The sequence below is a fragment of the Eleutherodactylus coqui genome, chromosome 4 (assembly GCF_035609145.1).
Source record: "Eleutherodactylus coqui strain aEleCoq1 chromosome 4, aEleCoq1.hap1, whole genome shotgun sequence".
Lineage (NCBI taxonomy): Eukaryota > Metazoa > Chordata > Amphibia > Anura > Eleutherodactylidae > Eleutherodactylus > Eleutherodactylus coqui.
In genome coordinates, this window is record NC_089840.1 from 253,718,747 (window position 1) to 253,974,155 (window position 255,409).

Consider the following 255,409-nt stretch of genomic DNA (forward strand, 5'->3'; position numbering starts at 1 on the left):
TCAAATGAATGGGTGTACTTACTGTTCCTTTTTGGGACCAATCAGATGTAAAAAAAAAAAAAAAAGGCTGTGTGCATGTAGCATTAAAATCGTGCCTGATAAGCATCAAACAGGGGGCTGCACTGCAGGGAAGTGACTTCAATATACAGACAAGTCCTCCGGAGTGTGACAGGCAATCAGGCCGGGATGGAAAAATGTGTGTTTGCTGAAGTGGCCCTTTAAGAGGTATTTGCTATTTTCACACCGGCCTCACATGGAACGGACCATTTTCATTGATTTCATCATTAAGAACAGATAATGGATTTTCCTTAATTATTTTCACGTATTGATATGTCGACTTTGTATCCAAGTTCTTCAACAGCTGTCAATATGGTTCAACCGCGTCGTGTCCGCAGCGCCAGGAATGTCCATGGAGTAATTTACAGATCATATTATATCTTCGCAAAACACACTTATAATTTAGGATGTCAGAGCTGTCAGCAATGACTGGAGTAATAGCCCTCACTAATGTGACCTGCTCTGGTAGCTCTCAAGGCCACAGGCAGCAGGGAGAAACCCATCTATTCTGTGAGCACTCCTGCAGGCCGAGCAAGCAGCCATCGCTCATAGGGTTTATGAGTGCAGAGGAGTTCTGACCTGACATCAGAGAGTATTTCCAGCTAGATCAAAAATACATAGAAAATAATATAGAATAGAAGAATACAAGCAAAAGGGTGTTTTGCGTAAATCATGTGTGCAGTACAAGGTGTATACATGTAACATTGCAGTCTTCTTGAATCTTTGTGAGCCTAAGGATGCTCAAACGTTCCTTGTGACATTAGTAAGTGGCATCTTTGTCCCTTTAGGCTGTAGTTCCAGATTTCCTGTAAGCAGCTCTGAGTAAATGTCTTTTTAAATCTCAGGTGTCAAATAGTTAATCTAGAGTGATTTGTCAATAAATTGGGAGGAGGGAGATGCAGCTGCAGACCCTCTCTCTTTTCTGTCTGTGAGATTGCAGGCTGTGAGAGGGAAGGAGAAACAGAAGTGGAGAGACATTTGATTGGCTCACGGCACCAACTTAGTAACATAGTATGTTAGGCTAAAAGAAGACAATATCCATCTAGTTCAGCCTGTTTCCACCCCCCTTGTTGAGGAAAGCAAAAAACCCTCAATGAATCAGAAGTCAATTTAGTCCATTTTGGGTGGATGAATTTCTTCCCAACTCCATAATGGCAGTCAGAATAATCTCTGGATCAACGTTTGAAAGTTCCTACCTCAGACCTGGATCAACAACTCCTCTGGTGATTTAATGTCTATATCCTGTAATATCCTTCTGCTCTAGAAAGGCATCTAGTCCCCTCTTAAACTCCTCTACGGATTTTGCCATCACCACGTCCTCACGCGGAAAGTTCCACAGTCTCACTGCTCTTACAGTAAAGAACCCCCTTCTGTGTTGGTGATTAAACCTGCTTTCTTTTTAGACGTAGCAGATGCCCTCTTGTTACCGTCACAGTCCTGTGTATAAACAGATCATAGGAGAGATCCTTGTATTGTCCCCTCATGTATTTATACATAGTTATTTGGTCGCCCCTTAACCATCTTTTTTCCAGGGTGAATAATCCCAATTTTGATAGCCTCTCTGGCTATTCTAGTCCTCTCATTCCTTTTACTAACGTAGTCGCCCTTCTTTGAACCCCCTCAAGCACTGCAACATCCTTCTTGAGCACCGGTGTCCAGAACTGTACGCAGTATTCCATCTGAGGCCTGACAAGTGCCCGATATAGTGAAAGAATAATGTTCTTCTCCCTCGCCCCTATACTTCTTTTAATGCACCCCAAGACTTTATTTGCTTTTGCGGCAGCTGACTGGCATTGATTGCTCCAGTTAAATCTACAGTCCACTAGTACCCCCAGTTCTTTTTCCATCTCACTTTTCCCTAGCAGTACCCCATTCAGTGTATATTGGTGACATCCGTTTCTCCTGCCCATGTGCATAACCTTACATTTATCAACACTGAACTTCATTTGCCATTTTTCTACCCAAGCCCCCAGCTTATCTAGGTCCATTTGTAGCCGCATATCATCCTCCGTTGTACTAACTCCAAACAAGACATTAGTAACTTTATGGGGCACAACAACTTTTTACCCCCTTAAGTTCCAAAGCCTGGGTGTGACTGCAGCCTTTGTATTCTCTATACGTACCCTCCTACTCTTCCTTGTCATCTGAAGCTAGGCCTCCTAAGACAGTCAGGACAGCCCACCACTGACGGTCCGGCGCACCCACAGGACCGATCACCAATTATTTGCATACGGCGTGGGAAAATGTAAACCACTGATTTTACATGTACCCGCAAACTTACTATGTAAATGCTGATTGTATCACTGAACACTCCAAAGCGGAGAACCCTTCTCAAGGATCTTAACAAATACAAAAACATTTCTTAAACATTGTTTTTATCCCTGACATCCATAGATTTCAATACCCAAATAAAGGACATGGCCTATAATTGGCATTATTATTATAGCTATACTAAGAGCGTCTCATCTACCAGGTGGCTCAGACTGTGTCATAACTACTCTGTGAAATGCATAATAGATGCGCAGTGGGTATCGCGGGGTTTAATCTGTCAGCTCCGTCTTTACATTTGCAGAACGGTATTAAATAGACCTTTTCTGTCACAAATATTCCAGAAACAACAACAACGAGCAGAGGATTAACATTACAAAAGAATTCTTCTGGCACCTCCGGTTGACGGGCAGCGCGGCAGTCAAAAATACTCATAATATCCGAGACACTCGAGTTCAAGCTCGAACATTACTGCGTCTAAAAGCCACAGATAAACATTGCTAGCAGGATTAAATCCCAGATATTTTCGGAAGTCTTCCTCTTACAACACACATTTACTAGATGAATTATTAAAAAGATCAACCCCAGGGACCCGTCCCTGGCGGGACTTCCTCATTATGATCATTTTTGAAAGTTGCGTTCGCAACTAATGCCATTAAAATGTTTTCCAGATTTTTACCTGGAGTTTCAGTTTTTGTATCTTGAAGACGAAAAGGCACTGAGAAACAAGATGCCGAATGTTGTAGAATATTTTATCTCATCCTTCTAAGCAGCCTGACATCTCTGTAGGCCCCGTGCACCTGTAAAAAAATGTAACATCACTCAAGTGATAGGATGCCAAAAACTGGAGACGTCTTTGGCAGATGTTCCAAGATTGTGTTTTTTCGCAAGTCAACATCTTTTTTCTTTTGGTTTTTAGTTTTCTTTTTGACGCAAAGGGAAAATCTGTAAGCCAGAATAGAAGAAGCCTACCAAACTTAAAAATAACCTCTCGTGGGATAAGGTTAGCAGGGCTAACTTCACGGCTTTGCAGTCACAACCCCGTCAACTCTCTCCCTGTTTTTTTTTAATACCCGCCTCCCTTTGCCTGGACTGGGTCTTCTATGGTATGGCTCCTAGTGCTGTCAATGTATCAAGTGGGAAGACCCCACTTCCCATTCTTAATAAGTGATGTTGGACCGTTAATCAAGTCTGTTGTCATCCGTTCAGTGTAATTGGTGAGAACTGCCCACTTGACTGATTGAGAACATCAAGAGTTGGACTTAAGAAGAGCCTGTCTGGACAAAGGGAGGTGAGTATAAAAAAAAAAACAGGGATTGAGTCAGCGGGGAAACCGCTGTAGAGCTATGAGCATGGCCATTGCTCACCTGTCCCTGAATCTGCGGTCAGGTGTTGCCACCCTCCACTGCCTGCGCACCGTACTTGTGTCTCTGCTGTTTCCCTGCTCTCAGTCCATAGAGCATGCAAATTCCTATCCCTCCTCTTAAAGGGTCAGTGAACATGTACCCATCAGTTCTCCCACAAGCACCAGTAACTTTCTGCTATATTAGGCATCCCCCCCTATAGAAGATGCCTTAGCAATTAGTCCTATCAGCCATTGAGACAAAGCGCGTTTGTGTGTATTCTGGTTTTGACTACTCCCTGACCTCGGCACTGTATTCTGGACTTTGGTATTGCCTGCCCTGGCCTTCTACTTGAACATTGTTATTCCACTGAAGCCACCAGCCCTGACTACAGCCTCTTTTCTGGATATATACCTGTTCACTCTATCACATACCACACCTTGGCTCAATGCAGCGTCAACCGCTACACTACGAAACTATATGGACAATTAGAGCTTGGGAACCCAGAAGAGAAGATCGTATTCTGCTTGGAGAAATGAAGGTTGAAAACCAGAATATCCCAGGTGCTGCCACCGCACATAGCACAAAGACAAACTGGTGTGTGGCAAGGTGGATACACATCCCTCTGTCTGATGGATGCAGTCAGCCCTGCTGACTTTATCCCATGACAGGTTCTCTTTTAAGGGGATGTCAAGAATTAGAAAAAAAGTTATGCATTTATTTTTCTGAAACAAGTCCACTGAGTGTATATACCTGACTACTATAGCATTCATACTATGAGGCCCATGGGGAGAGAAGGCCCAAGCCCTGATTGGTCCCATCCAATATTCTATTTGGGTTGCAAGAACCCGTGCGGATTTCTCCTCTACAAAATAACTACACGGTTAGCAAACAAGGTCCAAGCTATAAAGCCCACAACACTTTGCCATATTACAACCACCCATTGAGGGAAAAATTATGGCTTAAGGGGAGTCTGTCAGCAAACTTATGCCCAAAAACTGACTGGAGTGCTTGATAAGGCACTTAGAAACAGGTTGATATGTACCTTTCTTGCCCTTTATAACGTCTTCATTGCATAGAAAATAAGTTTTATTCCATATGCAAATTAGCTGGCAAGTGCTCCAAGGTCACAATTCCGGCAGGTGCTCTAGTTCTCACTTGGTAGTCCATCAAGAATAGTGATGACAGCAAAGGTTGATGGTGCCAGTCAGGGCAACAGGAGAGGCAGAAGTTGGGACTACCAAGCAAGAACCAAAGCACTTGCCAGAATTGGAACCAGCCTAGGGGCATTCACCATCTAATCTGCATATGGAATAAAGTATATTTTCATCACAATGAAGACATTATAAAGGGCAACAAAGGTTTACGCCAAAAGTGCCCTACAAGCGCTGGAAGTCAGCGGGCTTAATTTTGCTGGCAGACTCCCTTTAATTTTGACTCTACCACCTTGATTCTTACTCTTTCGCACTACAATGCTCGCACGTGTATAAATACAGTCATTGAGATTAAATATCTGCGCATGTTTAACCATACAATGCTTGTAAATTGGATATCCACCTCCTGTTTACTTTGCATGCGGAGAAGACTGCATGGTATTCCGTGGCATTTTTGTCATTTCGTCCATCATTCTTTTTTTTTTTTTCCTCCACTGACGTTTTTTACGATTATAAGGGATATAAATATAATGAGGAAGCTGAGAAAGCAGTCTTATATGTTCCATCAGCAGAACACATATGCATATTCATGAGCATTACATTGACTTTGTACGGCTCTTACATCGTTCCATCTCTCAAAGTAGTTTGCATTGTTCTAAATAGAGAAGCTTACGCGCAATATTCTTGTCAGCGCCGAAGTGTCATAAGTTAGGTCAAGTTAAAGGGAATTCTAATTTATGTTTAGTTAAGTCATATAGGCTCAGCATCAAATGTAGGGAAGCGAAGGAAAGTCAAAATGAGTTGACTGGATGCAATAACCTGATTAGTTAGACTGGGTGAAGACCAGAGCACCCAGAGTTCATGAGGAGAACATTAGAAGCATATCTTTACCCAAAAGTCAGAACTTCTGCTCATTAGTCTGTGTAGTAGCAGAGTAGTTTGCGCTCCAGTACTGCTCTTCCTCTGAGCACAGGCCATTGCAACTATTGTCAGACATTTCGGTAGTTAGGTTTCCAAGTCCCCCCCCCCCCCCCCCCATAGACATTAGAGAAAAGTTGGCTGAACTTGCTGCTTTTGATGCCATTGACTGACTATCTGGTATGTATGAGTGACTCCCAACTCATCATCTGTTGGGGGAATGAAGGGAAGAACATGATGAACTTCAAGACTTGATCTTTTTGTTCTCCCTAGATATAAATGAACTTGCCCTTTCTTTATACCTGTTACACCGAAAGCTGCCATAGAAGTCTATGGCAGGTTAAAAAAAAAACAAGGGTGTGACCCGACATACGAACCTTGTATAAGCACAAAAACGCGTATTTGCACATATGTTCATCTATCGAAGACCTTAAGGATAAGAGGGGTCTAAAATGTACAGTCTACTTGACACTTACCGCGTAGTTCATTATTTTGGCACAATCTGCAACAGAACTCTAGTGCATTTCACTTGGTTAATCCTCTACCCCGGTCCTATTTTGCCTGTAAGTTGTATTCCATTAGCTCAGACCCATCATATATGACATGCCCCTGTAATATTAGTGATACCTAGACATGAGACAAAACAAGCTAGCTTGTGCTGTGCTATGAACGAAGTACACAAAGTACCAAGATACAAGACATCCCCGCATGAGTCACAACTAATAGATCATAATTTCCTATCATTTATCTAGTTCAACTAGACTGATTACCTATTGAATGAACGTGGGAGATTCTTCAGGACTATACGGTACTTTAGAGAACTGCAATTTATATCACTTCTATGCAGAATATTCTGGCTTTATGTTCAGTAGAAGTTAACAGATATTAACTCAGGGGCCAATCCTTACTATCCGGATAGAGAAGGAGGAATAAACATACCAACTCTTGAAATAAGCAAAGCCATATTCCTGAATCTGCAATCTTGTTGTAACCTCCATCTGCTATTAGAGAACACTGAGAATTGGAATTAATCTTCTTGACTTTATAAGTACAGACAAAAAGTGACAACTTATGGAAGTCCTGAGCAGGGGGACCTTTCCAAAAAGTCCATATGCCCTAATAACTGTCAGGATCAGCGGGTGTAGATCCACTGAGTCACACACTGGTCAAATTCAGAGGCGCCATCTGAAGAACCCCGGTTTTAACCCTTTAACTTCACTAATCGCGATGTGGGCTTTTCTGTGGGTTCCCCAGGCCAAGTGGTTCTAGTAATGTGGCAGCTGATGCTACTACTGACCACGGTGAGGTACCTAATGGTGGGAACAGAGGTGTAGTCAGACAATCCGGGTTGGAGCAGGTGGCACAACTTCAGAACAAGGAACAAATCCGAGGTTGGAACACACAGAATAGGTTACGCAAGGTACAGCAGGCCAGAGCGTGGTCAGTTTAACAAGCCAGGGTCAGGAGTGGAGAAGACAATGAAGTCAGGAACCGGAGAATTAAAATACACTTGAATATCCAACAAGACCACAGACACAAGCACCTTTCATAGGAGGAGGCTGACTGATATCATCTACATGATTCTCAGAGGAGGAATTTACGAAGAATGCGCTAGCCCTTTAAGAGGGCTTTCTGCATGCTTGTGCAATCTGGACTGCTGTCAGTGATTGGACAGATGGCATAGCAGGGTGTCTGCCGAAGAGGGGAGAACAAGATGCATGCTACCTGCAATTCTGTGCCTGTTGCTCCTCTATCTGCCCCTATTACTGCATCTGCATGGTACCCCCAAATACTGTGCTTCTAATGTAATGTAACATAATTATTTCCCCTAAAACATAGCCACATAAACAGCAACTCTGAAAATGATGGTGAACAATAGTTAATGTCCCTAAATGTAATAGTGCCAAAGAGATAGTGCCCGATATTGTGCCATAGGCAGTAATAGTGTGCCACACAGTAAAAGTGCCATCTTTTATACTCCAAATAATAATGATGCCATCTTTTGTACCCCACAGATATTGCCTCATTTATGCTTTTAAACAGTCATAGTATACCTTTTGTGCCTAAACATAGTAATAATGCCCACTGGTGTGTCTTTTACAAAGTAATCATGTAGTGCCCCCTAGAAAGTAATAATGTCCCCTTGAAAGTGTCAATGCTTCCTGTATGCCCTTTTGATGGTAATAGTGCCCCCAAATCCCCTTAAAGGTAATAGTGCCGCGGAGTGTGCCCTTAACAATTATAGTGCCCCCTATAGTAAATCTATTACTGCCCTTTAAAAGAAATAGTGTTCAAATGCTCTATTAAAAATATTAGTGCCCCTATTGGCCCCCTTATGCCATGTTAAAGGGGTTGTCTCACGAAAGCAAGTGGGGTTATACACTTCTGTATGGCCATATTAATGCACTTTGTAATATACATCGTGCATTAAATATGAGCCATACAGAAGTTATTCACTTACCTGCTCCGTTGCTGGCGTCCCCGTCGCCATGGATCCGTCTTAATTCGCTGTCTTCTGGCGTTTTTAGACGCGCTTGCGCAGTCCGGACTTCTGCGTGGTGAATGGGGCCGCTCATGCCGGAGAGCTGGTCCCGCGTCATCATCGTAGCTCCGCCCCGTCACGTGTGCCGATTCCAGCCAATCATCAGGAGGCTGGAATCGGCAATGGACCGCACAGAGCCCACGGTGCACCATGGGAGAAGACCCACGGTGCATCGTGGGTGAAGATCCCGGCGACCATCTTGGAGAAGGTAGAAAGAAGTCGTCGCAGAGCGGGGATTCGGGTAAGTAATATATATATATATATATTTTTTTTTTTATTTTTTTTTATTTTTTTTAACCCATCCCTTGGGTTTGTCTTGCGCCGAACGGGGGGCCTATTGAAAAAAAAAAAAACGTTTCGGCGCGAGACAACCCCTTTAAGAAAAACTAAACTTATACTCACCTAACCATGACATGTATAGAGTCCTCTCCTCTTTCGGCGAAGGTGGTGCAGTGCATTGATGTCATCGTGCCACCTGATGTCCAGTCCATGGCTTGGCTACCTGTAGGCAGCAGGCCTGAAGTGAAAATGATAGGGCATTGAGCTAATGGCATGCCCAGGGTTTGGGGACCCCACCATGTGAGTAAGCCCAGAGTGGCAGCTCCCTGCAAGATTTACCTGTATAGACAGAGGTTGTCCTTAAAGGGGTTGTCCCGCGCCGAAACAGTTTTTTTTTTTTTTCAACAGCCCCCCCGTTCGGCGCGAGACAAACCCGATGCAGGGACCTGAAAAAAAATCCGCACAGCGCTTACCTGAATCCCCGCGCTCCGGTGACTTCTTACTTACCGGTTGAGGATGGCCGCCGGGATCTTCTCCCTCCGTGGACCGCAGCTCTTCTGTGCGGTCCATTGCCGATTCCAGCCTCCTGATTGGCTGGAATCGGCACGTGACGGGGCGGAACTACCAGGAGCCGCTCTTTGGCACGAGCGGCCCCATTGAGAAAAGCAGAAGACCTGGACTGCGCAAGCGCGTCTAATCTGGAGATTAGACGCCGAAAATTAGACGGCACCATGGAGCCGAGGACGCCAGCAACGGAGCAGGTAAGTGAATAACTTCTGATAACTTCTGTATGGCTCATAATTAATGCACAATGTACATTACAAAGTGCATTAATATGGCCATACAGAAGTGTATAGACCCACTTGCTTTCGCGGGACAACCCCTTTCAATAAGGGCCCTTTTAGACGAGCCAATTATCATTTAAACGGGTGAATGAGCAAGTGACGTCATCGCTACCTCGTTAGCTCTCGTGCAGACTGTTTAGACAGGTAGATACCTCATTGGCTCGTTCAAACAAGAATCGTTCAGAATCATTCAATCATTCACTGTGTAAGTCAATCAGAGGGACTGAATGAGCGCTGTTTAAATCGAATGATATGCGAACGAGCCAACGATGGTTTTTATGCCTGCATAAAATGAAAGACGAGCGAAAAGCCTAAAGGCTATTTCCGCAATTGACGTCCACATGTGTTCATTTCCTTGTAGTTTTGTGCTGTGTATTGCATGCTCATTTGCGCACCTTCCCATAGAATTCTATGGGGCCCTTTGGTGTGCAAATCGGAAAATGAGAATAAACCCATTGGAGTCAATGGTCTCTATTCTCTGCCTATTGTTTGCACACATTAGCCCCGTGTGAAGGAGCCCTTAGAGTCAAGCAGAAGCTAAACATTTCTCAGGTCTGCAGGTGTAAATTACATGCAAGATTTACAACTGTTTTACAATCTTCCATTTTCCTCGGAGTTTTCCATTCAATTACCGAAGAGCGTCAACAGCTCCTACTGCTAGACCCGGGCACAGCTGCTGGCACGGAGAAACTGGCATTAAATCCAGGTAAACCTCTACAGTATATGCCTGGAAATAAAAACAGTTCATGCAGAGAATCTGGATTTTCAGTAAACTCAAGAATGTATATTGCAAGTCAGAAAACGACTCGGCTGTGTTGGAACTCGGAAAGGGTGCATGAAGAGTGGATTTAACCCCCTCGTTGGAAGAGGTGAAATCCACACCGAAAATGGGCAATATAGATTGACACGGCACAAATGTAAAATCTTCACCGCCACGAGGCAATTTACACTTTGCATTTTTACTGCCGTTTCTTCTAATCTCATCCACATTCGCTTACGGTAAAACGCTGCAGATTTTGCGCCGCCAATTCTGCTTTGGAAAAATCCGCAGCATTTATGTAATGTGTGAATAAGCAGTATTTTCATGTGTTGCACATCTGGATAAGGTGACCAGAGTTTCCTAGGGTTAAGGCAGGACAAAGGGGTGTGGTCAGGGGGCGGGACTTATCATAATGTATGATTGTGTTGTTATAAAATGTACAGGGCCGATTCAAAAAAGACAGGAAGAAAATTCCGCAGCATTTACACATCCAAAAAACTGTCAAAATTTGTACCATTGGTGCAGATTTTGCCTGGAAATCAGCCACGTACCCGCAGCTGATGTCATACTATGCAGCGCTCCCTTCACCTCCTCTGTAGGATTCCTGCTGTCAGCGCTCCCCGGTTTCCAGTTCGCAGCAGCCTCTAATGGCCTCACCTGACCAGCATGACCTGACCAGGCCACTGGGTACTGACAGCGGGAAGCCATATAGTATGAAATTAGCTGCGGATAGGGACCCCCACATTGACCCCAGTAGTAATAGTGACCCCCACAGTTGCCCCAGTAATAATAGTGACCCCCACATGGCCCCAGTAATAATAGTGACCCCCACAGTAGCCCCAGTAATAATAGTGACCCCTGTAATGGCCCGAAGCTGTAGTGTGTATGTATGTGGATGGTTGCTGTAAGTGAGTCCTGTGGGTGTATCCCTTTAACTGCGTGACAAAGACCATAGTTTAATGGTCGAAATATTGCATTTTTATATGTTTGGACTATAGTAAAGACCTGTTTTTTACCATGAGAATCGTCTGAGAGATCTTGGATTCTTGGAGGAGGTGTACGTGCCTGCGCTCAGCTAAGCGTGGAGTAGCGGTCCTCCTGCCAAGGAAAGAGAAGGAAAGTCATTGCAAGAAGTCTGAGAAGAAGAGCAAGAATCTTGAGTGAATGCTGCTAGTAAGTCAGGAGCGCATGCCCAACGGATTGTCTATCGGACCATTGGGACTGAAGACGTTCTGAGTTCATAGGGATAAGTGTCTCCTAGTAAGAGTGTAACGGTGAAGGTGTGGGAGCGAAGAAAAGCATCTGTACAGAAAATTGTTGTTTTCCCCCCAGTAACTACTTGATGAAGGCTCAAAGCTGCCAAGTTGTGAGTAAGAAGTACAACTGTGCACCACCTTTGTTTGCTATATAAGAATGCTTCACTGTGCATAATTATGCAATAATAATGTTTGTTAAAATTGTTAGTAACGTTAAAAGCTACTGTGCTGGAGTGTGAGAGGAGTGTTCTTGTTAAAGCTGGAGGTATGCGTGCTGCGTAAGAATGAGACTAAAAGTGAAACTTTCAGCAAAATTCATTATTGGACTGTGGACTCTTTATTCCGTGTCATGTGAATAGCGGTCTTAAAGGGGTGCTGGTGTCACGTGAAATTTACATTCTTCACTGTTACGTTTATGTACTGCGGGCAGCTGAGCTAGGGCAAGCTGGCGCTGCTGGCAGGAGAGATCGCAGAGCCACCCGTGACATCCAACTTGGTTTCACCATGGTTCACCCTATCACGGTGGGCTTCCCGCTCGGGTAGCCCCCATTACACCCCCACAGTGGCCCCAGTAGTAATAGTGAGTGGCCTCAGTAGTACTAATAATGACCCCCACAGCAGCTCCAGTATTAATAGTGTCCCCTATATCAGCCCCAGTAGTAATAGTGAGCCCTACAGTGGCTTCAGTAGTAATAGTGATCCCCATAGTGGCCCCAGTAGTAATAGTGATCCCACAGTAGCCCCAAAAGTAATAGTGACCCCTACAGTAGTGGCCTCAGTAATAATAGTGACCCCCACATTAGCCCCAGTAGTAATAGTGACCCCCACAGTGGCCTCAGTAGTAATAGTGACCCCTACAGTGGCCTCCATAGTAATAGTGGCCTCTATAGTAATAGTGACCCCCACAGTGGCCTCAGTAGTAATAGTGATCCCCATAGTGGCCCCAGTAGTAATAGTGACCCCCACAGTAGCCCCAAAAGTAATAGTGACCCCTATATTAGTGGCCTCAGTAATAATAGTGACCCCCACAGTGGCCTCAGTAGTAATAGCGACCCCCACAGTGGCCTCAATAGTAATAGTGACCCCCACAGTGGCCCCAGTAGTAATAATGACCCACACAATGGTCCCAGTAGTAATAGTGACCCCCACAGGGCCCTCAGTAGTAATAGTGACCCACATGGTGCCCTCAATAGTAATGCTGACCCCCATAGTGAGTTTACGAGGATGGCTGCGGTGCCTTACAGTACACTGATGCTGCAGCCCCGAAATCCCTCAGCCACCAGAACAATGAAAGGCATCCCCATGGGCATGAAGGTAGTCCCTATGGGGATGAAAGAAATCCCCACAGAGATAAAGGGATTCCCCACAGGGATGAAGGAAATCCCTGCAGAGAGGAAGGGAGCCCCCACGGAGATGAAGGAAATCCTCACAGAGATGAAGGAAATCCTCACAGAGATGAAGGGAGTCCCCACGGGGATGAAAGAAATCGACACAGAGATGAAGAGATTCCCCATGGGGATGAAGGAAATCCCGACAGAGATGAAGGGATTCCCAACGGGGATGAAAGAAATCCCCACAGAGATGAAGGGAGTCCTCACGGGGTTGAAGGAAATCCTCACAGAAATGAAGGGAGTTTCATGGGGACTCCCTTCACCCCTGCAGTGTTAAGCTCCCTCCTGCTCTTTTTGCCGGTCAGCTCCCATAGGAGTCTATGGAGCCGCCGGCATTGTGCCATCAAACGATAGGACAAGTCGCTTCAAAAAATCATTTATCTGAAAGAACCCAAAGGTAACCATAGGTTCTTTTACATGCAATTTTTTGATGATGTTCCTGTGAAAGAGGCCTTAGAATCCAAGTTGATAATATACAGTATGTTGGGTGACGGCCACTAAGAGCTTCCTTTATGGCATCTATAGGGTTCGTCATGCTGCTGAATGATATATATGTCTGCATTCTTACAGAAACCTTCCTTTCACTCAGGCATTATGTTCTTGAACCAGGCAGCTCAGGATGGACATCACTATGAGTCCTGCTGGGATTATCTTCAATAGGCAACGCTGCATCTGCGGCCTCCTGGGATAACTCATGCAGCTAGTGACCTTGCACACGTCTTGGTTATAGGGGGATTAAGGAGCCATCAACCCCTGTCCTGTCTGAACGTGGCTCATCTCCTTCATTCCATCTCCGTGCATTTGTTTTTTCTTATTTGCAGAGCGAGGTTAAATCTTGAAAAATCCTTAACGGATTGTGTTTTTAATATCCTCTTACTGCTGAAATAAAACTCGGATCGATGATGGTTGGAGAAAGTTGAGAGAGATCTATCTATCATGACGAGGTGCCAAAGGATGTAAAATTACAGCAATCCCCAGCAGAATGAGCTGACAGCCATGGTCTCTCCGAGCGGCTATTCATCTAGTGACGCTCCGGCCATCCATCAGAATCAGGACAAAATGAGGGTTAGTGGAATGGACAAGGAACAATATCAGACTCTCATACATTGTACTGATGAATGTAATAAAACCTAAGAAGGAACACTGGGAGGGGGCATACAATTTATTACCCCTCGCTATTGGGTCTGATTGTTCATAGATTATGGTAATGAGCCTTCAAGCTATATCATAAAATCACCACCATTGTGAATATATGTAGAATGTGCAGGAACGTCGCATCATTCATTGACCCCTTGGTGCCAACGTAGGGTGCTAGGAGACAATATATAGGACCCCAAGTGCATTTACAGCGCAGCAATCACACTGGCACAATTAAAGTCTATGGGAGATTGCTACTGTAATATAGAGGTATTGATAAAGTGTACCCCAACTATCCCAAACTTACCGCTCAGGATACTGGAAAAGATGAATTCAATGTTTTAATCTCCCCTTCCTCCCTCACATCGCAGAGGTCCCTAATATGCATTCTTCCTCAGGAAGTCTTTTGGTCATGATGACAATAAGTTAGCTAGTGACAGGTAGATGTTAATTGACCCCCTGCCAGTGAGGTTTAACACCTTGGATATTTCTCGTAGATGTTCTGGCACCGTGTCTGCTACTGTCCATATCAAAGGGGAATTTAATATTGAAGATTATGGGTCACATAGAGGACCCAGCTCAACATCAGGTAGATTTTCAGAACCAAGAGGACACTGCAGACCTGGCACAGTTACTGTCTCTATGTAACCCCCCGAACCTCCAGAATTGCCTATATGATATCAGTCTTCTATCATACTTAGTATCTATTTTTAGTTAAATTCCTGATATTAAACGTAACGGCCATATCTACCCCATTGGACCACCTCCCAGGAAAATATGGCCAAAATATTAAATAGGGGTTTCATACAGATCGCCCACACATATACTCAATGCGCCCTTGATAACATCAGAAATAGGCCGGTGGGGTTGTGGCTCTGCGGAGGCTTTAAAACTAATTACGTTCCTTACCCAAACTGCCAGACCAAAGAGGTATGCTGCGGCATATGGACTGTCCCAATTTGCCTCCAGGAACCAATCAGAACCTTGGGCCGGGAATCCCAAATCTGGTGTCTTTCGTTTGTTTTTCTCACAGTTTAATTTTAAAACACTGTCTTGTTGTGTATACCTTCATACTCCCATGTTTTTTGTATCTCCTTTGTATATATATCTGCACTGCTAGTTTTTTAATCTGCAATTTATTAATTAGCCTTGTCCGTTTTAAAATCATCCATAACGCCAAAGATTGTGTTCATAATTCATAGTCTGGGTGTCAGCTTTCCTGAACAGCTGGTGGTGGCAGCATGGGTATTGAAGGACACTGGGCCCTTAGAGCGGAGCAGGGGGTGATCTGAGCTTTTGCTTTGCATGCGTGTAGAAGCCTGGGAAAGTTGAGTACAGATCCACTTGTATTCTAATGACTACATGCTTGCAATCCTGCTAGACAGATCAATCGAGGATCAAGCGGTCCCAGTGGGGAGAGCACTCAGAACTATCTATCTGTGGCAAATCGGTGATAGAGGCGAGATTGATCATGGTTCCCCCCTCTCCCTTCTGTGACACCTGCTACATATTACATGTGCAAAAACTGTGAGAGAGGAACTAAAAAAGACCCCCCAAGTCTGTTCTGTGGTCTGTCTGATACATTGATGGACAAATTAACTTTTGGTTGTTGATCATATTTCACACACACTACGAACTAAGTTATGATTTTGTCCCTTTTTGCAACCGTGAAAATCATGGCTGCATAACGAGATGAAACGAAACCATTGATTTCAGTGGTTTCATTTTCACTAGTGGGATTCTTGCGTGTTAATACTATGCAAGAGAAAAGATAGGGCTTGCCCTATCTTTCTCGCACACAGTTTTTCCAGCAGGACTGATCTGCTTGCTTTTTTTTTTTTAAACTCGCACGTAATTGCGCAAAGTTTGAATAGTCAAAAAAAGTGACTCCGTTTCCTCAAAATAGAAAGTAGAGGATCCTCTGAGTGATCAAGTGGCCAAGAAACTATTTCACTGAGATCCAGTATGGTTGCCAATCTTAGTTGGAGGGATTTGCCTGCCAGGGAGGAGTCCAGAGTATAATCTGAATTTATCAAGAACTTGCCTATGGGAATCCGTTTTAGGGCTTCGACAGGCAAACCTATGCAACAGAGCGTATTTGCGCATGAACAATGTTTGGAGATGGCAATAATCAGGCTGTTGTGCGCGTGTCTGTGCATAGTACTGTAAATTTTGCGCTTGCAATGCCAGTTCACACGCACGCGTGATACTTCCTTTCCATGGAATAGGATGGCTAGTTAAAGTCTAGTAAGGGCCAGCAATCGTCTCCCCCCTGCGTTGTCTACAGGGTCACAGGTCCAATGTTTATAGGGCAGGTCATATGTCTTTTCGTGCGCAGGAATTGCGTACGAGAAAGACACTCATGGGAATAAACCTATTGAAATCAATGTGTTCTTTTCATCACATTTTGCGGGTGTGAGTTTCACGTGCGTCAGAACATGTACAAACGCGTTCGTCCGATTAACCCCTAATAGTGTTATCCATGATTAGAAAAACACGACTGCTTTTTTCCGAAAACAGCGCCACACCTGGGTCTGCTCTGCATTGCATCAGAGCTCCTACTGTAAAGGGATTAGGACCAAGCTGCAATATCACACCCAACAGGTGGACGGGTGTGGCACTGTTTTTGAAAGAGAGCAGCTATGTTTTTGTAATCCTGGACAATCCCTTTAACCCCTTCCCGCCCTATGACGTAAGGGTACATCATTGCAGGCTGGTACTTTGCACAACATGACGTACCCTTACGTCATCGGGATAGCGCAAGATCATGACTGACCTTGCCCTATCCCGCAGCGGGAGCCGGCTGTCAGTCACAGCCGGCGCCCCCCTGCAACAGCGTGGGGGGGGGCATCGGAGATCGCGGCAGGGAAAGAGTTCACAGAAGGAGCGGGTTCCCTCTGTGTCTCCGGACGGCTCTCGCTCTGGCGTCCTGTAGTGCCAATGCCTTTGATCGCTGTATAAGCGATAAGGCATGGCAGAGCAGTAGGTACAGTGTTATAAGTCCCTCAGAGGCACTCAAATAGTGTAAAAAAAAGAAAATAAAAATGTCAAAAAAACCCTTTTTTGTGCCTTTTCTAATATTAGCATAAAAAAAGGTATAAAAAAAAATTTAATATTTGGTATTGACGCGTCCATAACGACGTGTACAAAAAGGTGAACACGCTTTTTATTTGTACAGCAAAAAGCGTTTTAAAAAACGCTAGAAAACAGAGGCAAAATGCTAATTTTTAGCATTTTGCCTCCCAAATAATGCAATAAAAGTGATCAAGAAAGCCGTACATTCCCCAAAATGGTACCAATAAAAACTACAGCTCGTCTTGCGAAAAATAAACCCTTATAGAGCTCCGTACATAGAAAAATAAAAAGTTACAGGACTTTGAATGCAGCTATAGAGAAAAAAAAAAGATTTCCAAAAAAAGGGGGGTTTTATTGCAAAAAAGTGTAAAAACCTAAAAAAATTATAAGAATTTTGGTATCGTTCTAACCGTACCGACCCGCAGAAAAAGTTTAGTGTATCATTTATGCTGCATGATTAACGCTGTAAAAGAAAAAAAAAATCTGGCAGAATTGATGCGTTTTCTCTCCCTGTTATCATAAAAAAAATAATAAAAGTTTTACTATGTAGTCAATGTACCCAAAAGTGGCACCGCTAAAAACTACAGCTCGCCACGCAAAAAACAAGCCCTCATACGGCCGCATCAACGGAAAAATAAAAAACTTATGGCTTTTGAAAAATGGAGATGGAAAAATACCAATAATCGCTTGGTCCTCAACGCCAAAATAGGCCGTGTCATTAAGGGGTTAAGGCCGGCTATACACGAGCGTACGCATTTTTGCAGGGCTTTTTTGCTACGCATAGCAGCGTATCTTACCAGACTTATTCTGCACACAGGGCATGTTCTTTTGCGCCAGGTGAACAAACATACCGATTGAAATGGAAATTAGTTTCAGGCGTGTTCTTCTTCCAGTGGAACTGTGCAGAATTTCACGTATCTCCTTGCATATTGCATAATTCCCCCCCCCCCCCCCCCATTGACTTCTATGGGGACCTTTGGTTTGCAAATGCGCAGAAAGATAAAACATGTTCTATTTTTTTCCGTCAGCGAAATGCGCGCACTGAATACGGAAATGTGAACAAGCCCATTAAATCAATAAGTTATATTCTCTGCGTGTTGCGTGTGCAAATCTTGGGCGCACAAATACGCCGGTGTGAAGCCGGCCTAAGTGTTAATTATATGCCTTATTCCTGGGAGGCTCCTATAACGCTCCTATTCCACTAACCACGTGCCGTGCGGTTTCATTGCTTCCATTCCTGTTATGTGCAGATTAATTTAGCTCCGTGCAGTACGTGTAATATAATTTTACTACAATAGCGCATTTGTTCTCCTGGCTTAATTAATACAATATTCTGTAATACTACAGCGAAACTCCAGCTGACGTTTTTTGGTCGTGAGCCGCTCCGTTGTTGTAACCCTTTGATATTTCCCCATGTTAATCTCAACAATCTCAGTAACACAAGGCGTATTTTCATTTATCTCCGTGAAAACAAGGTCCAGCGTCCTCGCGCTCGCCACTTTCGGCATTTGTATAGCGGCCTCCTTAATCCTTGTTTTCCTCAGGGGTCGGCGCATTGATCCTGCTGAGAAGTATTCTAGACTGCAGATTAAATGGTGACGGATACTTGCAGCAATCAATGCTACAGCCGGCCTTGTTATGGAAATTAAATAAGAACAAGCTTTTATTACTTGACTTGAACTATGTAACTTACAAGCTTTGGGGGGATCATTTATCAACGTCTCTTGGGTGAGGAATAAGAGAAAACTTTAGATCTATACAAAAAGGGCTGCGGCTGGAATGACAAAATCCGTTAAATGTCTGGTCATCTGGGAGACGTCCGGAGTATCAGGCGGAGTTCAGTCTTGGAAACTCCAATATATACAGTAATCTTAATTGTCCTTGTATTACCTGGAGGCGGCATGTCAATCATTGCTCTCTGGCTGATATGTATTATCTACTTACTCAAATCGGGACTCCTACTTTGCTAGACCAGTGAAACCCTGCTTTGAGTTGAACTTTGCTAAAAGTTAGGTTCCCAGCAAACCCGAACCTGGGGCCAAACCAATGAAGAAGAAGAAGGTCACGGTCCTTTGCTTTGCAGCGCTGGGGTGCTAGCTTCAAATTGGCATGCACAGCTTTTTCTTCCATCTAAGGGCGCCCACCCACTGGCGATTTTTTTCCCTGTGAAATTCGCAGCGTTTTTTTTTCTGCAGGGGTCTATGGGACTTGTAATGTTAAAATCGCGATCGCGCAAAATCGCAATTTACCGCGAAATCGCGATTTTGCGCGATCGCGATTTTAACATTACAAGTCCCATAGACCCCTGCAGAGAAAAAAATGCTGCGAATTTCGCAGGGAAAAAAATCGCCAGTGGGTGGGCGCCCTAAAAGCTGGCAGCGGAGCGGAAACTGGACGGATCCCATTGTAGTCAATGCGGTCGGTTCGGCGCTGTTCAGTTCCGTCCTGAGACAGAACCGTTCAGCCACGGGGATTCCCCTTTCCTGCTCCCCAAATGGAGCATGGAATCGGAAACTTACATGCAGATGTGAAACCACCCTTACTATAGACCCCCATATTTTGCTGCAGCAGTAGCATCCTCAGAGGGCAAGCGTTCTCTTAGAGAAGTAATTAATATAGAGGTTCACTTACTTTTTCTACCTGCATTGTGGATTATTATTCAATGTGCCCAATAAGGGTTTCTCTCATACGAGTATATGGTCACCACGTATTACGAGTGCGAGTTTCACTCTCTCATAGGCGGCCATGTTGGCGCTCACGCAAATTACCTGTGGCGCTGCAGAGGTATAGTTCCCTCTTCCTTATTTGCATAAATTACCCAGAGTGGATTTGCAGGAATGCTGCCATCCAATAGGTGGCGCTGCAGAGGTATAGTTTCATTTTCCTTATTTTCATTAATTACCTAGAGGAGCTTACACGGACGTACAAGTCTCCTCATTCACCTCTTAGCTGTTTTTCTGGGGGAGACGATGCCCCTCCTCACCCCCCCCCTTCCCCCGACCCACTCACCCCCTAGGTGTTTCCACGCTCATTGTGGGTGCTCTCCTTAAGGAGACACGACACCCCTCCTGACCCACATCGCAGGCCTCTCACCAGCCAAGCCAGAAACCTACTACACACTGATAAGGGGCAAACACCCTGAAACAGCTGTCTGTGTATGGTTTTCTGGTTTGGCTTCCTATTCCCAAGCATTCCCAAGACCTGTATAAATTGTCACACATTGATTTGAAGGAATGCTGCTATCCAATAGGTGGCGCTGCAGAGGTATAGTTCCATCTTCCTTATTTGCATGAAATACGCGTGCAAGAAAAATCGCGGCATGATCTGTCTTGGTGCGTATTACCATGCCTACCTAGTACATGGCGATGTGCGGCACGCAGCAAGTACACAATGTCATTCCATACTAGCTGCGGGCCCCGCTCGTATCTATCTCAGATGGCACACATTGAGTTACTGCCATAAAAGACATGAACGGTACAACTGTTTGTACAATTAGTTACATTGTGTTTGTTTATAATTGTGACTTCGAAAACAATGAGACCACATCTCATTAGTAATCAATGCAGAAATCCAGCAAATCGGCAAGGGTTCACTTATTTTCTTTCTTGCAAGTGTAGAACGTACCGCTATTTAAGTAACAAATGTAACTTGGAGATATTGCAACACGTGAAGTTTGCCAAACTTGTGATCATTTTTGCTATAAGCCAGATCGGATCCCCCACAAAAGTAAGAATTTAACCCTTGCGTAGGCGTCCATTCATCCCTCTCATTGCATCTGTCCATATTTTCGACCAAACAGACTAGAACGAGCCGTAATGGTAAACCGTAGATGCTTCTGCCATTTCGACATCCGATTTCAGGCGATCGTCCGAAATGATCAACTCACAGGACATATAGAACACGTATAGATGATGTTTCCTCGGATATGACGGGATGGCCCCCAGCCGCTCCGTTATTAACAGGCTCTCGCACATATTTTGATTTCTTTCTATCGCTGCATTTAATTCTTCCTGTGCGTTTATGGGGGAGTGGGAGATCTCATCCCATTAGTGCGGTGTACTAAATCCAAGCCTCCCCATATGCCTAGCATTGTGCTGTACAATGTGCTGCAGGGGACACATAGGGTTGTTTATTAGGCACACAAAAGATCCGCCGCTGCCAAATTACAGGCAGTGTCCAGCAATTCGCAGAACATAGCGCCATTATTGGGCAGTTAGACAAAACTATTACATTGCAGAGTGAGTGTAATCGTCCCAACACGTTCATTTCAAGTCTTGCTAAACCGTACAGCAGAACTGGCGCGGAAATGCAACTCACAGTTTTGGTCTAACCAATAGACCCTTCTATCAGTCATATCTATAGCAGCTGGTGAAAGTATAATGCATGCAACTAATATAAGGGCTGAAGCACACGGGCCCATAATGCAACGAGCAGGGATCGGGAGGAGACTCGGGTTATCATGGTGGTTGTATACTCCGACTCCCACCTGGCTAGGTTACAAGTGAAAGTGATGGTGGATGTAGTTTGTGACGCCAGTCTACAGCGGGTCAGAGTGAGGGCCAGCTTGGTAGTTGCATTCCAACACAGTCATGCTACAAACAAAGATGATGGATGATGATGGTTGTTATAGTCCGTGACGCCAGTGTTCAGCAGGCTGGAGTGAGGGGCAGCTTTGTAGTTGCATTCCCACTTGGTCATGCTACAAACACAGATGATGGATGATGGTGGTAGCAGTCCCTGGAGGGCGGTGTAGTGGAGCTTAGTGCAGATGTTTCTAGTGGGAAGGAACTCCAGGAGATGAGGGTAACGGTGAAACAGTAGGATTTACCTTTATTACGAGATAACTGGCAAAAACAAGGCAACATCCAAGTATAGTCCTTTACATGCAAAATCCAGAGGTTTGGTGACTGGAGATACCGTCCTCAGTGTAATGCATCGTATCTGGCACCTTTTTCCTCTTTTCCTCAGACCTGCAGGAAATAAACAGTTTATTTCTTTTCCATATTCTTTTGTGTTTCTTGTTTCCAGCTTTCTTCTTCTTTCTCTTAAAAATAACTACACCTCTCCTTCACCACTGCACTAACTTAGTTAACATACTCACTAACTGAGTAACTACCTCCAACTGCTCCCAACTGAACTCTTCAGAACTGGGCGGGTCTATTTATGGACTCTGGGTCCTCCCATGAGTATAGAGCTCAGGGGCAGGACAAGTGCATGAGAATGCAAAGTCTTTGCCTATGCACTCTGGTTCTGGGGGGTTTAGGCTTGTTGGTTCGCCATTCAGCAACTACATTTTAGTGATACTCTTAAAGGGAACATAATTATATAATATTTGTAATATACTCTTTTTTTACATGGACATACGGATCATGTGAAAAAAATGCAGCATTCACTATTCTGATCCAATTTGTGGATGAGACTCGCCCATCCAAGTCAGTGGGGAAGTATACGAATGTGCCATCCATCTCCATATTTCATGGATCAGTTGCTAAGAAATGCAGGAAAAAAAGAATTGGGCCTCTCATTTTTTTTTTTTTTTTGTTTTTGGCCGTGAAAAAAGGATGACATGCAGAAGTCATGGAACAGAGATGTAGTTTGCATACAGATGCCATACGAACCTTCACTCAAATCAAAAAATGTCTGTTTTTTTGCAAACGCAACACAGACAGGTTTATAGACAGTCGTGTGCCTTAAGCCTTGGGGCATATTCACATGGGCAATTTTCACATCTGTGTACTGTCCATGTTTGCAACAAAGTGCACACAGACAGCATGCTGACCCATTACAGCCAATAGGGCTATGCAGACATGCATGTATTTACATGCCGGGAGAGCAAAGGGGTGATGGAGACCCCCGACAAACAGCTTCAATGCCGTAGTCTAAGCTATCTCCAGTCATTGCCATTGCAAGCAGGTGACAGTTATTTAATACAGCTGGCACTCATCAGGTGTGGAGCATGTTCTCCTGGCAACTAATGAGGTACATCTACGCCATTGTTCATTAAGGGGTTAAAGACGATTTATTAAAACCGATGGAAAGAAAAAATGAAACAGTTGTCCCTAGCAACCAAAATAAGGTTAAAGAACTATATAATGATGTTTGCCAAAAAAATCTAAAAACAAAAAGTTCAGTTCCTTCACTGCCCCCTGGAAGTTTTGCCCGTAAACTTATAGTCCAGTTGTAATATTCACCTTGATGCGATGTCCTCAGATATGCTGTATTAATTCTTTCACGCTTTTATAAACACTTTTTCTGCCATGTCAACTCCGTTCCACCGCACGGTTTGTTCATTTAGCACGGCTCATTCACACCAAACACGTACGATATTAAACATTTATTCTTTACCTGCAAAGGAATACAAATTAAGGGGCAGCATAAACACGCAGTACCGGATTGTAGTAGTAGGTAGCTGGCTGGTCGGCCCCAGAATTGATCCCAGGAAGCCACAGGCCACTACAAATGGTATGTCTCTCCATCCCTACTGTAACTCACCATGGACATTTACATTAAGCTCCTTAACCATAGTAGTCCATCAGGGATGGTTATATTAACCCCTTCCCTATCCTAGACAACTTCTGCATTTAGACCATCAGGGATGCTGACATTAGCCCCTTTACTGTAGTAGAGCACAAGGGATGCTGACATTAGCCCCTTTACTGTATTAGAGCACTAGGATTGCTGACATTAGCTCCTTTACTGCGCTAGACCACTAGGGATGCTGACATTAGCCCCTTTATTGTAGTAGAGCACAAGGGATGCTGACATTAGCCCCTTTACTGTATTAGAGCACTAGGATTGCTGACATTAGCCCCTTTACTGCGCTAGACCACTAGGGATGCTGACATTAGCCACTTTTCTGCACTAGACCACCAAGATTGCTGACATTAGCCCCTTTACTACGTTAGACCACTAGGGATGCTGACATTAGCCACTTTTCTGCACTAGACCACCAAGGATGCTGGTATTAGTCACTTTAATGTACTAGGCCACCAGGGATGCTAAAATTATTCTCTTTAGTATGCTTTGCTCTGTTGGACTAAAGGACACTGCTCTCTCCTGGTTCTCCTCCTACCTATCTGTCCGCTCCTTTAGTGTCTCCTTTGCTGGCTCCACCTCCCCTCCTCTTCCCCTTGTTGTTGGGGTTCCCCAGGGCTCAATCTTTGCCCGTCTCCATCTACACAGTCCCTATTGGAGTTTTGGCTTTCAGTACTATCTCTATGCTGATGACATCTAGTTATACACCTCCTCCGTGACATCTCTGCACCTTTTCTCCAGAATGCCTCTGACTGTCTGTCCGCTGTCTCTAACACTATGTCCTCTCTCTACCTAAAACTGAACCTCTCAAAAACTGACCCACTGGTGTTTCCTTCTTCTACTAACCGACTTCATCCTGACATCTCCATCTCAGTGTGTGGCACCGGCATAATTCCCAGCACGCCCGCTGTCTTGGGGTTATATTCGACCCTGATCTCTCCTTTACCCCCTACATCCAATCTCTCACTCGAACATATCAGCTGCACCTCAAAAACATTGCAAGAATCCACCTCTTTCTCACCGTGGACTCCCTAAAAGCGCACACCATTGCCGTCATCCACTCTCAGCTCCATTATTGCAACTCGTTGCTGATCGGCCTCCCCTGCTCCATGCTCTACCCCCTCCAATCCATCCTGAATGCGGCAGCCAGGCTCATCTTCCTGTGTAGCCGCTACTCGGACACCTCTGCCCTGTGCTGGTCACTGCACTGGCTGCCCTTCAAATACAGAATTCAATTCAAACTCACTACCTTCATCCAGAGGAGGAATTTGAAGCTCCCGGGCCCCGATGCAAAACTTGAAACAGGGCCCTCAACTATAATGCTTTACTTATAGGTACTGGGTTCCCTATATGGAGAAGAGAGGCCTTATGGGCCCCCTAATGCTCCTGGGCCCGGGTGCAACCGCATCCCCTGCATCCTCTATAGTTACGCCCCTGCCTTCATCCATAAAGCTCTCCATAGGACTCCACCGTCCTACATTGCCTCCCTTATCTCAATCCACCACTCAGCCCACACCTTCAGCTCCACTAATGAAATCAGATTAAGTGCCCCTTTAATTTGAACCTCTCTTTCCCGACTTCTCCAGAGCAGCACCAGTCCTCTGGAACACGCTACCCAAAACTATTTGCGCAATCCCTGACTCTCACAACTTCAGGTGTGATCTAAAATGCACATCTTCAGGGAGGCATAGCATATCCCCTAAACCAAACCCCTCTGTACTCCGCCTGATAACATGCTCCCTGTCCTACTGCAACCCTGCTAGCCGCCATCAACCACTCCCTGCAGTCACACTGATTCAGCCACTATACTGCTTATATCTGACCATTGTTTATGTGTATAGCATCCCTCACTCTCCACCCCGCCATACCGTGCACATCTCCAGCCCCTTTACCTTCTGTATCACCCCATTATTTGTAGTATGTGAGCCCGTTGGAGCAGGACCCTCACCCCTATTGTTTCCATCAATTGATTACTACATGTAACCGTGGTTTTTGTATCTATGTTTCTTGTATCTGTTCTCCCCTGTTTTGTAAGCACTGAGAAATATGTTGGAGCTATATAAATAAAGATTATTATTATTATTTACTGCCCTAGACCCTCAGAGATGCTGGCATTAGCCCCTTTATTGCCCTAGACCAGGGCTCCCCAACCACTGGTCCGCGGAACGCCACTGTTGGCCGCTAACTACATTAGCGGTGAATAGCGGCAGGGGCTCCGGCTCCCATGCCGGTATTCACTAAGCAGCGCTACTAATGGCACTGATGCTGGCCAAACTGTGACATCAGTATGCTGCCGGAATCCTCTTCCCCCCTCCCCTGACATCTCCTACTTGGTTCCACGAGAGCAAGGGAGGAGGCGTCTGGCAGCACACTGACGTCACAGTGTGCACTGGGATAAACACTGCTAGTGGAGTGCCGGGCAGAGGAGCAGCGGCGCTGCCACGAGGTGGAGGGGGTAAGTATATGGATCTCGGGGGGGGGGCACTACGGGATGTCACTATTATACTGGGGGCCACTGTGGGATGTCACTAATATACTGAGTGCCACTGTGGGATGTCAATATTACTACTGGGGGCCACTGTGGGATGTCACTATTACTACTGGGAGCCACTGTGGGGTGTCATTGCCCTAGGCCACCAGGGATGCTGACATTAATCACCTCCTGCTCTAGACCACCAGGGATGCTGACCTGAATTATTTCATTACACTAGTCCAGTAGGGATTCTTACATTAACCCCTTTCCTACCTTGGATAACTAAAGATGTTTACATTGAACACTTCACTGCACTAGACCACCAGAGATTCTAACATTAACCCATTCGCTCCCACTAAACTACCAGAGGGGCTTAAAAGTATGACGGAAAGAGATCCTACCTCTGGAACACCAACGTATTGGTAGAATGTGAGTCTCCTAACCTCTTCTTCATTAGGTGAGGCAGAAGCTAGCCATGCAACCAAGCAAAGATTGATTAGAGAGATGACCACATGATCCCAGGGGTTGGAACTTCACCTATCAGATATTTATGGCACAGACTGTAGATATGCGGTAAATGTCCATGGTGGGAAAAACACCTTCCGATACAGACCCCAGCCCTCCTCCCTCTAAATATAATACTCACACCAGACCACCTATAAATAAATACAGATCTAGGGGAATAAAGAAGACTGCAATAACAAGGAGAGATAGTTAGAGAAGAACTGCCAGTTCTACCGAGAGGTCTCCAACTTTTTCCCGGGAGTTTTAGGATTTAATGACAGGTGCGCTTTAAAATAATTTAAATTACTATTACTATAGAGCAAAAATGTCAGCTTTGTATAACCCCACATTCACTTACACAATCGATCAGTCCTTATGGGATAATCAAAATGCAGTGAAGGTTCAATACTTTTAGATCTGATTGTTTTTGTGATGCATTTTATGTGGTCCGTATATTTTAGCTTTAGAAAACTAGACTTCAGGGACTGGAAGGCGCATTTATTCTTTGCGTAGTTTATGCCCAGCATTCTCAAAATTACTTCAATTCCATCAATAGTGGAGATTTTCTAGTAGCAGATGGTGTCGAACATCTATAAAATATTAAGTGCTAGTCATATCGGAGAGCCAGAACTGACACGGAGTATTAAAAGGTTATATTCCTCCCAGATTAGGACTGAATTAATACCAATAGAGTCTTCTAAAGGGGGTCACATACATCTGCCTGATTGATGCTGTTTTCTTTCCCCGTCTAAATATGACTTTTCTGAGGCCAGGACCTTTTTTTATTAATGGTTTAAGCTATTTGATGTCACTCAGTGGTTAGCAAATGTTCCCAACATGCATTAGCTGCAAGCAGTTTTGTCCCTGATTAGTTGTTGACAGGGCAAGAAAAGACATTGATTGACAAACAACCACCAGATCGCGGCTAATAGATTTTGTTTTTAAAAAAAATCACAATTTTCATTCCAAAATAAAAGCTTAAGTGGTAATTTCTTTTACGGAAGAATTACATGACAGGTTCCTGGTGATGAAGCGGCCGCAGGAAGCGAGTTAAGTGAGTTAACCCTGATAGTACCAAACTTTATTTCTAAAGTTCAAAGTCATCTCACAGTTTAAAGTATACCTTACCCAGCCTTCCCCGTGTGAGGGGTGCAATGGACGGCCAATCAGCTTGGAAATCACTTACAACAAGGAAGAGGAAAATCCAGTACCTCCATACAAACAAAATCTTCTTTAGATCATCATCAGTTAAAAGTTCATAATATAGTACAACCTTACGCGTTTCGAGCTATGCACAAGCTCTTGGTCACGGTAATCAATCCTCTTTCTTGTTATTCAGTTTAAAAGGTACCTTAACCAGCCTTCACATGTAAGGGGTGCAATGGACAGCCAATCAGCTTGGAAATCGCGTACAACAAGGAAGAGGAAAATCCAGCACCTCCATACAAACAAAATCTTCTTTAGATCATCATCAGTTAAAAGTTCATAAAACTCTTACGCGTTTCGAGCTACACACTAGCTCTTGGTCAACGCAATCTCTCCTCTTTCTTTTTGTATGTGGTTAATAAGCTGCACCATGGCTAAAAGAAGTTTAACCACCTATAGATGTGGCATAGTTTGGTAGTTAAGGACGCAGCAAGTTTTTGGGGATTTTTTCACCTCCACTTTTTGAAAGTCTTCATTTTTTTATGTTTCTATATAAGGGCTTCATGTGGTAACTGTACCATTTTGGGGTACATATAATGTATAATTTAAAAAAATAACTATTCGGACATTTTTTAAGGCACTCAAAATGCAGTATGAACAACATGATCAATTCTTTCAGTGAATCAGTACGTTTATGATGAAACTTTATTTTTTTAGGTATTTCTACTTTTACACAATAAAAACCTGTTCTTTTTTGCAAAATTTTGTATTTTTGGCATTGCTGCATTCAAGAACTTTTTTTTTTTTTCGTCGACAGAGCTGTGTGAGGGCTTGCTTTTTGCTTGGTGAGTTTTAGCTTTTATTGCTACCATTTTGGGTTACATACAACTTTTTTGATCATTTTTAGGGTGCGTTCACACATAGTGCAATTGGAGCACATTTTCCACAGTGAAAAATCTGCACCAAACATCCGTGCCACGTTTTGCATCAAAATCCGTGTCAAAATCTACACCACAATTGACACGGATCTACAGCAAAGGGAAATTTGCTATGGATCCGCATTAAAAAAAACGTCAATTGTGATGATTTGATGCAAATCCATACCAAAATCTTCTATAACTTACCATTATTGCATTTTTTGGGAGGCAAAATGACCAAAAACAGCATTGGCTTTGTGTTTGCCTTACTAATACTGCTTCAAGTGCGTTAAGCGGTCAAAATGTATAGAAAGAGTTAAGAATAAGCTTAAAGCAGCCTTCCGGTTTTAGGACACAATTCTGTCCTGAGACGGAGAGTGGTGGAGGAATATTACCTGCAGTTGTTCTTCTCAGCCATCCCTCCAGCCCACCATCCTAGGCCCTACTTTCGGCCATGCAAGATCACCAATGAAATCTTTAGACTCCCTAATCTCCACAATGCATTGGTAATATTAGACTACTAATGCACTTTACCTACTCCCTGATTGGCAAGAGCTGCTCATGTGATCAACACTGGCCAATCAGAGAGCAATGCACAGAGTGCAATAGGTAGTTAGAAAATTGCTGTGGACGGCCAAAAACAGGGCTCAAGAAACAGTGAATCAGAGGTCAGCTGAGAAGAACAACTGCAGGTAATAGAAGCTCCTCTCACTCATTCTGGGATAGACATTTTTCTCGAAACTGGGGAGTATGGGGTAGCTTTCATAAAGTTTTAGGGGGGAAAAGTAGTCCCCGCCCCCTTCCCCCAATAAATAGAATTGGAAATTTTGATTTATTTCATTAAAATAAATCTACTAAAAATACATGTTTGACACCATTGAAATAGTAATGACCCATAGAATAAAGTAAACTTTTATTTTTACCGCAGCAGGAAAACACCAAAAAGTGTCAGAATTGTGCTTTATCTTTTGCATTCCCTCCCCCTAAAAAATTATAACAATTAAGTAATCAATCAAATGTATCTCAAAATAACACAAATTTTAATTAGTCTGCTAAAAAAAAAACAAGTCTTCATACGGCTATGTTGATGGAGAAATAAAAAAAAGTTATGGGTGGCTATTAGAATGTAGCAACATAAAAATGCCTTTTTTACTGTGCAAAGGTTCTGGAAAAAAAGGCCTACACATATTTGGTATCTCTGTAGTCATATCTACCCGCAGAATAAACGTAACCTGTAATTTTAACTGCACAATAAATGGCGACCAAAGAAAGGCCCAAAAAACAGCAGCTTGCAAGTTGTTTTTTTTGCATCCCCCCCACCAAAAAAAAACAAAAAACTAAAGATTAATTGGACCTACAATCAATAAATGATATGGTTACATTGACAACCACGAGACGTCAGGCATAAAAGCGTCTCTTGCGCAGCTATATGGACCGAAAAAATAAAAAGGTTGCAGCTCTTGAAATGCGATAATGGAACAAGAAAAGAAACTACTTGTTCCTTAAAGTTGAAAGCGCGTAAAGCTTCAAGGAGTTAAAGTGTGTGCGCTCAACAAGACTGAGAATAATAAGATGCTCCGTGAAAGTGGTGAACGGGTGCAACTGAGAGCAGCTTAATGCACCGGAGTTTTGTACGGATGTCTCGGAAATAAGAGGCTTGGATTCATTCCTGGTATATTGATCCTACAACAGTTTATGCATCCTGACATTCATAATCGGAGCAGTCTGGTGATGCTTCAGATTAATGGGCCCAGGGGCCGCTCATCTGTCTCTCCACATTAATTACTGGAGAAGTGTTTTTTTCAATGATTTACCTGACATGAGCCAGTGATGAATCCCGCTGTACCCTCCATCCACCCTTCCCCCATCTCTAAGCAGAAGGGTTATGATGAATAAGAAAAGGACGCCCTTCTTCAATACTCAGGAACAACATCTCACAAGGGGCCGACCCCAACTCCGCTGCTCTTTCAATAATACCCATAAAATGTGATGTAGATGCGTCTGTGCAGAGTTGCCAGACGTCTTCCATAGTGCTGGCCAAACTCCTTAAATCTTCGCTTAGGGGTGGAACAAACGTAAAGGGAACAGCGCGACTGAATCCGTAACTTATTCAATGAAACCTTTATCGCTATGGGTGCACAATCCTGAGCTGAATAATCTCTTAATATGTCTTTAAAATTACACTCTAAAACTCAAGGGACAGGAAATACTGTGTTTCCCCAAAAATGAGACCCTGCCTTATATTAATTTTTGCCTACCAGGCTTGGTACATGTGTTCGCCCCCACGTTGCACTCCGGAGCTCCGGCAGGCTTACTGCATTCCTTGTCCACCCACAGAAGATCGCTTCCTGGTTACAGGATTCATAAATCCCGCCTCCAGGAAGCGATGGCTGTGATTGGTTCATCCAGCAATGCATTGATTGGCTAAGCAGCGCTTCAGAACCAATCACAGCCATCGCATTGGTTCATTGAGCCCTGTTTTGATTGGCTGAGCAGTGCTCGAGAACCAAACACAGCCACTGCTTCCTGGAGGTGGGATTTATGAATCCCATAACCAGGAAGTGATCTTTTGTGGATGGCCAAGGACTGCAAGAAGCCTGTCGGAGCAGTGGGGGGGGGGGGGGGGGGGGCGTGAACCGCGCTAGCTAGGTAATACAGATTTTTTTTGCCACTCAAGCTTCTGAGGGTCTCTAGGGTATTGGGGAGTGGGGACATCTCCTTACTTCTAGACAGAGCTACTTTTCAGGGGAAACAACTTTAGAGGTGTATGTGTTTCAGCTCAAAGAGAAACTGCATGTTATTCTCTATAACCTGTATTTCTATCACACTGTACTGATATTTGCAAAGTAGTGTTAATTTTGCCCCAAAATATTATTACATTATAGTTAATGACACAGAGGGCTTAGATAACAGAAAGTGAACCTACGAGTACATATTTTTTGATCCAACTGATTACTTGTATCTCTGTGTTTTCAATAAACATTTCACATTCTGTTAACTCCATCTACTGCATCGTATCCTACTACCTACACAGCCAACCCTCGACCCATGATGTGTTTGCATCTGACTGCACACGGACAGCACACTGACCCATTATAGTCAACAGGGCTATGTAAACATGATCATCCATGTGAAAAAATTGTGGTATGCCCTCCTCTGGTCCATATTTTGGCATGGCAGTCACCAATTCAAGTCAATGCATGTGCAAAAAAATACGTCCAGCGTACACTTATGATATCTGTGCATGTTCTGTTCTTCACAGATCATTGCTAAGCAATGCTAGAAACAAATTGGGTGCTGCCCACATGTTCCGAGGGGGCATTACATAAAGTGTCCTAGTGGTGCAGTTGCGTAACACCTTCTTCACATGCAGAATTTCACATCACGTCCACAACAAAATTCGCATCAAAACATGACCCATTCATTTGAAGATCAAGAGGTGACATGTCTCTTCTTAATGTTCCATCTCCCTTATGTGCATATATTTCCCAGAGGAGCATGCATGGCCTTATAAATCTCCTCACTAACCTTCTAGGTGCTCTCCTTAAGGAGAAATGTTACTGTTCTGACCCATGTCGCAGACCTTTCACTAGCCCAGACTATCACAAACTGATGAGGGGCAAACACCCCGAAACAGCTGTCTGTGTATGGATTCTGGCTTGGCTTTCAATTCTCAATCATTGTTCTAAAGACCTGTATAAAGGGTGGGACATTGATTAGCAGGAATGCTGCCATCCAATAGGTGGTGCTGCAGAGGTATTGTTGCATCTCCCTTATCTTCTTTCCGCACGTAGAGTAGCCCAATGGAATAAGGGTATGTTCACACGGCATATTTTGGCGTGTATTCCGCCCCTAAATACACTTACAATTCGCTCTCCATTGATTTGTAATGGAAATCCGCGTCCCTGTGACTATACCCTTAGGCCTCATGTCCACGGGGAAAATCAGGCCCGCTACGGATTCTCCATAGAGAATCCGTAGCGGGTCCATCCTGCCCCGCGGACATGAGGCATAAAAATAAGAATTAACTCACCTCTCGCCCGCTCCGGATCTTCCCTTCGCCGCGGCTTCATCTTCTCTCCGTCGCGGCGGGATCTTCTTTCTTCGGCTCGGCGGATGCACAGGGCATGCCGGTTGCGTGCCCCGCACATGCGCCGGCCCGAAGAAAAAAGATCCGGCCGCGACGGAGAGAAGATGGGAAGATCCGGAGCAGGTGAGTAAATTCCGATTTTGGTCTCCTGCGGATCCGGACGGCTTCCATAGGCTCCAATAGAAGCCCGCGGGAGCCGTCCCCGCGGGAGACCCGCACGAAAATGGAGCATGTCCGGATTTTTTCATGCTCCATTTTTTTTTAAATCACTTTTATTGACCATCCGCGGGTATTTATCTACCCGCGGGTGGTCAATGCATCCCTATGGGATGCGGATCCGTGGGCAGGAGAAGAGTTAAAATCCGCTGTGGCTAAAACCTGTGTGTGTTTCAGCAACAAAGTTAAACTCACAGATTTATACCACGGTTTTCCATTGGCACTCGACGCGTAGTTCGACCGTGTGAACATACCCGTAGGGTCTGCAACAGTGGGAGGTGAGCGCTGATAACATTAAGACTGCAGCGGGGGACATTGTGACACACACCACTGAGGAGTGTTAATCCATGAGGCAGAGAGCAGCGTCCAGTTCTTGCCAAGAGAAAACGCTTGGAGAACGAGCTGAGCGTACACAGCGCCAAAGCAGAGACATAACATGAAAGTGTTTTGTCAGAGGTCCATGTGAGCCCAGACCGAAAGCACCATGCCACAGCCGTTCGTAATTTGCAGAACTGGAGATTAGAAACTGTTTGTTAATTATTGGCCCAGTTTCCTGGAAATTAAAAAGAAAGAAACATTCAGCGTGGAGTCCAAGCAGTCCTATTTCCCAAGCATAACAATGTTTGCAACGTCCAGAGATCCGTCCAGTCATGTTAGAGTATTACAGTCTCTGTGTACCCCTGCTACCTCCTTGCACAAAGTTGTGCCACATGCATGCCTGCCAACCATCCCAGATGCGACAGAACTGCCTCCCTCCCTGGACCCAGATAAAGTTGACTATATGGTGGAGTAGGGCGCCATCAGCTTCCTGCTTCACTATTCGCCGGTGGCTTAGAGAAGGCCGTGGTGACGCAGAGACATTACTTGCTGCTCGTGCCATAGACAGCAGAGACCTGTAGAGTGGCCGCCTCTGTGGAAACAGGCATAAGTGAATATTTATTCTGTCATTAGGTTGGAGGCACTCGGGCACTTTATATCTATTGTTTGTGGGCACTAAGGGGGAATCTGTACTGTGGGGGCATCAATGAGAGCAGCTAAAAAGATCTTTACTGAGGGGGGCATTTTTGTGGGCACTAAGGGGGCATCCTTATTGTGGGGAACATCTTTGAGGGCACTAAGGGAAAATATTGATTGTGAGGGACATCTCTTGGGGTATTAAGGAGGCATCTGTGCATGGGGGCACTAAAGAGGAATAATGTGGGACACCAAGGGGGAATTTATTATGGGAGGGGATCTCTGGGAGGCATCTGTATGTGGGGGCACTATGGGAGAATCACTAGGGACACTGAAGGGGAATATTTACTGCTGGGGATATCAGTGGCGGCACTAAGGAGGCATCTCTGTGTGGGGGAATAAAGGGGCATCATTAGGAGCACTTGTTCTGTGTGGGGGCACTAAGTGGGTATCTTTACTATGAGGGGGCACTAAAGGTGCATTTTACTGCAGTAAAAGGGGTATCACTAATGTGGGGAGGCATTAAAGGGATCCTTTGAGTAATAGGCAGAAAGTGCATCTTTACTGTTAGGGGGCACTTCCACTATGTGTCACACAAAGAGGGCACTATAAAAGTGTGGGGGGCACAAATAGATATTATTAATGTGTGAGGGCTCAGTCAGATGAGCGTTTTTTTGCCCGAGCCTATGTGCACAAACAATGTGCTCCACGGATCTTCCAAACGCGCATTACCAAAGCTCTGTGCAGTGGCAGAGGACTGCGATGTTCTCCCATTGCTTTCAATGGGGACTGCACTGCTGCCTCCCTAATGAAAGCAATGGCATGCAGGCAACCCCTGCAGGAATTTTCGGGGAAGGACTTGAAATATAAGCCCATCCCTGAAAATACACCCTAGCTGCTGTAAAAAAATAAAAAATATATATATACATTACCTAGCAGCGCTGTCAGGACTCCAGCACGTCTTCTCCCTGGCTCCCCAGCACTCTTCAGTAGTATTTTTTCTGGCCAGGGATTTAAAAATCCCCGCCCTCTAAAACCGCTGCCTCTAATTGGTCCCAATGCTCAGCCAATCAGAGGCAGCACTTTCAGGGGATGAGGATTTTTAAATCCCTGGGCAGAAGAAATGCTACAGAAGAGTGCTGGGGAACCTGAGAGAAGACGCGACATGTGAACACAGCATTTGGAACCAATGGTTCTAACAGATGCAATTTTTTTATGCGCACATAGGCGTACGCAAAAAAATTGCTTGACTGACTTCGGCCTGAGAAACTAAGGGGGCAACACTACTGTGTGTTACAAAAAGGACAGCACTATTACTATGCGGTGGCATGAAGGCGATTAAGCTGGATTGGGCAGGATTAGGAACGTGACTTAAAGGGGTGGTCTCGCGAAACAAAGTGGGGTTAAGCACTTCTGTATGGCCATATTAATGCACTTTGTAATATACATCGTGCATTAAATATGAGCCATACAGAAGTTATTCACTTACCTGCTCCGTTGCTAGCGTCCTCGTCTCCATGGTTCCGTCTAAATTCGCCGGCAGCTTGCTTTTTTAGACGCGCTTGCGCAGTCCGGTCTTCTCCATTCAGCACGAGCCGCTTCAGTGTGCTCCCCGCTACAGCTCTTCTGCGCATGCGCAGACGAGCTGTCACTGCTCGGGAGCGCGCTGGAGCGGCCATTCTGTACCTTCCTCTGTTAGAGGAAGGTGCAGAGCTGCCGAGCTGTCCGGAGAAGCCGCCCAGCTGTCCCGCCGTCCAGCTGTCCTGGTAAGTGATGGGCCGGGGGGGCTGCGCCGGGGGGGGGGGGCTGTCGCTGCGCCGGGGGAACTAGCGCTGGGCCGGGGGGGGCTGCCGCTGTGATGGGGGAACTTGCGCTAGGCCGGGGGGGGCTGTCGCTGCGCCGGGGGGGCTGCCGCTGTGATGGGGGAACTAGCGCTAGGCCGGGGGGGGGCTGTCGCTGCGCCGGGGGGGCTGCCGCTGTGATGGGGGAACTTGCGCTAGGCCGGGGGGGGCTGTCGCTGCGCCGGGGGGGCTGCCGCTGTGATGGGGGAACTAGCGCTAGGCCGGGGGGGGCTGCCGCTGTGATGGGGGGGGGCTGTCGCTGCGCCGGTGGGGGCTGCCGCTGTGATGGGGGGGGGGGGCTGCGCTGGTTACCTGCTGCCTGGCGGTGGGTGACAGGTCGGCCGTGTTCACTCCAGGGGTCCGGTCGGCGGCTGCGGGGCGTCTGGTTGCCATGGAGACACAGCTGGTAGCGTCTCGGGAGCGCGCACGTCGGGCTACAGCAAGCGATGCGAAAAGAGCTGGCGGCCATCTTGGGAAAAAGTTTTATAAGTTGCTGAAACGCTGGAACGGTAAGTAGAAACCAGCTAGGAAAGTAATTTACAGGGGTAATTAGTAATGTATGTTTAATTAGGGGGACTGGGCAAAAAAAAAAATTGACTGCTTCCTCGAGACATCTCCTTTAATTAAAAAATTTGCCATGGTGCGCCGCATGAATCGTACCTCTTCTTTGAAGGTTGGGAGGCATGCCATACAGTACCGTGAAAAGGAAGAAGAGACTAGCTAAGTGAAAACAAAGTTAACAAAGCGTGTGCAGAATTGACACAACAAGGCCATGAAAATGAATGATACATTTATGTAAATGCAGCAATGTGTTTTGCAGATTGGAGCTTTATGGCTTATTTATTGTTAGCCTATGAATTACCAATGTTTAGCTCCTATATGCAAGGAAAGGTCAGGCGCTGACATAATGCGCGCTATCTTCATGTCGGAAGACTCATTTATGCTCTTTAAATACGCTTTGTAATATCTCAACAAATGTTTCATTTTAGTAGGGAAGACACTTTGCAGAAGTGACATTTCCTTGACAACTTATACAATGATAAACGATCCCCTATGGGCTCTTGTTGTGTACTGAGCAGCGGCGCAGCGGCAGGCATTTCCTATATTTTACCTGCGCGACTTTAATGGAAATTTATTGAGGTAAGTGACTCCGCTGTCACCTCGTTTTCTGATAACCATATAAATACTTGCTTAAAAATACTGAGAAAAATACATTTAAGATGTTACGTGAATGTCAGGAAAACAGGCCGACTTAGCAAGTTGTCAAGGTCTTCCACGAATAGAATGGATGTTACAGTGTAGCATATGGAGTCATTACACATTCTGCGAGTACTGAGGACGCATCAGCGCCAAATATATAGTGTCATTGGATAGAAGATGCCCAGAGGAGTAACTCCATTCATCATGGTGGAGGTGCGTTCTGTCCGTCCCTCATAGGTGCCGCTTTTCTTCATGCCTACAATAATTTGACATTCGAAACTAAAAATACTGGAAAATTAAAGGGGTTGTCCAGTTGTTAACTATCGTTGATCTATGAGGGTAGGCCACAGCAATTTTGTGACTACCTAATGCGCACTGTTCTCTGATTGGCCAGTGCTGATCATGTGAGCAGTGCTAGCCAATGAGAGAGGAATACCAACGCTCAGGGGCGTGACTGTAGAGGGTGCAGGGGATGCGGTTGCACCCGGGCCCAGGAGCCTTAGGGGGCCCATAAGGCCTCTCTTCTCCATATAGGGAGCCCAGTACTATGAATAAAGCATTATAGCTGGGGCCCTGTTACAGGTTTTGCATTGGGGCCCAGAAGCTTCAAGTTATGTCTCTGTGCAGCATGGTTTAGGTATGGGTACTGGTACAGATACAGATAGAGGGGGGGCCCCAGCTCACGTTTTGCATCAGGGCCCCTGAGCCTTTAGTTATGCCCCTGCCAACGCTCCACCACATGGCAACATTACACATTTCCTGTTGAAATCAATATGGTGTCTGTGTAATTGAGCCCTCCAAAACAAGAGGCATTCTTTAAGGTCTCATGTCCACGGGTGGATTGGATTCCGAATGCGGGAGCTTGCAGTGGAATCTGAGCCTGCCCGCGGCCGAGAACACTGCTTACCTGTCCAGATCTTCTGTGGGCCATGTCCGGGTCTTCTATTTTCTTCAGTGCGAATGTGTGTGGAAGCGCCAGCCGGCGTGTTGCTGCACATGCGCAGTGGAGGTTTTTTTCTAAACTCTAGCTTTTCTGCGGAATCCGCGGCCGGGCCGCAGATCGAACGGCTTCCATTGACTTCACTGAAATGGAGCATTCTGCGATTTGTTTTCCAGACCAAAAGGTCCACAAAACAAATCCCCATGCTTTAATTCATGTGCAGACGCCCATGTCTCTCTATGAGCGGCTCGATCTGCTGATCTTCTGCAAATCAGATCTGCCTGTAGACATTGGGGCTTAAGCTTCTCTCCTCTCTGGCTAATAGATGAGAGTCCTGAAGAAGTACTCTCCACTAATGAAAAATTCCTCACAGTCGTGGCCAGTCTTAGCTGTGTGTAACCTGTGAGCTTGTAGAGGGGGCCCCAAGTGATGTAGGTTAGGGGGAATCACACCCCTTCCCCCATTAGATTCATCTGGCCAGATGATCTTCTTCCTTCAAGAGGCAGCATCTTGTGGAGCTTCATGAATCGTCCTTCTCCTGGCTCTGTCTCCTCTCTGTTAGCCCATCGCTTAGTTCTGGTGCTGTATTTATGCACTGACCTTAGTTCTGGTGCTGTATTTATACACTGACCTTAGTTCTGGTGCTGTATTTATGCACTGACCTACGTTCTGGTGCTTTATTTTTTGTACTGACCTTAGTTCTGGTGCTGTATTTTATGTTATGTGCTTGGTTCTGGTATTGTATCTGTGTACTAGGGTTGGTTTATGCTGCATTCATGTTATGAGCTTGGTGCTTGTGCTATATTTATGTACTGCACTTGGTTCTTGTATTACTTCTTTATACTGAGGTATAAATTGGGTTCTTGCATTATATCTCTGTATTGAGGATAGTTGTGAGGCTATATCTATGTACTAAGCTTGGTTCTGGTATTGTATGTGTACTGAACTTGGTTTTGGTGCTGTATTTATGTACTAATAGGAAACACCAAGGGTTAGCCATCTCCGCAGAACCAGTCAGCTAAACAGGACTCAGCTCCAAACTCAGTGCATCAATTCAAAATGGGATTATCTATAGTCCATATCAGTGACATGTTCTGCATGTATTGTCCTTACTTATAGCTAAGGACAATATGCCCGAAACCTGTTGCTGATATGGACTATTTGTTAGCGTGCTTTTAAATACTTTAATAAAGTTTGAAGTTTTATGCCACCTCATCCATGTTGGACATTTTTCCTCTTTGGATTGAGCTTGGTTCTGGTGCTGTATTTATGTGCTGTGCTTGGTTCTGTTGCTGTATTTATGGCATTAAATTCATTCTGGTACAGTATGTATTCACTGAGCTGTGCTGGTGTAGGTATGCTGCTTTCTGCACAAGCAGAATACAGACAGACTGCTCATCAGTGCAATATATAATGTTTTTTCCTTATGACGGCGGGCCACCAAAAAAATGATCCACAGGGTGTTCTCTAACCTAAGGCTGCTCACAGTTCCTAATAGGACATGCAAAAATGGATTTTCCAAACCAGACGACCCCTTTAATGTATTTATTCAGATTCTCTTTGTTGAATATCATATTCTGTTCATATATCAGAAACCATACAGAGTGACAATAGAAGCCGTAATAGAAGAAATCTGGAAGGGGGCAAATACTTCATATCAGCACTGAAGAGCAGCATTGGGTTTTACTATATAAAGTGCTGCAGTCCGGCTATAAATTACTTTGAGGAATTGTTCTGTGATGTATATCAGCTTAATGATTGTGTAGGAGTATATAATGTGCAGAAGTGAGAGGGCCAACATCATTAGATTCCTGCTTTTTATTAAATATTAAAAACACGGGTCATGACTTGATGAAGAAGACATGGGATTTATGTTAAGAAAGGCATAACAACTAGCGGCGCACATGCAAATGTAATATACACACAGCAAGATGGAGGAGAGGAGTAAAAAATGCAGAAAATATAACAATATAAAGGTCATTAAAGTAACATTCAGCTCAGTAAACTTCATTATCGGATTTCCTACTCGCTGATATCAAGAATAATGTTATTTCCTTCATTTAAAAAAAAGAGAAAAAAACACTTTATTAAACTATTTTTCACACTTTGTGTTTATTGCATCTTTAAAGAATTTAAAGGAATATTTCAGACTTTTACTGTTGATGATTTATCCTCATGATAGGTCATCAATTGCTGATTGGCAGGGGTCTGCTGCTTGGGATGCCCACTGATCATCTGATCCGCAGGCCCGTTCTTAGTGGAGCTGAGCCGGATGTTGGGACAATGCCTTCCATTACACATCCGACTCCTCATTACGGTTGGTGCAGGAAGTATAATACAAGGCATTGCTCCCACTGAAATCAATGGGAGCAATGCCTTCCATTACGCATCCGACTCCTCATTACGGTTGGTGCAGGAAGTATAATACAAGGCATTGCTCCCACTGAAATCAATGGGAGCAATGCCTTCCATTACACATTCGACTCCTCACAGTTGGCGCAGGAAGTATAATACAAGGCATTGCTCCCTCTGAAATCAATGGTAGCAATGCCTTCCATTACACATCTGACTCCTCATTACAGTTGGCGCAGGAAGTATAATACAAGGCATTGCTCCAACTGAAATCAATGGGAGCAATGCCTTCCATTACACATCTGACTCCTCATTACGGTTGGCGCAGGAAGTATAATACAAGGCATTGCTCCCACTGAAATCAATGGGAGCAATGCCTTCCATTACACATCTGACTCCTCATTACGATTGGCGCAGGAAGTATAATAAAAGGCATTGCCCCCACTGAAATCAATGGGAGCAATGCCTTCCATTACACATCCGACTCCTAATTACGATTGGCGCAGGAAGTATAATAAAAGGCATTGCTCCCACTGAAATCAATGGGAGCAATGCCTTCCATTACACATCCGACTCCTCATTACCGTTGGCGCAGGAAGTATAATACAAGGCATAGCTCCCACTAAAATCAATGGGAGCAATGCCTTCCATTACACATCCGACTCCTCATTACCGTTGGCGCAGGAAGTATAATATAAGGCATAGCTCCCACTGAAATCAATGGGAGCAATGCCTTCCATTACACATCCGACTCCTCATTACCGTTGGCGCAGGAAGTATAATATAAGGCATTGCTCCCACTGAAATCAATGGGAGCAATGCCTTCCATTACACATCCGACTCCTCATTGCGGGTGGCGCAGGGAGTTTAATACAAGGGATTGCCCCCATGGAAATCAATGGGAGCAATGCCTTCTATTACACTTCCAGCTCCGGACCCTATGCAGATATCCAGCTAGGCTGCACAGACAGCAGGTCCAAGGATTAGCTGATGGGCGGGCATCCCTAGCATACCCCTGCCAACCAACCATTGATGACCTTACCTGAGGATAGGTCATCAATAGTAAATGGTAGAAAACCCCTTTAAAGTGGTTGTCCCATCTCAGCCAAACAGGGCCACTATGGGAACAACACTGCTTACAAGGTGGCTGGGATGACTGAAAAAGCCAAACTTAGCTGAGCCTCCCTATTTCTGTAATACCGCCTGCACACAGAACGCGGGCCTGGCAGCAGCTACGTCCGTGCGTACCTGCCTTTCCTTTTCTTCATCTGTAGTGCAGATTGTCCACACAGTTCACCGTCGGACATGTGCAGTACAGATTTTATTTTTAAACTCCTGCTTTTCCCGCGTCATCGCCTAGTGATGATACGGAATCCACAGCCTTTCCGCAATGTCAATTGCTGTAGGGCCACAAATCGGACGGCTTCCCTTGATTTCAATAGAAGCCATCTGCGCAAAAATGGAGAGTGCTGCGATTTTTCCTCCGCGAGCGAAAACCGCAATTGGTTTCTGCTCGTGTGCTGGAAGAATCACTTTTCCATAGCAAGCTATGAAAGATATTTGCTGCGGAAGCTGGAGGCGGACGCCTGCAGCAGATTCCGCAATGTAAGTCCGCCCGTATGCAGGTGGCCTAACTGCCATAGAAATCAATGAGAGTTGAGGGATCCTCATTCCCAACGGGAACGTCACAGTGAGTGATAGCGCTTAACAATGTGCTTACTGCCCAGCTGGAGGTTCAGAGCTGAGGAGGAAATTTAGAAGGGACCCTGTTTCTACTGGGGCCAGTAAGAGAGGTATTACTACTCCCAGGGCCACTAAAAGGGGCACAATTAGTACTGGGGACACTTAGATGTGACACTATTAATACTGGGGTCACTGAGAGGGGGTGCTATTGCAGCGTCCGAGGAGCGGGTCCCAGCCTAGGAGACAGCGAGGTAGAGTTTGGGCCTTGTCACGGTGGCTCTACCATCTTTCACCTGGAGGGTAACCGGTGACACGTCCAAGGGGCCGAGGGCAGGTTATCAAACAGGGGAACCCAATGATGTATTACCTTAGTCCTTGATGTCACACGTGACGCCAGCATTTCTTCTGTCACGGGGGATTCCTAGCTGGTGGATTAACCCCTTTCTCGCGCAGCTTCCCTGGGGGAATTCCTAGTTGGCGGAGTAAATCCACACACACATGGGTACTTTTTAAGACACAGCTTCTGCAAAACGGACCGGCGACTGGTCGCTTTACTGAAACATTGGTTAACAGAACTCTTTACATCTGGCAGCAGTTTCACAGCAGCTTGACAAGTGGTGTGACAGAAAGAACTCATGAGTAGGCAGGAGAAACCACAGTCTTAGTTATCGGTAGGTCCTGGTAACACACTTTACTTTCTTTCCATCTCTACCGGTACACACTCACTGTTGGTGGTAGACATGCTGCAGGACAACTCCTCACTCTCTCTTCCGGCTGCGGACTCTTGATGGTAGTAGACCATTCTCTCGGCCTCTTCCATTCTGTGTCTGGGAGTGGAAGGTACCCACAGATAGCTGCCTTGCACGCCTCTAGCAAGCCCAGGCCAGGACTGAACTGAAGTCAACTCAGCAACTCTCTCGCACACACCTTGCATCCACATATATATCACAAGGTCACATGACAAGCAAACAGATACATTTTCCAGACAGTCAGCTCACATACCAGACAGTTAACTGGTGAGCCCATTGGATCCTATTGGACCACTTACATCTCCATTGTGTTTTCACATGCATATTACGCAGCATATCCTATTTTGGTGCATATTACAAACATATTACGCACCAATATATGCCATGGGGATTTAACATATGCAGAAAATATGCATCTACATGTTGCTATTATGATTAGGGCCACTAAGGGAGTACATTATTATAATTGGGGCCACTAAGGGGGTCACTATTATCAGTAGGGCCACTGAAGGGGGCACTATTATCACTGTTGCCACTGACAATTGGCATTATCACTACTGGGGCCACTGAGAGTGCTTTTACTACAGGGGCCACAGCGCTAAAATACACCCCCTTTTACCTTAGCTGGTATTTTTTTGGTGACAAAGGTGGCAACCCTAGGAAGTGGTGGCCCTAAGCCGATCGGTGTGGGTCCCAGAGGTTAGACCTACATGTATCAGATTTTTATGGCCTATCTTGTGCATGGGAATACCCCTTTATGGGCTCTCTCACATGGCCGTATGCTGCTCGCATATTACGCACATATTTTTACACACATGTAATACGTGATTCTAAAAGTCCATTGGATTCTATTGGGCCAATCACACCTCTGTTGTTTATTGACATGCATATTAAGCAGCATGTCCTATTATGGTGCATGTTTACTATTGGGGCCTTTAAGGGTGCACTATGACAATTGGGGCCACTGATTGGGTGCACTATTACCACTAGGGCCACTGAGAGGGGGTGTTATTACTACTGGGGCCACTAAAGGGGGGCAATATTACCAGTGGAGCTACTGAGAGGGGGCGCTATTACTAGTGGGACCACTAAAGGGGGTGCTATTACTACTATGGCCACTGAGAGGGTGTGCTATTACCCAAGGGAAGTCTGGCTGGCATTAATTTTGGGGTCAATCCGGGTGGAACTATTTTTTCATGAAGTAGCCTGGCTGGTGCCATCCTACCCACATCCATTTATGGCGGCATTCTTTCCATTCCTATTCATTCATACTTAAATTCATTCTATTCATTCATACTCAATACGCTAATGCTATTCATGCGGGCACTCTGTCCCATCCCATCCCTCGGAACAGCCTGGTTGGCATCTCTCATGGTGGGCACTCTGACTGGTGCTATACATTGAGGGACTCCAGCTAAACTTTCTCCCCACAACCACTCTTTGCAGTATTATCATCCACAGGTGGTTCCCTTATTTACTAATACAAGATAATTCTAGACTGAGAATGCCAGAAATATCCCTCTGAAGTAAAGTATCAAACAGGAATAGTGAGTAAGTTTGTCCCTGTGGGCGCGCCGTAGCTGGAGGACAGCAGCGCGTCACGTGACCAGAAGCAGTTGGATACAATGTAGCAGCTGCGGAGAGCAGAAGGAGGAGAAGCGGTGATGTGAGTACGGAGTGTCCGCCTGTCCTGCGCTGGGACCGGGGAACCTGGAGGGGGTCTGCTGCTGGTGTGGGACTACAAGTCTCAGCATTTGGGAATTAGGAGGTCTCAGTTAGAAGATATAAGCTGCCAAGAGGCTTGCAGTGTGTATAGAAGTACTTTGTAGCACTGGTTTATGTTATGTAGGCTGTGGCTGCTGTGGAACTACAAGTCCCAGTCGCTCATACACCAAACTTCAGCCCCTCGTCTGTCTCCAGCAGTACTTATATGTGTAGTGTTGGAGGACTACAAGTACCATCCTCCCCTGCTATAGTCGTTATGGGATCTCAGCTGTCACTTGGTTGGCATGTGTTGTGGGACTACAAGTCCCAGTTGCTCATACGCCAAACTTCAGCCCCTCATCTGATTCCAGCAACACATATGTGTGGTGATGGGGAACTACAAGTACCATCCTACCCTGCTATACTTATGCTAGGATTTCAACTGTCACTTGTCATCTGTTTGGTTGTGGCACTACAAGTCCCAGCAGCTCATACACCATGCTCCCACCCCTCACCTGTCTCTAGCAGTAGTTATATGTGTATCTATAGCTGAAGGAGGACTACAAGTACCACCCGACCCTGTTATCGCTAGGATCTCAAATGTCAGCTGGCACCTGCTGTGTCCCTAGCTGTTGTGGGACTACAAGTCTCAGCAAGTCATACATCAGACCCTCGTTGATGTCCAGAAGCAGTTTTATATCTATGTATAGCTGATGGAGGACTATAAGTACCATCCTACCCTTCTATACTTATACTGGGGTCTCAACTGTCACTTGGCAACTGCTGCGTCACTGCTGTAAGACTACAAGTCCCAGCAGCTCATATACCAGACTTCAGCCTTTAATTTGCCTCCCGCAGCACTTGTGTATATATAGCGAACGGAGTGCTATATCTGCTGCTGGAGACAGATAAGGGGCTGAAGGTTGGTGGATGAGCTGCTGGGACTTGTAGTACCACAACAGTTAGAGACACGGCGGGTGCCAAGTGACAGTTAGAATCCCATCAACAGTTTACCTGGCGGTGATGGTACTTGTAGTTCCCCATCAGCTACCTATAAAAGTACTGTTGGAGACAAGTAAGGGGCTGAAGTTTGGTATATGAGCTGCTGAGACTTGTAGTCCCACAACAATTAAAGACACTTCAGGTGAGATTCCAACATGTGTATGGATGGTACTTGTAGTCCCCCATCAGCAATTACACAACACTTACACCCTGCAATGGCCGTGCCTGTCCCATACTTTCTTGGTTCGCGGCTTGGACAGCAGGAACTCGGTGACCGGTCCCCTTTAAAGGGGTTTTCCGAGACCCCAAACCACATTCTTGTGTATTGATTTCAGTGGGTTTTTACGCACCTAGATAGAACATGTCACGTATTTGCGATGTGAGGTCGCGTGAAAAAAAAATGCACACATTTGACCGGACCCATTGGAATCAAAGAATTCTATTCACTGCGCAAGAATTGCGCATGTAAACCGCTGCGCAGGTAAGTTGTACAGCTTACCATTTTACACACATTTCCCCGATTGGCTACTGTTGTGTGAGCTTTGTGGCTAGCGGTACGGGTCACATGTTCTGCGCCGATGTCCTTCTGTCTACACTACACCTTTCATACTACTGTTACTTATTTTCTTGTTCTTCCATTCGCAGTGCGGCTCGTCCACGTGGATGGTGAATAAAACGGTGAAATCGTAACGTTGGCGAAGGCGCGGAGCGTCTGCCTGTGAGGTCAGTGACATAAATAACCTTTATGGGGCGACATATTTGTGCTGTAATAATATAATTACCGGTTGGTTCCACGAGCGGATACTCTGCGATGTGACAGTTTGTGCTCCTGCCGGTCGCTTCCTTCCGGATTCTTTCCCGTAATCGGCTGCAGGTGGTGATTAGAACTTGTAATTGTTAGGTGGCTGAAATGCCATAATTGTAGTTTTATTTGTGCTTTTAACCCAAATTATTACTTTTATGTTCTTAGACTCGTGGCAGTCATGTTGGAGCTGCGGTGTAACGGGGGTATTGCGCTGTAGAGTTTGCTAACTTTCAAAAAAGTTTGTTCTTTCAAGATGTTCGCTTGCTGTCAGTGAATGGAAATGTACTTGTTTCTACTTCTCGTCCAGCTGATGAAGGTGCTGTTGATACACTCAGGCCTCGCTCACACGGTCTTATTATGTGCCTTTTTTTAACTGTTTGTATTCTGGGTGGAACATCTCCACCCTCCTCCCACACACAACCACTACAAATCTTTTGACCCGAACTTACAGGCCTCGTTCACACGGGTGACAGTGATATCGCTGAAAGGAAATCACAGCCATATCGTGTGTTCTGTGCGGTAACGCTGCGTTTTCTCATAGCAATTTTGTGTCACGACAAAGTCGCACGACTTTGTAGTGCTCTTTTGCCCGGATTCTTGTGAGGGCTTGAATTATAAGCCCTACCTGTAAAATAAGCCCTATATGCATTAAAAAAACACAATATATCACATAACAGCCGCCGTCCGCTCCACTGCACTTCTCCTTGCAGTTCCCCCGCACTTGTTTGAAGTCTTCTGTCAGCGCTTCCTGGATTGCAGGTTTAAAATCCCCGCCTCCAGGAAGCGGGGGTTGTGATTGGCTGAGCCACGGTATTCTAGGAGCAATCGAAGCCAGTGATCGATGAACCAGTCACAACCATTCAATGCAATGGCTGTGATTGGTTCCTCGAACGCTGGCTCTGATTGGCTGAGCCGTGGTCCTCTAGAACAAATCACAGCCAGCGCTTCATGGAGGCGGGGATTTTGAACCTCCAATCTAGGAAGCGATGACAGAAGACTTTAAACAAGTGCGGGGACCTGCGAGGAGAAGTGTGGCGGACTGGACAGCGGCTGTTAGGCGATGTGTTTTTCTTATTTTTTTAAAAAGCAGCTAGGCTTATTTTAGGGCCTTTACAGTAGGACTTCCTACTGTAAAAGGTGCACCGTATGACAACTGCGATTTCGTGCGTTGCAACAGAAAGGATGGTTCCATAGGGAAACATGGGCTACAAATCCACGCAAATTGCGGCAAAATTTAGAAACCCGCTATTTATTTATTTTTACCCGCAACATCGCAGGCTACAAAACATCGCTAGTGTGAAAGCTTGGACTTCACATACAAGGGATTCATAGCGCTGTGGCATCGTGAGAAAGTTGCGCGATTTTTGTCACCTGTGTAAAAGCGGCCTAAAGGTGTATCAAAATCCCATAGATAGGGGATAACTTTATGATCAGTTAGGGTGGGACTCCCAGAGAACGGGGGTCTTGAAGTTCCCTGTATGAATTAAGTTGTAGTCGCACATGCGCATCGCCACTCATTCAGGTCAATGACGGCACCGAAAGATTGCCAAGTACAGTACAAATGTTCTGCAGACTGCAGCCCTCTTACAGAAATGACTGCAGCGGTGGCGTGCCAGAGTGACCGCCGCTTCATTCATGTCGGGGCTGTCGGGAACCCCGTTAACAGTAATGACTCCAGCAGTCAGACCCCCACTGTCCTCTGGATAGGCGATAACTTTTGATTCTGGTACATCGCTAGGATATCAGTTTAGGATCGGGGGGGAGTCTGACTTCTGAGACCCCCGCGGATCCTGAGAATGATGCGGCCGCACAGTTGGCGCAGCATTATGGCACCTTTACGGTTTTCCCCTGTGCAGTTTGGCGGCCAGGAGCGCTAGTGTGCATCAAAACTTTACATGACACTAAACCGGACCCCCTCGGATCATAAAGTGATGGCATAGCTTAGAGATAACCATCAGGTAAATGCCACAGAATGATTGGTTTGTATTACATGCACTTCATTACCTGTGAGCCCCTTTAAAGTGGCCCTTTGGTCCTGGGCATACAAAGATGGCGGCACCGCTTCTCTGACTACTGATGCATACCATGTATTAGTATACTAATATAGGGTATACATAGGGTAGTTAGGGGGCTGGTGCCGGCATCTTTGTTTGTCCAGGAGCGGAGGGTCACTTTAATCATTGTGCAGGTATATAGCTAAGCTCGCCGGTGGAGGGATGCCGCACGCTGATCAATCAGTGCTACCACCTGGGTGGATCCAGAACTGGCACAATTTTATGCCACAGACAAATCCTTGGGCCGTCTGAAGGTGGCGCCGATCACACGACGGACAGGCGATGGCGGCTTTTATGCAGCAGAAAAAAATCATGGCTGTTAGCAGCGAATCTCCATTATAGAAATTTACAATCATTCATCCCCTAAAGAGTCTCAACCTTTCAAACTGAGGGGCAGCTTATTAGCCACTGACCTGCTTCAGGTAGGGCTCAATAGGTTCTAGTAGAAGGAAGACCTTGGGGCCTGTGTACACTACCAGCTCAGGCTCCTTACAGTTAGGTGTTGCGGTCAGTTTCGATTGTGGTATCTAATGGGTTAAACCGTCAGGATCAGAGTTGACTCTCATCCCGGCTGTTATAGCTGATGCCCACTGTGGATGGCATGGGCACAGCCCTTGGCCTAGTGCTGTCCTGCTGCTTTAAGAAGACCACCGTTAGGATGTGATGGTATGCCCATTTGCAGGAAGGGGTTAAACTTGAAACTTTCTGTAAAGAGTTAAAAAAAAGAAAACTTGGTGTTCTTTTACTGCAGCGGATCGCTTCATATGAACGGACCCCAAGACATGCAGGTTTTGTAGTAGATGTGTCTGTGATGTAAAATTGCGCCCCGTGTGAATTTTCCCTAAGGGCGCGTTCACGCCTAACGGATTCTGTGCGGATTCTCCATAGTGGTACAATTTGCATCTAAATCCAAACCATTGGGTGCAGAGATTGATCCAGATCCGAAGCGAGGGTCATCCCTTCAGTTGAAAGTGAAGTTTGCTGCAGATTCATATGCTGGGGATTCTGGCCCAGGTTTTGACGCAAATTCTCAGTATATTAGATCGTTTCAGTTCAATTCAAATAAAGGGGTAAAATCTGCTGCGGATCCGCAGTGAATGGCGCATATTTACTACTGATTTTTTTTGGCTGTATAAAGTCCACAGTAGATCCACTGCGAGTGAACGCATCTTCAGGGTCCACGTGGGGAGGACTTGTGGACTTTTCACATAGAAAATCTCATCCATGCTGTGAAAATCAACATCCGGTTCGGGGTTTAGGGATTTTACCGATGTGGGGGATTTTTTTCTTCAGCTGCCAAAATAATTTTTGCAGTAGTTTTTTTTTCCCATGATACGCAGGGCTTTTTTTTTTTTTGCTGACTTTCTTATCTTTTTTTTAAATTCTTTTTAGCTTTAAAAGCTAAAAAAAAATTTATTTTTTTTTCTTTTTCAATTTATAGTTTATTTTTAAACGTAGTATATTTACACCAAAATAAAATACAGGAATGAGTTCCATTTTTTTAAATTTTTTAAAAAATTTTTTCAGACATCTTGATTTTGGAATACAGGGCGCATACGGTGACTGTTTTGGGTCATTTCCTTCTTTATATATTTTATTCTGTAATTTGAAACTTTATTTTTGTAACTTTTTTTTTTTTTGTTTTACCATCTATCTTCCCCATGACGTCACATAAGACCTCTGGGAAACATACATATTGTATTTTTTTATTTTTTTTATTTTAATTTGACACTTTTTCACTATAGGTGGAGCATCCATAGGAGCCCCAGTTACAGGGGGAAAACATCCCCCTTTACTAGCAGTAGTCACTGACAGAGCTGATCAGTGTCTGCTAGGTTACGGTAGTCACAGGATCACCGGGTCACATAGTGGAAGTAAGGCCTCATGTCCACGGGGAAAATCAGGCCCGCCGCGGAGCAGAATCCCGCAGCGGGTCCCTCCTTTCCCGGGGACATGAGGCTAAAAATAAGATTAAACTCACCTGTCCAGACGCTGCGGCTCTTCCCTCCATCGCGGCCAGATCTTCTTTCTTTGACCCGGCAGATGTGCTCGACACGCCGGCAGCATGCTGAGCGCATGCGCCGGGCACTCCATATTTTTTTTTTTTTTTTTTTTAACTCCTCTCCCGCGCTACTGCGCCGGAGAGCAGAAATTCAGGTACGGGTGTTCCGCGGATCTGGACGGCTTCCGTAGGCTTCAATAGAAGCCTGTGGGAGCCGTCCCAGCGGGAGACCCGCACTAAAATGGAGCATGCCGCGGGTGTTTTCCCGCAGACGCAATCAGCGCCTGAAGGGAAAATGACATCCGGAGGTGTTTAATTACCTGCGGGTGTTCAATGCATCCCTATGGGGCGTGGATCACGCTGCGGATTTTAAATTACATTTTACCAGTGGACATGAGGCCTAATACTTTCACTCTTTAGTACATAGCACTCCTTGGGTGCTATGTAGCATAGAAAGGAGAAGGCAGAAGCGGTAAATATACAGTGCTTGGTCCTTAAGGGGTTAAACCCACTATATATCTATTATAGCAGCGGATTTGCAGTGTGAATTTCACCTCTTTAAATTAGCAGGAGAGATCTGCACTAATTGGCATATGTTGCTGATTTTCTACTATGAAGAATATGCAGCAAATCCACGATGTGTGACTATAGGATCAGCAAGGAGGCCTTTTTAAAGTGTTTCTCAAGTTATCGCTAAAGAGCTTCTAGTAATAAGACATCTAAGATCATTGATACCTGTATGGCTGTTAATGAGGACCCCTGCCGTCATCCACCTGAAAACTGCCAAGTACCCCCCGATGTGTGAGTTTGTTTTCTGTTTAAAAAAAAACATAAGCTGTAAAAGGGCCCTGACTGCCATAAAGCAAGGAAAGAGCGGAACATAAGAGTTACAGCAAAATCACAACCCAACCGCGCTTTATTATTTTATATTTTTATAATGGATAGGACTCCATCAGATGAGCCACAGGTTTCTGACATGTAATTCAGCTGATCTTCCGCCTGTTGTCTGTGCAGTCAGGCCAGATGTCATCATCAGGGTTGGAGTAGGAAGTCGGAGAGGTGGCTTCACGCCTGTTGAAATCAATGGGAGTGAAATCCCCTCTGAGACGTCCTGCTTCTACCCAGATGATGACAGTAGGCCAGACGATCTGCTAATCACCGAGGATCCTGAGCGTCAGATTCCCGGCAATCAACTATGGATGACTTTATCCTGGAATAGGTAATCAATAGTATTTGCCTGGAAACCCCCTTTTAGTCTGCTGACACGCATGCATTAGTCGGACAGATCAGGGCGACATACAGCCTGCCTTCTTGTGATGCATTGTTCTGAGTCATGGTAGGCAGCCATCTACCCCAGATTCGGTGACTGGAACAGACATGGGGAACATCCCGCCCTCCTCACTTGTGATGCACCATTCTGAGTAATGGCCAGAAGGCATCTACCCCAGGCTCAGTGGCCGGAACAGACAAGGGGGACATCCTGTCCTCCCTTTTGATGTGCCATTCTGCGTAATGGCCGGAAGCCATGTTCTCAGAAACTAACGGTGCATCAGCAGAAGGTAGCTCAACTAGGCGATCAGGATCACGTCATTGGGCGCCAGGCCACAAGAATAATAAGTTATTGAAATGGAATATATATTTATCATTAGCTTGTCTCATATTAAGAATGGCGAGAGGTTGAAAAGTAACTGGACAACCCTGTTAGGGAAATTCAACGGTTTCCTTCATATGCTGTCGGGCTCCAAATTAAATGGATACTGACCAGTCAGGAGGATGCAGACACACAGACAATGCTATGTGCAAAGCATTCTACTTTATGTACTCTTTGTGCTGAATTTTATAGGATTTTACAAAGCGAGTATCTTTACACCAAACATAATTAATATACATACATAGCAATTTCTTAATACATAGCAGTTTCTTATCAGTTGTCTTCCTCTCTGCAGATGTTAGTCCTTGAGATACTTCCTGACCATCTCATTAAAGGGGTTCTGTCAGGAAAAACGAAAAAAATGACTCACCTGTGCCGTTGGGGCCGGTCCCCGGGAGGCTGCTGCTCCTCCTCTTTATCTCCGGCAGCTCTGCAATCGCAGGGCAGAAGCTGGCAAAGTGCCAGCTTCCGCCCCTGCTCCAACCATGCCAGGCGGCAAGTACTGATTGGCCTGGCCACATCTAACTTCTGCCGTCCGCGGAGAGTCAACGGCGAGTGCGCATGCGTCTCCCTTCCCGGTGTGCATGTGCACTCGCCGTCAACTCTCCGTGGACCGCAGAGGTGAGACGCGGCCAGGACAGCGAGAGCGCGCAGGAGCCGCTGGAGCTGACTCTGCACGCGGCAGGTAAACAGCTGAGGGAGAACAATAATGGGATTAGGTGAGGTGTTTTTTTTTTTTGTTGTTGTTTTTTTTTTTTTTTTCAGTCTTTTCTGTTTACAGGTTTCCCTTTTAAGATGTTTCTTGCCAAAACATACTAAGATAAGATAACAAGACAGAAAACTTTGTGGTACGCTGTTTTGGCCCAATTAATATTTCCATCTGGATACTCAATGTGATGTTTAGCATATATCTAGGTGAAAGTTGAAAACCATACAAATCTATATATGTGTGTATCTAAGTATTATAATATGCAAGCAAGAGAGAGACATTATGGAGTCTTTTTAGGCCTACAACCTTCACAACCCCTTTAAGGCAAAAGGATATATTGGTTCGTCACACGGATGACATGGGCCAAGATCTGTGCACATTTCATACTTTTAACCAATAGGATGCCACCATCAATAGAGACCGCAGCAGTTAAGTCATTTTACAGAGGGAGAGGACTGTAAAGCCTATGGGTGCAGTAGTAGTCTAACATTGGCCCCCACGTCTGCCATTTACCTATTGAGCCCTTCCCAAGGATCTGCTAACATTTGTTTTACTGTTTTTAATGGAGCCATCTACCTATAAAAGGTATCCAACACGGATGCCAAATGGAAAAGAGTTTATGCCAGGATCACGCTGCAATTTAATTTTTTTTTTTTTTTTTACATTCCGTAACAAAGCACATGCCCGTACAACCCCATTGACTATAATGGATCCGTGTTTTGTCCGTGTACAGTCCATTGAAATATGAACGACACACAGCCGTGAAAATCACCCATGTGAATAAGTCCTTGCAAAATAAAAAATCCCCTCCAGTTCTAAATATATTAAAAAAATGAAAGCGCTTTATGATTCAGTATCACGGAAAGGGTTAAGTGCTGTTGGAAATGCAAAGTTATTTTCTTCCTTTAATTGCAATGAGGTTCCTACTTCTGGCGGGAGGCGCTTGTAATTCTGCGTGTATCCTCTGTGTATGACTGGTATAATTAATTAATATGTGACAGCTACTATGGCTGCTAATGTTGTCGGTGGAATTTGCATTCTCGAGGCCTGGAGTGGGAGATCGATGTCGGCGCTGACTTGTGTAGCCTCATTAGAACTCTGCTAATTACATAGGTAGAATCCATTACACACAGATTATTTTCTGCAGATAGCAGTTGGTACTGTGTCCCAGTCATGGGACGGGATAATTACTGGGATGTCGGCTGCGCTCTCCATAGACAAGCAGCCATATGTTTTATATACTCCTACCACAGGCCTCCGCCACTACTGCCACAAGCTGCTTTCAGACTTTACGTTTCAGAAACTGAATTAAACGGTTCTCCGACTGAAAAGGGCCGGGTGCACACGGGCGAATTTTTGCCGCGGAATCCGGGTCTGGCGTCCGCCTCCGGGTTTTGCAACAATAGCCCTCCATGGAAAAATTATTTTGCATGCACGATTCTCGTTTACCCAAGCGAACGAGCTGGTGACGTCATTATCGGCTTATTCACGCCTGTGCAGCTTGCTTAGACAGATCATCGTTGAGAATTGTTCAGTTCTCATTCCGCTTTTCACAGTCCTATATACAACACCGAGCGGGGAGAAGTGAACGAGCCGCCGATTTTTATACCAACTGAACAAAAAACGAACGATTCTCATTGGTCGGTGGCTCGCCTTTAAACTGAAGAATTATCGTTCACTTTTGTTTGTTTCAATGATTTTTGAAACAATAATCGTTCCGTCTAAACGCACCATAACATCACGTTTAGTCTGGGTTCACACGGGACGGACTTGCTGCGGGATTCTCGCGGATTGGACTCACCGAAAACCAGCAGGAATTCCGCTGGAAAACCGCAGCAGCGAGGTTTGGAGCGCCTTTGCCGCCTGGATTACCGCTAGGGTCATCTCTCCCCATAGAGAGGAGAGAGGCCGCTGCGGAAAAAAAAAAATTTGACATGCTGCGTATTTCATTTCCACGCTGCATGGCAGTTACCGCTCTGTTTGTCCGCAACAGATTGGCTGCAGCATGTGGACGAAATTTTTGCAAAATCTCGTCCACTTTGCTGGCTAATCCCAGGATTAGGAGCCAGTTGCAGACAATCCGTACAGAAATTTCGCAGCAAATCCATTCCGTGTGAACCCAGCCTTACACGTTCGGTATTCTATCTGGGTTTGTAAAGATACCCATACGCGAAAACATGTATGTGTTTGTTAAGACTCTCCCCTGAAGCAGATGTCAGAGGCAGAAAGAATCGGACATGTTGGGTTTCATCATGCCTGACTGTACACAAGCGTGCCTGAAAGCTGCTTATTCCCCACTTCACATTAAGATGCGCCTACTCTGCCGAGCCTAGCGGGCAAGTCTACGGGGAATCATAGATCATAGTATCATAGAATAGTAGAGTTGGAAGGGACCTCCAGGGTCATCTGGTCCAACCCTCTGCTCAATGCAGGTTTCACTAAGTCATCCCAGACAGATATTTGTCCAGCCTTTGTTTGAAGACTTCCATTGAAGGAAAACTCACCACCTCCCGTGGCAACCTGTTCCACTCATTGATCCCCCTCACTGTCCAATATCTAATCTGTGTCTCCTCCCTTTCAGTTTCATCCCATTGCTTCTAGTCTTTCCTTGGGAGGCCTGGAGGAATAATTGTCAACTAAACAAGCATTTGGCCGACTGCTACTTGGGTGTTTTTAGAATCTTCTGACGTTCCACCATATACCCCATTCACATGTAGAAGCAACATAAATTAACAAAATAAGCGAGCGATTACAGGCAACTGTCCTCTTGTGTAGCCAGACCCGACAAGGCAATTGAGCGACTACAGTTATTGTAGTCTCTTGATTTTTAGCTCCTCAAGTTACTATCGGCCCGTGTAAACAGGCAGTGGTTCATCTATGAGCAACTGCCTGTTCACTCTGAATGGAGAGCAGGGAAGAGTCCCCGACGTGCTCCACCGCCATTCTGTGATCGATTATCCCTCCCGTGTGAAAGCACAAGAGCGCTAGTATTTAGGATGACTGTTGGGCGTGTAAAAGCACCCTTCTACTTTTCCTTTAGCTGGTGCCTCCTGCATACTGATATTCAGAAGTAGACATAAACCTTCCTGTTCATCGGTGTCATAAATGTCTAATTAAATCCATTGTTGTGCAGTAAAACCTGTAGTCGTCCTTGGGGTGCGAATACTCTTTATTACCACTGCTGATATGAGAAGGAATATATGAAGGTCTTTATTGAGTCGGCCTCCGTGAGGTGAAGGAGCCTCTGGTTGGTGACGTTGCCTCTTCTCCTCGCTTAGCCTCATTACTCTTATTGTCTATGTGCGCTTTACTATGCGCCATATCAGTTGGGTTACTCTTCTTCTGTAGCGCAGGGTACATAACGGTGCCCGCTTTATTTAGTACGGCGGTTTATGTTCTCCAGAATGCAGCTTTATTGCTCTTTCTCTGTACGGCACATCAGAGGATAGCGGCTCCCCTGACAGATGGTAACGGCTTCCTTGTGCTAAAAGCAAGATGTTTGCTTTTCTGTTTTCGTATCGGCTTCTGTGTACGTTACTCCAGATATAAAGCCAAGGTTAGAAGCGATACCTGTATGCAGGTAGATGAGGCTTGATGGGAATGATTAATTAGGAAATGCTCATTCACATCATATGTGTTGTTAATACTCTTTAAATTCGGTATCGCTTTACGTTTAGGAGGTACATATATAAAGAAAGTGATTCGACAGGAGCTTACAATCTACGGGGAACTAGGGGTGACTTAAGAGGTAGAGGTGCTTGTTCTGTACGGGGATCCAGCCATCGCTTATATTAAAGGAGTTTCCGACATTGAGAAAAAATGGTCCCATGTCTCCCCACTTCTCGCTTGTGGGCTTACTGCATGTCCCTGCATTGAGGAAGAGATTGAATGGAGCAACGGTCTCACTTGTGCAGTACCACTCTATTCCTCTTCAATAGGACTGCCAGAGATAGTTGGACGCTTGTATTTGGCCATTTACGTCATCACCATTGAAATGAGTGTGAGGGGCGCCATACATGTGCAACCGCTGCTTCATTCCGTCTCCACTTCACTGCAGGTGAAATGATAAGAGGGGGACACAGGGTCCCTCCTTCTTGGAATTGCTAGGGGTCACACCGCTGTCTTATGGAGAGGTGATAAGTCTATTTTGGTGTAACCCCTTTAAATGAAGAGATGTAGTTATAAGAAATAACGGTGAAAAAGTTCATGAAATGTGATAGGCTTGTCTGAAAAGACAAGTCTTTAGAAACACGCTTAATACTGTGGATGTTGGGGATTAATATGATTGTCCAGATAGTGCATTCCAGAGAACTGCTGCAGCACGAGAGGAGTCTTGGGGAGTGAAGTGGATGGTTATGCTCACGAGGAGGAGGAGTATAGAGATTTAGAAAATGCCGCTTGCAATCTTAAATTGTCATAATTGTCAATTAAAGGGGGTGTCAGGTTTGCATTTCTGTGCAATTCCAATTGGATTAGAAGCGCTTGCTCTGGTAAAGTGTTTTATTTAGTCAGTTTGTATAAGATTAGTAAAACGTGGCTGGGTTCTTGTAAAAAGAGCGGCGCACCTGTCTGTGGTTGTATTTGGTATTGCAGCCTGGCTCCTTTGAATGGGATGCAGCTGAGCTGCAATAACTCGCACAGCCTGTACTTGGCTTTTACCGGCCATGTTAATGGGTGGTAAAAAATAGCTGGCCGGGTGGCAACCCTCCCTGTCATTCACATATAGATCTAGCTTACCCCTCTGCTCACAAATTTCTGGCAGCAGTAGTCCGGCTGCAGCAATGAAGAAGGAAGTTGCTCTGATCTGCGCTACATAGCGACTCCTTCGCCTCGAGTGAACGATTTGCAGAAGACCGGCAGGAGGAGTTACTATGTAGCGCTTAACAGGGCGGCCTCTGGTTGAAAACTCGTACCGCTGCTGGAGATTTGTGAGCCGAGAGGGGAACTAGTTCTAATTGGCCACGGAAGAGGGCGTGATATCTAGGTGAGGCCATAGACGGGTCAAAATGCCTAATTTTATACTTTTTGATTTTTCCTTCACAACAGCTACATCATCATCTTCTTGGGACTCGCAGGATAAAATGAATCAATACCGGCCTCGTCCTCGAAGACCTGATAAGGCGTTGTACGTCCCAAAAGGCCGACGATCTACAGCAGAAGGTGAAAGCAGCAGCGAAAATCCCACCGAACAAACGGGTTTATCTTCTAACAAGACCCCAAACCGGTACAGACACAACAACCCCACAGGGAGCTCGGAACCAACAGGCTGGGAGCAAGGAGACTCCCAAGATGATGGGAGGTTCTCAAGATCGCCCGTTTCAAAGATGCCGTCTGACCAGAAAGACCAGAGAACGGATTACATCGGGATGAAAAAGGCCAAAAATGATTCATTATGTGATAATTTTAATAACCTAAGCATTAATGAGAAGACACCGTCGCCGGGCTTGTTGGAAAGCCATTTGACTTCCTCGGTTCACCATGGTTTCTCATCAAAAAACACTGAACCCTTTCATGCCCAGCCCGCTTCTGACCACCATCGTCATGGAAAACGGCAACACTTTAAAAGAAGAAAGTCCCTCGAGTCTTGCGCAGAATGGGATACGGCCCGAAGAAAAGAACAAGCCAAGGGAAAGTGCCGATGTAGCAAGTCGGAAAACGTCACAGACTCTTTAAGAAGAAACAAAGACCCGATTCCTTCAGGCTTAGCGAGGTTATCAAGCAGCACAGAGCAGTTCAGAGGAAACTCCACATGTGTATGTAATCAGGCCGATTTAGGTTTACCATCTAGCACTGTAGATAACAGCTGGGAATGCAAAGTAGAGAATATAGACAGCACGACTGTACAACAAAGTGCGGTCTTATTTCCCAGCGCAGATAGTGCCGAAGTAATCTTTGTAAGTGACACTACTAAAGACCCATCTGGACTGCTTACAGTCTTAGAAAGCAATACAGATAGCATGGGTAATGCACTCTTGTATGAAAAGCAAGAAAATATAACAGAAAGAAAATTAGATCCCTCTCCTGTTATAGCAGAACATTTCTTAGAGGAGGATAACGGAGCCATTGTCTGCACCATTGAACTCCACAGTGGAGCTGAAGATGAACACCGGGCTGATTTAATAGCATGCCCGACTGAGAGTACCAGAGCTGGATCAGATAGGATACATGCTGCTATATCGGCAGTCAACGGCAATACTGCTCAAATTAGACCTCAAGGTGTTAGCGAGACTGATGGGGAACATAAGGTCGAGACGGATGAAATATGCAATTGTTTAGGTTCTGTTGGATTGGAGGGTCAGTGCAGCATAGAGATGGGAGAACCCAGTTTACATCAGCAGAGTACTGAAGAGGTGCAGACAATGGGGGGTTTAGATATTGAGGCTGATGTAATAATAGCAGAGCTACCTGCGGAGGCAGAACCTGGACTTGCATCCATAAATGTGGCCAATATAGAGTCCCCTACAGTGGACATAGAGGTCATTGGACCTGCATTGGCGGGCCTAGATGTTGGAGAGACGGTGCCCACTGCTATGGAAGGTGTGGACTCTATGCCAACAGAGGGGGAAGCAGATGAACCTTCAAAGCAAGCAGGGCCTTGTCCGAAGGTGGTTCATGCCAATCCAGGTGTGTGCCCTAATCGCGGGACGGGTTTGGACTGTTCAGATGACCTGAAGGAACATAATTCTGATCCGGGTGTGTGCCCTACTCGAGGGACGGGCTTGGACTGTTCACACGACCTGAAGGAACATAATTCTGATCCGGGTGTGTGCCCTACTCGAGGGACGGGGTTGGACTGTTCACACGACCTGAAGGAACATAATTCTGATCCGGGTGTCTGCCCTAATCGAGGGTCGGTCTTGGACTGTTCACATGACCTGAAGGAACATAATTCTGATCCGGGTGTGTGCCCTACTCGAGGGACGGGCTTGGACTGTTCACACGACCTGAAGGAACATAAGTCTAATCCGGGTGTGTGCATTACTCGAGGGACAGGCTTGGACTGTTCAGATGACTTGAAGGAACATAATTCCGATGCGGTTGTCTGCCCTAATCGAGGGACGGGCTTGGACTGTTCAGATGACTTGAAGGAACATAATTCCGATGCGGGTGTCTGCCCTAATCGAGGGTCGGTCTTGGACTGTTCACATGACCTGAAGGAACATAATTCATTGACTGGAACGAAATGTGTACTGGAAGGGGTTGCAGACCCTGTGACGAACCCTTGTATCAGATCCTCAGAAAGTACTGAGAAAGGATCTCCATTCGTAGCAAATGCTACTGATGAAGAGAGCTGGGATTCTCTCTTTACTGATGACGGCGAGAGTGTCAGTCCTATGCAAGAGGTAAAATTCTGATTGACCTTCAAGTTCTTTCAATAGACTTGCGGTAATGTTATGTTCACAAGCTGTGGATGCCCCATGTGGACGAAGCCATACTCTCACGTAGTGGCATTACCTCAGTTGTACCTGCAAAATCATCCGGCCATGAACAATCATGTTTTTCAAAGGGTTTTGCAGATAAAGCTGCGGAATTACTGGCAAAATTCCGCCAGACGATTAGCAAGCTAATTGAAAAACCCCTCCAATGTATGCGAGTTTGGGTTCATCCACGTGCGGCCAGTGCATCTTGTGAACATGCTCTCAGTAGGAGGATATGTTGTTGCAATCAACAGATTGGCAAAAAGACCAAAAAGTTGATCAAAACTTTTAGCTGTGTTTCATATTTAATGATCCAGAACGCCAATCCCCAAATTCACTTCACATAGCCATACAGTTAAATACTATTCTAGCTGCCTGGAGCCACCACTAGGGGGAGCTCACTGCGTACAAATTTAGCGTAGGGCTACATTTTGACTCTAGCATGGTGAAGGATCACAGTACAGCCCAGACATTGCAAACTAATGTAAGTCAATGCTGTCACATTGATGCAACCTAAAGATAGTAAAACATTAAATTCTTGTGATCATCAGATTGCAGTTGTGGTAACTTGCGAGCCGCAATGTAACTGCATTGACTTCATTAGTTTGTGCTGTTGCAGGGCTACTCTGTGATCTTGGACTACATGACCTGTGTATGATGTCTCCCATACACTGCACACATAGGAGAATAGAGACTCTTCTTCTCTTTCTCTCTGTTGCACACCCTCAAAACAGCAATATGGAAGACTTTATACAGCACTATTAAGCAGGGTGGCTTTGAATTCAGCACTGGGATGAGATAAAATGCTTCCTAGAAGCAGCAGCAGCATGGATGACGTTATACTGCAGTACTGAGCAGTGAAGATGTGAATTCAGCACTGCGGTGAGAAAAAACACTCACTAGAAGCAATAACAGCATGGAAGACATTATACTGCAGTACTGAGCAGTATAACTGTGAATCCAACATCGGGGTGTGCTAGAAGCTGCATGTACAACATTATACAGCAGTATTGAGCAGTCTAAATGTGAATCAAGCACTGGGGTGAAATAAAACGCTTACTAAAAGCAGCAGCAGCATAGAGAATATTGTGCAGCAGAGTTCAATGAGAACTGTATAAATCAATATACTGTAAGCTCCCTCTAGTGGTGGCTACAGGCAGCCAGCATCGTGTCATTTGATCTATGTCTATGTGAAGTAAAGGAGATTTGAAGCTTCTAATATTAACCCCTTTTTAGATGCATCTCTTCTACTGAAATCTACAATACTAAATCCACAGTCTTGCTATAAAATGCCGATATGATTACTTCTCCTGCATTTCTTCTAGGTGACCTTGAGAGCGGGAGAAAAGGACAGCCCTAAGAAGCCCAGATATAACTACTATGACTACGAGCCTAAAGAGCCGGCTATGGATGATCTAGAACTGTCACATGTGATTGAGATCTACAGCTTCCCTGCAGAATTTAAGACGGAGGATTTACTCCGCGCGTTTGCCAGTTACCAGTGAGTCCTGTCCGCTCCTGTCATTCTCTAGTATCGAATTGATATTTTCCTACGTATGCAACAGATAGATACATCCAGTTTCCTTCACTAAATCTGTTTCGTGGGAAAGTTTGGTGACAACCAATACGATTACTCTTACAGCTCAAGTAGTCACCGTCATGCAGCTCTTCCAGACGACTGAACGACAAATTCGCCACGTTATATCGTAATGCCTTCCACACTCTCTTATTACATGACCAGGCGGCCATCCAGTGCCCTAGGAAAGCTGGTGATGGCCCTTATAAGAGTTGTACTAGTAACCCCGATGGCCATCATCAGCTTTCTGTAAAGTGGAAAATGAAACTTTTCATAACTTAAAGAGGTTTTCTGAGACTTTGATACTCATGAGTAATCCTGAAAAAGGTCGTCAGTATCCGAGTATCAGTGGGGGGTCTGCCGACAAGGCCCACTGCCGATCATCTGTTTGAGGAGGCTGTGGTGCTTGGGTGAGTAAAGCTACATGAACTAGTGACAAAAGACCCCAATTCCAGAGCAAGGACACTTACTTGATTTGGTAAGGTGTCCTGATTCCCTGAAAATAAGCCCTACCCTTATTTTTTGAGATTTTTGGAGAGGCTTGAAATAGAAACCCTACCCCAAAAATAAGCCCTTGCTGCATTACATAAAAAGAAATACATTACCTAGCAGGCTCAGTCCAGGTCCCTCCCGCTGCTCTCCGGAACTCCGACGCTGTCGCGTTGTGGAAGCGGGATTTATGAGTTGGCCAATCAATGCTGCAGCTCAGCCAATTCATAAATCCCGCCTCCACAGTGCGATGCCTGTGATTGGTTCGTCAACTACTGCTCAGCCAAATAATGCAGCTCTCGATGAACCAATCACAGCCATCACATTAGTTCATTGAGCGCTGCATTAATCGGCTCAGCAGCACCCGACAACTAATCGGAGCCATCACTTCCTGGTGGCGGGATTTATGAATCCAATGACAGGAAGTGATCTTCTGTGGGCGGCCAAGGACTGCAAGATGCGCGTCAGAGCCCCGGAGAGCAGCGGAAGGGACCTGGACTGAGCAAGTATAATAAGACCTAGCGCCTCTTTTGGGGGGCAAAAAATAAGACAGTGAATACACAGTGGTTTTCAATAAATTTGTGCGCAAAGGCTAACTTTACCCTCCTCCTGCTGATTGACAGCTTTCTCCCTGTTCTGTGCATAGGAAAAAACAGGTCATTCAGCATCAGGAGGGTGCGGTTAGTCCATTGCTTATGAGTGTCAAGCACTACAGAGCATGCATAAAATGTTGAGGACTGCAGTACGTCTTCAGCTCCTGAAAGCTGGTTTATGAAAACTACTCCACCGAATCAAGTAAGGGATACAGTGCTGGAATTGGGCTCTCTGCCCCTAGCTTATGCTGTCATCAGCGCACTATAAACCTGGTAACAGATTCCCATTCACAGGAATTGCCATAGAGAAAGGTGCGCCAAATTTATAAAGAGGTGCATGGCTATTTCGGTAAGGGGACATTCTTTTGTGTTTTCACCCATCCACTGGATAGGTAAAAATTGATAGGTCGGTCTGGGCCTAACCACTGGGTCCCTGATCCCAGGAATGGAGGATCCCTTTGCCCCACTTTGGGCCTCTGCTACATGGCATCTCCAGCTGGTGTGAATGGAGTACTGAACACGCATGTGCATTGCCACTTCTTTCATTTCAATGGGACTGATGGAAATACCCATATAATTGCACTCGGCTATTTCCTCTAGCCCCATTGAAGAGGATTGAGCAACATCGCGCATGTAAAGTAACGCATTTAGAGCTATACTTGCAGTTACAAGCACTGGCCACTACACAGAGGTCGGAGCAAAAGCTTCCGCTCTGACCCCTGTGTATTTGTGATGCTGTCAGCTGATCGGTCAAGGTCCTGAGTGACTGATCCCAGCCAATCAACTATAGATTACCTATCCAGTAGATAGGTTATCAATAGTATTCTCCCTGGAAAACCCATTTAAACTTTGTGTACATAAAACTGTAGAAGTCATCACATACTTCAGTCATGTGGACCCCCTCTCTGGTTACACACTGGGGCACTATTACCTCTCTGTATCTATAGCTGGGACATATGGATTAACAGTAGTGCATTGTGAGCGGTGCAGTCTATATAGTGACTGGCCACCATGGCCAAACTGTATGCGTACAAGTCTCCTTCCCTACTTGCAGCTTTCTGTGTGACTTGTGTATTTGAACATTTGTATGGCATTCTTTTACCACAGGAAGAAAGGGTTTGACATCAAGTGGGTTGACGATACACATGCCCTCGGAGTGTTCGCAAGTCCTATCGCAGGTATGGTAATCTGCCTCATTAGGAGACTAGGTGCCTTGTTTTAAAAGGTGATAAGATGAGCTATATACACCAATGCAGTGCAATTAAAGGAGTGTTTTGAGGCAAAAAAAATTAGGAGTAGAAAACGGTGTAAAATAAAGAAATAAGGCAAAGTATTCTCCTGAAGTGGCTGCCCATCAAGAGCAGTAGCCCCTGTCCCCACCGCTCTGATCTCAGAGGAACATGCGGCAGGGATGTGCCATTTATTGTGCATGTCACTGCTCAGCCAATCACAGGCTTCAGTGGTGATACTGCCATTTGCCACATATGACCACCAAAGCCTGTGATTGGCTGAATGGTCACATGCAAAATGAACTGCATATGACTGCCGCGCCAGCAGCAGAGGAAACAAGGATCTAATGGTTTCTTTCAGCTTGACCATTTTACACTAATGGTGTCCAACAGCAGATGACGGGGGAATAAGTAGGATCGGGCATGTTGAATTTGAACTTGTCAGATTCTTTGTCCTGTCTGTATACATCTCACCCCAATGCAAGAATCCTATTAAAAGTCCATGAAATGCACAAAGTTATCACTTATAATAAAACACAGCGCTAGTCATGCATTTATCATTGAGAGATATTGGGGACATGTAAAAAGGCTTTAGAAAATTGTGTAGAAAATTCTCAAAATTTGGCACAAAGAATTTGCAACTTTTCAGCCTTCTGTGTCAGCCTCACTAGTTATGTGGGCAGTGGGTGGGGCTTGTCAGGAGGGGCGTGGCTGCCCTGGATAGACAAATGTATGTATAATTTACACCAGAAACTGCCGTACGTGCGCCTCTTTATTTATTAAGCGCACCATGCACTGGGGGGGATTACGCCAAGTCCATCATCAGACTGTCCAGCTTAGTAAATTTCCCCCATTGATTAAACTTTTTTCCTTCAGCTCGTGACGCATTGAACAGCAGGAACCCATTAGTGAAGGTGAGATCATTGTCTGAAGCTACCAGAGCATCCAGAGCTAAAGCCCGGGCCTTTGCAGGTGAGAAGGAATGCCTTCATGTTTACTGTTGCTAGATGGAAAGGGATCCCCTATAGGACAGGGGATAGCGATCTGATTGGTGGAAGTCTGATCGCTGCGACTCCCACCAATCACGAGAACGGGGGTTCCATGTCCTGTTGTGTGAATGGCGCCATAATCAAGGATGCATGCCACTGTTACCTTGCCCTTAATGGGACTGCCAAGTACTCCTCTATTGAAGTGCAGGAAGCAGCAGCTTGCATCTTCTACTGTTGCTACATTTATTTCGGGACACCCAGGACCCCTGTTCTCTTGACTAATTGGGTTATCAAGAGGTCGGACCTCCATCAATCACATAGTTATCCCCTCTCCTGTGAATAGGGGATCACTTTCAATCTTGGTATAACCCTTTTATTGTTCCCATCCGAAACATTTATGACAGGTAGGGGTTCTGCTTATTGGAGAATAGGGGTCCCCGGATCCCCTATCTGTAAATCTAGAAAGGAGGAAGTAGCCACACATATCTAGATTTTAGCGCATGAAGCGACTGAGCCTTGTGCAAATCACATAAACTACAACGGGGGAACACATTCATAAGCTGCCACATCTCCAGCTCTTCTTCTCCTTTGCAGTAAGAGGTGATCTTAAATATGGAGGTCCATGAGATGCTTTTTGCAGAACCACCTCCACTTTTGCACATAAGCCATGTCTGGTACTACAGCAGAAGGCAGAGGGGGGAAAAAATAGACTTTCCTATAAAGGAATGTAATAAGTCATGCATACCAGCTTTTTATAGATCACATACATATCCTTTGGGGTGGGGGGGGGGGCTCTACTTTTATATTTTGCCTTCAGCAGCAGAAACTATCCAGTCTCCCTTAACATAAGGCCTAATAATCCCTTGACACGGCGCCAAATATTAGCTTTCATTATATATTTCTTTTACATCGCACAAGACTGCAGAAAGGGAGATATTACTATATTTACATATATTTACACTCCTTATAAAGTCCATTCATTATTAATAGAGGGCTGGAATCAATAAGGACAGGATTGCAGTTCTTGTTTGCATTAATGCTGCCGAAGGAGCGATGACCTTGGCAAGTTCAATAACACAAGGGGTTTAACTGCACAAGTCCAACAGTCGCTAAATGAAAGTCGCCCGGAGGGAAAGCGGTGAAAGCTGCAGTACAGGTCCTTCCATGGACAGATATCAGTAATGTCTGCTGTTCTATAGGACTATGCATGGGCACACAGAAGTTCTTGCATTCTCCAGGCATCATCCTATTCCCTCGGAGGTTGGTACACAGTATAGGTTGTCCGAGGGGTTATATGCAGCACTCCAGAAGTACCTTGGGTAATAAATGGCAACCCAGGACCCAGTGGACATTGTGGTACAGGACAAGACATCAATACTCATCAGCCTACTGGCAGATCTCCTACCTGACTCATTGAGGATCATATAGCAGTATGGGCACAACATGTCAGGTCATCCAGCTTGCTGTCAGAAACCACCATCTGAACTGTACTCTAAGTGAAGTCTAGCCTTTGTAATACACATTAGAGGAGGCCCAGTGATTAGACCACCACTGATCAGACATAGACAGCATATCTAATCAATATGCCATTGATGTTTCTCATCAATCACCCTTTTATTGGATACTTGATTTAAAGGGGTCCATACCTGCATACGAGAAATAAGGGTTGATGTGATAGTCTTTAAATATATATAGCAGAACCTGCCAATCTTGGTGGGTTCTGCCCACCACCTGATATGTATGGGGGTGCCTTGTCTCTCCATAGATGTCAGGGGAGGTAAGCAACGGGCATTTGGATTTTAGCCAGCCCGATCCTTTTGTCCTTGGCAAGATAAGCCGCTGCCAAAAGTGTTTGGCAGCAGCTTTCTCCCCTCTCTACATTCAGAATACATATATGCATGCACGTTCCTTGAGGGTATCGGGTGAGATAGCAGTTGGCTAAAGACTAATGTGTATAGCTAGTCTTATACTTGCACATTGCTATGTACGTCTATCAGGGTACTGATTAATACATGGCCCATTCAAGGAATACAAAATGTTGAAAAATCCCTTCTTTTGACCTTCCCTTGTGTCCTACTGCAATTAAAGCTGTGAGATATACACAGTATATAAATCTATATGTAACTCAGGAGACCAGCAATACCCCACTTATCCTTCTGACAACCCTTAGATCAGACCTATCTCTGCCTGTAAGGCAACTGGCCTCAGCAAGAGCTCTTCCCCCAACTACTCCGCCTGCAATACAAGACTAAAGGGTCCTTTCAACATGTGGCAATTGCTCTGTTGAAATGAATGGAACTGAGCTGCAGTACCACGCACAACCTGTGGACAATTGAAGCACTGTTCTTGGAAGAAAGCGGCCATGTTTTTCCAATCCTGAACGATCCCTTTTAAAGCAACCGGTCTCCCATTGCACATGTCTGCGGCACCGGATATGGCGATGTCTTCTGGAGACAAGGACCCATGTGGTGGCCTGGCCAAGATTGCTGGACGATGGTCCTACTTTATTTAGTATTTCCTGGACTGAACTTTATTTAATCCATCACCTATTAAGAGGAGTGGATATTTATGAAATTCTGTCGGTCACAGGCAATTTACTGGCCAAGCTTTTAGCAGCACTTTAAGTATAGGGAAGCATGACGCTGAGGAACACACAGGAATTCTCCTTGGGCTCAGCATTTGTGAACTTGCTCCATTCTCTCGCTTTCAAAAGCAAAGCTGTTTCCGTAGAGCAGTGATCTTGACCTGACTGTGTCCGGTGCTTGGGGAATGCAAAAATATCATCTTCTCAACAAGCTCTGCTCCCCGCAAGACCTCAATAGAAATGTGTCAGCGGATTATGTGCATCTCTTACCGCCCGTCCAACATCCGGGCAAGATGTCTCTAGACCTCCACTCCTCAAACTGGCTTCGTGCATTAGAAATCAGACTAGTCTAAAAATTCTTCTTCTGTATCTCCGCTCTACTAGTAAAACTGTCTTTGTTGCCGATCGCAGCCAATCAGAACTCTGCTTTCATTTTACCGTAGCAGTTTCAGAAATGAAAGCAGAGTTCTGATTGGCTGCTGTGGGCAGCAAATATAGTTTTTACTGTTAGATGATTTTAATAAGGGAGGCCTGTTTTCTAGTCACTGCTTTCTAGTGACTAGAGAGCAGAGCATTGTGGGACCTTACTTGACACTTACACAGTTGGAGAGTCAGTCCTAAAAACTAAAATTAGTCATCTACAGTTTTCCAAGAATTAAAATGCCGTTCAGGATTAGAAATGGACTGCAATTTTTTTTTTGTGTTCCATTGCTAATGGTGAACGGGACTGAGCTGCAATACAACACATAGTCATAGACAAGAAAAAAAAAAAGCAGACTTTGTTTTTGTCCACTTATCCGAAACGGAACTTGCGGCTTGTCCTTTATTTAAAGGAAATGTTCACATCTTTTTATTGTTTTGATACATCTGAAATGAGAGGAATTGATCAAGTGGATCAAAAATCTAGTTGTGTGTTTTGTTTTTTTTTGTTTTTTTTTGGGGGGGGGGGTTGGCGTATACAGCTCCTATGCAGACCTATATGTTTCCATGGTAACAGACTACAAATAAACCTTGTGCAGTCCCGTAGACATACCTCTTTTTCACCTTTCTCCTACGTAAGTGGGTTGCCCTAAGGTTTAAACTTCTTCTGGATACTGTGGATAAGGTATAAGTGTCTGATCGGAGAGGGTCTCACCACTGCACTGGGATGGCTCCTGATCACAAGAACAGGGGTACCTAAATATGAATGGTGCAGCGGTCAGGCATGCATATTGCCTCTCTATTCCAACTACTGTACTTGTAATACTCCAGCTACACATCCAGCACTTCTCAAATTATATTTTTTCGGTGCGCTGTGTCATGAACATAGCATGCCTATACAATATACTTGGTGCATGCTACATCTGCATACAGCAAAACGCCTATTCTTATGATCAGTGGGGGTCCCAGCAGTCAAACCCTCACCAATCAGACATGTATTCTCCCTGTGGATAAGTTGAAATCTTGGCACAACCCGTTAAAGGGTTCCATCTCAGGTATGGAAAAAAATGACTTATTTCTGCAGCTTGTAAGAAACCAGTTCTAGAATGTTACAAGGATGCAGCTCTAGGCCAGCATCGGTGGAGCTTAAGGCTGGGTTCACACAGGGCGTATTTCCGTCGGAAATCTCGCGGTTTGGCCGCAGCAAAAACCGCGAGATTTCCACCGGGAGAACCGCCGCAGTTTAAGCCGCGGCGGCTTTGAAGCGGCCCGGCCGCTTGCTTTTCCGTTGCGGCTGGCTCTCCCATAGAGGAGAGAGCGGCCGTGACATAAATAAACAAAAAAGAAAAGATAAACAGACATGCTCAATCTTTGGAAACCGCGGCTGCGGCGGCCGTAGCCGCAGTTTCAACCGGATTTACCGCTGCGGATTAGCCGTCCCGTGTGGACGAGATTTCTGAGAAATCTCATCCACATGGCTGGCTAATCCCGAGATTAGCGGCCGCGGGTGGTTTTGCCGCGGGCGGATCTGCTGTGGCAAATCTGCCCTGTGTGAACCCAGGCTAATACCACACTATCCATTGTTGTTTGACTGAATAGCAGTAAGCTTGACAGGAACGAACAGCACTGTGGTATTAGGCTCCACCTATGACCCTTTCCCTTCAGTCTGGAGCTGTATTCTCACATGCAGGGATGGTGGCCATTTTTTCCCATTCCTAGAGAACCTTTTAAGTAGAAGAAAGAGATTGTGGTTGGCTGTAGGATCAGACTACACAGGGTTTGTTTGTAGTCTGTTACCATGGAGACACATTTCTTCATAGGAGCTATGTATACAAAACATAGAGATGTTTTTAAATCGAGCTGATTTGCAAAGTTAACTTTTTTTTTTTTTTTCCTTGAAACTAGCTGGTTCCATTTTTACGATCTTTAATCATTCCTTTGTGCTCTGGGCTTGACCTAATTATCACTCGTTTTATCGTCAGACCCATAATTATCATCCCTTAACGATGTAACGTTTTTCATTAACCAGCACACATTCCTTCTTCAATTATCTCAAGTGTTACAGTAATTGTACAATGTTAGAATAGCCTTTTATTGGTCAAGAATGGGCGCTGCTAATCCGAGTCGGGGGATATGGATCCGAGCTCTGTAGGGGGTAGCGAAAACCTTTTCAGCGCTGTCATTGTATGAAACTTCTGTACTTTTAATCTACTTTTGTTCTTGTGTGACTTAGATTGTCTGCAGCCCGCTAAAGACCGTCCAGAAACGTCTGCGGTTCTTGCAAGGAGACTAGTGATTAGTGCCTTGGGAGTACGAAGTACCCAGAGCCGAGCCGAAAGGGAGGCTGAGCGCAAAAAACTCCAGGAAGCCAGAGGTGAGAGGAAGCAATTAGATTGTGCACAGTCTTCTGTTTGGTAGGATTTTGTTGTTAACAGCTGCAGACGCTGTCAAACTGTATTAAGTGGCACAATCTTCTGGCTGCATATGTGCAAGTACTTATCTCCCCTCCTTCTCTGGCTGGAGATGAGCAGGGCTTACTAGTGGGATCGTGACATTTCTGTCCTTTTACAATTGGGCTCGGAATGACATTAAAACAACGGGGTTTATTTAAAGAGATCTACATTAAAAGAAACAAGCCATGAATCCTTCACTTAACTGCACAAAGATCTGCTTAGAGTCTCATCGGTACAGGGAAAAAAAAAGTCAACCTTTTGTTATTAACCCCTTCAAGACCAGAGATTTTACAACTTTTTTTTTTTTCCATCCCAACCTTCCAAGAATCAAAACTTTATTTTAATTTTCAATTGACATGGCCATATGAAGGCTTGTTTTTTTTTTGTGAGATAAGTTGTGTTTTTCAATTGTACTATTTAATATTCCATATAGTGTGCTGGAAAAATGTTTAACCCTTTGCAATCCAATTTTGGATTCATGGTTTCCTAGGGGGCTTTTTCTTTCTGTCATTATACAATGGCGCCATCTGCTGGCTAGAGCCAGTACTGCGGTATGGGACATGCTGGAGACACCCCCGAGAACAGAGCGGCCAGTAATCTACAGTAAGAATACCCTGCCGGACGTCTTCCGACATCTGAGCTGTACAGCCTTCAATCAGAATGTCTTAAGACGTCAGACGGTGGATTGGAAAGGGTTAAAATTCTTTAAGTTGGATGAAATGAAGAAAAAAAGTTTGCTTGTTTTTTTTTTTTTTCAAGGGGCATGTTAGTTTTTAGAGCATTCAAGGTGAAGTAAAAATGACAAATGACCTTTTGTTCAGTGGGTTAGTACAATTATGGCAATAGCAAATTTATACAGGGTTTTGTAATGTTTTACTACATTGAAAAAGTAAAAAAATCCTTGTTTTTGTTTTCATCAAAAATTACTGTCTGTTGCCATATTTTGAGACCCATATATTTTTTTTTTTGTGGGCTGAGATGTAGTTTTTATTAGTAGCATTTTGGGATGCATATGTCTTTTTGATCACTTTTTTTTATTTAAAAAAAAAAAAAAAAAAAGTTTTTCAGAAATACTCTGGCATACAAATGAGTACAACACAACAGGCCATTGATGGTGTATAATGAACGGGGGAGAACAGCATTCGCAGTCATGATTACATCGACATGGCGACTTTTTCTTACGTAGGATCAACATTTTGTGCAAAACTTTTAAGTTATGAAGACTCGTGCATACAAACGTATTATGACTCCGAGTGTTATGGAGCCGTAATAAGTCAAATGGGGCCATATTGAACCAATATATGCCTCAGATTTCATATGCAGGTTTTTTCTTTGACTTCATACACAAGAGCGAGGCATTAAAGAGGTGGTCTACTTTTGGGGGGGGGGGGGGGGGGACGACATTTTGAAGCACCCTATTAGTATTGTTACTACAGGGGTATTTCCACCTTCCATCCATTGGAGTGGAGAGTATTCTGGAGGAACCAGCATGCAATGCGCTACACGGGTAGCCTGCTAATTTCAATATGCAACATTAAAGATGATGGGAATACACTTTTTAAAGGATTTTCTGGTTGTAAACTATTGATGACCTATCCTCAGGACAGGTCATCAATAATAGATTGGTTCTGGTCCGTTGCTAAGGATGCCTGCCGATCAGCTGTTTTCTCGACTGGTGCCCTTGTGTGCGGAACTTGAATTTTGGAGAAAGCGGACATCTCCATTCCTACTGTGATGGCCAGGCTTGGTATTGCAGGTCAAGTTCCCATTAAAATAAATGGGAGCATTTTGTCTGCAATACCCAGCCTGGCCAGTACAGTAAGAATGGAGCTGTCTGCTTCCTGCAGAAATTTAGCTTGATGCACGAGTATGTCAGCCTGGCAAACAGCTGATCAGAGAAGGTCCTGGCAATGGTCACCCGGAAATCTACTACTGATCTATCCTGAGGATAGGCCATCGATTAATTTACAACCTGAAAACCCCTTTTAATAAGGGTATGTTCGCAGGTTGTGGATTATGGTACGAGTCCAAAACTAAAACCATGTCAAAATCCACAATGTTTGGTGTAGAATTGGACGTGGCTTTTAGTGCGGATCCGCAACAGATTTTATTCGTTTTTTGAATTGAAGGAGTGAATTCTTCTGCGGACCCACACCAAAATTCGCTACGTGTGAATGTACCCTAAAGGGGGTATTCCCATCTCAGACACACTGTAATTGGCTTATTTGACCTTCTAACTAAAAGGGATTGTCCAAATTGGACAATCCATTTAAGGCCTGCCCCTCCTTTTACCTGCTGCTTCAGAGCTGGATATCTATATGTGCTTCCAGTGCTCACAGTGAATACAGGTGACACAGACCGATATCCACAAGAGCGATGGAGTCTGCTTTTTAAATAGGGGGGGGTTTTGTGTAGCTAATCCATGGTCAAAATATGTGCATGCCACTGCTTGAGGAATAGCAAGTCCAGATATTCATTAAAGGGTTGTGCAAAGACGGAAGGTCCTACACGATCCACAGGATAGGAGATGACTTCTAGATCAGTGTGGGTCCGACCCTTGGAATCTTCATCGATCACAAAAATGGGGATCTTGAAGGTGTTTCCATGAATGAAGCCATGGTCACCCATGCATGTTCCTACTCCATTTCAAGGGGAACGCTAGAGATGGCAGAGTTCAAGTACTCAGTAATGACTGACACTCCTATTGTAATGAATGGAGTGGCTGCAAGCGTGTGCGACCGCCATTCTGGTCATGTGGGGACCCCCACACCGGGATCATTAGGGATCCAGGCGCTTGGACCCGCACTGGTCAGAAAGTTATTCTCTATACTGTGAATAAGGCATAACTTGCCATCCTCGTAAAACCGTTTTAAGCAATTTTTTAAGTTCTCCTACCTAAATGGGAGACTTTTAAAGTAACACTCCGGACAAAACTGAGGTTTATGCTTGATTTACTGCTGTAGCATGTATGCGTATATAGACAAAAAGTACATTATACCAACTTAAATACATCTACAGCATTGTAGTCATAGCTGTCCTTAGCAACATGCAACCCCTCTACAAGGGGCATCTTGGGTCCATCTGGTCAGATGATCTTCCTCCACGCAACAGCGTTTTATGGAGCTATGCAAGTGATCCTCCTCCTGGCTCTGTCTTCTCCCATTTCATGTTCCAGACGCCCCTGTTAGACCTTTAGCGCCCCAGCAAGACTATCGCTTAGTTCTCCTCCTGTATTTGTGTTCTGAGCTTGGTTCTGGTGCTGTATTTATGTACCAAGCTTGGTTCTGGTGCTGTATTTATGGTATGATCATGGTGCGGTATTGGTTATGAGCCTGGCTCGGCTGCTGTATTTATTCACTGAGCTGTCCTGGTGTCGGTAAGTTTGCTACCTTGCTGCCTTCTGCCACATCTCGACAAGTTTTTTGGGGGGGATGCCTCTGTATAGTATAGCAGAGTTTTTTAACATGTACCAGCATTCTTTGGGTAAATGGAAGCCTATGAATACCTTTGATGTATACCCTGGGAGCGTTCTCTGCATATACAGTATGTTTGATCATGATCTGAAGGGAGCCCTATGTCTTGTGCGATAAATGTCTAATCGCTGTGTCGTGTTCTGCTCCCGCAGGACCTGCCGCAGTTATATAACCGTGTGTATGTATTTTGGAGTGTTCCGTTAAGTTTCCCTTTTATTCTTCACCCTCTGGGAACGTCTGTTCTGACAGTACAGCTAGTAAAAGCGGGTAGCCTTGTGCCTATGGAACTCGCATAACCACTCCACTCCTTCTAATGTGTGTAAAGCATTCGCAGTTTTCACGGTGGCGTTCTTTTAGTCGCTGCACGCTTTGTGCTCTTGGCCTTATTTTGCTTCGCTGCTGTTATGAACTTGTCATTGTGACTGTCACATGTACTGAAGCGCCGTGGAAGCCTTGACAGTTTTGGCTTTCTGAGGAATAAAAGAAGAAATAAACATTGCGCTAAAGCGTTTTATCTTGGAAGGAAATATGTTTGTAGATGAATTTCTTCTTTTTTACCCGTGGAAAACACCTCAATTTTCATAATGCTTTGTAGTGCGTTGTCGGGTGACAATGCTATGCGCCTAATTTGTTATTCACTATGTCAATATATTCCTCGGATGCCGCTCTGCGCTATAGAAACAATTTATTACTGAGGCCCCTCCTATATGTGCCCTGAAATCTGTGAGAAATGTCCCTAGTTTTTTATTTTCCTTTTCCTCACCCCTTCAGTGCTGGTACATATGAAGCAGCAGCTTAGGGAAAGGGGGAGGGGCTTAAGCTGCTATCTCTCTGAAGGAGAGGCAGCTTTCTGCAGCTGCAACCTCCCCCCTTCATTGCTGGATCTGCATTACGCTAAATTAGGGCTATGCTAATTGTCCCATTAGGACCTGTCATGTCAGCCGGTTGGCCGCATAGATTTGCATCTGCGACCCTGCTGACTCCAACAGTGTTTATGCTCCTCCCAGTTTCCCCATATCAGTTTTCCTATTCGGCTGGTGGCGTTGGAAAAGTATCAGAAGGGCTGTCGCCACTGTTCACGGTCAAGCTTGATTGACAGTGAGGACCACCCAACCCATTGACATCGAATAGTGGGGACCGCCTACTTGACACGTTCTTCTAAACTCTCACTTACAACCTGAATGTTGCGGTTCAATCCCCGCTTGGTTCAGGTAACCTTCTGAGGTCGGTAAAATGAGTACCTAGCTCTAGCTTCCTGGGGGCTAATAAACAAATTACCTGAAAGCGCTGCGGAATAAGTTGGCGCTATACAAATAACATGTCCCTTCACTTCCCATTTGTCCTCTCGGTCTGCAGAATTTTGCTTATTTATGTCTCACGATACTCGGGGAATGACATGAGAGTGCAATGAAGAATACACATTTTTCAAGCACACAAAGCACTCTGAGTGTTTTGGGTCGAGTGTGACCCAGTAATGAGGAATGGCGCGAGCATGCCCTCTAGAAATGTTCAGTGCAATGACAAACAGGGAGAGCATGGCTTCCACAATCCGAGCATGCTCTGACTGCAATGATGAATATGCCTAGGAGGTCCTCTGCTTCCTCTAGTGGGTGGAGGTGCTCAATAATCCACATGGTATGAGAATATGTCAAGTAACTGGCTGATTCATGAAAAAATGCATTTTGCTTTAAGGTGCTTAAAATACTTTAGCATGGATGGGTTTGGGAACAGACAAAAGATGTTCCTCCTGGCAAGTATTTAATCACATGTAGCGATGTGTAACAGCCAAATTGTCAAACTCTTAATTATTCACACAAGCAATGAGCAAAATTCCAGATGAAACTAAATGAAGTATTCGTGGAAGATATGTACTTGGAGAAAGGTCGCTGCAGTAGCAGAATATACCAGGTTATCCACGGAATACCCAGCTTTACCATCTCCTGTACTATTATGTGCGGTAGAAGGGACTACTAGGAAGTGGTAGCAGCTGGTTCACCCATGATGCAGTCCTCAATGTGTAATTTATAGGGGTGCATCCTGGCCCTGAGCCTGAAGGGACATAATGGGCCACTCCTCCCCATGCAGCAGATTTTATATTGGGGACCGGGAACTTCAGTTTGGGTTTTTTATGAGGCTTTAACAGTGTCCCAATACCGAGTGGCCACTTCTTATTAGGTACCTCCATCAAGTATCATGCTGGACCTGCTTAGACCTTCAGAACCACAATAATTCATTGTGGCGTAGATTCCACTAGGTGATGACATTTTTACAATTTTTTTTTTCTTCCTTTTTTCATATAAACTTAAAGGAGTTTAGCTAACTCTCTTCCAGCAGGTGGCGCTCACTTAACCGTAAATAACTCTACTAACCAGTCCTGTATAACTAGTCTTACTACCTCCCAGCATTTCACATGGCCAATAAGAAAGACCTAAAGTTCTTGTTAAAAAAAAAGAACTTGCCGCTCCAGATTCTTGTGTTCTGACCCCCAAAATCTTTCACTACAAATTGATAGGCCTGATGGAGTAAATATAAAGGGTAAGATGCAGTAAGATCCTTTTTATGCAGCAATATAGTAAATGCATTTGTGCATCGGTTTCTAAAGTCAACAGTCCTGTATTGTTGTAAGGTCCTCCGCTTGTTTTCATTCTGGTTGCCATGACTACGTCCAGGAACGTTTATGGATCTCTACTGTGTTATATGTCTCTGTTATGAAACCCCCTTCCTGCATCTTGACGTTCTATTACATCAAGTTGATCACATAGGCACTACTACTGAACGCTACCACCGGCGAAAGGAGACTTGTAATACAGAAAGCCTTCGCATCATAATAATAATCTTTATTTGTATAGCGCCAACTTATTCCGCAGCACTTTCAAGCACAGGAAATCACAGACAATACAACAATTACATGTGATATACAATCAGTTTAAAACAAACGGGGCAGGGGTGATACAGGAGGTACAAGTGGTGGGGGGAGATAAGTCATTGGGGAACATGGGCAATACGAGAATTACATGTGGAAATCGGTTATTAAGAAGCAAACGCGGTAGGGCGGTAAGGAGGTGCAGGAGTAGAGGTCGTATGTAATGAGCAGGGTGGAAGGTGTGGGGAGCCATAGGGAGGGGCAGGGCGTCTACGTCAGGGGATTTGGTATGCTTTCCTGAAGAGGTGAGTTTTTAAAGCGCATCTGAAATTTCGTGCATCGGGGATTGTCCAGATGCCTTGGGGTAGAGCGTTCCAGAGGATGGGTACTGCTCTGGTGAAGTCCTGTAGACGACCATGTGAAGTTCATATTAGAGGGGTGTTTAGTCTGAGTGTGTGAGCGGCTCGGAGTGTGTGAGCTGGGTGTTGTACAGACAGGAGCGAGGCGATGTACGGTTGCGCAGCGCTATGGAGAGCTTTATGGGTGAGGGTGATAAGTTTAAATTAAGTTCTGCAGTGGATGGGCAGCCAGTGCAGTGACTGGCATAGTGCAGAGGTGTCTGAGAATCAGCAGGTTAGACAAATGAGCCTACCTGCCACATTTAGTATAGATTGGAGAGGGGAGAGTCTGGTGTGGGGGAAGGCCAATGAATAGAGAGTTGCAGTAGTCGAGTCGGGAGTGGATGAGGGCGACCACGAGTGTCTTTAGCATGTCCATGGTCAGGAACGGCCGCGTTTTAGCAATATTTCTGAGGTGCACGTGGCATGTTCTGTCCAGAGATTGGATGGGGGGGGTAAAGGAGAGGTCAGAGTCCAGTTTGACCCCAAGGCAGCAGGTGTTCTGTGTGGGGGTTATGATAGTGCCAGACACTGGAATGGAGATGTTGAGGGGAGGTCGGCTGGTTGGGGGCGGAAAGACGAGAAGGTCAGTTTTAGAGAGCATGAGAAAGAGGGAGGACGTAGTATTAGAGACAGCGGGCAGACATTTCATATTTTGGAGGTGATATTTTGGAGGAATGACTCAGAGATGTTACGGGAGGAGGTGTATAGTTGGTGTCGTCACCGTAGAGATGGAATTGGAGGCCGAATTTGTGGATCGTTTGTCCATTTGGGGCTGTGTAGATGGAGAAGAAAAGGGGACTAAAGACCAAGCCCTGGGGGACCCCAACAGCGAGAGGAAGCAGAGAGGAGATAGAGCCAGCAAAGGAGACGCTGAAAGAACGGTCCGAGACGTAGGAGGACAACCAGGAGAGAGCAGTGTCCTTTAGACCAATAGAGTGGAGCATAGTGAGAAGGAGGTCATGGTCGACAGTGTCAAATGCAGCAGAGAGGTCAAGGAGGATTAGTAGGGAGACTTTGCCGTCATCAGGTCATTTGATACTTTTGTGAGGGCAGTTTCAGTCGGGTGTAGGGGGAGAAAACCAGACTGGAGGGGGTCGAGAAGAGAATTGTCAGAGCGAAAGCGTGTAAGGAGCTTTAAGCGGTTAACCCTCACTGCCACAATCGGGGCTGATTGCTGCACTACACAATGGGGAGGGCATCATAGCCAGGGCTAGTGTAACTGTTCAGATAGCCTGATACAAGATAAAGGTCCATAGGGCTGCTTTTCGTAAAAACCTGTTAGGAAATACTACTGCTGACCTGTTCTAACGGCTTAAGGGCCCATTTACTTGGGTGTATTTCGTGTCCGTGTGTGAATGAGGTGACCTTGTACCGTCCAAGTGTCTTGGGCACAACTCGCATATGTCCGCGTGAAAGGGACCTAACGGGCGCTTGTGTATATTTCCTCACAGAAAGATGGGAAATGCTGCGATTTGTTTTCCGCATCGCAAAGCCATACAGGAAAGCATCGCTCATGCCTATGACCCCATTCTAAAGAATGGGTTTCATATTTGTGCGTCTCGCAACACCCAGATCTGGCGCGATTTTTCTCGCCAGTGTGAAGGCAGCCTGAGACACCAGGACTCGGGTGCGGCTGCTTCCTCTCCTCCATGTAATACAGTATATACAAGCATATCTAGTAGAGAAGCTATCTTCTATCTAGACTTCTATACGTGACCCTGACTGTAGCCATGGCAACCAGAATGAGCGCCCCATTGTTTACACTGCTGGCTGCGTACGGAGAACTACAAAGTGGTGCGAAATAGGTTTATATCAGAAAATTTCGGACTGCTTAAAAAAAAAAAAGCAGTAAAACTAAAGTCTAGAAAAGAAATCGCTGTGATTATAGTTGGTGTTTTTTCTTTCTAATTTTTTTTTTTTTTTTTTTACAGCGCGAAGGCATCTTGAAGCAAAACAGCGGGAAGATGCCTGGGAAGGAAGGTGAAGGCAGCCGCGGCAGGGGGAGCGACATGTCTCTGTAGTACGGAGACGCGGCGAGGACATCGTCTGGAGATGACATGCACCGGTGACCTGTTTTCTTAAATCCCTCTGCTCAGCTGGTGGAGAATAAAAGAGTTTATTGTACAGAACAGGCGCTTTAAATTGTGTCGGGCACTTAACAGAGCGGCTGGACGGTGGCACATTCATCCTGGATTGGACTGCAGAAGAAAAAGGGTCAGATGTTGGCAACCTGAAGCATTTTGTTATATATATTTTTGTGTTTTTTTTAATAATGTGATGTAGCTTAGATCTGTCCTGCGCGGTATTGGAGGTCAGGATCTTGAAAAAAAAACTAAAACTTTTGTCCCAATGACAACACTTCCTGGCACTATGCAGTTCATTGTTGTCATAGGCACGCCGGGTCTCCTAGAAACCAAACAGGATTACTAGTACTTGTTTTTCCATAAGAAATCTGTGGTGGTTATATGTCCCAAACATGACAGGCCAGGAAGTTTTGACATGGGGACAGCAGGTTTTCTGCAATAACTCTGCACAGGAAAAAAAATTGGATTTTATTTTTTACTACCCAAAGAGACTTCTGGGAGTTTGTTCCCTTTTATATTTGTTCTCTGCTAAAAAAAAAAAAACTGCAATCAGCATTTATACGTCGTTCACGTATTGGCTGCATACGTCCTTGTGCTCGGGGTTACGTCCTTCTGTCTCCTCTTCGTTACCAAAAAACTTCCTCTAGGAAAGGATACTTTTTAATTTATTTATTTATTTTACCCGTCACGTAGCAAAGTAGTCCACGGATACATTTAGCGTGTTGGGCAGGATCTCTGCTGACATACAATGTGGGACTGCCCCCTAGCTGACGGGCCGGAACTGCACGAAAAATTGGGAGGGGGCGGGGGGGAATAGAATGTCCCTTCCGAATGTTTCTCTTCTCCCCTTGTCTCCTTTTTTGGGTGCGCACATGTTCATATAGTCTTAGAACTGGAAGCAACATGAGCCTTATGTTAATTTGCAGCTTGTCGCAGTCTTTTTTGGAATCCGACTCAACTAATTTTTTTTGGGTTTGTTTGTTTGTCCCGGGGGGCGAAATCTGTCAGTAAATAGTGATTTTTATGGATTTTGATCTGCAGCAGAATAAGGCGCGCTTTCCTAATGTCGTCATAAAATGTGCTGATGGTGGAGATCCGGTGTAACGTTCAAGTGATAAATGGCTGACTCTCTACAGGGCTTAATTATCATGAGGGGAAATCGCTGAAGTGAGGCGGCTTGTTCATTTAGCACAGTAAACAGGCGCCCGTGCGTGGCACGCGCCTGACCTAAAGCAATATATACTGTACTCGTCTCCTGCGAGATAACCTTGTATACGGCGGCATTGTTATCAGGTGTTCTGAGAACAGATCTAGCAGCGAGCTCTTTATAGTTCAAAACCCCTCGGAAAGTCACCGGTAAATTACATTCTCCAGTCATTCTCTTCTGTCAACTGTTCCATTCAGTCCTTTCATACATCCTATTCATACTGGCGCTGAGTTTTATTATACCCCAGCAACGAAGGAAACCCTCTATACAAACCCGTTAGATGGTGGGAAAAACAGATCTGGAAAAGCTATTATGGCTCCATTAGTAATGGAAAGTGTATCGCCTCCGTTAAAGGGAAGGTTCACCTGCATAATCTTTAATTGTTCCAATGTATCAGAAATGAAAACTTGCACCGCTTTGTAAATAGTGCACAACTGGACATCTCCTCCTTTAACGCTTTGCAATCCAATTTTGGATTCAGGGTTTCCTAGGAAGTTTTCTCTTTCTGCCATTATACAATGGCGCCATCTGCTGGCCAGAGCCAGTAATGTGGTATCGGACATTCTGGAGAGGCCCCCGACAAAAGAGAAGCCAGTAATCTACAGTAAGAATACCCTGCTGGGCGTCTTCCGATATAGAGACTGTACAGCCTTCAATCAGAATGTCTTTAGATGTCAGACAGTGGATTGGGAAGGGTTGAGACGATCGGTGGCCAGTTCTTAGCACAGGTCATCAATAGTAGCCACTTGGGATGCCCGCTGTTCACCAGATCAGTGCACTCATGAAATGAACTGATTTCTGCAGGAAGAAGACAGCTCTATTCACATTGCAAAGGCGAGGCTTGGCATTGCAGGCAAAGCTACCATTCACATTGTGAACTTTGCCTGTAGTACCAAGCCTGGCCACTATAGTAAGAACGGAGCTGTTGCTTCCTGCAGAAATCAATTCTGTGCATCAACCTAGTGAACAGTGGATCAGAGTGGTCTCGGACAGCAGACCTCCACTAGTGTACTATTAATGGCCTATTCTACACATAGGCCATTAATAGTTTACAACTGGACAACCCCTTTATGGAAGTATTTCAGTCTGGATGATCATGTTTTATATTACAGTGCATGTCTAAAAAATTCTTACCAATTGGGACTTGCATGTGAATCAATCCCATACGCCATTTTGTTTCCTTCCAGGTTGTTAACTGCTTGTTATTGGGAGTCATGAGCACCACTGCAATCCAACAGCGATGGCCACACTTGAGCTGTTCTTTCTGCCTCTATAGTGTTGTGCTGGCCTGAATCTGAGGAGTGCGCATGTAGGCTAGTTTCCTGCCCGTCCACCTTTGTATAGGACAGCTTCTGGGCATGCACAGTAGTCCAAAAGCTTTTCTATGGAGCTCAATAGACCTGCACGTAGCTGCCAAGCCATATTGGGCGCGGGCACATTCAGGCCAGTGGCATGATAAGGACAGCACAGGAAGATATAAAAGCGACAGACCAGGGAGCGAGAGGTGAAATGGTAATGCCCCTTTAACTAAAAAAAAAAAAAAAATCTATCATTTTGTATCCACAGCACCTATGCATATCTGTGTCTCCATAGTAACAGACTACAGACAAACCCCGTGTAGTCTGATCCTACAGTTACATGCACACTCTTCCATTTTTCCTTTTCTTCTTACTAACCTGTTTAATATATGTTGGGGAAAAATGAAACAAAATCCGACTGCAAGATCAGACTACACAGGGTTTGTCTGTACAGTTGATCCCTCACTATATCGCGGTTCAATAATTCTTCAGTGCATCGCGGATTTTAGATAGACCATATATAATTCTGTTTTCACTGAGTTTTTCACTATAGCGCGGAATTTAGCGGTACATACAGGAAATACAGAACGCCACTAGCACTTGCCACTTTACTTTTGCGATTGTTTGGCAGTTAACCCAGCAGATTGATTTGTGTAAATATAACGCTGCTACTTAGCGGATTTTCATGTATCGCGGGGGTCTCTGAAACGTAACCCCCGCGATAGACAAGGGATCACTGTAGTCTGCTACCATGGAAACGCATGGGTTTGTATAGGAGCTGTCAACACAAAACAAAACGGTTTTATTTTTTTTTGTTTTTTACAAAGCTGCTTCATTTTCCATCTTTGATGCACTGGAATAATGTAATATAAAGGGAAGCTCCTTCAGACCAGCCTGTCTACAGCAATATGGGAATCGGGTTGGTATCGCTGCAACACTCTAAAGATTTGGAATTTAGGATTAATGGGCACCCCACAACCCCTGTGGCTTGCACTACTTGAATGAGCAGGAGGGGTTTTTTTTCGCACCGTTGGGGAGATTTACCAATCAATATACACCAGAATTGCGCCAAAAAGTGGCATACATAGCCATGCGCCATAGTTATATGCCTTAGACACACCTCCCTAGAGCTTCTTCAAATGTGTCTAGAAAAGACGACGCATCTAAGAAGAATTATAAAATGCGCTTGTTAATGGATGATGTGCGCCATTCTCTTTAATTCCAATGATGATGATGATTGATGGATTGAGATTTACCGGTGACTTCGGGGAAACACTCTCAAACTAGTTTTGTGGCACCAACAGATGGATACGTGAAAGCACAAGCCCCCGGGCTAGTAATTTTCTCTTGCACTGTCTAAGGTTGCCTGAGAATCATGCAATGGCATTAAAATACTCTCATAAATTGATGAAGCTGGAAAAAGTATAGAAAACTCCATTATTTGAATTTTTTTTTTTTTTACATGTCCATCTGATAATCCAGAAAGTCTGATAGTCCAGCAGCAGATTTGCAGCACAAGCCAGTAATAAAATGTGCAAGTTCACAAAAGCAGAAGATTGAGCAGAGAGAAATAATTAGGCTCATGCACACAAGTTCCATCCGATTCCGTGATGGCAGAACTCGCACAGGAAAGGAACATTAATTTGAATGGGTTAATTCGCACCAGCCAATTTTTTTTCCCCCTCCTCTGATTGATTTAGTCCAAGTTTGAAAAAAAAAAAAAACTGCATATCCTATTTTTCGTGCGTTTTTTTTTTTTCTCTAGAATCGCTCATTACTTGCTATGGGAGCGTAAAAAAAAAACCATTGCAATTGCATGGCATGTGATTTGCATCCTACTGCGATGTGTTATTATGGGGGACCACGTGGGGGGGGGGTAAACAAAAAACAGGAAATGCAGAGTAGGGAAAAACGGATGCAAGTCACTCGTGAAAATCTCAAAAAATGCATTGCAAGCACATGAGAATCACACGGAAAATGGACCATTTTTCAAAATCACACTCGCCCCTTTGGGAATACAGCCTGTTCTATTTTTCTGCTCTCTTCTTGTTTATTTGGGGGTTTTTTTATACGTTTCTATCGCCGCTGGAATAAAGGAATTTTGCCGTACTGTCAAAAAAAAGGACATGCAGCGGTTTACACCTCGCAGCATCGCTGAGGGAAAATGTCGCTCGTGCTCAAAAGAATGAAGTTCATATTCGCGCGTCTCTCAACGCACAAAAGTCGCGAGAGAGAATGTCATCTAATTACAGGGTTGGGCACAGAAAAGTAACTTGATTCTGATCTCAGCACCACAGTCTTGAGGAAGCTGTCTAAAAGAAAATACCTGTTGCCCATAGCAACCAATCACTGCGCAGCTTTCATTTCCTATACTGCTGAAGTAAAATGAAAGCTGTGCTGTGATTGGTTGCTATGGGCAACTGACAGATTTTCCTAAGCGTGTGTTGCTGGGCGGCTTGTTACATGGCTCATCCTATAAAAGGTCAGGCGATTCTACATGGCTCCTATAAAGGGGTGTGATGGCTCCTATAAAGGGGTGTGAGGGCCTATTCTTTAGACCCCATGCTATATGCAGAGGCCTGAAACCCTCCATTGCAGCTACTTTGTACCCTCACAGGTACGAATATTCAGATGTGTATATTCATATATAAGTTTTTGGGGTCCCGGGTCCCCCACCCTTCCCCACTAAATCATAACCTCGAGCATCTTATATTATGTTATAAACATTTCTCGAATGTACTAAATTTCAGAAATTTTTCCAGTTTTTATTTTTTTATAATACAGGTATTTTTTATGAACTTGTGAAAATGTTTTTGGAAATGTACGTTGTATGTTTTTAAATTAAACAGATATGTTGAAGCCCGTGTCATACCAAAGTGTTTGTGAAGGCAAGCTTGTCATTCGTTGCTGGTGCTGTGCGGCTTTACCGCATCTATACCGCAGGGGAAAAGGCATCAAAATCCACATCGCGTCAGTCGGAGATGTGAAATGGGCTGCGGAAGTGCATCAAAGACCACGCCAAAATCTGCACCAGTGACTCGCATTTTAATGGGGGGTTATTTTGAGTCAGGGGGGGGAGTGGGTTGCGGTTTTGGTACGAATTTCCTGCTGCAAAAAATGTGCCCCATTTTCCGCTATGTGTGAACTTACCCTTAATGTACTTTGGCGCTGAAGGTGAAGCAATGCCCAGCGGGTGTGTCTGGTGATTGAGGCTGAGCAGACAAGTGTGGTGCTTTTTCTGGTTAAAAAAAAAAAAACCCTGAAACCCCACCCCCCCAACCTTGCAAATTCCGCAGCATTTCCGCATCCAAAACCAGGTCAGGATCTGCACCTCTCGGGCGGATTTTGATTTGAAATCCATTGTGTACCCGCAGCTGATTTCAGAAGAGACAGTGTTCACTCTGAAGTCTTTGGCTGTCAGCACCTCCTTCACCTGGCGGCTTGTACTGTGTGCAGCTCCGCTGGTCACTTCTGCAGCGCCTGAGCAGTGGCGCTGTGCTCAGTACAGTTCCGATCTTGACTCTATTTTGGAAGTGGAGATGCCGTGGAATTTCCACTGCGAACATTCCGCAGCATTTCCGCTCTGTGTAAGCATACCCTTAAAGGGGTTGTTCTAAGATACGGAGTTATCCACAGGATAGGTTCTGTGGCTCCCCGCATGAACATAGTGGAGGTCACGCATGCGCACTGCCACACCGTTAATTTTAGTGAGAACGCCAGAGATTGCTTGTGCGAGGAGCTATGGGACCCCTGTTGTCCTGATTGGATAGGCAATAACTATATCTTAGCACAACTCCTTGTAAGCCTAGACAATCATTAAAGGGGTCTTATCTTTTTTTTTTTTTCATTATTTATGACCCGACCTCATCCTCTGACCCACTTTAAATGCAGTAGGGCCGAACGTGTAATAGCTTACTTCACTACAACTGAAACCAATGGGATCAATGCCTCCTATGACACTTACGGCTCTTACCGCAATCTGGACGTCCAGCCCCGCTTGTCAGAGCCGGAAGTGTTACAATAAAGGTCTTCACTCCCATTGAAAGCAATTGGAGAGAAGCAGTCTAAGCTTCCAGCCCTGACCACTGATGCAGACATCCGGCCCTGCTGCACTGACTGGAGTGGGCTGGAGGATCAGTGCGGATCCCGAGCAGCAGATCCCTACTGATCCGCTATCAATGACCTACCCTAAGAATAGGTCATCAATTAGTTTTAAAAAAATAAAAAATTGAGAAACATGAAAACATGACTATTTTATATTTTCCGAAAACAGCACCACGTTTTCCACAGGTTGTGTGAGGTATTGCAGCCCAGCCCCATTCACCTCAATGGAGCTGAGCTGGAATACCAGACAGGGTCCAAAGAAAGGCGTGGCGCTGGAATAGAAAAAGGTGATATTTTTCTTATTTACTTTTTATCTATGCTGCACTTTTAGTATGCTTTCTAGGCAATGTTTTATAAAACCTGTCTATGCCGCACGTCTACAAGATTCATATGTTGTGATGCCAGGTGAGTAGTCGGAGCAGTTGATCTATAGTCCAATAATTCACAAACCGCGTCAAGCAGAATTTAATGTTTTTGTTTTTTTTCTATTCTTCTGTTCTTTTTATGATAATTGGTGTCACGACAGCCTGGAAAGAATGTCAGTGTGTGATCCCAGCCTCAGATAGTGTTTGGTCATCTCTCTACCCTTTCATATTACCCCCATGTACTGCCAGTACCAATCCCCACACCCCCCGGTAACCTACTGATCCCACATCTCGTTTCCTTTTTGTTTTCTCTGCCTCTAAAGCTTTCCCCATCGCAGCGCGGTAAGACACTGTGTGAAATCGCTTGCTTTCATAAGTTAATTCTGTTTCCCAAGGTATACTCAAAATAATTAATGCATGTCAGTGAGCTTCATTTTCTGCTTAAAAGCAAACGCTGCCTAAAGGGACCCGTTCATCAAAAATCAACTTGTTTTTAAATGAGTGATCATGCTACAAGCAACAAAAAAACCTGATATTTATATTCTGCAAGAGTAGAATTATAGCTGAGAAGTTGAATACATTACAAGCGTACGCCGGTAATAAAATATCCGCACCCCTGCATCGGAATCACAGTGTACAACCTGATGTTAGACAGGAAATCATACAGACCGCCTTCCATCTCTAACATGTGATCGGCAATGTACTACAGAGCTGATCATTAGGGGTGAGCAAACCGAAACGGTCAAACCATGTTTTGGGTCAAACTTTGCTAAAAGTTTGTTGAGGGTGCGAAACTCGGGGCGGTTCCTTTCGGCCGCACCTACTAAAAGTCTTCCGCCTCTCTATGGTTAGCACTGTTGTCTTGCAGCACTGGGGGCCTAGGTTCAAATCTGAACAAGGACAACAACTGCATGGATGTTTGTGTGACTTTTTCTATAAATATTCATAAAAACTTCTTGCAAATGTTGTCCATTGTCAGATTTGAACTTATGATGCCAGTGATGTACGACAGCAGTGTTAACCACTGAACCAACATACTTCTCCTTCGAAGAAGGAGGAAACCTCCTCCGGCAGAAGAAGGAAGAGTTGTCTTGCAGTGCTTGGGGGGGGGGGGGTATTGTGATCAGATCTGATTAAGGACAACTTCTGCATGGAGTTTATATAGTCTACTGTTTGTATTTCGTCTTCTCAATTAATGTATGCGCTATACAGTCTAAGGTGGTTATTAATGCGAAGAAGAAACCTACACGAACACAGGGAGACATACAAACTCCAAGCAGATGTCCTGGGTCAGATTTGAAACTAGAACCACAGCAATTAGCAACAGTGCTAACCCCTGAGCCACCATGCTAATTCTTCCTTTTTACTACTACGCCTCCTTCCTGAGAAGTTCTCCTTTAAAGGGGTTGTCCCGAGAAAGCAAGTGGGGGTAAGCACTTCTGTATGGCCATATTAATGCACTTTGTAATATACATCGTGCATTAAATATGAGCCATACAGAAGTTATTCACTTACCTGTTCCGTTGCTAGCGTCCCCGTCTCCATGGTGCCGTCTAATTTCAGCGTCTAATCTCCCGATTAGACGCGCTTGCGCAGAAGGGTCTTCTCCCTTCTCTTGGGTCTCGGCACGAGCGGTGTTCTGGCTCCGCCCCCTTCTACGCGTCATCGCGTAGCTCCGCCCCCATCACGTGTGCCGATTCCAACCAATCAGGAGGCTGGAATCGGCAATCGACCGCACAGAGCCCACGGTGAACCATGGGAGAAGACCCGCGTTGCATCGTGGGTGAAGATCCCGGCGGCCCTCTTAGTAAGGTAAGGAAGAAGTCACCGCAGCGCGGGGATTCGGGTAAGTACTAAACGGTTTTTTTTTTTTTTAACACATGCATTGGGTTTGTCTCGCGCCGAATGGGGGGCCTATTGAATAAAAAAAAAAACGTTTTGGCGCGGGACAACCCCTTTAAGGAGGGAGAAGCAAGAAGCAGGCTGGATCCAGGTGACTGTATTGGCTAACTTGAATTGGCGGTTCAGTGGTAAGCACTGTTACCTTGCAACACTGGGTTCCTAGGTTCAAATTTGAGTAAGGACAACATCTGTATGGATTTTCAAAGTTTTCTTTGTTTCTCTTCTCGGTAAATGTGTGCGCTAAATAAGGTGATTAGGAAGAAGAAATGTAGAAATATGTATAGAGACTCACTTAGGCCTAAAGGAATGCTGCCTTCCAATAGGTGGCACTGTGTAGGTTTTATTCCATCTCCCTTATTTGCATATTACCCAGAGGAGCGTGCATGGCCTTTTGAGTCTCCTCACTCGTCTAGGTGCTCTAACTAAGGAGAAAAGATAGCGTTTCTGACCCCCGTCCCAGGCCTCTCACTAGCAAACCAGACTCCTACTGTACACTGATGAAGGGCAAATACCCTGAAACAGCTGTCTGTACATGGAGTCTGACTTTGCTTTTAATTCCTAGTTATTGTTACAAGGCTTGTATGATGAGTCTGACTTTGCCTTGAAGGAATACTGCCTTCCAATAGGCGGCACTGTAGAGGTTTTATTCCATCTCCCTTATTTTTATGAAGAAGAAAGAAACAGGAAGAACATACAAAAACTCTATGCAGATGTTGTACTTGGTCAGATTTGAACTACAGAATCCTAGCAATGCAAGACAGCAGTGCTAACCACTGAGCCACCCCAGTGCTGCAAGGTAACAGTGCTAACCACTGAGCAGAGGAAGGGTTTTATGGCTCTTAGATCGTTTTATACACCAGTTTTAGGGGTATTGGTGCAGTTTTGAGTTGAACTTATTCAGACAGAACTGAATTTTTCAAAAGTTTGCTCACAGCTACTGATTTTTTATTTTTTTTGTTGTTGTAAATAATTCTTGATAATACATAATACACCCTGTTGCATAAGTAGATACTCCCTATCATACAGGTGGCTTTTGCCCTGTCCAGAGCTAACCATACACTATCACATTTAAAATTAAAGGGGTTCTGACATTAAAAAAAAAAAAAGAATTCACTCACCTTGCCTGGCCAGGACCGATCACCAGGCATGTCCCCTCCAGCCGGCATCATCTTCTGTGGCTTGTAGAAGCAGAGCAGGAGTGGTCAAAATGACCGCTTCCTGCTCTGCTCCGTCTGTCAGCCACTTTCGAGGTGAACGGACGGGCCGCCCACAGCAAGCACGTCACAAGCAGTGCTTGCTGTAGGCGGCCCGTCCGTCCTGGCTGAACTTCGAGATTCTGCGCATGCGCAGTGGAGACGGGGCCTGTCCTGACTCCTGTCAGAGGGCACCTCTCCACTGCGCATGCGCGCAATCCCGGAGCGGCCCGGCTCGTGGAGGAAGAAGAGGAAGAACATGAGGAGATGACCCCCCTGATGACAACAACAACTGAAGACAAGGTAAGTATTATGTTTTTATGCTTTAACAGCCATTAAATCGTGGGTTCCCTGTGTCCATTAGGCAGACCAGGGAACAATGGCTGCTAAAGCATAAAAACATTATTCATGTCAGAACCCCTTTAATGTCCAACGTTTATTAGCGAGCACCAGTCGGTGCTGGGAGGTGGAAGTTGCACACCAGTTAGCTAGAATAGCTTAATACTGGGATGAGTGGTCTTACAAGGCAATGCAGTGATTGCGCACTCAGTGTACCTAAGGTCTATATACTATACACTGAATGGCTATTTCATTAGAGACCCATATTAGCAGCTCGTTGGACCTTCTTTGACCTTCAGAACTGCAGCAGTTGACTATGGTGTCCAGCCACAAGCATCAGAGGACCCAGGATGTGCCATGAAGAATTCCCAACCAACTACATATTTGTTGTTCAAAACAAAAACAAAGTGCTCAAAGGACGATCCATCACCATCCCATAAAATAAGCTAGTCATCTATGTAATAACCCCAAAATAGGATCTGCTGATTAAACTCCATGTAATCCATGAAAGCAATTGCAGTAGACTCCCACCACCTTAAGAAAAGGTTTGCATAAGTGGGTGTACAAGCCGTGCCCATGGCGGTACCATGTATCTGTAAGTAAAACGTATGATTAATCAAGAAATAATTGTGCATGAGTACAGAAGAACGTAAACCGTGAATGAAATGGTTGTGAGCAGAAAAATGTGTGGATAGAAAATAATCATAGCCTTCAAACCCAGATGTTTTTATGCTGCTCAGTGATAGTTTTTGCACTCTTTTGCCCGCTGGAGTCTCGCTTCTCTGTTTCTCTTGGACAACAATGGTGCTGGAACTGTTCGTCTGCTGTTATAGCCCATCTGTGCTAAGGATCAGTGAGGTGTGTGTGTGTACTTATTAGTTGGACCACCAGCATTGTATTCAGCTGCAATTTCTTAGACTCTGTGGCCTTTTATGTTAAACGGATATTGACATGCTCCTCTGACCCCTTTTTGGTGATGAGTTTTTTTTTCTGCCAATAGGATCTCTTTTCGCTGGAGTTTTTTTTCGCAATCATGCTATTTTTGGTATATTCTTTGCATCACTGCACAAGACCACCCCATAAGGTTGGTAGCAGAGATGAGCGAATCTACTCGGTTCGGGTGTTTTTGAACTCGCGCACCGCTTTTTCCGAGTCACTGACTACTCGGACGAAAAGATTCGGGGGGTGAGCGGGGGGTTGCAGAGGGGAGTGGGGGGGGGGGGAGAGAGAGCTCCCCCCTGTTCCCCACTGCTATCCCCCGATCCACCACAGCACCCCCTGAATCTTTTCGTCCGAGTAGTGAGTTACTCGGAAAAAGCTGTGCTCGAGTTCAAAAACACCCGAACGAGTACGCTCGCTCATCTCTAGTTGGTAGTAAAAGCCTGGCCCCGACTAGTCTAGCACTGATGACCAGGCCTCGGCCTCGTTGGAAGTCACTCAGATCGCTGGATTTTCCTATCTAATGTGGATTCACACTGAAACTGATCCACGGAAAACTTGTCACGTGATTTTATACTGCAGTCCGGGGTCACGACTCTAATTTCCATACAGAGAAGCTCCAACCATGAAAGGGCCGGAGGCTCTAACAAAGGGGTCATTCAGTGTACCTTATTACTGATGTAGCCATGTTACTCTCGTGCCTTGAGTTATATGGAATGGCAAATCTAATAATCCATGGTGAAATCTCAGGACGTGAGACCAAATGACCAACTCGGCTCTGCTCCTTCTGTATGGACATCAATGCTCTTGATGTATTGAGTTGGCCGCAAGATAATTTTACTTAAATCACTATCTGTGCGAAAACAAATCTTTACTTTAATGTTGAATTCCAGAAAATGAATGATTCCAATTATGAGCATCATAATCGCACTAAATATAACAATACGTGAGTGATGCTATTAGGAGATGATTGATACCCTTTATAATAAAATAAGTTAAGCGTAAACTTTCTTCTCTCTGCAGAATGACTTTGTAACAGAGGAGTATGAAACTGACAGGGCATAAAAACGATTCTCGGTTGTATTTAGTAATTGCCGTGCGCCCACCTACCTGCACATCACCTCATCCAGAACAGCAGAGCTCAGTGCGGATGGATGTAGTGACACAAAAAAACACAACAAAAACACCTTTGCCTGTCATGCCCTCCTCCGTCACTCCACCCACCTCGCCCACGTTCTGCCTGGAGAATAGCTCAACTTTTATCAGTCGCGGTCTTCAAGTTTGAAAGGAATGCATTGACTTATTTCATTGCGTAATTGTGAAGACAGCCATCTTGGTGGTGTTGCTGCAAAATCAGCTGTAGAGATTTGCTTTACAGCAGTTCAGCTGGGCATGTAGGGGTAAAAGTGGCAGCCTTGTTTTGGGGTGGGAAAATGTTGTTATGGTCATTGATTGTTTAAAGGGGTTTTCTGAGACTAAACGAATGATGCCCTTTCCTCAGGATCAGTGAGGTCTACTGGTTGGGATCCTCGACGATCAGCTGATTGAAGAAGCTCGGGTGAGCGCTGTGACCTCTTCCCAGGCATGTGATGTCACATTCATGGGTCACATGGCCTAAGAAAAGCTCTGACTCATTCAAGTGAAATGGGATTGAGCTTCAATACCAGGCACAGCCACTATATATGTGAGGTGCTTGCTGTACCTGGTATGGACTGAAGTGCCAACAGGGCTCACCTGAGTACCGCTGTTACTTCAATCAGCTAATCGGTGGGGATCCTGAGCAGTAGACTCCCACTGATCATAGTGTAGTCCCGGAAAGCCCCTTTAATCTGGTTTATGTTATAGCCCCTGTAGTGGCTCCTTGGATCTTGTGTGTATGGTCTTGACCGCAGGGTAGTGGCCATTGGAGGTTTGCATAATCGATCACTGTACTGAAGTGGTGCAAGTGAGTTTAGTGGACCAATGGTAGGGCATGGCTCACCCTACAAGGAGGTGCCTGTGCCGGTGCCGAATGTAGGGTGCTGCACGCATGTGTGGGTGTGAGTGTGGTAATAAGTAGGAGAAAGCTAGGAAAAAAGTCGGGCACGAGAATCTATGAGAGAGCCCTAAAGCCTCCTGGGCTTGGGAGAAGATAGAGCTCCAGTCAGGGGTGCTTTTAGACGGGACGACTTTCTTTTGTACTAGCAAAGGAACCAGTGATGTCATTGCTAGCTCATTTGCCCTCGACCTACCTGCCTTAGGCTGCCTGTCCACGGGCGTTGCGAAATTCTGCGGCGAATCTCTGCCGCGGGAGCCGCCGCCTGCAGACGGATCTCCGTGGTCAGCCTATCTTCGCATGCTACGAATTTTCTAGCCGCAAGCAGAGAATCGCTATGGTTCTCCGCTCGTGGACAGGGGGGCTGTGCTTTCCATAGCAACGGGGAACGCAGTGAAAATTTGCCCGTGGACAGGAGGCCTAAAGGGTTTGACAGGCATAAGAAAATGGTCAAAAATGGGCAAGTGGTAATGGGGAGGGGGGAGTTGTAGAGAGCATACAATGTGACCTGTGCAGTGAGAGGGAGGAGGCGCTGAACTACCGCCATCACCCGTTGTCAACGGTCTGATCCTGTGTAGTCTGTTTCCACCGATTATAATAGTGATGTTATATGTCATTGTAACTCCACTCTAATGAGATGATTGCCGACCCGACCCCAGTGCACACAGCACAAGCTGGAAAGTGAAATGAAGTGGTAGGCTATTGTGAGAATCGAGCAATATTTTTTTTATGTATGTTTTTAGTAAAGTAGCCCCCCTTGCCATTTTTTCTTACATTTTATTGTAAGATGCTATCTTAGCGCCATAGAGTGCCACACATAATGCTGCCATATAGTGCTCAAACAGCATCCATAGAATACTCCCACATAAAACTGCAATTCAATATCCAAGTAATACCACCAGACACTCCTAAATAATCCTGAGTAGTTTTAGGTTGCTCTTAGAGTTTCTAATTTAACATCCCTTAAAACCATTCCTATATATCGTACATTGCCTCAGATGAAGCGCAATTGTACCACAGTGTGTCCCATCAGTGCCGGCCTTAGTTTAGATCGCACTCTTTGCTGAATGTCATAAGAAAAAATACACTTATATTGCACTGATAGGCAGTCTGCCTATATTTGGCACCAGAACCAAGCCCATAACATAAATACATCACCAGAATCAAGCTCTTAACATGAATACAGCACCAGAACCAAGCTCATAGCATAAATACAGCACCAGAACCAATCTTATAACATAAATACAGCACCAGAACCAAGCTTATAGCATAAATACAGACACTGCTCTCTCTTGGTTCTCCTCCTAGCTCTCTGACCACTCCTTCAGCGTCTCCTTTGCTGGCTCGACCTCCGCTCCTCTTCCCTTGCTGTCGGGGTCCCTCAGACCTCGGTCCTCAGCCCCCTGCTCTTCTCAATCTACACAGCCCCTATTGGACAAATTATCAGGAGATTTGGCCTCCAATACCACCTCTATGCTGATGACACCCAGCTATACACCTCTTTCCATGACATCTCTGCACCTTTCCTCCAAAACATCACTGACTGTCTGTCCGCTGTCTCTAACACTATGTCCTCTCTCTACCTGAAAACGAACGTCTCAAAAACTGACCTGCTGATGTTGCCGCCCTCCACTAACCAACATCATCCTGACATCTCCATCTGTGTGTGTGGTGCCACCATAACTCCCAGACAGCATGCCCTCTGCCTTGGGGTCATATTCAAGGCCGATCTCTCCTTTACCCCCTGCATTTAATCTCTCGCCCGAACATGTCAGCTGCACCTCAAGAACATTGCAAGAATCCACTCTTCTCTTACCATGGACACGCTAAAAATGCTCACTGTTGCCCTCATCCACTCTCCGCTCGATTATTGCAACTCGTTGCTGATCAGCCTCTCGCGCTCCAGGCTCTACCCCCTCCAATCCATCCTGAATGCGGCAGCCAGGCTCATTTTCCTGTCCAGCCGCTACGCTGACTCCTCTGCCCTGTGCCGGTCACTGCACTGGCTGCCTGTCAAATGCAGAATTCAATTTAAACTCACTACCTTCATCCATAAAGCTCTCCACAACGCAGTGCCACCCTATATTGCCTCCCTTATCTCAATCCATCACCCAACCCGTGCCCTTCGCTCTGTTAACGAAATCAGACTGAGTGCTCCTTTAATTCGAACCTCTTATTCCCGGCTTCAAGACTTCTCCAGAGCACCACCAGTCCTCTGGAACGTGCTACCAAAGGCTATCTGGGTACCTCTTCTGGGAGGCATATCACTTTCCCTAAATCAAACCCCTCTGTATGCCACCTGATAACATGCTCCCTGACCTACTGACTGCAATCCCCGCTAGCCACCATCAACTGCCCCCTGCAGTCACACTGTTTATGCCATCACACGGCTAAATAGCTGACCATTGTTTGTGTATAGCTCACTCTCCACCTTGCCATACCATGCACATCTCCAGCCCCTTTACCTTCTGTATCACCCCATTATTTGTAGTATGTAAGCTCGTTAGAGCAGGACCCTCACCCCTACTGTTTCCTTCAGTTGTTTACTACATAACCGTAGTTCTGAAATATTTGTACTTTTGTCCTTCTGTATTCCCCTGTCTTTGTAAGCGCTGTGGAATATGTTGGCGCCATACAAATAAAGATAATTATTATTATTATTACAACACCAGAATCAAGCTCATAACATAAATACAGCACCAGTACCAAGCACATAACATAAATACAGCACCAGAACCAAGCTCATAAAGGGTACCTTTGCATGGCTGAAATTAGCCCACATTCCGCACTGCAACAAGCGATGAATTCCACAACAAAATTTGCAGGACTTCCTGCAGAATTGAAAATGTTTTAAATCTGCCCGCAATTCCGGATAAAAATCCACAGTTAGCCCTGCGGATTCTGTTGTGGTACCCCGTGGCAGCTTAAACTGAGTCTTGCAGTGTGTCCTGATGGAATAATTCTGCCACTATGAAAACACCCAAATACAGCACCCGAACCAAGCTTAAAAGATAAAGACTGCACCAGAACTAATCTCATAACAAATTTTGAACCAGAACTAAGCTCATAACATAAATACAGTATGGACCAACACAGATACAATACCAGAACAGCTGAGTGAATAAATACCGTACCAAAACCAAGTTCAATACATAAAGTATCAAAACCATATTCATAACATGAATACAGCACCAGAACCAAGCTCATAACATAAATACAGTAGCAGAACTAAGTAATTGTGTTGTAGGAGTGCCAATAGACATATAGTGTTGCCTTGGAACATAGGGGGAGGATGATGGATGTAGCTCCACAAAACACTGCTGCATGGAGGAAGAAGATCTGGCCAGGCGGACCAAAAAGGTGGCAATCACCCCCAGCCTACATCCCCCTGTGCACCCCTACAAGCTGGTGACCGGTGGAATGGATTGCATGTAGCTAAGGCCGGCTACGCCTCCTATAACCGTGCAAGCCACAATATGCCGCCAACTTACAGCCAGCTTCCCACACTTCCTACCTCCCCTCCTCTCAATGGATAACGGCAACGTCTGCAACCTGTTTATACCCAGAGGTTCACTTTACAGTTTTCAGCCAGGCATTAAAAAGCACCTAGCGAGTAGAAGGAGGCGGCACGCTTCCCTGCTAACTTCACAGTCCTTCGCATGGTGGTTTGTTACAGAGAAAACCTTTCAGGGCTCTTTTCATTTCTGAGGGTAAACATGTCCATCTGCTTTCTTCCTCGGTTTGAGATCCAGCTGAGCCCGTCATCCACCGCTGGTTTGCACGCAGCTTACATCTAATGGAAAAGGAGTGGCAGGTGGAAATAAAGAGGAGTTAAAGGATGTGAACGTTTTTACAACCATTTTATTGCTATTGAATTTGTAAATAAAGCGACTTTTTCCAATAGTCTTCATTTTATGATGTGTGGTCTGTTGAATGTTTAGTGCTTAAATGCATTCCTATGGCACCAAACGGGCATTGCTGTTTTTGATGCAACTTTGGAGGGTTAGACAGGCCATGTAATGTATGATGAAAGGGTCATGGGTTTGGATTTAAATGTGGAATTGCTATCACCTTATGATGGAAATTCAGGACCAGGACTGGGGAAGGAGGAGCCATAAAGGGGTAGTCACCACGCGAGCTGGTGAGAGGTTATCCCATTTGTCCTCCTTGAAGAAGAGGTCCCGTTAACAAACTTGTTGATTATTTTGGATGGTTTTCTGTTATTTTTTTTTCTTAGAGTTGTTACAACTGGGTGGAGTTTCCATGTCTTGAGAACAGCGCCAAAAGTTCTCAAGTGGTCGGCATTTCGGACTGGTACTATTTTAATAGTTTTGTAATGTTAATGCCATGGGCATGGAACATGTAATAGAACTGTGGCCTACTGGTCTTGACCCAAAATAACTGTTGTGGAATTTTTTTTTTTATTGGAGAAGAATGAATTCTAGTATTTTGGGTTGTATGGAAATGTCCGTGAAAGCAGTTCAGAGTTTATAGACACACATGCAGTCATTCTTCACTCTTTATTCAAGATGATGTGCTCATTGACCATGTATGAGCTCTATCAGGGGGCTAACCATATTGGATTGCTTAAGAAAAAGGAATTAAAACAGATTTTTTTATTAGATGGCATGTCACCAAAAAACCAAAAAAAAGGGTTTAGTGCCGTGTTAGCCAGTAGAGCAAAATGTGATTGTTCTCAGTAAGAGAAACCAAGTAATCTTGTAGATATGATAGCTTTTAATGGCTAACAAAAATACATTATGTTATAGCGAGCTTTTGAACCTCTCAGGTTCCTTCCTTATGCCTCTTCGGACCTATTTCATTAAGCCTGAGGAAAGACCCTGTGAGATCCGAAAGCTCGCTATAACATCATGTATTTTTGTTAGCTATTAAAAGCTATCATATCTACAAGATTACTTGGTTTCTCTTACTGAGAACAATCCCATTTTACCAAAAGTTTAATTATTGAATATAAGCTTCAGCCGTATATATGAGGTTAAAGCATTCTTGCAACATCACATCTGTTTATGTTGGTTTTATATTGTTTTTAATTTGTGTCTTGCTACATTCTCTCTAGTCGTATGTGATGACCAGACAGAAGTCTGCATGCACATCCACATGACCACCATCGATATTTATATAATAATATATATTTCTTGTGGCTGTTCCTTTTGGACGTCCATATGGTCCCTTGTTTTGGGGACTTTATATGTAGGTAACAATAATGCACAATACTGGATTGAATGGTTATACATGCATTTGTTTTTTTTCCGCAGTGGTATATTCGGGTAATCCAACGTTAGTACGAATGCACATTCGGGTGATCGATCACTTGTTATGGGGTGTTCTTTTTTTATGAAGTTGCAGTTGATTAGTCCCATTCTAGTGTCATCACTGATGGGACTATATGTTATGTAGTGAAGTAAGGGGTAAAGTCCTGGAGGGTATGTATATACCACGGAGATTACTAAACTCCAGGATATAACTCCGGAGTTTGCATGAGACAGGGGCTGTCCGGGTCACACGTATATTCCAGTCCAGGAAAGTACCTGAACCTGGAACAAGGCTGAAACATAATTGAAAAGGGAGCAGGAAAAGCTCAGTAAGAGAGGGATGGTTGCAGAGTATGTTCAGCCAGACCAGAGAGAGGACAGACTGTGTGCAGAGTCCCTGGAAAGCCAGGTGAAGAGAACCTGGAGAGCTGAGGGAAGCAAAACCCTGAGGAAAGGGTTGGGTGAGAATCCCTGCATCAGATTACAAAGACTGTTATTTTGTGTGCCTTATGGACAGGGGCGTAGCTAAAGGCTCATGGGCCCGGGTGCAAAAATTTATCGTGGGGGCCCCCCAGTTATTCTTAACCTCTCAACGCAGAGGTGTAACTTGAAGCTCCTAGGCCCCAATGCAAGATCAAAGATGATGGAAGTGTGTTGGATTTGCTATTGGGAGGTGCTATTATGTCCTTGGAGGAATAAAGACTTTTTTAACATTTTTTTTGCACCTTGAATGCTGCCATGTTGAAAAACTGGCACCAGACCTCCAGGCATCAAAATTGCTCAAGTCACCATGTTTACCCTTAACTGCCGAATATTGTCTTCTGCTACGCAGAGGAGAGGTCAGCAGATTATCTGAGAGCAGATCGTGACGTGGCCGCCACGTGGCACCAACTTACTGATCACAAGATGGAATATGCCAGCTGTTCCTAACGCAGTGATCATTCAGTGTATAAACTGCTGACCACGAAGTTAAGAGCAATTCCATCGTGACTAACATAACAAGTAGTACATTTGCTCAAAAATGTATGACTCTTCTACCAGGAAAATTGTATTTGACGGTGTGCATTAAAATAAATTGCAAGTGCTGCTTTTCAAGGTTGCTGTTTCAAGCCCAAAAACACTGTGACCAACAACAGTTTTTTGCTTTTTTTGCAAGGAATTAATCAAAATTGCAAAAAAACTACCACCTGAGATAGATACCAGGATATGTACGGAACAAACTGTTCTTGTAGAGTCATGCAGAAGGAAACCGGGCGAGAAGTGTAATAACATCGTCATATTTTACATGTAAGTCTGGTTTAATTTGGCCGCCATACAAAAAGTTGCATTCCTGTCCGCTGAGGTGTAAATAACTTCTCTATGTATCGGGCTTCTGTGTCACGCCGGCCTCTGCAACCGTTGCCCTATTTCAGGAATGAAGATTATCTAAAATATGTGTGGAAAACCTGAAGTGTTTACCACAACCTGGCCTGAAAACTAGTTGACTTTCCCGATTTGAAGCGGACTTTCCTGCCAGCACATTTATTAGCCGTTCCTTTACAATCCTCCCAGTTACTAAGTCCCCATTGAAGAGCTGCCTAAACCAACTTGTCTTTTTCTGCTGCCCTCTGCCAAAAAATCTAGATCTATGCCCAAGGCTAAGGGAACAAATTTATAGTGTTTGCCCTGTCGCGTTCAACAACCTAATTTTTTTTATTGTATGTTTGTATCATTTTTTGGTATCTTTTAGGTGATATTTGTGGACTTTTTTTTAAACTGCAGTCAGACTTAAAAAAAAAAAAAAAAGAATAAGATTATATATTTTTTGGCTTTTATTTAATAAAAAATAATTTTGCCAATGTTTTTAAATGACTGACGTAGAGTTGTTTGCAGAGTACATAGCAACCCTCCCGTTCTCTACTGCAGGTGGTATTGGGTACACATTAGTAGGAAACTACTGCAGAAGTCTGTAACACATAAAAACCCTTTTTAGCTTAAATTCTCTTAGGACATGTTTAGTGAATAGACAGGGCACTTGTTGAAAACCATGGGCAGCCATTACCCCCACCACCACCCACAAAACATTTAGATGCTGCGGCAATGATGGTGACATCTATGGGGTTAAATGATGTAGAGGAGTGATTAGATGACTAAGTGCTCACCCTTTTCTGGGGAAAGACCCAATATGTGACAATCAGAGCACAAATATGCTCTCTGATTTAAAAAGGGAGGGTGATAACATGCACAAAAAGTTCATGTTACCCCTTCTCCGTTACAGCAGGACAGCAGAAGCAAATATGGTTCTGTTGCCTGCTCCGCTGCCATGCCATGCCATGCTCTGCTCTGCACAAAGACTGACATGACAGCCGTAAAAAAACAGTCTGCTCTACAATACTTTATATGCCTGTAGCTCCAGTTATATCGGTCAAGAATCTCAGCATTAAAATGGGATAAAAGGTGTGTCAGTAGCAGGGATAGAACCGGAGCTACAGTTATTTGAAGTAAAATAAACCGTAATGACCTCTTCCTTTTGAAGAGACAGATCTCGGGGTTATCCGTATTGGTGCAAGGGTTAAAGGGCTTGTCTCATGACCAGAACTTCTGTTCCTATTTGCGCATGAACTTTATATAAGGGCGGTCCTCTGCTTAGGACCCACCTCTGCATACCAGAACAATAAGCCACTCTGTAAGAATGTTGTGTCCATGTGTTACATATGTAAGATCCTGTACCAGTAGATCAAGCAAGTTAACAATGTAAGGGTTTGCACAAGCAGATGACCAGGTGAAAAGTGTCGATCTACTCAAATATGTTAAAATTGTTCAGAAATTTATGTTTTTGGTTACTGCAGTTACTGTCCCTTTAATAAAGAGATGACAAGGCACATTTGTGATGGCGTTTAAACAGCATTCTCGGCAGGTGTGGCTGTGTGAATGTAAGGAGTGGTTTACATATATTATGTGACTTGGGTTTCCGTTTAGTGCGTGGTGGTATACTGAAGCATGTTTGCACAGTGTATGCATGTCACGGAAGGAGATGCTTCTGTGAGCTCTACAGAGTAAGCTGAGCAGAGCTGTAGCGGTGGGTTAGAGGAGATGAAGCCGGCATTGGGGAGTTGTCCCAATGAGTGAAGCCCAAGACTGCCGGAAGTATTGGATGCCTGGAGAGTAGAGGCTGCTGGCAGAATAATGGGTGAACTGACCAGAGTACCTGCCTAACAAGTAACCCCAGTTCATGGTTTCCACCAGGCAGTACCAGAGTGTAGATGTTCAAGGTGATCTTCAAATAAGAACTGCTTTGAGTAACGTGGCATTACCTATTTACCGCTCTGCCACCATCTAACCTCTAGAGACACTAGTCATGGCCGGTATGACTTCTGTAAAGTTACACCAACACTGAACCACGAGGTTGAACCACCTTGATATCGAAGAGATCATTGCCTTACACAAACAAGGAAATGATACTAAAAGATAGGGAAGACACTGAATGTTCCTAGAGATACAGTTAGTAAAAGTTTACTAGTTCAAAGTTAAAAGAACACTGGCTATATTACCTAGACATGGCAAAAAGAGGAAGCTATCACCATCTACCACCAAATTCCTGAGGAGGTTGGGGGTCAAAAACACTCAAGTGACTGCAAAAGACCTGCAGCAAGATTTTGTGCCAGCAGGCACTGAGGTTTCCATTTGCACAGTAAGGCCCATACTAAAATGGAAGGTCGTCTTGCCTAAACTCCAAGATGTACATCTCTATTGACCAAAAAGGACCAGAAACGTCAGCTCCAATATGCTCCGAACTATATAAATAAGCCACAAAAGTTTGTAGAGTGATGAAACAAAACTTCTTGGGTCTATGGATCAGTTATGTTTGGAGGAAGAAGAATGACATATACACTGAAAACAACCCTGTGCCAATAGTGAAGCATGGTGGTGGCTTGGTGATGCTCTGGTGCTGCCTCCCCTCCTCTACAGCATGCGCAGGACAAAATGGTTTCTCCTAGGATTTCCTAATATTTGATGGAATCCATCATGCCTTCTGTGAGGAAGCTAAATCTTCGCAGCCATTGGACCTTCCAACAGGACAATGATCAAAGTTCAGGCATGCATCAAAGTTCACCAAAGCTTGTCTTCAAAAGTCCTGGAAGATTTTGTAGTGGCATCAGTTACCTGACTTGAACCCCCAAAGTAGATCTTTGATTGGGTGCGAAGAAGGTGGTTGCAGCACCCAAGAATATTAATGAACTGAAGACCATTGTTAATGAGGAATTGGCTAAGATTCCTCGTAGACACTGTCAGAAGTTGCTGTCTGGCTATGCATCACATTTGCAGTGGGGCATAATAGCACAAGGGGCTCTAAGAAGTACTAAAGAGTCTTTTCATGAAGCGGTTGAATAATTCTAAGACTGCAGGAGTTGTCATAACTGCCATTTTGTCTTAAATTGGGAGAAACCTCTTGTTATATTAGTTGTGCTGAGCTATTTAAATTCTTCTTATTTGAGGTCACTGTAAGTTGTATTTTAGAAATATGTAATAGTTTCAAAAGATACATCAATACCAACTGTCTCGTTATCTACATATCACGCAGTCAAATACTTAAGTGGGCATAATAGAGAACTTTAAACCTGTACATTTTCATGTCCACTTCCTGCATTTGCGTCTGATCTTTACAGCACTTTTTACTTTGGCTTCCTCATACAATTTGGTATCTAATTTATTTGAGACCAGCAGATATCTGCAGATGGAGAAACATGTGAAATGGGAAATTATGTGGGTGCGTTACCATGTAAAAGATACTACTTGCAGCCGGGGCTCTGCCCAGCCGCAGCTGCCAATAGCCGCGCGATCTTGCTGACCTTTTCGGCGTGATCACGTTTCCATTGGCAGCCATGGCTGGGCAGAGTCTCTGATGCAAGTAGTATCTTTTATGTGGGAACACATCCTTACGCTTCTTTCATACGAGCGTATAAAAGTCAATGTTTTTACGCCCAGCCAATATACGCGACCATCTGAGCCATTGGTTTCCAATGCATCTGTTCACATGGGCAAATATATGGAGTGTAAAAGCCGTGAAAAATGGAACATACGCGACACATATATATACGCTAGGCAAAAAGATAGTTCTTGAACTATCTTCTGCCTGATATGCGTTGGCATCTCTCATAGACTCCTATGGGAGCTGGACAAAGAAAGGGGGAGGCATTGCAGCAGCCTCCAAGGCTGTGAAGAACTTACAGGTGCCTCTATATAGGCATTGGAAGGCATCCCGAGGATTTTTGCAGAGCGAGGGTTTTCCAGGGTGCAACGTATTTTTTTTTCCGTTAAACCGGTCATGTAAATGGGTGAGAAAACGCTTACCGTAATCACGGAAAAACGTCTATTCATGCCCATAAACGTGGTGGACATGAAAATGTAAAAACTCCAACGCTCGTGTGAAAGAGCCCTTAGAGACCTGTTACAAAACACCTACTTAAGGGGAATCCGTGATCACCTTTATGCTGCCTGAACAACATAACATAGTGAGAGGCATAGTCATTTCAGTGCACCATCTGTTCTGTGTGTCTGTAAGGTACATTCTGAGAAACTTGCACACACATCAGGATGAGGGCTCCTTCACATGGGCGCTGCAATCTATGGTTGGCCGCATTACGGCCACAAGCGGCAACATCTCCCATTTTTGTGCCCGTTCAGTCAGGCTGGGGTAGATAGTTTAGCTTTGCTAAACTCCCTCCCCCTCTCCGCCACTTACCGGCTGTTGGCAAAGGAAGGGGGCGGGAGGTAGTGTGCTAATCTCTCACCCCCTCCCTTTGCCAACAGCCAGCAAGGGAGGGAAAGGGGGAGGGAGTTTAGCAGAGCCGCTGTGTTTTTTTCGTTTTATAATTTTATTACGTTGAAAGTGTACAAAAAGGAAGATTTTTTTTTTTCTTTCTACCAATTTTATATTTTATTTTTTTTCTTATAAATGTATTTTTGGATACAAAACATTAATTGAGAAGGCTGATTCCAACCCTACAGAGCAAAGCAGATTCATAGTGTGGAGAGCTTCCCCTATCAATCTGCTCTACTTTGTATGATAGAGACATGCACGGTTATTCCCCCTCCTCTGGGCACAGACAGCTGACAGTGCATGTGTAGTGCAAGTATTGAAAAACTTCTCCCCAGGCAATAAAGTAATCATTCATCTCCTCCTTCCTTGGCTATAACATAAACTGTTACTTTGCTCCTCCTTGTTTTACATCTCCTCCAGCTCCCCCTCTTGTCATTACATTTCACCTTACTCCACTCAGACCCAAACCCTCCCTTTTTCTAGACACTTTGGAAAAGTGGAGTGAAAGGCGGAGCATCTGTTCTTTTAGGTGAAAATCAATAGTAAACTTGTCTGAACTGATTTTGTCAAAAAAAGGTGCAACCATGGTGTTGGTTTGGGATGAAGTGGGTGGTCGGTGGTTTTCTTTTCTTTATTTGTATTTTTATGCTGTCTTATCAACCATTTCTGTCTTCTCCTCAAGGTCCCCAACTTTCTCGGATAGCTGGGCACCCGACCTGGAATAGGCTGAATTAGATGGACTTATGTATTTTTCAGCCTAACCTACTAGGCTACTCCAGCTAGATTGTAGGAGCTTTAAGACGGCAATGCCAAAAGAAGTTGTTGCAGACTTGGGACCTAACGACAATTATGGGTCTGTACTCCAAACCACATGCGGTGGTCTTTCAACTTTTTCCCTATTATAATCCAGATATCTTGACTGATGGGGGGGGGGCACATTCTGAATTTTACCGCTCTGATTACTTCCCTGATGAAGGTCTTGCAATAAGTGACTTTTCTTTTTTTAAGTTAAACATTAGTCAAAAGTACAGGCCAGAATCAAGTTCTGCAAAATCACATCTACTTCATGAGTAAATTCTTCACTAAAAGCCTTGATTGAACAACCTCTTACTGTTCCCAGAGAACGAATGCTAAAACTAGATACACCGCCTTCCAATGAGTTCATCAGTAAAAGAGATCTACGTAACTGTGAGCTTGTCTGACCCTTTGATTTTCCAATCAATAATGTTTCAGAATTAATTTTAAGAAACCAATGGTTTGGGCAAATAGAAATAAATTCCTTCAACTTTTGACCATTCCCGCAAAATGTTTTTGAAATAATTTGAGCTTCGAGCTCCGTCCTTCATTTTGTTGGATAAGTCTTCTCCAAATACTCCTAAAGATGACCATAGTAGTTAATGAACCATGAGCGCTCTCTAATAAGTTGTAGGAAAAATCTGTACTTAAAGGGATACTCTGATGAGGTCAACCCCGGTCAACCCTCATTGAGAGGGTTTCCACTACTAGGGACCACACCACGCGGGGGGCGGGGGGAGATGATTGAGGAAGGCAATGGCAAACCACCCCGCAAAAACAGTCTCCCAAGAAAACGTCGTGATATGACGTCACCCCCGAGGACTTTACCTTATGTTTGACAAAATCAAAAACTACTATATGAGAACAGCTTTTGCTGTAGTGACATAGACGCCATCCATTCATTACATGATTGACCATTTATTTCAATGGCCAACATGTAATACTACATTTTCCCTGCTGCATAAGAAATGTTTGAACAGCTGCAAATACCCCTGGCAATAGCAGGAAAACCCACAGCGATCAGCTGATCTCCTCCAAGGCAGCCACTTTAAGAATCAATGGCTCTTCTTCAGCTCTGGACTCTAACATGATGCCAGGCAGTGATGTTCTTGCAGAATATTGTTGTTCTCCTTGCAGAATATATACATATGCTAAAAAGTATCAGTTGATGAGAGACCCCTAAGCAAAAAGTTGTGTTCTACAGAAATCCCCCTGCCTAGTAGCTGTGTCATAGCTAACTCAGATTGGATCTAAATATTAGCTAATTGTCGGAAGACTGTTGATGTCAGTAGGATCAGCCAACAATCGACTGTACATGAGATCAGCCTCCCTGTCCCCAGATGCCTGCTGTTGAAGGAAATAAGATTCAGCATGTTGAAGTCCAAGTCATGTTTCATTGAAGTCATGATTTGATTGCTGGAAGTTTTCCAGTCTGTTGCTACTTTGTGGCACTTTTCCATGTCTTATTTGCATACCCTTTTTCCAGGAATGGTTGCATGGCTTATATAAGACTTCCTACACCAACTTGGCATTCACCACAAGCATGAATTTTATTCCATCTGACCCACATCAAAGGCCTTTCACCTAGCCAAACTGTACTTTACTCTCTAGTGACAACAGACAGATGCCCCAAAACTGCCTGCCTGTAGATGGGTGTCCCTTTCTCCTAGAGAAGCGTCTGGTTTGACTTTCTTGTAAATTCTTATTGATATGGCAAGGCCTGTTAGAAAGTCCTTCACTGACGTCTAGAGCAGTGACCTTCCAATAGGTGGTGCTGTGGAGTTACTTTTCCTTCCCCTATTTGCATACCCTTTTTCCCAGGGAACATTGCATGGCTTATATAAGACTCCCTATGCAAACTTGGTGCTCTCCACAGGGAGAAACCTTAGTTCCCCACAACTAGTCCTACTACAATAAATGTCCACCCATAAACACCAGTTCTTTAACCTACAGTAAATCAATCTGAAATATTATGCAGAATAATTTTTTAGAAGGGTTATACCAAAATCCGCTTTTACCACCCACCCATTGATTAGGTGATAAAAGTCTGATCGGTGGGGGTCTCACCACTGAGACCCCATAGATCCTAAGAACGGGGATCCCGTGACCCCATCTTCTCATCACTGCATTTTCTCTGCAGACCCTGTGTCTCCTCTTCTGCTCTAAGCATAGAGCTCAGCCCTGCTGTCAGCTGGTCTCTTATTGGCTGACAGTCAGGTTTAATCTTACTGTTGCAGAGCCCAAGGGCGGGAAGCAAAGAGTCCCTATGCAAGAGTGTAGGAGAGTGGTTGTAAAAGGAAGTGCCACAGAGCAGTTAGGCACACTCAGCCAAGAGCAAGTGAGGAGAGGTTGCAGTTCCCTAGTCGTCGAGGAGGAGTATTTTAGCAGTTATAGTTTCCCAAGGTAGAATGTGGTGATCAACCCACTCCCTTGGCATCTTTCAGCAGAGAACACAGAAGATCCTTTCAAAGGTCCATCTTCATCTAACAGTGAGTTTTAGCTACCCGGTGAAGTTAAAGCCAGAATTAGCCATACAGCCAATTGTCCCTCTGCTTCATAAAGTCCTACAGTTAAATCTAACTAAATAGTTTCATCTGGATTCACTAGTGTGTAAAATTGTCTAGTAGACCAATCTTCAGGAAAATAAGAGCGAGAGCGAGCGTTGAAGTTAAAGTATCATCAATCCAACATTACTGTATCTTACTTGTTTATTACTGAATTCTTGAATACCTACTCTAAATAAGTCTTCAAAAAATTGTAAACTTTAACCCGTTGGTGCCAAATACCAAAGTTGGTAAATCTGCTCACTCTCTAAGATTACTAAACTAAACTGGACTCGTCTCTGTTATTTTTGGGTCATCATCTGGAGTGTCCAACTAGAGTGTGGCGTCACCGTGTCAAAGTATAGGCCTCCGGCCATACATACAGTAAGTTCAATAGGGCGTTACAAGACCTCTATTCTCAATACTGATGGAGTCTCAGTAGTGATACCCCCACCAATCAGCTTTTATCATCTATTTACGGGATAGCTAATAAAACTCTGATTTTGGTACAACCCCTTTAATATATGTAAACTTACAGCAGTCAGAACCCCCTTTTAGCTAAAACGAAGCTCTAAATCACCTGCATAGATATAGAGTTAAATGTAGAAATTGACTTTGTAAAAGCTATAAATGTGAGTGAGGCAATGAGACATAGATAAAAGTGTGGAGAAAAAAAAGGTTGTTTTAGTAAAACTTCCAAAAATGTTTTTTTTAGATATTCATTTTTGATGGATTAAGAGGCGAGAATCTCTCTAGTTAGAAGCTGATTATAATTAACTGAGGAATATATTGGCGCTTCTGAGAACAAAAAAAGTATTGAAAATGTCATTTTTAATGATCCTTTCATGTGTAGAAATCATTTCAATAGTGTGTTAACCCCAAAGTAAACCGTTCCTTAAAATGATTTGTTTCTTACAATACAAAAGTAATTTCCAAGTTAAAAAAGTATTTGGTATTTAATTATTTGTGAGGTACATGGTGCACAAAGACAGCAGAACTGTGGTAATACCTTTTTGTATATCGTCTACTTTTATCTATTCTCTCTTTTTTTTTTAAACCCTTTTGTATCCTTTATGAAATTATCTGCAGGTTCTGTTGTGTAGCACCAATGAATGTGGCTTACATGTCTTTAGGTTTCACAAAAAAACATGGACTGCACCTTTAATTGTTAAAGAGAAAGTCCAATTATTACATGATGTTGACGCCCTTATAGGATGCCAGAAATGTAGACTGGAAATGGATAAATACAATAGGGGCACATTTATTACTGTTGTTCCGCCAGAATTCTGGGGTAATTTGCACCTTTTTTAGCGAAAAAGAATTAAAAAAAATGTATTATTGATTTGTGTAAAACACAAATAAATGTTACGCCTCTTAGTTCACTTTTCCAAAGTTTCTAGAAAAGGGAGAGGGTTTGAATGGAGTAAGATTTTTACACCGATTGTAAGAATTGCGACATTTCAAAAAGTTGCAAAATTAGTTCCAATCTCACTCAGATGGCTATGTGGCGTTAAGGGTGCATTCAGACGACCGTATATTGGCTGGGTTTTCACGCCCAGCCAATATACGGCATCTCTCTCTGCAGAAGGAGGAGGCTGGAAGAGTCGGGAGCAGTGCTCTGAGTTCCCACCCCTCTTTGCCTCCTCTCCACCCCCCTGCACTATTTTCCATGAGGAAAGGCGGGACGGGGGCAAAGCTAATTCCAGGAACTTAGCCCTTCCCCTGTTCCACCTCCTCTCATTGCAAATAGTGCAGAGGGGTGGAGAGGGGGTGGAGAAGAGGCAGAGAGGAGGCGGGAGCTCAGTGCACTGCTCCCGGCTCTTTCAGCATCCCCCCCCCCCCCCCCCCCCACTGCAGAGAGAGACGCCGTATATCGGCTGGGCGTGAAAATCCAGCCGATATACGGTCGTGTGAATGCACCCAAAAAGTCATTCCACATCCTTAGGCCTATTCAAAAATGTCAACATCATGCTACATTTGATAAATCTGTTGCACTTTAAACTGGAGGAAAAAAAACATGCCAGAAAGCTGATGTAAAAACTTCCCTTAATGATAAATAGCCCCCTGTGTGTCTAAGCTAATTAAGTGGATTGTCCAGCATCAAACTAATGAAGGCTTACTCTTAAGATAGGCCATTAATAGTGGATTGGTGGGAGCTAGCCACTCAGGATCCCCCCGCTGATCAGTTGTTCATTGGGCTGCTGTACTCTCACATGGAGCTGATTTCTGCAGGAAGCCAACAGCTCCGTTTCCACTGCAGTGGCCCGACTTAGTATTGAAGGCAAAGTTCCCACTGACTTCAATGGGAACTTTGCATGCAATACCAAGCCAGGCCACTGCAGTGGGAACGGAGCTGTTGGCTTCCTGCAAAAATGGTCTCTGTGACCAGGTGCAGCAGACCAGTGAACAGGTAATTGTCAGGGTTCCGGGTGGTAGACCCCCACTGATCTGCTATTGATGGCCTATCCTGAGGTTAGGCCATCATTAGTTTAATGCTAGATAACCACTTTTAATCTATCAATGCATTAATTCCAGCCTTCATTTTCAAAATCTTTTCTAAAGTAATTAACATATGGCTGACACATTTCCTGGTCATGGAGATACCAGCCAGAAGTTGCTTCAAACTGGAAACCATACTGTAACAGAGAATACAGGGAACTCTATAATCCCTATGATGGACATTTTGTAAATTTTTAAAGTGCGAAAAACTTTTCCTCCAAGTTCTTTGGGTAAATGTTTCCAATCGTTACAAATGGTTATCAGCAGTACTTTGCTTCGAAAGTTGACTGATCTTCTAGGTCCATCCTAGTGCTTCGCTCAGTCGCCGTTTGTTGACTGCCATGTCATGGGACGAGTTGTTTGGAACAGTATATATATATATCTGATGGAGTAGAGAGACGTGGCCTGCCCACTGTATTTTTGATGGGCAGGTTTAGGGTTGAATCTTCTCCTATATCAAATGTGAATATTTATATATACCCTGTTTTCTGGAGCATTAGATGCTGCTGTAAACACGTCTACACGAGGTTGTTTGCGAGTCTTTGCTGGTTCTCAAATTCTTCTTCTAAGTCTGCACTGTATGCATCACCTGTCGAGAGACAATGAGAGAACAGCTCTGTCCATTAATGACTTCATTACACTTGGGAAGTCTTCTTAACCATAAGAAGAAATAATATTTCCGCTCTTGAGTGGGGCCCTTCACTTCTAGGGCCCATAGGAACTGATACAGTTTCTACAATAGTAGTTATACCCATTCCTCCATGCACCTTCATGAAGCCCAATAGTTGAGTTTTCATTTGTGCCTAAGGGAATTGGTCAGTGGTTTTTATGGACAGATTCACTGTTCCCGTCTCGGTTTGTGCACTTTTGGAGCATACATGAAAGTTCAAAGCACTCCATGGACGACGCACACTACTGCAATCGAAGTGGTGGGTTTATGCAAAAAGTTCCAGCCAGAAGAGACTGTCCTGGCCTGTCCATTGGACTGGACCATGGACATTAGCATGTGTCATGGGAAAGTTTTAAAAGTGTTTTTTGCAGGTATATTTGGGAGTGGAAGAATGGCAGAGTACTGATGAACAGTCCTTCCAAGAATTTGTTGGGCTAAAAGCACTAAAACTTCCCTTGTGTTTCATGTAATTAAAAAATGAGATAACTCCCTCCAGATGAATAGCCATAAGAGATTCATACCGTGACAGTAGCTATATGGACTCACCCAGTGTGTGGTGGTGGTCTGACCTGTGCAGATCCCAACCACTTTGGAGCCACAGTCAATCAAAGTAAACGTCCATTGGTGACCCTGTTCCTAAGAACTTCCAACCAGAGGATACCATGATATCCGCCTGGGTTGGACAGCAAGAAAAGCAAGACAAAATAGGAAAACCTGTGCTCAGGGAACTAGAGTGTATGGACAATAAAATAGAATGGATACAGATAGAGTGCAAATGATTGAAAACGAACTTAAAGTGACCCTCTGGTTTTGGGTCAAAATTCTCCCCTGGAACCAGAGGGGGTGGGAGGTATATTACCTGTAGTTCTTCTCTGCTGTCCCTCCAATCTACCAGTTCCAGGTCCTATTTTCAACATTCCAAGATGTCCACAGTCTTCAGACTGTCTAATCCCAATATTGCATTGGGAGCATTAGACTACTATTGCACTAAACCTGCTCTCCGATTGGCCAGAGCAGCTCATGTGATTAGCAGTGGCCAGTCAGAGAGTATTGCAGTGTGCATTAGGTAGTAGAAAATTGTTGCAGCCATCTTTGATGGCCGAAAACAGGGCCCACAATTGGCAGGTCAGAGGAACGGAAGAGAAGAGCAATTGCAGGTAAAACACCCCCTGCCCCTTCTGTTCTTGGACAGAATTTTGGCCTGAAAATCGGAGGGTTGCATTGAGTCTCATTCACATCAGAATCGGAGGATCCGTTAGCAAAGTAGGTTACAACTTTCCGCAGAAAAACAGGATGAAATAGCGCTGCATGCAATGCTATTTTGTCCTGTAAGATGCCGGACAGATGGCCGGAAACCGAACATGCCCCTTTATAGTAAATGAGGTCCATGGGGCGCCATTCAGTTCCATCGTAAGATAAATACAAGGGTGCAATTTTCCTGCTCCCCAAATGGAGCAGGAAAATGGAAACCCCCTGGTACTGATCTGGTTGAGCCCTTACCTGCTTCCTAGACAGCTCATAGTCTTGCTTTCACCCATGGAATAGGCCATGGTGAAAGTCTTTTCTTAACTTGAAGTGTCTAGCAGGAGGTCACTTCCCTACCACACAATATGGGCTCAGAACATCCCAAGAGGGGATCTGCTGTCTTTTCCATGCTTCTAAACCTATACTGCACAGTTGGGAATTGCCTTCCTGCAATACCACTCCAAGTCAGGACAAGTCTTCCACCTTGGACTGTTCCATGGGTGAAAGCACGTCTATAAGTCATCCATGAATTGGGTAAGTTGAAGTACAATCAGTGGCCCCCTACAGTGGAGTAAGTGTATCCATTCCATTTTATTGTTTGTGCACTTTGTTACCCTGTGAGTTGGTTTTCCTTGTTTTCTTGCTCTTATTTTATGTGGTATGGCAGACGATGTGCCACCTTGGACACCAAAAGACGCAGCTCGTACTTTTCCAACTACAAGTAGTACAAGAGATTTCCTTCTCTTCTTTGATTTTCCTTTTGCTTACATGGTTGTGATTCTCAACCTTTCTACTATGGAGGAACGTCCCAAAGAATATTTTTTCTCATCTCAAGAAACCGCTTCCTCTATCTTTAACATTTTTGGTGTTACAACATACCAGCACTACATTCTGGTGCAGATTTATTCACTGTTTTTGTAGCCCTCATCCTCGGTGTCCTTGAGCAGGCCGGAGCTTGCCCTTCCTCCTGAGAATTAACAGATCTTGTACTGGCAGCGGGATGTGTCCAGGGTGTTAGAGGTCGCCCAGAACATCAATAGCAATAGTTAATAATGGAGTTTTAATAATAACAGGACTACATACTGGAACGGCAAACACACTTGGTACTATGGTGGGCAGTAGAGCTAACACCCAGGAGTAGGAGTGCCAGGGCAGAGCAAGCTAATGACTGGACCTCGAAACTACAAATCCTTGCATGTCAACATTAAAGGAGTTAATCCATGAAAAACAAGTTATCCTCTATTCACAGGATACATGCTAACTTGCTGATTAGTGAGGTCCTGACTGCTAAGACCTCCAACAATCCCAAAAGCTGGCATCTGGAAGCCAACGAAAGCTGCGGCGGTCGTACATGCACATCACCACTCAATTAATTCCAATGGGACTACTGAAGATAGCCAGATTCAAGCACTCGGCTATCGCTAGTAGTCCCATTATAATGGAAGGGGTTGTCCGGTTGTAGACTATTGATGACCTACCCTCAGCATAGGTCAACAATAGTAGATCGCAGGAGTCTGTCACCCAGGGCTTCTGCATCAGCTATGCACCGAGCCGATGTGCTTGTGCACTGAACTGATTTCTGCAGGAAGCAGACAGCTCCGTTCTTACTGCAGTGGCCATTGGTATTGTATGCAGAGTTTTTATTTCAACAGGAACATGACCTGCAATACCAACCCAGGCCACTGCAGTAAGAACAGAACTGTCTGCTTCCTGAAGAAATCAGTTCAGCAGGCGAACAGCTGTTTGGTGGAAATCCCTGATGAGCTACTATTGATGACTATTACTTGGGACAGACCAACTATACACTACAACTGGACAACCTCTTTAATAAATTGGCAGTATGCATGTATAACTGCCACTTTCTTCATCGTGGGACATTTGGGACCCCAATTCTCAAGATTGGTTAAGGTTTGTGCGGTCCACCCCTATGATCAGCAAATTATTCCCTATCCTGTGCATAGGGGATAGCTCGTTTTTGTGGAACAGCCCATTTAACCCCTTAACGCTACAGAACATAAGTTTACCATAGTGGAAGCCGGCAGTTACCGATTGCCAGCCTCCTGCTCCAACAGGGGGTAATAGAGAAGAACAGCGATCCCTACTGTTAACCCCCTACATGCCGCGATCAATGTAGATGTATTTGTAGAGAGTTAATGGGTTGCCATGGCAATATGATGCCAGGTACTGGTGTCTTGGCTTGCCATTGCCTATGATCGATCGCTTTTGTGAGCGATAAGGCTTTGCAATACAGAAGTCCTGCAATGCATTATCATAACAATCATAGCTGTTATGGTTTAAGTCCCCTACAGGGACATAAAAAATGTAAATTAAAAATAGTGTAAAAAAAAAAAACAACAACCCCCCCACACTTTTTTTTTGCACTTTCCCCTATTTGCATAGAAAAAAATTTAAATCCCACATATTTGCTATCATAGTATCCATAACGAGTTGCACAATAAATTGAAGACACTAATTATCCTGCACAGCAAAACCTGTAAAAGAGACTCCCAAAAAACTGAGGCAGAATGCTTATTTTGTTCATTTTGCCTCCCCAAAAAACGCAATGCAAGTGATAAAAAAGCTGTATGTACCCCAAAATGGTACCAATACATTTACACCCTATCCCGCATAAAACAAGCCCCCACAGAGCTCCGTCCATGAAAAAAAAAAGTTATGGGACTTTGAATGCAACGATGTCGAAAATATAATATTTTTAAGAAAAAGGGTTTTATTGTGCAAAAGTGGAAAAACTTAAAAAGAAAAATAATAATTTTGGTATCATAATCGTAACGATCCGCAGAAAAAATGTATCATGTCATTTAGGGCTTATTCAGACGTCCGTATATCTGCCAGGTTTTCAAGCCCGGCTAATATACGCTGTTCCTCTCTATAAAATTAAAAAAAAGTTATGGCTTTTGAAAAGTGGAGATGAAAATCCCCCCAAAAATCATTGTGTCCTTTGGGCGAAAATAGGCCGCGTCATTAAGGGGTCTGGCACCAAGCTATTTTCTTAGTCCCATCCTAGGATGTATGCAGCTTCTATGGGACCCCTGGAGCCCCATTTAAATGGGTAGTGCAAAACTTTGCAAAGATGCGGTGCTCATATGTGCTGCAATGGGACCAAGTGTATTCAAGTCACAGAAATGGAGCCACCCCCAGGGCATTCTGGTGGGTGTCCGTGTCAATCAGCTGCTGAAAGGGGGTCAATTTTTATCATTGCTACATTGTTCCTTTTCCTCTATGACCCCAATGCTAAGAAATGCCTTGCTTCAGAGTACAGCCAGGGAAAGAAGCGTAATTACCTGTGTGACAACTATGCATCCATATACGATGGCCGTCGTACTTGCACCGACATCTCATCACGTTGTTTCTGAAATCCGATTCTGCTACTTCAAATTTTGGGTTCAGAATGACCTATAAATAATAAGGAGGAAGCGACAGCGGCTCCATATTATTCATTTTACAACATAAGAAATAAAATTCTGCAATCTAATAGACTCTATAGGAATTCCATTCCGCCAATCTGCTAGATGCATTGAACAAGCTAATATGGCTGTAAACCTTAGACCCAAGGTCAGCACATACAGTATTCTGTTAATGGGCCAGTTATATATCAAACAGCTGCACGATGAATTGTATCTTTACCCCAGTGACATTGTGGGTAATGACTATGGATTTATGAAGAGTAATGTGGTGCTGGAGATAGCGCTGGTAAGAGGAGGTTTTGGTCGTATTTATTTCATCTAACTTGCAAACTAACAGAAAAAAAAACTCCCGACTCTTTACGAAAGGTGATTTATGGCCACCGGGGGCATCAGAATGGATTTTTTTGTGAAAACAGAAGACATATTTCAAGTTTAAATTCTCAGATCAGACCCATCTTTTTATATATAGTTTATTGCTGCCCCCATAGCTCATTGACAAGGAGTTGTGTAGATGGTGGATCCGTAATACAATTCCCATATGGACCCATATTGTTACTTCGCTTGCCGTATTTTCCTTACATGCTAGAGCTCCATTTTTTTATATAGAGGTCCAAATTCCCAGCACAGACAACGTAGAGTTAAAGGGAACTACTTAGCGTCAATAAACGGGGGCACGGCCCTTTTAAAGTGCATTCTATGAGGCTCGGCCCGAAGCTAATGCCTCCTATGCTATTATGTTGGCACACGATATCAGAAGTGGATATTGGCGGTTTGGCAATATGGATTGAACCTTCCTGCCAATATCCGATAAATGTCGTTGTTGAGCAGCAGAGGGGCGGTCTAACAAAACGGCGTCTGACATTGAAGTGCATATAAAGCAACAATCTGTGATTGAATTCTTCCATGCAGAAAAAATTGCGCCCATCGATATTCACCAATGCGAGCTGAATGTTTACAGAGACCTAACAGTGGATGTTAGCACAGTTAGGCGGTGGGTTGGGCGCTTCAACAGTGGCGACGGCGACATGAACGACAAGAGCGTCTCGATTAGCTCATTTGCACGAATCGGCGGATTACAACCGAGAAACTCTGTAAGCAGCTGAGTATTGGCTTTGTTAGAGCGCTATTGTTGGAGCGCCTCAGTCACCGCCTCACTGTGCTAAAATCCACTCCATACGTGCAGCAAGCGTTGATGAATGTCAATGGATGCAATTTTTCTGCATGGAAGAATTCAAATTAGTGTGTGTGTGTGTGTTGCGCCATCCAGATTTGTTTCATTATGCCTGAGGAAGGATCCTGAGAGGTTCGAAAGCTCGCAATAACAATGTATTTTTGTTAGCCATTAAAAGGTATCGTATCTAGAAGAAGAATTCAATCACAGGGTGTTGCTTCATACACATTTTCATGTCATACGGCCCCTCTGCTGCTATCTGTCGCAGGATATTGGCGTAGGGTCCAAACTATATATTGCCTAACTGCCAACATTCGCTCCTCAGGTCATGCGCCAACATAATAAGAAAGAAGGCATTCGTTTTGCAGCGACACTCATATATATACATGTTAAAATTGCAGGAGTCCCAATCAACCAGAAAACTTACTGCATGCCAGTCATGTACCCGGTGTCAACGGGGCAGAGCAAAACCTACTAAAGTCACTGCTTGGATAATACCCAGTCCTCTCCTATGCTAGTGACATCATTGCTAGCCCACCCATCTCTTTCCATCTTCGTTCACCTGTACCCTCTCGGGTCATGCACATCAACCCAGCTGTGTCAACCCTGGCTTCATATGTGTATTGCGCCTCATCAGGTATGTAGGAATAAATAGAGACGTCCGGTGCATGGACAGACTAGTGCTGACACCATAAGCTCAAGGGGTGTCAACCGAAGAAGATTGGGCGCAATGACTCCTTGACTTGGGAAAGCTTTAACAGGGGTGTAGCTATAATGGGTGCAAATGATCCAGTCACACTTGGGACCTGGAGCCTTAGGGGGCCTAAAAGGTGTCTCTTTCCTGATACAAGGAGACCAGTACCATAAAGAAGCCTTATAGTTGGGGGCCCTGTTAAAGATTTTGAGCCCAGCAGCTTCAAGTTATGCCTCCGGACATTAGCTCTGCCCGGTGATTCCAGGGACACGATTAGCATCCTACACACGATGTGATAAAACTAAGTTTTCTGGCTGAACAGGAGATTTTACAAGTGCTTATACCATCAGACTCTCATTTGTCGGCAGAAAGGTTCTCTTTAAATGATAACATTCTGACTGCAGTACCGGCAGCCACCACCGGGAGAACGAAGATCGCTTGTCAGAAAACAAAACCTGCTAAATTCTGTCCAGAACATGTCATCGTTAATGACACAAACAAGCGCACTTCACAACTTCTCAGCTAGCAGAACGCAGATTTCTGCATACTGTCTGAAGCAAGCGGTGACATAATCGCACTCTGTCAGAGGAATGGACTTTTTCCAATATTGCAAATAACACGCAACTTTAAATAGAAGTTGAACATAAAACTAAGTATTTACATGCCCAGAGTCTAGATTTTATACTCCGCTTCTCATCCCTGATAGCCACATAGAGAGCCTCTGGAATGGAAATGCATGCCTGCACAAAGTGGCTCAACCAATCGGATTCCAACTTTAGACCTAGTGTGCATGCAAAGCTAATATAGGGCATTGCAGAAGTATTCAACCCCCTAAAAATCAACACAGTTGTCCGTATTAGAAATGAAAACTGATACCAAATATCACTATGATGCACTACAGTTAGAGAAAAGTTTACTTGACTCCTAATTAGAGATGAGCGAGCATACTCGCTAAGGACAATTACTCGATCGAGCATTGTCCTTGGCGAGTACCTGCCCGCTCGGAAGAAAAGGTTCAGCTGCCGGCGCGGGTGAGAGGTGAGTTGCGGCCATGAGCAGGGGGAGCGGTGGGGGGGGGGAGAGATCTCCCCTCCGTTCCTCCCTGCTCTCCCCCGCAGCTCCCTGTCTGCCGCTGGCAGCCGAATCTTTGCTCCGGAGCGGGTAGGTACTCGCCAAGGACAATGCTTGATCAAGCAATTGCCCTTAGTGAGTATGCTCGCTCATCTCTACTCCTAATGTATTATGATAACTTTCTTTGCCACAGTTGATTCGCCCTTTTTGTACATTTTTAATGGCTTTTGTTGTGTTGCTATAATATGACAATAGCTTTTCAATGGCTTAAGATAAGATTAAAAGTTATCGCAATCAAGTTAAACTTTGCTACATCTTTACGTCAAAGTCATTAAACATGCAAGACCTTCTCACCTGGAAAATATAATCTCCAGGACCAACATCCGTGATGTCCACCCACTGGCAATCAATGTCGTGCCGGTAGCTATCATAGCAACCCACGGTTATTCCTTGTTCACCGAAATTGGCACATTCATACCTCTTCTGTATTCCTGCATATTAAAGGCAGCGTTATAGTCGCATTATCTGGGACATGCAGCTTAGCATTTTCCAATTCCCGAACAAGACATATCAATTAGTTTAGGAGATGAAACGGGGGAAATGTATGCGAGTTTACAGCCTATGCATAAAATTATCATCACTAAATATTAAAAGGTGAGTTAAAAGAAAAAAATGAAAAGTACAGGTGAAAGTGCTGAGTGCCTCATATTTATACAGAAACAGGGATTTTGCACATTTACTAGACTCAAAACTATAAAATAGCACAATGGCTGTCAAGTGTAACAATAAAACTTGATGCACAGAAAAACAGGTGTGATACCTACCAGGCGTATCATTGCCTAAACATTAGGACAAGCTCTGCCATAGCCTTTGCAGAGAGTGATTGCCACTCTGGAGGACTGAACATGAGCATGATTCCACACTCATTTGAATTGGCTCCTTGTAATACCACATTTGTCCTGCAGTGGCCACTGCAGGAGAGATGTGCGGACAGCCACAGATTTCCCTGGCGATCATAGCTGATCGATGGAGATTTCAGCTGCTGGACTTACTGTGATCATCTGATCTCTAGTGGGTCCTCTTTACCGAGAACATTCACCTTTGTGGACAGTCATAGTATTATATTGTACATTATAAAGTACTGTCTGTGTTGTATCCAGTCTTGTTAAACATCTCATTCCAAAGCCATGAAACATTAAAAGGGTTGCTGAAGAAGGCTGCAGCCAGCTGCACATTTCCACAAATGTAGTATTACGGCGCCTTCACACTTGGGATTGCAATATTGCTGTGTTTTTCTTTTAACACTAATGTCAATAGGACTTTCTTATGTTAAAAAGGCATCTCACAAAAATCGCAAAGCAGAAACTTTTGATTTCTCTGCGATGTGTTTTTAACATTAGAAAGTCTTAGAGCACCTGCACACTGGCGAGAGCGATATTGGGATGGGATTGATGCTCCGATATCGCTCTCGCAATCCTTCTGAAACCCTGAATGCAAGGTGTTTCCACAGGGAAACAGCCCCCCATCCTGCAGGGCTGAAGGAATCTCCTACTGTGGCTGTCACAGCCAAGGCAGGAGATAGTGATCTTCTCCCATTGATTTCAATGGGGCTAGCGGCAGCGCCATTGAAATCAATGGAACATGATCACTGAAGGAATCCCCTGCTGCAGCTGTCACAGCCACGGCAGCAGATGGTGATCTTCTCCCATTGAGTGCAATGGTGCCAGCAGGCCCCATTGAAATCCATGCTGAGGATCGCGATTCATTGGTCACAGCGCTCAGCCAATCAGAGCAGCGCTTCAGGAGGCGAGGATTTTCAATCCCTGACCAGAAGAGGAGCAGAAGAAGAATGCCGGGGACCTGCCAGAAGACATGCCGGAGATGACAGTGCTACTAAGGTGATGTATTCTTATTTTTTATTTTATTTTTTTCTACAGTTATGGACTATTTTTGGGTTCCGGCTTATATTTCAAACCTCCCCCTTTCCTGAAAATCCTTGACGTGAAGAGTCCCCTGCCACTGCTGTCACAGCAGTGGCAGAGGATCGCGAGCATCTCCCATTTATTTCAACAGGGCTGGCGCTGCTGCCGCCGGCCCCATTGGAAACGATGAGCAACATGGCAAAAAGAATAGACATGCAGCAATTTTATTTTAACGCTGCATCACAAGTGTTAAAACATTGCAAATGTGCATGGAACCATTGCAAGCCCATAGCTTCCTAATTTAAAAAAACACAGCGATGTCAAGATCACAAGGTTGAAGGCACCCTTACAGAATGGCCATTCAGATAATTGAATGGTCGTCCAGGGTGGCAGAATTTCCACCAGAATGAAAGTTGCTTTTACTGAGTGGCTCTCTGTTCTGGATCATAGAAGCGGATCCCAGGCGTGTCAAGTCTCCTGGTATTCCAAGAGTCACCCAAGTTTTAGCCCCTTACTTGATTACCCAGCGCCCTCTCACTTTCACCGTTTCTTTGACCCTAACATCCATGGGCCGTTGTGACAGATACAAGCATTTAAAAAAAAAAAAACTTTTATAAGATGGATGATGGGACCCTGAAGCCTCTTCATGGCAGCAGCAAGCGCTGGCGGGGAGATCAAGTGAAGTAGTGGAGTTAGTGAATGACTAACTGGGGTCTCTGCTCCTCCTCTACATCTTTTTGCACGCTAGCTGTGTAAAACTGTGCGCCACCGGGGAAAGAACACAGGAAGCCCTAGCAAGCCTCTGGCACCACTATCATGAGCCCGGGGCAGCATGGAGCATGGATGGGTCTGCGTTGCTGCTTTGCTGAACTGTCCCAGGACTGGAGTTGGGACAAAGTTTTAGAAGCACTAGAGAGCTCAGCAGACACTAGTTCTTCATCCCTTTTGCTATATTTTTTTTCCTCCATCTCTTTTTTCTTGCTTTCTCTGCCTCTTTTTCCTGCTCTCCCTCCATCTCTTTTTTTTCGCTCCCCTTCCGCCTTTTTTCCCACTCTATTTGTTTCTGCTCTCTGTCTTTTTTTCCTGCCCTTCCTCTCCATCTCTTTCTTTGTCCTCTCTCTCTCTCCATCTCTTCACTTTATTTTCTGCCCTCTCTCTTCATATCTTTATTTTGTTCTCTCACTCTTGTCTCACACAGTGTACTACTTCTGCTATCATTTAGCCATGCCCCTATGTATGAGCCATGCCCATTTGTATAACTCCTACTCCTGCCTTGACTTAAGACTTACCCTATGAAAGGCTTTCCCAGGTTAACATCTCTGGGGTCTCGAGTGGGAAGAGCTCTATGACATCCTCTGTTACCCTGAATGTTCTTGACACAACCCCATAAGAGAGAAAACTCTTGTAAAGTTCACTAAACTTTCTGCAGTAGTTAACTTTGGGTCTGGGGTTGCGTTATATGAGGATAAATCTCATAATATACTATGCTTTATGTATTAATACATACCTTTCCCGCATTTGGTGTCCTCCAAGCAAAAACTAGCTTTATGTCCTTCAGCAACTTTGGAGCCATTCAATGTCAGGAGGTCGTAGTGGGTGAAAACTTCAATACTGTGATAATGCCTGCAGTAAAAGAACATGACAGTCATCGTGCCTGCCGCCCATGAAAAGTGGAAGATGAAGGTATAGATGGAAAGATGGTTGACAAGAATAGCATAATTGATGTCCTCCTGTTCTCCCATGCACTGATTACTGGGTGTTACACAGAGAGTCTATGTATGAGAATACAAAGAGAATCCACCCACCCTGTGCTCTAAAATATCTCCCAGCATGGAGGCATTGTACAGACGTCCGGGATGTGCGATCACGCGTTTCCTCATTTACGCAGAATAAAAATAGCAAGTATGCAATGAGGAAAAGTCTGTGTTTTACATTGTCTGGTATGATGTGGAATGGGCAGAAGCAAATCACACAGCATAGAGCAAAACTAAATGTACTGCCATTTCTTATGATCAAATCATGTGATCTTAAAGGGCAACTTAGAAAAAAGGAGAAGGTCGTCACCTCTATGGATGTCCAAAAATGGTTATTAGGACAGGAAGCGATTGAGATGAAGGTGCATGCTCTCCTCCATTCAGTGACAATTACTGTTTAAGGCCTTAGTCAGACGGGCGTTTTTTCGCGCGATTTGCGCATCGCATGTCGCATGCGCAAATCGCGTGACCGGAGGCGAAAAATCGCTGGAAAAATCTGCACCTAGCCGCGTTAATCGTCGCAGCAAAATGCCCGTCTGACCGGAGAAAAATCGCCGTGCGCATCAAAATGCGCATGAAACTTAGACTGGCCGGCGAAAAAAATGATTTTGGTGCGCACATAAAACGCCGAACGCAGATAGGCGCGATCTGCAAATCGTCGTGTCCTATAATTTATCGCATATCCGCATAAAAAGCGGACATGCGACCGATACCATAGCGAACCATTGGTTCTATATATGCGCGAATCGCATGCGCATGCGCAAATCGCGCGAAAAAAACGCCCGTCTGACTAAGGCCTCAAGGAGTCGTCTCATCACATCTCGACAATCACTGTCTATAGGCTCTATTAGTGCTTATGGACTACATAGATGGGCGAGATCTTTGTTCTAAGCCGCTAACAAGCGGTAATCTTTACTCTGGTGGACTTGGTCTAAATGTACACTGCCTTCCAGAGAATGTGCAGAAAAGCTCAAAATGAGACAAAACTTAACATATAGATAGAGAATTAAAGTTCTGAACAAGCGATTTTAATGTCAAGCAATCATATGTCTCCTGCAGCCCAGTAAACATGATGATCCGTAAGTAGTGGGGCGTCATGTTGGGCTATACGGTCATTAATGGTATCCTATGGGATTCCTTATGCAAAGTTCCATTATTGGCTGAGGAAGGACCCTGTGAGGTCGAAAAGCTCGCTGTAACATAATGTCTTTTTGTTAGCCATTAAAAAATATCATATCTACAAGATTACTTGGTTTCTCTTACTGTGGACAATCACAGTCATTAATGCGGCGTGACATTGATTCACAGAGTCCTGGGGTGCTGCTGACCATGTGGCACTATTCGCAGTGGATGACTTGACCGCTCGCCTGCCTCAGCCAATCTTTGAGAAATTGTCATCGCCGATATTGGAGCAGCCAAGTCTGTTTATAAAGTTGCAGGATGCCACCAATTGTGAAGCTGTTAATATACGACATCGGATAAGTCGATCTGTGTGCTGCAACGTTCGTCTCACTGCTTCAGTCCCAGTATGACAACGCACATTTTGTTCTGCCAACAATTCCGCGTCCAAATCTGCATTTAGACATGCGCATTTTGGTGCAGAGTTAGACGTTGCAATAGTCCACAGCATGTTACGGAATATTCCAATAGGGGTGAAAGTGCTCTTACATGGTCCAATGATCAGACAGGAGCATGATTGGGCAGGAGCATGATCGGGCAGGAGAATGATCAGGCAGGAGAATGATGGGGCAGGAGAATGATGGGGCAGGAGCATGATGGGGCAGGAGCATGATCAGGCAGGAGCATGATCGGGCAGGAGAATGATCAGGCAGTAGCATGATTGGGCTGGAGAATGATCGGGGAGGAGAATGATCGGGCAGGAGAATGATTGGGCAGGAGCATGATCAGGCAGGAGCATAATCAGGCAGGAGAATGATCGGGCAGGAGAATGATGGGGCAGGAGCATGATCGGGCAGGAGAATGATCGGGCAGGAGAATGATCGGGCAGGAGAATGATCGGGCAGGAGAATGATCGGGCAGGAGAATGATCGGGCAGGAGCATAATCGGGCAGGAGCATAATCGGGCAGGAGCATAATCGGGCAGGAGCATAATCGGGCAGGAGCATAATCGGGCAGGAGCATGATCAGGCAGGAGCATGATCGGGCAAGAGAATGATCGGGCAGGAGAATGATCGGGCAGGAGAATGATCGGGCAGGAGAATGATCGGGCAGGAGAATGATGGGGCAGGAGCATGATCGGGCAGGAGCATGATCGGGCAGGAGAATGGTCGGGCAGGAGAATGATTGCATGATCGGGCTGGAGAATGATCGGGCAGGAGAATGATTGCATGATCGGGCTGGAGAATGATCGGGCAGGAGAATGATCGGGCAGGAGAATGATTGGGCAGGAGCATAATCAGGCAGGAGCATAATCAGGCAGGAGAATGATCGGGCAGGAGAATGATCAGGCAGGAGAATGATCGGGCAGGAGAATGATCGGGCAGGAGAATGATGGGGCAGGAGCATGATCGGGCAGGAGAATGATCGGGCAGGAGAATGATCGGGCAGGAGAATGATCGGGCAGGAGCATGATCGGGCAGGAGCATGATCAGGCAGGAGAATGATCGGGAAGGAGAATGATGGGGCAGGAGAATGATGGGGCAGGAGAATGATGGGGCAGGAGAATGATGGGGCAGGAGCATGATGGGGCAGGAGCATGAACGGGCAGGAGCATGATCGGGCAGGAGAATGATCAGGCAGGAGAATGATGGGGCAGGAGAATGATCGGGCAGGAGAATGATGGGGCAGGAGCATGATCGGTCAGGAGCATGATCGGGCAGGAGAATGATCGGGCAGGAGAATGATTGCATGATCGGGCTGGAGAATGATTGGGCAGGAGAATGGTCGGGCAGGAGAATGATCAGGCAGGAGAATGATGGGGCAGGAGCATGATGGGGCAGGAGCATGATGGGGCAGGAGCATGATCGGGCAGGAGCATGATCGGGCAGGAGAATGATCAGGCAGTAGCATGATTGGGCTTGAGAATGATCGGGCAGGAGAATGATTGCATGATCGGGCTGGAGAATGATCGGGCAGGAGAATGGTCGGGCAGGAGAATGATTGGGCAGGAGCATGATCAGGCAGGAGCATAATCAGGCAGGAGAATGATGGGGCAGGAGAATGATGGGGCAGGAGAATGATGGGGCAGGAGAATGATGGGGCAGGAGCATGATCGGGCAGGAGCATGATCGGGCAGGAGAATGATCGGGCAGGAGAATGATCGGGCAGGAGAATGATCGGGCAGGAGCATGATCGGGCAGGAGCATGATCGGGCAGGAGAATGATGGGGCAGGAGAATGATGGGGCAGGAGAATGATGGGGCAGGAGAATGATGGGGCAGGAGCATGATGGGGCAGGAGAATGATCGGGCAGGAGAATGATGGGGCAGGAGAATGATGGGGCAGGAGAATGATCGGGCAGGAGAATGATGGGGCAGGAGCATGATCGGGCAGGAGCATGATCGGGCAGGAGAATGATTGCATGATCGGGCTGGAGAATGATTGGGCAGGAGCATAATCAGGCAGGAGCATGATCGGGCAAGAGAATGTTCAGGTGGACGTTCTCTTGTCTGGTTATCAGGGTCCCTTAGACAATGTAAACTTAGACCAGGTAGTTTCAAGATGTGCCAAATGTATCGCAGTGGTACATAGTGGATGAACATTTTGATGCATCTTAAGAAACTTTTTTCTAACTTTACACCACCTATTGGTCGATTTAGGCTGTGTCCAGATGTGACATTTTTTCATGCATTTTTTTTAGAAACTGTCTGTTTTTTAACAATGCCTGTGTTTTTATGCCTCTGTTTAAAAAAAATGCATGCATTTTCTTTCTTGGGTTCAAAAACAAAGCAAAATCACCAGATGTGAACCCAGCCTAAGCCTATGCCAGTATCTTGCACACACCTGAAGCCACGTCCCTGTCCTACTAAGTCATGTCCCTATCCCACCAATGCACACGCCATGCCTACTAAGCTACACCAGCTTGTCAAGCGAGGTGCAAAACCCATCTAAAACACATAATAAATGTGCTTCGAGGCGTGTATGCCAGTTTTACCTTAGTAAATCTCGCCGTCTTGTGTACATTTTTTTTTTCCTAGGGCTGCAGTTAAATCTACAAAGAGTTAAATAACAAGTTGAGTTCTGTGATTATTGTGCGGATTACATTTTTTATTTCTTTTTTTTTTTTTTTCTTTGATTGTTTTTTGTTATTTTATAGAAAAAAAATAAACAAAAAAAAACAAAAAAACAATAAAAGCCCCACCGCTATTATTTCATCTGTCACTGTCGAAAATATCTATTTGTTGACTTTGAATGTGTCGAATTGAGCGCAGCGATGAAGGTGCATAGCAAAATATTTGTTCTTAAGATTCGCAGCCCACCATCTCGCGGTATAATGTAATGTTTTGTGCATTATGTCAGCCTTGGTTTTTGGTATTCCTCTGAAGATAATTGCTGGAGCAGGCAGCCGTGGGCTCCTGGCTCTGATGGAACATGCTGGGGGGAGCTTATACTAGTGATGTGCGGTTTTCTGCTTATAGAAATCACTTTCCCGGCGCTCAGACGTTGCCTGCTGCTCCTGACAAGTTACTGCTGTGAGAGAGGGCTCGTTAGAAAGGAACTCATCTGACATTATCACAACTTTGTATTATTCTCTTCAGCGTGAGCTCCTTCCATGGCTGAGAATCCAATACGATCAAAGAAAATCTAATTGGATCTTAATGCTATTTTTGTAATCTTATCCCGGGCTTCAAGATGAACACTGGACTGCGCAGATATGACGGACACGGGGGATGAGAAATTCACTTGTAATCAATTTGTTGAGGAAAATTTTACCAAGTTGTGTGGTTTTCCATTTTTTTATGGAAAAGTTGATTCTTAGTTAAAAAAAAAAAAAAAAAAAAAAAAGGCCCTATACTCCCTTTATCATTTACATGTCAACTTTGTCTAGTACCCCACTGGAGTCTGTATAGACTATCCTATCCAAAGTATTTGTACAACCCTATCAGTAAAATGGATTGTGTCTTGTTAGCATGTCACATGTTCTTAGCCATGCTACATAAGACCGTTGGAGGTATGAGCCATAGTTGTGATGGGAACCGCATGCTATTATATATGGGTCATGCTGTTGCATACAAGCTGACCATCCCAAAGCGCAAGAGGCGTAACTTGAAGCTGTTGGGCCCCCAACTATGAAGCTTTATTGATAGTATCGGTTAGCAATATGGGGAAGAGAGACTGTATTGGCCCCCTAGGGCTCCTGGTCCCAGGTCCGACCACCCTATACGTACGCTCATGCACTGGCCCATCTACATTGGTGCAAGGAGCATCGTCATTGGACAGTTGAGCAATGGAAGAATGTTCTATTGTGTACTGAATCACATTACTCCATCTTCACATCAGATGGCTGTACCTGGGTGCGGAGGCCTGGGGACCACTTATTGCTTCAGCGTGTTGTTCCGTTATGGTCTGGGGATGTTTTACATGGCATGGTCTCAGTCCATTGACTGTAGGGACAAGAACCATGAAACCAGAGTTGTACCCTGACATTGTAGACAATAATGTGTTGCTCACAATGTAGTAATACTCTCGGAATGGCCGGCCATACTTCCAACAAGTCAACACGCTTTGTTTTAAATCCAACTCTGCTTTACTTTGGTTTGAGGATATGAATGTTCCACAAGCGGACTGGGTGCATAAAGTCAAAACTCATCTAAAACACATAATAAATGTGCTACGAGGCATGCATGCCAGTTTTTTGAAGGGCTGCAGTTAAATCTACAAGGAGTTAATATGATTATTGTGCGGATTACATTTTTATTTCTTTTGTTTTTTTTTTTCTTTGAGTTTTTGGGGCGTTTTTTCGTCATTTTATTTAAAAAATCAACAAAACAAAAAATAGAACAACAATAAAAACCCAACCGCTATTATTTCATCTGTCACCGTCAAAAATAACTATTTGTTGGCTCTGAATGAGTCGAATTGAGCGCAGCGAGGAAGGTGCATAACAAAATATTGTTCTTAAGATTGTTATCCACTGTGAACTAGAGATGAGCAAGTATACTCGCTAAGGCTAACTACTCGAGCGAGTAGTGCCTTAGCAGAGTATCTCCCTGCTCGTCTCTAAAGATTCGGCTGCCGGCGGGGAGCAGCGGGGGAGAGTGGGGAGGAACGGAGGGGAGATCCCTCTCTCCCTCTCTCCCCCCTGCTCTCCCCTGCTCACTCCCGCAACTCACCTGTCACCCGCGCCGGCAGCCGAATCTTTAGAGACGAGCGGGGAGATACTCGGCTAAGGCACTACTCGCTCGAGTAGTTAGCCTTAGCGAGTATACTCGCTCATCTCTACTGTGAATACATTTGCGCGTCTTGAAACTACCTGGTTTGAGTTTACATTGTCTAAATGACTCTTTACATCGCCTGATAACCTGGCAAAAGTACGCCCGCCTGAACACTCTTCTGCCTTGTTCTCAGGCCATGTAAGGGCACTTTCACAGGTTTTGAAATAGTCCGTAAAAAGGTGCGGAATATTCCAACACCTAAATCCACATCACCGGTTTAAACCTTACATAGACCGGGGTATGAAACACTAGTTGAAGTAATTATGTCCTAATGTGCCTAATTTAGATTGGCGCTTACAATTCTTTCAACAGGTAAATACTAGCAGGCGACCACTTTCATGACTGCTAATCTGCATGGAGCCTACAAATTTTCATTGCAAGATTGAAGAATTGCCAAATGTAAACACACAGCATTTGATTCAAGACCCATAGCAAAACGTCATGTGAGTGAGTAATTGCAGAATCGTATGCAGTAGCGCAACATATAATTGTATCTTTAATGGGAACTCTATGAGGGAACCAGTGGAGCTCCCATGGGTGGTGTCAGCCAGGTTACCAGAATCCCAAATAGCAGATACAAAGAAATGAGTTTAGCGAATGATTGTAAATAAGAGAGATAGAACAATACCTCTACAGCACCACCTATTAGAAGGCAGCATTCCTGCAAATCAATGTTAGACTCTTTATACACACCTTGTAACAATGACTGGGAATTGAAAGCTAAGCCAGAATCCATACACAGACAGCTGTTTCGGGGTGTTTGCCCCTCATCAGTGTGCAGTAGGTTTCTGGCTTGGATAACGAGAGGCCTATGACATGCGTTAAGAACGCTATCTTTTCTCCTTAGCGAGAGCAGCTAGAAGGTGAGTGAGTGAGGAGACTTAGGGCTAATGCCTACGGACGGATTTCTGCTGCGTTTTATGCGGTGGAAATCCACAGCGTTGTCCCGCAGCTATTAGGTTCTATTGGACCTAAAAGCTCAATGTTCACGCTGCGGAATCCTGCAGCATGAAAGAAACCGTGGCATGCTCTATTTGCCGCGGGAATACACGCGGCTGTCTTCCATTGTAGCACAGCAGAAGTATGAATATGTGTCACCGCCCACCGCTGGCCACGTCATTCCACACTGCCGGTGAGTTACACGCTGTACTCTGCTTGCGCGCCGGCCCACCAGGTAGGAAGCATACAGTGGATCCGGAGTGGTGAGTATGGGGGGGTGCCGTGGTGGACTCCGCTGCGATATTCCCCTGGCGGAGTCCGTCACAGCCGTGGGCATGAGGCCTTATAGGGCCATTCATGCTCCTCTGGGTAATATGCAAATAAGAAAGATGGAACAATAACTCTGCAGCGCCACCTATTGGAAGGCAGCATTCCTGCAAGTCAATTGTAAGTGACTGTAACACACTGGGACATTCAGAGAGATTTGAAAAGCAGAGCAGCAACCTCTGTAAGTAATAATGGTTTTCAGCCAAAATATAGGAGGGGTGAAATCTGCTGCTTATCCCCAGCAAAATTAACACCAAATGGTGAAAAATCGCACTCACCCGTCTAAGCGTGAATCCACCCTTAAAGGAAGTTTTCTATATTCTTTGCAAATTTTAAAAGTTTTATGTCGTTTAGAAAACCCATTTCTAATACCATCTTAGACCGGGATCCCACGTTCAGGGTCCTTAGGTATTAGCCAGAACAGAGAACGACTAGAAAAAGTATTTCTCCCTCTGGAGGACCTGGCATATCCATATGTTACACAGAGACCACATTAATTTTGCTTGGCACTGTGTACTGCTTAATTTCCCCTGTGGTGGCGCTGCAGGGGAATAGAACACTTGCTGCCAGATTCCCCCACAGATCACAGCAGATTGACAGGAGTCCCATGTGATCGCTGTATCGGCGGGGTCTGGCAGGGCAGTGAGGAAGCAACTAACGAAAAATAAAGCACATTTACAGGTTTGCTTATATTAAATGCAATCTCTTCGCAGTTGCTATTCCTAAATTTCTTTCTCCTACTGGCAAAACGTCCACCACTTAATTTGTGTTCACACTGGCATCATGGCTTCCGCTTGTTCCATTGAGGTCTTGAATCAGGTGACAGCAAGAATAACTCTACATGCTGCGCTATTCTTGATCTCAAAAGTGCTAGAAAGTATGAAGGACAGATAAACAATTGGCTCTCTTTAATGAGATCACTAGTGGTTTGCACTATTACCTGTGACACTCGTGCCATATCCAGGTGTGTCTCCCATTTCGAGGAGTGAAATCCGCCCTCCCATTGTTGTGTATTTGAGATGTGAAACGTAGAAGTCTTCGGTGTCCATAGGGCCATTGCATGATATCTGCAGACTTGGACAAGCATTCTTCCTCGTGAGCGCACTCCAGCGCACTCAGAGGTCGGTCTTCGAGGTAGGCGGACTCCTGAACCAACTGTGCATTCAAGATGAGGTCAGGTGCATCTAATAGGACATTACATACAGTTACTTTACATTTCAGCTACCTCTTTAGTTACATCTACTATATTGAGTTGTTGTGTTGTGATCTGGATAGATGGGAGTCTCACCAATCCCGAGAACTAGGGTCAAGTGACCCCCTCTTCTCCTCATCGCGGGCTCATTGCACCCACTTTCAGTGATGTAGAGAATGACTGGAATGGTGGCCACACATGCATGCTGCCGCTCTATTCATTTCAATGGGGCTGATGGAAATAGCAAGTACAAGCACTTGGCTATCTCCGGCAGTCCCACACATGCTTGACCACTGCTTCATTCAATTTCCTCCTCACTGTGGAGAGTGCAGTGAGCCCACAGTGTGAAGGAGAGGGGGACATGAGACCCACAATCTCTGGATCAGTAGGTCTCAGAGGTGAGACCATCACGAATGAGATAAAGCAAACAGAAAACTTGGGAGAATCATAACTGATAGGGTGAAAAGTCAAAAATGAACTGACAGTATTTAAAGGGGTTCTCTACTTTAGACATCTGCCTTTAAAATGACCTAGAAGGGTGTGGAGCTACTCTGAATGGATAATAAGCATATAGGGGCATGTCTTAGGTTGGGATTTTTTGATTCTCACGACCAAACCAGAAGTGTAAACACTTAAGGATATTCTAAGATACCCTAAGATACCCTCTACCATTTTTAATGCAAGGATGTTGGTAGACCCAGGGCAACATGGGATACTAGTGAAAGAAGAAGGCAGAAACAATAGAATATGATGATAGTTAGAGCTATGAGACCAGGAACATGTGCCCCTGGTGCCAGGTACTAGCAACACCATTGCTACTGTTTACCCATATGGGAGAACTTCAAAGATTAATACATCATCCACTCCATCCCAGTGTTTGTTAAGACCATTTATTGAACTTACTTTCTGTACAAGTGACTCCAGCGGCTCGGCGCCCCCCTCCTCGAGGACAGTGTACTACACTATGGTGGCGGCACAGCTGAACAGACAATTCTGTGCCAGAGCAGCGCACACCGCTCATCACAACGTCCTCGGCACCAGTTGTTCCTTGCCAGTACCATGTCTCCTAGTGTGATAAGAAGAGAACAATCTCATCCTATATTCGCCTACTCAAGTATCAATGTTTTATATCTACAAAACCGGTAGGAAATACAATGGCGTCATATGTTCTTAATGGTAGATGTTTTGGAGTGTAGCTTCCAGTGTTATTTGTCTCTTGATCCACAGGTAGAGTAAACTTTGAAGTATTTAATTAGGAAATGGGACAAGATGGTGCAGTTCCCAAAACGTTACTGTGTCCAGAGGTACCACAGTTGCATATAAACAGCCTTACAGCCTACAGGGGATCAAGTCCAAAAAACGAGGCAAAAGAGGATGGCTTGGTCCTCTCAACAACAACTAACACAGTTGTACTCTTCAAAGTAGGGGTTTCTCACTTAACACAGGCGGGAAACACACTCTCTCTCTCACTTGACCTGAAAGATTATAGGGCCACTGGTCCGTTGTACTCTTCAACCTCCACCAGATCACTCACCAACTTCTTGTACCTACAGCTTCTGGCAAATGTAATTACTTCTGTGACACACACTTGCACTTGGCACACTCTTTTCATTTACTTCACTTAATGCTCCTCCTGGGCGGTCCAGACCTCACCCCCGAGTAACTGCTAGAGATAGTTCCCCCATTAACCCGGGACTGGTTATTTGAATCTTTTACTACATTGCCACCATGCTAGGATGGAGAACATACTTTCACAGATAGATCAACCTTAACCAGCCCATCACACATCATTCAACAATAAAAGAAGATTAACACCCAATGTTTATGAATCAGAGGGAAGGCTATTCTTCCATGGTTAGGATGGATTCCTTTTCAACAGACTAAGCAACATTTATGATACACTCTGCTTTCCGAGCCACCAGATTGTCTCTCTCCTGGCAACCGCGGAATGTGCCATGCTCCTTTTCCTAGCGGAAGCTTTCTAACAGCATCTGCTCATCCTCTGACAGCGGCCCTGAGCGCGTGTTCATATGATTGCACTGTTAAAGGGCCAGTGAGCATTCTACAAATTTTTCCCTTGCCAATCATGTGGCATCCTTCCCCTATGGATGATGTTGGAGTTTGTAGGCTTTTGGTTCTGCTTAAAGTGCTAATCTAGTGTGTTCTGATTCTCTGGTTCCTGACTTCGGCTATTCCCGACTGCATTGCTGTCTCCACCACCAACCCTGGATGGTTGTACTGACTACACTTCTGTCTGCTGCCTGTCCCGACCTCTGGCCATGCTGAACCTTTTCTTCATTTCCTGACCTCTGGCTTATTATACCGTGCTGAACCTATTCTTCATCTCCTGACCTCTGGCTTATTCCATGTTCTGAAGTTGTGCTACTGTAATTTTCCTGACCTGGACTGTCTGACTACTCCTGTTCACACCCTCAGGCACCGCTCCTTGGTCTACAGTAGTGTCAGCTGCCATATATCTAGGACCACTTCCAGACTAACAGCTTCAGGAACCCGCAATGAAGCCCACATCCTGAATGGTAGAGGTAAAGTGTAAAGACTAGAGTACTTCAGGTGTCACCTCTAGATTTGACCCTAAGTCAAGCAGTGCATGGCACAGTGGATCTACGTCCACTGATCCTGACAATTGTGTATATTTTTGGCAAAGGCTTCTATTAAAATCATGAGAATCTTTAACAATAGGCAGTGAAGCCTCTTTGAGACGACCACTCAAAACCGCTTTATAAATCGTCTATTTTGTGGCGCACATAGAGAATGGTGGGTGCAAAGATAAAAATGTGTTCCCTTTCGGCAGCAGCCTGACACCACCACACTCTAAACGACTCACAACAGGAAGTTCTAGTGTCTCCACCCATTTTCATGAGCACATTTCCAAATATTTTTGCTAACTCTGCAGTACCTATTTTCAGGTTCTCACAACCCATTAAAATGGAGCTAACAAGGAATGGGCTTCTTATCTTCAGAAGCCCATGATAGCATCTGTGTGGTTTCTATGGCGCATACACCCTTAAATCCATCTGATATAAAATCCACAAATGAGAGTCTTAAAATTTTGTGAGTAAAATATCATCATGGGGTTTTGTAAAAAGAATGACAACGTTTTTTCTACTTTTCATGCTCCAAGTTTTATTGGTTCCTTACTTGTATGGCATGGTTGGCAAATCCCAAGCCTAGCTGCCGGCACACGACCATGGCTTCATTGATACCCCACAGTTCTCCACATACGGCTCCCCATTTCTTTACACCTTTGACAACCATCTGGACCTCCACTTTACCTTCCTCAGGTGTTCTTCCTCCTACCAGACGTATCTGAAATAATGATATTGGGAAGTATGCACCTTTTCCTTATTACAGGCGATGATATCATGGTGGCAGTAGACTTTTCAAATTACGCTTTGGGTCTAGGGTGTGACGGGATGATTGCGTTTTCTTAGTAGAACATCACATACATAATTAAAATCTCTGTCAAGGTTCAAGATCCCAACAAATGCTACTGATGGCAGCCTCAAATATATCCAAAAAATGCCAAATTTAATCAATCAGCACTGCTTGAAAGGCATTTTCTGTAACCTCCAAAGACCTCAATAGAAATGGAAGCATGTTGAATTGTGAATGCAGCTCTGTCCATTGGCTGCAGCTACCATATCTAACCACCATTTATTAAAGAATCTTGCATTTTTTGGCATTTCCACATTTTCCAGTATATACTTCATATATATACATATACACACATAGTAGCTATGAATGTATACACTGTGCTATGAATGCAGCATGACCAACACTTACCTGCTCGCCATATCCCATCTGAGCAACGTTGCACCTCACACCCACATCTTCTTCATGTTGGCAGCCAGCTATACTCGCTTCTTTGAACTTGCATTCCGTAATGGACTTTTCCCGACCAGTGCAGAGCACCTCATTCATGTGTATGGGACCTAACCCTGAAACACAAGAACCTACTGTGTCTAGTAAAGGATAAAGACTATCCAGGATCAAAGAGAGCGCAGGCCCCAAACATGTAACTGCTGTCCTGCTACAATAATTATTCATGCCTTCTGATAAAATTGTGTTTTGCAGAAGCAAAGCAGGAAAAATTACTATATTTCTGCAGTAACTATTTCTACCACTTGGTGGAGTATTGTGCATGTTTCTACCTAACTGTACACCATCTGGTCAGAAATGGTACTGCAAGCAAAATTCAGAGTTTTAATTTGAGTAATTTTACTTTAAGTATTGTCCTAAACAGGCAGAAATGACCCCCACTGTTCTAAATCGATATAAGCCATGATGTCATAACTGATGAGGTGGAGTGTTATTGTACCTTGCCGTTGTTTATCGTTGCTCTTGGCTATGTTTGGTTTTCTTGGCAACTAGTTCGGCCCATTGATACCTCTATGGGTCGCTTATTTGACAGCTCCTTAGCCCTTCAGAAGTTTTTCCATTTTTCCGATAACATAGCTACACGAGGGTTTGTTTTTCGCGGGATGATTTGTATTTTTCAATAGAACCATTTAAAGTACCATATAATGTATTGGAAAACTTTAAAAAATTCTAAGTGGGCAAAATGGAACAAAACCTGCAATTATGCCATTTTGGAGTAAGTGTGTTTGCTTTTATGGCATTCACAGTGCAGTAAAAATTTGTTATTCAGTTGCTTTTTGGAGATAGGGAGTCCAAAAAAAAGCGCAATTCTGGCACTGTGTATATGTTTTTTCTGACAGCACTGACTGAGCTGGATTATTAATGTGATATTTTAATAATTTGGACTTTTACAGATGCAGTGATACTACTTTTACATATTTTTTTTTTATGTGACGACTGGAAAAAAACTTTTGTTCTTTTAAACTTGCAATATTTATTTTTTATAATAATTAAAAAAATCATTATTTGACTTATTTTTACATTCTTCCTTGGTTCTTATAGGGGACTTGAACTTGCGTTAGTATTACTATATTACTATTGCTATATCAATACTATAGTGTTGCATTCTAATGTATTCTGACTGGCAATCTATGAAGACATGCTGGAGGCATGACTTAATGGGCAATCATTCATGGCAGTTCTGTGGGCCCTCAGAAGTCCCTGGGCTGCTATGACACCCAAACATCCGAAATGGCAATGGCATTTAAAGAGTTAGCAGCTACGATCGGTGTTATCTCTGATCGCAGCTATAGTGGGTGTGTATTGGCTGTCAAAGATGGCCAACACCTGACATATACGGAATAGGCTCAAATACGCAGACACCCAACGTGCATGTGCAGCAGGGAGTGACAGGTTGTTTATGCGAATGTTATTTCACATGGACCAAAGGTCATCACCGAGTGGCATGTAAAAATGGAGAAGAAAATCACATTCAATGTGCAGGGTCCGTGAATATCAGACAGCACATGGATGAATGTCCATGTGCTGTCTGATTCTTGTTGCGCTTCAGATTTTTTGGCGCCACGAACATACTCCTGTCCAAATATGGCCTAATGCTCCACGTGTAATTGTGAGCCATGAAATTCATTAGCTTCCACGCAGTCTGATAGAAGCTGATGGCTGCTTCTAGGGTGGCAGTGGTTCCATTATGTACAAATGATATGCCTGTCCCTATCTATGCATCTTGCTATGCCTGACATCCTCAAACGGCACATCTGTCGCCAATCAGTGACTCCAGGGACTTCAACCTGTGGATCTGTCACTGGAAATATGCATGTCCCCAGGTATTGGAGGAGCAGAAGGATGTGGTACATCGGCACGCACCCTGTCACTACAGCCACTCTATTAAAGACTACCCAGCAAAGTATGTTTTATTGCAGCCTCCTTCATGACAAAAATAAAGTTGATACGTTCTATTGAATAATTTGCTGCTATTTCTAATTCACCCCCGGCACAAATAAATTGCAAGCCTTTCTTGTAACACAGGGATAACGAGGAAAAATGGCAGCTACAAAACAGATAATAAACACTCTGTGAAGATAAAAGCCGTGTGCATGGAAAACATTTCCAAGTAGAGAGAAAAAAATTAATGGTTGAAATGTGATTTGATTAAAAACCACTTTCTCAAGGAAACTGCGCCGAAGAAATAAGTCTTATTGGCGATAGTTTTTTTTTTTTCAGAAGCATTTGCATAGAGCCATTTAACAAACACCGATATTTCTACTTCTCGCATTCGCTGCCAAGTCTAATAGTTTACTGCTTACTGTATAATTACCGGGCTGCTGTAACACGTCTGATGTTACTATTGTAATTAGAGTATCATAAAAGTTTTACTACTAATTCATTACCACGGAGCAGGCCGGGTTAATAAAGTTTCATTGGGAGTAAGTTAATAAGTGATATTATAATTATGGTCAAATTACATTCTTACCTTGTCCCAACTGGGCTCCTAAAATGGCCTCTTTTGCCGATCCGTAGCCGAGCTCCCGACACACGACGCTTGCCGACTGTAGATTCCACTTATCGTCACATACCGTTCCCCATTTGCCATTTCTTAACACCTCTACTCTGCCCTCACCAGAGTGAGGTCCGGACCTCAACCTCACAAGGGGCTCCTAAAGACAAGTAGATCAAGACTTGTGAAAACGTACAGTAGATACACTCTTTGTCAAAAAAAAATACCGCCCCTAGAAGGAGTTGTCATATTTTCTACAAAGCTGGGCATGCAGTTACATCTCGGGCAATGGATTAGAGTTGGGGTGTGATTAGATGAATGGTCTTGCCACCTGAGGCCCTAAAAGTGGTCCTCCCTATAAAAAGGATCTCGGAGGCTCCTTGTGTGTAGTGACCTCTTCTTCTACTTGTTGACCACTAGACGCCTCTACGACGCAGAGAAGAGATGTCACCCTGTTAACCAGAGTCTCAGAGGGGCGCATATTGCAATGTGAGAAGCTGGATAGTCGTATCGAAGAATTGCCGCCACCTGGCCGTTCTGACTGTTAGGAAGTGTTAGGATCAGTGGATGCGTGAGGGCACACACAGAAGGTGACTGGGCTCTGGAAACCCTTGCCAGACTACCAATAGAGAGGATCATCTGACAAGCACAAGGAGCTCCAACTGTTTCATGGTACATCGTCCAGAGGCGGATGGCACCATCGCTACAGGCCTCTGTATTTGTCGGAACCATTTCTAGGCTCTTGGCTGAAGGACTCACTGTGCCCACATCATGTATTGCCTTTGATACCAACTGTCGTCCCCATTTGCAATGGTGTCATGAACGATAAAACTGGATGGCTATGGGGTGGAACCAGGTTGTCTTCGGCTACAAATTCAGGTTTAGTTTCAGCACTGACGATGGCTGTGTTCGTGGACTACTTGGGACACCAATTTTGACAGCCTGCAAGTTTGCATGATCTAGAGGGTTAGTTACAGAAAATGTGGAACGATATGCGGCAGGATATCATACGGAATCTGTATGCCTCCGTGCCTGCCTGTATAACATCTTGTATCCAAGCTACAGGTGGTACAACAGGGTACCAGAACCTCCATGCCCGCCCGTATCACATCTTGTATCCAAGCTACAGGTGGTACAACAGGGTGCTAGAGCCTCCATGCCGCCCGTATCACATCTTGTATCCATCCTAGAGGCGGTACAACAGGGTACTAGAGCCTCCATGGCCACCCGTATCACATCTTGTATCCATCCTAGAGGCGGTACAACACAATACATGACCATTTTGCTCTGATAACGTATTGTAATCACTTAAGCACCCTGCACACGACCGGGTTTAAATTGCAGAATTTGCGATCATCTCCCGCGCGGACAATCCACGGCATTTCGCGCCAATTCAAATCAACAGAGCACCCACATGTCCGCTCACACGAGTGGACAACGACAACAATTTTCCGCTCGCAGTATGCTCTATTTTTGCACGGATTTGGCGCAGACAGCTTCCATTGAAGTCAATGGAAGTCGTTTGACCTGCGGTCCTTCCGCAATATCAAGATCACAGATTTCGTGTCATCGCAAGGCAATGATACAGGAAAAGAAGGAGCTTAAAAAAAATATGTACTGTGCATGTCTGACGGCGAGCTGTGTGGACTATCCACAGTACAGAAGAAAAGACAAAATCACAGATACGCGCAGACACCAGCCGGGCACAAGGTCGGATTCTGTTGCAGGCTCCCGCATGCAGAATCCAACCCGTTTGTGTGCAGCCGGCCTTACTTATATCAAAGTTACAATCACACAGAGAAAGTTTTATTCAATTCTGACAACTTCTAGGGGAGGAAACGTTTTTTTTGACAAGAGGATCTGTCAGGTCTTGATCTGAGGGTAGCAAAAGGCAGAGAGAAAGACGCTGAGCTCGGGGATATGTCTACATGGATATAAAGCTTTCTATGATTTCATTTAGTATTTCATGTATAAAAAAAGCAGTGTAATGGCTACAAGGACTTATTGAAAAAAACTTGAGTTCTGCTTTCCACCACTCATAGAGAAAGCCTATGAGTCCTGCTTCCCCCACCCACCTATAGAGAAAGCCTATGAGTCCTGCTTGCTCCACCCACTCTTAGAGAAAGCCTGTGAGTCCTGCTTCCCCACCCACTCATAGAGAAACCCTGTGAGTCCTGTTTCCCCACCCACTATTAGAGAAAGCCTGTGAGTCCTGCCTACCCCACCCACTCATAGAGAAAGCCTGTGAGTCCTGCTTCCCCCACCCACTCATAGAGAAAGCCTGTGAGTCCTGCTTCCCCCACCCACTCATAGAGAAAGCCTGTGAGCCCTGCTTCCCCGCCCACTAATAGAGAAAGCCTGTGAGTCCTGCTTCTTCCACCCACTCATAGAGAAAGCCTATGAGTCCTGCTTCCTAACCCACTCATAGAGAAAGTCTGTGAGTCCTGCTTCTCCCACCTACTCATAGAGAACGAATGTGAGTCCTGCTTCCCCGCCCACTAATAGAGAAAGCCTGTGAGTCCTGCTTACCCCACGCACTCATAGAGAAAGCCTGTGAGTCCTGCTTCTTCCACCCACTCATGGAGTAAGCCTGTGAGTCCTGCTTCCTGACCCACTCATAAAGAAAGCCTGTGAGTCCTACTTTCCTCACCCACTCATAGAGAAAGCCTGTGAGTCCTGCTTCCCCCACCCACTCATAGAGAAAGCCTGTGAGTCCTGCTTCCCCACCCACTCATAGGGAAAGCCTGTGAGTCCTGCTTCTTTCACCCACTCATAGAGAAAGCCTGTGAGTCCTGCTTCCTGACCCACTCATATGAAAGCCTTCCACCCACTCATGGAGTAAGCCTGTGAGTCCTGCTTCCTGACCCACTCATAAAGAAAGCCTGTGAGTCCTACTTTCCTCACCCACTCATAGAGAAAGCCTGTGAGTCCTGCTTCCCCCACCCACTCATAGAGAAAGCCTGTGAGTCCTGCTTCCCCACCCACTCATAGGGAAAGCCTGTGAGTCCTGCTTCTTTCACCCACTCATAGAGAAAGCCTGTGAGTCCTGCTTCCTGACCCACTCATATGAAAGCCTGTGAGTCCTGCTTCCTCCACCTACTCATAGATAAGAATGTGAGTCCTGCTTCCTGACCAACTCATAGAGAAAGCCTGTGAGTCCTGCTTCCCCCACCCACTCATAGAGAAAGCCTGTGAGTCCTGCTTCCTGACCAACTCATAGAGAAAGCCTGTGAGTCCTGCTTCCTCCACCTACTCATAAAGAATATGAGTCCTGCTTCCCCCGCCCACTCATAGAGAAAGCCTGTGAGTCCTGCTTCCCCACCCACTCATAGAGAAAGCCTGTGAGTCCTGCTTCCCCATCCACTAATAGAGAAAGCCTGTGAGTCCTGCTTCCCCCACCCACTCATAGAGAAAGCCTGTGAGTCCTGCTTCTTCCACCCACTCATAGAGAAAGCCTGTGAGTCCTGCTTTCTGACCCACTCATAGAGAAAGCCTGTGAATCCTACTTCCCCCACCCACTCATAGAGAAAGCCTGTGAGTCCTGCTTCCCTGCCCACTAATAGGCAAGGCCTGTGAGTCCTGCTTCCCCACCCACTTATAGAGAAAGCCTGTAAGTTCTGCTTCTTTCACCCACTCATAGAGAAAGCCTGTGAGTCCTGCTTCCTGACCCACTCATATGAAAGCCTGTGAGTCCTGCTTCCTCCACCTACTCATAGAGAAAGAATGTGAGTCCTGCTTCTTCCACCCACTAATAGAGAAGGCCTGTGAATTCTGCTTCCTCCACCCACTCATAGAGAAAGCCTGTGAGTCCTGCTCCCCCACCCACTCATAGAGAAAGTATCTGAGTCCTGCTTTCCAACCGATTCATAGAGAAAGCCTGTGAGTCCTGCTTCCTCCACCCACTCATAGAGGAAGCCTGTGAGTCCTGCTTCCTCCACCCACTCATAGAAAAAGCCTGTGAGTCCTGCTTTCCCCACCAACTCATAGAGAAAGCCTGTGAGTCCTGCTTCCTCCACCCACTCATAGAGAAAGCCCGTTAGTCCTGAATCCTCTCCCCACTCATAGAGAAACCTATGGGTTCTACTTCCCCTATCTATTCACAGAGAAGGCCTGCAAGTCTTGCTTCCTCTACTTACTTATATGAGAAAGCCTGTGAGTCCTGCTTGATTGACAGCTGTCCCTATATGCAAGCTAATACAACAAAATCTGTCAATTACTGTGTATGGGCAGGGCAAGTGGGCGAGGAAAGCAGGACTCACAGGCATTCTCTATGAATGGGCAGCGGGAAAAGGACTCACAGGCTTTCTCAATGATTTAGCGAGGGAAGTAGGACTCACAGGCTTTCTCTATGTGTGGGCAGGGAGGCAGGGATAACAGGCTTTCTCTATCAGTGGTCAGGTGAAGCAGGACTCACAGGCTTTCTCTATGAGTGGGTGGAGGAAGCAGGACTCACAGGCTTTATCTATGAGTGGGTAGAGGAAAGCAGGACTCACAGGCTTTCCTTATGAGTGGGTGAAGGAAGCAGGACTCACAGGCTTTCTCTATGAGTGGGTAGAGGAAAGCAGGACTCACAGGCTTTCTCTATGAGTGGGTAGAGGAAAGCAGGACTCCCAGGCTTTCTCTATGAGTGGGTGAAGGAAGCAGGACTCACAGGTTTTCTCTATGAGTGGGTGGAGGAAGCAGGACTCACAGGCTTTCTCTATGAGTTGTTCAGGGAAGCAGGACTCACCGACTTTCTCTATGAGTGGGCGGCGAAGCAGGACAGGCTTTCTCTATGAGTGGGCGGCGAAGCAGGACTCACAGGCTTTCTCTATGAGTGGGTGAAGGAAGCAGGACTCACAGGCTTTCTCTATGAGTGGGCGGAGTAGCAGGACTCACAGGCTTTCTCTATAAGTCCTGACAGCAGTTGCACAACGTATTGAATGAAAATACTGGAGCAAATCATAGGAAACTATATCCTGGAGCCTCCCGCTCCGTCCTATGCTGCCGTCAGAAAGGAGACGTGACAAAGCCAATTTAAAGCCAAGCTTCACTCTGGATCATAGTAAAACATATCAGTACTACTACTAGTAGATAGTGCTGTAGAAGCTGGAATCAGGGAGGCTGTAACTTTCTGAATCTGATATGCAGGATTAGACTGTAAAATGATGATTTATGAAAGCTTCATTACAGATAATGCACCTACCATCGTCTTAAATGCCTTCTTGAAATTATTTGTCTTTCCAGTTCCAGAGTTTGGTGCGGCCACACATTTCACTACAGCGTGCATCCCATTCGGGCACGCAGGCTTAAGTGCCTTTGGAGAAACCTGGACTTTGCAGTTCGCTAGATGAGGTTCTGTTCCTGAGCAGCTGACTTTGTGAATCCAGAACATTTTCTTCTGACTTAGCATCTTTAACCTAAAAGATTGGCAGTAGCTATGATTGATTAGTTGAATAAAGTAGAAAAGAACAACATGTCTCCTGTTGATAGCCTACTGCCTTCACTGCAGATTGGAAATGAGAAACAAAACAAGGAAATACTTTCCATTTTCAAACTATCTACTTGTTCCCAGTGAATGGAACCAATCCTGTATACAGATACTAAAAGCGCACCGGCAAAGTCTTTTCACGCACTTTCACTTGTTACAATATATCAGTGCAAGCAAAAAGTAATTGATCTGTATTAAGTAACTTTGACCGCATTGAGACATTTTTTTTTTGGCGCAGATTCTACACCAAAAACTGCGTCAGAATCTGCATCAACCCATTAAGATCAATCAATGGCAATCCATGCCATAGTTCATACTATGTGTCAAAGGAAAATACGGCGAATTTCAGACGGCCGTGTCATGTCCACAGCGCTACTGAAAATCGCGTGAATGGGAGCACAAATCTGCTGTTTGTGTGCCCATTCAGATGGCCCGGGTCCAGCACATATACGCCGAGCTTGGAATGCCAGTGGGCGGGGAGAGACAGTTTAACTCTACTAAACTGCCTTCCCCTCTCTGCCATCTCTCTGGCTCTCGGCAAGTGAAGGAAGCAGGAAAGGGCACAGGAGCTAGTGTGCTAAGCTCCCGCCACCTCTCCACCCCTTGTCTGCTGCCAGCAATGGGAGGGGGTGGGGTGGGAGCTTAGCAACTAGCTCCCGCCCCCTCTCCATCCCCTCCCTTTGCAAACAGATGGCAAGGGGCGGAGGGAAGGGGTTGGAAGTTTAGCAGACACGCTGCTAAACTCCCTCCTACCCCCCTTCTCCGGCAGCTACCATAGGCTCCCATAGGAGTCTATGGGAGCCATCGCCGTATTACCGCCAGAAGATAGTTCCTGAACTATCTTTCCTGGCCGACACAAAAGCACCCGGCCGAATGCGCTATCTTGGTTAGCCAGGTGTTTTTACACCCTGGGAATATGCCCATCTGAACCAATGCATTAGATGGGCAGCATATATCGTCCGGGCGTGAAAGTGTGACTGATATATGCTTGTGTGAATGAACCCTAAGGGTTACCTATGTTAGTAAATTTTAATAAACCTCCCCTGCGGTCCTAGGACAGAATTTTGTACCAAAACTGGGGGTCACTTTGAACATAAAGAATTTTTTCAGTCACTGACAGCAGAGATTTGGATGAAAAGGGTCCACATTGATATATTTATTTAGTTCACTGCTAACTATGAGATACAAGTTTCTACTAACCTGGATTTTGGGGCCTTGACCTTCATGTTCCAGAGTTTCCTGTAATAATAGATATGAATCAATGTCATAATTTTATTTCTCCTCCTACAGATCTTCAGTTGTTACATTTGAGTTCTTCTCTATTATCTGTAACCTTCATTATGGTGAATGTGCTGCAGTGATCACAGATGCTCCATCTGCTATATAGTACACTGCCTCCTTAATGCTATTGGCTTGTTTTAGGTCCCTTCCATGAGGAAGCAAGAAGCCCAAGATGGTAGTTCTGAGATCCTTCTATGTCTGTGCGAATAGTGCATGCGTTACGGATCTGCTTACAAAAGGGACACATAATCTGCGCATGCGCAGTCATTTTATGCAGGTATTCCTTCACACGGAAAAAAAGAACTAAGTTATTTATGAAACATGCGTGAATTTAGTGCTCTGCCCATATAGTTAGTCTAGTAGGGTCTACACTGCTGACAGGTTCCATTTAAAGGACTTGTCCCATTTGGACAACCTACTTACCTAAATGAGGACTCACTGTTGATCGGTCGATGGCAAGGATTTGGTACTGCAGATGAAGCCCGCAGTGATAAGCTACAATCTCCAGGGGAAGCTGCAGGAGTCCGAAAATTTCCTCTACAGCGGCCATGGTATGGTGTTCATTATTTGCACCCACTTTGCATATAAAGGGGGTATCTGAGTCCTGAGTCTTCCAGAGCAAGAGGTTATGGAGAACCGTGCCAAGACAGCTACCTCCCTTCCCCTTTATGACGTAATTTCGTCCTAGTATGGCATATGAGCTACTTTTAAAGTGAATGAACCACCTATATTTGTTTACTGATTAAAACCGGATAGTTAAACATTTCCCATTAATTTTGTTTGTCTTGAATTGTCTTATTCTGTTGTCTATACATGACTATGGGGAAAAGGGGGGGGTCATCTCCTTGAGCTGCAGTTAATGGCATTTATAGATGTGCTTACTGCAGCTTCATGGGCTTTACTGCAGCCTCATGGGCTATAGACACAATGGGCAGGAATTGGGAGAGTGTTGTGGGCATGCTTAATGTCCTGTGCAGGGAGGAGGAGGTGAGCTGTGTCAACTATAGTGAATGGTTGATCCTGTGTTATCTATTTATAGGTGTTACCTTATTGTAATTCTAATAGTGATGATAATGAGATGACTGCTCCTAAGGAGGCTATGGCTGCCTCTTCTATCAGCTGTTCAGGGGGGGTCCTGAGTGATGGACCTCCACTGATCACATATTGCTAACCTATCCTGAGGATAGGTGATCAGTATTAGAGTCCAGCAAAACCCCTTTCAGTATAATCTTTGCCAGAAGCTGTCTGGAGTACTCGTGGCTGGAGTAGATTCCTACCTAGATGCCAGGACACATCTAATATATACCTCATGCGCTGGTGGGGATCATTTTAAGACTGGCATTGGAAACATCATTCTTAAGAAATATCCCCCCCCCCCCCCCACATGTATAATAAAGTTTTTTTTTCGGGCAAATACTACTGATGACTTACCCTTAGGGCAGGTTATCAATAGCTGATCAGCTGGGGTCCACCGCTTGAGATCCCAACCAATAAGCTGATCAGACATCCGCTGTCAGAACAACACACAGGGGTATGGAACAGAAGGAGATAGCTCCAACCCCTGTGTAGTTGCCGATGCTGATATTGTAGGCAGAGCTCCCATATCAATCAGTGAGAGCTGCAATTACTAGCCCCGGCCACTACATAGGGTTCAGCGCAATCTGTTTCCGTTTCATACCTCTATATGTTGTGGCACAGGCACCCAATTGGTTGGGGTCCCGAGCCTTAGACCCCAGCTGATCAACTATTGATTACGTACCCTGAGGATAGGTCATCAATAGCTGATCAGCTGGGGTCCACCGCTTGAGATCCCAGCGAATAAGCTGATCAGACGTCCGCTGTCAGCACAACACACAGGGGTATCGAACGGAAGCAGATCACTCCAACCCCTGTGTAGTCGCCGGTGCTGATATTGTAGGCACAGCTTCCATAACAATCAGTAAGAATCAGTTTCCGTTCCATACCTTTATATGTTGTGGCTCAGGCACCCAATCACCTGATCGGTCGGGGTCCCGAGCCGTAGCTGATCAACTATTGATGACTTATCCTGAGGATAAGTCATCAAACCCACTTCCCGTTTTGCTGCCTCCTCTATTGCGTTATATCAGTGAAGCAGGAGGATCTGGCTGAACAGTGATACAAATCCGATATTCCGAGGCATTGTATATGATGACTGCACAATGTTGTATCTGTAGTAGACCCTTCCCACCAGGGCTACTGCCGGAGCGCCAATATACATCATTCATGCGGTATAACCGGCTTATATACAACCGCCAAACACCCACACGGAGTGAGAAACTATCGTGTTAATTAAAGCCTCCATAAACATTTTGCTTTGCCTAAACTTTTAATTAAATGTGTATTAATATTTAAGACTTGTGATATTTAATTTACTTTCAATGATGAGAATGTTAAATGTTAATTGTTCCCGAAGAACGGGTTCCTGACAGACGCTGGAGCCATAGATTAAAGCGATATTACGCCATAACTCTCTACATCTCTTATTGTCGGGGCGAAAAAAAAACATCTGTAGTAAAATAATAGCGCTGTTATACGAGGAGACGTCCGTATCTGTCACACAAGGGTGCATGCCAATGTATTAGGAGGGATTGAAAACAGTAGTTATATTATAGGGGGCAGGGATTTCTGTATAGGCAGCAGGTCCATACTGCAAAGTGGCTGATAACAGGGAACAATAGGTAGCATTAAAGACTTACGTTTCTCTTTACAGGGAATCTGTCCCCTACTTTTAGTCCTATGAGTTAAGCTTATGGGCTGAAAGTAGGTGACCCGTGAAGTCCGGGATGTGTTCTACTTACCTCCCCCATCGTTCCCCCGGTGTTGGCGCTGGAAGTTGCTGCTGCAGTGCATTGAGCGGCGCTGCTAAATAGTCCACACATTATACAATTAGAACAGGCGGAATGCTTAGCGCCCCACTCATTGCATTGAGCAATGGCTTTCAGCGCTCACACCCCGGGGGAACAGCAGGGGAGGTAAGTATAATACTTACATTCCCAGACTCCATGGGTCACCTGCTTTCAGCCCATAATATTAGATTAACGGGCTAAATGTAGGTGACAGAGTCTCTTTAACCCCTTAAGGACCAGGGTGTTTTGCTCCTAAAGGACCAGACACCGTTTAGGGATTTTACCCATGTGGTGGTTTTACTGCCCAATTTTTTTTTTCTTCAGCTACCAAAATTATTTTTGCTGCGTTTTTTTTTCATGAGATGTAGGGCTATTTTTTATATAATTTTTCACTGACTTTTTTTTTCATTTTTTAGGTTTATTACGGGCAAAAAAGTGGAAAAAATGTATTTTTTATGTTTATTTTTAAAATTAGTATAGTTACGCTAAAATAATGTACAGAAATGGGTTCTTCATTTTGTTTCAGGCGTTTTGATATATAATTTGTATAGACTCAGATTACACGGTGCATATGGCGACGGTTTTGGCTAGCATCAGTAGTGATATACGGTATATACATACTGTATATTTTTATTTTAGAATTTTTTGGCAACTTATTTTTGTAATATTTTTTTAACATATATGTCCCCCATGACCTTATATAAGACCTCTAGGGGTCAGTCACATTGTCCTTTTTTAAATTATTTTACACTTTTCTACTGTAGCTGGGGCATCCATAGGATTCTCAGTTGCAGGGGAAAACATCCCCTAGTGTGACAGTATTCACTAACAGAGCTGGTCTGGGTCTGCTAGGACCCTGCAGCTCTGCTGTAACAGGGAACACTCTGTAGTCACTTGATCACCAGGTTAAATAGCAAAAGTAAGACTTTCACTTTCTCTCTTAGAGCGCTATGTAGCCTGTAAAAATGATGGCAGAAGCAGTTAAAAACTACTTCCGTCTTCTTCAACAGGCTGGTGGTGGCAGTGTCATGGTCTAGGAAGCATTTTTCTGACATGGCCTGGGACAATTGGTTATCGTACTACAATCCTTGAATGGTAAACGCTACAGGGACCTATTAGCTGACCATCTATACCAGTATCTTCAGGAAGTCTTGACCCACCACAGTGCCATCTTTCAAAAGGCTTTGTGTCATTGAGCTTGGATCACTAGGGAGGGGTTGGAGGAATACGAGAATGAATTCTCCACATTGCCTTGGCCTCCAAACTCACCGGATGTAACTTCATTGAACATGTTTGGGATATGCTGAAATGGCTATGAGATATGCACCAACTGATACAACTGCTGCAGCTGGAATGGGTCAAGTTGAGTATGGAGGATGCTCTCCACCTTGTGGGATCTGCTCCATGACCTCTGAAAGCTGTGATCTCCTAAAAAGGTGGAACAACCCGTCACTGGGTAGGTGTTCCTAATGCAGTGATCATTCAGGGTAGATGAGTGTCTTTCAGTGTATGTCATGGGTGAAGGTTATGAGGTTGATGGGAACCAGGAAAACTGTTGTGAATTTGAACTACAAGTCTTGAATTGAATAGCCACCACCTGCGTAAATTGTTAGACCTCAAAATTACATGGTGTCAAAAGGTAAGCATTTGACCCAGTGCCCTCTTTTATGCCAAAAAGAAAAAGTTTGAGAATTTTCTGGAATTAATCTTTCCACCTTTGTAAATTAATAAATTGCTCAGCAGGATTTTTAAAAAATCAACAACTTTCAATATAAGCAAAGAGATTGTCATCCATGGCCCCTGCTGAGAGACCGCGAAAAACTGCTTAGTTTACATTTTTTGTATCCAAGCAAAAAAAGAACTGTGACCAGATGGTTCTCTTCTTCACTGAAACAGAATGAAGTTTCTATAGCAACTTTTGAGCAAAAGAAAATATCTGGTGTATCCTTGAGTTCAACTATTTATCCGTGATGATACATTGTAATCCTAATGTAGATAGATAGATATGAGAAAGTTAGATAGATAGATAGATAGATAGATAGATAGATAGATAGATAGATAGATAGATAGATATGAGATAGATATGGGATAGATAGATAGATAGATAGATAGATAGATAGATAGATAGATAGATAGATAGATAGATAGATAGATAGATAGATAGATATGAGATAGGTAGATAGATAGATATGAGATAGATAGATAGATATGAGATAGATAGATAGATATGAGATAGATAGATAGATATGAGATAGGTAGATAGATAGATGATAGATAGATAGATAGATAGATAGATATGAGATAGATAGATAGATATGAGATAGGTAGGTAGATAGATATGAGATAGGTAGGTAGATAGATATGAGATAGATAGATAGATAGATAGATAGATAGATAGATAGGGGATAGATAGATATGAGATATATATGAGATCGATAGATAGATAGATAGATAGATAGATAGATATGAGATAAATAGTTAGATAGATATGAGAAAGTTAGATATAGATAAATATGAGATAGATAGATAGATAGATATTAGATAGATACATAGATAGATAAATAGATATGTGATAGATAGATAGACAGGAGAGGAGAGATGCTAGATAGATATGAGATAGACAGACAGAGATAAGAGGAGAGATGCTAGATAGATAGATAGATAGATAGATAGATAGATAGATAGATAGATAGATAGATAGATAGATATAGATAGATATGAGATAGATAAATATGAAATAGATAGATAAATAGATATGAGACAGATAGAAATGAGATAGGTGGATAGATAGATAGATAGATATGAGATAGATAGATAAAAAGATATGATACAGATAGATAGATAGATAGATAGATAGATATGAGATAGGTGGATAGATATGAAATAGATAGATACATAGAAGACAGATAAATAGATAGATAGATAGGAGACAGATAGATAGATAGATAGATAAATAGGAGGTAGATAGATAGATAGATAGATAGATAGATAGATATGAGACATAGATAGATATGGGATAGATAGATAGATAGATAGATATGAGATAGATAGTTAAATAGATAGATATGAGAGATAGATAGATATGAAACAGATAGATAGATAGATAGATAGATAGATAGATAGATATGAGATAGATAGATAGATAGATATGAGATAGATAGATATGAGATAGATAGATAGATAGATAGATAGATAGATAGATATGAGATAGGTAGATAGATAGATATGAGATAGATAGATAGATAGATAGATAGATAGATATGAGATAGATAGATAGATATGAGATAGGTAGATAGATAGATGATAGATAGATAGATATATAGATAGATAGATATGAGATAGATAGATAGATAGATAGATATGAGATAGGTAGGTAGATAGATATGAGATAGGTAGGTAGATAGATATGAGATAGATAGATAGATAGATAGATAGATAGATAGGGGATAGATAGATATGAGATAGATATCAGATCGATAGATATAAGATATATATGAGATCGATCGATAGATAGATATGAGATATATATGAGATCGATAGATAGATAGATAGATAGATAGATAGATAGATAGATATGAGATAAATAGTCAGATAGATATGAGAAAGTTAGATATAGATATGAGAAAGTTAGATATAGATAAATATGAGATAGATAGATAGATATTAGATAGATACATAGATAGATAAATAGATATGTGATAGATAGATAGACAGGAGAGGAGAGATGCTAGATAGATATGAGATAGACAGACAGAGATAAGAGGAGAGATGATAGATAGATAGATAGATAGATAGATAGATAGATATGAGACATAGATAGATATGGGATAGATAGATAGATAGATATGAGATAGATAGTTAAATAGATAGATATGAGAGATAGATAGATATGAAACAGATAGATAGATAGATAGATATGAGATAGATAGATAGATAGATATGAGATAGATAGATATGAGATAGATAGATAGATAGATAGATAGATATGAGATAGGTAGATAGATAGATATGAGATAGATAGATAGATAGATAGATATGAGATAGATAGATAGATATGAGATAGGTAGATAGATAGATGATAGATAGATAGATATATAGATAGATAGATATGAGATAGATAGATAGATAGATAGATATGAGATAGGTAGGTAGATAGATATGAGATAGGTAGGTAGATAGATATGAGATAGATAGATAGATAGATAGATAGGGGATAGATAGATATGAGATAGATATCAGATCGATAGATATAAGATATATATGAGATCGATCGATAGATAGATATGAGATATATATGAGATCGATAGATAGATAGATAGATAGATAGATAGATAGATAGATAGATAGATATGAGATAAATAGTCAGATAGATATGAGAAAGTTAGATATAGATATGAGAAAGTTAGATATAGATAAATATGAGATAGATAGATAGATATTAGATAGATACATAGATAGATAAATAGATATGTGATAGATAGATAGACAGGAGAGGAGAGATGCTAGATAGATATGAGATAGACAGACAGAGATAAGAGGAGAGATGATAGATAGATAGATAGATATAAATAGATAGATATGAGATAGATAAATATGAAATAGATAGATAAATAGATAGATATGAGACAGATAGAAATGAGATAGGTGGATAGATAGATAGATAGATAGATAGATAGATATGAGATAGATAGATAAAAAGATATGATACAGATAGATAGATAGATAGATAGATAGATAGATAGATAGATATGAGATAGGTGGATAGATATGAAATAGATAGATACATAGAAGACAGATAAATAGATAGATAGATAGGAGACAGATAGATAGATAGATAGATAGATAGATAGATAAATAGATAGGAGATAGATAGATAGATAGATAGATAGATAGATAGATAGATAGATAGATAGATATGAGACATAGATAGATATGGGATAGATAGATAGATAGATAGATAGATAGATAGATATGAGATAGATAGTTAAATAGATAGATATGAGAGATAGATAGATATGAAACAGATAGAAAGATATGAGATAGATAGATAGATAGATATGAGATAGATAGATATGAGATAGATAGATAGATAGATAGATAGATATGAGATAGGTAGATAGATAGATATGAGATAGATAGATAGATAGATATGAGATAGATAGATAGATATGAGATAGGTAGATAGATAGATGATAGATAGATAGATAGATATATAGATAGATATATAGATAGATAGATAGATATGAGATAGATAGATAGATAGATAGATAGATAGATATGAGATAGGTAGGTAGATAGATATGAGATAGGTAGGTAGATAGATATGAGATAGATAGATAGATAGATAGATAGGGGATAGATAGATATGAGATAGATATCAGATCGATAGATATAAGATATATATGAGATCGATCGATAGATAGATATGAGATATATATGAGATCGATAGATAGATAGATAGATATGAGATAAATAGTCAGATAGATATGAGAAAGTTAGATATAGATATGAGAAAGTTAGATATAGATAAATATGAGATAGATAGATAGATATTAGATAGATACATAGATAGATAAATAGATATGTGATAGATAGATAGACAGGAGAGGAGAGATGCTAGATAGATATGAGATAGACAGACAGAGATAAGAGGAGAGATGCTAGATAGATAGATAGATAGATAGATATAAATAGATAGATAGATATGAGATAGATAAATATGAAATAGATAGATAAATAGATAGATATGAGACAGATAGAAATGAGATAGGTGGATAGATAGATAGATAGATATGAGATAGATAGATAAAAAGATATGATACAGATAGATAGATAGATAGATAGATAGATAGATAGATAGATATGAGATAGGTGGATAGATATGAAATAGATAGATACATAGAAGACAGATAAATAGATATATAGATAGGAGACAGATAGATAGATAGATAGATAGATAGGAGGTAGATAGATAGATAGATACATAGATAGATAGATATGAGACATAGATAGATATGGGATAGATAGATAGATAGATATGAGATAGATAGTTAAATAGATAGATATGAGAGATAGATAGATATGAAACAGATAGATAGATAGATAGATATGAGATAGATAGATAGATAGATATGAGATAGATAGATAGATAGATATGAGATAGATAGATAGATAGATAGATAGATAGATAGAGGGTTTAGGACTAATGTAACAAGTTTCACACAAAATGACACTTTTAGGCCTCATGTCCACGGGGAAAATCAGGTCCGCTACGGATTCTCCATGTAGAATCCGTAGCGGGTCCCTCCTGCCCCGCGGACATGAGGCATAAAAGTAAGAATTAACTCACCTCTCGCCCGCTCCGGATCTTCTCTTCGCTGCGGCTTCATCTTCTCTCCGTCGCGGCCGGATCTTCTTTCTTCGGCCCGGCGGATGCGCAGGGCACGTCGGTTGCGTGCCCCGCGCATGCGTCGGCCCGAAGAAAAAAAGATCCGGCAGCGACGGAGAGCATATTAGCACTTTCTGCTTAGCTTAAGCAGCGCTGCTGATTAGAGCCACCTGATTGGCTCTTCGGCCCACGTGTAGTCACGTGGTGCCGAAGAGCCAATCAGGTGGCTCTTATCAGCAGCGCTGCTTAACCTAAGCAGAAAGTGCTAATATGCCGACGGAGAGAAGATGGAGGCGCGGCGAAGGGAAGATCCGGAGCGGGTGAGTAAATTCCTATTTTGGTCTCCCGCGGATCTGGACGGCTTCCATAGGCTTCAATAGAAGCCTGCGGGAGCCGTCCCCGCGGGAGACCCGCAAGAAAATGGAGCATGGTCCAGATTTTTTCATGCTCCGTTTTTTTAAAAATCACTTTTATTGACCACCCGCGGGTATTTATCTACCCGCAGGTGGTCAATGCATCCCTATGGGATGCGGATCCGCGGGCAGGAGAAGAGTTAAAATCCGCTGCGGATTTTAATTCTTATTTTGCCCGTGGACATGAGCCCTTAATAATTATTGCAGTCTCAGAATTATTTAACCTTAACAATAAGCATCTTTAGTACTTAGTAGATCACCTTTTGATGTTATAACCTGCTGCAAACATTATGCGGAGCCAGATACCAGCATCTTACAGATTCTGAGGAATCTTACCCATTCGTCATGGACAATGGCCTCCACTTATATCCTTGGGGCTAGGTGCTGCAGCCACCTTCTTCACGTCCCACCAAAGATTTTTCAAATCAAGCAACTGTGACGGCCACTCCAGAATCTTCCAGGACTTCTGAAACCAAGCATTGGTGGACATTGAGGTTTGCTGGAGATCATTGCCCTGCTGGAAGGTCCAATGACAACCAAGCTTCAGTTTTCTCACAGAAAGCATTATGTTTCCTTCTAGGATTTTCGGATACTTGATTGAATCAATCTTGCCCTCCACTCGCTGCAGGTTTCTAGGGCCAGAAGAAGCACAGCAGTCCCAGAGTGTCACCGAGCTACCGCCATATTTCACTGTAGGCCGGGGGTTCTTTCAGTGTATATGAGTCATTCTTCCTCCTCTAGACATAGCGCTGAACCATGAAAAATTCCAGTTTTGTTTCATCACTCCACAGAACCAAATCCCAAAATGTCTGTGGCTCATTTATATGGTTTTGAGCATATTGGAACCAACTTTGTTGTGCTTTTAGGACAGTAAAAGCAGACATCTTGGAGTTTGATCATGAAGACCTTCAGCATTTAGTAAGTGTTTTACTGTGCAAATGGAAACCTCAGTGCTGTTGCCACCAAATCTTGCCGCAGATCTTTTGCAGTCATTCAAGGTTTTTGACCGCCTGCCTCTGCAGGAATCTGATGGCAGCCGGTGATAGCTTCTTCTTTCTGACATATCCCGGTAGGGTAGCCAGTGTTTCTTTAATTTTCAACTTGTGAACTGCATCCAGCTGTATCTCTAGGAGTATTCAGTATCTTCTCTATCCTTTTGTATCCCTGTTCTTATTTGTACAAGACATTGATCTCTTCTCTTAATAGTTTGGACCACATTCTTGATTTAAGGCCTCCTTCTCATAGGCGGTATGGATACCGCATGCGGGATTCCCGCAGCGGAGTTCGACCCCGTGCCTTGCCGGTGACCCCTGCGTACCTGTTCAGTGACTTCTGCACAGCGCTGCGGATGTGCCTGCCGGCACTCCATCGTGCATGCGCAGTAGCCGCCGGTGCTCTGCACTGACGCATAGCCCACAATATTTCTGCAGTGCTCACTGCAGAAATGCCACGGGACAGACGTCTTCCATTGAATTCAATGGAAGCCGGCCGTGCGTATCCTGCACAAAATCGTACCATGCTGCGATTTCTCACCCACGAGCGGAATATCGCAATCGATTTCTGCTCATGGGCTGAAAATTGCTTTTTGCCATAGCATGCTATGGGCTGGAATGGCTGCGGAATCCGGAGGTGAAATTCCGCTCTGGATTTCACATTGCAAATCCGCCCGTGGGAAGGAGGCCCTAGCCATATTTCTACTATCCAATCAAATGTCGCAGTCAGCAAAGCTCTAGCCATTCCAGGTATGTGTTTTATCTCAAGCACACCTGATTAGAGATGAGCGAGCACCAAAATGCTCGGGTGCTCGTTACTCGGGACGAAATTATCGCGATGCTCGAGGGTTCGTTTCGAGTAACGAACCCCATTGAAGTCAATGGGCGACTCGAGCATTTTTGTATATCGCCGATGCTCACTAAGGTTTCCATTTCTGAAAATCGGGGCAATTCAAGAAAGTGATGGGAACGACACAGCAACGGATAGGGCAGGCAAGGGGCTACATGTTGGGCTGCATCTCAAGTTCCCAGGTCCCACTATTAAGCCACAATAGCGGCAAGAGTGCCCCCCCCCCCCTCCCAACAACTTTTACTTCTGAAAAGCCCTCATTAGCAATGCATACCTTAGCTAAGCACCACACTACCTCCAACAAAGCACAATCACTGCCTGCATGACACTCCGCTGCCACTTCTCCTGGGTTACATGCTGCCCAACCCCTCCCCCCCCCCCCGCACGACCCAGTGTCCACACCAAACTGTCCCTGCGCAGCCTTCAGCTGCCCTCATGCCACGTCACACTCATGTCTATTTATAAGTGCGTCTGCCATGAGGAGGAACCGCAGGCACACACTGCAGAGGGTTGGCACGGCTAGGCAGCGACCCTCTTTAAAAGGGGCGGGGCGATAGCCCACAATGCTGTACAGAAGCAATGAGAAATATAATCCTGTGCCACCTCCATCTGGAGCTGCACACGTGGGCATAGCAATGGGGAACCTATGTGCCACACACTATTCATTCTGTCAAAGTGTCTGCATGCCCCAGTCAGACCGCGGTTTTTTATAAATAGTCACAGGCAGGTACAACTCCGCAATGGGAATTCTGTGTGCACCCACAGCATGGGTGGCTCCCTGGAACCCACCGGCTGTAGATTAATGTAACCCATTGCAGTGCCCATCACAGCTGAGGTAACGTCCGATTAAATGCAGGTGGGCTTCGGCCCATACTGCATGCCCCAGTCAGACTGGGGTTCTTTAGAAGTGGACACATGCAGTTACAACTCCGTGTGGACCCACAGCATGGGTGGCTCCCTGGAACCCACCGGCTGTAGATTAATGTAACCCATTGCAGTGCCCATCACAGCTGAGGTAACGTCCGATTAAATGCAGGTGGGCTTCGGCCCATACTGCATGCCCCAGTCAGACTGGGGTTCTTTAGAAGTGGACACATGCAGTTACAACTCCGTGTGGACCCACAGCATGGGTGGGTGCCAGGAAGCCACCGGCGGTACATAAATATATCCCATTGCATTGCCCATCACAGCTGAGGTAATGTCATGTTTAATGCAAGCAGGCTTCGGCCCACACTGCATGCCCCAGTCAGACTGGGGCTCTTCAGAAGTGGACACATGTAGTTACAACTCCGTGTGGACCCACAGCATGGGTGGCTCCCTGGAACCCACCGGCGGTACATAAATATATCCCATTGCAGTGCCCAGCACACCTGATGTAACGTCAGCTTTTATGCAGGTGGGCAAAAAATTAATTGGATTACACTGTAGGCAAGGGCCCCAAAAAATTGGTGTACCAACAGTACTAATGTACGTCCGAAAAATTGCCCATGCCCAACCAAGAGGGCAGGTGAAACCCATTAATCGCTTTGGTTAATGTGGCTTAATTTGTAACTAGGCCTGGAGGCAGCCCAGTTAAAATAAAAATTGGTTCAGGTGAAAGTTTCAATGCTTTAATGAGCATTGAAACGTATAAAAATTGTTTACAAAAATTATATGACTGAGCCTTGTGGGCCTAAGAAAAATTGCCCGTTCGGCGTGATTCGGAGGAGGAGGATGAATATTATACACAGATTGATGAAGCTAAAAGGTCCACGTTTTTGATGGTAATAGAGAACAATGCTTCCATCCGCGGGTGCAGCCTACGTATTGTTTAGGTATCGCTGCTGTCCGCTGGTGGAGAAGAGAAGTCTGGGGAAATCCAGGCTTTGTTCATCTTGATGAGTGTAAGCCTGTCGGCACTGTCGGTTGACAGGCGGGTACGCTTATCTGTGATGATTCCCCCAGCCGCACTAAACACCCTCTCTGACAAGACGCTAGCCGCAGGACAAGCAAGCACCTCCAGGGCATACAGCACGAGTTCAGGCCACGTGTCCAGCTTCGACACCCAGTAGTTGTAGGGGGCAGAGGCGTCATGGAGGACGGTCGTGCGATCGGCTACGTACTCCCTCACCATCCTTTTACAGTGCTCCCGCCGACTCAGCCTTGACTGGGGAGCCGTGACACAATCTTGATGGGGAGCCAGAAAGCTGTCAAAGGCCTTAGAGAGTGTTCCCCTGCCTGTGCTGTACATGCTGCCTGATCTCTGCGCCTCCCCTGCTACCTGGCCCTCGGAACTGCGGCTTCGGCTACTAGCACTGTCGGATGGGAATTTTACCATCAGTTTGTCCGCCAGGGTCCTGTGGTATAGCATCACTCTCGAACCCCTTTCCTCTTCGGGTATGAGAGTGGAAAGGTTCTCCTTATACCGTGGGTTGAGCAGTGTGTACACCCAGTAATCCGTAGTGGCCAGAATGCGTGTAACGCGAGGGTCACGAGAAAGGCATCCTAACATGAAGTCAGCCATGTGTGCCAGGGTACCTGTACGCAACACATGGCTGTCCTCACTAGAAGATCACTTTCAGGATCCTCCTTCTCCTCAGGCCATACACGCTGAAAGGATGACAGGCAAGCAGCATGGGTACCCTCAGCAGTGGGCCAAGCTGTCTCTTCCCCCTCCTCCTCATCCTCCTCATGCTCCTCCTCCTCCTCCTCCTCAACGCGCTGAGATATAGACAGGAGGGTGCTCTGACTATCCAGCGACATACTGTCTTCCCCCGCCTCTGTTTCCAAGCGCAAAGCGTCTGCCTTTATGCTTTGCAGGGAACTTCTCAAGAGGCATAGCAGAGGAATGGTGACGCTAATGATTGCAGCATCGCCGCTCACCATCTGGGTAGACTCCTCAAAGTTTCCAAGGACCTGGCAGATGTCTGCCAACCAGGCCCACTCTTCTGTAAAGAATTGAGGAGGCTGACTCCCACTGCGCCGCCCATGTTGGAGTTGGTATTCCACTATAGCTCTACGCTGCTCATAGAGCCTGGCCAACATGTGGAGCGTAGAATTCCACCGTGTGGGCACGTTGCACAGCAGTCGGTGCACTGGCAGATGAAACCGATGTTGCAGGGTGCGCAGGGTGGCAGCGTCCATGTGGGACTTGCGGAAATGTGCGCAGAGCCGGCACACCTTTCCGAGCAGGTAGGACAAGCGTGGGTAGCTTTTCAGAAAGCGCTGAACCACCAAATTAAAGACGTGGGCCAGGCATGGCACGTGCGTGAGGCTGCCGAGCTGCAGAGCTGCCACCAGGTTACGGCCGTTGTCACACACAACCATGCCCGGTTGGAGGCTCAGCGGCGCAAGCCAGTGGTCGGTCTGCTCTGTCAGACCCTGCAGCAGTTCGTAGGCCGTGTGCCTCTTATCTCCTAAGCTGAGTAGTTTCAGCACGGCCTGCTGACGCTTGCCCACCGCTGTGCTGCCACGCAGCGCGACACCGACTGCTGCCAACGTGCTGCTGCTGACACATCTTGATTGCGAGACAGAGGTTGCGGAGGAGGAGGAGGAGGAGGAGGGTGGTTTAGTGGAGGAAGCATACACCGCCGCAGATACCACCACCGAGCTGGGGCCCGCAATTCTGGGGGTGGGTAGGACGTGAGCGGTCCCAGGCTCTGACTCTGTCCCAGCCTCCACTAAATTCACCCAATGTGCCGTCAGGGAGATATAGTGGCCCTGCCCGCCTGTGCTTGTCCACGTGTCTGTTGTTAAGTGGACCTTGGCAGTAACCGCGTTGGTGAGGGCGCGTACAATGTTGCGGGAACCGTGGTCGTGCAGGGCTGGGACGGCACATCGGGAAAAGTAGTGGCGACTGGGAACTGAGTAGCGCGGGGCCGCCGCCGCCATCATACTTTTGAAAGCCTCCATTTCCACAACCCTATACGGCAGCATCTCCAGGCTGATAAATTTGGCTATGTGCACGTTTAACGCTTGAGCGTGCGGGTGCGTGGCGGCGTACTTGCGCTTGCGCTCCTACACTTGCGCTAGCGACGGCTGGTGCGCTGACAGACATTGGTGGATAGGGCCGAGGACAGCGGAGGTGAGGGTGTGGGTGCAGGCCAGGAGACGGTAGTGCCTGTGTCCTGAGAGGGGGGTTGGATCTCAGTGGTAGGTTGGGGCACAGGGGGAGAGGCAGCGGTGCAAACCGGAGGCGGTGAATGGCCTTCGTCCCACCTTGTGGGGTGCTTGGCCATCATATGTCTGCGCATGCTGGTGGTGGTGAGGCTGGTGGTGGTGGCTCCCCGGCTGATCTTGGCGCGACACAGGTTGCACACCACTGTTCGTCGGTCGTCTGCACTCTCAGTGAAAAACTGCCAGACCTTTGAGCACCTCGGCCTCTGCAGGGTGGCATGGCGCGAGGGGGCGCTTTGGGAAACAGTTGGTGGATTATTCGGTCTGGCCCTGCCTCTACCCCTGGACACCGCACTGCCTCTTGCAACCTGCCCTGCTGCTGCCCTTGCCTCCCCCTCTGAAGACCTGTCCTCAGTAGGCGTAGCAAACCAGGTGGGGTCAGTCACCTCATCGTCCTGCTGCTCTTCCTCCGAATCCTCTGTGCGCTCCTCCCTCGGACTTACTTCCCTTACTACTACCTCACTGATAGACAACTGTGTCTCATCGTCATCGTCCTCCTCACCCACTGAAAGGTCTTGAGACAGTTGCCGGAAGTCCCCAGCCTCATCCCCCGGACCCCGGGAACTTTCAAAAGGTTGGGCATCGGTCACGACAAACTCCTCCAGTGGGAGAGGATTCGGAACCCTTGCTGCCCATTCTGGGCAGGGGCCCGGGAACAGTTCCTGGGAGTCTGCCTGCTCCTCAGAATGTGTCATTGTAATGGAGTGAGGAGGCTGTGAGGAAGGAGGAGCAGCAGCCAGAGGATTCAGAGTTGCAGCAGTGGATGGCGCAGAACTCTGGGTGTTCGACAGATTGCTGGATGCACTTTCTGCCATCCACGACAGGACCTGCTCACACTGCTCATTTTCTAATAAAGGTCTACCGCGTGGACCCATTAATTGTGAGATGAATGTGGGGATGCCAGAAACGTGCCTCTCTCCTAATCCCGCAGCAGTCGGCTGCGATACACCTGGATCAGGAGCTCGGCCTGTGCCCACACCCTGACTTGGGCCTCCGCGTCCTCGCCCGCGTCCACGTCCTCTAGGCCTACCCCTACCCCTCAGCATGGTGTATTACCAGTAGTGCAGAAACAGAACGCTGTAATTAAATGTGCCGCTTATTGGCCTGTGGTTGGAGGCTGACTTCGCTTACGGAACGCCAGGAAATAATTTTGCACAAGCCTGCTGTAACACTTAGCTGGCTGCGTATGAATTAGGAGGACAACTACACCCAGCACAGACCCAGTACACTGAGGACAGTCACAGGCAGCCCAAATAGATTTTTTTTCCCAAATGTTTTTGGAAAGGCCCACTGCCTATATTCAATAAATATATGTCTTCTGTCCCTGCCTCACCACTACTGGCCCTGGAGTATGTAAAATAACTGCAGACTGTTGCACTGTGGACAGGAATACAGCGGTGATGTAACAGCCAACACAGAGCCAGGAAATAATTTTGCACAAGCCTGCTGTAACAGCTGGCTGCGTATGAATTAGGAGGACAACTACACCCAGCACAGACCCAGTACACTGAGGACAGTCACAGGCAGCCCAAATAGATTTTTTTTCCCAAATGTTTTTGGAAAGGCCCACTGCCTATATTCAATAAATATATGTCTTCTGTCCCTGCCTCACCACCACTACTGGCCCTGGAGTATGTATAATTACTGCAGGGCGCAATGCTCTGCACGGCCGATATACAAAAAAAAAAAAATGTGCAACACTGCAAAAAGCAGCCTCCACACTACTGCACACGGTTAGATGTGGCCCTAAGAAGGACCGTTGGGGTTCTTGAAGCCTAAAATACTCCTAACACTCTCCCTATAGCAGCTCCGACACCAACAGCACTTTCCCTCCTCTATGTCAGAATAAATCTGTGGCGAGCCGCGGGAGGGGCTGATTTTTATACTCGGGTGACACCTGATCTCGCCAGCCACTCACTGCAGGGGGGTGGTATAGGGCTTGAACGTCACAGGGGGAAGTTGTAATGCCTTCCCTGTCTTTCTATTGGCCAGAAAAGCGCGCTAACGTCTCAGAGATGAAAGTGAAAGTAACTCGAACATCGCGTGGTACTCGTCACGAGTAACGAGCATCTCGAACACCCTAATACTCGAACGAGTATCAAGCTCGGACGAGTACGTTCGCTCATCTTTACACCTGATACAACTAATGAAGGCCTTCATTGGTTGCATCAGGTGTGCTTAAGACAACACCAGATTTGCAGAAGTAATTTGTGCTCTTATGAGGGATTGTATTCATAGCTATGAGACTGCAGTAGTCATTCCATTAAACGTGGCATAGTGTGATGAATTTGGAGACAACATTTGTTATATTAGATGTGTTGAGCCGAATGTTTTTTGAAAACAAGTGAAAGTTTGTAAATGTGTCAAATAAACCACAATTTGCAATGGGTGTTGAATAATTTTGATTGCAACTCTATCTATCTATCTAACTTATCTCTATCTATCTATCTATCTAATATCTATCTATCCAATATCTATCTATCCCATATCTATTTATCTATTTATCTATCTATCTATCCCATATCTATCTATCTATCTATCCCATATCTATCTATCTATCTATCCCATATCTATCTATCCCATATCTATCTATCTATCCCATATCTATCCCATATCTATCTATCTATCTAATATATATCTATATCATATCTATCTAATATTTATCTATCTATCTCATATCTATATATCCCATATCTATCTATCTTTCTATCCAATATCTATCTATCCCATATCTATCTATCTATCTATCTAATATTTATCTATCCCATATCTATCTATCTCATATCTATATATCCCATATCTATCTATCTATCTTTCTATCTATCTATCCAATATCTATTTATCTATCTATCCAATATCTATCTATCCCATATCTATTTATCTATCTATTTATCTCCTATCTATCTAATATCTATCTATCTCATATCTATCTATCTATCTATCTATCTATCTATCTATCTATCTATCTATCCCATATCTATCTATCTATCTATCTATCTATCTAATATTTATCTATCTCATATCTATCTATCAATCTATCTATCTCATATCTATCTATCAATCTATCTATCTCATATCTATCAATCTATCTATCTCATATCTATCTATCAATCTATCTATCTCATATCTATCTATCTATCTATCCAATATCTATCTATCTATCTATCTATCTATCCCATATCTATCTATCTATCTATCTATCTATCTATCTATCTATCTATCTAATATTTATCTATCCCATATCTATCTATCTAATATTTATCTATCCCATATCTATCTATCTATATATCTCATATCTATATATCCCATATCTATCTATCTATCTATCTATCTATCTATCTAATATCTATCTATCCCATATCTATTTATCTATCTATCCAATATCTAGCTATCCCATATCTATTTATCTATCTATTTATCTCCTATCTATCTAATATTTATCTATCTCATATCTATCTATCAATCTATCTATCTCATATCTATCTATCAATCTATCTATCTCATATCTATCTATCTATCTATCTAATATCTATCTATCCAATATCTATCTATCTATCCCATATCTATCTATCTATCTAATATTTATCCATCCCATATCTATCTATCTAATATTTATATATCCCATATCTATCTATCTATATATCTCATATCTATATATCCCATATCTATCTATCTATCTATCTATCTATCTATCTATCTATCTATCTATCTATCTAATATCTATCTATCCCATATCTATTTATCCATCTATCCAATATCTATCTATCCCATATCTATTTATCTATCTATTTATCTCCTATCTATCTAATATTTATCTATCTCATATCTATCTATCAATCTATCTATCCCATATCTATCTATCTATCTATCTATCTATCTATCTAATATTTATCTATCTCATATCTATCTATCAATCTATCTATCTCATATCTATCTATCTATCTCATATCTATCTATCTCATATCTATCTATCAATCTATCTATCTCATATCTATCTATCATCTATCTATCTATCTCATATCTATCAATCTATCTATCTCATATCTATCTATCTATCTAATATTTATCTATCCATCTATCTATCTATCTAATATTTATCTATCCCATATCTATCTATCTATATATCTCATATCTATATATCCCATATCTATCTATCTATCTATCTATCTATCTAATATCTATCTATCCCATATCTATTTATCTATCTATCCAATATCTATCTATCCCATATCTATTTATCTATCTATTTATCTCCTATCTATCTAATATTTATCTATATCATATCTATCTATCTATCTATCAATCTATCTATCCCATATATATCTATCTATCGAATATTTATCTATCTCATATCTATCTATCAATCTGTCTCATATCTATCTATCTATCTCATATCTATCTATATCATATCTATCTATCTATCTCATATCTATCTATCTCATATCTATCAATCTATCTATCTCATATCTATCTATCTATCTATCTATCTAATATCTATCTATCCAATATCTATCTATCTATCCCATATCTATCTATCTATCTAATATTTATCCATCCCATATCTATCTATCTAATATTTATATATCCCATATCTATCTATCTATATATCTCATATCTATATATCCCATATCTATCTATCTATCTATCTATCTATCTATCTATCTAATATCTATCTATCCCATATCTATTTATCCATCTATCCAATATCTATCTATCCCATATCTATTTATCTATCTATTTATCTCCTATCTATCTAATATTTATCTATCTCATATCTATCTATCAATCTATCTATCCCATATCTATCTATCTATCTATCTAATATTTATCTATCTCATATCTATCTATCAATCTATCTATCTCATATCTATCTATCTCATATCTATCTATCAATCTATCTATCTCATATCTATCTATCATCTATCTATCTATCTCATATCTATCAATCTATCTATCTCATATCTATCTATCTATCTATCTATCTAATATTTATCTATCCATCTATCTATCTATCTATCTAATATTTATCTATCCCATATCTATCTATCTATATATCTCATATCTATATATCCCATATCTATCTATCTATCTATCTATCTATCTAATATCTATCTATCCCATATCTATTTATCTATCTATCCAATATCTATCTATCCCATATCTATTTATCTATCTATTTATCTCCTATCTATCTAATATTTATCTATATCATATCTATCTATCTATCTATCTATCTATCTATCAATCTATCTATCCCATATATATCTATCTATCGAATATTTATCTATCTCATATCTATCTATCAATCTATCTCATATCTATCTATCTATCTCATATCTATCTATATCATATCTATCTATCTATCTCATATCTATCTATCTCATATCTATCAATCTATCTATCTCATATCTATCTATCTATCTATCTATCTAATATTTATCTATCTAATATCTATCTATCTGTCCCATATCTATCTAATATTTATCTATCTAATATCTTTCTATCTATCTCATATCTATTTATCTATCTGTCTCATATCCATCTATCCCATGGCCATTTATCTCATATCTATCTATCTATCTATCTATCTAATAGCTATCTATCTATCTCACATCTATCTATACACATAAAATATTAATATTTTTAATTAGGGCTGTTTGGTGATCTGCAACTATGACTCTCCAACTGTAATCTAACTCCAACTTCCATGACCCCCTGAGAGCCTGCCTGAAGAGGGTGTAGGCCTTTTAATGCAAAGTCTTCATATACAATTGGAGCAGATTTAACAATGGATACAATGGGTAACAATTTCCTACATGGTCATTTACCTTTCATAATGAAAATTCCACCAAAGACCTCAGACTGTCCTCATAAACCGCTGAGAACCATTGTCCTTCTGGCCATTTAGAGAATATACACATTGTGGTGCGGGAAATACATACAATTACAGCCAACCATATAATATTGCACACACAACAATTGCCAAAAAGCTCTCCTTTAAATAACAGACCAGTCCGCTCTACTAATGACACCTTGCTGAATGTGGGACACAGGGCCATTAACTTATTTTTGCCACTGTGTCGAAAAGGTCAGATATTTTTTGGTGAGTGCTACATATTCAGTAGCTGTCACATGATCTCATACAACGGTCGCTATTACCTTTTTATATTATGCCTATTTAGTTCCCCTTTTATATGGCGCTATTAAGCGCATTGAAATTGCTGGACTACATTTTCCAATAGAGCAAGTGCATAAGATGTCATGGGCGGTGAGTGGTGTTCTGTGTGGCCGTCCAGAGGATAGACACCATAATAATAAGGTCAATTTAATTCTGTAAAAATACCATTAGCACTGATTTCAGGGATATAAAAGGTCTAACTACAGGGTAAAGGTCTAATATTACTACCAGAAAATCCCAAATAAATGGGAGCTATATGAACTATTCTCAAGTTTTCAAAAAATGTATGTAGTTCTTAAATTTATGGGAAAGTTGAAGGATTGCCAATATGGCGGCCATTGCTGCTCCCACTCATATCTTGTGTGGGTGATATGATCCCGCAGAACTAGGCAGATCTGTGAGTCTAAAAAAGTTAGAAGGAAGTTTAACGGAGGTCATATTGATAATTATCCCCACCACTACAAATACCAACAATATCACCACCACGACAACACCAAACTCACCACCAGCAATACAAACTCCATTATCACCAACACAACCAACAAAATCAGCACCAACAACCTTTATTCATATAGCGCCAATATATTCTGCAGCTCTTTGCAATTCAGAGACATAGGATCTGAGTCAGTTGGGAGTGAACCCCAGTGTGGAGGATGCTGCCGATACCCAATGGGATAGAATTCTCTGTAGACTCCAACTTGGTGCATAGGTTGTAGGGATACCAGGTGGGGTGGCGTTCTCTGGGCTCTCAGTACTAAGGCAAGCCTCACAGCCAGAGTGTCAAGGCATAGGTAATCACACACTTGGCGGCTCAGCATGCAGTGCCAGTAAGATTCTTCCCATTTGTGCCGCCCTCCACTTCACAATCTCACGCATTTGATGGAACAGTCAGTTGCAGGTTGACAGAAAGCATGCCGGATGCCAGAACCGACCGCTTCTGACCAGAGGCGTAACTTGAAGCTTCTGGGCCCCATGGCAAAATCTGTAACAGGGCCCCAGCTATAATGCTTTATTTATAGTACTAGGCTTCCTATATGGAGAAGAGAGGCCTTATGGGCCCCCTAAGGCTCCTGGGCCCGGGTGCAACCGCATCCCCTGCATCCTCTATAGTTATGCCCCTGCTTCTGACACTCCATCGTTGTATGTCAAATGCACTATACTCATAAATAAAGACTTTATGGTAATCGCGTGACCTATGGAATGAGCTCTTAACACCCCAAGGCATACATTCACATCCTGAGTGTGCAGGGTTTATATGGAGTGGGATTGGGAACCAATGTCACTCCATATAAGGCAGGTGATCGCTGGTTATGATAACAAACACTCTCCTGCAACAGCCATGATCAGCGCTAATGCTGATTGTGGCAGTTAACCCTCTAAATGCCCTGATTGTTGTTCAGGGGCCCTGAATGGCCTCCCTGCGATGCAATTTCTGGATGGTTGCCCCCAGGGCTGCCGTGAAATAAATGCACAGACCGCCTGTCACAATGCAGTAGAATGTAATACTGCAGTATTACATTATACTGTATGAGCGATCAAACAATTATAAGTTCAAGTCTCCTATGGAGACTACAAACTTGTAAAAATAAGTAAGAAAAAAAAAGTTTTTTTAATTAGTGGAAGAAAATAAAAGTAAAAAAAAGCCTTTTTCCCTTTTTAATAAATAAATAAAAGCTTATTCGGTATCGCCACATCCATCAAAGTAACACATTATTTATCCTGCACGGTGAACAGCGAGCATTTGTATGGTCGCCCTAACAAGACAATCAGCCGGCAAATAAAGAGATGGAATCGGCACTGGTAATGTGCAGCATATATTGACATGCTGTGTCGTGTTGAGTGGACTGAAACAGCAGAGCCCTGTTTTGGTTCGAACCTTGCTAAAAATGTGGTTAGTAGCGAACCCGAACCTCAGCGGTTTCGTCCAATCTCACTAAAATTAATTTTTCCTCTGCAGTCTTAGGCCTCATGTCCACGGGGAAAATCGGGCCCGCTACGGATTCTACATGTAGAATCTGCAGCGGGTCCCTCCTGCCCCGCGGACATGAGCGCTGAAAATAACAATAAATGAGAATAAACTTACCTCCCATCCGCTCCATTTCTTCTCTTCGCGGCGGCGTCATCTTCTCTCGTCGCGGCCGGATCTTCATTCTTCGGCTCGGCGGATGTGCATGATGACGTCGGTGACGTGCCCCGCGCATGCGCCGGGCCGAAGCAAAATGATCCGGCCGCGACTGAGAGAAGATGGCGCGGCGCCGAAGAGAAGAACCGGAGCGGGTAAGTAAAATATGATTTTTGTGTCCCGCGGATCCGGACGGCTTCCATAGGCTTCAATAGAAGCCCGCAGGAGCCGTCCCCGCGGGAGACCCGCATGAAAATGGAGCATGGTCCAGATTTTTTCATGCTCCATTTTTTTTTAAATCACTTTTATTGACGATCCGCGGGTATTTATCTACCCGCGGGTGGTCAATGCATCCCTATGGGGTGCGGATCCGCGCGCGGGAGAAGAGTTAAAATCCGCTGCGGATTTTAATTCTTCTTTTCCCCGTGGACATGAGCCCTTATTCTTCCTCCTTTCCTCTCCTATTCCTATTCAGGCTTCTCTTTTCCCTTTTCCTTTTTCTTTACCCTCTTCCTTTTCGTCTTCCTTCCTTTTGCTTCTTCCTTTTCCTCTTCCTTTCATTTTCTTCTAGTTTTTCTTCTTCTTTAACCCTTTGCAATCCAATATTTGATTCAGGGTTTCCTAGGGGGCTTTCTCTTTCTGCCATTATACAATAGCACCATCTGATGGCTAGAGCCAGTACTGCAGTATGTGACATGCTGGAGAGGCCCCCTGATAACAGAGCGGCCAGTAATCTACAGTAAGAATATCCTGCCGGACGTCTTCCGACATTGGAACTATATAGTCTTCAATCAGAATGTCTTCAGACGTCAGACAGTGGATTGGAAAGGGTTAAATTTGCCTTTAAACCAGCTCAAAGGTACTTGGATACTCTCCTAAGAGTGTTATACAGGGCTTTTATGGCTCTTGGACAGTTTTATACATCAGTTTTAGGAGTATTGGTGAAGTTTCAGTTCAGCTTGAACGAATTATGACCGAACCAAACTTTTAGCTGAAATACAGCGAACCGGCCGAACCGACTTCTTGAAAAGTTCGCTCATCGGTAAAGCTGTGATTTTTTAAAATCAGGAACATATCTCAATTCCACTATTTTATAGTAGCCTCAGCTCTGCAGCAGCTTGTGGCCTCTGGAAATAAACAATATTTGTTCTATTTGCTGGCAGCAAGCAGAGATCTTGAAAATAGTGAGGAACCGATACATAAAGTGCATTAGAAAGTTAGAAAGTTGCAGAGTTTTCTATAATACTATGATTAAATGGGCGGTGTCTGGTATAGTTCAGTTCCACTAAAATAAATGGGACTCAGATGTAATACCACACACAACCAGTGGACAGGGGTGGTAGTGTTTCTTGAAGAAAGCAACCATGTTTTACTAATCCTGTGCAATCCTCCGTGGTCAACTCTATGAGACAATTTTCCATATCGAGCACTAAGCATAAAAACTTTCAGTATGTCAGAATAAGGCGATTATGGATTTCATACGCCAAAAAAAAAGAAAAGGGAGAACTTCATGAATTGGGTTGGGAAATAGAAAAAGACGAAGCCGGTGAAGTATAGCAGGTTCAATTTTAACTTCAACTAAACACTTCAAGTTTTGGAGATTTTCAAGTTTCAGCCAGGAGCTTTATTATAAATTCTCGAGCAGATAGCAATGAATCGAACATGAGAGCCCTATGATGTAGCCAAATCTATTTGTCGGGAGAACAATTCTGAGGTTTGCTCAGATAATTAATGTTCCAGTCTCGCTTAGAGTTATCTCCTGCAAGACAGAAATTGACCTGTCTCCTGCTACAGTATTGAAAATGTACATCCTCTTCTTTCTGCTTACTCAGTCCTTGGCAGCCATTTCTTCCCTGACTGCAGAAAAATAATCTTCATTCCGACCGACTGTAATCACACAATGACTGTTTACTTGAACACGCTAACAACATGCTACTTAGTGTCAAGATGGAAACTAAGAGGATCCAGAAGGACGAGAAGATTGCAGCTACGTGGAAGAGCTGCGGCCAAGCAGAAGAAAATGGTAAATGCGCAACTCCATCTTAAAATGTTCTTTGGCTCAAAACCCACATCCAAATAGTCTATGTGGGGTAATAAAGGGTGCTCCTCCAATCAGGACCCTCAACTAAAAGGTTTTTCTAGCTCTGGAAATCATGGAAAGCCTATAGACTTCAATGACAGCTGTGTAATGCTTCGTTTCTCCTGTGGGGGTGCTGTAGAGAAATTGAACATTTGCCGGAAGCATGAAGGAAGGAGAGAGAGGAAGGAAGAAGAGAATAAGTGTTACGGTGCAGCGGCTGTAAATTCGAAACGGGACTGGGGTGACGTGGCGGCATAAGCCCTGGCCCACGAGACCCACTCGTCGGCGCATGCTGTCATTTTGGCACTTCTCTACAGGTATATGGTTGGCTGGTGGGTGGGACAGCCCAGCTAGCCAGTCACAATCAGTTTGTGTATATATATTCATCATAGAGGATGCCGGTTGTACTCTAGTCTGTGTTTTCTGATTCTTCCTGCACTCCTCTCTGAGGACTTCCTGTCTGAAGGTGGTTCTGGTCCATTTAGTGGTTCCTGATTCTGACCTGCATACCAGTTAAGATAAGTCAGTCTGGTGATTACTAACTATCTTGGTTGTTAACATCTGTGCTTTCTATATTAGTATTACATCTAACCTTTGCCACATTCTCGGTCACCATCTTGGTACAGCCAGAGTCTTCTCAGATTCCGACCTTATTAGGGCGATCACCCTGCTTATAGGAAGGGTCTCCTCATCAGGGTTAGTTTCCCTACTTACATTTCTTTTTACTATTTTATATTGTCCACTTTTAATTGAGTGTATATATCTAGGTCAGGGTAGGGTGCTAAGGTTAAGCTGAGCTGATACAACCTGTGGACAGGGGTGGTGCTGTTTATGGAGGAAAGCAGCCATGTTTTTATAATCCTACACAACTCTCTTTAAAATCTCTTGAAAAAGAGGTATTATTGCTTTTTTTTAAAAAACTTTGCGAATTTGGTATCAACGTAATTGCAATGACTTGCAGAATAAATGTAACTACATGATGAACGCCATAAAAACGAAGCCCAAAACATAAAGTCGGAATTGCATCTTTTTACCTTTTCACCCAACTTTAACGTTTTTTAACACATTATATGACATATTAAATGGTGGCATTAAAACATTTTTAACTTGTTCCACCATACAGTTATGTGGATGGAAGAATAAAAAAGTTATGGCACTTGGAAGGTGGAGACGAAAAAACATGAACAAAAAACGAAATATGACTGTGCAGCAGGGGGGTTAATCTAATGGGTGCAGAGGATATAGTTGCACTCGGGCCCTGGTGCCTTGGGGGGAAGTTGCCATAAGGTCTCTCTTCCCCATATAATGAGGTCGGTACTAATAATGAAGCATTATAGTTGGGGGCCCTGTTACAGATTTTGCACTGGGGCCCAGAAGCTTCCAGTTACGTCTAAGCAGTGGAAGGAAGGGGTTAACAACGGTTACATTTACAGAGCTCTTAATAGGGAGAGGGGCTCATTCTGAGTTTACCATTGGGCCTTATGATTTTTGTTCATGCCCCCACACCCATTACTGACTCAACGGGACCTACTGCTCCCTGAGCTTTACCTACATTTCGAGCTCTTGTCACATGACATTCAGGGTCTGCGGAAAGCTGGGTGACAGCCCCTAAGGGCGTTATAATGGCCCCCATGAATGCTGTCACGCAGCGTCCCAAAATAGTCAGATGCCGGATTCCAGGGGTGTTCTAGCTGGAAGGAATGTGACAGTAGGGATGCGCCAAAAACACATCCAGCTTCCAAGAAAGGCTTTAAGGAAAAACAAGAGTAGGACAAGAGTAAATTACATAGGACTGCCCATAAGAATAGCACATTCATCTGATGTAGGAATTAAACACCCAGCTCTTCCCGACCGCAGGCTTTTCCTGTGAGATTAGATGTATAATTAGACTTTGCCGCTGATGGAGGGTTTTGCAAAATTGTGGCCAACAAACGTGGCATCCGACACTACTGTGTGATGTGAAGGTATTAATATAGTGTCCTCACAAGACATCCGACCTACGGGCACCATGTGGCGCTTCATGGGCGCTGTCAATAGACTCCTGTCAAAATCCTAAGTGACAAACATCGGGTCTCGTGTATCTAAGCTGTCTAATAAGAAGACTGTCTTTGTTGCCCAAAGAAACCAATCAGAGAGCAGCTTTCATTTCTTATACAGCAGTGGTAAAATGAAAGCTGAGCTCTGATTGGTTGCTGTGGACAATAGGGACACTTGTGGGCTGGTTACTAGAGATGAGCGAGTATACTCGCTAAGGCACATTACTTGAGCGTGTAGTGCCTTAGCCAAGTATCTCCCCACTCGTCTCTAAAGATTCGGGGGCCGGCGGGGATGACAGGTGAGTTGCGTCGGGGAGCGGGGTGGAGCGGGGGGTGGAGAAAGGGAGAGAGAGATCCCCCGCTCCCCGCCTCCGAATCTTTAGAGACGAGCGGGGGAGATACTCGGCTAAGGCACTACTCGCTCGAGTAATGTGCCTTAGCGAGTATACTCGCTCATCTCTAGTGGTTACACATCTGCATTGGGACCTCCGGTCGGAAGTACCGTCGCTGATTTGGCACAAAATACCAGAAGAAATAGTGCTGCGTTCAGCCGGGAAGCTGAACAGACCCTGTTATAGTCAATGGGGTCCGTTCGGCACTGTTCGGTTCCGTCTTAATACGTAGACGTGCGCAAGTAAGTGTGCTAGTTTCTGGACGAAGCAGTAAAGTGGCGCCCCGAGCGCAGATGTGAAACCACCCTAAGAGCAGGCTCACACGAGCGTAATGTCATTGCGTATTACAAGCGCAATATACATGGTAAATGGAGTCAGTGTAAAGTAGGTTGATTTTCATTGATCCGTTCACACTTGTGTATATTTGTTGCGTATAATACGTGCGTAAATAAGGACGCAGCATGCCCTATTTTACCGCAATAAAGTCTTATTGTTGTCTATGGGTGCGTAATAAATGCTGTACATACGCAATGTGCGATGTTTGTACACAGCGTCGCTGGGTGTCAGAGTGGGAAATGGAAAAAAAATGAAACAGGTCAGACTGCGCATGACAGCGAGCATGAGATATGCTGTCATGTGCAGTGAAAAACCGCTGCCATTCGCGGCGATACGCCAATGCACACCGCGGTAAGACGCGACCTAAACTTGCCTATTCAACGTGTATTTCAGCCCGTCTTGTAATCTTTTTCCGCACGTAAGTGGCCCGAAATAGGACATGCTACGTTTTTTTTTCACGTGAACGAAAATTACGCATTTGTGAATAGACCGATTGAAATCAATGGGTTCTAGTCACTCCGTATTAAAAAATATGAATATAATACGGTGTGTATTTACGCCTGTGTGAATGAGCCCCTGCTGTTAGACAGTTTCCATAAATGAGGCCCAGAACTGTATTTATAACAAGAGAACTACCTGTGCCTGTAAGTAGTAGTGAAGAGCGCAGGGTCCATGGGGCGATGGGGGCAGCGTACTACAGGGGGATCCTTCCATCGCTGGGACATGCCAGGACACTATGATTGTTAGGGAGTGAGCCTGCTACGGTTAGCCCTTAACTTGTTAAGTGCTGACGCCGGTACCTGCCGCCCATATGCGATGGTAATGGGCTGCGTGTCGGACGGCATCTGTTGACCTCAATGGAGGCTGTCCGCGCGGAGTCCACAGCAAAATAGAGCATGCTGCGATTTTTCTTCGCAATTCGTATCCGCACTCTGAACGAAAAAGCGAAACTACATGCTTTTCAATGCTTGCAGATCTTCCGCATGGATGCCAATCACGGATTCCATAATCGGAGCCTGGCTTAATAGTGCATATATAACTTATTAACTTTTTACAGGGAGTATGGGGGAAAATATGGCAATCCCACCCTAATATCACAATTCTATGTTCTATTCTCTCTCCCGGTGATTATGATTATTAAGGGGCTGTCTGGCCGCCATACTTAATAAAATGCAGCATCAAAACTCATAAAAAGTAATTCTTTATTTCACATCCCCCCCCCCAAAAAATCAATATAAATAACAAAAGCAAGACCCCACTAAAATATTAGAAGGATCTGGCTTTTGTTATTTATATTGATTTTTCATGGATGTGTAATAAAGAATTCCTTTTTATGAGTTTCGATGCTGCATTTATTAGTTATGTGTGAGCGTTCTGCAATGTATTAAGCCGTATTTATTTGGACCTATGTTGGGTTAAAAAATCCGACAAAGATGAATCCTTTATTTCCATCTTCACTGTGACCCGTTATCTGCACCATTCTAATGAAAAACAAACTTAAATCTGAAATATTGGAACTGTTCATAATTTTCTCCACCTTGACTGAAGCTCCAGTTCCAGCACCCAAAAAACAGCCCCAAAACACAATGCTGCCTCCGCCATCCTCACTGCAGGTATGAGGTTCTTCTGGTGATGGGCAGTGTTGGCTTCATCACGAACATACCCTTTGGAATTATAGCCATAAAGTTCCCCCTCGGTCTCATAAGACATAACACGTTCTCCCACAGACTTTTGGCAGATTTGTTATAGGTTTTGGCAAAACATAGCCGGGCTTGGAGGTTTTTCTTTGCCAGAAAAGGCCTCTGTCTTGCCCACCCACCCCACAGCCCAGACATATGAAGGATACGGGAGATGGTTGTCACATGCACTACACATCCAGGACTTCCCAGAAATTCCTGCAGCTCCTTTAACGTTGCTGTAGGCCTCTTGGCGGCCTTACGGACCAATTTTCTTTCGAACTTTTCATCAATTTTTTAGGGACGTCCAGTTCTTGGTAATGTCACCATTGTGCCAAATTTAATCCACTTCTTGATGACTGTCTCCATTGTGTCCCATGGTTTATGTAATGCCTTGGAAATGTTTTAGTCCTCTTCTCCTGACTGATACCTTTCAACAATCAGATCCCTTTGATGTGTTGTAAGATCTTTATGGACTGTGACTAAATTTGCCCTAGGCTGCCAAACAATCTTGTTCCACCCCTGCGCTCAAGTCCCTCCTGTTCATCTATCTCAGCTCACTTTGTGCATAGGTTAACCTACAACTGGTAACTAAATGCATTGCTCACGGTTATGGACCTGGATATGGATAAAGGAGTGCAAGCCTAAATAATAGAAACCCAGAGATTGGAGCTTGAACCTGTTCTTCCAATAGACTGTATTGATATTAGGAATGTGTTAACCCTTTAAAGACAAACTATGTTTTATCTTAGGTGATTTTCTGTTCAACGGGACTGATCTTTATACCACATTATCGATACTTTTCTTGCAGCACTATTCCGTATTGTCACAATGTATTAGTAATCCTAGGATTTAGTTGGCAGTAGTTAGCAACAAGTTATCTTAGAAGTATCCTGAATCCTGCGTTGCAACACCACTACCTATGACATGTGCATTACATTGGGCATCTGCGGGTGAGAGCTGCTGTACCCCTAGCCATTGTCACATTATATATATAAAGCACAGACGTTTGCGCCTCACATTTAGCAAAGGGATGTAGAAGAGATTAGTGACAACCCCTGGGGGAAGGGGAATGTAATGGCGGCCACAGTGGTGGTCACCCAGCTTTCCCAGAAGAAGACATAACAAGTAGTTGGCTGAATGTGACTATACAACTTCGTACAAAGGTAATAGCTGTGAGACTTTACCTGTAAAACTTGAGGTTGGGTTGTACTTCTCCAGGAAACCCCATCATCCCGCATACCACCCTGCTGTTATCAAGGGTCCAGCTGTGTTCACAGACCTGCCGCCACCGGCCATGATGTTTCACTTCAACGATGCCCTCTGTGACGGGGAGGCTTGCTTTGGCACGGGCAGAAATGGGCTTAATTCGAACGTCCTCGATTTTCTTTGTGTGCTGAAAAGGTTCAACACATGAGAGCAATCCAGTTACTGTTCACTCATAAAGCAGCTGTGCAAGCTGGCCTTCCTAGTTCAGGAGCAGAATGCCGGAATGGCAGTGAAGACTGGCACTATTTACACAGGCAGTGCAGGAGGAAAGGAGCATGCAGAATGTCATTATTAAGTCTCCTGTGTATTTTTTGATTATACCCTTATTTCCCCCCCCAAAAAAAATGTACCCTCGGGGAGGCTTGAAATATAAGCCCTACCCTGAAAATAAGCCCTAGCTGCATTACATAAAAAAACAAAAAAGCAATACACTTGCTAGCAGGCTTGGTTCGGGTCCTCCCGCTGCTCTCCGGTGCTCCGGCATGCTTGCTACAGTCCTCCGCCACCCACAGAAGATCACTTCTTGGTTATGGGATTCATAAATCCCGCCTCCAGGAAGTGATGGCTGTGATTGGTTCACCGAGCGCTCCATTGATTGGCTGAGCAGCACTCGAGAACCAATCACAGCCATCTCTCTGTGGAGGCGTGATTTATGAATTGGCCAATCAATGCCAAGGCTCACCCTATTGATAAATCCCGCCTCTGCGATTCGATGGGTGTGATTGGTTCACTGAGGGCTGCATTGATTGGCTGAGCAGCATTTGAGAACCAATCACAGCCATTGCTTCCTGGAGGTGGGATTTATGAATCCCGCAAGCAGGAGGCGATCATCTGTGGGCAGCCGAGGACTGCAGCAAGTGTGCTTGAGCTCCAGACCGAGCCTGCTAGGTAAGTATAATAAGACTTCCCTGGAAAAAAAGACCTAGTGTCTCTTTTGGGGGAAAAATTAATATAAGGCAGGGTCTATATTTTCAGGGAAACGCGGTAGTATCATAATCAAATAACCAACAGAAGAATTGACAATGTCATGCTGCATGCTCCTTCCCCCCTGCATGCCTGTGAAAGCAGTGTCAGTCTTCACTGTCGTTCAGGCATTCTATTCCTGAGCAAGAAATCATGGGATTACAATGTAGCAGACTGAGTTGTATGTTTGTATGCAGGTGAATTACATACCGGTATAGGGGTGCGGCAGGGGATGGCAGTTGTATGTGTTGATTATCACTTGTTTTCTTCCTCTGTTGCGTCCGGTATTACGGTATTTAGAAGAAACATGTTGTGTTCTGTACTGTTTGGTATCTTTACATAAATAGCAACGGTTGTTTGGTTTTGGCTAGTGGGGTAATTATGATTTACACATTCATCTAGCCTTACAGGTCCGTTCCTGCCAATGGAAATATGGATACTTTTGTTTTTATATCTTGTTCTGATGTAGCAGAGCTAAGTTTGTCAGGGCAGGAGTCTCCACCGCTGGTTCTCAAATAAGGGGCCTTTTCCATTCCTACACAACAGTGGCAAATACTGCATTCACAGACTTAGGCAGTATATGGTGACACTTCTGTAATACAGTTGTTAGGACGCAGTATGGCATTTTTTGGGCAGTGTATAGCAGCATTATTTGGGTATTCTATGGTGCCATTACTTGGGTACTGTAAGGGGCAATCATTTAATAAACAATATATAACAAATAATAGTTCGGCAGTATATGGCAATGCTATTTTCCCACAGTTGTTAGGGCACAGTATGGCACTTTCTGGGCAGTGTATAGTAGTACTACCTAAGCATTATATGGCACTGTTATTTGGATATTGTGTGGCAGTATTACTCAGAGACTTTACTACAACTAATAATACTTGGAGAGTGTACAGTATAGCAGCATTATTTAAGCATGGTATGATATTGCTTTTGGCTATTATATGGGGGTGTTACTTGGGTACTGTAAGGCACCTTTATTTGGACACTGCATGTTTGTATTCTCTAGTATGTCCATTGAATAACCTTATTATATGTAAGATTTATTGTTATTTAGACCCTAAGTAGTGGTATTAGTTGACCACTGTATGGCACTGTTATTTGGGCACTTTTTGGAGTTTATCTATGGTAACTGTAAAGTGGTATCGGTATGTTGGCACTATATGGCAGTGTAGCGTCAGGATATGGTAGCCTTATTGTTTGATGGTACACGGCATGGTACTGTTTTTTGAGCACTGTATAGTGGGATTACGTGGACACTGTATGATACTGTTGTATGGAGACGATATGGCGGTATAATTTGAATACAGTACAGTACTGTGGGCATTGTATATTGGTATTATGTGGACATTATAAGGTGTTGCATGGGGACTATGCCATACAATATCAAAATATTATCACAGTACCGTTTTTGGGCACTGTATAGTGGGATTGTATGTGCACGGATTATGTGGGTATTTTAGCATGAGGACTATGAAGTGGTATTATTAGTAAACAGTATGCTACTGGTTTTGGACACTGTATAGTGGAGTTATGTGGACACTATATGGTAATGCACTATGTGGACTAAATGGTAGTATTTGTACTGCATGGCACTGCTTTGCTGGTCACTGTATAGTGGAAGTATATATAGTACTTTAGTATGGGGCTATATGGTAGTATTATTTGGACACTGCATGGAATTGTTTTTAGTAGGAGTATGTAGACACTATATTACACTGTGGTATGGTGACTGTATGGTAGTATTATTTGTACTGCATGGTACTGTTTGGGCACTACATAGTGGTGTTATGTGAGCACTATATGGTACTGTTGTATGGAGGCTATATAGTAGTATTATTTGCATGGTACTGTTTTGGGGAACTGTCTAGTGGGATTATGTGGGCAATGTATGGTACTTGAATATGAGGACTATATGGTAGTATAATTTGGACAATGCATGCTACTGTTTTTTGAGCACTGTGTAGGGGGATTGTGTGGGACTGTACAGTACTGTTATATAGGGACTATATAGTGGTATTATTTGAACACTGCATAGTACTGTTTTGGGGCACTGTTTGGTACTATTATATGTAAACTATAGGGTGGATCATTATTAGTAGAGTGCATGGCATTGTATAGGGGGATTATGTGGACACTGAATATTACTGTAGTATGGGGACTATGTGGTGGTATTATTAATATGCAGCATTGCACCATACTGTTTTTGGGTACTGTTAGTGGGCAATCTGTAGTACTGTTGTATGAGGACCATATGGCGGCATTATTTGGATATGGCATAGTGCTGTCATTTTGACACTGGTTGGATGTATTATTTGCAAACCAGATGGTTTTTCAAGGCCCCTTTTGATAATCGTGCTAATGTTTGCGACATTTTACTATATTACATGCACACTGCAGCCTAGTTTTTGTGAAACGCTCTTCTTTTCCTTCCCCTCCTCCCTTGCATTTTTTTCAAGGGCCTCCACAGACCTTATGTGGCCCAAGTCAGATGCAGCAGAGCTGGATTTGTCTTTTCACCCACTGTTATATGATTTGGATGGTTTTGCATAGCGTTGCAGGTGAGTTATGCGACCCTTCCATTCTTCTCCATCTGCAGCGGTCCTTCCTAGTCATCAATATGTCCCCAATATTCCTTGTTTGAACCTGCAGCCTGTATTTCTACGTGAGCAGCATCTTGTGATTTGTCATGTACTCTATGCCGCCACCGGCCATGAAGTGACGGCTCTCGTCCTCTGCGAGCTGCACAGAAGTTTAGGAATGCCTGAGAGGCGAGGAAACACCACTGGTATGTCAGGCAGGGCGGAGTGAGGTAATGCAGGCGGACGCACTGTCACACTATTCATACACACAAGTCTACGATTCTGTACCGTCAGTCGCACTTTGTGCGCACTTGTTTCTCTTGGAATGCGGCCCGATTGAAAACTTCTATTTTCACGTAACCAGAACAGGCACACTGGGGCTTAATTACCATTCAAAATACGACAGTTTTTTGGCACATATCACACCGGAAAATTGTCTTGCCTGCTTGCACCACATTTCATGTGTTTTTAGACATTTTCGGGCAGTTTTCCCGACTTGTCCGGAAAAGGGGCGTGGTCTAAATTGCACACAAATTGTGACAGATCGATGCAAAATTTTCGGCGTAAACTAAGCCAATTAATAGGGGGTCTAAACAAAGACCAGACAGTCTTAAAATTCAACAGATTTATCATGCAATGAGAAAACTGGCGCATTTTAAGACTAAGTTTGCACTGTGTAACTTTTAGACAGTTTTAGTACATAAGGCCCATTGTGCAAAAAGTCATATTTTAGTGACGAGTCCCATGTACCACTTCAATGACATCACTGTAAGTTTAACCCCATAATGGCACAGGTGTTTTCCACCCTAGTGGCCAGACTTAGTTCTATATAGCTAATTCCTCCTAGGATTGGGAACCCCAGGAGCAAACTATAATCACCCAGAATTCTGTATTCATTATATGGACATTGAATCTTAGTATCATCTGTAAACTGAATTGGCAACTTTATCCCGGCCCTGTCATGATTGGCGTTTCGCTGTATGGAAATTAGAGCCGTGACCCCAGAATGCAGCATAAAATCCTATTTCTCGTGGATCAGTCTGAATCCATATTGGATGGGAAAATCCAGCGATCTGATTGACTTCCAATCAGGCCCGGTCATCGGTGCTAGACTAGCTGGGCCAGGGTTTCACTGCGAACCACATGGGTTTTCTCATGTAATGCTGTGGAGATTATACTAAGAACGGTGTGATAAATGAAAACCTTCCAGAGAAACTCATCAACAATAGGGGTCAGAGGAGGATGTCAAGAATCGTGAATCGTTCTGATGAACAGGCAGTGCACAGTCAAGGAAATTTGAAGTCGAATACAGTGCTGGTGCTCCTACTAACATGTCGAACCACACAACTCGTTGTTCTTTAGCATGGATAGGCTATAACAGCCGATGACCAGTTCCAGCGCCATTGTGTCTTAGAGACACAGAAGGCCAAAAAATGCAATAATCGTATCACTTGAGCAGTGGAGAAACCTGCTAGCACCTCCATCTAATTTACATCAACTACAAGAAGCTTCCTGTCCGCATGGGCCTATATGCAGAACGATTTCCTCACCTAGTGCCACTATGGATTGCTGCGGTTCTGAAGACCCAAGGAGGTCCAACACACTCCTAGATGGGGTCTGTAATAAGATGGACCATTCAGTGTATACGGCATATTATTTCAGCAGTATATGGTGGTATTATGTAAGTAGTGGGGGGCTACTTTGCAGTTCTGTACATCCAGCTCTGTCCTCAGCCTCATGCACACAGCTGTATTACAATGGTATTGGGGTACCTATATAGGTGCATACGGCCTGACTGTACATCTGCAGGCCTATGAAAACCGCATTGACTCACATAGCAGCACAGATAAAGCAAACTGCTGGGGCATTCTGACTATTGACTGTGTTAATGAGGACATTAGATCACTTGGCTTTGACATTTAGTGCTTGTGATCTGATGATCTCCGGTGCGCTGCTATTGTGATGGAATGAAGCAGTGCTGGGCCTGGTAACGCACGAGCGGACGGCTACTTGGGCTGGGATATTTTACTGCTCTGCCCATGTCAGCAATGTTAATGAATGTCAGTTTATAGAATTCTCATTGACATGTTTCAGTTGGGTTAATTTCACAAGGGCTGCAAATTCCGGCTCATGTTTAGGTCTGGTGACCCAAATTAACAGCACCATAAGGATATTTAAAGGGACACTAACTTTTCAGACAATATTTGCTCATCTACTAGCTTGTGTTAGTCTCATCATTTTTGTAATATACTTACATTAAATATTTGGTTGCTTTATCACTGTAAATCATGTTTGAAGTGTTTGCCACTAGGGGTCTCTCTTCCAGCTTCTCCGCAATCTACTCTCTGTCATTACATAGAGAGTTTCTGTAGTTATAGGGACGTAGTTATTCTGTAGTTGGGATGTTTCCATAGCAACATGAGAGGGGCTATCTTCACTGGTGGTTCCCCTGCACTTATAGGCTGCAGGCTGACAGATCTGCAGACACTGTGATGACAATCTCCACAGCCTCTGTCTCTCCTACTGTTACAGCGCATCTTTGCGTATGTATACGCATTTTAGTGGATTTACTAACTAGGTTGCCAGAAGGTCTCCAAATGCCTGAGTGTCCTGGGAAAAGCAGAGGGGAGGGCATTCAGATGCAGTGCAATGCATCATGGGAAGTAAAGGCAAGGAAGTGCAGGACAGTAAACTACTGGCAGAATGCTAGGCTGACTACTCCCTCCCTCCCTAATAGTGGATTGCAAACAGCAGAACAGCTTAAAAGCCACTGAACATCCCAAAAAATTACAACTGCTACGCATTTTAAACACTCACACAGCTGTGCATCGGAACGCATAGGCACTGTCATTTTTCTGGATGTTTTTTGATTTTTTTCAATAATTTTTTTCTACTAAAGACAGGCTTTTATCCTGAGTGCTGGACCACATTTTGCTTTTCATGTGGTGTGACATTGAGTCAGATGGGGTCCTTGTATTGGAAGAGAAAAAGTTGTATGAGGCGGTGTCTGGTTTCTTTTTGTTTGTTGTATTGAAGGTAGTGAATATGGAGATAAGTTATGGCTGGAAGAAATCTTTATGGTGGTCTGGGCCCAGATGGAGAAAAGGTAAAGCAGATGTCACCTGTGAGCACTGGAGGTACCTGCACAATAATCATTATTACTGTGTAGAACTAGTATCTGACTATTAATTCAATATGTCGGATTCAAATTGGCCACCAAAAACATTCCCCTTGCCAAAAAAATGTACCCCTTCCTAATACTTTGAAAGTCAATTTTTCTCAATATCACACCAGTTAAAGGGTATATATATATATATATCCTATTCATTTTGAAGACATGCACATAATGTTTGGGGATTCCGTTTGACGAATTAAATCAGGACCCAATGGCTGTAGGCAATAGGCAACACCTTCTACCTCTTACCTAACACATGCTAGCAGTTTGGCTATTTTTTGCATTAGAACCTATAGCACATTGTTTCCCAATTTTCCAAAGCCAAGTCCACCCTACTTAAACAAGTGATATAAAGTACCCCCATGATTAAGGTCATACTCTGCGCTGTCTTCTTACTGTAAATGCACGGCATGAGGGCAGCACATGTAGCAGCTAGAGACAGGATGCATGCCAGCGAGTTCACCTACCACAGATTGAGAATCTATGCTATAGGGCACAGAATGCAAAACTGGTGCACCAAATGCAGGTTATGAACTGGACCTGTAAATGCTGATTCATAATTAATCTCCAAGTTCACGGTCTAATGAGGTTTGGTTTTGCAGAGAGCGAGGTGACGCCCCGCAGTGCAGCGCTGCGCTCCGCTCCGCTTACCTGGGCAGCGATTGCCTGAGACTGCTCCGATGGCCTTATCCGCGTTGTTGAACAGAGTATCCCCACGTCCTCGGAGTGCCGGCAGTCAGCGACACCCCAACCATTAGATTCACATTCTGCCAGAGAGCTCTCAGCACCGGAGCAGCGGACGTTATCCAGCCAGATGGGACCTGGGGAGGCAGACATACACTAACCATAAACCTTCATTGTATAGGGTATGCATGATCTTACCTCTCTCTCTGATGTATGTGGATATAGAGAGAGAGGTAATAGGATATGTATATTATATATATACTCACACACAAGCCTAATATATCTCCTAAGATATTTCACAATTTCACCACTTGCTACAATTATACACATTAACATTAAGTCAAGCCGTCTCTTCCTTCTCCATTTCCTTAATTTTCATTCTGAACCATCAAATGGCAAAGAAATGCAAAGTAACTTTATTTACATATTATATGGCTTATCCTGTACTGATCCGGAGTTACATCCTGAAATAGGGGCTGGTCTCACATGGGAGCCCGCAGCGGAATCCGTCTCTGACTGGGGCCGGCGACCCCGCAAACCTTCTTTTCCTGTATTGCGGATGACTGTGGACGCTCGTCATTGCTTTAGACTAAAGCCCCATTTACACAGTACAATTATCGCTCAAAATTTGTTCATAGTCGTTGCATGTAAACGCTTCCAGCTTTCACTCTTCGGCTGAACGGTGATTTTTAGGTGAACATAAAATCCATTGTTCGGCCCCAGAGAGAACACAGAGCGCATGGTGTGTTCTCAGTGGGAGCAGCTGATTACATTGTATTTAGCTAACAGCCCATGGCAGCCCTTGCGAAGACAATGCAGCTGAGTGCAAAGTCCAGACCACATGCTGGGATTTGCAAATAGCTGCTGGAGGCTCATTTACACGCAAATGAAGGCTATTAGTGTCCATTAGCAGTTTATCCAAGGCGATCACTATAACTGTCAATCTTTCAATCATTTGAAAGATTGTCTTTGCGTGTAAATGGACCTTAAGGCCTCAAGCAAATAATGGCCCCATAAATGTACTACCATACGGCATGATGTGCATATTGCGCCGTTGCTGTTCTACATGGTGTATTTTGGGGGGATTGCTACATGCTGTTCAGGAGTGGCGTTCATAGCGCATAGGGGATCTGATAGCAATGATAAAAATTAAGCCCCTTTCCGGAGCTTCTAGACACCAACTGGAGGTCCTTAGGATAACATTACCACCGTATTATGCCTCCCTTGGTAAGTAATGCCGCCATATGCATGAGGCTCAGTCTAGGTATATATTTACCTTCTCCTTGTCCGTATTTTGCACTATGTGCCCAATTCATGGCCAGTTCAAAGCCCAGCTGCTTGCAGACCACGTGAGCCACTTCTATGTTGAAGTCATCGTCACACACGGTGCCCCATTGGCCATTGTAAAGAACCTCCAGGCGACCTTCATGGGCAACCCTCGATGTCCCAGCTAACCTCAGCTGGATTTGTGGGGCTCCCGCTTGGAGCTGCTGCTGCCGGCATCGGTCGATCAGTGATGCAATAAATAATAATATCAGCTGCAATACTTTCATGACTTCGTCTTATGAGGAATAGTGGATGAATGATTTCTGAATTTGCACCTAGGGATAAAAGAAGAATGTAATCCACATAGTAAACACGAGATCTTGTCTTTGCTGTTAGCCGATAAGTTTAATCTGTGTCATTTTACTAATATCCGAATCTCAGGATGTGCACCGCAACACTTAGTATTTCAGGAAAAGGCGGGCTTAGAGCATGGACCTTCCCTCTTAAAGGGGTCGTCATCATAAAATAATCCTTTCCATAGGAGATAGGTAAAGAGCAAGAAACGGGTAGGTGGGGCTTAAAGTATGGTTTTAAAGCTGTAGGTCAAAGGCAAAAGATGTGCTATGGAGTAGCATACGAGGGTATTGCCTACCAGATTTACCGCCACACTGACGCATGCGTGAGATGATCCAAGTGCATGGGTAACAAACACTAGTGCAAGGGCGTAACCCTCTGGAGCTGAAACTAGAGGGACAAAAGAATACGATCCAACTTCTGCATTCTTTAAATAAAAAACAGCAATAAAACACGTTTCGGAACACAAGGCCCCTTCTTCAGTTGTGCTGGGGTAGGTTCAGCCATGTCTATTGTCGGGATTAGGGGGTAGATAGCATCCTCTACACAGCACACAGTACACCCCAAGCTATCTACCTCCATGTACAGCTAAGACTGACAACAGACTCAGCTGTACCTACCCCAGCACAACTGAAGAAGGGGCCTTGTGCTCCGAAACGCGGTTTACTGCTAAGTTATATATAAATAGAGAGGTTGGATCATAATCCTTTGTCCTTCTAATTTTGACTTGAGAAGGTTGCGCCCTTGTACCAGTGTTTTTGTTACCCATATATTTACCCAGTGAGGGAACATGTTCGTCATAGAGGGAGGGTCACCTTATCAGGGCCCCACATTATTGGTCACATTCATTCAGCATTGGCATCTATTAAATGGCATACAAATATTTAAAAGGTGGCCAATATTTCCCTTAACATGGCCCACTATTGATAACAGATGATTACTAGGCGTCCCAGGAGCTGAATCTGCAGAGGTCAGTCAGCTTCATTTGTAAAAAATGGTTCTCACGGTGAGAAACCCCTTTAATGGACTATAATAAGGTAAGACAAGATATTAAAGAAGCAAGCAAAGGGTTGGAAGTGGACAAAACTGATGTAGAGTAAATGCAGGAAAAAACAAGGTCCCCTCTCTAAGTTACATTGGCTAAATGAAACCCATCCTTTGAAGTCCCTTGTCTACGGTCTTGTAGAGGGAAAATTAAGACTGCACTACAATGGGGTGTGTACTGAAAAGGGGGAAATGGGATACATACTTGGGTAAGATGTGGAACAAAAAGGGAAATGAGTCATAAAGAGGAGAATGTGACGTAAACGTGGGAGAGATGAGTTGCCAATGAAGGGGAAATATAATGCAAATGTGGCGTTTCACTAATTACCTTCTGTCATTACTCATGCATGAATTAGCCTATCTTAAAAGGGGATGCCCAGTTCAGAAAACCCATTTTCATATATGCTATTAGGGAATTCTGAATTAATAGAGGGGATGCTGTGTTGAGGACCCTCATCTCCTGGCCGGGATGGACAGTTACAAAGAGCGTGTCTCACTCTGGAGGACCTATCCTGTCCTGCATTACCCAGACTACCCATTGATATGAAAGGGCACTGTGTAATACTCAATTTTCCCTGTGGAGGTGCTGCAGGAAATTTGAACACTTACTGCCAGGTTTACATACAGATCACTGGTGATTACTGGATACCCCAGCAAGGGGACACTTTATGACCTTCTTATTGTACAAGATGCTTCTAACAATTAGGGATTCTTCAAAGCGGAGACTCCTTCTAATCAGAGAAGTGATGAAAGTCAACCATGGTAATGAATTCATAATACAAGGAAAAACTTGATTGCAGCTTCTTAAAATTCTGTAGTCTTTCTCAATTTTGGACAATCCATTCTAGTTAGAAGAGTGCCTTGACAATAAGTTGATCAGCTATAATCTGCTAGGGAATCTGGGGGTAAGTGTTTGATTTCCCTACAGTGCCACCACAGAGGAAATGAAGCATTACAAGTTGCCCATTGAAATAAAATGCTTTCCATGTAAAGCTTAGATGTGTTGGGACCTCGACAGTTACACGCAAAGATAATCTTTCAAATGATTGAAAGATTGAAAGTTTTAGCGATCGTTTTGCATAAAGTACTAATGGGCACTAATGCCCATTAGCACTTTATCAGCTTCATTTGCGTGCAAATGAGTCTCCAGGAGCTACTTGAAGAACTCAGCAGGTGGTCTGTACTCTGCTATTAGCTCCATTGTTCTGGCAGGGGCTGCTAAGAAAAAACAATGCAATCTTCTGCTGCCATGGAGAACAAAGCGTGCGGTCTGAATGGTGGTTTTTAAGCTCACCTAAAAATCATCGTTCAGGCAAAAAAAGTGCACGATGGTAGCATTTACACGCAACGATTATCGCTCATATGCCATAATTTTAACAAATTTTGAGCGATAATTAATCGTTGCGTGTAAATGGGCCTTTAGAGGCATTCTGTAGCTGCATTCCACTCGGGGTCCAGCATGAGGGACATTTGACTATTAACTCAGAATTTCCAGACGGCGAGTTGAAAGTCTGGAAACCACTGAGGAAGCAGATGTCAGAGCTCTATTGGCCCTCACCCAGCTTTCCCAGGAATAAACAGTACTAAAAAGTGACTGAGCTGAATTCTGACTCAAGGATTTCTCATTTCTAGGGATTTTTCTCTGTTGTAGGCAGAAATGCTCTTTTATTGAAACCTTCTTGAAGCAGTAGGCCATTAACTACTGTACGTCAGTCAATAAGTGGACAAGAAAGTTGACTCCACATGATGGGCAATAACCGTTCTGGTCACATTTATTACATTGCTTAACAAACCATTCCTCCATGTTTTTTAGAGGGGAGCAGTTATGATGGAGCAGCATTAACTTAGGATCATTAGGGACTGAATAACCCATACAGGCACTCGTAACAGAGCTGACCCTGTGCCAGTCAGGCTTGATCGAATCACATAACTAGAAAATATGCTCCAAAAATCACAGCATCTCCAATACATGAGAGCGGATCCGACTGTGACAGGGCACAGCGTGGGTGTAAAAGTAAAATGTACTGTAGAATATGTATAACCAGGATATAAATGTTTCTAGATACCATTAAAGGCGATGTATACCTTTGGGGGTTATTTTTCACTTAAATACATATATTTTGGGATGACTATTATTTTTGCAATGTGGTTTTATTAAATATGTTGCACTATTTGTCTTCTGCAGCTTTTACATGTCTCCTACGGAGACTTAGACTGCAGTTTCTATATACAGTGATGTGTAGAAGCTGCAGAAGATAAATGGCGCAACATTTTAAATTAAATCGAATAGCAAAAATGGTGGTGAGCCCAAAATACATGCATTTAAGGTGGGAAAAATACCCCAAAGGTAAGTGTGTCTTGCCTGGCATTCTCTGGCGCAACTTGCATAGCACAGCACACGTGGTTCGTACGCTGTGTGGGAGACCGCAGATCTGCATGTTCCATTCTTGTGCGAGATTCGCATGAGAACAGAACATGCAGCAACTTTTCTGTCTCACAAGAAAATTATCGCACATGTAAATAAACCCATTTACGGATTCTATTCTCGTGCGAGTTTTGTGCGTCTCGCAGCAATCAAAAGCCATATGAAGTCCTCGCCTGTGTGAATGCACCCTTATATAGACTCTTTTACCCCCCTTTTTCCATTATATATATCAAACTGCTTGGCTCCTATTTTTTAAAAGAAAAAAATGTTTGGTACCCAGGGGCGTAACTATAGAGGGTGCAGGGGATGCGGTTGCACCCGGGCCCAGGAGCCTTAGGGGGCCCATAAGGCCTCTCTTCTCCATATAGGGAGCCCAGTACTATGAATAAAGCATTATAGTTGGGGGCCCTGTTGCAGGTTTTGCATTGGGGCCCAGAAGCTTCAAGTTATGTCTCTGTGCAGCATGGTTTAGGTATGGGTACGGGTACAGATACAGATAGAGGGGGGTACCAGCTCACCTTTTGCATCAGGGCCCCTGAGCCTTTAGTTACGCCCCTGTTGGTACCGCATGAGACCGCCTGTCCAAAAGGTTAAGCCAAGTGATCTTGTACATATGATGCCTTTTAATGGTCAAGAAAAAAAGAATGATGTGCCTATTCCCTAGCAACATTGTGCTCGAGAAAGAGGTCTTAGATACCCCAAAATGCGTTGCATGACCCGCTCTCTCCTGGTACCCCTGTATGTTCACCTTGTCTTCACCTGCCTTTTTGGATTAAAGAATACTAAATATACCTTTGACTGGCTAGATATTCCTTAACATGGGGGTCTCGAGGACAACGAGACCTCCCTACTAAGTCAGTCCATCTCTTTGTTTCTGTTTAGGTACTTGTTTTTCCTTATGAGCGCTGGAGAAATTTTTATACCCATCTAATATGTAATTCTTTGGATGCTGTATTGATGTAATGAGCTTGGTTCTGGTATTGTATTTATGTTATCAGTTTGGTTTTGGCATGTGTCTATGTACTGAGCTTGGTTCTGGTGCTGTATTTATGTTATGATTTTGGTTCTGGTATATTATTTAGTTACTGATCCGTGCCGGTGTGGATATGCTACTTTCTGCACGAGCAGGATACTGGCAGCCTTCCTATTAGTACAATATACAGTATATATTTTTCTCCTATAATATGGGAAGGGGGGGGGGTGCCAAAAAAATTCTGGCATCTAACCTAAGGCCGGCGCGTAAGGAAGCGGTGTCACTCTGGGGGTAAAATTAGGGTTAAAGGGTAAAATCGTTGCATAGGATAATTATGATTGATTTTACCTTACAAAGCATTCCATACAGATGGGTGGAGGAGACAGGATCACAGGTAAATTATGCTACAGTTCCAATAGGGTTGCAATTTTACACTCAGTTCAGAGTCCTAATATATACAATTGTATTTAGGATAAGTAGAAGTATATCCCAGACAGGATACAGTTAACACGCGATTTTCACGTATGTGAAAAATGTACATAAATGTGCATGTACCATCCGCGATGCATTTTTCTTGGAACAATATCGTGCTCGCCCATAGAAATACGGCCTTCAAATACAAGTGTCAGTCTATTCTGTCATACCGGAATTCTATTTATGATTTAGAAAGCCCAGAAGGAACACTACTATGTGTCCTGCCCAGATAACAGAGTGTTTGACACTGGAATCGAGTGAGAACAGATAACAATAGAATTTCAAGGGTAAAATGAATAATTCAGGCCACAGATGAAGGACTGGATCGGTTGCTTTGTGGCTCCTGTATATTTTTTTTTTTTCAAAATGCGTCGTTAAACCCAGTCAGTTTTCTGGTCCTGTTTTTGATTTAAAAAACGGAAAAAAAAATACGATAAATCTTGGGTTCGGTCGTCTCATAAGGTGAAATTGGAAACCATCCAGCGATATGGAGAGAACATTCATTCATTATAAAGTAACCATCTGTCCTGGCTAGCAAGTGGAATGCAATAGTACAACGGTCTGCAACCTGGGGTTCTACAGCTGCTGTGCAACTACAACTCCCAGCACGCTGTCTACGGCAGCCGCCATAGCTAGTGAAATTACTGCAGTAGCAAACAACAAACTATTAGGATTATCCCAACTGGTAACTCCTCAATAATTCAAGACGAGCAGGAAACGTAACTCAGCAGCTCGTGTTCTAAATGATGGATCAGCTAGAATGCCAATTTAAAGAGACCTGGCAATGCAGAACATGGCTTGCGGAAGCCATGGAATGTAAGGCATTGTCCATGAGATCATTAATGGTTGGTTTAGGCATAACAAGTAAGTTACCGGATGACTAACCAGTAAGGGATATAATACATGGGTGTTCTGGGGTCATGCCTAAATGTCTAGGAATGGCTTTACATCATATAATTAGACTGACCTGTATGCCTTAGAGTAGTGTTGAGAGAACCCAAACAGTTGAACCCTCTCTTGGGTCACATTTCACCAAAAGGTTGGTTCAGCGCCATCCTGGACCACAAGCAGGTAGTTAGCAGTAATGCTTTGCAGTGCTAGGGTCGTTGGTTCAATTCTAACCAGGGACAACAACTGCATGGAGTTTATATGTTCTCCCAGTTGTATGTTTCTTCTAACTCATACCAATATCATACAAACTCCATGCACATATTGTCCTTGATCAGATTTGAACCCAGGACCTGTGCTACCCACTTAGCCACCGTGTTTCTTCTTCCTTTTTCCTCCTCTTCCGAAGGAGAAGGAGGAGAAATTGTATGGCTTCTGGACAGCGTTATACATCTATTTTAGGGATAGTGGTTAAATTCCAGTCTGTTTCAAACTAATTCAAACCCAACTTTTTGCTAAAATTCGGCAGATGGGCTGAACTGAACTTTTTAAAAGTTTGCTCAACACTACCTCAGGATATGGACTAGAGCATATATACCATAGGGAAAGATCTATGCTGTTGCAATGAGGCCGATGCAAAGAGGGGATGCAGACTTTTGGGGCCACAGGAGGGTTAACTAGTGTTATATAGGTAAAGGGCTTGTCTGGGATTTTTGAGACTGTTTCTATTGTTGACCTATCCTCAGGATAGGTATATGAAAACCTCATGTACATCAATGCAATGTGCTTTTTCGGAATTGCAGAAAAATTGCAGGTTTTTGAGGGTAATATTGATCCGTTTTTCTTGAACAGATATCGCACTCGCCAGTGTAAATACAGGCATAAGCTGCTTCTGCATTTTGTACAGATGCAGTAGAGTTTAACTTGACACTTAATGTAACATCAGCCTGTAACACAGAGCTTTTTCTTGCCATTTCAATAGCTTTTCAATGATTCTTATTGTGTTAACATAAGATAACTTGTTGCAACAAGTTATCAACAATGGGTTAAACTTTGTAACATCTGAAGATGTAGATGAGGGACTAACTCTTCTTCCTCTCTGCAGAGTAAGTGGCTCTCATGTTTGGTGTGGAGTCCTGTGATGTCCATTGATGTTTATTTGTGATATGTATGCCCCAATATGGTTTGTCTTACCTGCGTGTTTCATGCATCCCTGTACGTCCACAAGCAAGGTAGCAATGCCTAGGGACTAGAACTATGTGTGCATTGGGCCGCTGCTATGACCCAGGAAGGTACTTTAGCTATGGATAGCCCTGCTCACATCACAACCAAGGCCCAAGGATGTAGTCTTTAACCGAGGGTATTCCAGGTGACACTGGGTAGCACACACCTTCACCCACATGGGCAAACACAGAACCCATTAACATTGGGTCATAAGTCTCAGGTGCACCAACTCTAATCAACATGAAATTACATCTGTATCATGACCATCTTCTCTGTTGCCTCCTATGTTCCTACAACTATACATAAGTCCCGGTATATAAATGGTTTCCGTTAGGTTTTCTCACTATACCAATTTATGGCAAATTGCCGTTACCCATTGATTGATGAATGTTTGACCACTTTGACCTCAACAAACCAAAGAAAAAAAAGGCTTCAACACTAGTAAAGTTCATAAGTTTCAACTCTAGGGGACACCTGTGTGGTCAATATTCCTAACTTCAAAACTGACCAATCTAATCAACATGAAGTTACATCTGTACCATGACCATCTTCTCTGTTGCCTCCTATAACTATACATAAGTCCAGGTGCATAAATGGGGCCCAGTAGGTTCTCCCACCATACCACGTTATGGCATATTGCCGTTACCCATTGATCGGTCAAAGTTTGACCTCAACAACCCTAAGAAAAAATGGGCTTCAACACTAGTAAAGTTCAGCAACTCTCTTCTTCCAGGGATCAGTAACTTATTATGGTGGGAAACCTCTGACATCAGATAAGGAAATCCAATATGTATAGCAAATCAAACACAAGACATATAGCAAAATCCCCCACATGATGATATATATCGTAGGACTCACCGGCTCAGCCTTCTTCTATGATGCACCCAGAGGTCTCTTCAGTGTAAGACAATATGTTGCTACTTCTTAGCTGTACATGAAGGGGTTTGTGAGTTCCTTTAGTAACAGAATGAGCTTTGAAGAATCGGAGTGACAACTATGTGTTGTACTTATAGAGAAGGCAGAAGGAAACTTCTTGCACACATTTGCTCTACACAGGCTCTGTAAGAAAAAGAACAAGAGACTCAAGATGCATAATGAGGAGACTCCTTGATCTGTCAAGAATACATTTGTAGCAATCGTTAACATGACTGACAACATGATAACTTGATTTACAACATTGTATTACATTGCAGTTGAGTTATCATAAGGCAATAAATGACAAGTCAAGGTTTGCTAGATCTGCAGTCTTCCTCTTCTGCATGTTCGTATGAGAAGAGTGAAGACAGTGTAACAAGACGGATTATTTTCCGACCTGACAAACTAGACAAGATTGTACAGTACCTGATCATTAGTTCACGTCAGCCAGTGAGGTCAAGATCCTACATACTTAGGTCAGTGAGTGTCTCCTGGCCATAAATACAACTACTGACACAGATTTCTAAAGACTAGTGCAGAAAGCCTGTAGAGCAGTGAACCGAGGTCGTATGGCTCCCTAGTACAGAGCTGCACAGCCTCTGTGTGCTGCCATAAAGCTCCTTCAAGTGCTGTGCATAAGGATATTGGAGGGCCGGCAGAGAACAAGAACCCTCTTGCCATCTGGTACCAGGACAGAATTTTGTCCCAAAACTGGAGGGTTGCTTTAGGGCAAATATCTCCAACCTGTGGATTTCCAGCTGATGCAATAGTAGAATTACCAGCACTTTGGGAATAGTAGTCTTGTGATAGCTGGAGAGCAACCTCTGCTTCAAAAAGACTGTGTCATTAAAGACAATCCGTCCAACCCTTGTCTATGGGCCAGAGTAAATAAGTTGGTTCTGACTCTTACAGGCCTGTCCGATCAATGTACACCTATAATAATCTTTAACATGACATTTAATGCATTACATGCCATGACGCAACAAACTTTAAAAGGAGTTTTCCGCAAATTTACTATTGATCACCAATCCACAGGATAGATTATCAATAGTTAATCAGCTGGGGTCCACCATTTTGGATCCTACCCCATCAGCTGATCGCTCTGTCCATTGTCAATGCACCCAGGCAGGACTTCAACATCAGTGGTCAGGGCCAGAAGTGTAATAGACGGCTTCATTCCCAATGGGAGCAAAGCAGGATATTACATTTGAGGCCCTGACCATTGATGCAGACATCCTGCCCCACTTCACTGACAGCAGGCCAGAGGATTAGCTGATCGGCAGGGATCCTGAGCGGTGGATCCCCGACGATTAACTATAGATACCCTATCCTGAGGATAGATCATCAATAGTAAATGCCGAAAATACCCCTTTAACTTGACATCTTCAATGGCATGTAATGGGTTAAATATCGAAGAATGCTTCATCATGGTATGTAATGTAGTAAATGTCAAGTTAAGGTTTGCTACCTATGTAACACATGGTCAGTCATTTAGAGTTACATCTCCTATTAATGTAGTTCACAATACAACCTTAGGCAGGCTATATAATGTCGAATCTCATGTAGCCCCTTTGCCACTTTATCCGACACGTGCTGATAAAAGTTATTCTTCACAGCCATACTAAATCTAATGAGATATAATGCCACACTCGTTCATGGGCTGTGTCTAGTATTATGGCATTCAAGCCAATAAGAAACCTCCATATTCAGGACCCTCAACTATTAGCGAGCAAACAGAACAGCTACAAAGAGTGTCTCTCCCTCTGGAGGACCCAACATGTCCATGCATTGTATTGATTTCAATGGGAACTGTTCAATACTTTATTTAACCTTTGGGGGCACTGCAGAAGAACTGAACACTTGATCGGGTCCCCACAGATCACAGCTGATGCCTGTGGGTTCTAGCAGCGTTACATGCTGTGATCAGCGTGTCACTTAGGGACCCTTTTATCAAAAAGGAATGTTCAGGGAAGACTTCCCCTTTAAGAAAAATAACCAGTTTCTACACAAATATTTCCTGTACAGACGGTATATGAAAATTCAACACGATTTTGGAATTCTACATGGTATATTTACCTATTAGACCTCTTGGGACATTTTTCTAGGAAGAGAATGGAAAGACACACTGCAGCCTACAAACCTTGAGCTCGCTGGGTCGGCTGTGCTACATTAATTAATTATACTTCTTATTACCTACCACCTCTCATATGAAATCCAGATTTTTGTTTTCCATCTTACAGATTTGTTTCATACAGTTACCTGCAATGTGAGCAGAATAGAAAATCCACTCTAGGCTATTATTAACATTTTTTTCCAAGATGATGCTGCCTCATTCTAACATCGGCAGAACTCATAAGGGTCAATTTAGATCAGTTTCGAAATTCTCTCAGCGCCATATTTCATAAAGTCTATCTCCCAATACACAAATGTAGAAAGCTTTGAACTTTGTTTGCAGGGGGAAAAAAATTCCCATCCATTTCCCAAGGATCCTGTTTAGAATATTAAGACATTTTACACTTGACACAGTGTAGAAGAGTATGAAGAATGCTGCATATTAGTAATGCAAGGCAAAAAAAAGCGCAAAATGATTAAGAAATGCAATAAACTTTATACAAAAAAGTGTAAACTCACCATAAAGTGGTTAGTAGCAGCGGAGCAGCTCAGTCAGATTCTTGCAGTATGCCAAAATTCCAGCTTCGTTCCCTCTTCCTCAAATATACACTAGCAGGCTGGGATGACTGGCCGGCTTTCACAGGGATGTTTGTTCCTACAGGCACTGAGCAGCTTTCGGTACCCTCCCACTTAATTCAAGGTAGACTATCAGAACTTCCACAGAAAGGTATTCCACAGCCTCTTATTGCCCCCTCAAGGCCCAACGCCCTGTGACGGATATATTCCACCTACAAATGGCACATACTAAAGTCCTTTTTTTGCACTTTTTGAGTTACTTCACTGTAGATCCATGTTCGGCAAAACTATTTAATCTGCCATTCATGCATATGGTAAACAAAATAGCTACAGATGTAGCAGAGCTGAGTGTGTAAGGCACAGTAATGCTGAGTTTGATTTGCATGCAATTAACTCTACTGTCACTGTGCACATGAAAACTGTTCAATGACAAACTCAGCTCTGCTACATCTTGTGACTGCGGTTATTTCTAATGTAAATGCTGCAGTATAAGACTGGAACGGACGTTTTTCATCTGGGTTCAGCGTCGTGTGGCTTCGTATGGTGTCCATGTGTAGTCCATTAAATAAAGCACTAGTGTCCTGGAGGCCTAAGTGTAATAATATGAATAATATGAATTTACACTATAAGCTGTAGGTTTTAGCTATAATTTAAGTAAATTATAGTAAATCAGACAGGGCATGCACAGCCCTGCCCCCAGTGCTAGGCCCTGCCCACTTTCTGAAAAATGTCAGGGGTCGGCATAATGGCTTAACAAGTCAAAACTTGTGGCAAAACTGCAACCGTTTCACATCACAGTTCTGCACAGCCACAAAATACATATGCCCCATTGTGCACATTTGCACGATATTATTGCAAATTTAAAAGGGATACTCTGAGCAATACATGTAGGTGTGAATCGAGCACTTGGAGGAGATAAAACACTTACTAGAAGGAACAGCAGCATGTAGGACATTGTACAGCAGTACTGAGCAGTGTAGATGTGAATCCAGCACTGGAGTGAGATAAAACACTTACTAGAAGCAGCAGCAGCATGTAAGGCATTGTACAGCAGTATTGAGTGGTGTAGATGAGTATCCAGTACTGGAGTGAGATAAAACACTTATTAGAAGCAACAGCAACATGTAGGTCATTTACAGCAGTACTGAGCAGTGTAGATGAGTATCCAGTACTGGAGTGAGATAAAACACTAACTAGAAGGAACAGCAGCATGTAGGACATTATACAGCAGTACTGAGCAGGGTGGATGTGAATCCAGCACTGGGATGGGACAAAGCACTTACTATTGCAGGCACATCTGTATGGGTCTCAACTCTATGGACTTTTATGGACAGCATGAGACAACCTCCATCACTTCCTGTTTGCTTCTTGTTATCTCTTTTACTAGAGATGGATTTCACATGACAACAGGAGTGGTCAGCAAATTAGAAGGAAGGGAGACCCCAAGTGGCCAGCACTTTTGAAGGATTTTTGAGCATAAAAAATGTCATTTTAAGTAAATAAAGTGATTTGCAATTTTGCTGATCATCACTTTTGCAATTGCACAGGCACCAGTTGTTTAAAAAGTCAGTGACCATTTAAAAGGGTTGACTAATGAAGAAGAAGCTGGTGTAACAATCAGTTGATTGCCGCTTGTCTGGCTTCTTTAACCCCTAGTGATCAGCTGCCACAAAACTGCTGCAATCAATCATTGGCCTGAGGGTTCTTTCACTGGGCCGTAGGCATTTTTACGTGCAGTAAAAACGCATGAACGGCACACAAATCTAATGTTTGTCCACCCGTTCAGACGGAATGGGGCCGGCGCATATACCCCGAGGCCGCCATGTCGTTGAACTTCCTTCCCTCTGGCCGGCTCACCCTCTCTCTCTCTCCCCCCCCCCCCCTCCGGCAGCTTGCAATAGTAGGGGGTAGGACGGGGCGGAGCTAAGCCCCTGCTTCTTGTCGGCAGCCAGCAATGGGAAGAGGTGGGATGGGGCAGTGCTTAGCATTGCAAACAGCCAGAGGGGAGGAGAGAAGGGGGGAGGAGTTTAGCAGTCACTCTCTTAAACTCCCTCCCACCACCCTTCTTCGGCCGCTGTCATTGGCTCCCATAGGAGCCCATGCCTAGGCCGACGTATTCCGACTGGAAAGATAGTTCCAGGACTATCTTTGCTGCCCGGCCTAAAAGCGCCTGGCACTTATTTTGTCCCGGCCGGGCGCTTTTACGCCGTGGGAATACTGCCATGTGATCTGATGCATTGGAATCCAATGCATCAGATCACAGCGTATATCAGCCGGCTGTGAAAACGCGGCCGATATACGCTCATGTAAAAGAGCCCTCAGTGATATAGAGCAGGGGACTGTCGAGGCCGCTCATTGGCTGCAGCAGTCTTGCAGGTAAACCAGTAAGTCATCACTGCTGCCAAGTAAACAAAGACCGTCAGGGAATATCTGTGCAATGCAGTAGGATAAACTTGAGATGACTCTGCAGCCACATTATGCCATAGATTTGTTGTGAATTTTGCACGGATTCACAGCCAAATCTGAAGAAGAAATTACCATGTTTGGACCTCCCTAAGGGGTAAAAAATATTTGTCCGCTTTGGACTATTTTTTGTTAAGGTGGTTCCTGTGAAAATAAGTTGATTATAGCATGCCTCCCAGACGTCCTGGATTATGCAGGACAGTCTCGAATTTGAGACACTGTGACCTTCTGCGCTGCCTCTCCACTTGGCTCGCTATCCCTTCTGATCCCACTGATCTCCCTGCAGCTGCTGTAATCCTTGGACTCAGTGTTACCGTGTTTCCCTGAAAATAAGACACTGTCTTATATTAATTTTTGCCCCAAAAGAGACACAGTGTTATATTTTCGGGAGATTGCTTATAATACTCACCTAGTAGACAGCGTTCGGGGCCTTCGCACTGGGCTGCAGCTCTGCTGCGGGTTTCTGTGTCCTCCTGCACAACGACAGAGCATTCTCTTCCTGGTAGTGGGGCTTTAATACTCCGCCTCCAGCAAGTGATTGCTGTGATTGGTTCATCGAGCACCGCGTCAGCCAAACAGAGCCGATGCTCAATTAACCAATCACAGCCATTCATTAAATGACATCATTGAAGCACAGTAGCATGACTGAGACCAGTGATTGGCTGAAGCAGTTATGTGCCATCAAGCATGTGATCGGCAATCGGGACTGATGCCAGGGGAGATCAGTGGGATCCAGACGGACAGCGATTGGAGATGAAGTGGAGAAGGTAAGGTGACTGAGAAACCTAATGAGGGTCAATATTATTACTGGGGCCACTAACAGAGGTCAGTATTACTGTTACTTCTTGGGGCACTATGGGGGGCACTATTACTATTTGGTCCACTATGGGGGTCACTATTGCTACTGCAGCTGCTAAAGGGGGCACTGTTACTACCAGGGCCACTAATGGGGCATTTTTACAATTGGGGCCACTAATAGGAGCCCTATTCCTACTGGGGCTGCTAATGGGAACACAATTACTATTGAGGCTAACAAGGCTGTATTTACATGCCTGATAGTGAGTTGTGCCTGACTTCCTCGGGCACAACTTGCATCACCTGGCACATGGACATCCTGTCCATGTGGTGTCCAAGACACCGCACGTTACAAGTCCTATTCTCGTGTGAGGGGATCACTGAATGGCAGTATTACGGGAGAGGTGTGGCTTAGCGTAAAAGGGGCATAGCCTCTCAAAAAAATCTGTGGCAGTGTGCTGCTGCATTTGCCACAGTTTAAAAGTTGGGAGGTATGATTATAGGATGTTCACTATTGGGACCCCTGGGGATCACCTGTGATTTTTCAGATCAACTAGACAGTAAGTGTTTCATTCTTCTACAGCACCACCGCAGGAGAAAGAAGGTATTACATGATATGCACTAAAATCAGTTGGTCATCCATGCTAAATATGGACATGCTGAGTCCTCTCACTCATGAAAGATATTCTTTGAAGCTGCCCAGTAAAAGATCCCGTGGGGAATAAGGATGTGATTTATATTTCACAACACTACAGTTAAAGGATCTTTCTTTCTCTGGCAGTAACATGACTGTAACATCCTGCCCCGTACGTGCCACACATGCCCGTGTTCAGCAGATGGGGAATTACGCCAGATGCACCTTCCACTCAGAGGCCTTTGCTTAGCTTTAGCTGAGAGGTGCTGATAAACATTCTCGCCTTGTACAACAGCTGTATGAACAGTCCGGCATTCATACACGTCCTGTACAGCCAATAGCAGATTTTATGTATTTTTATTACACTGGCCGAGCTGCAGATTTCCTGTTTTTTAAAAGATGCCTATTTTTTAGAAGAAACCACAAAAAGCAAAGCAAAAACAAGTAAGTAATGCACATACATACATACATACCAACACTTCATATAGCCGAATAAGGCCGATATAGGGCAAGAAATCAGGACCACCCACTAACCGAGGGTCTCCCTGATAACACAGAAAGCAGAATATTTGGACATTTACAGTTTCAAAAAGATGAATACATTGCAGAAACAAATTAAAACAATGTAATTATCAAAATGCCCCACTTGAACTTCATTTCTGCTTGATACATGGCCCCCCCAGTGCTTTGGATATCCGGAATAGATCTTCAACATAAGTTGAGATACTGACGATTTCAGAATTCTCAGGACTGAGATACAGTTAAATGCAATGATGAAACGGAGCAGTGAGATCCGTGCCCCACCATTCACCCTGCTGGAGTCTCAGAGCGGGCGCTGTGTACTGACATCATCACGCCTGCCTGTGCTGAGCCATACATGGAAGCCTGCAGAGCCATCTCCACCATAGGAACGGGAATAGGTGAGCACTTATTTTGGTTTTTTTTATGATGGAGGCACTCAAAGGGCACTTTTTATGTGTAGAGGCACTAAGAGAGGATCTGTACTGTGGGGGCATCACTGAGGGCACTAAAGGGGCTTAGTGTGGTGGGAGTATTTGCCATGTGCATATCTTTGAGGAAATAAGGAGGCATCCATGTGCGAGGACACTAACGGGAATTATCTAGTGTGAGGGACATCTCTGAGGGTGCTAAGGAAGCATTTATGTGGGGGCACTAAGAGGGCATCACTAGGGACACTTAGTGTGAATCATTGTCGGAGGTATCTCTGAGGGGAACTAAGGAGGCCTCAGTGGGGGCAATAAGGGGGAATATTTACTGTGAGAGCATCACTGGGAGCACCAAAGAGGCATCAGTGGGAGACGTATTTAAGAAGACCACTTTTCATGAGTTAGGGTACTTTATAAAGAGGGGTGTTGTCTCTCCTTAAGGAGAGCACCTAAAAAGTGTGTGAAGACACCTAGAGGGTGAGTGGGTTGGGGGATGGCATCCCTCTTTACCCATGTTGCAGGCCTCTCACTAGCCAAGCCAGAAACCTACTGCACACTGATGAGGGGCAAACACCCCGAAACAGCTGTCTGTGTATGGTTTTCTAGCTTGGTTTCCTATTCCCAATTGTTATAAAGACCTATATAAAGGTTCTGACATTGATTTGAAAGAATGCTGTCATCCAGTAGGTGGCGCTGCAGTGGTATAGTTCCATCTTCCTTATTTGCATACATTACCCAGAGGAGCATGCATGGCCGTATAAGTCTCCTCACTCACCTCTCCGGTGTCTTCTCACACCCCTTCTGGGTGCTCTGCTTGGGGAGAGATGATGCCATCCCCTGATCCACTCACCCCATGTGTCTCCACACACATTTTGAGTGCTCTCCTTAACCCCTGCCGACTCCATGACGTACCGGTATGTCATGGAATGGCAGGGTATGTATGAAGAGAGGTTGCGTGGCAACCTTTCTTCATACAGTGCGGGCTTCAGCTGTTAATAACAGCTAACACCTGTGGGCAATAGCCGCCATCGGCCGATCGCGGCTATTAATCATTTAAATGCCGCTGTCAATTCTGACAGCGGCATTTAAATCCCCCGGACGATGTTCGGGGGTCCTGCACAGCCCTCCCGCGGTGAGATCGGGGGAGCCATGCAGGTGTCATGGCAGCCGGGGGCCTAATGAAAGGCCCCAGGGCTGCCTTACCAGACTGCCTATCAAGCCATCCCCGTGGGGTGGCTTGATAGACTGCCTCTTAAATTGCAGTATGACGTAATGCTATAGCATTACGTCATACTGCAGGAGCGATCAAAGCATCGCATGTTAAAGGACCCCAGGGGGACTTCAAAGTAAAGTAAAAAAAAATCAATAAAGTTTTTTTAATTGTAAAAAAAAAAAGTTATAAAAGTTTAAATCACCCCCCTTTTGCCATATCTATTATTAAAAAATCTAAATTATAAAATAAAAATATGTATTTGGTATCGCCGCATCCGTAAAAGTCAGATCTATCAAAGTAGTGCATTATTTTTCCTGCACGGTGAAGAGTAGTCTAGTAAGAAAAAACCTATACAAGTTTGGTATCGTAGTAATCGTACCGACCCATAAAATGTTGTTTTTTCTTTCTTTTTACTACACTTAGAATTTTTTAAAAGTTTTTCAGTACATTATATGGTACTTTAAATAGCACCATTGAAAAATACAACTCATCCCGCAAAAAACAAGCCCTCATACAGCGACGTCGATGGATAAATAAAGGAGTTACGATTTTTTTGAAGGGGGGAGGAAAAAACGAAAATGGAAAAAGAAAAAGGGGCCGCGTCATTAAGGGGTTAAAGAGAGACGACACCCCTTTTTACCCATTGATGAACCCATAGTGCACCAAAAATGGGGATTCAGGACTTGTGCTTTGATACCTGTAAATCACGTCCAGCGAAGCAAAAGACAGTATATTATTGAAGTCTAGCTGGACACGGAACATTTCGTTCAGGAACTTTTTGCCATAACTTCCTTTAGAATCGGCTGTTATGGAGTTTGTTTACTTAATCTGTGGACTGTGTGCAGAAAACTGCAATTACGGATTATTGGTTCCTACTGAAGTACTTCTTGTTCTGAATTAAGGTTGCATTGCTGACATTAAGATGAATAATTGTTATTCGGTGTAATGCATAAGAAGTTGTTCCTACTTTTAGTTCGTGCCACCCAGGGTTGCAAAGTGATTTCATAATATTGCTGTGATTGCTTTGCTAAAACTGCAAAACATCATCTTTTTCCTTTACAATACATTAATTGTAATAATAATTATTTTTGTAACTCTGGTGTCTGCTTCGTACCCTGGTACTTGCATTGTATACCACCTACCGCGGCACAGGCATCAGCGTGTGAGGCACTATGGCACCACTAGGAGCACTTTTCCTGTGTGAGGGCACTAAGGAGGAATCTTTGCTGTATGGGGGCATCATTGGGAGCACTAAGAGGTAATCTGTACTGTAGGAGCAATGGCTACTGTCAGGGATCACTTAGGGGGCATACTTTGGATGGCAGGCACTAAGTATAGTGGCCCAGTACATGCTTTCCTGGCCCCCTCCATAATGTCATACATGTCTGTCTTATGTAGATGCTCTGTGCAAAACGGTCTTGTCATTCCGGTATGTGTATTGCACAGCTGCAGCAAATGAGAGGTTAATGTCTGCAAAGTGTGAGCTGACTGTAAATGTGACAATTCTATCCTGTCACGTGGTATGAGTGATGGTATAAATGTGAGTGCTTGAGAGCGGGAAAGGAGTTCAGGGTCCATCTTCTGGAGTTGAGAGAGAGAAAGTACAAAGGCACATGGGGGGCACCTTCAGCCCTCATGTGTTGAAGATGGAAGAGGAGGAGAGATTTCCCAAATGCAAGGATCAGCATGATCAGTAAGTGAGCCCCCAGAGAGAGAGAGACAGAACATGAGCCAGCCCTAAGTCTTTCCCACACAAGGCCCAGTGCAGAGGTACTCTTCAAGTACTTTCAATTGTTCTCACCCAAGTGTCCTGAAGTCTGAGACCGCTGGGTGGAGGTACGCATCTACAATTGTCACACACAGGAGTCCTGAAGTCTGGGACTGCTGTGTGGAGGCAGTCATCTTCAAGGCTGTCTGTATATATCTATATCGCTACCTGCACTTGGAACACTGTCTATTGTTTGCCTTGTATTGTTGGAGTGTTTATTCAAGTAAAGTTATTCCAGGCCCTGACCATTCCCGGGGACCTGAGGTACTATACTCCTGTCTGTGGCTCATTTATTTCCTCGCCGATGTTCATGCCAGGGGGTACCGGAAGGGTGGCGTCACCTGTGACAACCTCATCGCCTGTTCAAATGTTTATTGGGCATCCCCATGTCGGGGGTGTCCGGAAGAGGCCCAGCACTGCCCTGGCTGTGTGTGTGCCTCTGGGAGGGAGCGAGTTAAGTGCCGCTGTGACAAGCCAGCATCTTGCCCTCCCAGCTCCTCAGCGCTGGGAGGGCAATGCTGCACTAAGGGTGCATTTTTATTGTGTGGGGGGCATTATTATTGTGAAAGTGCACTATTACTGTATGTTACTGCAATGCAGTTCATTGAATGGTGGGCTGACAACTGATTCAGCAACCTCCGTCAGAGGAACTGGAGTTGACGGCCATGACTTGCACACAAACTCGAAGGATGCTTGAACAAACTTTTTATTTTAACTCCAGAACTCAAAAACTGTGCTGTTGGGCCCATGGACAAGCGGGATCAGGTGACTAGGCAATCAGTTTATAGACGATGCAACTCAAACCAAGGGCAAACCTTGTCTGCGGTAATTGGTAGAACCCTGGGTGCAGTAAACAGCAATGCATGAATATGTCTGTAGGGCAGTACAAAGTTCTTCACTCCGACAGCTCTCAGTGCATCCTCACACTTTTCCAACACTATGCAATCATAGGGAGATGCACAGAGCTTCATGATCCCTCCGTCTGATCACACAACCCCCATGTTCAATCAGCCGGCTCTTACACACAAAACATTCTTAGCAGAGCCTAATGAGACTAAGCATAAAAAAGGGGGTTACCCCTCTACATCACACAAAGAGGGCATAAAAGGGCACTATTACTATGTGGGGCACTAAGTGGGCCCCATATCTGTGTGTTTCAAAAAGGATGAGACTACTACCATGTGGCAGAAGTAGTTTAAGTCAAGTAGATAGGATAAAAGGCAAGGTTGGGCAAAGTTAGAGGTGTGGCGCTAAAAGCTTTGTTGCTGCGGGCATATAGTGCTGCATCGATTGTCACTCTTTTCTTTCTTTAACCCCTTAGTGACCAAGCCTGTTTGCGCCTTAATGAGCAGGCCAAATTTGGAAATCTGACATGTGTCACTTTAACATAGAATAACTCCGATCCGTTAAATTCTGACATTGCTTTTTCATCAAATATTGTATTTTTAGATGGTAAAAATAAACCGATAGAATTTGTGTACATTTATCAAAAGTGTCAAAATCGGGAACATTTTGAAATTAATCATCATTATTTCACATTTTCTCTATGTGTCTAAATGCACAATGGGGCCCAAAAGGAGCAGACAGTGGGTTTCAGAATGAAAATTGTGCATGAAGGTGCTTCAGGCTCCATTGCACACTTGTAGAGCCCTTGAGCGGCCAAAACGATGGAGAACCCCCACAAATGACCCCATTTCGAAAATTAGACCCCTTAATTTATCTAGGGGTGTACTGCGTATTTTGCCCCACAGTTTTTGAATGCGAAGCAGAAGGAAAAATTTTTAATTTTTGGGGCAATTATGTCATTTTAAAGAGTTTCTTTTGTACAGCACACATAGGACTGAAGACTTGCACCCCAAAATAATACCCCTGTTTGCCCTGTCTTCTATAATGGAGGGAACACCCACTGGCTTTAAGGGCACAACTGAATAAATTCCAGGCCCCATTGCTCACTTGTGCAGAAAAAAAAAATATTCCTTAAAAAGAATCCCCGCATTCCCCCCCTCCCTTTTCGGCATTCCCTAAATCTTATATAAAAGTAATAATGTATAACTGTGTGGTATGTCTCAAAACAGGAGTAATTACAGAGGCCCGATTGGGATGGGCACATGGGGCAATAAAATTGGGTATCCCGACACTTTTTTTGGAGGTATTTCTTGACCTCAGTGGCAGGGATAGGGAGTAGAAAGTGGTGCTCCGTGAACCTTCGCACCTCCTTAGACTCCTAAGCTTGATGAGGTGCGGTGGTCTCACACAGAAGGCACTCAACAAACTGCTCCTGGAACTGCAGGAAAGTGAGCGTTCACGGGGGACTTTTTGTAAATTACAGGTGGCGATCTAAATAAGGTAGATCGCTGTCTTTTTATACCATGGGATAACGGTGATCACGCGACCGGAGATTGTTCACTGGGGCCAGGCGCATGCACAGAAGCCGGTGAAGCTCCGTGCAAGATGATTGAGTAGGGGACATCACAGAGGCCTTAGGCGAGTAGTTTCATCTCCCCTCATGAATCGGATCTGTGAACTGAGATAAAACTAACTTTTTTGTCAACTTTTACGTTATGGACATTAAATAACATCAATCACATGATCGGAGGCCACATACCACAGCTCCCGGCGACAACTCTAAACAGAGAGCTGTCACACTCCCCGACCCCGCAGCTTAATTCTAAAGGGCCAACATGTTTTCACGGCCCTGTAGAATAAAGCCAAGACACCCAGGATGTGAAAACACGTATGGGTGGTCACTGAGGGGTTAAAAGTTAATCAAATGCACATTATTTTTCAAGAAACATTTTTAGCGGCATTAGACTTTAGATATTCAGTGAGTTTCTGCAGAAAACGTAGACCATTGAAGCCTCATCAGCATCTCAGATATGTAGAAAATGTTAACGTACTGCACTTCATAGATGCGCCAGCCATTAATGTTTGCAAAACAGATTATATTTGATTGAACGCAGATCACTGCTTCCCATAGAATACATGAATTACTGTTGATTCCTTGTTTCTTTCAGATGTTGTTGAGTGATGAGGACCCTTCACTGCATCCAGAGTCGCACTTAATGTGTTCCTACCAACTAATGTATAATCAACGTCAGCTTCAAGAATGGCGCTCCGTGTAACGGGAAAATTGGACTTTACGCCCCTTTGTTACGTTAATGTACTGAGGAATTTTAATTGAAATGAAATGTATAGATGTGACAAGTTATTAAAATCTAATGGCACAGATAATGCAAACAATTTCACAGCGCTCGCCCCGGAAAAGGGTTTTCGAGAACAGAGGTTGCCATAAATAATACAGCAACAGTTAGACTGAAGGGTTAATCTATGTGCGTCCATCAGTGGAAAATATCATATGACAATACTTAGCCATTAGCTTAGTAAATAGAAAACTGGCGCATGTTGCATCAAATGTATTAAAATGGCGGACAGGTGTAGTGGCCCAGAGTTAGTGGGGCCCCTGCATAATGTTATATGTCTGTCTTGTGCCATTGTCATGTCAGTGTCTTAATTGTGGAATGCATAAGAGTTTTGTGTATTTCACCTCTGCAGCAATAAATGAGTTAATGTCTGGGTTAATGTCTGGAAAATGTATCATGTTTTGTGTCATGTGACTATGTCCTATATATGTGTTTGCAAGGAAGCTATGCTAGGCAGTCTATGCTAAGGGAGTCTTGCAAGAGAGCAGCACATGCCAGTCTAAGTGAGTGCAAGGAGTGTTTCTGACAAGTCTGCAAGTGAGTGAACCACACAGACACAGATTGGTCTGGGTGTGGACAGAAAGGAGGAAGCTGAGCGATTCCCTTCTGCTTGGCCTGGGACCACTCTACCCAGGATATGCCGGTGCTGCCACTAAGCACTGAGTGAGAGAGAAGGACCGCTGCTTGTAGAGAGAAAGGCACCTGAAGCGTGAGTGTTGACCGGTAGAGAGTTGGAGGGAGAGAGAGTTGCCGGGAGCGGGATCACACAGATAACTAGGACTGTGGGTTGTGTAGAATAATCCTCCCTATCACGCCACCTTCTCTGGTTGTAACTGTGCCAAACCATTGTTGTAAAATGGACTTTGCTAAATTTTCAGTGAATGGACATTACCGACCGTTCCCGGTTTTGTTCAGAAAGTTTCCCTGTGTGTGGACTAAGTTATTTCAGCATCAAGATTCACCCCAGAGGATGGAATGGTGGCATCATGAGTGACAAGAAGATTACAGGTAACCTCCGGTTACTTTTCCCTGTGACCTCCCCCAGCAGTAACTTGGTCGGGTCCCAAGCTACCCTCAGGGAAGGAGATGGTAGAGCCACCTGTGACAAAGTCTTTATCTACCCCGCCATCTCCTCAGCTGTGGGACATGTGTTGGATTAAGGAAGAGAAATGTGTCTAAGGATATGATAGTATCACGTTCACACTTCATGGGGGTGAATTTACTAAAGTCTGGTGATCTTAAACCAGCAGCGGTACTAAAAAATATGACAAATTATTAAGAGATGCACACCTCTTAATAAGTTTAGCACGTTCTATGACAGAAATTCAAATCCATGCTAGCTATGAGTTGGCACAGGACTGTTGGGAGTGATTGCTGAATAGGGCCCTGCTGTGGTGGATAGATTCCCTAGCTGGTGTTGAGTGGCAGTCACCATCGATGCAGTGACCCAAAAACAACTGCAGAGATCAGAGTATCCCATCGAAAGAGCCAGAGTGACAGACATGCTGATAAGACTCATGAAGGGGGTGAGGGGAATTCTGCATCCCCGTTATACTGCTAGTGTAGGGTGCCAGATTGCCTCTGCTACTGTTGAGAGATTGCAGTACCAGGTTTGGACACAAGAGGGAGCTTGTGTACCAAATACAGAAGGGGGTTCTTTGCTGTAAGAGCAGTGAGACTGTGGAACTCTCTGCCTGCGGATGTGGTGATGGCAAAAATCGATAGTGGAGTTTAAGAGGGGACTAGATACCTTTCTAGAGTGCTATGATATTACAGGATATGGATGTTAAATAACCAGCAGGGTTGTTGATCCGGGTCTTGGAGTCAGGTAGGAACTTTCAAACGTTGATCCAGGGATTATCCTGACTGCCATTATGGAGTCGTGATGACATTTTTTTCCCCCAAATGGGCTAAATTGGCTTCTGCCTCATTGGGTTTTTTTCGTCTTCCTCTCGATCAACAAGGGGGAAGAAACAGGCTGAGCTAGATGGACATTGTCTTCTATCAGCCTAACATACTATGCTACTATGAGATCCAATGCAGATAAAGAGACTTTCTTCATTAAAAGTGAATGAGCACAATTTCACTATTAAATATAGACTATAAGATCCTGACCAGCATATTAGCGAAACAACTAAACACATTTCTCCCCTCACTGATCCACTAAGATGAAGTAGGTTTTATTCCTTCCCGTCAGGCATCAGATAACATTAGAAAAGTCCTTAACCTCATACACATATCAAACACTAATAAAACACCACAACTAACCCTATCCCTAGACATCGAAAAAGCTTTTGATAGCTTATCCTGGGATTACCTATTCGCTGTCCTTAAAAAAGCAGGTATACAAGGGAACTTCATTAGGGCACTACACGCCCTATACTCAACCCCCTCCGCGGAATTAAAACTTCCCACCTCAACAGTAAATAAAATATTAGTTCAGAGGGGAACCAGGCAGGGATGCCCCTTATCCCCAGCCCTCTTCGCTCTAGCGATGGAACCCCTTGCACAAATTATTAGAAAGAACCCAAACATAACGGGGGTGACCGCAGGAAGCAAAGAATATAAAGCTAGCCTATTCGCGGACGATATCCTGCTCACTCTAACTAAACCCCTCACCTCACTACCAAACTTAAAGGGGTTGTCCCGCGAAACAAAGTGGGGGTATACACTTCTGTATGGCCATATTAATGCACTTTGTAATGTACATTGTGCATTAATTATGAGCCATACAGAAGTTATTCACTTACCTGTTCCGTTGCTAGCGTCCTCGTCTCCATGGTGCCGTCTAATTTTCAGCGTCTAATCGCCCGATTAGACGCGCTTGTGCAGTCCAGTCTTCTTCCTTTCTGAATGGGGCCGCTCGTGCCGGAGAGCGGCTCCTCATAGCTCCGCCCCGTCACGTGTGCCGATTCCAGCCAATCAGGAGGCTGGAATCGGCAATGGACCGCACGGTGCACCGCATGGTGCACCGTGGGTGAAGATCCCGGCGGCCATCTTACTTAGGTAAGTAAGAAGTCGCCGGAGCGCGGGGATTCGGGTAAGTACTGGCCGTTTTGTTTTTTTTATTCCTGCATCGGGTTTGTCTCGCGCCGAACGGGAGGGCTATTGAAAAAAAAAAAACCCGTTTCGGCGCGGGACAACCCCTTTAATGAAAGTCTTAGACACCTTTGCTGAAGTCTCAGGACTGATAGTGAATATGGACAAAACGGAAGCCTTATTCCACAATATCCCCTCACACTCACAAAAGCTCATTGAACTAAATTTTGGATTTAATGCATGCCAACATCATATCACATATCTCGGTATCAAACTCACCCACAAACTAGACACCTTATACAAAAAGAACTACCCCCCCCCCCCCTGTTCGCAGAGTTGAAAGCAGACTTAAAGAAATGGAACCACCCCTCCATTTCATGGATAGGGCGCATCAACTCTATTAAAATGAACGTTCTGCCCCGTCTATTATACTTATTCAGATGCCTCCCCATTGGAATCCCCCCTAAAGACTTACAAGAAATGCAAAAGGCCATATTTCAATTTATCTGGAGGAACAAACGACCCAGAATCAAACAGAAGGTAATGCACTATCACAAGAGAACCGGATGCCTATCAGTACCCAACCTGAAAAAATATTATATAGCAGCGCAACTATCACAAATCCCCCTTATGTTCGCCGGCAGGAAAAGACCCCTGTGGGCAGAGGTGGAAACTGCCCTTCTGGCCCCTTTGGATCTAGGTATCATATTCTGGGATAAAAACTGGAAACCCACAAACATACAACACCTAGTCCCACTAACCCACCACCAATTTTTGATTTGGAGAAAGAACAGATTTAAATATGCCATGATGTCACCCATCCCACAACTACTACCTGTGATCCCCAATCAGGCGTTTCCCCTTAGCCTACAAGAACAAAATTACCAATGGTGGCGAGCCAAACACATCACGACCCTACACCAGTTCATGCCCTGTGGGAAACTACTATCTATGCAACAACTGATAGATAAATACACAGTCCCAGAAAACCTATGGTTTGAACTAAGGCAAATATACAGCTTCCTAAGCTCCCTACTGAACACTACTAATCCGCCAACCGCCCCTACACCTTTCGAGAGAACGTGCTTATGGTCACCACTTCAATCGGGCGTAATATCTACACTCTACGCTTCCATGAATAAACCCCCAGAAGGCACAAAACTCCCCTTTATGACACGCTGGGAGTCAGATCTGGGTGTTACCCTCTCTCTACCACGATGGCATCATTGCTGCACATTCGCAGCAAAAGGCAGTCATCAAGTAACCTTAGCAGAAACCGCAGTAAAAATACTCCATAGAGCATATCTAGTCCCCACAACGATCAATAAGTACTCCCCTACCACCTCCCCGAACTGCTTCAGGGGATGCAATAACCTAGGTACAATCCTACATACATGGTGGACCTGCCCTATAGTGGCCGCCCTCTGGAGAAGAGTAACCAACCTCATATCTAGAGTATTGGGTAAGACATTCCCCCTCACTCCATCTGTATGCCTCCTGGCTGACAAACCCATGGGATACAATAACCAACAACACAAACTAGCACAGCAGATCTGTATGGCAACCAAAATCTACATCGCATTCCAATGGATGAAACCCACCCTTCATATAGAACCAATCATAACTAGAACATCAAGAATGATGCTTTATGAAAAACTGTCGGCCATGAGGGATGACAAAATGGACCTATTTCTCAAGACCTGGACGCGCTGTGCCGTCTCATTAGATATACCAGGCTTAACCAGACCCCTTAGTTCATAAGCTACTAAACCGATAGAAGAACGAATAAAGACTGATTACTGGAGGGGAGAAGGATGTGGAAAGGAGGAGGGGGCGGGGGAGAGGGATATCAAAGGCAACACACAACACACAATGGTGGAATTAAAGGACACAGAAGAGGAGAAAAACTTGAACACCTAAACCAGTCCATTGTTTACATTAAGAACATGGTGGAATCCGAACAGGAAAAAAAAAAAAGTAAAAATAAAAATGTTATGTTATTGTTATATGCTTTTCAACATTATGGCACCCCCTGCGTGGGGACTCAAATAAGCTTAATGCAAATGTTATCCGACACTTCAATAAAAACTCTTGGAACTAAAAGTGAATGAGCAATGTAAATCTACGTAATCTCCTGGAAGGTTCTGGTAGACTGCTTGGGAGGATATAAAAGAGGTCTAGTTGTGATTCTGGAGCCTTTTATCTACTGCTGACTTGTGGGACAGCTCTGCTGTGCTACTGGACAAGCTAAGGTGCTGTTGTTCTGGGACTTCTTGGTGCTGCTGTAGAATACAAAGAGTATTTGAGTGTGTATTTAACAAAGATTGTATTTGAGAAATAGATGTTTACTGCTAGCTCAGAGTGCTAAGAAGATTGCAGTCAGTATATAGCTGCAACAAGTTATTACTAAGATCATTGTTTTTTCTAGTGTGTTATAAGGTTTATTTTTTTATTATCGTGAGCCCCAAACCTATAACAAAACTTAATTTTTGCAATCGCGTCTCCTTACTCTGCATCAAACCCAACATTCCGGGCGCCTTCCATATCCTGCTACACTAGGTGCTAGAGCCTAGAAGGAGCACAGAATAAGGGTTAGCATCAGTGGTTCACAGGGCGCTTCATGCTTCAACCAATACATCAACCCCTGATGGCCACAGAACTGTTGGATGGATGTTACCCTGTACGACTAGGCGTTGCTGAGAAGAGACCCCAAGCTGAGATATCTACCTGTGAGCTCGCCCCTGTATGGTTCAGGTAGCCAGCCCTTGGTTGATTCAGCCTTCCATCCTTCCGATATTGGTAAAATGAGTACCCATCTTGGTGTGGGGTAATAAATAAATTACCTGAAAGCGCTGAGGAATACGTTGGCGCTATACAAGTAACAAGTCCCTTTCCCCCTTTCCCTGTATGACGGGGATCCCTCTTGTGACTAGCAGTTCGACAGACAAGAAAGAGAATTTGTACACGTCTAACCTTTGAGACCGCAAAGTCTGTGACTGTGACAGCTTGATTGTCAAGTTACAAAATATGCGCCTTCCCCTGGAGCGCAGAAATGTATATATTATGTACAATGGAGGTTTTTGTAAGCTGCGATTGAACTCACCTCCGCCTGCCACTTATTTCTGCGCCCTCCGAGGCACCCTGCCTTCATTACATAACAACCTCTTTAAATAAGCAATTAAATAATACTGGGGGAAAGTTGAAAAATCAGCATTATTCACCATATATAGAAATTAGCTTGCAGATTTGACTCTGTTTTATAGAAACCTGCTGCGGTTAGAAACAAGGCTACCGCTGAACAACACAAACTTTCAAAGAGCCTGAGGCCGACAAATAAAGTCATCTGCAAGATAATATCTCAGATCTGTTTTATCTCACGTCGGTGTTTCTGTGCATTGTCTAATGAAAACAAAGATCTGGTACCGTGTTAGCCAGTAGAGCAAAATGTGATTGTTCTCAGCAAGAGAAACGACGTAATCTTGTAGATATGATACCTTTTAATGGCTAACAAAAATACATGATGTAATAATAGCGAGCTTTCGTACCAACGCAGGGTACTTCTTCCGGCTTAAATCCATTTAAGCCGGAAGAAGTACCCTGCGTTGGTACGAAAGCTCGCTATTATTACATCATGTATTTTTGTTAGCCATTAAAAGGTATCATATCTACAAGATTACGTCGTTTCTCTTGCTGAGAACAATCACATTGTGCATTGTCTCAGACACCATTTACATTTGTCTTTCTTATATGGCCCATGGGCTTTTCTGTAGATATTAGTGTTATAATGCTGTTGTTAGTGGTAATAGCGTTTCTGGTATAAATCTGTATTACAAAACATTGTAATATGTCTTATTAGGAGAACATGTCGACTTTCGCACCTTCCAGCGGACTGTAAATTCTGTTCCTTCACAGATATGTCATCCTCCCAATTAACTAGTTGGCCCAATCATCAGGCATGAACGTTCTCCCAGAAATACAAAAAAGACAACGATCAGCCAACGATCCCCAATGAAAGGCCCCTCAAGTGACGGCTTATCTCCCTTGAGAACAAATGTATTGGGGAGATTAAATTCAACATGCCCAATCCTTTTTAGCTCTCAACACTACCAAACAAACATTGGCTGAACATCTACTACACAAGAAATGGTTGGCCACTCTCACAGTTTGGATTACCTTAATTTAATTGGCCCCTAGTAGGTGACTAGTCAGGGGTGCAAGTTGCCGAACTTCATGCTGTCTTTATTCTGTTGACTCACCACTCTATCGTTATAGTCTCTCCATAGTATCAGCGATCGCTCGGGGTCATACTATCTCATAGATGTTGACTATGGCACCCTCCAGCCTAGGCTCATCTGCTCAAACATAGTCAATCCGCAGAGGATAGATCTTCCTCTGTCACTAGTCTCCTTACTCTGTGTTACTCTCCCATCTCCAGGTCTCGCAGGTGCCAGTCTCGCTCTTGCACCGCATCGCTAGCACAGAAATGTAAACTGTAAAACATCAATAAAATAAAAGTGATGTGCAGAGCAGCTTCCAGACCGTCATCCAATTCCTGCTGCCAAGGGTAAAAGGTCAAAGATGATTTAATTTTCGTCACTTATCCTATCGTGTCTCTTTGACATCCGCTGTGTCAGAGCTGTCAATCATCTCCTCATTACATCGAATTGCAGAGTATTGTACGGTTCTTGGTACATCACACCAATTGTATTAGGATGTCAGGGCAATCTAAGGTCCATGAAGCAGATGCTTAGGTAAGGGAGGCTGGCGGTGCATGTACCCCAGGTTCTGGGTGCGTCAACTACCCACTTTTTTTCTGTTTGGGATGATAAATTGAATCTTTTTTCGATGGTGAATTTAAGAATAGCTACACTATAGGGGTTTTCAGGCACCTTTTCTTCTCCAATTAAAATAGAGTAATATTTTCTTTTTTGGTGGCAAATTTCTGTTTTCTCAATATCAGTGGTATCAGGCAGCCTCTCATTCCTCTAACCTCCAAAGACATTAATACAGATGTTTCCCTTACCCAAATATGACCAAATAGGGGATTTATAAGGCAACTGTTAGGTGGATTCACAACTGGCTGCGGAGCGATCATAAATGGCTTCCAAGTGGAAGAATGTATCAAGTGGGCTACCACAAGGTTCTGTCCTAGGCCCAGTGGTGTTCAATATTTTTTATAAATGATCTGGAGGAGGGAATTGATTGGAAACAGATCAAATTTGCTGACAACACAAAGCTAGGAGCATTGGCGTACCGTTAGGGTACCGCCACAGCCCACGGGCCAGCTTTGGGCAGCACTGAAAGGGGAGCGGGCAGCCAATTACAGGCTGCAGACTCTCCAGGTGCGCGCTCCTCCCTTCCACTGATAGACTGCAGTTGTGATTGGGCAGTGCCACTGACAGTGTCTGAGAGCAAAGGAGGAGAGCGGGAGAAGAGTCCACGCAGTGGTAAGTATTGTATATACTCAAATATGTATAGCTGGTATCTACTGCATAATTATATAGAGTAGATACCCAGGTTAGGGTGGTTTCACACTTTCATTGGGGATTCCGCTTTTTTGCTCCATTTGAGAAGCAGGAAAGGGGAATCCCCATGGCCAAACAGCTCAGTCTCTGAATGGAAGCGGACAGTACTGGGTGTCCTCCATTGACTATAATGGTGTCCGTCTGCTTTCCGTCCAGCTGGATGGAGAAAAACAACGCTCATGCAGCGCTTTTTCTTCCAGTATTTTGGTCTGTGATGGAACCTCTGACTTGAGGCTCCAACCCAGATGCAAAACTGTCCTTACACCAGCATGGTCAATATCACTGTATACAGGAGATGTATCTCCCTGTATATAGTGACATAGTATATTAGGCTGAAAAAAGACAAATGTCCATCCAGTTTAACCTGTTTCCATCCAAAAAAAACAATGAAGTAGGAACATTAGTTACACATTTTGGGGGGAAAAATTCCTACCCGACACTAGTCAAAATAATCTCTGGATCAACATTTGAAAGTTCCTACCACGATTAATGTAGCATCCCGAGCACCGCACTAATCGCGGTACAACTCGCCCATAGATTTCAATGGAGCCTCACAGAGCTACGCTCAAATGCGGCATTTCCAACGCCGCGATTTTCAAGCACTGTTTGTTCTATTTTTCTGTGTTTTCGCATTCTTTAACGCACCTCATCACCCATCACAATGATCGGGTGTGTTAAAAAGCGCTGTTAAATGCTGTACCATGTGTTCAAAAATGCCACTTGAAATCACGGTAAATTCTGCAGTTTCAAGCAGCATTTAACTGAATGCATATGTGATAGTGGCCTATTTGTGGTTCAAAAATGCAACAAAAAACATGAACACAGTCAAAGGGGCTACAAACAAACTTACACGTAGTCCAGAAAATGAGTCATGTTTAGAAAGCTTATGCCAAAGGACTAGATCCTGTATGTAAATTTGTTTTGCAGATGTTTGCAGCACAGTTGAGGTATGGGTACGGGTACAGATGGAAGGGAAGGGGCTAGGCTGCACTTTTGCACCCAGGTCCCTGAGCCTTTTTGTTACACCCCTGGCTAGGAGGGATAGCTAACACTAGAGAAGAGAGAGTGCTCAAAAAGTCCTAGACAAGCTTGAGCAGAGGGTGGTGACTAACAGAATCCTATTTAACAGGGAGAAATGCAAAGTCCTACATCTCAGCAAGAAAAAAGCACATACAGAATGGAAGGAATTTGGCTAAGCAGCAGCACATGTGAAGAAGACTTGAGTATACTAATAGATCACAGACTGAACATGAGTCAACAGTGTGATGCAGCAACAAAAATGTCAAACACAATTCTGGGATGTATTAAGAGAAGCATAGAGTCAGCAGCACATGGGGTAATTAGTCTTCATTGGTCAGACCTCATCTGGAATACTGTGTCCAGTTCTGCTGTTCAGGATCCTCATTTATCGGTCAGAGTGCAGAAAGATTACAAAGAGCATCTCTTACTCTGGAGGACCTGTCTTGTCCAGCATTACACAGACAACTCATTGATTTGAATGAACAATGTGTAATGCTTAATATCTCCTATGGAGGCGCTGCAGAGAAACCTAATACTTACTGTCAGGCTTCCCCACAAATTACAGCTGATCACTGGATGGCACTTCAAGGGTCACTTTGTGATCTGCTTATTGTTAAGGGGCCCTTCTGTAAAGTGAGAGCCACCACTGTGATCGGCCACAGGCTCCCATTTTCCCTACAACAGCGGAAATGTAGTATTACAAATGGCCATAGACGGTTCATATGCAACACAGGCTAATATGATTTTCGTAAGACTAAGGGCGATAATAACAGGGGAAACAACATGCAATAAAGAATCCACTTTGTCATATTGGGTATATAATTCTTGTCAGTAGAAGGATGTAGAATGTGAGAAGTAGAAGGTTAACTAGAAGCAGATATGGGGTATATTATTGGAGGATCAGGCCTGTTGGGAAAGCAAACAAAAAAAAGAACTCAGATAATTAGACATTTAGCCAACAGGTAAGACCTTCAGCATGATATTAAATAAATAGTAAGGGAAAGACGGGAACACACTGAGGAACTAGCAAGAATAGCAACACCAAACAACATTAGTAGAAAAATGAATTATTTTTCCTTATTATGTTCTTTAAGATGTTTTTACATAATGAGGACCTCAAACAGCATCACCTGTACTTGACCTGGATCTAATGAGCAGCTAAAAACTGATGTAAAATCAACACAAAACACATCTTTATATAAGAGAACCAAATGACACTAAGCGCTTGTGGAGTACAGTAGCTACAGTCAGTCAAGGAATTTCCATCATACCTATACCAGGAACTTTCTAAGAACTTTCCTTGAGCATGGAAATGTTCCATTGATTTCTACAGTGCAAGATGGGCGGGAAGGAATAAAGCTACTGTGATTGGAAGAAAGACAAGTAGTAATGATAAAAGACTGGATATGTGCATTCAATATATTGGGCAAAGACCCTGTAAAGCAAATCAAAGACTTATTGCATATAAGGCCTACTAGATCAAAAAAGCTTAAAACAGACTAGATAAACAGGGTTAGACTGGCAACCAGAAGGATTCTCCAGTGGGTCCAGAAGAAGACAACTGCATTTGAAGGTGACTTTGGAGTTCATCACTTGCTACTAGGGTCTGTTTCCTATGGGATGATTCACAATTTATCTATTGGATCTTATTAATATGTTCTGTGTATATAATGATAAGAAAGATTATGACACACTGGGGCCCAAGGAACTACAATCTAAAGGCCTACATATACACCTTCAACAACTGTTGGTCGAACAATTGTTTATCCGTAACTGTTTCCAATGGCTCCTGCGTATACATGAACATTCAGCTCAGCCAAGAATTTTTAGGGAGGTATGCTGTAACTAGACAACTCTTGGCGTCAGCTTATTTCCCGGGAAACAAAAGGATTTGGTGTTGAAATTCAACATCCCTAATCCTTCTTTCCCTCATCAGAAGTTGCTCGACAGGTCTGCTGTTTGGGACCTCCATCCATCAGCTAATTGTCTAGCCCGCTGTCCAATGCAGCAGGCTGGACACTGTCTTCAGCAGACAGGGGAGGAAGTGGGGGTGTTGGCTTCACTCCCATTGAAATCTATGGGAGCACCACTCTGCTATTCAACCTCTAGCCCAGGACAGGATGTCAGGAGCAAAAAGTGGAATAGCAGTGCAGCGCTTCCACTGATTTCAATGGGAGTGAAGCCGGTGCCTCCACTTCTTCCCCTGTACACTGATGACAACATATAGCCCGCTGCACTGGACAGCAGGTCTGTGGTACTTGTGCTGCTGGGATCTGTAGTTATAAGCTTCCTAGCAGCACAGCTACAGGTGGTTGAGGGTTAATTGAGCTGGCTGGGTGTGGTCCTTCTGCTAGCAAATCTCCTGGATCTGTGCTCACATATAAACCCAGCTCCAGGTCAGTGTCTGGCTGGGTCCCAGGGTGAGTAGTCATGTTACTTCTGTGTTCTGTAACTTGTTATCAGGTATGTGTAATTTGTTCCCACTCTGAACCATGTTTGCAAGTAGGTCTGGTTGTGTCTCTCTGCTTCCCTTAGATGGTTTGGACACCTGTAGTCCTGGTCTGCAGCACATGCAGCTCCGCTTTCCTTCCCCCTTTACAGGTGTGGCCTCCAAACGTCTTATGTCTTACTCTGTGTGTCAGATGGTGGATCCCTGACACAGTTCCCTATGTCAGCTTGTGTGGCTGATGGTCTATCTCCCCTGTATGAGGACACATGGACTTGCTGTGAGTTTCATCTGTGTGCATGTGAGTTCTGGATGGAGTCTGTGGTTTCCACTATATGTTGCAGCTGGCTATGAGATCTGTGCTCTGTCCTATTCCTGTTGCAGCTGGCTGTGTGATCTGTGTTCTGTCCTGTTCCTGTTCCTGTTGCAGCGTGCTGTGTGAACAGTGTCTGGTTCTGCTGCACTCCTGGTTAGTGTAAGGACTAGCGGTATAACCAGGAGCCGTGAAGTTGGCCCGCTAGCTTCCATGTTTTGTACAAAATGTCAACTAATACCTGGTATTTACATTCAGCTTATCATCTGTTACTAGTATTTGCATTGTGGCTGCTGTATGCTATGTATTCTGGCTCTGTGTGTCCTGTTGTTCAGTCCCTGTCATGTGGCATGTGAATGCGTCCTGTTCTGGTGCGTGGCTCCTAGGATCAGCTAGGGCCCAGATCCAAAGACCGCTGGGCCTCCCTTTATTGGGGCGAATCCCCCGCTTAGGTAGGGCCATGCCATCTTCCCGTGTAGAACAGGGTCAGCTGCCTGAAACCCATGTGTGTCCTTCCAGTCCCATCTCGGTCACGATCGCTTGGGCCCCGTGCTTAGCTTTGCCCACACGATCGTAACAGTCAGATGATCAACCGATGGATTGATCAAGCAGTGGATCCCTATCCATGAACTATTGATGGCCTAGATCAGGGGTGGGCAATTAATTTTCCCATGGGGCCACATGAGAAATTGGAATGGTTTTAGAGGGCCAGACCAACATACGAAGGCTCCATGCACATTGCTATGCACGCCTATCAAAAAACCCTCTATCAGGATCTCCGATCTCCTGCAGCCAACAATCAGGTTCTGTGAGATCTCTAGTAGAGGCATACGTGTGGTGTCATCTGTATATGTCAATCATCCACGCATCTATATTTGTTCAAATAGCTGATTGGTCGGGCTCCTGAACGACAGACCCTGGGGGATCAACTATTGATGACCTATCCTGATGACCTATCCTGATGATAGGTCATTAATAGTATTTCCCTGAAAGACCCCTTTGAGGCTGCATTCAGACGAACGTATATCGGCTCGGTTTTCACGCCGAGCCGATATACGTTGTCCTCATGTGCAGGGGGGGGGGAGACTGGAAGAGCCCAGGAGCAGGAACTGAGCTCCCGCCCCCTCTCTGCCTCCTCTCCGCCCCCCTGCACTATTTGCAATGGGGAGAGGTGGGCCGGGGGCGGGGCTACATACCGAGAATTAGCTGCTTCCCGTTGCTGACACCGGACTCTTTGCGGGCCGGTCCGAGCTATTCAGCGGGCCGGATGTGGCCCGCGGGCCGTGCTTTGCCCAGGTCTGGCCTAGATGATAGATCATCACTTAAAAATTGCCCAAACCACCCATTTAACACTAGAGACAGACCAAACTATAGCAAAACTACTGCAGATTGATAGCCCAACATTTGTCTCCAGTGACCACTCATGCAAAACAGTTATTGGGGGCAAGTAAAACCATCTAGGTTTCCAAAGAATCCCAAGCATAAATGAACAGTAATATCTGATTCAAGGAGAAGGTGATTACAGAAGCTGACAGTTCAAGATTCAGGAAATCCTTAGATTAATGTCTTGTGATAAAAATAAATGTTTACAGTATCTGTACACCTTGAATACATGATGGGAGTCATAGTTTTGCAATAGCTGGAGACTACTACTATAGATCATACCGCACTACTATGAACCAAATACTTTGCATTTACGTTTACTCATCAAAAACCCCTGGAGACCTAAGAAGCTCAAAACACTCTAAGATACAATTTCCACAAAGTTCCTATTCTATACAGTGGATATTAATAATTAATTATATTTTGCTCACAGTATGTCATCCCACCTTCCAAGCTTCTTTGTGAAGAGGTCTTTTCTTTCTCATTAGACCCTGTGGGACCTTGTTCCTCTGCAATTTCTTCTCTTTCTTATGTCATAGCTGAGCTCAGTAATCTTAGATCTCTTCTTTTCAAAAGTGTAAAAAAAAATGGCATCAAAGAATTTCCAGGAACTTCCTTTCATTGTACAGTATGATGTTTCTGTAGGACATTTGGGCTGAAAACACTGTACAATGGAAAGGTTCAGTTTAAAGGACCTCTACATGTATCTGAGTTTATTGAGCAGGTGGGTAGATGGGCCACACGGGAGTTTACCTTTGGCAGGAAGATGTATTGCGGGAAGCGATAGAAGAATTCCCAGGAGCAGGGTTTTGGCGGCTGAGGAGATACAGAGGTACTGAGACAGGTCTAGGCCAAATAGTTTCTTTCAAGTTCATTCAACTGATTCAGCTACTTAAGAGCTCAGTGACAAATTCTGGAAAAAACTTTTGGCCAGTAGAAGCTTTTGGTGCTATGTCTGGTGACGAATTTCCCAGGTAGACCATGGAGGACCACTTCCATGTACTTTGCTTGGGACAGAGTCTGAACCTGGCTTAGGAGATTTTTTTCTCCGGAAGCAAATATGAACAGTGCTTAACTCAAGCTTCGCCCAAGTGAGGATTGTCCCAGGCCTTTACAGAGTCACTGCTTAACTTGGCTCTGAGGAGATATGATGGCCTTTACTGAGTGTGGCTTGTCCCTTCTGCCCACCAAGAAGGCACTGCATCACGGATCCTGTCCACATGGAGCTTTTACAAAAATCTCAAACCCGCCTATTCTTGCAGGAACTGCATTGTCACTCCTAGTTCACTCAGCAACCTGGAGGTACGAGAGAACAGTTATCTACATATAGAACATGTCACAGGGCTTCCAAAACCCTCCGACATTTACACGGGTTGTCCACTATTCATATGCTCTTTACTCTTCAGTGTGTTATGTATCCTGTGGATATACCTGCTTCTTAGATAGCTGATTGCTGGACTGTACCCTGACTATTGACTATATAGCTAACGAAACAAATTACTATTTCACCTAATGGCTTTCTGCTAAATCTACTGCACTTGTCCAGATCAAGTACTGTATTAGTCATCTAATGTCTAGAACAAGCCTTACAAATATCATAACTGATGTTCAGTCAACCTACCCGCTTCTCTTCATTACTCCGGCTCCAGAAGTAAGTTAAAGTCCCCTGGTGCAAGCACTGAGTCATGACTGACTCCTAGGGTGATACAGAAACAAGAGATCACCTGCAGCACAAAGAAACCCCAATCTGGGTGAGATTTGTTCAAGATTTTAAAACGTTTGTCATCGATAGTTTATCTGTACCTGCTGTGACCAATATACATCCACTTCATTAAGAGAGCCTCGTGTTGCACAGAGTGTTAGTGCAGCAGATATCCAGGGTCAATCCCCACATGGTTCAAGTAGCCGGCTCAAGGTTAACATCCATCCTTCCCAAGTCAATGAAATGAGTACCGAGCTTGCTGTAGGGCAAGGGGGGGGGGGGGGGAGATGCCTGAGGGAAAGCAATGGCAATCCGGGAGTAGAAGTCTGACAGATGGAGGGAGAAGTTGAGTTGGTTAGCGAGTGAGTATCAGAGACTTCAGAGATCGGTCCGTGTGTGAAGCATGGAGGAGGCTGAGCGATGGTCTGATGCTTAGCCTGGACCAGCCTACTCAAGAAGCCTTGGTACAGCTGTGGAGTACTGAGAGTGAGACAAGCCGCTTCAAAGCGAGGAGGGAGCAACTAACATGAGTGTGGGCCGGTAGAGAGTGACAGAGAGAAAGAGTCGCCGGGAGCGAGATCACACAGATAACTTGGACTGTGGATCATCCGAGATACCCCAAGAATCCCCCCTGTCACACCACTCTGAGTTGTTGTATCTGTGCCAGGACTGTTGATGTGGTTTGGACTTTGTCAGGTTATAGTAAACAGACATTGCGGACCGTTCCTGGTTTTGCTCAGAAAGTTTCCCTGTGTGTGGACTAATTTATTTAATCGTTAAGTTTCACCGCAGAGGACGGAACGGTTGCGTCAAGCGTGACAAATGGACTCAAGGTAACCCCTGATTACTTCCCCTGTAATCTTCCCCAGCAGTAACGTGGTCAGGTCCCAAGCTATCCCCAGGGGAGGAGATGGTAGAGTCCCGTGACAAGGTCTTTCTCTACCCCGCTATCTCCTCGGCTGTGGGCTCGCTCCTCGGACGCTGCACATGTACATGTTATTAGCATGTGGAAACTGGTGGAGATCCCATAACATCAGATGCTCTGATTTCTGCTTATACTATCTATTTAAATGTCCCTTGCTTCTCTGCTCTTATAATGTGGCCTGACGAAGGAGTCTGTTCAGCTCTGTAACATGTATCCCTAATACAAATTTATATTCTGGTTTAATCAGGCTCCACTCCTCAAGGACAGCAGCCCAATTCCTCCTTCTCTTTTACACATCTATTGATCAGTCTGCTGGACCAGGTCCCCGGCATCCAGACTGAAGAAGGTCTGCAGTGATCTCATCCTTTCTTCTGCATAGCACTAACTTGCGGTACCCACAGGTGAGCATATCTGCTAAAAACATTGAATCCTTTTTATTGGTGATGCTCGCACTCTGGTTAGCGCCTTTTTCTTTATTGATTTTCAGCCTTGATAGATTGGGTGCAGTTTATTCCTATTCACCAGAGTGCTGGATTCTTCTCCCTGGAAAGTCCTGTGTATTTTGAGCAGCTCCTATGTGTAGCATCTCCCTACAAGTATATAGGTTGGAAACTCTTTATCAGAACATACCTGCATTGTTGGCTTCTTAGCCTTTTATCGCCAACAGTCTCTGAGATACAGGTTGGAGAAGATCAGCAGCGGTCCCCCTGCATCTTCTGGAATCACATAAGGGTTAAAACCTTTTACCAAAGTCTTCCAGGACTATTGGCTTCCTAGGCTATTCCTTACCATCATCCTCGGATGTTCAGGTTGGAGAAGGACAGCAGCAGTTCCTCTGCTTCTCCATCTCCGTTACTTCAGTGCAGCTTCCTGACAGATCTGCTATAGCTTAATAACTCCACTCACACTTGCTGAATGCTGGATTTTCCTACAAAAACTCCTGTGCTTCCTCATTATTATCAATATACACCTTTCTCCCCACAAGACCCTTGTGTTGGAGACCTGACTCTTTGTGCATACCTGGACTTGTGTTTTTCTAAAACTATTGCTCTCTCACTTCACTGGTGGTTTTTTTTAATTGCAATCAATATCATTAATTTGTTAATTATTTTTGCTCAGTGATTACTGTCACAATCACAGGGTGTTATAATCTACATTCCTCATTTGATTAGTTTTAATAATGACTAATATCACTGTCTTTTTCCATGAAAGAGAAAAATCCAGAGATTCTCTAATAGCTGAATTAAGTCATTTTGGTGCTTTGCTGGATGATTCACCAGACAATGAGTTCTCTGGGGAACAAACCAAAACTATGACAAGTTTATTTCTTTATTTTTAGAGGATGTCCTTAAAGAAGAGGCGTTCAATAATATCAATTACCGTTTTCTCAACTCATATTTGAATCATAATGTGATACTTAAAGGACTACATGCGTCTTTAAAATCTCCATTTCCTGGGGACACAGATTTTCTAATAAATGGTCACAAATTATCCAATTTTGCTAGTTTTTACTCACTAGGTTGATTTCAAATAGATGTAAATCTTCCTATGTTTCAGCATTGGATACAGCGAATGCTCTTTATCCATCCCTGTTAAATTTTGAAAATCATCCTGATTTCTTGCATCTGCTCACATCTATGCGTGAGCACATTGGAAAATTAGAGATTGAAATAGTGTTGAAAAAAAGTTAAAAAACTCACCCAAGACCAGGAAGATCCCTTTTTGTTGACCCTGACCTTGATTTCAGGGATGGCCCTAAGCAAGTAAAGCATGCTTCAGCTCCTTAGACTAATAATCTCCTGAGGGAAAATAGATCACAAAACCGAAGTTCTGTTAGAACCATAGATGGAATCCAGCCCAGGAGTCCCAGGTATACTAAGGGCTCTGGAGTCTGGAATCGTACTCGTGTTATCAGACCCACTATTCCAGCTACCAATTCCAACCATGTCTTTGCCCCTATTGATGTCCCTAAAACTGGGTTGAATGTACAAGGGGCCCCAGTGACATAAATGAAGCTGATATTTGCTTCACTTCCTATAAATCAGTTCCTATTGATACCTTCAGACCTGACGAGCTGAATAGAAAACTGTAGGAATTAATGTGGTCTCTGGCCCTGACACAAGTCCAATTGCAACAGTGAGTAATCCTGAGGAAGCTACTGTTGACGGTACACTCAGGATCTCCGAATTGTCGATTCATACAGATGAAGAGGCAGTATTACCGTCACTTAATCACTCCAGGACATCACAGTTGTCTTTACATTTACCAAATGTAGATATACCCGTTATCTCCACCCATTTGGAGAAGGACCATGTTCCCCACAACAGTGAGATCCCATGCAATTTTTAACATTTGCTCGGGGGCCATCTATAGAGCTGTGGTTTTGAACATTGGACCACATGGGATTTTGAACATTGGGGATTGTGATTATATTGATAATTGTGATTTCCAATCCTCTTCAGATTTCAGTACTATTTCAGGAACCTCTTTTTTTAGACCTTCCCACCCAACTCAGTCCTCAACTAATATCCAACCTGACACCTGTTAGACACACAACCTCTCTTCTCATGCCTCGGTTAACAAGCCCCACTAATTAAACCATCACACAAAACTTTCCAACAACCAACCGACCATCAGTAAAAAAAAAACAAAGGGGGATGTAGGGGCAGGAGAAAAAAGTTTAAAGTTCCAAAAGCCTATTTTAGTAGAGAAGAACAAAATCAAGCAGCAAAAGTAAAAATATTCAATTTATCCATCTACAATTCTAATGAGCATAAAATGTCATTACCTTCCAAGGGTTTTCTTTTTGCCCCTAAATGCCTTTTAACCCTTTCCAATCCACTGTCTGACGTCTAAAGGCATTCTGATTAATGGCTGTACAGCTCCGATGTCGGAAGACGTCCGGCAGGGTATTCTTACTGTAGATTAAAAGGCCGCTCTGTTGTCGAGGGGGCCTCTCCAGCATATCACATACCACAGTACTGGCTCTAGTCAGCAGATGGCGCCATTGTATAATGGCAGAAGGATAAAGCCCTCTAGGAAACCCTGAATCCAAAATTGGATTGCAAAGGGTTAATAGCTTCCAGCTATTTCTAGACCTTAACTCTTATATAAGTTAACCTTGACACAACACACTTTTCTATTTTATCTAAAATAAATAACCCCGCTTCTAGTAAATAGACTAGAACCACTTTGGACTCTGTTTCTCCTCTGAAAGCAATTAGCGTAGATGTTCATCCCAAGTCCCATTTTAATCCCCTCCAACATAGAGACTCCTACATTGACACATTTTATTCAATAGTCAATAATGTCTTATTAGAATTATGATGTCATAAGGGCAGCAGATAAGGGGGAGGTGTCGTTTTTCAGGATAAATACAAATACCTTAAAAAAACTTTTAATATCCTTTCGTTGATACTAACTTTTACACTTCTCCTATTCTCTGAGCCCCTACCCTTAACTCAAGGCCAACTATGATGAGCTCATAGATATGGCATGGAAGCAAGGCCTCGGATGAAAAAAGAGAGACAATTTCTGATGGTAGACCAACCATATGTTCCATTTTTTTATCATCACCCAAAAATAGATAAGAGCCTAACTAAACCATCAGGTCGACCCATTATTTAGAGAATTAATTCCCTCACTAGTAACTTGTCAAACTATATCGATCTCCATTTACAGAAGTGGGTGGTCCAACTTCCCTTGTACCTACGAGAGAGTCCACACAACCGATTTGTGAGCTTAACACTCTAGATCTAGATTTTTCTAGCATCCTCCTTGTCACTGCCAATGTGACGGCCCTTTATTCAAATATTCCCCATGACCGGGGGTTGCTAGTAGTAGATCACTTCATCTTTTTTCACACAAAGATGCCTGTACCCCAAAAGAAATTTTTACTGAAGTGTATAATGTTTATTCTGAACAGCAATGTTTTTGAATTCGAGGGACCTCTAATCAAACTAACAAAGGGGTGTGCTATGGGAAAGTGATTTGTGCCTTCATATGCCAATCTCTTCATGGATCCCTTTGAGCAAACTATTTTACATCCCTCAAACCAATTCTCAGAAAATCTAGCGCTTCACCGCCGTTTCATTGACTATCTTTTTTTCTTATGGAAAGGTGACACATCAGAAATAGATGATTTTATGGAGTGGTTGAATTTAAAACCCTTTGGCCTCTCCATTACTCATCACCACTCCGACACCCAAATTACCTTTTTGGATCTTTGTATTTTTTTTTTAATGACAAAAAAACACTTTGCACGAAGACTAACTTCAAGAAGGTAGATTTTAACAGTTCCTTGACTATACCAAGGCACATTGCCTCCCCTGGCTGAAGAATATCCCCTTTGAACAGTTTAGGTGTATTCAAGTTAGCGATGAACGAATAGTGCACGAAAAGTGCACGATGGCCATGTGTTTAGAAACAACGATTATCGCTCAAAAGATGGCTTTTGAGCAAAATTTGAGCAATAATCGTTGTCTAAATGGGCCTTAAGAAGGCACAGAGATGTTGTGATTAAAAGTACTTAGATAAATATCAGAAAGGGATAACAGTTAATACTTGTGACTAGGAATGTGAAAGTTTTATGGTCTCTAAATTGATAGGGGGTCAGCAGGCCAGCGTGTTACCTCAGCTCTTGGTTTCTCATATTCTCATATCTCATAATCTCCACTAATGTAACTCCCCCCCCCCCCCCCTCCCGACATTCATTCCATTTCTTTTTTTTCTTTAAACAATCTCATTTTTATTGAAGCACAACAAAAACCTCAGGGAAGGTAACCCCCCACCATGGAATAGTGTCAACAAAAGCGGACGCGCAGGTCCCTGTAGCTTAATTACAACACAAGAATAGCAAAAATAAAAGAAAACCATTGTGTCCTGCTAAGCGATGAAATAAATGTGTAGACTAATTAACATTCCAACAATAAATAAACATTTTTTAGTATCAAAGTTGTTTATCTATGTATATAAAGGTAAAAGCACTCATTGACTGACTCGCCACAAATTCTATAACTTCCCGATGTCGCACAAACATAAAAATTTGGCAGGAGCATTTTTTAGGTCGTAAATAGGAAAAGTAAAGGGGTCACAACTCGATTATTCAATGCCAATAGCAAAAGTATTGGTACCCCTCTGTAATGTACCTAATCTAATTCTCTAACTTCCCTGTATCGTACAAACATGAAATTTGGCAGGAGAATTCTTTAGGTCCTAAATAGGAAAAGTAAAGGGGTCACAACTCAATTATTCAATGCTAAGTGCAAAAGTATTGGCACCCCTATGTAATGTACCAAATCTAATTCTCTAACTTCCCAGTGTCATACAAACATGAAATTTGGCATGACAGTTCTTTAGGTCCTAAATAGGAAAAGTAAAGGGGTCACAACTCGATTATTTAATGTTAATTCAAAGAGTAAGTGTACCCCTATGTAATGTAACTTCTCGGTGTCATACAAGCGTAAAATTTGTTGCAAGCATTCTTTAGGTCCTAAATGAGGAGAGTGGGAGGGGTAGCACATTCTGCCGAGTGACATTGGTACGTGCAGCCTGAGGAGAATTAAACGCTCCTCTATGTGTATGCATATTTTATTCCTTGGTTACTCTAAAGTAACCTTGACTTCATAAAATTTTCAGTGCAAACAACACGTAAACACCTGTATCAAATTAACTCAGGCGAGACCGGGTAGATCAGCTACTAAACTTATCTTCCCAAGTATACTAACTTTCCTCTGTTGTATGTTGTGTCCGTGACTAGAAAAATGCTCCGCTGCAGGTAATTTTGTCTTTTTCCCTTTAATCGTGTAGTGATGCAATCTCATCCTGGCTTTCAGTTTTTATCCTGTTTCCCCAACATAAAGACCCCCTTCACAAAGGACATTCACTGCACAGGATCAGGTACACAACATTGGACGTGGAACGTGTGAATGTCCTTGGGATCTTATAGTCCTGCTTTGTGTTGGAGATTTGTATCCTGTCCGCGGTCCGTACATGTGAGAAGGTCTTGAAGCTCCTTACATTGCAGTGATAAGTACCTTTCTGTGTTTCAAAGGGCAAAGCACTCCTGATTATCAGGTTCCTCAAATTTGGAGGTTGTCTATAGCACAGAAGGGGAGAGTCTAGGAATATGGTTTTCAGACGGTCATCCTTGTGTAGGGTATGATGGAGTTTTTTTGCTGTCTTCCTTAGTACCCCTAGCTGTGAGTTGTAGGTCACCACTAGAGGTGCACAACTGTTTTCTTCTTTCTCTCTGTATTGGGGTAGTTGATTTCTGGGTATCCTGGTGGCTCTGATGATTCAGTCATCAATTGAGGTGGGATGGTAGCCCTGGTTTCAAAATGTCCTTTTAAGATGGTATAGATGTTCCTCTCTGTCTGTGGGTTGGAGCAGATCCGGTTGTATCTGGTGGCCTGGCTGCAGGCGATGGACTGTTTGATGTGTTTAGGATGAGAACTGTCCCATCTGAGGTATGTGGGCTGATCAATTGGTTTTATAGAGATATCTGTATTGAGTTGTTTGAAATTTTTATGATGGTGTCCAGAATGTTGATTTCTGCGTATGAATAGCTTAATGTCAGGTTTATGGTTGGATGAAATGCGTTGAATCTTTCATGGAATTGTACTATTTCTTGTTCTGTGTTGGTCCAGATGATTATCATGACATCAATGTAGCACAAGTAGGCCAACAGTTTGCTGGAACAGGAGGCCAGAAAGTCACTCTCCAGTCTTGCCATGAAAAGGTTGGCATATTGCGGTGCCATTTTACTGCCCATGGCGGTTCCAGTGAGTTGCAGGAATATCTCTTTGCCAAAGGACAAATAGTTGTGTGTGAGGATGAACCTTGTGAGTTGTAACACAGATTCAGAGGCAACCCTATTGGTCTCAGGGTGTGCCTGGCAGGCGGTCAGTCCATCTTCATGTGGGATGTTGGAGTATAATGATTCCACATCCATGGTGGCCAGGATGGTGCCATCAGGGAGGGGACCTATGGTTGACAGTTTGTTCAGTAGGTCCTTGGTGTCCTGCAAGTAGCTGGCTGTATTTCTCACTAGTGGTTTAAGGACACCTTCTACCCATCCTGAGATTTTTTCAGTGAGGGTTCCCACACCTGAGATAAATGTTCTCCATGGGTTGCCAGCTTTGTGTAATTTGGGAAGCATGTAGAATACTCCAACCCTGGGGTTCTCCGGTATCAAGTCCAGAAGTTTTGTGCATAGAATGAACAAACACAGGTCTAGACTAGAGATGAGCGAGCATACTCGCTAAGGGCAATTGCTCGAGCGAGCATGGCCCTTAGCGAGTACCTGCCCGCTCGAAACAAAAGGTTCGGGTGCCGGCGCGGGGGAGCGGTGAGTAGCAGCAGTCAGCAGAGGGGAGCGGGGGGAGAAAGGGAGAGAGAGATCTCCCCTCCATTCTTCCCCGCTCTCCCCCGCCGCTCCCCGCCCGCCACCGGCACCTGAACCTTTTGTCTCAAGCCGGCAGGTACTCGCTAAGGGCAATGCTCGCTCATCACTAGTCTAGACATTTTTCCGTGGCTCACAATTCTGATCCTAAATTTTTGCAAGTGACCCCGATTGAACAGATACCACCCATATTCAAAATATATTCCAGAAACTGAAACAGAGGGAATCCTTGTGGATGTGCAAGTTAAACCAATCTATTTTCTAATGTTCTTAATGTACTAATTGAAACTGCTTGATATAAATATGCAATTTGTTTTTTCCCTTATTCATGAAAAATCGCGCTCCTCGCACCCTGTATTATTTTATGCGGTTCTTGTTTTCTTGTGATATAACAGCTGTTTAGCTTGTGACTTACTTATTTGAATAGTTTTTTTTACTCATCTATTTATAGAATTTTTTGTATATTTCTTTTATGTATTTACATATTTCTTTTATGTATTTACGTAGGCCATTGTTTGCTTTTATTAATTATTTCACTTTTATTATTGCCTATAACTTTTTTTTAAAGAAAAACGTCCCTGCATATTTTATCTTCAATATGTTGTACATGTTATGACGGTTGGGATTGGTGGAGATCCTTGTGACGTCAGATACTCCGGTTTCCCGCTTGTATAATCTATTTAAATGCCCCTTATTCCTCTCCTCTTGTAATGTGGCCTGACAAAACGAGTCTGTTCGGCTCTGTAATGCGTGGCCCTAATAAGAATTATTCTTATTTATTCTCGTTGCACTCTTCAAGACTGCAGCGCCATTCCTTGACCCAGGCCCCAGATTTCAGACTGAAGAAGAGTTGCATTCTTTCTTCTGCATAGCACTAATCTTGCAGTACTCACAGGTGAGCAAATCTGCTAAAAACATCTAATCCTTTTAATTGGTGATGCCTGCGCTATGGTTTAGCGCCTTTTTCTATATTGATTTTAAAACTTGAAAAAACGGTACCTCGCTGCAATGTCTTCTATAAATAGTTTATAACTTTATATCTTGGCATAACCCCTTTAATGTAGAAGGCTCTGGACTACTATATAGCAATAGACCCTCAATCAGACCGCTCTACAGTCATTTATATACAGCAGGTTTCTGGCTTAGTTAGTGAGAGGCCTATAGATGTGGGTCAGGAAGAGTATCGTTTCTCCTTAGAGAGAGCACCTAGAAGGTGTGAGTAGACTTATAAGGTCATCCATGCTCCTTTGGGATATATACAAATGGGAAGATGGAACAATACCTCTACAACACTACCTATTCATTGTTACAAGGCTTGTTTAAAGGTCTGATAAAAACGTGCAGGAATGCTTCCTTCCAATTGGTGGCGCTGTAGAGGTATTATTCAATCTTCCATTTGCATACTTCCCATAGGCGCATGGATGCCTTATAAGTCTGCTCACACCCTCTAGGTGCTTTCCCTAAGGAGAAATGATATGCTTCCTGACTCATGTATACAGAAGCACAATGTTCAACATCAAATATGTAATCCAATGTCAGAGTCCAGTCCTGAGGATGGTGGCTTAAGCAAGTGCTACTTTTTCTGCTCTGTACTGATTGTGTGGGTTTTCCACCATCAGCCTGGAATTTGTAGCTTGGCTGTAGTTCCATACTGTTGATGTGGGTTTTTTCACCATGGCCCTGGAGACTGGAATTGCAGGAACCTAATCCAAGAACGACTGTGAGATTCTGATCTATAAGCTAGTTTACACTGCACTCTACCGTCTCCTAATCCAGACTAAAACTTCTAGAAGGTTACAAGAACTTTTATAACTTTTGCTCTTCCCACCAGCTTAGTGCTGACCGGCTGCAGCTGAAGGAAGCAAAGTCACTGGGCTGTTCTGTCCCTCTCCTTCTATACTGTACACTGTCAAACCAACATCTTCAAGTTTAGACATCAATAAACTACATAACATAATTAAAGGCACATTTATATGATTTTCTCAGAACTATCAATAACATTATGTAGTGGCAGTTCTACAAATGCAGGAAATCAAGCACAGGCCTCTTTCACATGGGTGATGCGCTATTTGGCGGGCTGCATTGCGACTGAAAAATGCATAAACAAGAGAAAGCCGTCACCAAGTCGCGGCTAAGTCTCACATTTTCTCGCCCATTCACATCGCAGGCCAAATTCCTTTGACTGACGAGAAATCCTTGAACTGACTCAATAGAGCCAGCTGACATAGTTTAGCAGCGCTAGTTCCCCTCTGTCCCCGTCTCTTTGCTGGCAGCTTCCATAAGCTTCTATGGGAGCTGTCGGCTAATTGCAGCCAAAGGATAGGGAAGACCTATCTTTTTCGGCTACGCGTAAAATTGATTTCAATGGGGCTGATAAAAATACCCGAGAGGATGCGCTCAGCTGTCTTGGTGGTCCAATTGAAAGTGAATAGATCACTGGTACGCTTGTGTGGCCAGTGCATCATTCAGTCTCCTTCTCACTGCAAGGGGTGCAGTAACCCTGCAGTGAGAAGGACAGGGGACCCTCATTCTTCAGATCAGTGAGACCCCTATCAATCAGCAAGTTATTCCCTATCCTGTGAATAGGGGATAACTTGAAATTCTGGTACAACTCCTTTAATATATGAGCAGCTGGGGACAAAGATGATATACAGGATGTACGACAATTGGTTTTCAGGCAGTAAATATAATCAATGGCATCTTTCATGGACGGTATTAATGGTTTGTGGACAAGCAATACCTGGATGTTAAGCTACATTTAGAATAACCGGCCGCTGTTGCTGTGGTTTTGGACGGCCTGAATAAAAAAAAGAACATCGTCTCATGAAAGCTTCAAGGGATATTTTGTCATTGATACAAATGATATAGACAATGCCTTCAATTACCTTGACTTATCAGTGTCTAGCAAAGCATAAATATATGAACCTTCTAAATCACACAAAAACACAGCAAGTGCTGAAATGAAGATAAAGCGCAAGGCTTGTCCTACGCTGTGGACGGGATTTTGCTTAAAGTCATAAATATATTATTAAAAAAGCTAAAAACAATAAATAAGTACAAAGAACAGGATAAAAGCTCATAAAAACAAGACCATATTTAACCGGGTTTTACAGGGACAACTACTCTTAGGGTAAGCCATCCATATCAGATCGGTGGGGGTCCGACTCCTGGCAACTTTGATCAACTGATTAAAGGAGCAACAGCATTTGCCGCAATACCAAGTTCAGCCACTATGCAATGTACGGTGCTGTGTCTGGTAAACAATAAAGAGGCTGTAGCAAAAAAAGTTTGGCAAAAATCAAACTTTTCAAACTTTCGCTCCTCACTAATCACGCACAATTGGCATTGATAGATTATCTTCTAGAAGACCTTAGGTAGCAAATGGAGATGCATATTCAACAGGTTTATTTTTGACTGCATCCCATCTCCCTCACCCCTCAAATCACATGACATAAAATCCATCATAAAGCATTGACTCATGTCAGTAAATACTGCACTTTTCTATCCTCCTATCGAACGTACGGCTGATCTTCTTGCTGACGCCACGTTACATCTAAGATGGACTGATCTTTGACTGTGAAGCATGCCACAGCAGCAGGTAGGCGTAATCAGTACTGGAAAAAAAGCGCCTACTTCGACAAAAGAAAATCAATCGGCCAATGAGGCCTAAGTTCACTCTGCTTTACTCCTTAAAGTACGGTAAATCTAGTGAGGACGTGTTTCTTTATTCTACATTGACATGTTGGGTTGAGTATGTGCCATCTCTAAGGAGCCATCTATTGTCAGAACAGAAAGAACTGGATCAAAGTGCAAAGTGCACCTCAACTTCCTAAACTACGGCGTACCGCTTCACAACATGATCAGCCCAGATGAAGCCGACCGGAGACGTGATCCATAAAATAAAATCCTCGTCTTCACTGCCCTGGAGCGGTGTCAAAAAAGTTGAAAATAAATGTTCCACCAAAGTGTTTGGCATCAACAGCTGTTGCTTTTCTTGGATTTTGGGGCTATTTTCTTGTTTATTTGCTTTCGTGAGGTTGATTTTTTTTTTTCTCCTTGTGCTTTTTTCGATAGCACAGAACATTGTGCAACGTGTATCTTAGAGACATTCTTTCCTTCCATCCACCTTTGCGCACCTTCCATATATAAAAATAAACAATTGAGCTCATGGCCACAAAGTACAGTCCTCCAAAAATAGTTGACTGACCCATGAAAGCCACAAATAAACACGGCATTTGCACGTACGCCAATGTGTTTTTCTGCTTAAGTAGTTGAAACATTACCGTGTTGTTATTGTCAGTGTTTTTTTTTGCTTTTAGTGTCTTTTGTCTTCTGATGAAAGGCGTCATATAACACGAGGGAAAAGGTAGCAGGACACATTTTGGAAGTTCGGCATTGGAAAACTGTTAAGAGTTTTTTTGAACGTTGCTTCCAAAACTCAGCGGATGTACGTGAACATGGCGGAAATACTAGTATACCCGCCAACAAGAGGACGTAGAAGGTATAGCAATATACAAAGCTAGCTATGCTGACTGGCCACTTCATTTAGAATGAAGGCCCTTTTATGATTGGCGCTTCCCTGTATGAAAATGTGACCCCGGAGTGCGGCATAAAGTCACGTGACCAGTTGTCCGTGGATCAGTTTCAGTGTGAACCCACATTACAAGGAAAATCCAGGGATCTGAGTGACTTCCAACGAAGCCTGGTCATCGGTGGTGGACTAGCCGGGCCAGGATTTCATGGCCAACTGCATGAGGGTTTTCTCGTGCATTGGTGTAGATCAGTGTTTCCTAACTCCAGTCCTCATGGACCCTCAACAGGTCAGGTTTTTAGGATTTCCTTGGTATTGCACAGCTGATGTAATTATTGTCATTGCTTCAGACATTGCATCAAGTGTTGTCTCTCATGGATATCCTGAAAACATGACCTGTTGGGGTCCATGAGGACTGGAATTCGGGAAAAACTGGTGTAGAGTTTATACCGAGAATGGTGTGATTGCGGGAATAGATCCAGCAAAAGGGGATTCCGTGGATGGAAACAACTCATCGCCGAAAGGGGTCAGAGGAGGATGTCAACGCTGTTGCTCCAACTAGTGTGTCCAAATGCACAGCTTATTTCTCTTTGGGCTATAATAGCACATGGCCATTTCTAGTACCTTTGCTGTCAAGTTTAGACTCCAGTGGGCAAAAGAGTCCAAAAACAATCACATAAGAATTTGCTATAGAAGACCAATAGGTGTGAGTCACCTATCTAGAGAAGGGTGGTCTTGTGATCCCTGTTCACCAATTCACAGTGGCCACTCCACTCATTGCTTCCTGGCCCAAATAAATCTTGGTATTGATATAGCGCCAACTTATTCCACAGCGCTTTCAGGTAATTATTGCTTATTATCCCCCACCAAGCTGGGTTCTCATTTTACCGACCTCGGAAGGCTGAGTCAACATTGTGCCGGCTACCTGAATCATGTGGGAATTGAACTCACAACCTTCAGGTCGTAGGTGAGAGAACTTACACTCTGCACCACACGAGTCTCCCATATACCTTTTGCTACTATTTATAATGGTATGTTCCTATATGGCACAGGAGTCTTTGGCCCCCTCAGGTAACCGGATTCGGGGGCAACTGCTACCTGCTGCAGCAAGACTTCCTACGATCGGTGTAACATTGGTTAACCCTTGTAACAAAAAGCGATGTTCCAAACTGGACAACTCCTGTAATAAAATGCAAATGAAATTCAGGAAATATGGAGCAGCTTGTAATATGGAAATACAGGAGACTTTGCATGCAGCAATTTCTACGACGGCAACAATTACATTTCTTAATAAACATATGTTCAGCTCACTTTAAAGAGGGAAAGCTCTGGGATATGTGTTAATTATTTGATGCCACGTTCATTAACCTCAGTTGTTATGGGAATAGCAATTAAATGAGATCCAGGAGCTATGAAGACAAAATGTGAAAGCCAGATCCCCAATGCAATGCACATTTATATTATGATCTATAATGTGTTCAGTGTACACTGCGGAGCCAGAATTCTGTCGCTCCTATTCAAATGGCTGTGTACTCCAGTCCTATCTAGACTCCGAACCAAAGGGTTGTCCCCCATAGCCCCAGCAGACATCTGTGTCCGGGCAGTACTCTGCTAATAGCCTTACACAGTGTAAATCTACATAAAACATGTCCATCATTTATTTTTTTACATAAATTAGCAATAAATATAATTACTTTTGTTATTTAGGAGAAATCAGCCCCCATCAGTCTGTAGTTTTCCTTCCTCTGTCTGTTTCAAAACCTCTTCAGTCACCAAAAACTCACCTCTAAGGGCCCTTTTGCACAAGACGATTGCCCAGTGCAACGAGCTGGAGTCGGCAGATGTAACTCGAGCGGTTTGTCATAACTCAGGCCTAGTCATGGTGGTGGCTATTCTGCGTAGAACGAAGACTCGTGCCACAAGGGTGGCTAGAAACCCACAGTAGTAAAATGTTCCACGTGACGCCAGTGCCTCTGAATATCACATAATGAGGAAAATAAAGAATCCAGACTTGAAGAACTTTGGTAAACCTGGAGGCACACTATTTACTCCACACTTGAAATATCATGAAACAGTTCACACTTTGCAGATGTTACAGTCAACAACAACTTCAATAGACTTGCCAGTAACACTCATGTCAGGCATTAATTCCTTAACTGTCTCTCTGTTTGGGAAGATGTGCCTGCCAGTCTAAGTTATCTGGTGGCTGCTTTAGACAGTTGTTCATGGAGGAATGGAGGGAAGCTAATGGTCTCTCTCTTTCTTTACTTGACGCACCAACTTTTGACCTAGCCAGAATAATATCTACTTACGATCTCTAGGCCTGTCCTCCTTCACGGATCTGCAGAGTCTGCCCTGGCCTGTTTCCACAATTAGGCAGGGAAGAAAAAGACTCTCTAGTGGCTGGCTCCATGTCTCGTCTTTCACCCTTTTCCTCAAAGGATTCCCGAGCTAAACCCAGGCTGGACTCTACTTGAGCTTAGCTTAGACTGGTTAGTCTGAGCCTAAGCTTGGCTCCACATGTCCTTCCTCTGACATTTTTACCTCCCCCCTCTTCTCTCAAGCTTAACAATAACCCCATTCCATGACCAATCCTAACCCAGACATAGACAACTAACATGACACAGAGCAGGTTAGGGATACAGACATATACAAATTAGACAACACCTACATACTTACATAGACACACATAGACATTCTACAGGAGGTAGTTGAATAAGTGCTGTGGGGGGCCCCCAACTCTGGGCCACTACACCAGTCATCCGGGTGATAATCGCACCTGTGCTTTCACTCAGTGCATAGAGGCAGAGTGGGACGGAGATTATTCGGGCCCGCCCGCCTCCATTCACAGTAAACAGGCAGTCGTTCATAAGTGAACAACTTCCTGTTTACACAGGCTGATCATTGTTCAGTTTTTATGCTTGCAGAAGCTGAATGGCCAACGATAAGCGTATAAATTATCATGCGTTATACAGTGGTTGCAAGTATTTACACTGAACAATTATCATTCAGATTCCCGCGATCCAGAGAGAACCTGAATGATGAACGGCCCTAAATACAAACAAGAAGGAGGGGGATGCAGCTGCAGTAACTCACTTTATCAGGCTCTGTGTGCTGTGGGAGGGGGGAAGATGTTAATTTTATAGTTTCCCATTGAAATTGTTCATTAAGATGTATTTCAGCCTCCCTGATGAAGTGATAGTCTACTACTCCCTGAATGTATCATTGCTTGGTAACAGATCATTGTCAGTAAAGGTACTTTTAGCCAGAACGATTTTTGGGCACAAGGCATAGCTATAGGGGGTGCAGAGGTAACAGTCATTACCGGGTCCTGAAGCCCAAAGGCCCCTCAATCATATAAGAAAATACCAGTATTATAAATGGTACATGGATGGTTGGGGGGGCCATATTACAGATTTTGCATTGCACCCCCCCCCCCCCCCCTACATTTAGCCTCTGCCTAATCTTTTAAGATTCTACCAAAGGAAAAGAAAAAATGTGTATGCTTCTGCGCTTCTTAATGGATGGGATGTATACCGATTTTGTGAATGAAACACTTACTTCATGAGGAAGTCCCCTCCCTGGAGACCCCCTTTAGGCCGCCTGCAGACGAGCGGAAATCCCGCCTGCAGACGAGCGGAAGTCTGCATAGGAGTGCATTACAATACGCACTCCTATGCAGACGGCCGCGGTTTGGCCGCGCGAAATCTCGCGCGGCAAACAAACCGCGGCATGTTCTAATTTTCTGCGGGGCACGCACTCACCTGGCCGCCGGCTCCGGTCTGCGCATGCGCCGGCTGCGCGGCAGCCGGCACATCAAAGAGCCGGGGGCCGCCAGGCGCGGGTGAGTACGCGCTCGCCCCTGCAGGCTCTGGGGTCGGATCGCGCGGCGAGATTTCTCGTTGCCGGATCCGACCCGCTCGTCTGCAGGCGGCCTTATGGATGAATGAAGCCTTGAGATTTCTCCTCAGACAAGATGTCCAGAATCGTGATCTTCTAAATCAAGCATGGCTCTCTGCCTCTCTCCTCCAGTCCTCCCATTGCAAACACTGGACTGGAGGAGAGAGGCAGAGAGCCGTGCTTGGTTTAGAAGATGGTGAGTCTGGACATCTTGTCTGAGAAGAAATCTCAAGGCTTCATTCATCCATAAGGGGGGTCTCCATGAAGTAAGTGCTCCATTCATGAAATTGGTATACATCCCAACCATTAAGAAGCGCAGCAACATACACATTATTTCTTTTTTGCCTTGGTCACATTTCCTGGGTTCCTGCTTTTGGACCTGGTGTTCAGGTTTCTGCGGCTCACCAGAGGGCCCCATCTGCTTAAAGGCAGGGATCTATATAGGAACCATTGTGGTGGAGGATCGACTTCTGAGGTGCAGCGATCGGTTTCCCCCTCATTGGGGAGCACCAGGTGAGTCTCCTCTCTCTCTTTATATATATATATATATATCATGTAAATATATTGGATATTATTCACCTTGAGCGCTATTCCTGATATATATTTTTTTCTTTTAGGATTCTAGCAATGCCCCTACCTGCTAGTGTTGCATTGCTGGGCTTCTTAAGAGACCCAACAATGCGGAGAAACCTTGTGGAAGTGTCCCCATGCTGAACTTTTGCATTCGGACCCACAAGCCTTTAGCTAGGCCTGTGGTTGGATGCCTGACAGCCATCACTCTTGTGCTGTCACACAGGAGCAATAGTCATTCAGTGAATGAAGATGGGGCACACAGGATATCTCTTCCAGTCTTCAAGGTTTATCTAAATATACAAGATGGGGAAGAAGGGGAACACTAAAGTTGCACTGTCTTGCTTAGTCATCTCATACAGTACATCCAACTTAGTGTCCACAAATGCAGCACCCAGTGCCGTACATGTAGTCTCTAATCCAAACACATTACAACGATAGCTGATGTGACTATACACTGATTGACCACTTTTATGAGACCCCATCTAGTGGCACGTTGGGCCTCGCTTGCCATCAGAACTGCAGCAATTTGTCGTAGCATTCATCCCACTAGATGTTGAGATTGTTCTGCAGGAATATCGGCCCCTGCAGACAGGAAGCTTCTTGTAGTTGCCACAAATTAGATGGCGGTGCTGACATGTTCTGACAGGAAGGGGTCATTGATTCATGCTGCTTGTGCCAAATTCTGACCTTCTATTGGCACGGTGAAACAGAGAGCTGGATCCATATGACCAGGTGATGTTTTTCCTCTGCTCAGTGATACAATGGAGTCTCTTCAACACAACGGTTCAGCAACTGGTCATCTGCTATTATAGCCCATTCGTGCTAAGGGATGATGAGATCTCTGTTTGGACATGTTAGTTGGAGCACTAGCATTTTATTCAGCTGCAATTTACTGACTGTGCAGCGGCTGTCCCTCATAATGATTCCTGACACCCTCCTCTGACCCCTTTTGATGGCAATTTATCCGTTCAAAGGATCCCCTGTCAGTGACTGGATGTTTTTTCTCGACCACACCATTCCCTGTATACTCTCCACACTGCTGCATGACAAAACCCCACAAGCTCGGCGGTGTAATCCTGGCCTGGCTAGTCTAGCACCGATGAAAGGTCGACAGACTTTCCCATCTAATGTGGATACATGCTGAAACTGATCCACGGAAAACTGGTCACGTGATGTAATGTGGCACTCCGGCGTCACGGGGATAATTGCCACACAGGGAAGCCCCGATTGTGAAAGGGCCGGTGGCTCTGATAAAGTACCACTCAGTGTACCTAATTGTCATCCCTGTAATGATGACACTTGGGAGCCGCCATGTAAGCAATTACCGAGCGGTTATATAACACGTCTCCATCCTGGAACTTCTGTAGACTTTCCTTATTGATAAAGATAGTTTTTAGCCGACTGCAATCAAACTGAAGGACTCAGAAGAGGTTTCTCTTATGTGATAATGGTTGAGAAAGTCAGGTAAACACGTCCATTAACGCTTCCATTGAAGAGCCGCTCATTGCTTAGAAGAGGGGGGAAGCAAGGTGAATTGTTCAGCACCATAGCAAGGATACACAATCCTAAAAATAAGGCAGAAACCGATAATTACAGAATATTTCCGGCTATGGCTTACTTGTCTATGCTTCCTACCGTAGCTGCGGCTAAAATACTGCGGGGCGTATTAATAAACCTATTTACGCCACTTTTTAGCTTAAAAAAGGCACAAATTTTTGCAGAAACAAGTTTTTGCACAAGAATTAGCAATTTCCCTTCTTCCGTTGCTGCCCTGCCACTTTTTTTTAAGTGGGTGTGGCTCGTTAGTTGGCATGGCCACCCTGACCGACAGGTTTATGTATGATTTAACCCAGAAACTGGTGTAAATTATACCAGAAATGTACAGCAGGTCGGACTTGGTATACATTTCCTAGAAGGCGCACGGAGGTGCCGGGCTGTGCTTAACCCCTTAACGACATGCCCATGGGACGCAATGCAACTGTTTTTTTGTGGATTTTCATCTGCACTTTTTAAAAGGCATCATTTTTGTTTTCTGCCGCCATGGCCGCATGAGGGCTTGTTTTTTGTGAGGCAAGCTGTAGTTTTATTGGTACCATGTTTAGGTGAATGTAATATATTGTAAAAGTTTTATACATTTTTTTTGAGGGCAGGAAAAAAAAAATACATCAATTCTGCCATTTTCTTTTTTAGGGCGAAGTCAGATGAGCTTTTTTTTGCGCTCGCCTATATGGACAAAAAAAAGCACGTCTGATAGAACCATTGGTTCCCTATGTAGCGTTCACATGTTTGTCTTTTACAGGCACAAAATACTCGCAAAAGATAGAACATCCATGCGCCGGCAAGGTCCGTGCTGAGCGTAAAATATCCCCACGGGGAGTCCCCTTATCACTGAACACTGTGACAGCACTGTCACAATGTTCAGTGACAAGGGGACTCCCCGCATGGATGAAGGAATCCCCTGCCACAGCTGTCACAGCTGCGGCAGAAGATCGTGATCTTCTCCCATTGCTTTCAATGGGGCCAGCGCTGCAGCTGCCCCAATTAAAGCAAAAGGATGCAGCCAATATAAGCCCTTCCCTGAAAATCATCCCCAGCTGGTGTAAAAAATAAAAAATATATATATATATATACGCATTACCTTCTGCCACTGTCGGGTCCCCGGCCCGTCTTCTCTCTTTCATTCCGGCACTGCTCTGAAGCAGTTTCTGATGTACAGGGATTTTAAAATCCCCGCCTCCAGAAAGTGCTGGTCTGACTGGCTGAGCGCTCAGCTAATCACAGGCAGCGCCCATCTTTTTATTGAATTAATTCAATGAATGGCTGAGCGCGGCCTCTGATTGGCTGAGCGCTGTGACCAATCACAGGTACCGCTCAGCTGACATTCAATGAATGACATCAGAGCCTCGGTCACGCACGTTTTTAACATACGTGGAGCGTTTTTTTTCCTGTTTTGTGCACATAGGTGGGCAAAAGACAATGCTAGTCTGACTGAGCCCTTAACAACATTAATCATACAGCATAAATGACATGATACATTTATTTCTGCGGGGCGGTCCGATTACGATGATACCAAAATTATTATTATAAATTTTTTAGGTTTTTTCACTTCATTTTTTAGAAGGGTAAGGGACAGGGTTAAAACAGAGGTGAGAGATAAATTGGTAAATCACGATGTAGATTAAATCACACTTTTACTGCATTTTTTGAGATGCAAAATGAAAAAATAAGCATTTTGCCTCTGCTCTTTAGCTTTTTGTTTTACGGGTTTTGCCATGCAGTATAAGTAGAGTATTCAATTTATTGTACTGGTCGTTACGGATATGATGATACCAAATATGTGCGTTTTATAAAAACATTTTTTATACAAACAATGGAAAGTGCACCCAAAGGTTTTTTGTTTTTTTATTTACAATTTTTAAGTGCCGTAGGGAACTTGAACCATAAAAGCTATGATCGCTATGATAATGTATTATATACAGAAGTCACAATAGAGATCACAGGCCATGGCAGGCCCAGAGTGCCCTCTCTCTGTAAACCCTTTACATGCTGCAATGTACCGCACATTGATCACAGCATGTAAGAAGTTAAGAGTGGGGATCAATTTTTTTTTTATTGATCCCCACTGTTGCAGTGGGAAACCAACTATCAGTCACTTCTGAGACAGTGTCATGCCCAGGGCATAAATTTACATCCTGTTGCGTTAAGTACTCTGCTCCCAGGACGTAACTTTAGCGGTGTACTGCTCATGCCCCCTGAGGATCGTTCCCCCCACTGCGTACAAGGTCAGGTGACTGTGGGAGTAACGATCCTCAAGGTGCAGGTGCAGTCCGCCGCTGAAGTTGCAGCTACAAAAGGAGTGCTGGGGTGCGTAGGCGCGGGCAGGGTTTACTACTGCGCCTGCGTGGGACTACAGCGAGGAAGATAAATCCATATGCATGTCAATGAAGAACAGGGACATGCCTGGCGCTGCACAGAGGGAGAAATCGGACTCTCTTCAACTCATTTTAACAGTGCGAGAAAAGTTCCAAAACTGATTGGTAAAGTACTGTGACACGGATTACAAAACTAATCAGTGATAAGGGAATCTCATTAGCAGCGCTGTTAAAGGTTAATCATGGATTGCATTGTAAAAATTTGAAGACAGGTTCCCTTTAGACTGGCTGCACACTAACAGATTTGCATTGTGGAATCTGCGGTGCGGACATCCTCAGCAAATACCGTCCCTAGCATACTGTGGGAAATCAATTCTTCCTGCACCCACAGCGGGCTGGCTGTGGGCGACGCTGGGGAACCGCTGCAGCCCAGCTGTGGGTGACGCTGGGGAACTGCTGCAGCTTGGCTGTGGGTGATGCTGGGGTGGGGGGCTGTTACCCAGGGAGCCACAGCCAATAACAGGCTGCAGACTTCCCCGGCGCTCCTCCCTTCCAGTGAGAGACTACGGTTGTGATTGGTCAATCATGCGTACGGCAGTGTCAGGGAGCGGAGGAGACTATAGGAGATGGTAAGTACTGTAATCTATCTTGTCTCCATCTATTTATCGATCTATCTCATATCTATCTATCTATCTCATAGTGATACAAGTCTGATCAATGCGGATCTCATGGCTGAGACCCCACGATCCTGAGATCCAGGGTTCTGTGTCCACCTTTTCTCATCATTGCTTGCTCGCTGCATCCACCTACAGTGATGTGGAGACCGAATGCAATAGCGGCCAATCATATGAGGGTGCAGTGAGGAGGAAAGAGGATCACAGGACCCCTGTTCTTAAAATCTTTTGGGTCGGAATACGTCGGACACTGCATGGGGTCCTATGAGAGCCAATGACATCGGCAATGGAAGGGAGGTGGAAGGGAGTTTAGCAACGTGACTGCTAAACTCCCTCCCTCTTCTCTCCTCCCTTCTGGCTGATTCCAATGGGAGGGTAGGGGTGGGGGTGGAGCTAAGCATTGCCCCATCCCGGCTCCTCCCATTGCTGTCTGCAGACAAGGGGCAGGATGGGGCAGAGCTAAGCTCCCACCCCTTGTCCGCAGCCAGCAATTGGAGAAGGCGGGATTGGGCTGCACTTAGCTCCGCCCCATCCTGCCCTCTTCTATTGGAATCAGCCGGAGGGGAGGGGAGGAGTGAAGAGGTAAGCCGGTGATGGGGAGGGAAGTGGAAGGCTCAACGGCATGGCAGCCTTGGCGTATATGCACCGGGCCCATGCCGTGTGAATGGGTGCACAAATGTTAGATTTGTGTGCCTATACATGAGCTTTTATGCTCCAGATGGTAACATATATCAGCCGACCGTGAAAACAGCGCTCGTGGGAATGAAGCCTAAGGAAAACAGAGAAATGAAAGGCATTGTTCAGAATTAGGGAAAAATGTCTGCTTTTTCCTCCTCCAGAAACAGTGCCACTCTTTTCCACAGGCTGTGTTTGCTATTGCAGTAAATTGGTGTGAGCTGCAATACCAGACACAACCTCAGTGTGACAATCATACAGCTGCAAGAAAAGTATATCAACCCTTTGGAGTTATTTTGATTTCTGCATTGGTCACCAAAAAAAAGAAAGGGCGGCTGTCCATAACTTCATGCTGAAGAGACCTTAGAGGATGCAACAAGACATACAAGTAAATCAACTAAAGAATGTTGGAAGAGAAGTTTGTGTTTCGGAATGGCCAAGTCTAAGTCCTGCCCTGTATCAGACATATGACCGCTTCCATTGGAAAGCATTGGTTCTTAATAGATGCAGATCGCAAACGCAGGTAACATACGCACATAAAAACGCCCGTCTGAGCCCTAAAAAACACACAGTTGTACCTGTCATGTCATTAGTTACATTGTGTTTGTCCATAATTGGGATTTAGATAAAAACCAGACTACAATATATTTGTAACCAATGCAGAAATGCGGGTCATTTCAGAAGGTTCACTTAGTTTTTTTTGCAACATTAGATATCTGCCATGCATACTAATAAGAAAAGAAACAGATAACTTTATCATTAAGACTAGGATTTGGGTAAATTGGCAATACGATGGAGTCCTTGTTTTGTTTTTTCCCCCTATCGAATGGTGCTAAACGGCAGGCATCAAACACTGGCCGTTATGCCTGAGGATGGGGCGTGGCAAAATCCTGAAACCTAAAGGAGTTCTTAGTTTAATTTTTGCCTCATCTTTCCTTTCACCCCATCAAAATTAGGACTGACAACAAAGGAAGAAAGTTTGCAAAAGATCACACTGAGAGCAAAAATACTGGGTCAGTGCCAGCCATAATTTAGATAGCACCCCAATTTTTTTTAACGACTCCCTCCACTCCTCGTCATAAGAAAAAAATATACCGTATATTCCGGCGTATAAGGCGACGGGGCGTATAAGACGACCCCCCAACTATCACCTTATACGCCGGGAATACAGCGGAGCAAAAAAAAAATCATTACTCACCTCCCCCGGCGTTCTGCGGCGCTGCTGCAGGATGTCGCTCCCTCCTGGTCCCCGGCCGAGCATTGCTTTCTGAATGCAGGGCTTGAAATCCCCGCCTCCAGAAAGCTAATACTTTCTTTTTTTTGTATTACCGGCGTATAAGACGACCCCCGACTTCAGAGCAGATTTTTGGGGGTTCAAAAGTCGTCTTATATGCCGGTATATACGGTAAATATATATATTGCACTTTTATGCAGTCTGGCTGTATTCTATTTGTGCAGAAAGCAGCATACCCACATCAGAACAGCTCAGTGAATAAATATGGTGCCAGAACCAAACTCATAACATAAATACAGCACCAGAACAAGCTCATAACATAAATACAGTACCAGAACCAAGCTCATAACATAAAGACAGTACCAGAACCAAGCTCATAACATAAAGACAGTACCAGAACCAAGCTCATAACATAAATACAGTACCAGAACTAAGGTGATAACATTAATAGAGTGCCAGAACTAATCCTGTAAAATAAATACAGCACCAGAACTAAGCTCATAACGTAAACATAGTGGCAGAACTAAGTGATTATATTGTGGGAGCACCAATGGGCTGACAGCAGCATCTTGAAACATCAAAGGGGAGACAGAGCCGGGAGAAGGATGATTCATGTAGCTTCAAAAGATGCTGCTTCACTGAGGCAGAAGATTTGGCCGGGCAGACCTAAGAGGTGCAATTTCTCCCTGACACAAACAAGGTGGCAGCCAGCACCCTGTGTGACCACACAGTTCGCATGAACCTAAAGCCGGGTATGTACTCTGTCATTGATTCCTGGAGTGGGTGAGGTTAGCCGACACCAGAAAAGGAGGGCGAAGTGTTCCCAAAGGGTGACAATAAATATTTTTCTGTATACGGCGTTGGCCACTTTCAGCCACACGTCACCTGTGAACCAGATGTCATCCCAGGTCCCTCCATACAGAACACAACCCAAGGTAAATCTATGACTTTAGCCGCCTGTGTAATTTTTTGACTTCCTTTCAAAGGATTTAAAAATAAGTTTGACCCAGTGAGTGCTCCCGCCAATCCACACAGGCAGCTTGTTTTCTGTCCGTCTTGTAACGCTGTATCCTCTGAGACATTCCAAGGGAATGAAAATAAAATGTCTGGGTTCGGGCCGGTTAACTGCCTGTTTACCCTCTGCAGCGGAGGCTGGTCGTTTCCACTTTTTCCGTGCTGAGAGCAAACATATCCACAATGTATTACTCTTGGTCTGGCAGGAGTGGCTGAGTCAGACGTTGGACAGACACATGTTCATATCCAGTGCTGGGATTTCATTACACCCTCCAGTGGTTATAGGTTCAGAATGACTTGAACATTGATGGCAGTCATTGTCAGCTAAGGAAGCCCGCAGGCCTGCTGTACTGACAATCCATATGGGAGGGAAGACAGAACTAATGTCCAGTGAATGTGTAATAATCCAGCATACAGGAACAGTGCAGCGTGGGATGGGCAAAACTTTGAGTAACTATTATTTTTACATCATTATCATTATTACAATTAATCACACATTACTTATCTTGGATAAAGTACGCCCTAAAAACAGAGTTCTGCTGGTGGAGTCACTGTGTACATACATTACTTACCCTGTACTGATCCTGAGTTACATCCTATATTATACTCCAGAGCTGCACTCACTATTCTGCTGGTGGAGTCACTGTGTACATACATTACTTATCCTGTACTGCTCCGGAGTTACATTCTGTATTATACTCCAGAGCTGCACTCACTATTCTGCTGGTGGAGTCACTGTGTACGTACATTACTTATCCTGTACTGATCTTGAGTTACATCCTGTATTATACTCCAGTGCTGCACTCGCTATTCTGCTGCTGGGGTTACTGTGTACATACATTACTTATCCTGTACTGATCCTGAGTTACATCCTGTATTATACTCCAGAGCTGCACTCACTATTCTGCTGGTGAAGTCACTGTGTACATACATTACTTATCCTGTACTGATCCTGAGTTACATCCTGTATTATACTCCAGAGCTGCACTCACTATTCTGCTGCTGGGGTCACTGTGTACATACATTACTTATCCTGTACTGATCCTGAGTTACATCCTGTATTATATTCCAGAGCTGCACTCACTATTCTGCTGGTGGAGTCCCTGTGTACATACATTACTTATCCTGTTCTGATCCTGAGTTACATCCTGTATTATACTCCAGAGCTGCACTCACTATTCTGCTGGTGAAGTCACTGTGTACATACATTACTTATCCTGTATTGATCCTGAGTTATATCCTGCATTATACTCCGGAGCTACATTGCCAAAATTTCAGGCTTCAGAGCTGAAAATCCCCAGCATTCCTTGCTGACTTAACATCTGCACAGTGTTTGCTGTGTCGATTTACAAACCTGGATGTGTTATCTTTACATCAGTTACTGCACCATAAGGAATGATGAAGGAAACACCAGCTGTTCCAACCATCATAGAAGTTCAGCTAAGCTCTGGCAAGTTTGTTAAATGTTTCCAGTAACAATCAGCAGAATTATGAATGCTGCTCTGGAATACTTTATCATTCAGCAACTCAGCATCAAATAAGTAACACATTGGAGGAAATTTCCTGAGTTTGGTGTTTTATATGCTGTCCTGAGTAAAGAGTGTCCTGGAGAGAAATGCAACAAATGACTATGCCTATGACATTTCTGATGTAAATTATATTGATTCCAATGGGACCAGGGAGGGTACACCCATTTTGGTTAAACCCCATCCACTTTTAAAACGGACAAATGCCTTGGATAGTATGATCTGTGCAAGATTTGTGTCTTTATACCAGCAGAATCCTGGTGCAGCTTGTTTAATAAATCCCCCCCCCCCCCCTATAGTTACAAAGTTACTCAACTGTTTTTTCAGCTTACATAACGCCTAAAATTGTCTTTTTTATGGTTAACATACCTTTTAAGTATCGATACAAGAGAATGTCTACAATGATTAAGCAAAAGGGAAAATCCATTTATGTTTACTTCTAACATGTCCTATGCATGTTAGAAGATGAGGGGGTCCACACCAGAGGTGGGTGCTCACTTTACCTTACAGACGATACATCCTGGATGGTTAAAGAGAGTGAAAGACTGAGATAAACAGAGACAGTATCAGTTGCCAATGCTCAAGTCATTGAGTCGATGAAAGACGTATCCTTTCAGATCATGAGTCCAGTTGCAGAGACTACCCCAACCTACGGTACCCATAGTACTGGTAGCTAAAGGGTAGTGGTAGATAAATGATAAAAGGTTAATAGCTTAAAAGACAATTGCTTTAATTGTCATTGCTCTGTGTTAAGATATACGTAGTGAAATGCTCGACTTACCGTGACCTCACAGTGAAGCAATGGGATTAATATTTTCTGTTTAGTAAAGTTTATTTAGCTACAACAAAGTGCCTCCATCTGTCACCACCGCGCCGTCACAGAACATCCCACCTGCATCCTACTATTGTGTCCCCTACAATATAACAATTCTGAAGCATCTGTTCCTATAACTCTGCATCAGGCTGTTCCTCTGTTATGGTTTTACCAGCTGGGGGTGTGTCCGTGGACACACTGATATTGTCCAATCAGTGCTGGCAGAGGGACACGCCCCTTAGATAAGGAGAATAGTAACACCCAGCTATTAATGTATTCATACATTTTGAGGAGGAATAACAGAGGAACAGCACAACGCAGAGCAGTAAGAAAGGACACCCCAGAGTTGTTACATTATGGAGAATACTACAATAGACACATCACAAGAGTTGTCAGGTTCCCTTTAAGTGTTCCTAAATGTCCCAATACACACTACACCATGATTTCCCAGGAGTCTCTCTTGATTGAATGCAACCATTAGTCATACAGGACACCAGTCAGATTAGAATGACAGCAAGGGCTACCTTGAACGGCTTCTCCCAGAATGTCAATTATACCAGAAAATCAGCTGCCTGCTTAGAAAGCATCCATTCACTCAGCACAATTAATGACTACCGCATAGGCAAGGACGTCTCAATATGGGAGATCCACGGCACATAAAGGTCATGGTGCGCGGCCTGGATGCTGATAACGCCATCTACCAATCCACTGATCTTTACTATCGCAGTCCGGGCTTATGTTAAAGGATTGCACATCCAGCTTGTAAACATGTAAATCATACATGCACTATATATATATATATATATATATATATATATATATATATATATATATATATATATATATATTACATACACACACCATTGTTTGTAGGTTCTCAGTACGGGAGATATACAGGATAAAGTAACAAGTATATAGTCTAGGCAGCAGTACAAATCCTGCAATTGAAGTTTGCTACAAAGCAAAGTATCAATGCAAGTAAACTGTATCACTGTGGACTTCAGACTGGATTCAACTGTAGCAAACATCTGGATATTAGAAGTATTAACTGGGTTGTTCACTTCTGAACTACTGAAGAGCTATCCTCAGGATAGATCATCCATAGTTGATTGGTGGTTGGAAACCATGGGGATCCACTGTCCACTGGGCTGCAGTCAGTGTGTATGGAGCAGGAAGCAGACAGCACCATGCACATTGCAGCAGTCTGGGTTCGTGTTGCATGGAATTTAATGGGAGCTGTGCCTGCAATACCAACCCAAGCTGCTGTCAGCTATACGGAGCTATCTGCTTCCCGCTCCATACACATTGACAAAGACCCAGCAAACCTAAGGGGGATTTAGTTAGCAAATTGTCAGTTCTGATAGTGTCGCCCGAGCATGATGAGACCGTTCAGTGGTCATGATAGCCCATTGCCTTTTGAAAGGCCTTAGGACTGGAATGTATTTCCATTTATTAGGTCAGGCCTGTAGTCAGTCCTAATATAATGTCGTCAGAAATACCATATACTGCAGTATTACAAAATATGGTATAAGCACTCAAACAATCGCAAGTTCAAGTCCTCTACTGGGACAAAAAAAATTTATTTATTATTGTAAAAAAAAAAAAAAAAAAAAAAAGAATAATAAAATGTAAAAAAACACTAATTTTCCTGTATTTAATATAAAAAAAAAGGAAATAAAAGAAAACATATTTACTACTACCCCATCTATAAAGGTCCAATTTATCAAAATAACGGATTATTTATCCCACCCGGTGAATGTCATCAGAAAAAAAATACACAACACCAGAATTGTGCTCTTTTGGTCATCCAGTCTCCAACAAAATATGTCATAAGAAGTGTTCAAAATCCACACTAGCCATGTACAAGTACCCAAAGCTTGCAGTGTTTAATTAGTAGACAGTAATAGTCACTGTGCCCAGTTGTGTACCGCCTGTCCCTCTAAGACCAGTTAGTGACAGGGAAGTTATATGCAGAGCCTTGTCTGTATTTATAGTGTTAAGCCCCATTTACACAGGAAGATTGTCGGGTAAAAAACGATGCATGTACTCGTTCCCGTGCTGCACAGGAGCGAGTATCGTTGGCTCGCAGCGGGGCAGCTGGAGGAGATTTCTCTCCTCACTCTCCCCCCGCCCCTCTCAATTAACTTTAACAGTACTGAACGGCCGCTGCCTTATCTAGACCTCCTGTAGTACAGTAGGGCTGTCATCTGCATAGGCGTAACTTGCATTTTTTTGACACCCATGCAAAGTCTGTACCAAAGACATCCATGTGTTAATACTGGTATCTTCTTATGTGACAAATGAACCTTGGTATTCCCTCAGGAATGAGAGCAGCAGTAGGACTGCTACCTCTGCACCCCCTGTAGCTGTGCCCCTAGCCATCCATCATTAAGTCTTCTGCTCTTTAATGATGATAAAATAACTCTGCTGATCCCTACTGATAATGAGATGACTCTGCTCTCCATGTTCCCCTCTACACAGTAAAGCTAAAAAACCAAGCTGCAAGGGACAAAGTATCAGACCATTATGTGTGGCACAGTGTTCACGTGAAAAGTTGAATATTTCTGGAATTTATTTTACTTCTTTTATTTTGTATGCTTTATACATTTAAGGCTTATTCACACATCCGTATATCGGCCGCGTTTTCACGCCCGGCCGCTATACGCTGTTCCTCTCTGCAGGGGGAGGAGGTGGGATGAGACGGAAGCAGTGCACTGAGCTCTCGCCCCCTCTTCACTATTTGCAATGGGAGGGGGAGGGACGGGGTCGGAACTTAGCTCCACCCCATCCCCGCCCCTCCCATTGCAAACTGAGCGAGTGCCAGAGAGGAGGCGGAGAGGGTGTGGGAGCTTATTGCACTGCTCCTGTCCCATCCCGCCTCCTCCCCCTGCAGAGAGGGACAGTGTATATCGGCCGGGCGTGAAAACTCGGCTGATATACAGACGTCTAAATAAGCCCTAATACAAAATTTTAGAATTTTTATATGGATACAGAAAACTAAAGGAAAACCACCAAAAATCTTCGTAAAAATTTTGTCTATTAAAAACATTTAGATAAAGGTTTGTTTAATCATAAATTGATATCTTAAGAAAAACATGTTGGCTTGCTGCCAGAATCAGTGCCACAGCTCCATAGGGGTTGCGTGTGGTATTGCACATAAGGCGCATTAACTTCAATGGAGCTGAGCTACAATACCAGATGCAACCACTAGAGAAGTGTGGCGCTGCTTTTGGAAGAAAGCCAACTTGTTTTTCTAATCTTAGACCACTTTTTTTAGGGCTCATTCACACGAATGTATTCAGCTTCAGTCCATGAATACACAGTAAATTTACAGACCTGTTGACCTTAATGGCCTATTTTGATCCGGAACACCGGCCAAAATCATACATGCTGTGTTTTTTTCCATGTTCATATATATGTGTGTGAAAAAAGCATGTGTGAATACCCTAATAGATGTATTTACCCAAGGGGGCAAATAATGGTGTAGCATTGTCAGCATACTCCATTGTTCTGACATTTGTATCATGAACCAGAAGCTCACGATGAACCACACTATAGGATCCACCTAAAAAGAGGAGTGTGAATTTATGCGCCAACTAAAGCCAGATTCACAGGAGCATATTGTGGGGGCATGTAAATGCCCATGATGTAATAAGTGTCCTGGTCTGATCATGGGTCTACTGACCGGAACGCAAGAGCATCATAGGGATCTGTAATGCTTTGAGTTCGGGTCAGTTGACCTGCAGTTGTAGCCAGTTGTGGCCATAGCCTGATTGAATAGAAAATGGGTCCAGGACCTATCAGATGGCCACCAACTACCAAATCCAGGTGCGGAAAGAATAAGCTGGCGCCAATTTGCTCAACATGCGCAATTTTACCGTAACTCCCATAAAATTGGTGGCACAATGGGAGTCAGGAGATCTATCAGACATCTATGGCATATTCCATAGATACGTCCGACATTTCTGACATGGGAATACATCATTAAACAGATATGTTCCCCTTTACCTCCTACACTTCAGTACTGGAATTATATTCAAGAACCAGGTAGCTCAGGATGAGCAGAACATATTGGCACCTTTATGGGATAGTGATTCTGGAACTGTGCTGCAGTCCAGAGGGGATGTGATGGATAAGTTATTTAGGCATATAGGAGTCTGTGGTTTACCTTCTGAATGGGTTAACTTTCCATTTCCCCTGATGCCCGCATGCCTCATGTAGACCAAATGAAAGGCTGCCTGTGAGCATGTGAGGTGCGGTCCTGTTTTCCTCCCTACTGTTCATTGTACACTATTTAATTGGAGCCCAGGGCTTCAAAACTCTGTGAAAAGTTGAAAGGTATCAAAATATCGCCCAGTTCTGTGAAGGGGGCATGTTTTTAGCCGGCAGTGATGTAATGCAGTATCTCTGGAATGTGCATGACCTGAATGGGGCTCTGTACCAGGGCTGCCCAGCCCAATGCCAGGCACAGGCACTGCCCATCATCCTCTCCAGCACACATTTTGCTTACCTTTCATTTGCTCCGTGTGCCTCCAAGGGTAGTGCCATGTCTGAATCGTACAATAATTACCCCATCTGTCTGGAAAGAACTTGGTTACAATGGGCTTCCTGGTTTATGAGTAGAATTCAAGGGCTACAGCAATGCTGCAGTGACTGTGATGCTTACACAGGAAGAGTAACTAGAGAGCAGGCTTTGATTAGGGCTGCACTGCTTTATGCTCAACTCATTGAGGAGTATGTATTATGCTCTATATGCTGGATTTCAGATGTAGAACAGTCATTTTTTTGGTACACGTGCCAAAATTGCAACCTTTTGGACTCTTACACCGGGCCCTGTCACTTTTTAGAAAAGTGGAAAGGGACTAGTGTTAGCAAGCATGACTCCTGCAGCCCTAGCTGAAACCTAAGCCAGATCCAAACTGGCATAGGTCTCAATCAGGAAAAAGGAGGCACTGCCAGATATGAAAAATGTATTAATCGAAGCAAGCCTCATAATACATTTGTTGCAATTAGCCAGGCACAGGCTGGTGTATGAAGTGCCAGTCTAAGGAAATAGGCCCCAGTCTGCTTGCTTTAGAAAAGTTTCTTGGTCATTTGCCGAAAACAATTTATGACACTGGTTCTAATGTTACATGAGTATGTTATGTGTGTTCACTTTATGGTATTGGTACTTGGCACTGTATGGCACTATTATTCAGCAGTAGTATTTTTTTATATTACTCTCCATCAGTGGCAAAGACACAGAGTATGCAGCTCCAATAGTTCCCAGCACTGAATTGCTTCATGTCAATCATAGGGTTTGCATGCTGCCTCCACTAAGAAAGGCTCACTACAAATAGATTTTTACATTTCCCATCGAGGTCAATGCTTGGTAGTTAAATAGTGGTGGAGGATGCGGGCACAAGAATATAACATTACAAATTTACATGTTTTTCAGGTTATGCACATCTCATCTGATCTCTCTGATCCCGGTTCTCCAATACCTTTTATCGTACCCTGCATGACAATATCAATTGTCCATGCATTTTTAAAAAGATATGTACACGATTTTAGTGCTCTAATGCCTCTAAAAAAGGAACAACTGTGAATATTCATTAATAAAATGCTACCTTTTTGTGTTTACATCTTCTAAATAAGCAAAAAAAGGGGTAAGGGTTTACAAAGGCCAATAGTTGCCAGAGTAATTGCTCAAAAGAGTGATTATGGGTGACTATTATCCTACGTACACACGGGCGCTAAGAGGGCAAGTGAACAAGACTGGCAGCCTGTGCAAACAGGCTCTTCTTCAATGAATGACTACCTATCTACTCTAAGAGAAAGCAGAGGGGCAGAAGTGATCTCTGGCACGCTCTGCTTGTATTCAGGGAAAGCTGCGTGAAGGCACGAGAGTGATAATAGTTGTGACATCTACCAGGTGTGTCCAACAGCCGTTCCATTAAAAAACACCTTAATGTTGAAGAGAATAGCACATGACTGCAGGATCTGGTTACACAAGGCTTGTTTGTAGCCTAACTATAAAAGACACATCGGTCTGCATAGGAGCTGTGTACACAAAGTGATAGTTGTCTTTTTTTAATCAAGATAATTAACGGAGTGGCTTTATTTAAAAAAAAAATTCTAGATGCATTGGAGAAATTTTAAAAAATGGTTGCAAAAGTGCACATAGCCTTAAGGGCTCATTCAGACGACCGTATATCAGCCGGGTATTCACGGCGGTCGATATACGGTGTATCTCTCTGCAGGGTGGAAGAGTCTGGAGCAGTGCTCTGAGCTCCCGTCCTCTCTCCAATATTTGCAATTAGGCTGTGGAACGGGGGGGGGGTATTTGGGGGCGGCTAAGTTCTGGGAATTGGCTCCACCCCATCCCACCTCCCTTCATTGCAAATAGTGTAGAGGGGTGGAGAGTTGGTGGAGAGGGGGCGGGAGCTCAGAGCACTGCTTCTGGCTCTTCCAGCCTCCCCCCCTGCAGAGAGGGACACCGTATATCGTCCAGCGTGAATACGCGGCTGATATACGGTCGTCTGAATAAGCCCTAAAACTGATCTGTAGTGGATTCTCTCACATATAATTTAAAATTTTGGTCAAAGTTCATGCTTGCAGAATAGTGGAAGACATATCTAATAATTTCGGTCTCTTTAGCATTTCCAATCTCTCCTTTCCTGGCAGAGAAGGGTATCGGAGTCTGTATTCTCCTTGCTGATGAGGCGATACTCACCTGTGTGAAGTGATTTCCTACAAATCCCTATTCACTGCTGGATAGATCTTCACATTTGCAGAAGGCTTTGTGCTAGAATGTATGAACCGCGTGGACGACCTACTTATACCTTTGTCGCTAAAACGTATGTGAGAGGATTAATGGGAGTAAAGCTTAATCATTGCATAAGAAAAGGTTCTGCAACTTTTGAACCGGCTTTGGGGTGTGGGGGGGGGGCAAATTCATTAATGGCCGCACCACGAATATTGGTACAAGCCAGAATAATTTTTAACTTTTCTCCTTTTTACACTACTTAAGGGGGCAGGGCTTTGTGGGAGGGGACAGGGG

At 44.1% G+C, this 255,409-nt stretch overlaps 2 protein-coding genes across 4 annotated transcripts; one reads left to right on the top strand and one right to left on the bottom strand.

Moving 5' to 3' along the window:
- The first annotated feature begins 44,257 nt into the window (after positions 1-44,257).
- Positions 44,258-104,351, top strand: R3HCC1L (R3H domain and coiled-coil containing 1 like). Of its 3 annotated transcripts, none has more exons than XM_066601106.1 (8): positions 44,258-44,290; positions 45,976-46,053; positions 57,598-59,894; positions 61,295-61,470; positions 63,735-63,805; positions 64,733-64,828; positions 70,083-70,223; positions 104,261-104,351. In XM_066601106.1, exons 3-8 carry the CDS (start codon positions 57,633-57,635, stop codon positions 104,311-104,313), a joined length of 2,799 nt encoding a protein of 932 aa, XP_066457203.1. In that variant the 5' UTR covers positions 44,258-44,290; positions 45,976-46,053; positions 57,598-57,632; the 3' UTR covers positions 104,314-104,351. The 3 variants fall into 3 exon arrangements, with proteins under 3 accessions (XP_066457203.1, XP_066457201.1, XP_066457202.1); XM_066601104.1 differs by lacking the exon at positions 104,261-104,351 and adding an exon at positions 96,252-96,353; XM_066601105.1 differs by lacking the exon at positions 104,261-104,351 and adding an exon at positions 78,971-79,645.
- A 4,881-nt stretch (positions 104,352-109,232) lies between these two features.
- On the bottom strand, positions 109,233-194,795 carry LOXL4 (lysyl oxidase like 4). The gene is made up of 16 exons (XM_066601108.1): positions 194,723-194,795; positions 192,035-192,235; positions 183,805-184,129; positions 182,496-182,665; positions 175,037-175,245; positions 143,284-143,322; positions 141,799-142,012; positions 136,590-136,773; positions 134,024-134,178; positions 133,379-133,546; positions 131,123-131,285; positions 129,968-130,211; positions 121,121-121,236; positions 118,046-118,182; positions 114,633-114,744; positions 109,233-110,004 (listed from the first exon to the last, which is right to left on the bottom strand). Exons 3-16 carry the CDS (start codon positions 184,079-184,081, stop codon positions 109,934-109,936), a joined length of 2,259 nt encoding a protein of 752 aa, XP_066457205.1. The 5' UTR covers positions 184,082-184,129; positions 192,035-192,235; positions 194,723-194,795; the 3' UTR covers positions 109,233-109,933.
- Between the last annotated feature and the right edge of the window lie 60,614 nt (positions 194,796-255,409).

What these genes read in the sequence shown, in the direction of transcription:
- R3HCC1L (XM_066601104.1), top strand. Translation starts at nt 57,633, where the DNA reads ATGAATCAATACCGGCCTCGTCCTCGAAGACCTGATAAGGCGTTGTAC. An exon ending in CGCGCGTTTGCCAGTTACCA is followed by an intron (nt 61,471 to 63,734) that starts GTGAGTCCTGTC and finishes CTTTTACCACAG; the next exon opens with GAAGAAAGGGTTTGACATCA. An exon ending in GTTCGCAAGTCCTATCGCAG is followed by an intron (nt 63,806 to 64,732) that starts GTATGGTAATCT and finishes TTTTTCCTTCAG; the next exon opens with CTCGTGACGCATTGAACAGC.
- LOXL4 (XM_066601108.1), bottom strand. Translation starts at nt 184,081, where the DNA reads ATGAAAGTATTGCAGCTGATATTATTATTTATTGCATCACTGATCGAC. An exon ending in TTGCCAACCATGCCATACAA is followed by an intron (nt 131,286 to 133,378) that starts GTAAGGAACCAA and finishes TTATCACACTAG; the next exon opens with GAGACATGGTACTGGCAAGG. An exon ending in ATATGGCACGAGTGTCACAG is followed by an intron (nt 121,237 to 129,967) that starts GTAATAGTGCAA and finishes CTTTTACTGCAG; the next exon opens with GCATTATCACAGTATTGAAG.